The 288,358-nt window shown below is 43.6% G+C and overlaps 1 protein-coding gene and 1 pseudogene across 1 annotated transcript; one reads left to right on the forward strand and one right to left on the reverse strand.

Annotated features, from left to right (window-relative positions):
* Nucleotides 1-76,299: 76,299 nt before the first annotated feature.
* LOC121554238 lies at nucleotides 76,300-203,949 on the reverse strand (annotated as a pseudogene).
* Nucleotides 203,950-205,004: 1,055 nt separating this feature from the next.
* LOC121554236 (piggyBac transposable element-derived protein 4-like) lies at nucleotides 205,005-207,246 on the forward strand. Its single transcript, XM_045211805.1, has 3 exons — nucleotides 205,005-205,214; nucleotides 205,635-206,139; nucleotides 206,369-207,246. The coding sequence occupies exons 1-3, from the start codon at nucleotides 205,005-205,007 to the stop codon at nucleotides 207,244-207,246; spliced, it is 1,593 nt and encodes a 530-aa protein (XP_045067740.1).
* The last annotated feature ends 81,112 nt before the right edge of the window (nucleotides 207,247-288,358 follow it).

Below are 288,358 nucleotides of genomic sequence, written 5' to 3' on the forward strand. Positions count from 1 at the left end.
ATTGCAATATTTACCTGGAGCTAACCCTGCACATAGCATTACTGGGTGATCTGAAAAGTCATAGTCAATCAATCAATAATATAATACTACTTTAGCAAAAATGTTTCTTTTCAATTTACAACCTGTAGAAACAATGAGAATAGAAAAGTTCAGAACTTTTGTAAAACATCACAGTACAGTTGAAAAATATGTGGCAAATAGAAATCCAAGATGGATGATGTTAAGATATAGATGGGTGGTGTTGAATGGAGTTGAAGCATGGGACTAATAACAACTAACAACAACTAATAACAACAAGATAACTAATAATGTAAGCATACTGTGTCCATAATATGTATATAGGTTATAGATTGAGAGCTTTTGTGAAAGAGCACAGTTAGAAAGATATGGCATATAGAAGCAAACCGGATGGACATCATGAAAATGATCGGAGAGGTTGAGGGTAGAGGAAGTTCAGGAGTAAAAACAAACAAAATATAATTACTGTAAAATTGACTGTGTCCATGAAATGTATATAGTATGTAAAAGCTGGAAGTAGAGGCCTAAGCATTGTTGTTCACTAGTTTACTCCAATTAGGGATGGGGTGGTGGGGTTGGAAAGTAAGAAAGGGAAATATATATAAAAAAAGGATATGTATATGTATGTGTATATATGTATGTATGTATGTACGTGTATGTGTATATATATGTATATGTATATGTATGTGTATATATGTTTATATATATGTATGTGTATATATATATTTGCGAAAAATAAAAATAAACATATGGGTGATTGGAAGTGATGCAGACAATTACATTGATGGAAGTTACAATCTATTTGCAGTATTAAAGCTAATCTACCCCCCCCCCAACAAAAAAGGTGGGGGAAAAAAACAATTTTTATTTAAAAAAAGAAGCAATGCGATGTGTTTGGGCTAGAGCCCTTAGCCCTGTTTGCCCTAGATATTATTTCCTGGTTCTCCTTATTCCCTTCACATGTGCCTGTCTGTCTTCTGCTCAGTCTTCACCTTCCCTTTTAGTTAGGCTGGATACTGTTGTTCAATTCCTTATGCATGCTGGAAAGCACCTGGCCAATTTAATACCATTTATCTGGGCCTTTAGAATATCAAATGCCTTCTGTCAGAGGTCGTTTGCATATTCTCTTGTCTTGCCTAGGGTGTGTTCTCCATTGATATATGGATGAATACCGAAGGTGCGCGTTGAATGCTAAAGAAAAGAAGGCCAAGGAAGAGCGACTTGAGAATTATGAACTTGGCTCAATGGTGGGTTTTGTCTCCTGGAAGAAACCACTTTTGAAGTTTTATATTTCAGTCATTTAGCCAGTTAATAAAGAATGAGAGGGCTACACATGCAGATTTGTGGTCGCTATGCTGTTATGACTTGGATTATTTCCGCTGTCGCTTTCTAAATTGACAGGGATAAGGCACTAACTGGATGAGGCACAATTGGCCCAGCGTCGTCCGGGTTTGGCCGGTGTAGGCCATCATTGTAAATAAATATTTGTTCTTAACTTACTTGCCTAGTTAAACAAAGGTTAAATTAAGATACAAATAAAATTTAAAAATTAAAAATTAAAATCTCATTTGTTAAGGCTTGTGAGTTAATCTAAGTGCCTTTTATGATTGCCATTAAATGTAAAAAACTCTCAACGGTGTAGGGGGACAATTAGTTTGCCTCTAACAGAGCCAAATTAGCTAACAATTCTTATCATGTTATGATTAGAGCCTGATTTCTGTTTGAATGGGGCCATGTTGAGAAATAAACCATGGATTTCCGCTAGATTGATTGCTGGGAGATGTGTTTTGAGAGGGGGAAACATTTCTGGCATTCTGCCAATCGGATGGGCCTCCATTCTCTACTTTCACAGCCCCTGTTTCTTTATTGCTCCTTTCCTTCTTTCCGAGAGTGGCCATTTTGCACCGTAATCCTGTCACTTCACCGGCACTGTTTGAGTTTGATATTTAAAATTATGCTTGGCATGGGACTTTATGAGGTTTGAAGCGTCCCCGCACGGCCCACCACAAAGCACCCCTTCAGATTAATTGGAGGGGGAATGTGGATGAAGGGAAGGGGGATTTCCTATGGTGAATGCTGAAGAAAATACACAACAAACAAAGCAGAGTGGAGTGGAGGTGAAGCATGGCGGTGGAACGGCTCTCAGGCGGCCCGTCGGGTCCACAGCTGTTCCTGGTGAGATAGCGGCCCCCAATCTCCCGCAATGACATCAGCCCATCACTATTAACTCCTATATAATGGACTAGACTGACACGTATCACTGGGCACTCACTCACACAGTGTTGTTTTGAACCCAATAACATTTTGTCTCTGGTTTATCTCAAGTGGTTTGGGGAGTTGTAGAAATATTCAAGATCTTATGAGGAGGACCAGGAGTTACTTTTTGTCTGGCTATGTGACCTGATCAAGAAAAACATGAGCGCTACAGAATAGTCGGTCAAACTTGGCCTTCATTAGTTAGGGTTAGGTTTCAAATCAAATTTTAAGATAAATTGTGGAAATGGGCAGGGTTTAGTAACAATTATGACTTTTTGACTGTGTTAAGTAGTGACGATGACAAATACTTTACTCAGTAAGGTCACTCCTATAGAATTTCATGGTCACTCCCACTAAGGCCAACTTTGAATGGTTGATATCCCGGACTTATACAGTGGGGAGAACAAGTATTTGATGCACTGCCGATATTGCTGGTTTTCCTACTTACAAAGCATGTAGAGGTCTGTAATATGTATCATAGGTACACTTCAACTGTGAGAGACGGAATCTAAAACAAAGATCCAGAAAATCACATTGTATGATTTTAAAGTAATTAATTTGCATTTTATTGCATGACATAAGTATTTGATACATCAGAAAAGCAGAACTTAATATTTGGTACAGAAACCTTTGTTTGCAATTACAGAGATCATACGTTTCCTGTAGGTCTTGACCAGGTTTGCACACACTGCAGCAGGGATTTTGGCCCACTCCTCCATACAGACCTTCTCCAGATCCTTCAGGTTTCAGGGCTGTCGCTGGGCAATATGGACTTTCAGCTCACTCCAAAGATTTTCTATTGGGTTCAGGTCTGGAGACTGGCTAGGCCACTCCAGGACCTTGAGATGCTTCTTACGGAGCCACTCCTTAGTTGCCTTGGCTGTGTGTTTCGGGTCGTTGTCATGCTGGAAGACCCAGCCACGACCCATCTTCAATGCTCTTACTGAGGGAAGGAGGTTGTTGGCCAAGATCTCGCGATACATGGCCCCATCCATCCTCCCCTCAATACGGTGCAGTCGTCCTGTCCCCTTTGCAGAAAAGCATCCCCAAAGAATGATGTTTCCACCTCCATGCTTCACGGTTGGGATGGTGTTCTTGGGGTTGTACTCATCCTTCTTCTTCCTCCAAACACGCCAAGTGGAGTTTAGACCAAAAAGCTCTATTTTTGTCTCATCAGACCACATGACCTTCTCCCATTCCTCCTCTGGATCATCCAGATTGTCATTGGCAAACTTCAGACGGGCCTTGACATGCGCTGGCTTGAGCAGGGGGACCTTGCGTGCGCTGCAGGATTTTAATCCATGACGGCGTAGTGTGTTACTAATGGTTTTCTTTGAGACTGTGGTCCCAGCTCTCTTCAGGTCATTGACCAGGTCCTGCCGTGTAGTTCTGGGCTGATCCCTCACCTTCCTCATGATCATTGATGCCCCAGGAGGTGAGATCTTGCATGGAGCCCCAGACCGAGGGTGATTGACCGTCATCTTGAACTTCTTCCATTTTCTAATAATTGCGCCGACAGTTGTTGCCTTCTCACCAAGCTGCTTGCCTATTGTCCTGTAGCCCATCCCAGCCTTGTGCAGGTCTACAATTTTATCCCTGGTGTCCTTACACAGCTCTCTGGTCTTGGCCATTGTGGAGAGGTTGGAGTCTGTTTGATTGAGTGTGTGGACAGGTGTCTTTTATACAGGTAACGAGTTCAAACAGGTGCAGTTAATACAGGTAATGAGTGGAGAACAGGAGGGCTTCTTAAAGAAAAACTAACAGGTCTGTGAGAGCCGGAATTCTTACTGGTTGGTAGGTGATCAAATACTTATGTCATGCAATAAAATGCAAATTAATTACTTAAAAATCATACAATGTGATTTTCTGGATTTTTATTTTAGATTATGTCTCTCACAGTTGAAGTGTAGCTATGATAGAAATTACAGACCTCTACATGCTTTGTAAGTAGGAAAACCTGCAAAATCGGCAGTGTATCAAATACTTGTACTCCCCGCTGTATATGTGCTGTGTGTGCAATAGCCTGGGGACGACATTACACCAAGAAACATTTACCTTGATGAAAGCCCCCAACCTAAAGAAATTGTCTTTCTTCTGGAACCAAGTTACATGTTCCTCAGTACACAAAGACGCACACATCAAAAAACGAGCCATACCGTGCGGTGCTGGGCCCAATCATGTCTTTGACACATTCACCCACTCCACCACTGAAAGATCAGCCCCAAAATGTTGGCACCATTGTAACAGGCTGTAATGAAGCCCTGGTCTCCAGCATGGGAACAGAAGAGGAATACCTGGTGCGTTAGTCTCAGGTTGGACTACTCCAAATCATCTTGGTTCTGACACACACACACACACAACACAAACACACACTTTGCAGGTCCATCAACCCATTTAAATACCTCTCACACCCTACAGTAACCTGTTGATCATGAGAGAACCTTCATAAATCAGCAGAACGTTAATAACCTATTTATTGACACTTTCTGTAGTGTCCTGTAATACTTAGTTTGAAGTGAGACACGTTCAGTCATTGATAACACATCCATAAAGACTCTGTATCGCATGACGCTGTACTTACCATAAAGTCAGACCCATTTGGTCATTTATAACACATGCATAAATGCCTTGTATCATATGACGCTGTACTTACTATAAAGTCAGACACTTCTGGTCATTAATAACACATACATAAAGGCTTCGTCTAGCCCACATCTGGCCTGATTCCGGCACGGCAGATCTAAAACTGCTGGCCTGGGTCTGGCAGCCGGATCCGGCCCGAGTCCGAAATGAATGACGGTACAGACTAGGCCCGAGTCATTCGTTCCAGATCTGGCAACCTGAACTGAGACAAAGCTGCCATTTTAGGGCCAGATTCGGCCCAGCAATGGCCCAAATCCACTAAATGTTTTTTTTAAATATTAAATGTTGGTAGTAATATTACATTAAATGTACGTAGTACTATTAAAGCTATCAACCGAACTATGAACAACATAAACATTTAAAAAAATACATGACGTTTTCTCATTTTAAAACTATTTACATAGATTCATTTGACTTTGTGTGGGTGTCATCCCTCAACAGTAGCATGGATGTATCCAAATAAATGTCACTAGAAAACGGCTTAAACAAACGTGACTGTTTTAGCCATAACAACCAGTGGAAGGATGAAATATCAAAATTAAAATCTCATGGAAAACATGTAATTTGTACCAGCAAATGTGTTCTTGTTTTCTTTGGCAACCATGCGGGATAAACGCCTCCGCTCTGTACAGTATCTGGAACTAATAAACTCGGGCAGTACCAAGTCGTCCATTATTTCCAGATAACGTACAAAGTGTCCGTGTTTATCCCTTACATGTATGCATGTGTGTATGTAAATGTATCTATGTCTCTCTGGGTCTATCCGCCCTTTCCTTGCTGTCTTTGGTCCTCTCCTTTCTGCCTCCGCCTCTGTCTGGTGCAAACTGCAGCCACCTTATGACGAACTTCTCCGTCTCTTTATCTGTAGTCTTGAATGTGAAAGTGTTTCTCCTGACAGCACCTTTGAATAACAGAACAAAATAGCTAAATAAGTAGTTACAACTATTAGTCAGATTTTAAAACCACACAAAAATCCTAGGAATCACAATCCAGACCTCAAATGGGAAGCACATCAACACAACACAATAACCACAGAGGTTTTCAATTTCAACAATAAGTCAAACAGATCTAATGATATAAATGTGTGCCTGTTGTAGCGCCACCGTATGGTCAATCTGAATATGCTTGCATATGTTGTGTCTTGACAGGGTTTGGAACATGGGTACCAAGTTTGGTTACAATACAAATATCTGTGTCTGATTTATATGCATTTATGTGCCAGACCATGCTCAAATGAATGTTTATTGGTCAGTTTTTTGCCATACTTGTCTGGAAAATATTGCGTTGAAAGACCTTGGTCCATAGATGTCATATATCAAGTTTCATCCAGATCGGCCCTGTGGTTCCGGAGGAGATGTAATTTAAGTGTTTTTCAAAAATTATAAATGGCGGAAAGTCCATCATGGCAGAACTTGTGGGTCCTTGAGCCAAATGTGTTCCTTGTGAGAAGAGGGAACTATGCAAATAATTTCAGGACTCTAGGTCAGGGATGGGGAACTGGTGGCCCGCGGGCCGCAAAGGCCTCGGATCAATTTCACTCTGAAAATAGATTGTTTCTGTGATCTATTGTCAGGCTATGTCATAATAGTATTCTAATTCCTAATTCTATGGTCAGGCCACTGTCTGTCTCTTACACCATTCTTGTGTTCCCTTCCCAGTATTCATGGGTACAGCTCTCAGATGATAAACATATGTTCTGTGCTATTCAGGATCCTTGGACGTCCCTACCCCATTGAAGTTTACATTTAAAATGGTTAAGGTTAGGTAAGGGATTTGGTTATGTGTAAGGGTAAAGGTTAAGGTTAGGGTTATGGTTTAGGGACGTCCCAGATATCCCAGATATCACTGACCATAAACATATAGGAGCTTTGGATGCAAGGACAGGCCATTTATTACATAAAAAGTATAGTTTTAACCATGTTTTGAGGCTATACAATGTGTGTTTTCAGTTAAACAGGCCTATGTTTGGTTCTGATGGGGAACTACAGTTAAACTAAGCTCAACAAGCATTTTCTTCAAGAATCAATGAAAGTCTACACACCCTTGAACAGCTTTCACATTTGAGATTGACTCCTTTACTGTCCAGCCACACCAGCTCAGGCTCAGGGTGCCTACCTTTAGATTCACATTTTGAGTATTTGGCGCACGGTGGTGGAAGGTGGAGATAGTCCATCAGAGAGGCTGAGGGTGGAGAGACAGAGTCTGCTGGTAGGGAGACAACCAAGAAGACGTATTGTCGAGCACGTCGCTTTACATGGGGTAGAGGAATGGGATCAGCTGGAAACACTAATCATTCAACCTATAGAATGTTGTTTTACATTATACTTATAGTTATTATTGGTGGAAAGTTAAAATGTATTGTAAACCAGAATGGATGGACTGTAATTGTTGTTCAACAAATAATACGTTGTTATGAGTGATAACTGTTGTGTCACACATACATTTTTGGCTGTGAACAGTCTGAGTTATTGGCTCATGGTGGTGGAAGGTGGAGACAGTCTGTCAGAGAGGCATAGGGTGGGAAGACAGAGTCTGCTGGCTGGAAGACAAAACAAGAAGACGTATTGTCGAGCACGTCGCTTTACATGGGGTTCAAGTGAGGAATGGGATCAGCTGGAAACACTAATCATTCAACCTATAGAATGTTTTCTTTTTACATTATACTGTACATAGTTTATTTTCTTTTTTTTATAGATTTGCTCTTCAATTAAAGAAGACAGCCACAAATAGTTTCACAAAACGATTTATTGTTTTGTCGTCGACCACTAGCTAGATCCACATCATTCAGGTAGCTAACGTTACACAGAACCACCTCGACCATATAAAAAAAAATATATATATATATATATATATATATATATATATATATATATATATATATTGTATGTGTTACTGTAATTCAGCGTTTAGCTTGAGACCAGTTGGTGTCGCGCAAGTCCTTTGTGACTCACTGGACATAGCTAGTGAGCTAGCTAGCGTAACTGCTGTGACTGTTAGCTAGCTAGCTATGTTAACCGGGTGCTTTCTTGCCTAATCTTAGCTAGACTACTGATGTTTTACGAACAGAAACACTAGCTAGCTCAATTAGCTACCAGACAGCTCGAGCAGCAGAGGCCACCGCTGCTGGATCATGTGCATTTGGTTCCTTTAGAGGTAATGCTAGCTCCCTATTAAGGATACTTCAGCAAGCATTGATGTTGGCAATTGACGATAAATGTATGCTGCTATTTGCTATGTTGAAAAACAGACAGGAAATAGTAGCCGATTATTGACTTGGTGATGTGAGATCTCAATGTTGAAATAAACATTGTCGATGTTCAGGTAAAGCAAAAATGTGGCATGCAACCTTGGGTTATGACAAAGAAACACTAATATGACAAAGTTACACAGTTGGTGATACAATTCATAACTAACCCGGGTATAGATACGCTGTTTTGTTTTCTTCTGTCTTCTCAGAATGCGCAGGCAGCCCAGCTACTGTAAAAAGTTCCATGCAGGAAAATGTTCGATGTCTCACAAATATGAGGCGTGCAAAAATAATAAATGTGACACTAAGCAGACAGTATGCACGCATCCGTTTTCCGTTCATGGCCCCAGGAATCGAACCCCCAATCGTGACGTTTCGAGCACCATTTCCTTTGACTGTGATGGTCGTTATTTATTTTGCTATTTTAATCAAATCAAATCAAATGTTATTTGTCAAATACGCCGAACCCAACACCTTGAAATGCTTACTTACAAACCCTTAACCAACAATTCTTAGGAAAGAATACCAAAAAAATATATATATAATAATTTGAAAAAACATAAAAAAATGTATAAAAATAAAGTAACAAATAATTATAGAGCAGTAGTACAATAACAATAGCGAGGCTATATACAGGGGGTACCGGTACCGAGTCAATGTGCGGGGGCATCGGTTAGTCGAGGTAATTGAGGTAATAGGTACATGTAGGTAGATAATAAACAGAGAGTAGCAGCAGCGTGAAAGAGGGGGAGGGGGGTATCCATTTGATTAGCTGTTCAGGAGTCTTATGGCTTGGGGGTAGAAGCTGTTTAGAAGCCTCTTGGACCTAGACTTAGCTCTCCGGTACCGCTTGCCGTGCGGTAGCAGAGAGAACAGTCTATGACTAGGGTGGCTGGAGTCTTTCACAATTTTTAGGGCCCTCTTCTGACAGCGCCTGGTATAGAGGTCCTGGATGGCAGGAAGCTTGGCCCCAGTGAAGGTACCACGTACTGGGCCATACGCACTACCCTCTGTAGTGCCTTGCGGTCGGAGGCCGAGAAATTGCCATACCAGGCAGTGATGCAACCAGTCAGGATGCTCTCGGTGGTGCAGCTGTAGAACTTTTTGAGGATCTGAGGACCCATGCAATATATTTTCAGTCTCCTTAGGGGGAATAGGCTTTGTCGTGCCCTCTTCACGACAGTCTTGGTGTGCTTGGACCCTGTTAGTTTGTTGGTGATGTGGACACCAAGGAATTTGAAGCTCTCAACCTGCTCCACTCCAGCCCAGTCGATGAGAATGAGGGCGTGCTCGTTCCTCTTCTTTTTCCTGTAGTCCACAATCATCTCCTTTGTCTTGATCACGTTGAGGGAAAGGTTGTTGTCCTGGCACCACATGTTGGTGATCAGGCCTACCACTGTTGTGTCATCGGCAAACTTAAGGATGGTGTTGGAGTCGTGTCTGGCCATGTAGTCATAAGTGAACAGGGAGTACAGGAGGGAACTGAGCACACACCCCTGAGGGGCCCCCATGTTGAGGATCAGCGTGGCGGATGTGTTGTTACCTACCCTTACCACCTGGGGGCAGCCCGTCAGGAAGTCCAGGATCCATTTGTAGAGGGAGGTGTTTAGTCCCAGGGTCCTTAGCTTAGTGATGAGCTTTGATTGCACTATGGTGTTGAACGCTGACCTGAAGTCAATTAATAGCATTCTCACATAGGTGTTCCTTTTTTTCCAGGTGTGAAAGGGCAGTGTGGAGCGCAATAGAGATTGCATCATCTGTGGATCTGTTGGGAAGGTATGCACATTGGAGTGGGTCTAGGGTTTCTTGGATAATGGTGTTGATGTGAGCCATGACCAGCCTTTCAAAACACTTCATGGCTACAGACGTGAGTGCTACGGGTCGGTAGTCATTTAGGCAGGTTATCTTAGTGTTCTTGGTCACAGGGACTATGGTTGTCTGCTTGAAACATGTTGGTATTACAGACTCAGACAGGGAGAGGTTGAAAATGTTAGTGAAGACACTTGCCAGTTGGTCAGCGCATGCTCGGAGTACACGTCCTGGTAATCCGTCTGGCCCTTAGGCCTTGTGAATGTTGACCTGTTTAAAGGTCTTACTCACATCGGCTACGGAGAGTGTGATCACAAAGTCGTCCGGAACAGATGATGCTCTCATGCATGTTTCAGTGTTACTTGCATAGTAGTAATTTAGCTCGTCTGGTAGGCTCGTGTCACTGGGCAGCTCGCGGCTGTGCTTCCGTTTGTAGTCTATAATAGTTTGCAAGCCCTGCCACATCCGACGAGACTCAAAGCCGGTGTAGTACGATTCGATCTTAGTCCTGTATTGACATTTTGCCTGTTTGATGGTTCGTCAGAGGGCATAGCGGGATTTCTTATAAGCTTCCGGGTTAGAGTCCTGCTCCTTGAAAGCGGCAGCTCTACCCTTTAGCTCAGTGAGGATGTTGCCTGTAATCCATGGCTTCTGGTTGGGGTATGTACGTGCAGTCACTGTGGGGATGACGTCATCGATGCACTTATTGATGAAGCCAGTGACTGATGTGGTGTACTCCTCAATTCCATCGGATGAATCCCGGAACATATCCAGTCTGTGCTATCAAAACAGTCCTGTAGCTTAACATCTGCTTCATCTGACCACTTTTTTATTGACCGAGTCACTGGTGCTTCCTGCTTTTTCCTGTAAGCAGGAATCAGGAGGATATAATTATGGTTAGATTTGCTAAATGGAGGGCGAGGGAGTGATTCGTATGCATCTCTGTGTGTGGAGTAAAGGTGGTCTAGAGTTGTTTTCCCTCTGGCTGTACATTTATCATGCTGGTAGAAATGAGGTAAAACGGATTTAAGTTTCCCTGCATTAAAGTCCCCGGCCACTAGGAGTGCCGCCTCTGGATGAGCGTTTTCCTGTTTGCTTATTATGAGATACTCTACCTCAGGCGAGCAAAACCTTTAGACTTCCTTAGATATCGTGCACCAGCTGTTGTTTACAAATATACATAGACCGCCACCCCTTGTTTTACCGGAGGCTGCTGTTCTATCCTGCCAATACAGTGTATAACCCGCCAGCTGTATGTTATTCATTTCGTCGTTCAGCCACGACCTGGTGAAACATAAGATACAGTATTACAGTTTTTAATGTCCCGTTGGTAGGATATACATGCTTCTAGTTCGTCCACTTTATTATCAAGCGATTGTACGTTGGCCAATAGTATCGAAGGCAGGTTAGCCACTCGTCGCCGACTCCTTTCCAGGCACCCCGATCTCCTTCCGCGATATCTCCTTTTCTTTCTACTGTGAATGATGGGGATGAGAGCCCTGTCGGGTGTCTGGAGCAAATCCCTCTTCTCCGACTCGTTAAAGAAAAATTATTTGTCCAGTTCAAGGTGAGTAATCGCTGTTCTGATGCCCAGAAGCTATTTTCGGTCATAATAGACAGTAGTAGCAACAAAATAGCACGGTTGGTTAAGAGTCCATAAAACGGCAGCCATCCCCGCTGGCACCATTCCAATCTACCCCTCCGGTGCCATTCCAAAAGGGTATAGACTACATTTGTAACAGTCTAATAGGCTATTACAATAATTCAACATACATGGTTGTAGGCTGCATTACTCCTTCAGCGTAGGTAGCAGATGATCAAATTGAAGATTTAGGCCTATGCGTTCTGCCAGGCTGCGCTCTGCGGTGGCCGGGCACGCTCCACTATTGATATAATTAGGCCTACGTTTTTAGAAAATAAAATGATTCTGTGTTACAGGAGGGGGTCGCACTTCCGGAGCGACCCACTAGGTGTCATCCTCCGACAACCTTAGGCACCTCCTCACTCACAGTCGGGACTAATCATCATCCTATTGGTGTCACCTGTGTCTATCGGTTCACCTGTGTATTTATGCCCTCACTTCCCTGTGTTCCCTTGCTCAGTTTTCTCTGCTAGTTTCTCTATGTCCAACAGTACTACTCAGTGTCTGATAAGATATCTATGTACAGGTACCTGAGAAGTGTTCTCCCTGTTTTGTTATTTATTTCAGTCTTAGGTAGTATTTCATATTTTGGCTGTCAGACGGTTTTTGGAGACTTATTTGCTCCGCCTTTCTTTTATCGTGATAAGTCCATTATTTTGTATTTTGGCTTCGAGACCACCAGTAAATATCCTTGTTTCACCATCTCTGCCTACTGCCTACTGTTATCCTGCACCGCACCTGGGTCACACCTCACCCCAACCCTTACGTCTCCTATCTCGCCTGCGACATCGCGGGTACCCCGCCTACCACCTCCGGAGAAGTGTGATGGACGTCCAGAGGGCTGCAGGGAATTCCTCACCCAGTGTTCCCTGATATTCAGCCTACAATCCTCCTCCTTCCCGACGGAGCAGGGCCATGTGGCCTACATCATTGTGGACTCTCTGGAGTGTCCCCTCATCCTCGGGCACCCCTGGCTGGTCGCCCACAAACCCCGGATAGACTGGTCCATGGGGCGGCTCATCCTGGAGGGAGGCTCCGCCCCCGTCCTGTTCCGGTCCCCACCGACCACCCATCAGCCCAAACCACCATCCCAGACCACCTACCAGTCCTCACCCCCAGGTCCCGCACTCCGAACCGTCTACCGCCCTAGCGGCGGTTGCCACTGGGAGGATGGCGGCTATAGACTCCGTCACCGGCCCAGACCTGGCAGGCGTTCCCTGGGAGTATTGGGATCTGGGGAACATGTTTTAGTAAGAGGCATGCCTAGGGCCTACCTCCTCACAGGCCTTACGACTGTGCTATCGATCTCCTGCCGGGTGCCATGCCCACATGAGGGCGATTGTTTTCCTTGTCCCGGCCAGAGACACTGGCCATGAGGGAGTATATCGACGAGGGTCACATCCATCCCTCTACCTCACCTGCGGGCGAAGGCTTCTTCTTCGTGGGGAAAAAGGATGGTGGGCAGCATTGATTACCGGGCGCTCAACGATATCACGGTTAAGAACCGCTACCCACTCCCCCTGATGACGACGGCATTCGAGTCGTTGCAGGGAGCCCGGGTCTTCACCAAGCGTGACTTCCGTAATGCCTACAACCTGGTGAGGATTCGGGAGGGGGACGAGTGGAAGACGGCTTTTAACACACCTTTGTGGGCATTACGAGTACCAAGTCATGCCGTTCGTTCAAGCCAACACGCCTGTGGTGTTCCAGGCGTTGGTCAATGACGTGCTCCAGGACCTCCTCAACTACAGCTCAAATGTTTTTTTGTGTTTCATGCTGATATAAAGCCAATTTTATACAACCATTTGGATCTCTACAGTTTACAAGATCCAGAAAATTGCATTTGGACACTGATATGGTGTATTTTGTCAGGATGTATCAGGGTTTACAGATATGCCTAACATAGAAAAATAGGCTATATGTGACACTCTGGCTCCAGGGACTCTGATTTATGGAGCCAGGGTTGTTCATTTTCATTTGGGTGTATTTCTATGTTGGGATTTCTAGTTGTGCATTTCTATGTTGTGGTGGTTCTTGATTATTCATGTGACTCCCAATCGGAGGTAACGAGTGACAGCTGTCGGCTCGTTATCTCTGATTGGGAGCCATATTTAAACTGGTGTGGTTTCACTGTGTGTTTGTGGGTTTTTGTTCCGTGTTCAGTCGTGTACTGTTGGACTTCACGTTTCGTCAGTGTTTATTGTTTTGGTTAGTGTACTTTATCTTAATAAAGTCATGTTCACTCAACGCGCTGCGCTTTGGTCTACTCCATTTGAAGACGTCCGTGACAGAAAAACCCACCATAAAAGGACCAAGCAGCGTGTCCAGGAGCAAAGAGACTGGACATGGGAGGAGGCGCCTGGTAAGGAGATCGAGAGGCTGGCGATGGCCCAGGTGGGCAAATCGTGGTCCTGGGAGGACATGCTCGGGGGCAAGGGACCTTGGGGGAAGATCAAGGCCCTGGCGAGAGAGGAGCAACGGCGTCAGCAGGGTCATCGTTGGAAGGACGAGAGGCAACCCCAAAAAGTTTTTTGGGGGGCACATGGCTTAGCGGCTGGGCAGCAGGAGGCTGCCACAGGGAGACGTGGAGAGAAGGCTATCGGATTACGGGAGCCATTGGCGAGTAGAGGAAGGGAAGTTGTTGCGGCACGGCGTGAGAGACTGATGTGTGTTACCAGTCCGGTCCGGCCCGTTCCTGATCCCCAGTTAAAGCCAGTGGTGTGTGTTCCCAGTACGGACCGGCCTGTTCCTACTCCACGCATCAAGCCCACGGTGTGCGTCGCCAGTCCAGCCCGGCCTGTTCCTGCTCCACGCACAGAACCTACGGTGTGCGTCGCCAGCCCAGCCCGGCCTGTTCCTGCTCCACGCACAGAACCTACGGTGTGCGTCGCCAGCCCAGCCCGGCCTGTTCCTGCTCCACGCACAGAACCTAAGGTGTGCGTCGCCAGCCCAGCCCGGCCTGTTCCTGCTCCACGCACAGAACCTACGGTGTGCGTCGCCAGCCCAGCCCGGCCTGTTCCTGCTCCACGCACAGAACCTACGGTGTGCGTCGCCAGCCCAGCCCGGCCGGTTCCTGCTCCACGCACCAGGGATATGGTGCGCTCGCCAGCCCGGCCCGGCCTGTTCCGGCCACTCGCACCAGGGGATACGGTGCGCGTCGCCAGCCCAGCCCGGCCTGTTCCTGCTCCACGCACCAGGGATATGGTGCGCTCGCCAGCCCGGCCCGGCCTGTTCCGGCCACTCGCACCAGGGATACGGTGCGCGTCGCCAGCCCAGCCCGGCCTGTTCCTGCTCCACGCACCAGGGATACGGTGCGCTCGCCAGCCCGGCCCGGCCTGTTCCGGCCACTCGCACCAGGGATACGGTGCGCGTCGCCAGCCCAGCCCGGCCTGTTCCTGCTCCACGCACCATAAAAGCCCTGAGATGCGTGTCCTCAGCCTGGGACCACCAGTTCCGGCACCACGCATCAGGCCTACGGTGCGTCCCCAGGGCCCAGCATGCCCTGTTCCTTCTCCCCGCACTAGCCCTGAGATGCGTGTCCTCAGCCCGGTACCTCCAGTTCCGGCACCACGCACCAGGCCTACGGTGCGCCTCAGACGGCCAGAATCTGCCGTCTGCCCAACGGGGCCTGAACTGCCCGTCTGCCCAACGGCACCTGAACTGCCCGTCTGCCCAACGGTGCCTGAACTGCCCGTCTGCCCAACGGCGCTTGAACTACCCGTCTGCCCTACGGCACTAAAGCCGCCCGTCTGTACTGAGCCTGCAAAGCCGCCCGTCTGCCATGAGCCTTCAGAGCCGTCCGCCAGATCGGAGCCGCTAGAGCCTTCCGCCAGACAGGAGCCGCTAGAGCCTTCCGCCAGACAGGATCAGCCAGAGCCGTCTGCCAGACAGGATCAGCCAGAGCCTTCCGCCAGACAGGATCAGCCAGAGCCTTCCGCCAGACAGGATTCGCCCCTTGTCTGCCTCCGTCAGCCCCGTCGTCCATGCCCTGTGCCCCCCCCCTAAAATTTTTTTGTGGTTGCCTCTCGTCCGTCCGACAACGACACTGATTACGCCGTTGCTCCTCTCTCCGTCGCGCCTCTACCGTCTCCCTCCATAATGAATGCACGAACAAAACAACAAAACGAAAACGTGACGTCCTCGGTATAACACAACCGACACGGCAACAAACCAAAACGGAACAAGATCCCACAAACACGAATGGAAAACAGACTGTTTAAATATGGTTCCCAATCAGAGACAACCAGCCACAGCTGACACTCGTTGCCTCTGATTGAGAACCACACTGGCCAACATAGAAATAGAACACATAGACCTACAACACAGAACTAGAATACATAGAATCTACACGCCCTGGCTCCACATATAGAGTCCCCAGAGCCAGGGTGTGACAGTTGTGAACACAGAAAATCTAATTTTGTTGATTTTCTATTAAAAAAGTGTGAAAATACTGGAGTAAACCAGAAAAACTGGGGGAAATTCGAAACCTGGAAAAACAAAACCAAGAAAAATGGAATTTGAAAAAAAATGTAAAGTAGGCAAGGGCGAAGTTGATGTCATGTCCAATATTGACAATGCACCCAAGACAGAAAGAGGTTGGGCCATCCTAGAAATGTTTTTGTGAAATATAATATATCAAATTTAGCGGACACTTTTATCCAAAGCGACTTACAGTCATGCGTGAATACATTTTTACGTATGGGTGGTCCCGGGAATCGAACCCAATATCCTGGCGTTGCAATGCTCTACCAAGATGCATGACAAGATTATTAATGCTTTGTGAAGCCTCAATTTATTATGATTTATAAGGCTTTTATTAAGCGGTGCTTTTGCCACCCTTTATAAAGCACAGGTTTATGCCATATTTCACATAGTGGGTTATGTCACATTTGACATTGGTGGTTATGTCACACGGTCATGCCACATTTATGAACACTTTATAAAGCATGCCATGTGCTTATAGATGACTTGGGCTTTTGAAATATCAGAAATATTTAAATGTGGCTTAATCACTTAATAAACTGCTTCAGCAGTTTCTCAACTGCTTGGTGACTACTGTTTGTTGTTGTTATGATGGCATGATAATATTTGAGAAATATATTTGAGGGGTTTGATGGTAGCAATTATAATGTGAGCGGCGAGCGGTTGTTCTGGTCGGGAAGCGGCAACAGACGCTCCAGTCTGCACCGTGGCATATATTTTATTTTTAATCATGTAAAGCCAGAGTCTAACGACCAAAATAAAATGCTGCATCACCCGTGATGATAATGGTGCTCATGATTAAGAGAGCAAAGCACCACTAAACCGTGAAAGATTCTTGCTGACGGAAACCCCATTTTACACCCATATGGCAGTCTGTTGAACCCAATAACTCAGAGTCCTAAGCATGGCAGAGGGAAGCTGTAGCTGTAGAGGAAATCCAAGATCAGTAAACAGAGCTTTAAAAATTACTTACGCTGTACACAGGGAACTAAGAGGATATTATACACACACAAAACATCACTCATAGGAGTACCATGTGAGTATGTAGTCAGAATCAAACCAGTAAACCTTTTCACGCTAATTCAATAATGTTACCTAAGTCATTTCTCTAATGGTCTCAAAACTATGGAAACAAAAGCACAAAAACAGTCTTAAAATCTAGCCTAATGGTGATAATGATTTGTTCATTTTCATTCTGTAGCAATGTGTTTCTAAAAGTGCAGGCAAACAGTGGCAGATGGCCACGGCCTCCACGTTGGCCTGTTGAGGGACTGACAGAGTGACCTTGCCAGAGCAAATATCAGTCAGCCCCCTTCCCACATCCCACATGACCAATTAAGATGGTTTCACCTGTTGGGGACCATGACGACGGGTGTACCTGTTACCAAACTAAACTGTAGTATTTTTACTGTATTATCTGAACTACAATGAGGGAATTCAACCAATAATGTGTTGTGTGTATATATACAGTAGGACAAATATATTAGGTGCATAAGAGGATTAGTTAACTTTACCGACTTTACCGGTATGCTAGCATTGATGTTTAGTGGTAACTTGTACAAGGCGTGATCATCACCAAGCACAGGCCTTTGATTCCTTGCTTTGCAGCCCACCTCTAAATTTGTCAATTACACCTCCGTTATCCCCATATTTGTCGGTGTCTTTGCTTCCCCATGCTATGCCAATTTCTTCCGCTGCTCTATTGGGAATCCCATCTTCAAAAGTAGGAGTGTGACGGCATGTTTATTGGGTTTAGAACCTGGCCAGAGATAACAACATATTACCCCTTGCTGCCATGTTGCCCAGATGCTGAATAGGGAATCGGAGTCATTTAATTGGCTGGAGAGGGGGTTAGGAAGGAGGAGATTGCACATTATGGTGTGAAATCACACAGTGCAAGTGTAATGTTATTGACCACGTGGTCTCCATGTGATAATTGTATCCTCACACCGCCTCCCCCGTTTTCAAGTATTCATTATTACGATTTGGGGGAACATATTTGTTTTGGAGGAAGCATTAGATGGGGCTCTCTTCTAATACAGTTTCCTTTGACATTCGTCCTTGTGTCCAAAAAGCATCCACTTCTCTGTAATACAGTATGTGATGGTCATTGAGAGCTTGTCACTGGTCCCTCACCTTGTGTTTGAGTGGGATATCTGCCACCACTGTCACAGCTCCACCTGGCCTGTGCATCTGCTGTCAACTGTCTGTCACCCCCTTTTTAGGCCAGACAGCAGTTACTCTGCCCTATAGGAAACTGACAACAATATTATAGTGAGTGAGTGAATACATTATTATTATTATTAATTTTTTTCATACTGGCCCCCCGTGGGAATCTAACCCACAACCCTGGCGTTGCAAACATCATGCTCTACCAACTGAGCTACATCCCTGCCGGCCATTCCCTCCCCTACCCTGGACGACGCTGTGCACCGCCCCATGGGTCTCCCGGTCGCGGCCGGCTACGACAGCGCCTGGATTCGAAACAGGATCTCTAGTGACACAGCTAGCACTGCGATGCAGTGCCTTAGACCACTGCGCCACTCGGCGCCCATGTACTAATTGTTGTTTTTGTTGTTGTTCTTCTTCTTCAGCAGACTTCTCCTCTAATTAACTCTATCCCTCCTGGGTGGGTTGACGGTGGATGGATGGGGTCAGTGTTAGGTTTGTCACTCTACCAGCCTAACCCAGGGATGGGTCTGTGATGGTAGTGCCATACCGGAGCCTCCGAGAATTCCCTGGACGGGGTCGGCCCGGACTGACCCCACCCACCACACGTTTTCATTTGCGGAGGCTTTCCAGACAGACAAACCATGGGCAGAATGGGGTTCATATTTACATTTTAGTCATTTAGCAGACGCTCTTATCCAGCAGACCCTTTGCTATGAGACTCGAAATTGAGCTCAGGTTTCCATTGATCATCCTTGATATGTTTCTACAACTTGATTGGAGTCCACCTGTGGTAAATTCAATTGATTGTATATGATTTGGAAAGGCACACACCTGTCTATATAAGGTCCCACAGTTCACAGTGCATGTCAGAGCAATAATCAAGTCATGAGGACGAAGGAAGTGTCCGTAGAGCTCCGAGACAGGATTGAGTCAGGGCACAGATCTGGGGAAGGGTACCAGAAACATTCTGCAGCATTGAAGGTCCCCAAGAACACAGTGGCCTCCATTATTGTTAATTGGAAGAAGTTTGAAACCACCTTCCTAGAGCTGGCCGCCAGACCAAACTGAGCAATCTGGGGAAAAGGGCCTTGGTCAGGGAACCCGATGGTCACTCTGACAGAGCTCCAGAGTTCCTCTGTGGAGTTGTGAGAACCTTCCAGAAGGACAACCATCTCTGCAGCATTCCACCATTCAGGCCTTTATGGTAGAGTGGCCAGACAGAAGCCACTCCACAGTAAAAGGCACATGACAGCCCGCTTGGAGTTTGCCAAAAGGCACCTAAAGACTCTCAGACCGTGAGAAACATGATTCTCTGGTCTGATGAAACCAAGATTGAACTCTTTGGCCTTTATGCCAAACGTCACATCTGGAGGAAACCTGGCATCATCCCTACGGTGAAGCATGGTGGTGGCAGCATCATGCTGTGGGGATGTTTTTCAGCGGCAGGGACTGGGATACTAGTCAGGATCGAGGAAAAGATAAACAGAGCAAAGTACAGAGAGATCCATGATGAAAACCTGCTCAAGAGTGCTCAGGACCTCAGACTGGGGCGAAGATTCACCTTCTAACCGTATAATGACCCTAAGCACACAGCCAAGACAACGCAGGAGTGGCTTCGGGACAAGTCTCTGAATGTCCTTGAGTGGCCCAGTCGAACATCTCTGGAGAGACCTGACAGAGCTTGAGAGGATCTGCAGAGAGGAATGGGAGAAACTCCCCAAGTATTTTATATTTTTTTACATTTGAGTCATTTAGCAGACGCTCTTATCCAGAGCGACTTACAGTTAGTGAGTGCATACATTATTTTTTCATACTGGCCCCCCGTGGGAATCGAACCCACAACCCTGGCGTTGCAAACGCCATGCCCTACCAGCTGAGCTACATCCCTGCCGGCCATTCCCTCCCCTAACCTGGACGACGCTGGGCCAATTGTGCGCCACCCCATGGGTCTCCCGGTCGCGGCCAGCTACGACAGAGCCAAATACAGGTATGCCAAGCTTGTAGCATCATACCCAAGAAGACTCGAGGCTGTAATCGCCACCAAATGTGCTTCAACAAAGTACTGAGTAAAGGGTCTGAATACTTTTGTAAATGTGATATTTCAGTCATTTTAAAAACCTGTTTTTGCTCTGTCATTATGGGGTATTGTGTATATTGATGAGGAGAAAAACAATTTAATCAATTTTAGAATAAGGCTGTAAGGTAAGAAAATCTGGAAAAAGTAAAGGGGTCTGAATACTTTCCAAATGCGCTATAGTTCTGTCTCCAAGAACACATGGATCAAATCCCAAAAACAATTATGATTGCAATATAACATCATTATATAGCATGCATTTGGTTTATTTTTATCCCAGTTTGATTTTTCATCAGTCTTGATTCTCACTTAAGCCGCCTATAGTGAAATAAAAAGCAATTGATTAATTGTCTTTCTTTTAATAATCAAGTTCAATTTCATATCTGTCCCCGGGGAGAGGTATTATAGCCAAGTGTGTTTTTGTTTCATTAAATTTTTTCTCTCTATCCCCCTCTCTCTATTCACTCGGTTCATATTTATTTAACTTGAAGACCTTTTAATGGATTTGATATGAAGATGAGAATTTATGCTTGAATGGAAGGGTTGAAAAGTCGTACTGCCAATTCTAATTAGGGAAAATTCTACTACAGAGAAGGACAGAGAGATAGGGTAAACACACAAGTGTTTGGACAATGAAGCTAAAAGCTTTAATTTAGCTCTATACTCCATCATTTTTGGATTTGAGATCAAATATTTTATTTGAGGCGACAGTACAGAATGCCACCTTTTATTTGAGGGTATTTTCATCACAGGAGGCTGCTGAGGGGAGGACTGCTCATAATAATGTCCGGAACAGAGCGAATGGAATGGCATCAAACACATGCAAACCATGTGTTTGATGCATTTGAAAAAAATAATTGCCAACTAAAAAAAAAAAAAAAAAACGTTTAAACTTATTTTAGAAGAAATTGGGAATTTTCTTAAGATGCACTATGCAGAAATTGCTCCACCATTTCCTGTTTGCAAAAATTCTATAAGTGTCAGTTCATCTGACCAAACAAGCAAGTATAAAAACAAAACTTAAGAACTGGAAGCATAGAAATAGCGCATATAGAACAGATCTACCGCTTCTTAGACTTGCTTTCAATGAGAATGACACATTTTTTACAAAGATTTCTATTTCGGGTCGCTCCAAAAGTTACATATTGCAGCTTTAAGAGAAGTGCAAGGGTGCCAATATATTTGGCCACAACTATATTGCTACATGTAAACAGACACATTATGCACAGGCATAAATACCGTCAAATGAGATGCATCTTAGTCAGTGTGTGTGTGTCTGTGTGTCTTCAGCATGTCTTCATAAAAAAAAAAGGATTCCACTTTGATAGTGCATAATGCTGACAAGAGCGGAGCTGTGGTGTTGTTAAACCGTGATGACTATGTGTATGAGATCCGGGGACAATTGAACAACACCAATTTCTATCAGAAATTGTCATGTGACCCCACACCACTGTTCAAAGATGAGATTCACTGCAAGCTAAAGTCTCTTGTGGAAAGTGGAGACATCATGCAAAAAGAATATGAGGTCATGAAAGTAGACTATCTAATCAGGAGCGTCATTCATGCCTTACCAAAAATCCACAAACGACTGGATAAGCCACCAGGGAGACCTATTGTGGCCTCCATTGGCTCATTGACTGAAAATATTTCTGCTTTTGTAGATTTATTTATAAAACCCAGTGTGGTGTCACGCCCTGCATATGTACGCGATTCTATGGACATGATTAACACCCTTAAGACAATGCACAATATCAATGGGGAGACGTTTATGGCTTGCTTTGATGTTGAATCCCCCATCAGGGAGGCCTAGAAGCCATGGCACACAACATCAGTCAACAAACCATTAACACACTCCCTAGCACTAACTGTATTGTTGAACTTGCTGAAATTGTTCTGACTAAGAACTTTTTCATGTTTGAAAATGACATGTTCATTCAACAGAAGGGAACTGCTATGGCTAGTAAAATGGCACTGAATTATGCCAATCTGTATGTGTTTATTATTTTTTAAGAATGTGATTTTCAGCCCTAATAATCCATTCTTGTGCCATATTAGACTCTGGAAATGGTTCAGGGCACAGTAGAGGAAGTTAATCGATTTCACTCCTTCATCAATACAAGCAGTGAACATTTGAAACTCACCCTCACCTTTGATGACCATGAAATATGTTTTCTTGACATTTTGATTAAGAGGGATGGGGGTGGTTTTAGTACAGATCTATACAGGAAGCCGACGGACAGGAAATCCCTGTTACGCGGAAACAGCTTCCACCCTACACCCCTAAAAAAGAGCCTCCCCATTAGCCAATAGAGTCGCATACGCAGGATTTGTAGTACACAGAGTGACTATGACAAACAAGCCGACCATCTGGATGAGTGTTTCCGACAGCGGGGTTACCCAGAGGAATGGCTGCATGACGCAAGGGAACGTTTTAAAAAATATGACCCAGGATGACAGCATCACGCCCAAACCTCCCCGCCCTCCAGACCAGTGCTTCCTTCAGTACTCCCCACTTGGTAAACAGTTCGACCACATCATTAAAAACACTGGTACATCTTGAGCACTGATCCACAACTAGGTAGTCTTCAGACGCACCCCCAACATCAGTCAAATGGTGGTGAGGTCTGATCTTCCACTAGTGCCACGCAGTACCTTTCTAGACAATGTTCCGGACGGTAACTATAGATGTGGCAGATGTACAGTTGAAGTCGGAAGTTTACATACACTTAGGTTGGAGTCATTAAAACTCAGTTTTTCAACCACTCCACAAATTTCTTGTTAACAAACTATCGTTTTGGCAAGTCGGTTAGGACATCTACTTTGTGCATGACACAAGTAATTTTTCCAACAATTGTTTACAGACAGATTATTTCACTTATAATTCACTGTATCACAATTCCAGTGGGTCAGAAGTTTAGATACATTAAGTTGACTGTGCCTTTAAACAGCTTGGAAAATTCCATAAAATTATGTCATGGCTTTAGAAGCTTCTGATAGGCTAATTGACATAATTTTAGTCAATAGGAGGTGTACCTGTGGATGTATTTCAAGGCCTACCTTCAAACTCAGTGCCTCTTTGCTTGACATCATGGGAAAATCTAAACAAATCAGCCAAGACCTCAGAAAAATAATTGTAGACCTCCACAAGTCTGGTTCATCCTTGGGAGCAATTTCCACATGCCTGAAGATACCACGTTCATCTGTAAAAACAATAGTACGCAAGTATAAACACCATGGGACCACACAGCCATCATACCGCTCAGGAAGGAGACGCGTTCTGTCTCCTAGAGATGAACGTACTTTGGTGCTACAAGTGCAAATCAATCCCAGAACAACAGCAAAGGACCTTGTGAAGATGCTGGAGGAAACAGGTACAAAAGTATCTATATCCACAATGACCCCAAGCATACTTCCAAAGTTGTGGCAAAATGGCTTAAGGACAACAAAGTCAAGGTATTGGAGTGGCCATCACAAAGCCCTGACCTTAATCCTATAGAAAATGTGTGGGCAGAACAGAAAAAGCGTGTGCGAGCAAGGACGCCTACCAACCTGACTCCGTTACACCAGCTCTGTCAGGAGGAATGGGCCAAAATTCACCCAACTTATTGTGTGAAGCTTCTGGAAGGCTACCCAAAACGTTTGACCGAAGTTAAACGGTTTAAAGCAATGCTACCCAATACTAATTGAGTGTATGTAAACTTCTGACCCACTAGGAATGTGATGAAAGAAATAAAAGCTGACATTTCTGTCATGTTCGTTTAAAGAAGGGTCGGACCAAGGCGCAGCGTGATATGCGTACATGTTTATTTAACGAAAAACACTCGACAAAACAACAAAGGAAACGAAACGTGAAGTCCAAAGGTACAACACAACAAACCTTACACGGAACAAGAACCCACAACTAGACAGTGCCAAAAGGCTGCCTAAGTATGATTCCCAATCAGAGACAACGAGCGACAGCTGCCTCTGATTGGGAACCACACCGGCCAACATAGAAATACAAATCTAGAACAAAGGTGCGGACTCCGGCCGCACAAACCTAACTGAATAGGGGAGGGTACGGGTGGGCTTCCAATCTCGGTGGCGGCTCCGGCGTGGAGCAACCGACCGGATCTGGATCAGGCACCGGTGGAGCGGACTGCTCTGGCTCCAGAGTGGAGCCGCTGACCGGAGCTAGATCAGGCACCGGTGGAGCGGACTGCTCTGGCTCCAGAGTGGAGCCGCTGACCAGTGCCGGACCAGGCACCGGTGGAACGTGCACGGGCCGTGCCGGACTGGCGACGCGCACCACCGGCTTGGTGCGAGGAGCAGGAACAGGCCGGGCTGGACTGGGAACACGCACCACTGGCTTTGTGCGAGGAGCAGGACCGGGCCGGACTGGCGACGCGCACCACAGGCTTGTTGCGTGGAGCAGGAACAGGCCGGGCCGGACTGGGACCACGCACCACTGGCTTGGTGCGAGGAGCAGGAACAGGCCAGGCCGGACTGGGAACACGCACCACTGGCTTTGTGTGGGGAGCAGGTATGGGGCGTACCGGACTGGGAACCGGCGCTGGAGGTCTATGACTGTCTCCGTCCTTTACACTCCGCGCCCCGTCCTCCTCCAGTGAGGACTCCTCCTTGAGCCCCCACGAGTGCAGTGGTCGGGGCTCCTCTCTGTCGCTCCCCGACCACCCTTTTAGCCCCCCCAAAATATTTTCTTGGGGCTGTCTCTCCTTCTCCACCCTGATCCCTTTCATGGCCTCCATCTGCCTTGCCAGATCCTCTCTTATCTCCCGCCAAGTCCATACTCTCTGCTTCTCCACCTGTGTCCAGGGTGTCTGCTGCTCCTGGGCACGCTGCTTGGTCCTCGTTTGTTGGGTTCTTCTGTCACGTTCATTTAAAGAAGGGTCGGACCAAGGCGCAGCGTGATATGCGTACATGTTTATTTAACGAAAAACACTCGACAAAACAACAAAGGAAACGAAACGTGAAGTCCAAAGGTACAACACAACAAACCTTACACGGAACAAGAACCCACAACTAGACAGTGCCAAAAGGCTGCCTAAGTATGATTCCCAATCAGAGACAACGAGCGACAGCTGCCTCTGATTTGGAACCACACAGGCCAACATAGAAATACAAATCTAGAATATTCACACCCTGACCAAATTAGCTAGTTATGTAGGCCAGGGCATGACAATTTCACATTCTTAAAATAAAGTGGTGATCCTAACTGACCTAAGACAGGGAATCTTTACCAGGATTAAAGGTCAGGAATTGTGAAAAACTGAGTTTAAATGTATTTGGCTAACGTGTATGTAAACTTCCGACTTCAACTGTACCCAGTGTAAATACACAAACAAATGTACAATGTTCAATCACCCTATTACGGGAAATGCCATTAAGATTAAGGGCATCATTACATGTTCCACAAATAATGTGATATACATGATCAAGTGTATTTGGGGTCTATGCTATGTAGGAAAAACAAAATGAGCTCTGAAAACATGGATAGCAGAACACAGGAGTAATATCAGGACCCTTGACCAGAGAAACCCTGTGGATGCGCATTTCATGGAGGCTCGTCACAACATTAGCTCTTTGAGGTACATTGGCATTGAACATGTTAAGACTCACAGGAGGGGCGGAGATACTGATCATCTATTATTGAGAAGAGAATTGGATTGGATTCACTGTTTGTGTACCATGTCTCCTAGAGGTAAAATCAAATCAAATCAAATTGTATTTGCTACATGCCCAGAATACAACAGGTGTAGACCTTACAGTGAAATAATTACTTACAAGCCCTTAACCAAAAATGCAGTTTTAAGTAAAAAATTGATATGTAAAAAAATATATACAGGGGGTACCGGTACAGAGTCAATGTGCGGGGGCACCGGTTAGTCTGAACCAAGAGTTTGATATCAGACCATTTCTTACATGAATATGTCACTTTACTTTGATTTGTCTTGTCTTCCAGGTTACCCACTTGGTCATTTTGTAAATATATATTATTTTCTGGAACCAATACATGTACCCATGTCATTGTTATTAAATTATTAGAGATAAACAAATGTTTTTTGCACCCACCATGTGTCATGTCCGCAATGGTCATGTGAGGTGATATTTGTATATTTTGGGATGTGAGCACTCAGTTTGTCTTCGGATCGAAACGTTGTCAATAAAGCGGTGAATTAGGAGCTTATACTAGTATTCTTTATTAGCCCAGCACCTATGTTTTTTAAGGATGTGCGTATGACCAAAACTTTTCTTCAGCCTAAATCCTCCCACAGTTAGTTTGAATATTAGAAAACCTTATTAGTGTGAGAAAGTAAGGTACTGAGGTTTAAGGACACAAACGTATCTTCATGCCTCTCTTGAATTGCAAACACATTTAATTGTAACCACTAGGGAATACTGATCGTCACAATAAAGTGCATTGTTTCCCCTAACCAAATTTGCCAGCAATACGATCTCCTATCGCTGTATAAAACACGTTTAATTAAGTCGTATTCGCTTTTTCCAGACAGACCCCATAACCAAATTACCTTTACAACCACATTTCTCCAGCTTATTGTGTCTCTCTGTCTTGTGTAGTGTCTTTCTTTAGAGCAGACTATAGCTTTACTGAACAACAACAGTGTTGTGTGTTTGTGTGTGTGCACGCGCCTATGCATCTGTGTGTGTTTGCCTATGTGTGTGTGAGAGAGAGAGTAAGCAAGAGAGAGCACACACCTCTTCTCAATACATTTTAACGATGAGCGTATCACTTCGGTTCTGTGTTGCTGCGATTGTGTCTTCCTCTTCTTCCTCCACGCCTCCCCCAAACCACTCTCCAGTGTTATTAAATTATATTTGAGTGAGATTTACTCTTCCCATAATGAGCGCCTGCCTTCCGGCAGCTCGGGAGAGATGGGGGACGCACGCTTGACACAACACCCCTGCCTCCACTGCTCATTACTGGCAGACAAAAAAAAGCATTCCCTCAGGCCATACTATTGTGTCCAGTGCCTGTAGATTGACATTGTAGGGGACCTGCCTCTACAGCATGGCTCTACTGCCACATTACAGCCGCCTGCCCAGCGCTCATTACATATCTCTCCACAGAGGACTTCTCATACTAACTATGTGGAGAGAGGGGAAGCGACCAAGAAGATTAAATAGATAGATCGAAACACATTTCATTATATTGACATTAGAGAGCAGCCTCAGTGATGAGCACTATAAAACTGGTCATGAACTGTATATACAGTGCATTCGGAAAGTATTCAGACACCTTGACTTTTTCCACATTTTGCTACGTTACAGCCTTATTCTAAAATGAATTAAACAGTTTTTTCCCCTTCATCAATCTACACACAATACCCCATAATGACAAAGCAAAAACCATTTCGGAAATGTCACATTATTCAGGCCCTTTACTCAGTCCTGTGTTGAAGCACCTTTGGCAAAGATTACAGCATCAAGTCTTCTTGAGTATGACGCTACAAACTTGGCACACCTGTATTTTGGGAGTTTCTCCCATTCTTCTCTGCAAATCCACTCAAGCTCTGTCAGGTTGGATTGGGAGCGTTGTGGCATAGCTATATCCAGGTCTCTCCAGTGATGTTCGATCGGGTTCAAGTCCGGGCTCTGGCTGGGCCACTCAAGGAGATTCAGAGACTTGTCCCGAAGCCACTCCTGCGTTTTCTTGGCTGTGTGCTTAGGGTTGTTGTCCTGTTGAAAGGTGAACCTTCGCGCCAGTCTGAAGTCCTGAGCGCTCTGGAGCAAGTTTTCATCAAGGATCTCTCTGTGTTTGCTCTGTTCATCTTTCCCTCGATCCTGACTAGTCTCCCAGTCCCTGCTGCTGAAAAACATCCCCACAGCATGATGCTGCCACCACCATGCTTCACCGTATGGATGATGCCATGTTTCCTCCAGATGTGACACTTGGCATTCAGGCCAAAGAGTTCAATCTTGGTTTCATCAAACCAGATAATCTTGTTTCTCATGGTCTGAGAGTCTTTTGGTGCCTTTTGGCAAACTCCAAGCGGGCTGTCATGTGCCTTTTACTGAGGAGTGGCTTCCTTCTGGCCACTTTACCATAAAGGCCTGATTGGTGGAGTGCTGCAGAGATGGTTGTCCTTCTGGAAGGTTCTTCCATCTCCACAGAGGAACTCTGGAGCTCTGTCAGAGTGACCATCAGGTTCTTTATCACCTCCCTGACCAAGGCCCTTCTCCTCCAATTGCTCAGTTTTGCCGGGCGGCCAGCTCTAGGAAGAGTCTTAGTGGTTCCAAACTTCTTCCATTTAAGAATATTTGAGGCCATTGTGTTCTTTGTGACCTTCAATGCTGCAGAAATGTTTTGGTACCCTTCCCCAGATTTGTGCCTCGACACAATCCTGTCTCGGAGCTCTACGGACAATTCCTTCAAGCTCATGGCTTGGTTTTTGCTCTGACATGCACTGTCAACTGTGGGACCTTATATAGACAGGTGTGTGCCTTTCCAAATCATGTATAATCAATTGAATTTACCACAGGTGGACTCCAATCATGTTGTAGAAACATCTCAAGGATGATCAATGGAAACAGGATGTACCTGAGCTCAATTTCGAGTCTCATAGCAGAGGGTCTGAATACTTTTGTAAATAATATATTTACATTTTTTATTTTCATACATTTGCAAAGATTTCTAAAAACCTGTTTTCGCTTTGTAATTATGGGGTATGTAGATTGGTAAGGAAAATGTTTTATCTATTCCATTTTAGAATAAGACTGTAACGTAACAAAATGTGGAAAAAGTCAAGGGGTCTGCACACTTTCTGAATGCACTGTATGCAGTAAGTTCCCTTTTGGTTGGAAATATGTATGGCTAAGGTGTCGTTAGGGGTGCTGCTGTTAGATTACCAATCTACAGGTGTCAGCGTGTCATTTGACAGGTATTATTGCACTATGCTACTAGACGTGTTGCAGGTTATGTGTAGCCTCACAGAGTGCAGCTGCAGTGAGGGAACACTTAACAGCGTGATTTAACTTTGGTATAGGATGTTTTTGTTTCTCATTGTCTTAGATTTATTTTGCCATTGTTTACTACTACAACTACCTTTTGAGCAGCTTTACGGGGAGGAAACGAGGGATTGTCCTGTCTCTCTCCATCACTGTACTCATTCTCCTCCTCTAACTCTTCCATCTCTCGTGTAACATCGGGCGGCGCACAATTGGCCCAGCGTCGTCCAGGGTAGGGGAGGGAATGGCCGGCAGGGATGTCGCTCAGTTGGTAGAGCATGGCGTTTGCAACGCCAGGGTTGTGGGTTCGATTCCCACGGTGGGGCAGTATGAAAAAATAAATACAAAATGTTGTATGCACTCACTAACTGTAAGTCGCTCTGGATAAGAGCGTCTGCTAAATGACTTAAATGTAAATGTAACACTAACACAGTCCAATCCATCCACTGACTGATCCATCCACAAAAGACATGCTGGGAATTACTATGACGTCCAAGGAACTGCCAATTCCACAGACATTCTTATTTTCCAGATAGATAGTTGTGTATTTCCCCAAAAACATTCATTTCCAGTGGGCTGGGAGAAAACATCTGTCATAGTAGCCCCAGGGCTTATTCTCTGCCTGAGTGTTTGGTGTCAAAGATCTAAACAGACACAAATCTCAAAGCACAGCCGCTGCAATTGTTGAAGGGGAAGACTGAAGCACTCTATGTCACTCTTTCTTTTTACTCTGACATGCACAGACACACACACACACATACGACACACACACACACACACACACAAACACACACACACACACACATTTACAATATATACAAAGTCCATCTCTCTTTTTCCTCCTCTCCCTCCTTCATTCCCTTCTCAGACAAAGAAGCCCTCTAATAAAAATACCCCTCAATGCCTGATCCATTAAAACACTTTATTCTACCTCTAATCTCCCCCCAAAAAGAGAGAGAGACAGAGAAAGAGAGGGAAAAACAAAGAGAGCGATAGTGACAAATTTGAGTGTCAAAAAAGAGAGAGGGGTAGGGCTTTGTGCCACAGAATCACCCATCAATATCCTCTTATAGGGATTGGAATAGGGGCTGCAGGGATTCCCCTCTCCATTGGGTAGATCCATATACATCAGCTACCAGCTCTGTGAGCCGTAGAGGATAATCTCAAGAGTCCTATGAACACCAAATGTCTCCTCTGAAGATTTAAAGAGATCAAGGGCAACAAAATATCTAATTGGTCAACAGACTCAGCACTCAATTAAGTTGTTTTGTACAACTGAACGGAGTCGGTAGGTTGTTGTGATGGAATAAAGGAGTTAACTAGGTCTCCATTAGATTTGGGCTCAATTAGTCCCTCTCTTACTTTTCTGGAATCAGCTCTGGAAGACGACAGTGCTAAAACCAATAAAGCATACAACAAATGTTAGTATGGACATGCTGTACTTCCTGGCTAGTGCAGGGCTAAAGATTGCACATCATTGTGACATTTAGCCACTGGTTGGTGGGAGGTATGTGAAAACAACTGGTGCCTTCTTTGTTCCACACTATGTACATACAGTGCCTTTGGAAAGTATTTAGACCCCTTGACTTTTTCCACATTTGGTTACGTTACAGCCTTATTCTAAAATGGATTAAACAAATGTTTTTCCTCAGCGAACTACACACATAATGAAAAAGCAAAAACTGGTTTTTAGATTTTTTTGACCCTTTGCATTGAGACTCAAGGGTCGAGCTCAGGTGCATCCTGTTTCGATTGATCATCCTTGAGATGTTTCTACAACTTGACAATGCATGTCAGAGCAAAACTGAGCAATTGGGGGAGAAGGGCCTTGGTCAGGGAGGTGACAAAGAACCCGATGGTCACTCTAGATTTCCTCTGTGGAGATGGGAGAACCTTCCAGAAAGACAACTATCTCTGCAGCACTCCACCAATCAGGCCTTAATGGTAGAGTGGCCAGACGGAAGCCACACCTCTGTAAAAGGCACCAAAAGACTAGTTTGATGAAACCAAGATTGAACTTTGGCCTGAATGCCAAGTGTCACGTCTGGAGGAAACCTAGCACCATCCCTACGGTGAAGCATGGTGGTGGCAGCATCATGCTGTGGGGATGTTATCAGCGGCAGGGACTGGGAGACTAGTCAGGATAGAGGCAAAGATGAACGGAGCAAAATACAGAGAGATCCTTGATGAAAACCTGCTCCAGAGCGCTCAGGACCTCAGACTGGGGCAAAGGTTCACCTTCCCATAGGACAATGACCCTAAGCACGCAGCCAAGACAATGCAGGAGTGGCTTCGGGACAAGCCAGAGCACGGACTTTAACTCGATCGAAACATCTCTGGAGAGACCTAAAAATAGCTGTGCAGCAATGCTCCCCATCCAACCTGACACAGCTTAAGAGGATCTGCAGAGAAGAATGGGAGAAACTCCCCAAATACAGGTGTGCCAAGCTTGTAGCGTCATACCCAAGAAGAATCGATGCTGTAATCACTGCCAAAGCTGCTGCAACAAAGTACTGAGTAAAGGGTCTGAATACTTATGTAAATGTAATATTTCCGTTTTTTATTTTTTATAAATTAGCAAACATAAAAAAAATAAAAAATTAATTTGCTCGTCATTATGGGGTATTGTGTGTAGATTAATGAGGTGGAAAAAAAGTATTTAATCAATTTTAGAATAAGGCTGTAACGTAATAAAATGTGGAAAAAGTCAAAGGGGTCTGAATACTTCCGAAGGCACTGTATTTCCTATAATAGACACCAACAACCCATGTCTGTAGACAGGACATTCATTAAAATATAAAACAACAAGTCGTTAGGATAGAGTTGGAAGATACATTTTGAACATGCACACACGCGCACAAATTAATTTACATCTTTCACGAGTATCATGGAGAATTGGGACATCATTCAAAGCCTTTATAAAACAATACAGTTCTCATTAATTACTAGTCTTGATAGTTCCTTCCATTTTCCTTTCTAAGAAAAAGAACACCTTGAGGCATGTCATTCGTCAGAAGCTTGGCAGAATCTAATTTATATTCCTACTACCCCATAAGCTGGAAATGGCCTCACTAAACATAATTATCAATGTACCTTGTGATCAGAATTAACCTACTGTTGTAGTATAACACATGACAAGCCATACGACCTGATGTCATCAATGCGCCAACATAGTTTATCCTCCCATGAAGACGCTAAATGAAAGCCACAATCATGAGTCTGTGTTTCAGCTCAATGGAAGCCCCATCTCTTAGTATAAAGCTGAGGGATGAGGCTGGGGAAATGTAACCACTCACAAATTAAAGATTGTCTCTTTGAAGTCAGACGTGAGGCTTCTGAGAGGTATACGGAGGGTGTTTGAAGGGAAACACGTCTTTCAGGCGTCTCATAGTGCAACTTTACCTACTCTCCTGTGGACCGTAGCGGTCTCTAATTATCAGAGGTTAATTATGACTTAATAGACTCCTGTGGTGGAGTAGAGGGCATCCTGAGATACACTATATATACAAAAGTATGTGGACACCCCTTCAAATTAGTGGATTCGGCTATTTCAGCCACACCCGTTGCTGACAGGTGTATAAAACCGAGCACACAGCCATGCAATTTCCATAGACAAACATTGGCAGTAGAATGACCTTACTGAAGAGCTCTGTGACTTTCAACGTGGCACCGTGATAGGATGCCACCTTTCCAACAAGTCAGTTCGTCAAATTGCTGCCTGCTAGAGCTGCCCCGGTCAACTGTAAGTGCTGTTATTGTGAAGTGGAAACGTCTAGGAGCAACAACTGCTCAGCCGTGAAGTGGTAGGTCACACAAGCTCACAGAACGGGACCATGTAGTGCGAAAGCACGTAACGCGGTAAAGATCGTCTGTCTTTGGTTGCAACACTCACTACCGAGTTCCAAACTGCCTCTGGAAGCAATGTCAGCACAATAACTAATCGTTGGGAGCATCATGAAATGGGTTTTCATGGTCGAGCAGCTGCACCCAAGCCTAAGATCACCATGCGCAATGCCAAGCGTTGGCTGGAGTGGTGCAAAGCTCGCCGCCATTGGACTCTGGAGCAGTGGAAACGCGTTCTTTGGAGTGATGAATCACGCTTCACCTTCTGGCATTCCGACGGACGAATCTAGGTTTGGCGGATGCCAGGAGAACGCTACCTGCTCCAATGCATTGTGCCAACTGTGAAGTTTGGTAAAGGAATAATGGTCTGGGACAGTTTTTCATGATTCGGGCTAGGACCCTTAGTTCCAGTGAAGTGAAATCTTAACGCTACAGCATACAATGACATTCGAGATTATTCTGTGCTTCCAACTTTGTGGCAAAAGTTTGGGGAAGGCCCTTTCCTGTTTCAGCATGACAATGCCCCCGTGCACAAAGAGAGGTTGGTTTGTTGAGATCGGTGTGGAAGAACTTGACTGGCCTGCACAGTGCCCTGACCTCAGCCCCATTGAACACCTTTGGAATGAAATGGAACGCCGACTGCGAGCCTGGCCTAATCGCCCAACATCAGTGCCCGACCTCACTCTTGTGGCTGAATGGAAGCAAGTCCCCGCAGCAATGTTCCAACATCTAGTGGAAAGCCTTCCCAGAAGAGTGGAGGCTGTTATAGCACCAAAGAGGGGACCACCTCCATATTAATGCCCATAATTTTGGAATGGGATGGTCGACGAGCAGGTGTCCACATACCTTTGTTCATATAGTGTATCTTGTTGTGATGGCTGCCGCGCCTCGCCTGTCCCTATGTCTTTTGTTTTCACCAGAGCTTCTCTTCTTTATGACCTACCTTTAAATCACAGCATCCCATAAATAATATATTTATGAGAGTTATTATACCTTGTCTTTTTCATTGGGGGATGCCTTGATCTTAGGCAGGTTAAATGTATATCATATAAAGTATGTACAGTATCTCACAAAAGTGAGTACACCCCTCACATTGTTGTAAACATTTGAGTATATCTTTTCATGTGACAACACAGAAGAAATGACACTTTGCTACAATGTAAAGCAGTGAGTGTACAGCTTGTATAACAGTGTATATTTGCTGTCCCCTCAAAATAACTCAACACACAGCCATTAATGTCTAAACCGCTGGCAACAAAAGTGAGTACACCCCTAAGTGAAAATGTCCAAATTGGGCCCAATTAGCCATTTTACCTCCCCGGTGTCATGTGACTCATTAGTGTTACAAGGTCTCAGGTGTGAATGGGGAGCAGGTGTGTTAAATTTGGTGTCATCGCTCTCACACTCCCTCATACTGGTCACTGGAAGTTCAACATGGCACCTCATGGCAAAGAACTCTGAGGATCTGAAAAAAAGAATTGTTGCTCTACATAAAGATGCCCTGGGTTATAAGAAGATTGCCAAGACCCTGAAACTGAGCTGCAGCACAGTGGCCAAGACCATACAGTGGTTTAACAGGACAGGTTCCACTCAGAACAGGCCTCGCCATGGTCGACCAAAGAAGTTGAGTGCACGTGCTCAGCGTCATATCCAGAGGTTGTCTTTGGGAAATAGACGTATGAGTGCTGCCAGCATTGCTGCAGAGGTTGAAGGGGTGGGGGGTCAGCCTGTCAGTGCTCAGACCATAAGCCGCACACTGCATCAAATTGGTCTGCATGGCTGTCGTCCCAGAAGGAAGCCTCTTCTAAAGATGATGCACAAGAAAGCCCGCAAAAGGTTTGCTGAAGACAAGCAGACTAAGAACATGGATTACTGGAACAATGTCCTGTGGTTTGATGAGACCAAGATAAACTTATTTGGTTCAGATGGTGTCAACCAGGTGAGGAGTACAAAGACAAGTGTGTCTTGCCTACAGTCAAGCATGGTGGTGGGAGTGTCATGGTCTGGGGCTGCATGAGTGCAGCCGGCACTGGGGAGCTACAGTTCATTGAGGGAACCATGAATGCCAACATGTACTGTGACATACTGAAGCAGAGCATGATCCCCTCCCTTCGGAGACTGGGCCGCAGGGCAGTATTCCAACATGATAACGACCCCAAACACACCTCCAAGACGACCACTGCCTTGCTAAAGAAGCTGAGGGTAAAGGTGATGGACTGGCCAAGCATGTCTCCAGACCTAAACCCTATTGAGCATCTGTGGGGCATCCTCAAACGGAAGGTGGAGGAGTGCAAGGTCTCTAACATCCACCAGCTCCGTGATGTCGTCATGGAGGAGTGGAAGAGGACTCCAGTGGCAACCTGTGAAGCTCTGGTGAACTCCATGCCCAAGAGTGTTAAGGCAGTGCTGGAAAATGATGGTGGCCACACAAAATATTGACACTTTGGGCCCAATTTGGACATTTTCATTTAGGGGTGTACTTACTTTTGTTGCCAGTGGTTTAGACATTAATGGGTGTGTGTTGAGATATTTTGAGGGGACAGCAAATTTACACTGTTATACAAGCTGTACACTCACAACTTTACATTGTAGCATGTGTCAAAGTGTCATTTCTTCAGTGTTGTCACATGAAAAGATATACTCAAATATTTACAAAAATGTGAGGGGTGTACTCACTTTTGTGAGATACTGTATAAAGCTTGTTATTTAATCATAGATAAGGCCATCTGAAGGTGCACTGCTCCAATTACCTTCATATAGGCCAAATGTCTGTAAAAACAACAGTTACAGGGGAATGTTCATCAAGCAATGATTGTCAATATACTGTATTATAAGTGCATTATTCCATCCCTTTGTGACCAAGAGAAAGTGGTCTTGTTTAGATTCTATGAAATGATTTTGTATTTTTCATGTTTAGAGCTCTAAATCGGTCTGAGAACATCACAGCGAGATCAGACACACATCAACAGGCACGCACTTGTCTGTCCTTGGAGGAAACATAAACCACCTGGAGCTGTGACTCTGCAGCCAAGGAAAATGTATCCTTTGCCTGGATACGTCAGAAAACGTGACGTGGCACTCCCTATGCAAATTAGGTGTCCGATTTCACAGGCTGCATGAACGGAGAGTGGGGGCGGGACAACCAGCGCTTTCACGGAGTGTACAGCAATTGATGTTGCGCTGTTCACAGAGTGCTCTGTACACAACAATGTTGATCAGAACCGGTCTAGAACTGCTCAAATTTACATCTGAGTTTTTTAATGGATCACGTTCAAATGGCGACATAGATCTGCTGTATGAAGGTCACTGCCTGTTAATATCAAGCAAAATTCTTATTATTGCAAACAAAAAGAATGACATTGAAAACAAAACAGGAAGCCCTGAAGGCCATAACAAAAAAAAGAAAAAAGAAAAGTAGACTCTTGGAATGATCTCCTTTGAATGACTTAGTAGCCATTCATTCAATGATTATATCCATTGATATGATTATCCATTGACAGTTACTTGATAGCCTAAAGCAGGGCAACTTTTGAATGCAAGAGCATGTAAGTGGGCGAGTGTGGAGAGAGGAGCAGAGCGTAATTCAAGCAGATTTTAAAATCGATCAAGCTTCAATTTCGCACAGGTACTGCTCAGCCACAACATCTGGGCATGCTCTGCCTAGCATTTTTGTTTCCTTTTTCACTATTATTTTAATTAGGCCTATTTGGTTGTAATTATTATTTAACTATTATTTTCATAAATGAAAGGGAATAAATAATCTCAAATTGCAGCAGTCAAATGATTTGTGCAAGAAGCAAGCACCAACAAGCTTCATATGTGTATTGAGCGTGGGAAATGCCCTCTACAAATAAAATATTACAAATTTTTACTAAGTGGTTCAAACAAGAAACGAAGTAATTCAAACAAGATGCTAAGTCGTTCAAACAAGATCATTACAAGAGTCAACGTTATTTTATTTGCCTTGGCCTTCAGGGCTTCCGAAGATAGCAAAACAAAATATTGCTAATAAATAATTTTGAAATGCGAGAACAAATTAATTGTAATTGGTGACAAAAAAATTGTTTTCAGTGAAATGTTTTGTTGTTGTGATAAAGCAATTAAATAAAATGCCTCCCTCTTTCCTGAAATGTTCCATGTCTTTGGTTATGTTATGTTATGTTACCCTGGCCTTTGCTTTCGCTGCCTTTTTCCAGTTGTAAGTTTTGGCACATTCATTCAAAATAACTAAAAATAAAATATGTATGCACTCATTTAGCGGCTGCTAAATGACTAAAATGTAATAACTCTCAAACTTTGCACAGTGACCTGACTGTACAAATGTACCAAAGTAGGTAGGCAGACAGTAACTAGCTACAGCCATGTCTATCAAATATGCTTAGGAAAATGTTACAAAACGAGGTGTGGCGCAAAACATGTTAGCAGGTGCCAGGCTAACTAGCTAGCCAACTCCAGTCATGTGCTATTTTTTACAGGTAAACCTAGCTTTAGGTGGCTGGTTGTAATGTTGTAGTTTGCTGTTTAGTAGCCATGTCTACGACTAAAAAGAGAAGATGTTTTACAATCTAGATACAATAGATCTCCGATTGTAAAACCTCTTCTACTTTTAGTCAAAAATATGGCTAGCTGTAGTTTCTAGCTACCTACCTAGCTAGCTACCTAAGTTAGCAAACAGAAGAAACAAAATATTTCATCCCACTGTATGTTAGCCAGCAATACAAAATATGGGTTTCAGTAGATTAACTAAAGTTAGCTAGGTATCATCCGTCCCTTGGTGCTGGCATCAGCTGTAGTTGAGCATCTAGCTAAATCAAACTCTTTGTTTCAAAACCTCCTCCTATACTCCGGTTGAAACATGTATGGTTGAATCTCACCATGTAGTAATAATACAAAGAAAAAAAATAGATCCATTGTTGAATTCATGTTGATGAGAGGAATAACTTGAAGCGATTGCAGTCTGGTCAGTTCTTTCAGTTGTTAGTGTCCACCTCCCTTTCAAAAAAGCCTGCATTTGGGGAGGGAAGGGGCCAGAGCACTAAGCACCGCCCCATACAAGTTGTAGTCTTTCAGAGACTGGAAATAATGTGCCAGCTTGTATATTTAGCAATGAATCCGCCGATAGGAACATCGCTGAAAGACCTCCAATGGCTCTATTGAACAAGGATAATATCTACACAAAAACATATAGTGCGATTAGTATAACATAGAGCCTTTGTGAAATGCCATTACAAGCATACCCATAACATGATGCAGTCACATGATGCAGAAAATATGGAGAGTGGTAACCAAAAGTTAACTGCTTTGCAGAATTACTTTAGTGCCTTGTTGCAAACATAAGTAAGCATTTCACTGTTAGTCTACACCTGTTATCTACGAAGCATGTGACAAATAAAATGTGATTTGATAAGTTATCTCCATATCGCCTGTAGGCTACACCACTGCTGTTGTCCTTACCTCCAAGCGTTTATTCAGCATTCGCGCAATTGGAAGACATAGCTTGGACTGTAGCCTAGAAAAGCCTATTCCTGCTCTTTTCCCATTATCCCCCAAATGGATTTGGAGTGTCATCATAGTGGTCTCTGACTTCAAATCAATGCTGATTTGAATGTCATGAAGAAAAGAAAGGTGTCAAATAAATTTTTCGCGAACATCTTTCAAAAGTATCTGTAATCTGATTACTATATTTTTGCTGGTAACGGATTATAGTTACAGTTTTTTTGTAATCTGTTACTCCTCAACCCTGCTTGTTGAACCCATTTTGTTCATTTAAAAGTTCCTTCACCTGTGATAGAGAAACACTGTCCTCTCCATTACTCCCACCTTTGGCTTTGGATGCCATGGTAGCAACATAGGCTAACTCTGGTACTCCACACAGTTCCAGACAGGGTAGGTTGCAGGGCAGATTTAAACAGCAACAAACATCAGGGATTTAGACAGCCACAAGCCCGGGACAATCCACGGTCCCAGCCACTTGCGCTAAGCGCGTCACGGGCTGTGTTCAAGCTGTCAAGGAAACCTTGCTAGCTTGATAGCTAGTTAGCAGCTAGGCTAGCTGCTACACCAAGCAGCTCTTTACACTTTTGGTTGGCAGGATCGCTGGACAGATATAGTGGTCCCAGTAGCTGAGGCTAAACGCGTCGCGGGATCCAAATTCAAAAGGTAGCAAGTAACCAAATGTTTTCAATTGAACACTTTTTCAGAGACTTTCAAAACAATAAACCGAACTCTCCCTCAGTGATATGTTTTACTGATGAAGGCCTATATTTACATTTTAGTCATTTAGCAGACACTCTTATCCAGAGCGACTTACAGTTAGTGCATACATTATTTTATATTTTTCATACTGGCCCCCCATGGGAATTGAACCCACAACCCTGGCGTTGCAAACACCATGCTCTACCAACTGAGCTACATCCCTGCCGGCCATTCCCTCCCCTACCCTGGACCAATTGTGCGCCGCCCCATGGGTCTCCCGGTCGCGGCCGGCTACGACAGAGCCTGGATTCAAACCAGGATCTCTAGTGGCACAGCTAGCACTGCGATGCAGTGCCTTAGACCACTGCGCCACTCGGGAGTCTGTGTGTAATAGTGTATAGCCTATATGCTATACACTATTACCATACAGTCTTATGGGCGACCAGCACAATCACAAGATCAGCAGTAATAATGTGATCTCATGAAATCACACACCCACACATCACACACAAACACTCACACACACACACACACACACACACACACACACACACACACACACACACACACACACACACACACACACCCTTGGTCATTGCAATAAGATGGCCAGACAATTGGATAAACTGCAGTGGTGTGTGATGCGTGAGCTGGTGGATCCGAGCAGACTGCCGGGCATTGTGCTGGGCATGAATTCAAAACGTTGTGATCTGTGATGAGAGGCGGCATGGGGGAGGATGTGTGCCAGAGGTTTGTGAATGTACTGTACGTGTGTGTGATTGTGTTAGTGTTTGAGTGTGCAAACTAGTACATGTGTGTTTGGAGAAGTGTTTGTTTAAAGATGTGGGTGGGAGGATGAGTGTGAGTGTGTGTGTGTGTGTGTGTGTATGTGTCTATGTGTGTGTACAGTACACTCTTAGAAAAAAGGGTTCCAAAAAGGGTTCTTCGGCAGTCCCCATATGATAACCCTTTTTGGTTACAGGTAGAACCCTTTTGATTTCCATGTAGAACTCTCTGTAGAAAGGGTTCTACATGTAACCGAAAAGGGTTCTACCTGCAACCAAAAAGGGTTCTTCAATGGGTTCTCCCATGAGGACAGCCAAAATACCCTTTAAGGTTCTAGATACCTTTTTTGTAAGAGTGTGTGTATGTGGTCGCTGTGAGTTTCACTTACTTGGGTGGGGCCTCTTTATCACGCTAACTAGCCACTCTTGGCAGCCAGACGGGGTGAAAATGACCACTGTGCCCGGTCCTGTAGAGTTCTGCGGATCCTTGCCTGGGAAGCAAATGGCTGGACCGTGGGCACATGGCTGCTACATCCAGGGCCATATTGAGCGGGGGCTGCCTGCCACATGGAGGGGAGTGGGGGGTGTTAGGAAGTACTGGAGGTCATGGATCCGGTCATCCCTGTCACAAAACAGTCTCCCCGGACATTAGGATGGATACACACACGGTCAAACATTTACACACAAACACACATGTTGGACACACACATGGTCGGATACATTTCTGATACACACACAGTCAGACACACACATAGTCGGACACACACACATACACTTGGTTGGACATAATACGCTTATGATCCCTCTCTGAGGGTCGGCTGAACTTGACTGTGTGCCACTTTACACAAAGTATGGCCCGGCCTGGTAAACAAACATTAAATGAGCCCAGAGGGCAGAATATTCTAAGGTAAATAACCTTAAGTGCTTCTATTAAATACCCAACCGTTAAAATGTATGATATGTAAACAATACAGGTCACTTTTCATACAGCATCTGGTAAGAAATAATGTTAACGATACTACGAGAGAAAAGCCTGATTCTGTTGAGGGGCTAGATGACCAGATGAGGGGCTTGATCTAAAGTAAAGTTAGATCTTTCATCATTTTGGGGCAAGACACATATGATTAAAAACGCTTAGAATCACATTTCTGCAGGTTGATGTTGGAGACTTCATTAAACAGTTTAATTATAATAGAATGATCACTGTTGGAATGGCTGCCTTGCGAGATTGATCCACTCTGAATGATGACAGCCTGTTCATTTTCTGAAAATTGATTTAGCTGTGGATGCAGTACTAATTAAGCTATCCATCATGCCTCGGCCAATACATCATACCAGTCCCTGGAAAAATTATATTTATAGAAAAATCTAATATCTCCATATACTTGCCTTCATATCTGAGTATGGGAGTGTGAGAGAAACTTAGAATATGAGGAATTATGAACTCTTGGAACATAAGGGTATGTTTTACAATAAAACAGTAATGGTTGTGTTTTGGTTATCTGTTAGTTCTGCACATGTTAGAGTGTGTATGCATGTTTACAGAACCATACTTTACGTGTGTTCATGTGTGTGAGCGCTTACTTGCTTACAAGTGGCGTGCATGTGCCACGTGTGTGCTACATATTTACAATTTAAACCCCTGTTTCCTTAAACCACAGTTGGCAACAAGCTACTACCCTCATTATAACTGTGGGAAGATAAGTGGTAATGACTGGATGGACCAAAAGTATTAGAAGGAGGGAAGGGGCATGGGGGTAAGTAGTGTGTCATGGAAATTCACCACTAAGGACTCAAACCCAAAGTAAATGAAGCAATATTTATTATCACGGCCTGAGAGTTTCACAAACTCCTGAAAAGCCTGATGAAACTCTGAAAAGGGGCGTTCCCTTTTCAGTCCCTTTATACTGCTACACAAACAATTCATATAAGCATGGTTGGTTTCTTCATGAGACTGATACCACACCAGGCTTCTTACCTTGAAACTGAGATATTCCTTATAGTTACCAGAGCAATGTTCTGGGCATATTGCCAAATTGCTTGTCAGTGATAGTGTGGATTCCTCCTTCGTACAATCAATCAGTCACTCGCATGAACCGAACCAAGTTGGTTATTAGTAAAGCAGCATTGTGCTAAACATACGTTCACACACACAAGAACATTTCCATCACAAGTGTATGGAGAAAAGGTTTATTAAAGCCATTCATTTAATTTATCTCAGAGAATGGCCCCTCTGATAGTTGTCCTGCACAGTACAGACACTTAACGGCAGGCACCACACCCTCACAGGATATGTTTCCCTTTAAAAATATCATAATTAACTTGTTGAATGTAAACACACATGAATACTTTTTTTTATGAAGTTTTTCTGCAATATTTTATTCAAATATACCAATGACAAAAATGAGTTGGCGTGTTGGACGAATCTGACTTTCGGGAAATGGAAATTAAAGACAAGTACACTGAATTTAGACTACCAAATGCCAAAGGCCTACTTAGACCCAATCACCATATGTTCAAAGTAAGATTCTAAATATAGTACACTTTTTTACACTCTCTATGAAATAGGTCTTTAAATTATGTGTAATTGAAATAGGTCTTTAAATTAGGTGTAATTGAATGTAGTGAGCTTTGAAATTATTGATGTATGTCCATTTTAAAGTGGTTAAAATGCATTAATATTTTAAATTAGAATGAAAATATAGTATGATAAACTAAAACATATATCCATTTTCATCAAGTTATCATTTTTATGTTTACTTTTTGAAAATTCTAATATTAATAGACCAATAAACCAACAAATCTCACAATAGAATAATCGAATGTGTCAGCCAGACAGCCACTCACAAAGTAGACTACAGTTTGCTGTCCATGGTGCTGAAATTGCAGCATACCTATGCCGCTGCACGCCTATCGAATCGATCATAGGCTTTCTGTGGTGCCAGGGCATAGCTTTGCTTTAGCTATGGATACATGTTTATTAGTAGGCCTATTTGGTTGTCATTTTCTAAGGTTAAGCCTAACATTTCATGAAGCTATACACGGTGTCGCAATACTGCCATTTTTAGACTGCTGGCTGGTGGCAATAATGTAATAACTTTTTCAGTAATTAAAGTTGGAAATGCAAACATTGCATATTGTCAAATTAATTTTCAGCATTGTTCACACTGTCTTAAGCCTTAGCCCCCACCCATCTCTTTAAGGATTCACATGTGAGGCCATGTACTAAACAGAGTGAGTAAGGTAGTCAGTGGAGGCTGCTGAGGGGAGGACGGCTCATAATAATAGCTGTATAATAATAGAAAACATGCGTTTGGTATATTTGATACCATTCCACTGATTCCGCTACAGCCATTTCCACGAGCCCGACCTCCCCAATTAAGGTGCCACCAACCTCCTGTGAAGGTTGTATAGTAAACAACCAAAGATTTCAAGACTAAAAGTGGTGAAAGTAGTAGCCTACAATAAGGGAAAACTCCAGGTAAAAATACACTTTGTCTAGTCCTTGGCCTATATCCTAATTTGACTTTGGTGCAGGTCATGTTGTTCTTCACATTACCGTCTCTGGTAAACAAACACTATATCAAATAAAATCACAGTTTATTTGTCACATGCACAGGATACAGAAGGTGTAAATGGTGCAGTGAAATGGTTGCTTGCGTGGTAGCAATATAGAAAATAGAAAGTATCCAGACAAAAATATTTTATAAATATTGTATAATTATTAGATGCTTACCCAGACACTAGGGGTGTGCCGAGTTGTCGGACAAAACGAGTATGGTAATGAATATGAGCAATTTTCTGGATACGATAATGATCCAAGTATTTTTTCATGTCGGCATACCCCTACCAGACAAACTTGTTTAAATTAATGGGACATGTGAAGGAAATGCTACAACTACCCCCCAGCCACATCTAGCTAAGTGAATGGGTCACTATTTTCTAGACATGGACACGTTCATGAAATACAATAGATGGCCGTAATCACCCCCAGATACATCTGGCTAACCTGATGGGTCATGTAATCATCTGGCAAAGTGGAGTCTTTTGTTTAGACATGTAGCTAGCTAGCTAAACAATTAACCATAATCCCAACCCATACTACTAGCAATACGAGCTGATTGTCATAGCTAGCCACCATGCATGAAATGTTAGATTCAATGTTAGGTAGCTAGCTAACATTAGGCTATAACTAGCAATGCAAATGGTTTTCTGAGATACGATTAATATTACAACACAGATCATACACATGATGTTAGCTAGTGAGCCAGCAAGCTAACATTCACTAGCTAGCTAACAGTACGCTTTAACTTGCAATAAAAACGACTTTCTGACAAAATTAGGAATGTATAATATCTGAACATGTAGCTAGACTCTTACCCATAGATATGGATGAACGCTTCACAGCAGACAGGAACCCCTTTGCTTTAACTCTGTTTTGTTTGTACAGCTTGTTTGGCCCGCGTTGTGTTAAGTCACTCCAGTTCACACTGACAGTGTTCAGAAAGTAGTCCATCACAACTTTTTCCCACTGATCTTTTGTCGATAGCGCCCCCTAAATTCAGGGCAGAAATTATGTTGAGAGCAGTTGCAACACTTTTGCAGTTCTCCATGACTAATGTTATATCTTTCAAAAAAGCTGTGGTAGCAGGGATTATCTATATATATTGAGCAGCTCACGTTATAGACAGAAGCGTGCCACATGGCATATCCAGCCCACCCATTATCTCAGCCAATCATGGCTAGCTGGAAGGTTCCTGTCTTTTTCCATGGCTAAACCAACTAGGCTTGTAATTTAACTATTTTATTCGTATTTACAGATGGCATACTAGTTTGTTATTAAGGCTCATGAAATGTCACATGTTCCAGAAGGCATTTCTGTCAAAAACGCATTTTGATTAAAAAAGTTTAAAATGTTAAAATGCCTCTCCTGTGAAGTAGTGACGTGCGACATATGCCTAGCTTCCTGAAATGGGTTACAAATATACACTGGAGTTGCTTACCAACATGACACTGAATTCCTGAGTGGCCTAGTTACAGTTTTGACTGAAATCGTCTTGAAAATCTATGGCAAGACTTGCAAATGGCTGTCTAGCAATGATCAACAACCAACTTGACAGAGCTTGAAGAATTTTAAAAATAATAATGGGTATGTATAATCCAGGTATGCAATGCTCTTAGACTTAACCAAAAACACTCACAGTTGTAGTCACTACCAAAGGTGATTCTAACATGTATTGATGCATGGGGTTTGAATACCTATATAATCAAGCTGTTTAGTGTTTCATTTTTCATAAATTGTGTAAATATCGTAGAATATTTTCTTCCACTTTGACGTTACAGAGTATTGTGTGTGAATCATTGACAAAACATTACAATTAAATTCATTTTAATCCCCTGTAACATAACAAAATGTGTAAAAAGTCAAGGGGTGTGACTACTTTCTGAAGGTACTGTATGTTGTACAGTAGTTGGCACACCTGTGTGATTTCTTATATATATGAATAAAAAGGTATTCACCGTGGACTTGCATTGATTTGAGACCTTTGAGCCATAAGCACCAAGTGTTGTCCTGATGGAGAAATGTTGCATGTTGTTTGTTTAAATTACCATAGTTGTTAGTAAAAATGTGAATAACCTGGGGATAGGGGTATGGACACATGTTGTTTGTCTGGGAGACTCTTAGAGGGAAGAGATGGCATGAGTTTTGGAGTGAAAACAGTAAATCCAATCCAACCAGAGGCCCTGGATAATATGCTATCTCATCACACAGACAGACAGCAATACTGAAGGAGGTTTACATAGCGCTTGAAGTATATTTTAAAAAAAAAAGTTATATAAAATAAAAATATTAAAACCAGCGGAGCTTACTTCTCTGCTCTGGAGAGACTGCAGGTAGTTGGTCAGAAGGCTTTGGAGGTCCTTGGAATATTATTTTTGTAGCACCTGTAGAGAGATGGATAGAGGTACTGCATGCAATTGCAAGTGAGTAAACATTTACATTCTTATTCATAAAGGACTATAAGGGTGCCTTCCTATCAGACAAATGGATGCATAAAAGACACAAGACCTCAATGGCTTTCAAAAGGAGGAGTGTGTTGGGGGAGTGGCTTGTGTTATGCTGTCGATCAGAAAAGTTGCAAAGACTATCCTTCAACCAATTAAAACGTAGAATGACGTTTTTCCCAACCAAACAGTTGTTGGACATGCGTTTCATGCATTTGGTTGGTCAACTCGCGTACAGTACCATAGTCATGCTCATTTGTCCATGTTCATGTGTTTTACCTGCTGGTTGCGCAAACTAGTATATTCAGTGCATTCGGAAAGTATTCAGACCCCTTGACTTTTTCCACATTTTGTTACGTTACAGCCTTATTCTAAAATTAATTAAATTGCTTTTTTCCCCCCCTCATCAATCTAAACACAATACCCCATAATGACAAAGCAAAAACAGGTTTTTAGGAAGAATTGCAAATGTATTAAAAATAAAAAATGGAAATTTCTAATTTACATAAGTATTCAGACCCTTTACTCAGTACTTTGTTGAAGCACCTTTGGCAGCGATTACAGCCTCAAGTCTTCTTGGGTACGACGCTACAAGCATGGCACACCTATATTTGGGGAGTTTCTCCCAATCTTCTCTGCAGATCCTCTCAAGCTCTGTCAGGTTTGATGGGGAGCATCGCTGCACAGCTATTTTCAGGTCTCTCCAGAGATGTTCGATCGGGTTCAAGTCCGGGCCATGGCTGGAACACTCAAGGACATTCAAAGACTTGTCCGAAGCCACTCCTGCATTGTCTTGGCTGTGTGCTTAGGGTCGTTATCCTGTTGGAAGGTGAACCTTCACCCCAGTCTGAGGGCCTGAGCGCTCTGGAGCAGGTTTTCATCAAGGATCTCTCTGTACTTTGCTCTGTTCATCTTTCCCTAGATCCTGACTAGTCTCCCAGTCCCTGCCGTTGAAAAACGTCCCCACAGCATGATGCCGCCCCCACCATGCTTCACCGTAGGGATGGTGCCAGGTGTCCTCCAGACGTGAATCTTGGTATTCAGGCCAAAGAGTTCAATCTTGGTTTCATCAGACCAGAGAATCTTGTTTCTCATGATCTGAGAGTCTTTAGGTGCCTTTTGACAAACTCCAAGCAGGCTGTCATTTGTCTTTTATTGAGGAGTGGCTTCCGTCTGGCAACTCTACCATAAATGCCTGATTGGTGGAGTGCTGCAGAGATGGTTGTCCTTCTGGAAGTTTATCCCATCTCCACAGAGGAACTCTGGAGCTCTGTCAGAGTGACCATCTGGTTCTTGGTTACCTCCCTGACCAATGCGCTTCTCCACCGACTGCTCATTTTGGCCGGGCGGCCAGCTCTAGTAAGAGTCTTGGTGGTTCCAAACTTCTTCCATTTAAGAATGATGGAAGCCACTGTGTTCTTGGGGACCTTCAATGCTGCATAATTTTTTTGGTACCCTTCCCCAGATCTGTGCCTCGACACAATCCTGTCTCGGAGGTCTATGGACAATTCCTTTGACCTCATGGCTTGGTTGTTGGTCTAACATGCACTGTCAACTGTGGGACCTTATATAGACAGGTGTGTGCTTTCCAAATCATGTCCAATCATCTGAATTTACCACAGGTGGACTCCAGTCAAGTTGTAGAAACATCTCAAGGATGATCAATGGAAACTGGATGCACCTGAGCTCAATTTCGAGTCTCATAGCAAAGGGTCTGAATACTTATGTAAATATGGTATTTATGTTTTTAATTTTAATACATTTGCAAAAATTTATAAAAACTTGTTTTCGCATTGTCATTATAGGGTATTGCGTGTAGATTGATGAGGATTTTGTATTTATCTAAGCTCTACGGGATCGGTGTCCCGGATACGGGACGGTTGAGCTAACGTGCGCTAATGTGATTAGCATGACTGTTGTAAGTAACAGCAAACTTTCCAGCACATAGACATGTCTTATATTGGCAGAAAGCTTAAATTATTGTTAATCTAACTGCACTGTCCAATTTACAGTAGCTGTTTCAATGAACAAATAACATGCTATTGTTTGAGAAGAGTGCACAACAACAAAAAACTTATCACGGCAACTGGTTTGATACATTCACCTCTGAAGGTAAATAATGTACTTACATTCAGTAATCTTCAAATCAAATCAAATCAAATTCAAACAGTTGTAGACCTTACAGTGAAATGCTTACTTACAAGCCCTTAAACAACAATGCAGTTTTAAGAAAGAATACCAAAGAAAATCACAACAAAAATACTATGTAAATAATATGAAATAAAAGTAACAAATAATAAAAGAGCAGCAGTAAAAATAACAATAGCGAGGCTAAATACTTGGGTGGCAATGCAAATAGTCTTGGCATTTGATTAGATGTTCAGGAGTCTTATGGCTTGGGGGTAGAGGCTGTTTAGAATCCTCTTGGACCTAGACTTGCTGCTCCAGTACCGCTTGCCGTTGCATCTCATGCATGTTTCAGTGTTACTTGCCTCGAAGCGAGCATAGAAGTAATTTAGCTCGTCTGGTAGGCTCGTGTCACTGGGCAGCTCGCGGCTGTGCTTCCCTTTGTAGTCTGTAATAGTTTGCAAGCCCTGCCACATCAACGAATGTCGGAGCCAGTGTAGTACGATTAAATCTTAGTCCTGCATTGCTGCTTTGCCTGTTTGATGGTTCGTCGGAGGGCATAGCGGGATTTCATATAAGCTTCCGTGTTAGAGTCCCGCTCCTTGAAAGCGGCAGCTCTATCCTTTAGCTCAGTGCGGATGTTGCCTGTAATCCATGGCTTCTGGTTGCGGTATGTACCTACAGCCACAGTGGGGACGACGTCATTGATGCACTTATTGATGAAGCCAGTGACTGATGTGGTGTACTCCTCAATGCCATCGGAAGAATCCCGGAACATATTCCAGTCTGTGCTAGCAAAACAGTCCTGTAGCTTAGCATCTGCTTCATCTGACCTCTTATAAATTGACCGAGTCACTGGTGCTTCCTGCTTTAGTTTTAGCTTGTAAGCAGGAATCAGGAGGATATAATTATGGTTAGATTTGCCAAATGGAGGGCGAGGGAGAGCTTTGTACGGGTCTCTGTTTGTGGTGTAAAGGTGGTCTAGAGTTTTTTTCTCTCTGGTTGCAAATGTAACATGCTGGTAGAAATGAGGTAAAACAGATTTAAGTTTCCCTGCATTAAAGTCCCCGGCCACTAGGAGCGCCGCCTCTGGATGAGTGTTTTCCTGTTTGCTTATGGCCGTATACAGTTAATTGAGTGCGGTCTTAGGGCCAGCATCGGTTTGTGGTGGTAAATAGACAGCTACGAAGAATATAGATGAAAACTCTCTTGGTAGATAGTGTGGTCTACAGCTTATCATGGGATACTCTACCTCAGGCGAACAAAACCTCGAGACTTACTTAGATATTGTGCACCAGCTGTTGTTTACAAATATACATAGACCGCCAGCCCTTGTCTTACCAGAGTCTGCTGTTCTATCCTGCTGATAAAGTGTATAACCCGCCAGCTGTATGTTATTCATGTCTTCGTTCAGCCACGACTCGGTGAAACATAAGTTATTACAGTTTTTAATGTCCCGTTGGATATTCGTGCCTGTAGTTCGTCCACTTCATTATCTTGCTCTGATTTGCCATCCCAAGGGTCCCAGAGATGAAATGTAGAAAAGTTTTGTTTGATAAAATCCTTTTTTATATTCAAATGTAGGAACTAGGTTCTACAGTTTGAAACCCTGCTGTCTCTGGCTCCACACCCACCCTGCCCGGCCATCTAGATGTGTGAAAGTTAGTGTATAATCTAATGATCCATCATGTATGACATTCCTGGGAGTGTGTAAACTCACATTTTGTTTTACCATATCATTTTTGTATCTTCTCTATAGTTATGTACTTGAAAATGAATCAATTGACCAATTTGGAACATTTGGGCATACTTTGATACAAAATAGTCCATATTTTAATGCTTCAAAGGATCAATCTGAAACGTTGCACACATACTGCTTCCATCTAGTGGCCAAATTCTAAATTGCGCCTAAACTGCAATATTATATTGTGGCCTTTCTCTTGCATTTCAAAGATGATGAAAAAATATAATAATTGAAAACACATGTTTTTTTGTTTGGATGATCTTTTACCAGATCTAATGTGTTATATTCTCCTACATTAATTTCACATTTCCACAAACTTCCAAGTGTTTCCTTTCAAATGATATCAAGAATATGCATATCCTTGCTTCAGGTCCTGAGCTACAGGCAGTTTGATTTGGGTATGTCATTTTAAGCGAAAATTGAAAAAAGGGTCCGGTACTTAAGATGTTAATCAATTTTAGACTAAGGCTGTAACTAAACAAAATGTCGAAAAAGTAAAGGGGTCTGAATACTTTCCGAAGGCACTGAATATATATTTTTTTATGAAGTTGGATACTATTGGAACAGTACTAGAAAACAATTAAAACTTTCAAGTTGTTTTGACTGTTGAGTTTATTGAATTCCCATCCTTCACATTGTGTTTGTACTCTGGTCTAATGAGATCCCGATGCCCAAGGGCAGTGAAGGGGACATTGCCCTGCATTGGGTGCAGTCTTTTGGATGGGAAGTTAAACAGGTGTCCTGACTTTCTTTGGTCATTAAAATTCCCATAGCACTTAGCGGAAGAGTAGGTGTGTTAACCCTGGTGTCATGGCTAAATTCCCAACCTGGCCCCATTCCCTCATGACCACCTATTCATCCCCCTCGTTCCTAATTGGAATATATCACTCATCACCTCTCTAGCTCATGTGTGGTGAGCGTTCTGGCACAAAATGGTTGCCGTGCATCACCCATGTGCGTGCTACACATTGGTGGTGGATGAGGTGAGTTTCCCCCTACTATGTGAAGCACTTTGAGTGCATCAGTTCGTATGAAAATTGGTAATTGATCTAAACCAGACACGCCTGCAATTACAGGGAGAAAATAGGATGGCTCATTGGATGTATTCTGAAATGTATTTTTCTAATCAGATGAAGCTTCAAAATGGAAGAACAATGTGTTATTTTCCTCAGGAAAGTACAGTGAGGGAAAAAAGTATTTGATCCCCTGCTGATTTTGTATGTTTGCCCACTGACAAAGAAATGATCAGTCTATAATTTTAATGGTAGGTTTATTTGAACAGTGAGAGACAGAATAACAACAAAAGAATCCAGAAAAACGCATGTCAAAAATGTTATGAATTGATTTGCATTTTAATGAGGGAAATAAGTATTTGACCCCTTTGCAAAACATTACTTAGTACTTGGTGGCAAAACCCTTGTTGGCAATCACAGAGGTCAGACGTTTCTTGTAGTTGGCCACCAGGTTTGCACACATCTCTGGAGGGATTTTGTTCCACTCCTCTTAGCAGATCTTCTCCAAGTCATTAAGGTTTCGAGGCTGACGTTTGGCAACTCGAACCTTCAGCTCCCTCCACAGATTTTCTATGGGATTAAGGTCTGGAGACTGGCTAGGCCACTCCAGGACCTTAATGTGCTTCTTCTTGAGCCACTCCTTTGTTGCCTTGGCTGTGTGTTTTGGGTCATTGTCATGCTGGAATACCCATCCACAACCCATTTTCAATGCCCTGGCTGAGGGAAGGAGGTTCTCACCCAAGATTTGACGGTACATGGCCCCGTCCATCGTCCCTTTGATGCGGTGAAGTTGTCCTGTCCCCTTAGCAGAAAAACACCCCCCAAAGCATAATGTTTCCACCTCCATGTTTGACGGTGGGGATGGTGTTCTTGGGGTCATAGGCAGCATTCCTCCTCCTCCAAACACGGCGAGTTGAGTTGATGCCAAAGAGCTCCATTTTGGTCTCATCTGACCACAACACTTTCAACCAGTTCTCCTCTGAATCATTCAGATGTTCATAGGCAAACTTCAGACGGGCATGTATATGTGCTTTCTTGAGCAGGGGGACCTTGCAGGCGCTGCAGGATTTCAGTCCTTCACAGCGTAGTGTGTTACCAATTGTTTTCTTCGTGACTATGGTCCCAGCTGCCTTGAGATCATTGACAATATCCTCCCGTATAGTTCTGGGCTGATTCCTTACCGTTCTCATGATCATTGCAACTCCACGAGGTGAGATCTTGCATGGAGCCCCAGGCTGAGGGAGATTGACAGTTATTTTGTGTTTCTTCCATTTGCGAATAATCGAACCAACTGTTGTCACCTTCTCACCAAGCTGCTTGGCAATGGTCTTGTAGCCCATTCCTGACTTTTGTAGGTCTACAATATTGTCCCTGACATCCTTGGAGAGCTCTTTGGTCTTGGCCATGGTGGAGAGTTTGGAATCTGATTGATTGATTGCTTCTGTGGACAGGTGTCTTTTATACAGGTAACAAGATGAGATTAGGAGCACTGCCTTTAAGAGTGTGCTCCTAATCTCATCTCGTTACCTGTATAAAATACACCTGGGAGCCAGAAATCTTTCTGATTGAGAGGGGGTCAAATACTTATTTCCCTCATTAAAATGCAAATCAATTTATAACATTTTTGACATGCGTTTTTCTGGATTCTTTTGTTGTTATTCTGTATCTCACTGTTCAAATAAACCTTCCATTAACAATTATAGACTGATAATTTCTTTGTCAGTGGGCAAACGTACAAAATCAGCGGGGGATCAAATACTTTTTTCCCTCACTGTAGATAAGAATCCGGCAACGGATTGGGTCTATCTCTCCCCTGAGAGAAAATATGTGCACAACTAAATACATATAAATAATAAATCAGTTTGCCCTGCAGGGCAAAACACGGCACACTTTATCTACAGTAGAAGCACACGCTATTGTTTATTTTAATTAGTGGCGTCATTAGCACAGTGAACATGTTGATGGGAGGATTCTAAACAGATACACATTTTCAGCAAATCATATAAAATGGCAAGGGTGTAATATCTAATTAATTAATCTAGTATCCAATTGTTACCAGATATACCCTCAGGCTAAATACATTAGTGGCAGAAACGGTGCGCAGTGTCTTGAATGGTGTTGGTTAATACATTTTTGTATGAATGATATGTATGATTAGTATCTTGCTTTCAAATGATATATGTGAGCTACAGTGCCTTCTGAAAGTATTCATACCCCTTGACTTATTCCACATTTTGTTGTGTTACAGCTTGAATTCAAAATGGATTAAATACATTTTTGTTCTTACCCATTTACACACAATACCCCATAATGATAAAGTGAAGACATGATTTTAGAAATGTTTGCAAATGGATTGAAAAAAAACGCTGCACCTCCTTTACTGTACTTGGAGTCTGCCAATTACGCACGGCTGAAACGCGGTCAATCTCCATCTCCACCCCTAACGCAGACAACCGGTGTCCCAGGAAGGAGATGGACTCTCTGCAGACATTTCTCTGCCTTCACATACAGATCATGCTCCAACAGTCTACCCAGCACCCGACGTACCAGGGACACATGCACGGTACGTGTAGCGGAGTATATCAGAATGTCATCAATATACACCACTACCCCCTGTCCATGCAAATCCCGGAAAATCTCGTCTACAAATGATTGGAAGACTGAAGGAGCATTCATTAGACCATATTGCATGACGAGGTACTCATAGTGACCCGAGGTGGTACTGAAAGCTGTTTTCCACTCATCTCCCTCCCGAATGCGCACCAGGTTGTAAGCGCTCCTGAGATCCAATTTTGTGAAGAAGCGCGCCCCGTGTAATGACTCCGTCATACTAGCAACCAGAGGGAAAGGATAGCTGTATTTAATAGTGATCTGATTGAGACCATGGTAATCAATACACGGGCGTAAACCCCCATCCTTCTTCTTCACAAAAAAGAAACTTGAGGACGCAGGAGAAGTGGAAGGCCGTATGTATCCCTGTCTCAAGGATTCGGCGATGTATGTCTCCATAGCAGCCGTCTCCTCCTGAGACAGAGGATACACATGGCTGCGAGGGAGCGCCGTGCCAACCTGGAGGTCTATCGCACAATCCCCCTGTCGATGAGGTGGTAATCGAGTCGACTTCTTCTTACAGAAGGCTCTTGCCAAATCGGCATACTCAGGAGGAATGTGCATTGTGGGCATTTGGTTCGGACTCTCCGCCGTCGTTGCCCCTACGGAAACACCTACACACCGCCCCACACACTGATCAGACCATCCCTTGAGAGCCCTCTGCTGCCATGAAATGTTGGGGTCATGAGATATTAACCAGGGAAGTCCCAACACCACTGGAAACGCAGGAGAGTCAATTAAATACAACTGTATAGTCTCCTCATGACCCTTCTGCGTTTTCATCTTCAGTGGTGCTGTGACCTCCCTAATCAATCCCGACCCCAAAGGCAGGCTATCTAGGGCATGGATAGGGAAGGTCCGTGATCGACTGATATATTGGGCTCACATGTCACCCTCCTCTGGTCATCCTGGTATTGGTCAGACGGTGCACTGTCTTAGCGGGAAGTACTGGTGGCCCACCTTAGCTAAGGACGTGAGAGTTTACGTTTCTTCCTGCTCGGTGTGCGCCCAGTGTAAGGCGCCTAGACACCTGCCCAGGGGGAAGTTACAACCTCTCCCCGTTCCACAACGGCCGTGGTCTCACCTGTCGGTGGATTTTGTCACGGACCTTCCCCCCTCCCAGGGGAACACCACGATCTTGGTCGTTGTGGATTGGTTTTCTAAGGCCTGCCGTCTCATCCCTATGCCAGGTCTTCCTACAGCCCTACAAACGGCTGAAGCCCTGTTTACTCACGTTTTCCGCACTACGGGGTGCCTGAGGATATAGTGTCTGATCGGGGTCCCCAGTTCACCTCTAGAGTGTGGAGGGCGTTCATGGAACGTTTGGGGGTCTCGATCAGCCTTACCTCGGGTTTTCACCCTGAGGTAATGGGCAGGTGGAGAGAGTAAACCAAGATGTGGGTAGGTTTCTGAGGTCCTACTGCCAGGACCGGCAGGAGGAGTGGTCGGGGTATATTCCCTGGGCAGAGATAGCCCAAAACTCACTCCGCCACTCCTCCACTAATCTCACTCCTTTCCAGTGTGTGTTGGGCTATCAGCCGGTTCTGGCACCCTGGCACCAGAGCCAGATCGAGGCTCCTGCGGTGGAAGAATGGTTTCGGACCTCGGAGGAGACATGGAACGCTGCGCACGTCCATCTGCAGCGGGCCATCAGACGGCAAAAGGCGAGCGCCGATCGCCACCGCAGTGAGGGTCCGGTTTATGCACCGGGAGATCGGGTCTGGCTCTCGACCAGAAACATGCCCCTTCACCTGCCCTGCCGGAAGCTGGGCCGGCGGTTTGTGGGGCCATTTAAAGTCCTGAGGAGATTGAACGAGGTATGTTATAGGTTACAGCTGCCTGTTAATTATCGCATTAACCCCTCGTTCCATGTGTCTCTCCTCAGGCCGGTGGTAGCTGGTCCACTCCAGGAGAATGAGGTACGAGAGGCCCCTCCACCCCCACTAGACATCGAAGGGGCTCCGGTGTACTCAGTCCGTTCCATCGTGGATTCGAGGCGTCGGATGGGGGGTCTGCAGTATCTCGTGGAGTGGGAGGGGTACGGTCCGGAGGAACGGTGCTGGGTCCCTAGGAGGAACATCCTAGAACTCCTCCTTTGGGACATAGTTGCACCGGAGTCACCCAACTCGCCCTGCTCCGCGTCCTCCTGGCCGTCCCCGAGGCCGGGGTCAGCGCACGGCTGGAGCCGCGCGTCAAGGGGGGGGTACTGTCACGGATTCTGCCGAGGTTGCTCCTCCTCCTTGCTCGGGCAGGCTTCGGCGTTCGTCGTCCCCGGAGTACTAGCTGCTGCCGTTCGATGTTATCGGTGTTTGTTTTTGTTTTGTCTGTACTGTTTACACCTGTTCGTCATTATGTTAATTGTTCCCCTTATAATTACCCCTGTCTCTCATCTGTACTTTGTGTGCGATTGTTTTCCCCTTCACGGTTGTCTATTTTGTGAGCGGGTTATTTCCTCCCTGCGTGGAGTTATTTTCTGTGTCCTTTTGGATCCTTTTCGTATTAAAAGTACGTATCCGAGAGTTCTGTGTTCTGCGCCTGACTTCGTTTACCGCATCTCACAGACAGTCTTGACACAGCGATTACAGCTGCGAGTCTTTCTGGGTACAATGGATGCCAGTGAAACAAAGTGGTCAAATATCTGGAAATGTCCATTCTGTCAACTATGCTGGATTATGGGTTCCCGTTGAACTCGTCATCTTTATTTTCGAATATGCTGGACATAAAACAATGTAGAGGTAAGATGCATATCGATTTTGAGACATGACGTAGTATTTTCATATTTTGGTATACGGTTTTCATATTAATTCGAAATTACTGTTCTCTTTCTAAGATTTCTCACAAACATCTGTGAAATGTCAACGTATCACTGAGGGTATACCAAGCTTTTTATTTTCAAATCCTTTTCCATTTAATTAAGTTCGTGTCATGCTAATACCCTCAGAAACAACTTTGAAGGCGACGACCACAAAATGTGAAATCATCAAAAGTTTTTACGAGAAACCTGCACCGTTATGTCAACAGAGCTTGAGCGTATTATCGGATGTATTAGTTTATACGATCCGACTTTTTGGATATAATCCTAATGGTATGTTAGAGAAAGTCCACACTGAACGATTCAAAACATGAATAATAATATTTGTCTTGGTATAATGTATTTTATAACATGAGGAAGTGACATTTCTGGGCAGAGTGGGTGAACAACCTACACTATTTTATGCACAATGCACTTTTTACTGACAAATTTGAGAGACATACACAAAAACTATGACCTACACACATATCCTCCATCGAAGGTAAGCTATATCTCACAGTATATGGATAAGGTTAAATTAATTTGCATTCAGGGTTTTTGATATAAAACTTAGTGTATCGTACACCAGTAGGCTTCTGATTTGAACTTTCCATTTCGAACAGCTTGGGACTAGTTCTGTGGAGCTGACAGCTTAGTTACCCATGTTGGGGTCACACCCTCCTGCTGCAGATGTAATTGCTAATTGCATGATTTCACACTCATATCTTGTTTTTCCTATTTGCTATGCTTCATTTAAACTCACAATGGATCCCAGGCTTTATTTTAAAATGAGCTCTTTGGATTCTTTGGGTGTGTATTGGGTCAGTCAAATCAATTGACATCTCTAGCGGTTGTGGCATAATATGTGGAATGTTTTGTTACTGTTTTTATACTGTACATAAAGCATTTGGTATCAGTTTGCATTTAGTCCATTACTCCAGTCCATTGTTCCAAGTATAAGGAGCTTACATTTTGAATGAACAAGCTTCATTACGGAAGGGGCGCCTATGCTGCTTTTCAGCCTATGGCTCTTTTTCAGCACCATGGACAGCTCTACTCAACAGACCCCACTTGGATTGAAGGAGGGCAAAGGAGACCAAGAGCTGTACTGTTTTTCCTTTCCATTTGTATTACACACACACAGAATAGAATAGTCTCTGTTGTCATAACTGAGGAGCCGACAGAGGCTTGAACCTACTCCCTCACCCTTACATTTCTAATCTCCCCTGAGGTCCTGATACACTAATGGATAGCAGGCAGTTAAAAAACTTGTAAAGCTGCCTTAAAGGTTTGCACTGATGCCACACACACACACAAACACACACACACACACACACACACACACACACACACACACACACACACACACACACACACACACACACACACACACACACACACACACACACACACACACACACACACACACACACACACACACACACACACACACACACACACACACACTCACACACACACACACACACACACACACACACACACACACACACACACACACACACACACACACACACACACACACACCCTGAGGCTATTTCTTCCATACCACCTCTCCAGCATATTCTAGTGCTCTTGAGTGTCTGTGTCTGCATTTACACAGGCAGCCCAATTCTGATATTTGTTCCACTAATCACATCAGATCTTTTCACATCAGATATTTTTCAGAGCTGCTCTGATTGGTCAAAAGACCATTAGTGAAAAAAACATCTGAATTGGGCTGCCTGTGTAAATGCAGCCTTAGAGTATTTGTGTGATGCTGCATTACAATCAAATGCATTACAATCATGCTATTTTTCTAATTGTACGACCATGAATGAAGCCTCAAATAGCAGCCGCTCTTTGTAGGCCCAGACATAAATTGATAAAGGATTTTTTTTAAAGCATTCCTATAGACAATATTACTGTGGAATTGGAATCCTGGTCGATCCATTTATCAGAGCAACAGCTTTTATGGAGGCTTTCTTTTCATGGTATTCTATGTCATCATATCATTGACATTTATAGTCTCAGCAGGAGCTCAGACATTTCTATTAAACCTTAATTTGTAATCAGCTTTTTCTACCGTCCATTGAACAAGCCCCAACCAACAGACAAACAGGCCCAGGAAAGACCAAAACGTCCATGGATGTGGAACATTGAGTCAGAGTATCTGTGGCTGAAAATGTCATCCATAGCTCAGGAGTGAATGTGGATGGATGGTGTAGTCTTCCTAATGGGAAGAAGATATTTTCACAGATCTCTCTAGAATGTATTTGTCAGCTCCTTAAATGTTGCCTATCCTCCGCTGCCACAACTTCATCATCGGACAGTTGACGTATCATATGGGAAGTCATCTCATGGTAGCTCGGTTACCAGACGTGTTTGGCATACGACAAGGAGTGGCAAGAAATGGAATGATAGCACAAACAGGTCTGGTACCAAGGCTAATGTCATGGCAGTTCTGGTTGGAACATGTGTATGTTATAGATGTATCTTCTTTTAGTGGCCATCACGTATGTTACGGCAAACAAGTGCTCTAGGCATCCCATTTAACTTTCATCTAACTTTGTATCAAATGTATTGATTTATACATTTTACAACAGTGTCAGAGTTCTGTATAATCTGGGAGTATGTTACTGTAATCAGAAGACTGACTAATTTCTGTTATCACAGAAAAAAAAAAAATTATATCCACAACTGTTTGACAAAGGAGCAGGAGGGGTAATAAGGTAATTACACACGTCATGACGTCTAATAAGAAAAAGTAGTAAAACTAATTTAATGAACATGGTCTCTATCTTTTGTCTCCATCCACCTAGCCAAAAGTGTAGTAAACGCAGTGGCAAATTACCATTTTTTTTTTTCAATAACAAGTTAAGCAACGAAGGGCACTTTAGATTGATATTAATGCATTCTGTAGAACATGCAATTTCAATTACCAAAGATAATCCAAAAAATGATGAAATGAAAGGAATTGATTCTCGTTTTTAGATCCAAATAGGTGCTTATAAACTTCCCTTTGTGTGTAATCAAAAGAAAACATTTTGCATGGCATCTGTGAGAAGCTACTGTTGAATTCTACATTTGTTGTACTTCTATTATCAACACTAATAATCAACCAATTGAAAAATGTATCCTTAGCCGCAACAAAACACGATATTCAATTCCCGTTCTAAGCTTGAATTGAATGAACGTCTTCAAACATAGGCTCGGAACACAACACAACACTGTACCTGGGCATGACACGACACACACAGACCCAGTGACTCACAACTCGGTGGAGTGGAGATAATACATTTAAGGGACTGTAAGCAGATTTCTGTGTATGGCTTGACTTAAAGGCAGATCATTGGGAGCCTCCCTGTATACAGGCTTTAGAGAAACCAAACCGTTAAATGTGAAAATACATTTATTAACTCAATCTGACTAGTTCAGGTTTAGCTCTTTGCTCAAATTAAGTTTGCTGCTGGATTTCACAGGATATTAGCAGACAGAGGGAAAGAAGGAAGAAAGGGGCGCCATCAGAATCACTGGCATGTCATAGAAAACCATTTTGTTATACTGTCATGTCATCCCCTTTGGAATTATTTTCTTCTTAAAAAACAGAAATCTCATCCATTGTGCTGCTGAAAAGGAACATTCATAAATCTGACGCTGATAAAAGTTGTGTGTTCTAATCTTCGACGATTCCCCCTCCTCCACTTGAGCGCTAAAATTATTTTTAGACGCAGATAATGTTTCTTTGTATTCCCTCTATTCATAAGTAACTCTTTGTGATGATCCTAGGTAAAGATTTACTGAAATATGAAATATGCAGGCTATTTCAGAACATTAGAGCAAGATGCAGCTTCCTTTAAATGTGTCTGTGACTTATCGAAATGTAAGTGAATTTAAATCCTGTTGTCACTTACTGTATAGTTGCAATATATGATCAATACCTTTCCTTTGTTTATCTTTTTCCTTCATAATTTTCTACCCAATACAATCATTCCGATGTGAACCCATAGTGTTGAAGCATTTGTTAACCTTCATCTGAACTTGATGTCCTTGAGATTTAAAACCTTACAATTATTTCAATATAAGTAATTGTAAAGAGTGCTCTACTGCAGTATAGACCATCCATATGGAGTAGTCTTATGATATGCAGTACTATATATAAAAAAACACAATACTCCGGACCCAATTCGAGCTGCCCTTCAAAGCCCCATTCTCGTACCGATTTCATACGTCTTCAGTTCCAGGAATGTACATTGAGAACATCCTCCTAATAGGGAACCATGGCAACCTGACTGGTAAAGGTGTGTTTGTACCCAGAAAATAGCAGCCAGTCACATATACTATAGGGACCGAGATGGTGGTGGTGGCAGTGGTCATCAAAAAGTCGTGGCACACAGAGTCAGGACCTATGCTATTATTCACCATTACCTCCCACTCCTGGACCTATTTGGATGGTGTCTATATCTGAGGGGTTCATTATAGTGGAGAGCACTTGAATGGCTCCTGTGAAAGATAAAGGTACATTTTGGTGGGTTGATTAAGCCTTTTAACGTTCCCTAATGTCCAACACGGCTTGAGCTGTGCAGGAAAAATAAGTGACCTGGCAATAATCCAATGGTGTGTGTTTAATCATTTAAATTCAGTGAGGTGTCAAGACAGGTGTTTCTGTTGGCAAGCCAAGAAGCAGGCCAATTTGGCCAAGGAAAACCACGAAACAGAGCAAGAGCATGCTTGGATTAATCAAAAATCTTCTTTTATCAGAAACAATAAGAATTGAATTCCCCACTAAGAGCTTGGCGTTATATAGAAATAATTATTCAGGCAAATAGTCTTGCCGATCTATGGGAAATAATTGGCTGCACAGATTTCCTTGGCTGCTGGAACAGAGCAAGCGGCAGTGGAGTTGCTTGGCGCACTTATAGCATTAGCAGGGGACCGGCAATGTGCAGGCCTGGTGACAGGGAGACATAATTATGAACGGAAGAGACATTAGAGCCAAGAAGCCAATTTGTAAATGTCTGTGAGTTTGTGTGTGTGTGTTTATGTTGTGTGTGTGTGTGTGAGTGTTTGTTTGTGAGTGTGGGAGTGTGTAACTGTAAATGTGTGTGGTTGTGTTTATTAGTGACAGCTATTTGTGATGGTCCTATATTGATGCACATCCTGTGTTGACTCATCTCTCTTCACCTCTCTCCATAACCTAGAGTATCTGGAGCCAACACAAACCACACACATACACTGCTTACATAGAAGGATGCATAGGTACCTAAAGATGGGCAGGAAGTATACTGTACCAAAGCTGGAACTGTCATTAGCATATTTTACAAAGTTAACAACCTCCTTGATGGACAATGCAATATAATCTTATGGCTGCCGTAGTGAAAATATACCATAAAAGTTTGTTTTGTACAATAATTTGTTTTAACATATTTACCACCACATGAATATCTGTGTTATAAACTGCTTTTGCTCTGTGGAGTGACTGGACATCTGTTCATGTTGGCACGGGTCACCTAGCCACTTCCTCTCAAACACACCCCATGACTTCTTCTTGAAAGGGTCCAGCTAGCATTGTGTGCAGTGCCAGGGGCCTCTCTCTCTCTGGGTGTTTTCCTGGGGCCCTCTGACGCCTCCACTGCCTTAGGCTCTGTCTGCCAGACACTGGAAGTATCTCGTTGTCTGGCAGCCCTCCCGACAGAGCGGTCCCCGACCTCAACTCAGTCACAGGGTCTCCGCAGTGTCCACTTACTCTTGCCATCACCAGTGCTAGGGGTTTTCATATTTTGACAAGCCTTCGCCAAGGCATGGTCCCCAAACCTGCTCGTTGCGGGGTGCAGGACGAAACTTTAATACCACCACCCCAGATACTGGGGTTTCAACTGTCAGTGAAATAAATGTTTTTGGAGGAATTAAAAGTATGAAGGGGACACATAGTGGTCCGTGTGGGAGAAACTAAGGGGCTGATTCCTATGCATGCCTATCCTAATCACTTCTCAATATTTGGTATTCAGACTCACCTTATTCAGTCTCGTAATGCGTTGTGCAGGTGTGGTTACCTTGCGCTGTCAGAATATATTTAATTCAACAGCTGAAAACCCTCCCACTTGCTGGCCAACAGCTTTCCTCGCAGTTGTCATTCAATAGGGTTTTCAATAAATGTATCTTAAGCCCTCCCTTTAAATACGGTGTACCTTTTAATTTGAATTTTGTCAACAGACTCAATAGAATACATCAGGATAACTGGTTCAGAATCTATGGATCAATGAAAGAATGCCATCTATGCATCTTGGTCTCCGTTTCAGCACCAACTGGTAGATCTAAAAATACTCTGATCTTGTAGGATTATATGGGCAAAATGTAGGGTTAGGAAAGTATGTATGAATCATTTTAAAAAAAACAGGTTTGGGAGCCTTTATGCACAAAATATATTGATAGATAAAAAATGCAGTTGTTTGATTAATCCTGAAAGTTGTCAATCTCAAGTTTAATCCATGAAATATTGGAAGGTGGAAAAAAGTGGGGAACTGGAACTGTATGACAACGGTCCAGACCTCGTGAACCATGCTCCAGATTTAACATGCTACGTGTGGTCTGAGTTCCATAATGATTCAAATAAGATAGATGTCCCAAATTATTGCACAACGTTAGCCTAATATGATCCCCTAATACTAGCGACCCTCCGGAACAACTTACACGGACGTAACAGAGGAGAAAAAAAAGTTGAAGAAAACGAACACTAAAGTGACAGTTATAAATGTATGTGGGTATTACTGATGATGGCTCCGGATAGTGGCTAACATTTAACATGATACAAATTGTAAAATAAAATGAAGAAAAAGCCCGGGCATTGGCTATATTTAAAACATTCTAAAACACATACATGAACTCGCAGGTTCAGCCCTACAGAAGCCTATAGCTTGGGTGTCAAAATATCCTCCATGCAAATTATGAGGGCACACAATAAAAATGTGGAATTAAGTGCACAGATATTTACAGCCTATATTGCTGTGGAAAAGGGGCCGCAAAACATGTAACGTTGATATGATTTTCAGTTTGCTTCCATATCAAATCAAATCAAATGTTATTGGTCGCAAACACATATTTAGCAGATGTTATTAAGGGTGTAGCGAAATGCTTGTGTTCCTAGCTCCAACAGTGCAGTAATATCTAACTATACACAACAATACATACAAATCTAAAAGTAAAATAATCAAATTAAGAAATGTATAAATATTAGGACAAGCAATGTCGGAGTCCGGTGTATGTGTAAGGGTTTTTCTTTATTTTTACTATTTTCTACATTGTAGAATAATAGTGAAGACATCAAAACTATGAAATAACACATATGGAATCATGTATTAACCAAGAAAGTGTTAAAAAAATCAAAAAATATGATATATTTGAGATTCTTCAAACAGCCACCCTTTGCCTTGATGACAGCTTTGCACACTCTTGGCATTCTCTCAAACAGCTTCACGAGGAATGGTTTTCCAACAGTCTTGAAGGAGTTCCCACATATGCTGAGCACTTGTTGGCTACTTTTCCGTCACTCTGCAGTCCAACTCATCCCAAACCATCTCAAATCGGTTGAGGTCGGGTGATTGTAGAGGCCAGGTAATCTGATGCAATACTCCATCACTCTCCTGGGTGAAATAGCCCTTACACAGCCTTGAGGTGTGTTTTGGTTCATTGTCAGGTTGAAAAACAAATGATAGCCCCACTAAGCACAAACCAGATGGGATGGCGTATCACTGCAATTTCCAAACACCTGGAGGTACCACGTTCATCTGTACAAACAATGGTACGCAAGTATAAACACCATGGGACCACGCAGCCGTCATACCGCTCATGAAGGAGACGCATTCTGTCTCCTAGATATGCGAAAAGTGCAAATCAATCCCAGAACAACAGCAAATGACCTTGTGAAGATGCTGGAGGAAACAGGTGCAAAAGTATCTACATCCATATTAAAACAAGTCCTATATAGACATAACCTGAAATGCCGCTCAGCAAGGAAAAAGCCACTGCTCCAAAACCGCCATAAAAAAGCCAGATTACGGTTTGCAACTGCACATGGGGACAAAGATCGTACTTTTTGGAGAAATGTCCTCTGGTCTGATGAAACAGAAATAGAACTGTTTGGCCATAATGACCATCGTTTGGAGGAAAAAGGGCGGGCTTGCAAGCCAAAGATCACCATCCCAACCGTGAAGCACGGGGGTGGCAGCATCATGCTGTGGGGGTGCTTTGCTGCAGGAGGGACTTGTGCACTTCACAAAATAGATGGCATCATGAGGAAGGAAAATGAAGTGGATATATTGAAGCAACATCTCAAGACTTCAGTCAGGAAGTTAAAGCTTGGTCGCAAATGGGTCTTCCAAATGGACAATGACCCCAAGCATACTTCCAAAGTCGTGGCAAAATGGCTTAAGGACAACAAAGTCAAGGTTTTGGAGTGGCCATCACAAAGCCCTGACCTCAATCCTATAGACAATTTGTGGGCAGAACTGAAAAGTGTGTGGAATAAAGGAGGCTTACAAACCTGACTCAGTTACACCAGCTCTGTCAGGACGAATGGGCCAAAATTCACCCAACTTACTGTGGGAAGCTTGTGAAAGGCTACCCGAAATGTTTGACCCAAGATAAACAATTTAAAGGCAATGCTACCAAATACTAATTGAGTGTATGTAAACTTCTGACCCACTGGGCAATGTGATGAAAGAAATAAAAGCTGAAATAAATCATTCTCTCTACTATTATTCTGACATTTCACATTCTTAAAATAAAGTGGTTATCCTAACTGACATAAAACAGGGAATTTTTTACTAGGATTAAATGTGAGGAATTGTGAAAAACTGAGTTAAAATGTATTTGGCTAAGGTATATGTAAACTTCCGTCTTCAACTGTAGGTATTCTTCTTGTCCAGATGGAATAGGGTAGTGTGCCATGCGATGGCAATTGCATCATCCGTGGATCTATTGGGGCGGTATGCAAATTAAGTGGGTCTAGGGTGTCGGGTAAGGTGGAGGTGATATAATCCTTAACTAGCCTCTCAAAGCACTTCATGATGACAGAAGTGAGTGCTATGGGGCAATAGTCATTTAGTTCAGTTACCTTCACTTTGTTGGGTACAGGAACAATGGTGGAGATCTTGAAGCAAGTGGGGACAGCAGAGTGGGATAGGGTGAAATTGAATATGTCCGTAAACACTCAAGCCAGTGGGTCTGCACATGCTCTGACGACACAGCTAGGGATGCCGTCTATCATGGATCCTTTCGAGGGTTAACACACTTAAATGTCATACTCACGTCGGCCACGGAGAATGAGAGCTCACAGTCCTCGGGAGCGGCCTGCATCGGTGGCACTGTGTTATCCTTAAAGCGGGCAAAGAAGGTGTTTAGCTGGTCAGGGATCAAGATGTCGGTTTCCGCAACGTGGCTGGTTTTCCATTTGTAATCCGTGATTGTCTGGCGTCCCTGCCACACACATCTTGTGTCTAAGCTGTTGAATTGTGACTCCACTTTGTCTCTCTACTGACATTTTGCCTGTATGATTGCCTTGCGGAGGATGTAACTGGACTGTTTGTATTCGACCATATTTCCAGCATGGATTCCGATTGGTCAGACCAGTGTTAAATAGACCTCAGCATGGGTACTTCCTGTTTGAGTTTCTGCCTATAGGAATGGAGGAGCAGAAAGGAGTTGTAATCTGATTTGCCAAAGGGAGGGCGGGGAGGGCCTTATAGCCATCCCGGAAGGGAGAGTAACAATGGTCAAGAATATTTGAAGCCTGAGTGCTATAGGCAATGTGTTAATAGAACTTCGGTAGCGTTTTCCTCAGATTTGCTTTGTTAAAGTCCCTAGCTACAATAAATGCGGCCTGAGAATATGCGGTTTCCAGTTTGCACAAAGTCCAGGGTAGTTCCTTGAGAGCCGTCGCGGTATCGGCTTGAGGGGGAATATACACGGCTGTGATGATGAACGTAGAAAATTCTATCAGGAGGTAATGCAGTCTGCATTTGATTGTGAGGTATTCTAGGTTGGGTGAACCAAAATGACTTGAGTTCCTGTATGTTACCACAATCACACCATGAGTAGTTAGTCATGAAACATACACCTCTGCGTTTCTTCTTCCCGGAGAGTCCTTTATTCCTATCTGTGCAATGTACTGAGAACCCAGCTGGCTGTATGGACGGAGTATGTTACAGTCCCTGATGTCTCTCTGGAAGGAGATCCTCACCCTGAGCTCGTCTACTTTATTGTCCAGGGACTGAACATTAGTGAGTAATATACTCGGAAGCGGTGGATGGTGTGCATGCCTCCTGAGTCGGACTAAAAGTCAATTCCGAATACCTCTTTTCCAGTAGCCTCTGGGATGTTCAATTGCCTTGGAGTGGTACGAAGAAAGGATCTAATTCAGGAAAGTAATATTTCTGGTCGAAATGCTGGTGAGTTACCGCCACTCTGATATCCAAAAGTTATTTCCGGCTATATGTAATAACGCAAAAAAATTATTATACTGTAAAGTTGCTTAGGATCTAGAAACAGAGCGGCCATGTCTACCGGTGCCATCTTGATGTCATATGGCTGGTTTCACATTAGTTTCCACGGATCATAAGGAAAAATTATCTAAAACAACTGCTATGTGTATTTATAATCCTCTTCTCCAAATGTGTTACTGATTTACCTAGCTCTTATCAATATCTCTTATCCATTTATAAATTACAGTGCATGGAGAATGCTGTTTCTATCTGAAAAAATTAAGTAGATGCTTTTTCCATTTTGAACCGGTAGGTTAGCTAGACCTTATTCATGGTTTCCTCGCGCGTAAAGGTGGTGGAATTATTAGGGAATTAAGTCAAGGTCAGAATATGGCATATCTGTAGACACACCTTCATTTATTCGATCTCCACCTAAACGAATAGCAGGTTAATAGCATGCTCTTCTCATGATTACGTTTAAGGTCAGAATATGCATAGAAAGAAAAGTGCACAAAATGGGAATTACGTTCCATCTACGCGTGCTTAAATCGGGTCGGAATCGGGGCCTAAGTGAATATAAATCCTTGTTGAATTATTAAATAACACTGGCTTCCCAGAATCTTGAAGTTTTGTATACAACTTTGTTGTGGCTTGAAAATAACACATTAATAGCCGGTTTTCATCTAGTATTGGAGAAAATATGGCAGATTTATGGTAAGTCAGAGTAGAAAGAAATGAATATGTATGTGCATATTTATCCATTAAATTATTACTTGCTAGAGCATCAATTAATCATTTCCATAATTAATTCTGTGCATATTCTCTTTTTATTGAATTTAAACAAAGCCATTTACAAGGATTAACTTGTGGTGAATGAGACTTTGGTTCCCTTCCCAATACTCTCCAGCACAGGCTCCTGTTCTGTCAAGTGGAATTAGTTCCCAAGTGTGTTGCGAGCTTCTCGAAAGAGAAATTATGAAACACAAGGGTGCACTACACACTACACAGTTTTTTTCACATTATTTTCCCCCACCAGGTCGATTTATAATCAGTTTTCAAAACAATTTAATTATTCTATACTGTAACAAAATGGTTGTTTCTTGTCTTGGGGTTTGTGTGCGTGTGTGTATGCGTGAGGCAGTCTTTATTGTTGGCCAATTATTACCCATTTAACATCATCGATTGCGTGGTGCGACAAACAGAAATACACCATCATTCCTCCTCTTTGATACCATCCTTTATATGTAAGAGAGGATTAATTGTAGCCATGAGTACTGCCTCCTCTCTGACCTTGCCTACACATCTATAGGGCATGGTATGAAGAAAAAGGAAAGAAAGAAGGGAAGAAAGAAGGAAAGAAGACAAAGGAGAGTAAGGGCATGGAATGGGAAAGAAATGAAGAACGGAAGAAAGAGGGAAGGAGAGAAGACATAAAAGAGTGTAAGGAAACCTTGATAGCTGATTAACCAAAGAGGGAAAGTCAACAAAGGAGCTAGTGCTGCAGTTTCTGTGGGAGGTAAAGATTATAGCTTTGTGGTTCTACGTAGGAAGACAACTGCATGGTCTCCAAAAAACAAGACTGATTCTACACCCACACTGCCAACGTCATCTTATCTACGACACTACTGTTTCTCACTTATTGTAGCCTACATATACAGACCAGAAAGATTACATTTGAAAAAGAAAAACACATCATCTAGGCTAGAAGAAGACAGTTCTGGGAATCACTATCTCAATCAAATGTATTTATAAAGCCCTTTTTACTGTACATCAGTAGGTCTCAAAGTGCTTATACAGAAACCCTAAAACCCCAGAGAGCAAGCAGTGCAGATGTAGAAGCACGGAGCCTAGTAAAAACTTAGGAAGGCAGGAACTTAGGAAGAAATCTAGAGAGGAACCAGGCTCTGAAGGGTGACCAGTCCTCTTCTGGCTGTACCGGTGGAGATTATAAGAGTATATGGCCATTAAGGCTAGATAGTTCTTCAAGATGTTCAAACGTTCATAGATGACCACCAGGGTCAAAAAATAATCACAGTGGTTATAGAGAGTGCAACAGGTCAGCACCTCAGGAGTAAATGTCAGTTGGCTTTTCATAGCCGAGCATTTAGAGGTCAAGACAGCAGGTGTGGTAGAAAGAGAGAGAGAGAGAGCGAGAGAGAGGGTTCTTTTATGGGGACAGCCGAAAAAAACTTTTGGAACCGTTTTTTCTAAGAGTGTATGGTAGTAGGTGACAGGAACTGCAATGCTGCTGGGTTTTTCACACTAAACAGTTTCCTGTGTATATCAAGAATGGCCCACCATTCAAAAACAAACAAAATATAATTATTGTAAAATTGACTGTGTCCATAAAATGTATATAGTATGTATAAGCTGGAAGTAGAGGCCTAAGCATTGTTGTTCACTAGTTTACTCCAATTAGGGAAGGGGTGGTGGGGTTGGGAAGTAATTAAGGGAAATCTTTTTTTTTAAAGGATATGTATGTATATGTATGTATGTGTATGTATGTATATGTATATATACACTACCGGTCAAAAGTTTTAGAACACCTACTCATTCAAGGGTTTTTCTTTATTTTCACTGTTCTCTACATTGTAGAATAATAGTGAAGACATCAAAATTATGAAATAACACATATAGAATATTAGTAACCCATAAAAGTTTTAAACAAATCAAAATATATGTTATATTTCAGATTATTCAAATAGCCACCCTTTGCATTTGATGACAGCATTGCACACTCTTGGCATTCTCTCACCAGCTTCACCCGGAAAACGTTATGTCTGGCGCAAACCCAACACCTCTCATCACCCCAACAACACCATCCCAACAGTGAAGAATGGTGGTGGCAGCATCATGCTGTGGGGATGTTTTTCATCGGCAGGGACTGGGAAACTAGTCAGAATTGAAGGAATGATGGATTTTCTTGAGGGAAACCGGTTTCAGTCTTCCAGAGTTTTGAGACTGCGACGGAGGTTCACCTTCCAGCAGGACAATGACCCTAAGCATACTGCTAAAGCAACATTCAAGTGGTTTAAGGGGAAACATTTCAATATCTTGGAATGGCCTTGTCAAAGCCCAGACCTCAATCCAGTTGAGAATCTGTGGAATGACTTAAAGATTGCTGTACACCAGCGGAACCCATCCAACTTGAAGGAGCTGGAGCAGTTTTGCCTTGAAGAATGGGCAAAAATCCCAGTGGCTAGATGTGCCAAGCTTATAGAGACATACCCCAAGAGACTTGCAGCTGTAATTGCTGCAAAAGGTAGCTCTACAAAGTATTGACATTAGGGGGGAGTGAATAGTTATGCACGCTCAAGTTTTCTGTTTTTTTTGTCTTATTTCTTGTTTGTTTCACACAACAAAAAAATATTTTGCATCTTCAAAGTGTTAGGCATGTTGTGTAAATCAAATCATACAACCCCCAAAAAAAAAAAAAATCCATTTTAATTCCAGGTTGTAAGGCAACAAAATAGGAAAAATGCCAAGGGGGTGAATACTTTCGCAAGCCACTGTAAATCACAGACATTTTCACCAGCAAAGCACCCCCACACCATAACATCTTCTCCTCCATGCTTTACGGTGGGAACTACACATGCGGAGATCATCCGTTCACCCACACCGCGTCTCACAATGACATAGTCGTTGGAACCAAAAATCTCAAATTTGGACATCAGACCAAAGGAAAAATGTCCACTGGTATAATGTTCATTGCTCGTGTTTCTTGGCCCAAGCAGCTCTCTTCTTCTTATTGGTGTCCTTTAGTAGTGGTTTCTGTGCAGCAATTCAACCATGAATGCCTGATTCAATCAGTCTCCACTGAACAGTTGTTGTTGAGATGTGTCTGTTACTTGAACTCTGTGAAGCATGTATTTGGGCTGCAATCTGAGGTGCAGTTAACTCTAATGAACTTATCCTCTGTAGCAAAGGTAGCTCTGGGTCTTCCTTTCCTGTGGCAGTCCTCATGAGAGCCAGTTTCATCATAGCGTTTGATGGTTTTTGCGACTGCACTTGAAGAAACGTTCAAAGTTCTTGAAATGTTCCAGATTGACTGACCTTCATGTCTTAAAGTAATGATGGACTGTCATTTCTGTTTGCTTATTTGAGCTGTTCTTGCCATAATATGGACCTGGTCTTTTACCAAATAGGGCTATCTTCTGTATACCACCCCTACCTTGTCACAACACAACTGATTAAATTCCACAAATTAACTTTTAACAAGCCACACCTGATAATTGAAATTCATTCCTTGTGACTACCTCATGAAGCTGGTTGAGAGAATGCCAAGGGTGTGCAAAGCTGTCATGAAGGCAAAGGGTGGCTACTTTGAAGAATGTCAAATATAAAATATATTTTGATGTGTTTAACACTTGTTTTGGTTACTACATGATTCCATATGTGTTATTTCATAGTTTTGACGTCTTCACTATTATTCTACAATGTAGAAAATATTATGACTTAGTACTTGGTGGCAAAACCCTTGTTGGCAATCACAGAGGTCAGACGTTTCTTGTAGTTGGCCACCAGGTTTGCACACATCTCAGGAGGGATTTTGTCCCACTTCTCTTTGCAGATCTTCTCCAAGTCATTAAGATTTCGAGGTTGACGTTTGGCAACTCGAAACCTTCAGCTCCCTCCACAGATTTTCTATGGGATTAAGGTCTGGAGACTGGCTAGGCCACTCCAGGACCTTAATGTGCTTCTTCTTGAGCCACTCCTTTGTTGCCTTGGCCGTGTGTTTTGGGTCATTGTCATGCTGGAATACCCATCCATGACCCATTTTCAATACCCTGGCTGAGGGAAGGAGGTTCTCACCCAAGATTTGACAGTACATGGCCCCGTCCATCGTCCCTTTGATGCGGTGAAGTTGTCCTGTCCCCTTTGCAGAAAAACACCTCCAAAGCATAATGTTTCCACCTCCATGTTTGACGGTGAGGATGGTTTTCTTGGGGTCATAGGCAGCATTCCTCCTCCTCCAAACACGGCGAGTTGAGTTGATGCCAAGAGCTCCAGTCCTTCACAGCGTAGTGTGTTACCAATTGTTTTCTTGGTGACTATGCTCCTAATCTCAGCTCGTTACCTGTATAAAAGACACCTGGGAGCCAGAAATCTTTCTGATTGAGAGGGGGTCAAATACTTATTTCCCTCATTAAAATGCAAATCAATTTATAACATTTTTGACATGAGTTTTTCGGGATTTTGTTGTTGTTATTATGTCTCTCACTGTTCAAATAAACCTACCATTAAAATTATAGACTGATCATTTCTTTGTCAGTGGGCAAACGTACAAAATCAGCAGGGGATCAAATAAAACATTTTCCCTCACTGTATGTGTGGTTCGTTTACAGAAAGTGGGATTTCTCAATAGGCTATGTCATATAAGTTTAGGTTATTATTGGTCAAACAATGTATTGACTAAATTAGCTCTGGACACAGTATGCATATACAGTATGTGACAGTCAAGGGTATGTTACAAATAATGTATCTGCCTCGGAATAGCTTAAATCTTTGAATAATGATTGTTTACCTTACACAAGCCTTATTTGCAGTTATCTTTCCTGTTGTGTATTTGCTACAGTTTGATAATTCATGCCTTACTTGTTACTCACACCATCATGCCTAACTAATCCAGACTGATATGGTTCACAGCACCTGGTAAAAGGGAAAAGGAACATCTGCCAAGAACATTGAATTAGCCAGTTTGACCAGGAATTATTATGTACGTTCATATGCACACACACACGCACACATGAACACATGCAGACATGTGCAAACATACACACACACACACCAGTTTTTGGCTCAATTCAAATTGAAGGCAGTAAATTCAGAAAGTTATTTGAATTTAAAATCCCAACATGTAAAACTTTTAACATAAATAGCTTCGACTTTTCAGTTAATTGAGAAGTCATTCCAATCATTGAATTGGAATTTCAGCTTACTTCCGGAATTCACTGCTTTCAATTCTAATTGAACCCAACCCTGAAGTGTCTGTCCTGTATCTGAGAGTTATAAGAAAGCTCAGGAAAATATTTGTATTTATTTTGACCCATATTTAATCTCTACGGGATCGGTGTCCTATATACGGGATGGTTGAGCTAACGTTCGCTAATGTGATTAGCATGACTGTTGTAAGTAACAGCAAACTTTCCAGGACACAGACATGTCTTATATGGGCAGAAAGCTTAAATTCTTGTTAATCTAACTGCATTGTCCAATTTACAGTAGCTATTACAGTAAAGAAATACCATGCTATTGTTTGAGGAGAGTGCACATCAACAAAAAACTTATCACGGAAACTGGTTTGATACATTCACCTCTGAAGGTAAATAATGTACTTACATTCAGTAATCTTGCTCTGATTTGTCATCCTAAGGGTACCAGAGATAAAATGTAGCATAGTTTTGTTTGATAAAATCCATTTTTATATTCAAATGTAGGAACTGGGTTCTACAGTTGGAACCCCTGCTGTCTCTTGCTCCACACCAACCCCGCACGGCCATCTAGATGTGTGAAAGTTAGTGTATAAGCTAATGATCCATCATGTATGACATTCCTGGGATTGTGTAAACTTACATTTTGTATTACCATATCATGTTTGTATGTTCTCTATAGTTATGTACTTGTAAATGTATCAATTGACCAATTCGGCACATTTGGGCAGGCTTGATACAAAATAGTCCAGTATTGCAATGCTTCACAGAATCAATCTGAAACTTTGCACACACACTGCTGCCATCTACTGGCCAAATTCTATATTGCGCATAAACTGCAATATTATATTGTAGCCTTTCTCTTGCAGTTCAAAGATGATGGAAGAACAACAAAACATTGAAAATGCATGTTTTTTTGTTTTTATTATCTGTTACCAGATCTAATGTGTTATATTCTCCTACATCCACAAACTTCAAAGTGTTTCATTTCAAATGGTATCAAGAATATGCATATCCTTGCTTCAGGTCCTGAGCTAATGGCAGTTAGATTTGGTTATGTCATTTTAGGCGAAAATTGAAAAAAAAGGGTCCGATCCTTAAGATGTTAACCCCTTTTTTTGGCACCAAAGTACAGATGGAGGATCTTAATTTGAGCCAGTTTGCTACAGCAGGAAAATAATCCTGCAGCAACAGGAAATGTCAATTATTATGTGGATTACAAATTGGAAATTACAGTACAAACTTCAGAAGCCATTTTAAAGCTCAAATACACTACACATATTTACGGCATTGCAGGAAATTATCCTGCAACAGGGTGATCAAATTAAGATCTGACATCTGTACTTCCATACTTCCATAAATTGTTTTAACTGGTACCGGGTAACCTTCAGACGAGCCTTGTGAGGCTTGTCGGTTTTGCTCTACGACGCCCACGTGTTCGTGAGAGCCCAAACCATTTGGACGCTACAGACGTTTTAGTGAGAAGACAGATTTTCAGGATGTCTTCTGGTCTGACAAACACCTCTGTAGCTCTGCCACCTTCCATCTCAGATGCGGAAGGCCGACATCTGAGGATGTGGTGGATTGAGACGCAGTCATGGAAAAAAACGGATATCTCTCGCTTAAACAGATTTTTATTGGGATATTTGTATTATGCTAATTATATTTACGCGAAGGTGCGGACATTGCCTCTAGGGGGATTATTTAAACCCGAGCGGAAACATTGTTGTCTGGGCCTCTGTCCAACTCCTCCATTAGGCTTTTGGCCCAGGTGAACAGTAATTAAACAAGTCTAAAGCCCATGTCTGAAGTGCACTCCACAGCCTGGCCACCTCCACATTCGCTTCTATTATTGTTTTATTATATTATTTATATGTCCCTCTCTAGCCTTGGTTATACCTTGCATTAACAAGTGGTTGTCATCATCCGATCAAGATGATCCGATCATTATCTGATCAAGATTTGTTGCGTCTACACATGGTAATAAAATGTGTCTCTTATCTGCCCACTGCAACCACATTGTGACCAGATTGCCTGGTTCCTCCATGTATGCAAATTAATCCAACCTGCCTTGAACCTCCCCTCATGAAACAAGCTGTATAAATCGACAGAAAACAGCACACTTTTATAGTCAATAGTTCAGTAACACAGTCTGTTTCACTCATTGAGGGTTGATAGACTGATGTACTAGCATTACAGAAATTAAACTGAACTACAAATGTATTGGGGATGCATGGGACGGACTATGATGGAGTCACAGCAGAAGAGCGCAGTGCATGACAAGTGTATGGAAAGGTATAATGTGTTGGCCTAATTTTACACCTGTACCTTTTAAAACATTGCCCATAGACAAACCACGGTATTATAATACCACAGTAGCCTATTATTTTCAGATCTGATATAGCAACCGAATTAGACAATTATTCACATTACAGACATGTTTATAAAGCGCTCAGCAGCTCAATATCTCCATCCTCCACAGCGCTGTCCAGAATGAATGGGTGGTGGGATGGTCACCCAATACCGTGTCCAGCTCCGAATAAAATGGGCATTGGGTTCTCCCGTTCCCACTGCTGCTATTACAGTCCTTCGCCTTTCTGAATGATGTTTTCAAATATTTGATTTTGTGCTGGCATTGGATGTGGGAATGGGAGAACCCTTTTTCTCTCATTCGGGATGATATCTCTTCATAAATATCTTTATTTCTATATGCGTTATCTACCCAGTTAGCACATTTGGTTCCTTGGAAGTTGTGGGAATGTATGTTTTTGTATTCACTTGGATGTGGGAACAAAGTCATATGTTTATTTACTGATGAAACTGAACGTTTTTTTAATGTTCTGAAAACAGAAGTGAACATTTCGGCTGTTTTGGAAACGTTTATTTTTAGGTTGCAGGGAGGTTCTGAGAACGTTTTACTCTAGTTCCTTGAAAGTTTTCATGGGAGATTTTAGTAACACTCTGAGAACAGAAATTATAGATTATCTGGAGGGTTTTGAAAAATGTCACTGAATGTTTCAATAAGACTTTTAATTACGCTGCAAGTTTATTTTGGATTAACTGTTTTGAACTCCAAGCACAGATAGGAAACATAATTTCATTATGCATTAATCATGAAAATACTTTTTTTTTTTTTTGTGACAAAGCATCAGTGAGATTCAAACCTGTGATCTTCTGTTCCCTATCTATGGAATAAGTACTCTGCTCAACCAGGATGGAGCTAGCGTGCCATGTTTTTTTTTTACGCATACAAAGCTGCTAATTATAGTCTATTCAAACTCATTAAGAACAGGTTATTCCACTCATTAAGAACAGGTGTGGCTAATTAGTGGGTGTGGCCAACTCACCTGAGCACACTTCACAAGATAGAAGAGAGACATCGCACTCGTGGGCCACTTCCTCATTTCTTTCTGTTTCAATGGAAGTCAATGAGCTAAGTAGACCAGATACAGCTGCAATCAAATTGGTATCTATGAGAGAGCTACCCCCTTAAGTAGACCGAAACTGACCATGTTTTTAAGGTGATTGGAGTTGTGGGCCAGTGGAGGGATGGCGTTGACCGGTATGAGCTGCAGAAGCTTCCCCTCCGAGCTGTACTGGCAGCGTATGTAACGGGAGAAGGCTGCACAGTACGTTGCACAGTGTATACCAGAGGGTTGACGGCTGAGGAGAGGTATCCACCCAAACAAACACATTCAGCAGCTCCCCCATCACCCCCGGGTCATAGTTCACAGGGTCGCACACCACCGACAGTACGTTGGTTATGAAGAAGGGACACCACATGACCACGATCAGGAAGAAGGCCACGCCCAGGACCTTGGATGCCTTCTGTTTGTTGCTGATTGACTGCACAGTGCAATGCCTGTACTGAAGGTCCACCCCCGCCGACCCCTCTTCCTACCCCTCCTGTGTCGCGGCTTAGCGAACACCTGAAGAAGAACTTCTCTGAGAGAGAGGCCTGGGGGAAGAAGCCCAGCATCATGGTGGCGGTCCACTTGGGCAGGGGAACCAGCTGGTCAAGGCAGAGGGTAGCTTCAGTCTGCAGGGCGCTGATGGTGAGGATGTAGGTGACCACTACGATGGTGAGGTGGACGAAGAAGGCCACAAAGGAGCCCAGCACGACAAAACTGCTGTCTGTCAGCAGACAGCTTCCACCTTTGAACACCTTGGTGTGGTCCCGCAGGCCTAGGATGGGGATTAGCGTAGAGATACCTACAGATCAAATCAAATCAAGCTTTATTTATACAGCACATTTCAGACATGGAATGCAACGCAATGTGCTTCACAGGAAAAAAAAAAAAAAAAAAAAGCTGAAATGTTTACTACACAACAAACATACGATAAAAAACAAAAGAAGGACACAAACTGAACAACTAAAAAGCACCTTAAGGAAAAGCAAAGCTAAAAATATGTGTTTTAAGATCTCTTTTAAATATATCCACAGTTTCCAGAGGCTGGGGGCATAATAACTAAAGGCTGCCTCTCCATGCCTCTTGGTTCTAGGCTTTGGGATAGTTAAAAAGCCAGAGCCAGAGGACATGAGGGACCTACTGGGTACATAACTTAAAAGTCTGTCTGACATGTGTTAGGGTGCAGAATCATGGATTGATTAAACCTCTTAAGGATCTGACCCTTTTTTTCAATTTTCGCCCGAAATGACATACCCAAATTTAACTGGCTGTAGCTCAGGACCTGAAGCAAGGATACAGTGGGGAAAAAAAAGTATTTAGTCAGCCACCAATTGTGCAAGTTCTCCCACTTAAAAAGATGAGAGAGGCCTGTAATTTTCATCATAGGTACACGTCAACTATGACAGACAAATTGAGAATTTTTTTTCCAGAAAATCACATTGTAGGATTTTTTATGAATTTATTTGCAAATTATGGTGGAAAATAAGTATTTGGTCACCTACAAACAAGCAAGATTTCTGGCTCTCACAGACCTGTAACTTCTTCTTTAAGAGGCTCCTCTGTCCTCCACTTGTTACCTGTATTAATGGCACCTGTTTGAACTTGTTATCAGTATAAAAGACACCTGTTCACAACCTCAAACAGTCACACTCCAAACTCCACTATGGCGAAGACCAAAGAGCTGTCAAAGGACACCAGAAACAAAATTGTAGACCTGCACCAGGCTGGGAAGACTGAATCTGCAATAGGTAAGCAGCTTGGTTTGAAGAAATCAACTGTGGGAGCAATTATTAGGAAATGGAAGACATACAAGACCACTGATAATCTCCCTCGATCTGGGGCTCCACGCAAGATCTCACCCGTGGGGTCAAAATGATCACAAGAACGGTGAGCAAAAATCCCAGAACCACACGGGGGGACCTAGTGAATGACCTGCAGAGAGCTGGGACCAAAGTAACAAAGCCTACCATCAGTAACACACTACGCCGCCAGGGACTCAAATCCTGCAGTGCAAGACGTGTCCCCCTGCTTAAGACAGTACATGTCCAGGCCCGTCTGAAGTTTGCTAGAGTGCATTTGGATGATCCAGAGGAGGATTGGGAGAATGTCATATGAAACCAAAATATAACTTTTTGGTAAAAACTCAAATCGTCGTGTTTGGAGGACAAAGAATGCTGAGTTGCATCCAAAGAACACCATACCTACTGTGAATCATGGGGGTGGAAACATCATGCTTTGGGGCTGTTTTTCTGCAAAGGGACCAGGACGACTGATCCGTGTAAAGGAAAGAATGAATGGGGCCATGTATCGTGAGATTTTGAGTGAAAACCTCCTTCCGTCAGCAAGGGCATTGAAGATGAAACGTGGCTGGGTCTTTCAGCATGACAATGATCCCAAACACACCGCCCGGGCAACGAAGGAGTGGCTTCGTAGAAGCATTTCAAGGTCCTGGAGTGGCCTAGCCAGTCTCCAGATCTCAACCCCATAGAAAATCTTTGGAGGGAGTTGAAAGTCTGTGTTGCCCAGCGACAGCCCCAAAACATCACTGCTCTAGAGGAGATCTGCATGGAGGAATGGGCCAAAATACCAGCAACAGTGTGTGACAACCTTGTGAAGACTTACAGAAAACGTTTGACCTGTGTCATTGCCAACAAAAGGTATATAACAAAGTATTGAGAAACTTTTGTTATTGACCAAAGCAGAACTTAATTGACCAAAGCAGAACTTAATATTTGGTACAGAAACCGTTGTTTGCAATTACAGAGATCATACGTTTCCTGTAGGTCTTGACCAGGTTTGCACACACTGCAGAAGGGATTTTGGCCAACTCCTCCATACAGACCTTCTCCAGATCCTTCAGGTTTCGGGGCTGTCGCTGGGCAATACGGACTTTCAGCTCCCTCCAAAGATTTTCTATTGGGTTCAGTTCTGGAGACTGGCTAGGCCATTCCAGGACCTTGAGATGCTTCTTACGGAGCCACTCCTTAGTTGCCCTGGCTGTGTGTTTCGGGTCATTGTCATACTGGAAGACCCAGCCACGACCCATCATCAATGCTCTTACTGAGGGAAAGAGGTTGTTGGCCAAGATCTCGCGATACATGGCCCATCCATCCTCCCCTCAATACGGTGCAGTCGTCCTGTCCCCTTTGCAGAAAAGCATCCCCAAAGAATGATGTTTCCACCACCATGCTTCACGGTTGGGATGGTGTTCTTGGGGTTGTACTCATCCTTCTTCTTCCTCCAAACACGGCGAGTGGAGTTTAGACCAAAAAGCTAATTTTTTGTCTCATCAGACCACATGACCTTCTCCCATTCCTCCTCTGGATCATCCAGATGGTCATTGGCAAACTTCAGACAGGCCTGGACATGCGCTGGCTTGAGCAGGGGGACCTTGCGTGCGCTGCAGGATTTTAATCCATGACGGCGTAGTGTGTTACTAATGGTTTTCTTTGAGACTGTGGTCCCAGCTCTCTTCAGGTCATTGACCAGGTCCTGCCGTGTAGTTCTGGGCTGATCCCTCACCTTCCTCATGATCATTGATGCCCAAGAGGTGAGATCTTGCATGGTGCCCCAGACCAAGGGTGATTGACCGTCATCTTGAACTTCTTCCATTTTCTAATAATTGCGCCAACAGTTGTTGCCTTCTCACCAAGCTGCTTGCCTATTGTCCTGTAGCCCATCCCAGCCTTGTGCAGGTCTACAATTGTATCCCTGACGTCCTTACACAGCTCTCTGGTCTTGGCCATTGTGGAGAGGTTGGAGTCTGTTTGATTGAGTGTGTGGACAGGTGTCTTTTATACAGGTAACGAGTTCAAACAGGTGCAGTTAATACAGGTAATGAGTGGAGAACAGGAGGGCTTCTTAAAGAAAAACTAACAGGTCTGTGAGAGCCGGAATTCTTACTGGTTGGTAGGTGATCAAATACTTATGTCATGCAATAAAATGCAAATTAATTACTTAAAAATCATACAATGTGATTTTCTGGATTTTTGTTTTTGATTCCGTCTCTCACCGTTGAAGTGTACCTATGATAAAAATTACAGACCTCTACATGCTTTGTAAGTAGGAAAACCTGCAAAATCGACAGTGTATCAAATACTTGTTCTCCCCACTGTATATACTGAGATCATGTGACAGATCATGTGACACTTAGATTGCACACAGGTGGACTTGATTTAATGAATTATGTGACTTCTGAATGTAATTGGTTGCACCAGATCTTGTTTAGGGGCTTCATAGCAATACATATGCACACACCACTTTTCCGTTATTTATTTTCTGGAATTTTTTGAAACAAGTTTTCTTTTCTTTTTTTCACTTCACCAATTTGGACTATATTCTTATTTTGTATGTCCATTACATGAAATTCAAATAAAAATCCATTTCAATTACAGGTTGTAATGATACAAAATAGGAACAACGCCAAAGGGGATTGTCAAGGCGTGCTGTAGGTGCAGTGGCGGAATCAAACGCAGGACGCAGACGGATAATCCAACAGACTTGTATTAAGCCGAAACACGGCAAACGGACAACACTTGCCCGAAGGCGAAATACGCACGAAGGCGAAAAAGAAACAAAACAGCGCACAAACAGGTGCGTAAACTCCAGCGCAGTGGAGAGAAGCTCAACCGAGCGAAAACACGTCTGACACAATCAATAATACACAACACCTGACAAACACAACGGGAACTAAATAGGACACTAATGACACTAAATGAAAACAGGTGTGACAACACTCAGACAAAAGCAAACGAACATGAAACATACAACGGTGGCAGCTAGTATTCCGGAGACAACGAACGCCGAAGCCTGCCCGAACAAGGGAGAGAGGCAGCCTCGGCCGAAACCGTGACAGTACCCCCCCCTTGACGCGCGGCTCCAGACGTGCGCTGACTCCGGCCTCGGGGACGACCCGGAGGACGCGGAGCCGGGCGCGTCGGGTGCCCACGATGGAATTCCGTCAGGAGAGACGGGTCCAAAATGTCTCTCCTCGGCACCCAGCACCGCTCCTCCGGACCGTACCCCTCCCACTCCACTAGATACTGGAGACCCCCATCCGACGTCTCGAATCCAAGATGGACCTCACGGAGTACGCCGGTGCCCCCTCGATGTCCAATGGGGGCGGAGGAGTCTCCCTGATCTCACTGTCTTGGAGTGGGCCAGCTACCACCGGCCTGAGAAGGGACACATGGAACGAGGGGTTAATACTTTTATTTTCAACAGGTAGCTGTAATTTATAACACACCTCGTTCAACCTTCCCAGGACTTTAAATGGCCCTACAAACCGCCCGACCCAGTTTCCGACAGGGCAGGCGGAGGGGCAGGTTCCTGGTAGAGAGCCAGACTCGATCACCAGGTGCGTACACCGGTCCCTCACTGCGGTGGAGATCAGCGCTCGCCTTATGACGTCGGAGGGCCCGCTGCAGGTGGACGTGTGCAGCGTTCCATGTCTCCTCCGAGCGCCTCGCCCACTCATCCACCGCAGGAGCCTCGATCTGGCTCTGCTGCCAGGGTGCCAGAACCGGCTGGTAACCTAACACACATTGGAAAGGGGGTTAGGTTAGTGGAGGAATGGCGTAGGGAATTCTGGGCCATTTCGGCCCAGGGAACGATCTTGCCCACTCCTCCGGCCGGTCCTGGCAGTATGTTCTAAGAAACCTGCCCACATCCTGGTTTACACGTTCCACCTGCCCATTACTCTCCGGGTGGTAACCCGAGGTGAGGCTCACCGAGACCCCCAACCGCTCCATAAAGGCCCTCCAGACTCTGGAGGTAAATTGGGGACCCCGATCAGACACAATATCCTCGGGTACCCCGTAGTGCCGGAACACATGGGTGAATAGGGCTTCGGCAGTTTGCAGAGGCGGTAGGAAGGCCCGGCATGGGGAGCAAACGACAGGCCTTAGAAAACCGGTCCACAACGACCAGTATAGTGGTATTCCCCTGTGAAGGAGGAAGGTCAGTAAGGAAATCCACCGAGAGGTGGGACCATGGTCGTTGTGGCACGGGAAGGGGTAGTAACTTACCCCTAGGCAGATGTCTAGGCGCCTTACACTGGGCGCACACCGAGCAGGAGGAAACATAAACCCTCACATCCCTTGCCAACGTGGGCCACCAGTACTTGGCACTAAGACAGTGCACTGTCCGGCCGATACCGGATGTCCAGAGGAGGGTGACGTGTGAGCCCAATAGATCAATCGATCCCGAACCTCGAGCGGAACGTACTTCCGACCCTCCGGGCACTGTGGTGGACTAGGGTCGGTGCGTAACGCTCGCTCGAGTTCAGCATCGACCTCCCACACTACCGGTGCCACCAGACACGACTCCGGCAGTATGGGAGTGGGCTCCACGGACCTCTCCTCCGTGTCATACCGCCGAGACAGCGCATCTGCCTTACCATTCTGTGACCCAGGGATGTACGTGATCTTAAAAGTAAACCTGGTCAAGAACATATTCCATCTTGCCTGGCGAGGGTTCAACCTCCGCTGCCCGGATGTACTCCAGGTTACGGTGGTCCGTCAAAATGAGGAAAGGGTGTTGAGCCCCCTCAAGCCAGTGCCTCCACACCTTTAGGGCCTGTACCACGGCTAACAGCTCCCTGTCCCCTACGTCATAGTTCCGCTCCGCCGGACTGAGCTTCTTAGAATAAAAGGCACAGGGGCGGAGTTTAGGTGGCGCGCCAGACCGTTGTGAAAGCACGGCTCCTAGACCGGCCTCTGACGCGTCCACCTCTACCTGGAACGGCAAAGAGGGATCCGGATGCGCCAGCACCGGGGCCGAGGTAAACAGGTCCTTCAGCCTCCCAAACGCCCTGTCCGCCTCGGCCGACCACTGCAGACGCACCGGACCCCCCTTCAAAAGAGACGTGATGGGAGCTGCCACCTGTCCAAAACCCCGGATAAACCTCCGGTAGTAATTCGCAAACCCCAAAAACTGCTGCACCTCCTTCACAGTGGTTGGTGTTTGCCAATTACGCACGGCCGACACCCGGTCTACCTCCATCTTCACCCCTGACGCAGACAACTGATACCCCCAAAAAGGAGACCGACTCCTGGAAAAACAGACACTTCTCTGCCTTCACATACAGGTCGTGCTCCACCAGCCTCCGCAACACTCTACGCACCAGGGCCACATGCTCGACACGGGTAGGCGAGTACACGAGAATGTCATCAATGTACACAACCACCCCCTGCCCCTGCATGTCCCTGAAGATCTCATCCACGAATGATTGGAAAACTGACGGAGCGTTCATCAACCCGTATGGCATGACCAGATACTCGTAATGGCCCGAGGTGGTACTAAAGGCTGTCTTCCATTCATCGCCCTCCCTGATGCGCACCAAGTTGTACGCGCTCCTGAGATCTAATTTAGTGAAGAAACGCGCCCCATGCAACGACTCAGTCATGGTCGCAATCAGCGGGAGTGGATAACTGTACTTCACCGTAATCTGATTGAGACCACGGTAATCGATGCACGGGCGCAAACCACCATCCTTTTTCTTCACAAAAAGAAACTCGAGGACGCAGGGGAAGTGGAAGGCCGTATGTATCCTTGTCTCAGAGATTCTTCTATGTAAGTCTCCATAGCTTTCTTCTCCTCTTGAGACAGAGGATACACATGGCTCCGTGGGAGCGCAGCTCCTGCCTGGAGGTCTATCGCACAATCTCCCTGCCTATGGGGCGGCAACTGCGTCGCCCTCGCCTTACTAAACGCAATAGCCAAATCCCCATACTCAGGGGGAACGTGCAATGCGGGCACCTGGTTTGGACTCTCCACCGAGGTAGCCCCTACGGAAACGCCCAAACATCTACCCACACACTGAGCAGACCACTCCATCAGAGCCCTCTCCTGCCACGAAATGGATGGGTTATGGGTACTCAACCAGGGCATGCCCAGCACCACCGGATACGCAGGAGAGTCAATCAGAAATAGCTGAATCATCTCCTGATGACCCCCTGCGCACACATCCTAAGTGGCGCCGTGACCTCCCTGATCAAGCCCGTACCCAACGGACGGCTATCTAGGGCATGAACGGGGAAAGGAACATCAACAGGAAGAAGGGGAATCCCTAACGCTAAACAAAACGCTTTTATCAATAAAATTCCCAGCCGCGCCTGAATCTACCAGCGCCTTATGCTGGGAATGAGGTGCTACCTGTGGAAAACGCACAGGCATACAAAAATGTGCAACAGAGAGCTCTGGGTGAGTGGGGGCGCCTACTCACCTGGAGGGAATCCCCAGTGCGGGACCTGTCGTCCTCTCCCCTAGGAGGCCATCCCCAGCACCTAGCCGCGGTGTGTCCTCCCCGACCACAGTTGGTGCAAGGGATGGACCCCCTAGTAAGCCGACCCCTCCTCTCTCTAGCGCCAGCGCCCCGAGCTCCATGGGGCACGGCTCGGAAGCGCTGGAGGGTGAAATGGACGGACCCCTCGGAACGCCCGCGGGTAGCTAGCAGGTTATCCAGCCTGATGGACATGTCGACCAACTGGTCGAACGTGAGGCTGGTGTCCCTACAGGCCAGCTCCCCGACGGACGTCCTCTCGTAGACTACACCTGTAGTGATCGACGAGGGCCCGATCATTCCACCCTGCATCTGCCGCTAGAGTACGGAATTCGAGGGCGAACTCCTGAGCACTCCTCCTCCCCTGCCGGAGGAAGACCAGACGCTCCCCCGCCGCTTTCCCCTCCGGGGGATGGTCAAACACCGCCTTGAAGCGGCGGGAGAACTCGTTGTACGTTATGGTGTCCGCGTCGATCCTCCTCCACTCCGCGTTGGCCCATTCCAACGCCTTCCCGGACAGGCAGGAGATCAGGGCGGACACGCTCTCATGTCCCGAGGGCGCCGGATGCACGGTGGCCAGGTACAGCTCCACCTGGAGAAGGAAACCCTGGCACCCGGCCGCGGTCCCATCGTAAGCCCTCGGGAGCGAGAGTCGGACTCCTCGGGGTTCTGGTGCGGGAATAGGCTGACTGGCCGATGGGGCTGGCACGGAGGGTGGCGGTGGAGGCGTCCCCCAGCCTCGGATGGTGGTGATCACCTCCTGCAGTGCGGTCCCCATCTGCAGGATCTGGTCCCCTTGCTCCCGGACCCTGTCCTCCAGAGTCGCCTGGGCTGCTGCGGCTCCTGCTGATTCCATTATGGTGTATTATTCTGTCAAGGCGTGCTGTAGGTGCAGTGGCGGAATCAAACGCAGGACGCAGACGGATAATCCAACAGACTTGTATTAAGCCGAAACACGGCAAACGGACAACACTTGCCCGAAGGCGAAATACGCACAAAGGCGAAAAAGATACAAAACAGCGCACAAACAGGTGCGTAAACTCCAGCGCAGTGGAGAGAAGCTCAACCGAGCGAAAACACGTCTGACACAATCAATAATACACAACACCTGACAAACACAACGGGAACTAAATAGGACACTAATGACACTAAATAAAAACAGGTGTGACAACACTCAGACAAAAGCAAACGCACATGAAACATACAACGGTGGCAGCTAGTATTCCGGAGACAACGAACGCCGAAGCCTGCCCGAACAAGGGAGAGAGGCAGCCTCGGCCGAAACCGTGACAGGGATGAATAAGGCGCTGTATGTTTATAATTTTGTCAGAAAGTTGTTTTCATTGCAAGTTAAATCGGGCTGTTAACTAGCTAGCTAACGTTAGCTGGCTGGCTCGCTAGCTAACATTATGTGTGTAGTAATATCTTAGAAATCCATTTACATTGCTAGTTATTGCCTAATGTTAGCTAGCTAGTATGGATGATTTTGAAACACCTATATACCTTAAAGGCTTATGGATTGAGAACCAGTTGAAGGGTTAAAACAGAGCAGAGACATTTATTTAGTGCAAACACTGTGCTTTTGATAACTCCCAGCAGCTGGTCTGGGTATGTCAATGACATGTGATGGAGATACAACTCCTCGTGGTGGCTGTGTGGAGATTGGAGTAACAATGGAACTAGTGTTATCATTTGTTTGTGCTTATGACCTGACACAGCCACATGCACCCAATCTCAAGGATCCTGGGAGGATGCTTTTTGGGATTGGATTAAATGTTGTGGTTGAGAATGGGTTATGGCCATGACATGTTTAAACCATGTTTAAGTATTAATTGATATGTTTGAAAATGTGTTATGAAAGTTTAAGGGTAAAACAGAATGAACATGATTGATACTTTGTACTCCAGATGCATGTCTGGATAGTGAATATAGTCAATACAGAATGTGATTGTTCTTTAACGTACGTACAGTGGGCAGAACAAGTATTTGATACACTGACGATTTTGAAGGTTTTCCTACTTACAAAGCATGTAGAGGTTTGTAATTTTTATCATAGGTACACTTCAACTGTGAGAGACGGAATCTAAAACAAAAATCCACAAAATCACATTGTATGATTTTTAAGTAATTAATTTGCATTTTATTGCATGAGATAAGTATTTGATCACCTACCAACCAGTAAGAATTCCGGCTCTCACAGACCTGTTAGTTTTTCTTTAAGAAGCCCTCCTGTTCTCCACTCATTACCTGTATTAACTGCACCTGTTTGAACTAGTTACCTGTATAAAAGACACCTGTCCACACACTCAATCAAACAGACTCCAACCTCTCCACAATGGCCAAGACCAGAGAGCTGTGTAAGGACATCAGGGATAAAATTGTAGACATGTACGAGGCTGGGATGGGCTACAGGACAACAGGCAAGCAGCTTGGTGAAAAGGCAACAACTGTTGGCGCAATTATTAGAAAATGGAAGAAGCTCAAGATGACGGTCAATCACCCTCGGTCTGGGGCTCCATGCAAGATCTCACCTCGTAGGGCATCAATGATCATGAGGAAGGTGAGGGATCAGCCCAGAACTACACGGCAGGACCTGGTCAATGACCTGAATAGAGCTGGGACCACAGTCTCAAAGAAAACCATTAGTAACACAATACACCGTCATGGATTAAAATCCTGCAGCGCACGCAAGGTCCCCCTGCTCAAGCCAGCGCATGTCAGGGCCCGTCTGAAGTTTGCCAATGACCATCTGGATGATCCAGAGGAGGAATGGGAGAAGGTCATGTGGTCTGATGAGACAAAAATAGAGCTTTTTGTTCTAAACTCCACTCGCCGTGTTTGGAGGAAGAAGAAGGATGAGTACAACCCCAAGAACACCATCCCAACCGTGAAGCATGGAGGTGGAAACATCAATCTTTGGGGATGCTTTTCTGCAAAGGGGACAGGACGACTGCACCGTATTGAGGGGAGGATGGATGGGGCCATGTATCGCGAGATCTTGGCCAACAACCTCCTTCCCTCAGTAAGAGCATTGAAGATGGGTCGTACCTGGGTCTTCCAGCATGACAACGACCCGAAACACACAGCCAGGGCAACTAATGAGTGGCTCCATAAGAAGCATCTCAAGGTCCTGGAGTGTCCTAGCCAGTCTCCAGACCTGAACCCAATAGAAAATCTTTGGAGGGAGCTGAAAGTCTGTATTGCCCAGCGACAGCCCCGAAACCTGAAGGATCTGGAGAAGGTCTGTATTGAGGAGTGGGACAAAATCCCTGCTGCAGTGTGTGCAAACCTTTTCAAGACCTACAGGAAACGTATGATCTCTGTAATTGCAAACAAAGGTTGCTGTACCAAATATTAAGTTCTGCTTTTCTGATGTATCTAATACTTATGTCATACAATACAATGCTAATTAAGTACTTAAAAATCATACAATGTGATTTTCTGGATTTTTGTCTCTCACAGTTGAAGTGTACCTATGATAAAATTTACAGACCTCTACATGCTTTGTAATTAGGAAAACCTGCAAAATCGGCATGGTATCAAATACTTGTTCTCCCCACTGTATGTACATACTTTTTTGAGTCACGCCACTAATAAGATACAGAGGCCCAATTAAGAGATGCACAAGTAGCCCTCGTGAGAAAAACAACATGTGGCACTGAAATAAGTTAATTATTTGCCTTAAGGGGGTAACTGTATATTCTATATAAGCATGACTATGCATTTGTGTCTGTATAAAAGGAGAGCTCTGGGTCAGGGCAAGCAGTTTGTTCCATGGAGCATGCTCGGCTTTGTTACGCAATAATAAAGTCACATTTTTGGATTCACAAGCTCCAGTTTCTTGAGAGATATTTTTTAGTTGACTACTTTTGAGTCAAATATTTCTACGACATAAATGGCGAGCGTTGCCAGGAGTTGGAAAGAGGGTCCAGAGACTGTGGACATCTGCGGCTGTGAAACGGCTTGGACGGACCATACAAACAAAGCGGCCGCTTTTAAAAAGGTAAGCCAAGTTCATACTTATATAGTATAAAGTTTGTGTGGTTCAATCCGGGGCCCGGCCTCAGCTGCAGAATACCAAGTAGGTCTCTCCAATTTTAAGAACCAGAAAATTAGAGACTGGGAGCTTTTGGATTTAAGAATACATGTCGATGTCACTCTGTTGTTCGTCTGAACCGTCTGTTCAATTCATTTGATTCATCCTGCTGATCGCTTTGTCTGGGTTGCTTTGGCATGGGCGGCTGTCCATCTGTTTGAACGATCAGAGGAGAAATAGGTAAAAATACCTACAGATACCACTCTAAACGTGTCGAGGAAGTGTATCGTTTAGAGGTCTGCTTAGGTAGGCAGAAATCCTGTGCAATACCACTTTTTTCTGTGTCGAGGAAGTGTATCAGAAAAAAGGGCTGAATTTACAGGTCGCTTAGGAAAGTGTAAGATAGAAGTCCAGTAAGGGTGTGTCGAGGAAGTGAATCACCTAGAGGGCTATATAGGTAGATATAAATCCTGTATAAAATTGTATTTCTTGTGTCGGGGAAGTGAATCAGAAAGGGTCGATCAGGTAAAAAGATAGGTCATCCGGAGTAGGTGACATAAATTGGAGTTAACACCGGTCATCCTGAGTAGGTGAACGGGTTAAACAGCCACTAAGGCTTCAAACTATAGAGAAAGTGTTAGATAGAGTAGGTCTGATCATCTCATGTGGATGAGTGGTTTGCTTGGGCTACTATGAGTCATTCAACTGTCTGATTCATTTGGGCACAAGTGGCTGCTCATCTGTGTGAGTGAGAATAATAAGAAATCCTGCAAGTAATAGCCTTTTCTGTAAGGAAAGGAACTATATTTGAGGTCGTTTGAAGCTTCTGCCTGGTGGAGAAAGGGCATGCCCAATCTCGCATTAGGATAGAGAAGAATTAATGTTATGTGGATATACATTTACCAACTGAGTGGAAAAGTCACATTACTAGGAGGGGTATGAGAAATCCTGTTGGAGGAACAGGTCACGTGTACTGGTGTGATCATATGACGTCTATGCATTGTATTTTGGTCAATCTTTCAGGGTGTGTTTCTGACATTATATTTGGAAACTTTAGAGGTGTTGTAGGATTGTGATAAATTGACTACAGTTAAATAATAACTGGAATAGGGTTAACATTCCAAATTTGGGCCCTTTGATATAATAAAATATTCCTGTAGGTTATACAGATAGTAATTAAGCGCGTTTGAGAACAACATTGTATGAATGTGGAATGAGAGTGGTATAATGGTGTAAATGAGTCGCACTCTGAAGTTTGAATGATGAAATATAGAGGTGTGTATGATAATTATATATAAGTTTGAATAATAAGCTTTTCATGTAAATGATATCTTGGAATTTCGTACAACAATGCCTGTCATAGAATTTTGTAAGATCAGTGAATAGTGACCAGCCTATACGATTCTGGGAAGATTCAATGACTGAGGGGAAGGATTTGGGTAATTTGTTGTTCGTTCTGCTGAGACTAGATTGTGATTAACTGATTTGTGGCAATAAAGAATCATTAGAAACATGAATGGTTTGGTAGATGTGAATATATTAGAATATAATGAATTTTATGTGAGTGTAATTTATTACGAGGGATTGGATAAAATAATAGGTGCTGACTTGCACACCAAAAATGTAGACGTACGTGAGGGGTGGGAGAAAGTACATAGATCATTTGATAGAAATAAGAGTAGGCATTATGATAACTATCTATCATTTTGAAGCAGAGGTGAGATAGTAAAGGAATGTTAGTATAATAGGTTGAAAGAACATAATCCATTTGATTGAATTCGTTAGATCTGTTTCCAAATTAATGAATGTAGATTTGACTTGTTGACTGTTAAAGCTTCTAGCTTGTGAAATCTTAGTCCTGTAAAGCTATTTTCTGATCAAGTGTGGTATGTGCCAGATACTAAAACTACTGACCATTATCATTGGAATAAAGGAGGATTTACTTGTCATTTCAATAAAGCATAGATTCTACATCGCTGATTAGAATCTAGGTTTTCTAAGTATAGTTCAACTATGGTTGTGGGTTGTTTAGATTGACGGAACAGTCAGGATAAGATTTAGCAGCCTGCGTCTTTTCAGACTGAAGGACTCACTTATTCAACGGGAAAGAGGGAGGAGTGACTATAGTCTAATCAGAAAGGACAGTTACATACATTTGAATAGCGGACTGGCAATTGCGATAGAGTTATGGCCATAATTTGAATTGTTTAGGTACACTGGAATGAAAGTAATGTATTTTAATAAAATGAATACAAATATACTATTAGTTATTGTTGGGTTGTGAATAGACTTTACTAATGCCATGGTTTAGTTCTCGGGTAAAAGAGAGTCGTACTTGCTTGACTGTATCGAGCTGAAAGAGATATTTGAAGCAAGTCTGAATAGTTGGATGGAAAACATTTATTTGACAAATTCTAATTGTTATTACTTTATTCTATAGTTTGCGTGACACCTGTGATGTATGCAAATAGTTAATAAATTCTAAAACGATAATTTGTTTTCGCTACGTGGACCAGTGGAGTTTAGGTAGTTTTAACTATTATGCTGATGGGATAGTACCGACTTAATGTAGGTTCTAGATTTGTTCAACAAACAAGTTTGTATTTTAAACTAAATTAATGCAATAGGCTACAATTAAAACATTATCAGAAAAAGGCACAATCTAATGCGAAACAGTTATTACATATGTCATTAATCCAGTAATGATACAAAGCTAGAAGGATGACAAGAGGGAGAGTGAACCAAAAAAGGCTGGCTTGATTACATCACCACCAAGAAGACCAGGGGTCTGTGAGGAGGAGGTCGTCGGGTGAGGTTGTGTCTCTCTCTGGGGGGAGGTAAGCTTGGCTTTATACATAGTTTGGGCTTTGTCGAGTAAAGCTTAAACTATGTATTTAGATTTTTGTTAGGTATTGTAGGTAGTTATCGTGGGTTGTTGTATGTAATTATTGTAGGTTAGTATTGTATTCGGCTGAGCCCGGTGAAGCACGAAGCTAGCTAGCTAACCCACTACCTGGACTAGCGGGTAGCTACTGGCAACTATTAGCAACGGTGGATAGCTGTTTCACGCCTGAGAGTGCCTGTAATTACGCCAGCTGGCTGCCTACAATAATTACATACAATAATGCCTACCATTCAGCTGTTTTCTAACCTCATTGGCGTTAACGTTAGGTAGTAAGTGGCTACTGTGCTTGAAATTTAGCTAGCTTGTTGCTACCTGGATAGCTACTAGTAAACAATAGCTGGAACGACCTAGCGAAAAGACGCAAACTGACTGAGTCAATTCAGTGGCTAGCTTTGCACTTGGCTAGATAACAGTAGCTGCTAGGGGTAAGTTATAACCTACATTTGTGTTTTGTTTTTACATATTGGTAGCCAGAGTCGTTCAAGGGAATTCGGGACATGGGTGACTAGTTAACGTTAGCTTGGCTCTCTCTGTGTGTTCGTGCCGTGAAAGGAGGGATTTCTTCTTTGTCTGAAAGCAATGGCTAGCTAGTATGCTAACTATTCTAGGTAACTAACTGGCTGAATAAGTTGACGACGGACTTGCTCAAGCTGTCGGGACTAACCCACAACGTTAGACACGGACACGAATGATCTGCTTGGCGTGTTGACACACTGGTGGTTTGTTGTGGCCGAGTATTGGTGCTAAACCATGTTGTTGGAGTCCGGCATGCTAGCTGGCTGTGGCGTCTTATGACTAGGTGCCCTGGACGATTTTCACGGAAGAATACTGTACCAAGTTAGCTAGCTGAATAAACTAAGTTAGTCTATTCCTAGAAAACATTGAACCGCTGTAGTTTACAACAATTATCGTTTCTGAGGTGGAAGTTGGGAGAGTTATATTTGGGTGTTGTGGTGAGGGAGGCCCCGCTCTCTCCTTTCCCAGATGTTTAGTTCATTTCATTCTGATCTCCTTTGCACGATTGTAGCCATTTTCTGTAGCCTGTCAACTATGCCTCTGTCTATCCCTGTTCTCTCCTCTCCGCAAAGGCTATACAAACGCCTCACACCGCGTGGCTTCTGCCTCTCTAACCTGGTGGTCCCTGCACGCACCACCCACGTGGAGTTCCTGGTGTCAGGCAGCCTCTCTGGAACTGCCGTTCTGCTGCCGACAAGGCAGTGTTCATCTCAGCCTATGATACCCTCCAGTCCCTCGAATTCTTGGCGCTGACGGAAACATGGATTACCACTGAAAACACTGCTACTCTTACTGCTCTCTCCTCCTCGTCTGACCATGTGTTCTCGCATACGCCGAGAGCATCTGGCCAGCGGGGTGGTGGCACAGGAATCTTCATCTCTCCCAAGGGGACATTCTCTATTTTCCCCCTGACCCATCTGTCTATCTCCTCATTTGAATTCCATGCTGGCACAGTCACTAGCCCATTTAAGCTTAACATCCTTGTCATTTATCGCCCTCCAGGTTCCCTTGGAGAGTTCATCAATGAGCTTGACGCCTTGATAAGTTCCTTTCCTGAGGATGGCTCACCCCTCACAGTTCTGGGGGACTTCAACCTCCCTACGTCTACCTTTGACTCATTTCTCTCTGCCTCCTTCTTTCCACTCCTCTCCTCTTTTGGCCTCACCCTCTCACCGTCCTCCCCTACTCACAAGGCAGGCAATACGCTTGACCTCACCTTTACTAGATGCTGTTCTTCTACTAATCTCACTGTAACTCCCCTCCATGTCTCCGACCACTACTTCGTATCCTTTTCTCTCTCGCTCTCCTCCAACACTACTCACTCTGCCCTTACTCAGATGGGAATGCGCCGTCGCAACCTTCGCTCTCTCTCTCCCGCTACTCTCTCCTCTTCCATCCTATCATCTCTTCCCTCTGCTCAATCCTTCTCCCTCCAATCTCCCGATTCTGCCTCCTCAATCCTCCTCTCCTCCCTTTCTGCATCCTTTGACTCTCTATGTCCCCTATCCTCCCGGCCGGCTCGTTCCTCCCCTCCAGCTCCGTGGCTTGATGACTCATTGCGAGCTCACAGAACAGGGCTCCGGGCAGCCGAGCGGAAATGGAGGAAAACTAGACTCCCTGCGGACCTGGCATCTTTTCACTCCCTCCTCTCTACATTTTCTTCATCTGTTTCTGCTGCTAAAGCCACTTTCTACCACTCTAAATTCCAAGCATCTGCCTCTAACCCTAGGAAGCTCTTTGCCACCTTCTCCTCCCTGCTGAATCCTCCTCCCCCTCCCCCCCCTCCCTCTCTGTGGATGACTTCGTCAACCATTTTGAAAAGGCGGCAGGTAGCTTAGTGGTTAAGAGCGTTGTGCCAGTAACCGAAAGGTCACTGGTTCTAATCCCCAAGTCGACTAGGTGAAAAATCTGTTGATGTGCCCTTGAGCAAGGCACTTAACCCTAATTGCTCCTGTAAGTCGCTCTGGATAAGAGCGTCTGCTAAATGACTAAAATGTAAAAGAAGGTTGACGACATCCGATCCTCGTTTGTTAAGTCAAATGACACTGCTGGTCCTGCTCACACTGCCCTACCCTATGCTTTGACTTCTTTCTCCCCTCTCTCTCCAGATAAAATCTTGCGACTTGTGACGGCCAGCCGCCCAACGACCAGCCCGCTTGACCCTACCCCCTCCTCTCTTCTCCAGACCATCTCTGGTGACCTTCGCCCTTACCTCACCTCGCTCATCAACTCATCCTTGACCGCTGGCTATGTCCCTTCCATCTTCAAGAGAGCGAGAGTTGCACCCCTTCTCAAAAAACCAACACTCGATCCCTCTGATGTCAACAACTACAGACCAGTATCCCTTCTTTCTTTTCTCTCGAAAACTCTTGAGCGTGCTGTCTTTAGCCAATTCTTGAAAAGAGCTGTACTAAGGACTTACTGCACACTCGGAATACAACATTTATGAAATGTTTTGATGGTTGTTAATGAGTAGTATACTATTGGATGGAACAATTCATTGAATGATTTCAATGACCTCTGCAATCTGTCCTGGCTTTATAGTGTGACCTGATCACCCGCACTGTAAATCCTGGAGGCATGTTGAATTGGGGGTTAGATATAATAAGGATAATTGTGAAGAAGTTTATAATTTGGAAAGAATCCTATATATTTGTCCAAACAGGACAAGGATGAAGTGAAAGAGTTAGTCCTGAAGGAGAGGTATTCCTTGAATAGTGTTATGGGATACAGTTAAGTAAAGATATGCTCAAAGGTTGTCATTTTAAGTTTAGTTATTATTTTTGGTTTGATAGGCAGTATTGTTGTTGTTTTATTTTTTGAACACATGAATCACGATGTGATGCATGTGTCCAAGGGGGGAAGTTGGGCTTACAGAGGTTTTAATGTTTCATAATGGTTTTGTGGGGAAATATGCAAGGTGTATTAAGGATATGAGCAGTAGTAATAATGTGTTATGGGTTAGGTTAAATCTTTTTTTGTTTTTGTGATAGGAGGCAGGGTGTAGGGGTGGTCTGTCTATGAAATGAGTGTACTACAACAAGCTGGAAGAGAGTGCGCTTCATAATCTCAAGGTTTCTCTTGACGGATGAGAGGACATAAGTAGCATACTGTGTCTCACCTAACCTAACAATGTTCTTAAGATTTTATTTTCATGGGTGAAGATAACTCTGCCCAACTGAGTAGGAGAATCGGAGTATTTTCTGCGCCCTGGAGACTGTGATGGCAAAAGACTACAGAAGAAAGAGCTGGAAAGACCCTATGTGGAAGGGCCCATACCAGGTGTTGTTGGCTACCTCAATGATGGTAAAAGTGGGAGAGACCGATACTTAGATTCATGTTTCCCACTATAGGAGTGTTCCAACCCCAGGAGAGGAAGACGGCCCGCCATTGGGTAGCATTGTTGTCTTTTGTGTTTGTCTGTGTTTGTGTGTCTTTGCAGCAGTAACTCCGAGCTTCCCTATGGGTAGGCTGGTAGAAGGACACTTCGCAGACCGATGTCGATAGATTGAGAGGGACTCTGGCTGATCCGGAGACCCTAGTGACAGAAGAAGATTAACAGCTGAAGTGACCATACATCGGCGTCCAGGTTACACCAATGGCGGTACAGATAGAGGGGAGCGTGACCTGTTATCATCTAAACCATTGTACCAGAGTGAGGGAACCGATGACTGAGAGAGCTGAGGATGCTGGCGAGAATCAGATGGGTCAGGATGGCAATTACTGATGAGCTACGTGTTCTTGCTGATTCCTTTGGCGGAGGGGCAGATCTTCGAGACCTTCGAGACTTTCGAGACCTTCAAGACCTCCTAGATCTTCGAGATATTCCAGACATTCAAGATGCACCAGATATCCCCATCATTGATCTCTCTGCACTTGACTAGTTCCCTGAGAATAAGGGGAATGGGGTATTGATAATAGTAAAGAGCAGAAGAACAAGACATAGAAGGGATATAGATAGGATTAAAATGTATATTCTTGCACAGGCAGGAACCATAACTAAAATGAAGGAAGGGATCACTATTAAAATACAAGGGTTAAATTATTATTGGTTTGGGAGGAACCAGCACAAAGAGTATGGGGAAGTCACATGGGGCAGTGTGACCTTAAGATAATGAAAGAAAGAGACAGGTGAATCATAGACATGAGGAGAACAGCCCAAGACTTAGATAAACAATTTGATGTAGTACTTAGTGTTAGATTTCCAGGGGGAAGTGTTGTTGGAGTAGTTATTCCTTGGGAAAGTGCACTAAACCCTGTACATGTTAGAGCCATACCAAATACAGAAGAAAGGGTATGGAAGGAGCCGTTAAACAATGATTGGTATAGATGAGTACAATATATTACATTACAATTAAATAAAGAAAATAGTCTAATATGCACCACATCTCTGTTTTAAATAATTAACAGTAGTTCAACATTTTCACAGTTAGTAGGACTGTGCTATGATTCAACCACAACTTTTGCCATATCAGGAACTCGGAAAGACCATATTGGCCAGCAAAATGTTTGTAATATTTAGAAAATCCTAAATATAAACAATTTTATAATCAACCAGGATGGGGAGAGAAGGGTAAGCAATTAGTGGTTAGAATAGGAACAAGGAAAAGCAAAGCGCCAGAGTAATGTCAAATAGACTATGAGCAAATATATAGGAGTGGTACAATAAAACAATTGGGTTATAGAATTTGGAAGAATACAAGGGAGAATGTGAAATATGTGGCATTTATACAGATAGCCTTTGGAATACAGGGACCCCTTAAGGAAAAATGTATCAGGCAGCTGGATCAAGTATTAGAAATTGGTATTAAGAATGATTGGTGAAACATAATAACTTGTCATATAGTCAATGCTTATAGGGATGTTTTGGATTGGAAATGAACTGAACTAAATTGTTATGATTTGTCCTTTCTCGAGGTTGCAACGGATGGTGTCTTGATGCCTAGCAGAGATCATTCGGTCCAGAACGGTGTGAACCTCAATAAAAAATAAAAATAAAACTCTACCCGGCTGAAGAGGAGCAACAAAGGTGTTGAAGATGTTCCTGTCCAGCATCACCTCTACCAGGAGACCTGAATCAGAACCAGCATCTGTGGTCCTCTGTAGCTCAGCTGGTAGAGCACGGCGCTTGTAACGCCAAGGTAGTGGGTTCGATCCCCGGGACCACCCATACACAAAAAAAAATGTATGCACGCATGACTGTAAGTCGCTTTGGATAAAAGCGTCTGCTAAATGGCATATTATTATTATTATTATCCAATCGAAGCAATCAACTGCCTTTTCTTTTCTCTTATGCCTTTTTTCTCAAAAGTGTGACAGGAGTCCATTTGGAGTGGGCATGAATAGAGATTTATTCAAATATAACATCTCTGATGGTGCTGGTATACTGGTTGGCAAATGGACAAAACAGAATGGGGGTAGAGGTGAGGTGGTACAGGTGTGACATTGGAATTGGGACATTGCCATGGGCAATCCAAGATGAACTATGAAGCTATCTGAAGAAAATAATGAAGACGCCAGAAGATTGAGTGCCGGTAGAGGAAGAGTGTTAGTTAAGGTAGTATGTTGATTAAGGAGGTATTATACACTGCTAAATTTATAGTAATTTAGACTAGGGATGCATTAAGATACTGATCTGTTGTAATTTTCGTTATGAGGAAGTTAATGCTAGAATTATGATAATATAAATATACATTCTGCCAGTGTCAATATGTACCAAGGTGAGAGATTTAACTTTGAATGATGGAACAAAAGTGAATAACTAAGAATTGTCATTCTAAATTTGTTTTGGGTAATTAATTTGATAGTTATTATGAATTATAAGGTGACTGATTGATTTGAATAAGTTATTAATATGTTAATAACTAATGATGTTAACATTGCAATTAATGGATTAGATATTGATATTGATTCTTTTGATTGTCATAATACTTGTGATATGGGTAAAAAAGGTTATGTAAGAAAACGATGTTGACACTATTCTTAACATGTCCTAGATATTATGGTTAAAACAAAGTTGCATTTATTTCTTATATATTTTGATGTGTTAGGATACTACCACGTATATTGGAAATGCTACAACAAAACAAAAGGGGAGCAATGGTTACAAAGCTCAACAGAAAAACTTGGAGGTTAATTTAGAGGAAAACCTTTTATCCAGTACCACACTGGGCTCCTTGTCCTCATCAGGATGGGTCAGACAATGAGGAAGATACATTGGTCTGAATATATATTCTTATAAAAATGTAACCACAGATGGCAAGGCTAAGAATAAGTATATGCACATGCTTACACTCATTTTATGTTAACTTTTGTTTTATTGGTTGGGACTTAGAAAGTCCCAAAAGGGGGAATATATGGATGATTTTCTAGTACATATGTTGTAGAATGAAACACCTATATAGCTTAAATGCTTATGGATTGAGAACCAGTTGAAGGGTTAAAACATAGCAGAGACATTTCTTTAGCGCAAACGCTGTGCTTTTGATAACTCCCTGCAGCTGGTCTGGGTATGTCATTGACATGTGATGGAGATACAACTCCTCGTGGTGGCTGTGTGGAGATTGGAGTAACAATGGAACTAGTGTTATCATTTGTTTGTGCTTATGACCTGACACATAGCCACATGCACATAATCTCAAGGGTCCTGGGAGGATGCTTTTTGGGATTGGCTTAAATGTATGTGGTTGAGAATGGGTTATGGCCATGACATGTTTAATCCATGTTTAAGTATTAATGTATATGTTTTATAATGTGTTATGAAAGTTTAAGGGTAAAACAGAATGAACATGATTGATACTTTCTACTCCAGATGCATGTCTGGATAGTGAATATAGTCAATACAGAGTGTGATTGTTCTTTAATGTACGTATGTACATAATTTTTGAGTCACGCCACTAATAAGATACAGAGGCCCAATTTAGAGAAGCGCAAGTAGCCCTCCTGAGTAAAACAACATGTGGCACTGAAAGAAGTAAATAATTTGCCTTAAGGGTGTAACTGTATATTCTATGTAAGCATGACTATGCATTTGTGTCTGTATAAAAGGAGAGCTCTGGGTCAGGGCAAGCAGTTTGTTCCATGGAGCAAGCTCGGCTTTGTTACACAATAATGAAGTCAAATTTTTGGATTCAAAAGCTCCAGTTTCTTGAGAAATATTTTTGAGTTGACTACTTTTGAGTCAAATATTTTTACGACACTAGCTAACATTGAACCTAGTTGGTTGGCTGAAATTTGTCTTCCAGCATCAGTAGAGCACACGCCTGACTTTCCTCCACCAGTCACACAAGGAAAATGGTCTAATGCCTCCCATCAAAAAGAGAGCCAGACTAAGCAAGCACTGGTTACACCTGAAGCGTGAGGACTTGCAGCTAGTTGTGAACTTCATCAACAACTATGCAGAACATAATGCAATAGTATTACCAGGACGCCACACAAGACACAAACACTTTGGTAGAAATCTGCTGCCATTACATGTGACAAAAGCAACGGTGTTCTGTGGATGTACTGAAATTCCAACAGAAGAATATGGTTACTTAAAACTACCTAGAGTCTATGTATTTCGGAATTTTATTTTGCTATTTTATTAGGATCCCAATTAGCTGTTGCAAAAGCAGCAGATACTCTTCCTGGGGTCCACACAAAACATGAAACATTACATAATACAGAACATTAATAGACAAGAACAGCTCAAGGACATAACTACAGTTGAAGTCAGAAGTTTACATACACCTTAGCCAAATACATTTCAACTCAGTTTTTCAAAATTCCTGACATTTAATCCTAGTAACATTTCCCTGTCATCGGCCATATAGGATCACCACTTCATTTTAAGAATGTGAAATGTCAGAAAAATTGTAGAGAGAATGATTTATTTCAGTTTTTATTTATTTCATCACATTCCCTGAGGATCAGAAGTTTACATACACTCAATTAGTATTTGGTAGCATTGCCTTTAAATTATTTAACTTGTGTCTAATGTTTCGGGTAGCCTTCCACAAGCTTCGCACAATAAGTTGGATGAATTTTGGCCCATTCCTCCTGACAGAGCTGGTGTTGTAGGCCTCCTTGCTCGCACACGCTTTTTCAGTTCTGCCCACAAATTGTCTATAGGATTGAGGTCAGGGCTTTGTGATGGCCACTCCAATACCTTGGCTTTGTTGTCCTTAAGCCATTTTGCCACAACTTTGGAAGTATGCTTGGGGTCATTGTCCATTTGGAAGACCCATTTGCGACCAAGCTTTAACTTCCTGACTGATGTCTTGAGATGTTGCTTCAATATATCCACATAATTTTCCTTCCTCATGATGCCATCTATTTTGTGAAGTGCACCAGTCCCTCCTGCAGCAAAGCACCCCCACAGCATGAGGCTGCCACCCCCGTGCTTCACGGTTGGGATGGTGTTCTTCGGCTTGCAAGTCCCCCCTTTTTCCTGCAAACATAACGATGGTCATTATGGCCAAACAGTTACATTTTTGTTTCTACAGACCATGTGCAGTTGCAAACCGTAGTCTGGCTTTTTTATGGCGGTTTTGGAGCAGTGGCTTCTTCCTTGCTGAGCGGCCTTTCAGGTTATGTCGATATAGGACTCGTTTAACTTTGGATATAGATACATTTGTACCTGTTTCCTCCAGCATCTTCACAAGGTCCTTTGCTGTTGTTCTGGGATTGACTTGCACTTTTCGCACCTAAGTACGTTCATCTCTAGCAGACAGAAGGCGTCTCCTTCCTGAGCGGTATGACGGCTGCGTGGTCCCATGGTGTTTATGCTTGTGTACTATTGTTTGTACAGATAAACGTGGTACCTTCAGGTGTTTGGAAATTGCTCCCAAGGATGAACCAGACTTGTGTAGGTCTATAATTTTTTTTCTGAGGTCTTGGCTGATTTCTTTTGATTTTCCCATGATGTCTAGCAAAGATACACTGAGTTTGAAGGTAGGCCTTGAAATACATCCACAGGTACACCTCCAATTGACTCAAATTATGTCAATTAGCCTATCAGAAGCTTCTAAAGCCATGACATCATTTTCTGGAATTTTCCAAGCTGTTTAAAGGCACAGTCAACTTAGTGTATGTAAACATCTGACCCACTGGAATTGTAATACAGTGAATTATAAGTGAAAAAATCTGTCTGTTAACAATTGTTGGAAAAATTACTTGTGTCATGCACAAAGTAGATGTCCTAACCAACTTGCCAAAACTATAGTTTGTTAACAAGACATTTGTGGAGTGGTTGAAAAATGAGTTTTAATGACTCCAACCTAAGTGTATGTAAAGTTTCGACTTCAACTGTACATACTTTTTTTTTAAAGGCACACATAGCCTACATATCAATACATACACAAAAACTATTTAGGTCAAATAGGGGAGAGGTTTGTGCCATGAGGTGTTGCTTTATTTGTTTTTTGAAACCAGGTTTGCTGTTTATTAGAGCAATATGAGATGGAACAGAGTTCCATGCAATAATGGCTCTAAATAATACTGTACGCATTCTTGAATTTGTTCTGGATTTGGGGACTGTGAAAAGACCCCTGGTGGCATGTCTGGTGGGGTAAGTTTGTGTGTCAGAGCTGTGTGTAAGTTGACTATGCAAACTTTTTGGGATTTTCAACACATTCATGTTTCTTATAACAATAAGAAGTGATGTCCGAGCCCCCGCAGAAATTTAATTAAAATTATAAAAAAATCCCCATAAAAATCTGTCTATTTAAGATAGAGATATCTTCATGTTTTTGATTATTTTTCATTCCATGTATGAATATGTTATTTAATGCATTTCTATGGGCTAATAGTAGTAATGCCAAATGTAATGTTTCATCAAATAAAACATTTATCTTAAAAAATGATACTAAAATTCAAAATCAAATAGCTAAATGATCTCACAGGAGAATGTTTTTTCTTAATTATCTGAAAAATTCTTCAAGCTGAGCGTATAATGCATTTGAAAGTAAAAAAAATCAAAAAACATGCAGATATGTCTTTTTGAACATGTGAACTTTCATGTGCCTTATTAGTAACTTGTATGTAATCTGTAAATATATATAACATGTGAAATTCATAAGCTGTTTAGCAACAGAGAAAATACAGTATCTTGCATAGCCATGATTGGTTGAGATAATGAGGGGGCTGGGACATTCACAAGAAGAGAGTCAATTCTGTCACTCACGGCTTCTTTGTCAACTGGAACGTCCTGCTCCCCTGCTACCGCAGCTATTTAGAAATATCCATTGAATTTGCTCATATTTTCATCATTGATAAATCTAATTGAATGCTAATTGATTAGCAAGCTAATCAAACCCCATGTTAAGCGATAGGGACAAATGGTACCAGTGGCGGCTCCTGAAAAAATTCTCAGGGGGGGCAATTTTTCTGATGATTTAGATGACCTACACACATTTTTAAAAAGATATGTCCAGCAACAACATGAAGACAGGGGCAGCATATAAGTCAATACCAGAAGCATTTATTGACTGATCTCAAAAGTGTTGGCTTACAAAAGCAAAATAAGTTATCACAGTAAAAATAATCAAGGGTGTTCTTTCACATTCCTCAACACTGCATAAACAATATGCATTTCCATAAACAAATGAAATATCAGCTGAAAATACAGCATCTTGGTATTTGTTCAGATTGCAGGATCAACAAGAGCTTTTACCACATTTTTTGATATTGTTTAATCTTACCTTATGGCCTGCACTTGCTTGTGAAGCTGTCGAGGGCACGTTTGATAAAGACAGCATCGATGTCCTTCTTCTGTAGCTTCTGGTACAGAATGTCGACTTGGGGCATGATTTTGTGAAAAAGCCGCAGGAAAATTTTTTAATCTTCATCATGTAGTATCCTCACGTAGCCAGCTGCCTCTCTCACGGAGTGCTGGTCAAATGAACCCAATGAACCCGTCCGGATGGCTTCAAAACATTCTATGAGGTCGTCTCGATTCTCGTAGACAGTGTTCACGACTCTGCTGTTGCTAACCTCATCGTTGTGGCGGCGGACAGCTAGCCTGTATCCCTCATCCAGTTGAGTGGCAATATTCACTCTCCCAAAAGCAGACAATCTCAAACAGCTATATGTGGGTCTTTGACAGCTCATTTTTCTTAATCTTTTCTGAAAGATGGTGCATGTCGGTTACACCAGTCGCTGTCCAAGCGGTGCTGTCTGCCTTGCCGCCTTCAGGGTGAAAGAGTAGTTTCTTAGTTACGTTCATCGTTACGTTACGTATGACGAAAGCGCGTAAGTGCAAGCCCTCAGAAACCCATAGAGATTGTATTGAAAGCTCAGATATTTGAAAAAAAATATTTTTACATTAGAGGCTATGAGAGACTTCTGGGCGATTTTCAACCTGACTGAAATCGCCCCAAAACGGGCGGGGACATTTGAAGCACGACTTTAGCATGATTGGACATTTATTGGCAGATCAGGCGTCTAGATTAGAACACTGAACTACTGTTGCCGTGATATAATTGATTAGAAAAAAAATCTCTTCCTTTTCCCGTTTGGCAGTGCGTCGCCCATATCGCCCTAATGAACACACCGCCCCTGAATGGTACAGTGCCTTCAGAAAGTATTTATACCCCTTGACTTATTCCACATTTTGTTGTGTTACAGCCTGAATTCAAAATGGATTAAATATATTGTTTTTACACCCATCTACACGCAATACGCTGTAACAACAAAGTGAATTGTTTGGTAAATAAAAATGTTCAAATGTATTGAAAAGGAAATACAGAACTATATCATTTACATAGGTATTCACACCCCTGAGTCAATACTTTGTAGAATCACCTTTGGCACTGATTACAGCTGTGAGTCTTTCTGGGTAAGTCTCTCTCTAAGAGCTTTCCACACCTGGATTGTGCAACAATTTCCCAATATTATTTTCAGAATTCTTCAAGCTCTGACACATCGATTGTTGATGATTGCAAGACAACCATTTTCAGGTCTTGCCATAGATTTTTAAGTAGACTTAAGTCAAAACTGTAACTCGGGCCACTCAGGAACATTCACTGTCTTCTTGGTAAGCAACTCCATTATATATTTGGCTTTATGTTTTAGGTTATTGTCCTGCTGAAAGGTGAATTCATCTCCCAATGTCTGGTGGAAAGCAGACTGAACCAGGTTTTTCTCTAGGATTTTGCCTGTGTGTAGCTCATTCTGTAGAAAAAAAAATATTGTGAAAAACTCCCCAGTCCTAATCAATTACAAACATAACCATAACATGATGCAGCCACCACTATGCTGCAAATATGGAGAGTGGTACTCAGTATTGTGTTGAATAGGATTTGCCCCAAACATAACACTTTGTATTCAGGACAAAAAGTTAATTTCTTTGGGACACATTTCACAGTATTAGTTTGTGCCTTGTTGCAAACAGGGTGTATGTTTTGGAATATTGTTATTCTGTACAAGCTTCCTTAGATTCCAAATGCTCCACCATGGCCAAGACCAAAGAGCTCTCCAAGGATGTCAGGGACAAGATTGTAGACCTACACAAGGCTGGAATGGGCTACAAGACCATCGCCAAGCAGCTTGGTGAGAAGGTGACAACAGTTGGTGCGATTATTCACAAATGGAAGAAACACAAAATAACTGTCAATCTCCCTCGGCCTGGGGCTCCATGCAAGATCTCACCTCATGGAGTTGCAATGATCATGAGAACTGTGAGGAATCAGCCCAGAACTACACGGGAGGATCTTGTCAATGATCTCAAGGCAGCTGGGACCATAGTCACCAAGAAAACAATTGGTAACACACTACGCCGTGAAGGACTGAAATCCTGCAGTGCCCGCAAGGTCCACCTCCTCAAGAAAGCACATATACATGCCCGTCTGAAGTTTGCCAATGAACATCTGAATGATTCAGAGGAGAACTGGGTGAAAGTGTTGTGGTCAGATGAGACCAAAATGGAGCTCTTTGGCATCAACTCAACTCGCCGTGTTTGGAGGAGGAGGAATGCTGCCTATGACCCCAAGAACACCATCCCCACCGTCAAACATGGAGGTGGAAACATTATGCTTTGGGGGTGTTTTTCTGCTAAGGGGACAGGACAACTTCACCGCATCAAAGGGACGATGGACGGGGCCATGTACCGTCAAATCTTGGGTGAGAACCTCCTTCCCTCAGCCAGGGCATTGAAAATGGGTCGTGGATGGGTATTCCAGCATGACAATGACCCAAAACACACAGCCAAGGCAACAAAGGAGTGGCTCAAGAAGAAGCACATTAAGGTCCTGCAGTGGCCTAGCTAGTCTCCAGAACTTAATCCCATAGAACATCTGTGGAGGGAGCTGAAGGTTTGAGTTGCCAAACGTCAGCCTCGAATCCTTAATGACTTGGAGAAGATCTGCAAAGAGGAGTGGGACAAAATCCCTCCTGAGATGTGTGCAAACCTGGTGGCCTACTACAAGAAACGTCTGACCTCTGTGATTGCCAACAAGGGTTTTGCCACCAAGTACTAAGTCATGTTTTTTCAGAGGGGTCAAATACTTATTTCCCTCATTAAAATGCAAAATCAATTTATAACATTTTTGACATGGGTTTTTCTGGATTTTTTGGTTGTTATTCTGTCTCTCACTGTTCAAATAAACCTACGATTAAAATTATAGACTGATCATTTCTTTGTCAGTGGGCAAACGTACAAAATCAGCAGGGGATCAAATACTTTTTTTCCTCACTGTAAGTTTGCCATAACAAAGGGATTTGAATATCTATTGACTCATGACATTTCAGCTATTCATTATTAATTAATTTGTAACCATTTCAAAAAAACATAATTCCACTTTGACATTATGGGGTATTGTGTGTAGGCAGTGGACAAAATGTATAACATTTTAATTCGTTTTAAATTCAGGCTGTAACACTTCTTTTTAAGTCAAGTGGTGTGAATACTTTCTGAAAGCACTGTTAGTTGGCTAGCTAGCCATGATGAAATGATAGCTAAATAGCTAGATAGCTATCTACATTGGATTATAGATTTCGAGGTCATTTAGAATGAATACCATTTACAGTGCATTCGGAAAGTATTCAGACCCCTTGACTTTCTACACATTTTGTTACGTTACAGCCTTATTATAAAATGAATGAAATTATTTTTCCCCCTCACCAATCCACACAGAAAACCCCACAATGACAAAGCAACAACAGGTTTTTAGACATTTTTGCTAATTTATTACAAATGAAAAACTGAAATATTTACATAAGTATTCAGACCCTTCACTCAGTACTTTGTTGAAGCACCTTCGGCAATGATTATAGCCTCAAGTCTTCTTGGCTATGATGCTACAAGTTTGGCACACTTGTATTTGGAGAGTTTCTCCCATTCTTTTCTCCAGATCCACCACCATGCTTCACTGTAGGGATGGTGCCAGGTTTCCTCCAGACTTGATGCTTGGCATTCAGGCCAAAGAGTTCAATCTTGGTTTCATCAGACCAGAAAATATTTTCTCATGGTCTGAGAGTCCTTTAGGTGCCCTTTAGCAAACTCCAAGTGGGCTGTCATGTGCCTTTTACTGAGGAGTGTCTTCCGCCTGGCCACTCTACCATAAAGGCCTGATTGATGGAGTGCTGCAGAGATGGTTGTCCTTCTGGAAGGTTCTCCCATCTCCACAGAGGAACTCTGGAGCTCTGTCAGATTGACCATCGGGTTCGTGGTCACCTCCCTGACCAAGGCCATTCTACCCCGATTGCTCAGTTTGGCAAGGTGGCCAGTTCTAGGAAGAGTCTAGGTGGTTCCAAACTTATTCCATTTAAGAATGATGGAGGCCACTGTGTTCTTGGGGACCTACAATGCTGTAGAATGTTTTTGGTACCCTTCCCCAGATCTCTACCTCGACACAATCCTGTCTCTGCGCTCTACAGACAATTCCTTTGACCTCATGGCTTGGTTTTTGCTCTGACAAAACTGTGGACCTAATATAGACAGGTGTGTGCCTTTCCAAATCATGTCCCATCAATTAAATTTACCACAGGTGGACTCCAATCAAGTTATGGAAACATCTCAAGGATGATCAATGGAAACAGGATGCAACTGAGCTCAATTTTGTGTCTTATGGCAAAGGGTCTGAAGACATATGTAAATAAGGTATTTATGTTTTTTTATTTTTAATACATTTGCAAAAACAATTAAAACAACTGGTTTTGCTTTGTCATTATGGGGTATTGTGTGTAGATTGACGTGGAACATTTTTTATTTAATTCATTTTATAATAAGGCTGTAACGTAACAAAATGTTGAAAAAGGGAAGGGGTCTGAATTCTTTCCGAATGCACTGTACATCTAGCCAGCTGGTAATTAAATGTTTGCTAAATCTAGTAGTTATCTTGTAGTGTCTACAATGCCATTGTTTGGTTGGAAGCAGGTTGAGTGTGTGCAGGGCATTGTAGTACAGCTGTAGCAGTCAACAGGCAATACAAGCTATATGAGATTAATTAATTCATGTTTTAACCTTTTTTTCAGCATAAACCTGCTCTCCGCCACCAGTACAAGGAGATGAACGATGGTGAACAAGCAGCACTTCAGGTATTTTGTCTTTGTATTTTATAAGCTTATTGCTTGAACTTGGGAGTCAATTAATGTAATTACTGGTATGCAAGGTTTTAATGTCTATCTTGTGTCTGCTTTCCTCCTTTACAGCTTAAATTGTCTGGAGTCTTGTGTTATTGTGGCCAAGGAACTTTCACTCAGATGGAACCAGGTCTCAGCTGCTTTGCAACATTGGTGTCCTTCCTCCCTGAGATGTGCAAGCATCCACTGAACTGGACACAAACCAGAAAACTTTTGCAATGAAAAGGCCATGGACATTTCATGTCCTGCTCCAAAGGCCAGGACAAAAATATGCTCTCAGGCTAGATATGGATCATAACATAACCTGTACGAAAGTCACTCAAAGGATCTCATTATATAGGCCTAGGTCTAGATAGTGTTTTACCTTCATGCGTTTGTATGTTTAAAGTTTTTCCTAATTGTAGGCTACTACCTTTACAGTAGCAAATGAAGTTCATAAAGTATTTTAATCTTGAAATATTCTCTTAGTTTTTTAAGGACTACCTCACCGCATTAGCACACGGCCACATTCACGTGTTCACATGAGAATCATTTAAGAGATGTGTGTGTCTAAGGCTTAAGACGGTGTGAATGATGCTAAACTGGCGTGAACAAAGAGCAGCACTCTAGCTGTTCAATGTGAAAAGTTAACTTTATACAACAATAGGCAATTTAAAGGGATATTTCACAATACTTCTACTTCATATTCATCATCTCCAGCACCACCCCAATGTCAACATATGTGAAAATGGCGCGTTTCTAGTAAAAAATATAGAGGAAGGAAAGTGTTTCCAAGAACATCATCAACCAGTTAGTAGGCAATTAAATGCACACCGGTGATGTCATTGGAAACACTTATCTTCCTCTTCCATCTTTTTTACTACAAAACATAGAAACGCGCCATTTTCACATATGTTGATGTTGATATTTATTATACAACAATAGACAATGTAATACAGTTAATGGTTTGCCTAATGGGGGAACATGGTGAGATAATGTTCAGAAAATCAATTTTCGCAATTTGGTGAAATAATTCATTTTCTAAATATATATTTCCCAAGGATTTATGTAGAGAAAGTGTGAAAATCGCATCAAAATGTTTGAATTCCTTTTTCTCCTAAATGGGATTATAAATGTATCAACTTTTGAAGCAGCATTACTTCCCCATGTTTTGTTCCCAAGTATTCCCGTGCATAATAGAGAGACACGTGATCGTATTCAAATGTAAGCAAAGTTTGAAATTATTGTTTTAGTCAAATCTTTACTAACGACATCCCATTGGTTTTGAGTAAAGCCAGTGTGTCTATGTATGTGAATGACTCAACACTATACATGTCAGCTACCACAGTGACTGAAATTACAGCAACACTTAACAAAGAGCTGCAGTTAGTTTCAGAATGGGTGGCAAGGAATAAGTTAGTCCTAAATATTTCTAAAACTAAAAGCATTGTATTTGGGACAAATCATTCACTAAACCCTAAACCTCAACTAAATTGTGTAATGAATAATGTGGAAATTGAGCAGGTTGAGGAGACTAAACTGCTTGGAGTAACCCTGGATTGTAAACTGTCATGGTCAAAACAAATTGATACAACAGTAGCTAGGATGGGGAGAAGTCTGTCTATGATAAAGTGCTACTCTGCGTTCTTAACAGCACTATCAACAAGGCAGGTCCTACAGGCCATAGTTTTGTCACACCTGGACTACTGTTCAGTCATGTGGTCAGGTGCCACAAAGAGGGACATAGGAAAATTGCAATTGGCTCAGAACAGGGCAGCACGGCAGGCTCTTGAATGTACACAGAGAGCTAACATTAAAAATATGCATGTCAATCTCTCCTGGCTCAAAGTGGAGGAGAGATTGACTTCATCACTACTTGTATTTGTGGAGGTATTGACATGTTGAATGCACCAAGCTGTCTGTTTGAAATACTGGCACACAGCTCGGACACCCATGCATACCCCACAAGACATGCCATCAGAGGTCTCTTCACAGTCCCCAAGTCCAGAACAGACTATTGGAGGCGCACAGTACTACATAGAGCCATGACTACATGGAACTCTGTTCCACATTAAGTAACTCATGCCAGCAGTCAAATTTGATTAAAAAAACAGATAAAGATACACCTAATGGAACAGCGGGGACTGTGAAGCAACACAAACATAGACATATGCATACAAACACATGATAATATACGTACTATACACACATGGATGTTGTGTTATAGATATGTGGTAGTAGAGTAGAGGCCTGAGGGCACACAATTAATATGTTGTGAAATCTGTTATGAATGTAATGTAATGTTTTTAAAATGTATAATTGTCTTAATTTTGCTGGACCCCAGGAAGAGTAGCTGCTGCCTTGGCAGCAGCTAATGGGGATCCATAATAAATACAAATACAAATACAAATATATGTTTGAAGTTCTTGCAGTCAATTTGTGGTCTGAAAATTATTTGTAAGTATGAACTGGGTGGTTCGAGACCTGAATGCTGATTGGCTGACAGCCATGGTAAATCAGACCGTATACCACCGGTATGACAAAACATGTATTTTTTACTGCTCTGATTACGTTGGTAACCAGTTTATAATAGCAATAAGACACCTCAGGGGTTTGTGGTATATGGGCAATATACGACGGCTAAGGGCTGTATCCAGGCACTCCGTGTTGCGTTGTGCATTAGAACAGCCCTTAGCCGTGATATATACCACACCCCCTCGGGCCTTATTGCTTAATTATGTTCTGGCCCCCCGACCATCCTTTCAAGACAAAAACGGCCCACGGCTGAATCTAGTTGATGATCCCTGAACTACAGTCTATAATATTCAGTACAATTTTAAAGTCTGTACTTTTATCCAATTTAAAAAACACAATTTCAAATTTTTGAAAATAACACCGAAAAGAGATGGGGAGTCACATGACTTTACATAGAACCATGAGGAAACCTGTAGGAAACATTATGCTGAAATACTGAAATTCTCACAGAAGAACATTGTTTCTTAACATTCTCTGAACTATTTGAGAACATTCCCAATGTCAGTTGGAGAACCTAGGGGAGAACGTTCCTAAAACATTACCAAACATTTATTAAATGTAACCATGATTGAACTTTTAGGAAAAGTTCTGTTAAAGTAATGAAATACCAAGAAAATTAAATGTTTTTGTCAAGTTCCTTAAATGTGCTGAGAATGTTCCAAAGCCAAGCAACTATCCCCAGAAAGTTGTGGGAAGGTTGTATGCAAAACAACCATAGGACAATCACGCTCTCACCAACCTCTAAGAAACATATGGTTCTCAGAACGTTATGTGCTAGCTGGGTAATTTCGATTGGACTGTGGCATCCAACCACAGTGCCATTAGGCACTTGGTTTCTAATGAAAACCATGATCATAATTCTGGAGGAATTGTAGAGGTATTGTTGTCCATAATTACTACCTCAACTGGCCGGTGTGATTTAAGGAATACCTGGGATAGGATGAAGTAATCCTTCTACCCCCCTTACCCCAACCCAAACCCCAACCCAAAAACTAAAAAACTAAAAATAAACATTGTAAAGTGGTGATCCCACTGGCTATAAGGTGAATGCACCTATTTGTAAGTCGCTCTGGATAAGAGCGTCTGCTAAATGACGTAAATGTAAATGTAAATGTACATTTATTTTTAGAGGGAAGGACAAATGTATACACTTTCGTTGTCAGGATTCGTTTACACTTCAAGGATAGCTGTACAAGATCCGTCTACGGTGGTGAGGAAGATCTAATCACAACGCTTCTGTTTTCCATCTCTTTGCCTGAAAAAAAGTGCACCTCTACTTGTTTCTACTCTCTTTCAAGGTGAATTACACAACATTCCTTCTCAAGTTTTTATGAGCAGAGACGTTAGAATAAGATTGTGGGGACATAGTAAGGTGTTGACATTAATGCGTTTGGAGGACGACACCTTAAAATAGCAGCATCAACAAGGTCAGGTACATCTGATAGTGGGAAGAGAGGCACAAATATTTCCACTTGGCCAGGAAATAAGAAATTAAACAGGGAGGAGGGAGTGGGAGGGGAGGAGGATGGGAGTGAGGTAGGAGGGGATGAGGGGTGAGGATGAGTGTCTGCTGTTGTCTGTTTGATTCTGGGCTCTGTCTTCCTGTATGCTGGGAAAGAAGAGCTGAGAGAAAGAAAGGGGAGTGGAAGATATAGATGGGTGGATGGAGAAAGAGACATCTAAGAGAGAGCAAAACGAGACACATAAAAGGAGGGAGACAGACACAGAAGGAGCAGAGAGAGAGAGAGAGGGAGAGAGCAGGAAAGGTATCTCCCGCAGAAGCTTTCCCACTTCCTACGTTGCCTCCTCCATCCCTCCCATTCCTCTCTCCCCTCCTCCTCTAAGCCACATGACTATTGGTTAGCAGGGCATCCTCAGTGGAGAGGGCCGTAGAGCGGGGATAGTGCTGAGGCTGCGCCCAGCCATGATTACAGAGCTCCACTCAGGCCTACTAATCAATCTCTACACTCCAACCATTTCCTCTGGCAGAGTCTCCCTTTGATCACACTGAAAATGGGATCACACAGGTGAAGGAATAATGAAGATTCTACTCCCCTAATTGTAACCAAGGTGGTGGTAATATGGGTGTGTGTGTGTAAGTGAGAGTGAGCTTGGATCTTTATTTGTGAGTATGTATGAGAGGAATTGCAAGAGAGAGAAGAGATACAGACAGAGAAAAAGAGAAACTGACAGTGTGTTTATGTGTGTTTGAGTGCACATGCATGTCCGTCTATATGCACGTGTGTGTGTGATGTAAGGGATCCTAAGTGGCCAGGGATAATGTGCTCCACGTGACAGATAGATAGAGAGCACCATCACCAGATTCTTTCTAATTGAAAAAACTGTCCTATTGATTATCAATGGAAGAGCCCTGATTGAAACTACAGGGAAGACAGCTCTGAGAAATACTCAATGTCTCCATTAACCAAATGATGATTGTGGAGGAAATTAGGATTGTCCTGTATGGCTGTGTTTACACAGGCAGCCCAATTAAGATTTTTTTTCTTCATTAATTGGCCTTTTGACCAATCAAATCAGCTCTAGAAAATATCTGATGTGAAAATATCTGATTTGATTGGTCAAAAGACCAATTAGTGGAAAACAGATCAGAACTATAATTTCTGTTCTCGGAGCGTTAATAAAACCTCCCAGGAAAAGTTTCAAGGAACTAGTAAAAAACGATCTCAGAACATCCCTGTAACCTAAAAATAAACGTTTCCAAAACAGCCGAAATGTTCACTTCTGTTCTCAGAACATTTAATATTTTTTCATTTTTCTCAGTAAATAAACATATGACTTTGTTTCCACAACAATGTGAATCCAAAAACATACAGTTGAAGTCGGAAGTTTACATACACTTAGGTTGGAGTCATTAAAACTCATTTCATTTAACTTATAATTCACTGTATCACAATTCCAGTGAGTCAGAAGTGTACATACACTAAGTTGACTGTGCCTTTAAACAGCTTGGAAAATTCCAGAAAATGATGTAGACCTCCACAAGTCTGGTTCATCCTTGGGAGCAATTTCCAAACACCTGATGGTACCACGTTCATCTGTACAAACAATAGTACACAAGCATAAACACCATGGGACCACGCAGCAGTCATACCGCTCAGGAAGGAGACGTGTTCTGTCTCCTAGAGATGACCGTACTTTGGTGCGAAACGTGCAAATCAATCCCAGAACAACAGCAAAGGACCTTGTGAAGATGCTGGAGGAAACAGGTACAAAAGTATCTATATCCACAGTAAAATGAGTCCAATATCGACATAACCTAAAGGCCGCTCAGCAAGGAAGAAGCCACTGCTCCAAAACCGCCATAAAAAAGCCAGACTACAGTTTGCAACTGTACATGGGGACAAAGATCGTACTTTTTGGATAAATGCCCTCTTGTCTGATGAAACAAACATAGAACTGTTTGGCCATAATGACCATTGTTATGTTTGGAGGAAAAAGGGGGTTGCTTGCAAGCCGAAGAACATCATCCAACCATGAAGCACGGGGGAGGCAGCATCATGCTGTGTGGGTGCTTTGCTGCAGGAGGGACTGGTGCACTTCACAAAATAGATGTTATCATGAGGAAGGAAAATGTTGTGGGTATATTGAAGCAACATCTCAAGACATCAATCAGGAAGTTAAAGCTTGGTCGCAAATGGGTCTTCCAAATGGACAATGACCCCAAGCATACTTCCAAAGTTGTGTCAAAATGGCTTAAGGACAACAAAGTCAAGGTATTGGAGTGGCCATCACAAAGCCCTGACCTCAATCCTATAGAACATTTGTGGGCAGAACTGAAAAAGCGTGTGCGAGCAAGGAGGCCTAAAAGTCTGACTCAGTTACACCAGCTCTGTCAGGAGGAATGGGCCAAAATTCACCCAACTTATTGTGGGAAGCTTGTGGAAGGCTACCTGAAATGTTTGACCCAAGTTAAACAATTTCAAGGCAATGCTACCAAATACTAATTGAGTGTATGTAAACTTCTGACCCACTGGGAATGTGATGAAATAAATAAAAGCTGAAATAAATCGTTCTCTCTACTATTATTCTGACATTTCACATTCTTAAAATAAAGTGGTGATCTTAACTGAGCTAAGACAGGGCATTTTTACTAGGATTAAATGTCAGGAATTGTGAAAAACTGAGTTTAAATGTATTTGGCCTCGGTGTATGTAAACTTCCGACTTCAACTATATTAACTGTCTGGTACTCTTATGGTTTCTATTAGTTATAAATGTATTCCTTAATGAAATTGTCCAATGCAATGGTTTTATTATGATCCAATGGAATTTATTTGAATGACATTGACAGAATAACAAGAGAGATTTTGTGCTGAAGAAGAAATAAAGACAGTTAGCAGCTAATAACAGAGCTTCTCTTTGACCCTAGCTGTGCCTATCATCCCCATCCAGCGGGCAGTAAACAGACACACCATTACAGCCAACGAGGGGTTAATGGCACTGTGAAACCATAACTGAGAGGACATAGTCCGTCTTGAGCCAGTGCCTCACACCCCATCTCTTCCTCAGTGTCCCTCTGTGCTGCAGTAGTAGTCAGTTGTCAGCCAGAACCCATCTAATGCAATTAGATGGAAAATGTGTAACGGGAGCATGTGGCGGTTGGCGGTGGCGTTCCCCAATGGCTAAGAGGTGCTATCTAGCTTCTCTCCCTGGCCCCAGATGGAGTTCACTATGCATGTTCACTTTAATGAAGGCATTGGTTCTGGTACAAAATACAACACCCACAAGGCATTGGGGTAAAAGTGCCAAAATAGAACTGCCAAGGACTCCCACACCATGTAGGGATTGAGCTTGTTTCATTATTATATGGTTGTTAACCTCAAATTATGGCTAACACCTCTCATTTAGGTTTAATTCAGTGTGGAATCATTCTGTTGTGATGCAGGGGATATGGTGAGGGTGTTTACATTTGGCAGTTTCCTAATAGTGTGTTAGTGGTGTGATGACATTTGATGCATCTGTAGCCTTCGCTGACCCACATGGAGCCAGCATGGCTGCAGGGAAGTATCCAGCAGGGCTAAGCATGAGGGCACTTATCACTGACAAACATGCACCACACACACACACACACACACACACACACACACACACACACACACACACAGTCAACAGTAGAGAGAGCCAGAAAGCAGCCTCACCAGATTCAACACTTGATAAAAAATAAAAATATCATTAACACCATTACTGTAAATGCATACTTTCTTTGCCATTTTAATGTGAACATATACCACAATACCATTTGTGACCAGACAGCTGTTTTTGGTCTTATCTTCCAAAATTCAAAACTGCATTTTTTACATTGGATAAAAGTACAGACTCAGAGCTTCAAAATGTTACATCATACACTGTAGATGGATGAAATATTGGGAAGTAATGCTGCTTTAAAAGTTGACAAACTTATATACCCATTTAGGAGAAAGGGGCATTCTAACATTTTGCTGTGATTTTCACACTTGCTTTATATAAATTCTTGGGAAACATATATTTAGAAAATGAATAGTTTCACCAAATTGCCAAAATAGATTATCGGAACATTATCTCACCAAGTTCCCCCTTTAGGCAAACCATTAACAGTATTAAATAGCCTATTGTTTTATAATAAAGATAAAAGCAAATCACAATTTCTGGCGTCCATCTTCCATTTACACACAGGTGTTCGGAGACACAGAGAGCTAATTAGCACAGGTACACCTCTGTCTTCCGTCTGTTTTCCGTAAACAAGTGATGTAACATGGTAATATGGCCACGTGGAAACCCTAACAATATAAATTTGTGTACTAATTGAACTACTTTTAAAAATTATTATTACTTCTCGCTAATATGAAAGATACGTTCCTTATGTTTACAAAACCGTTCTGCAAGCGATGTGTTTGAATGTTAAGAACGAGTGTTGGGGCTCTTAACAAAACTCAGTTGACCAGAAGATACTATTGTCAATAGGCGCTAAAGGTAGCTAGTTAGTGTCTATGAATGGGTAAGCAACTGTCCAGCTAGCTAGACTCTTAACTATGTGGGAATTATGATTAACCGCAGACTGAAACACTGTCAAAATAATCCTTCCCACTCGGCTTCAACCAGACTGCTTTTGCTGAGTTCCTTCCACAGAGCTGTGTCGATTTCAGGGCAATGTTGTTATTGAAAGCTGTAGCTACACTTTGCATGTCGTCCATGCTGAAAATATTTGTAAATCCAATGATCTTTCTCTCTTTCTCGTGAACTCTCTTTCTGGTGAATGTCCCTGCCCCCTCATTATCTCAACCAATCATGTCTAGGCAAGATTTTCTCTTTGGCTAAACAGCTTATTGATTTTACATTTTATTTATACCGTATTTACAGATCACATCTGAGTTTGTTATTAAGGCACATGAAAGTCAAAATGTTATTTATCACATGCGCCGAATACAACGGGTGTAGACTTTACCGTGAAATGCTTGCTTATGAGCCCTTCCCAACGATACAGAGTTCAAAAATAAAAATATTAAAATTAGTAATACAAGAGGAATAAAATACACAAGAATGAAGCTAAATACAGGACGTACCAGTACCAGATCAATATGCAGGGATACGAGGTATTTGAGGTAGATATGTACATGAAGGCAGGCTACAATAATGAGTCTTTAGAAATGATCGCCTAAAGTCGGCAGGACGTTGTGTCATGGTCCCCTGAAGGTTTTTGTCTAGTTCCTGGTTTGTCCAGGGGATGTCACCTGATGTTCGCAAAGAAACATTACATCACGCCTTGTTACTGTTGCCAAATGGCCAATGGTGACTTTAAAACAGTTACAGAGTTTAATGGCTGTGATAGGAGAAAACTGAGGATGGATCAATAACATTGTCATTACGTCACAATACTAACCTAATTGACAGAGTGAAAAGAAGGAAGCAAGTACAGAATAATAATATTCCAAAATATGCATCCTGTTTGCAACAAGGCACTAAAGTAATACTGCAAAACATGTGGCAAAGCAATTCACTTTTTGTCCTGAATATAAAGTGTTGTGTTTGGGGCAAATCCAATACAACACATTACTGAGTACAACTCTCCATATTTTCAAGCATAGTGGTGGCTGCATCATGTTATGGGTATGCTTGTAATCGTTAAGGACTGAGGAGTTTTTCAGGATAAAAAAGTAACGGAATAGACCTAAGCTCAGGCAAAATCCTAGAGGAAAACCTGGGAAATGTATTCACCTTTCAGCAGGTAGCTGAACATGACCCGATCGTAATGCCTGTGGTAAATTTGGGTTGACTTTGGATATCCCTGTGGAGCTAGTTCGGGACCATCATTAAATTACACAACGTACACAAAACAATATGTTAAAATTCCAATAGCTCCAAATTCCAATCATTTAAAAACCTCAAACCAACTATAAATTGCAGAAATTCATATACAAATATTGAAAGCATTTAATGAGAAAACTAAAAATATTGTCTCATTTCAGAAAGCCAAATCAGAAAGTGCAGTTGCCCTTTAAAACTAACTAATTATATATTGAACCTCTACTTTGTTACCTTTCAGATGAGCCAAGGAGGAGGACAGATGAGAACAGCAGCAGCCAGGAGCAAATGGTAGGGAAGAGGATGATTTAGGTGACCCAGACACAGGCCCAAAACAAGTTAAGCTACACCAGTATCCCCTTGACCGCTTTGGATTGCAAAACTTAAGAGACACAACAGACACAGAGACAGTAACAGAAAAGTAGATGATAGAAAGAGACACAAAACAATACACAGAAACAGCAACAGAAAAGTAGGATATGATCGCGAGAGACACACCAGACAAAGCACAAAGACAGCAACAGAAAAATAGGTGATGGAGAGAGACACCAGACAAGAAACAGAGGCAGCAACAGAAGAATAGAATATGATGGAGAGAGACACCAGAATAACAGAATAGGCCATAACAGAAATGGATAGACAAAGGAGACAGTAACAATCAAGACTCCAACAGACAAGAAACAGAGAAAGTGACAGAAGAGGACAGATGGAGAGAGAACAGAGGTGTGTTGAGCACACAGTAGACTGTATCAGTTCAAGCTGCTCTATAGATTCTAATTGGTTTTGTTTATTTGCACAAATTATAAGACCTGTGTGTGTGTGTGTGTGTGTGTGTGTGTGTGTGTGTGTGTGTGTGTGTGTGTGTGTGTGTGTGTGTGTGTGTGTGTGTGTGTGTGTGTGTGTGTGTGTGTGTGTGTGTGTGTGTGTGTGTGTGTGTGTGTGAGAGAGAGGGTGAGGGTGTTTGGGTACTGTGGGATTATTTAATCAGTTTGGCTCATTGGACAGGTCAGAGTCTATGTTTGAAGTTGTTGAGTGCTTGTTGGCAACATACTGTAAATGTATTTGTTCCAGATTAGAGGGTAGTGAACCAAATTCATGAATTTAACATTTGGTTAGGGGGAGAATGCCCCCTGAATCCCTTACTGGCTTTGGGCAAAGCCCCCAATGTCTTCAAATCCTAGAAACGCCCCTAAAGTGAGCTAGATTTTCTTTGTGTTCTGCCATATGTCGATGACATACAGTTGAAGTCGGAAGTTTACATACACCTTAGCCAATACATTTCAACTCAGTTTTTCACAATTCCTCACATTTAATGCTAGTAAAAATTCCCTGTTTTAGGTCAGCTAGGATCACAACTTTATTTTAAGAATGTGAAATGTCAGAATAATAGTAGAGAGAATGATTTTTTCAGCTTTTATTTCTTTCATCACATTCCCAGTGGGTCAGAAGTTTACATACACTCAATTAGTATTTGGTAGCTTTGCCTTTAAATTGTTTAACTTGGGTCAAACGTTTCGGGTAGCCTTCCACAAGCTTCCCACAATAAGTTGGTTGAATTTTGGCCCATTCCTCCTTGCTCGCACACACTTTTTCAGTTCTGCCCACAAATGTTCAATAGGATTGAGGTCAGGGCTTTGTGATGGCCACTCTAATACCTTGAATTTGTTGTCCTTAAGCCATTTTGACACAACTTTGGAAGTATGCTTGGGGTCATTATCCATTTGGAAGACCCATTTGCGACCAAGCTTTAACTTCCTGACTGATGTCTTGAGATGTTGCTTCAATATATCCACATACGTTTCCTTCCTCATGATGCCATCTATTTTGTGAAGTGCACCAGTCCCTCCTGCAGCAAAGCACCCCCACAGCATGATGCTGCCACCCCTGTGCTTCACGGTTGGGATGTTGTTCTTCGGCTTGCAAGCCAATCCCTTTTTCCTCCAAACATAACGATGGTCATTATGGCCAAACAGTTCTATTTATGTTTCATCAGACCAGAGGACATTTCTCCAAAAAGTAAGATCTTTGTCCCTATGTGCAGTTGCAAACCGTAGTCTGGCTTTTTTATGGCGGTTTTGGAGCAGTGGCTTTTTCCTTGCTGAGCGGCCTTTCAGGTTATGTCGATATAGGACTCGTTTTACTGTGGATATAGATACTTTTGTACCTGTTTCCTCCAGCATCTTCACAAGGTCCTTTGCTGTTGTTCTGGGATTGATTTGCACTTTTCGCACCAAAGTACGTTCATCTCTAGGAGACAGAACGCATCTTCTTCCTGAGCGGTATGACGGATGCGTGGTCCCATGGTGTTTATACTTGAGTACTATTGTTTGTACAGATGTACGTGGTACCTTCAGGCGTTTGGTAATTTGCCTCCAAGGATGAGCCAGACTTGTGGAGGTCTAAAAAATGTTCTCTGAGATGGCTGACTTTTTTTTTTTTTCCCATGATGTCAAGCAAAGAGGCACGGAGTTTGAAGGTAGGCCTTGGAATACATCCACAGGTAAACCTCCAATTGACTCAAATTATGTCAATTAGCCTATCAGAAGCTTCTAAAGCCATGACATCAGTTTCTGGAATTTTCCAAGCTGTTTAAAGGCACAGTCAATTTAGTGTATGTAAACTTCTGACCCACTGGAATTGTGATACAGTGAATTATAAGTGAAATAATCTGTCTGTAAACAAAAAAATAATTACTTGTGTCATGCACAAAGTAGATGTCCTAACCGACTTGCTAAAAATATAATTTGTTAACAATAAATGTGTGGAGTGGTTGAAAAACGAGTTTTAATGACTCCAGCCTTAGTGTATGTAAACCTCCGACAGGAGGACAGGTTTTTTTTCTTTTTGGATTCCATTAGAATGATAATTGAAGAGAAAGAGACAGGGCAACAACTCTTACAATTCAAACTATTGAATCCTGCAAGATACTGTTCTTATTTGCTGAAAAATATGCTTAAAAACAGACGTCTATATCAGGCCGGTAATGCTAGTAAAGGCCCAGTGAACTACCTTTTTTATTCTGTATGTTTAAACTAATTTCCTGCAATTCTAACCATTTTGTCATGGGGTACAGAGAAAATTGTGCAGTTTAATACAGTAATTATCATTTAACATGTCCTCACGTGGGATTGGAATTCACAACCTTTTGGTTTACGGTATTCCGATCTTCCTGCTACGCCACTGTCTCTGTATCAATGACTAATTTCATCTGTAGGCCTATTCCTACACTTTGCACTTCAAAGTAAATCTTAGCTCTGTTAAAAATACACTGAAGAAAAACTATTATATTTAACGTAGTGATTCAGGAGTAACATTAAAACAGAATAATATGCCCCACCAACATTAGACAACTATACTGAAAACCTAAACTCAAATTATTGAAATAAGTAAATGAAATCAATGAGAGAATAGTCAGATAACTAAAATAGCAGAGCAGATATGTATTATAAGTGATGCATGTGTAGGGGATTTCTGAAATAATTGAAAAGGGTAATATTCAAGGGTCATATCATATCAAATGTATTCATATTGTCACTGATTATATATTTTGACACTATTTTAGCTGAACTGCGTACCACTTACCTTAAAACCCCCATACCATTTCATGACTTTACTTATAATGGTTTAGGACACCTGGGACCATCACGTGACAAAGACCTCCAGGGGACCATGACACAACGTCCCAAGATCGTTCAGGGGACCTTCAGGCGACCATGACACAACGTCCCAAGAACGTCGTAAAAATGTCCACGGACAAAACAGGAAATATAAAATGCTCTCCCAGAAAACATTTCCTTGGAACCATCACACAACTTCCTAAGGACTAGTAAAATGAAAATCCTGAGAACGTCCTAAAAAGGTCTTGACATGTTCCTGACATGGTCCTCAGTGACATGCTGGTAACTTACAGGGAACTACACAAATGTCCCCCATAGAACATTGCCTTGAGACTATCACGCTACGTTTTAAGGACTAGTAAAATTAAAGTCCTGTGAACGTCCTAAAAATGTCCTGACATGGTCCTCAGTGACATCCTGGGAACGTACTCATGACGTCCCCTGTTTGCTGTGTAGGCATCAGGATAGATATTAATACAAGTTAAATAAAGAACAGAGTAGCAGCAGCATAAGATGAGTGTAAAATGTGTATGTGTGTTAATGTATGTATGTATTGTATATGTGTGTGTACAGTGGCTTGCGAAAGTATTCACCCCCCTTGGCATTTTTCCTTTTTTGTTGACTTTGGGGGGATTTGTATCATTTGATTTACACAACATGCCTACAACCTTGAAGATGAAAAAACTTTTTTATTGTGAAACAAACAAGAAATAACAGAAAACTTGAGCGTGCATAACTGAAAGTTGCAGCAATTACAGCTTTGGGTATGTCTCTATAAGCTTGGCACAACTACACCAAACGTTTTTGCATATTTATTTCTTTAAGCAATGGCTTTTTTTCTGGCCACTCTTCCGTAAAGCCCAGCTCTGTGGAGTGTATGGCTTAATGTGGTCCAATGGACAGATAATCCAATCTCCGCTGTGGAGCTTTGCAGCTCCTTCAGGGTTATCTTTGGTGTCTTTGTGTCCTCTCTGATTAATGCCCTCCTTGCCTGGTCTGTCAGTTTTGGTGGGCGGCCCTCTCTTGGCAGGTTTGTTGTGGTGCCATATTCTTTCCATTTTTTAATAATGGATTTAATGGTGCTCCGTGGGATGTTCAAAGTTTCTGATATTTTTTTGTAACCCAACCCTGATCTGTACTTCTGCACAACTTTGTCTCTGACCTGTTTGGAGAGCTCCTTGGTCTTCATGGTGCCGATGCTTGGTGGCGCAGTGGTCTAAGTCACTGCATCGCAGTGCTAACTGTGCCACTAGAGATCCTGGTTCGAATCCAGGCTCTGTCGCAGCCGGCCGCGACCGGGAGACTCATGGGCGGCGCACAATTGGCCCAGCGTCGTCCAGGGTAGGGGAGGGAATGGCCGGCAGGGATGTAGCTCAGTTGATAGAGCATGACGTTTGCAACGCCAGGGTTGTGGGTTAAGTATAAAAAAATATGTATTCACTAACTGTAAGTCGCTCTGGATAAGAGCGTCTGCTAAATGACTCAAATGTAAATGTAAATGGTGCCCCTTGCTTAGTGGTGTTGTAGACTCTGGGGCCTTTCAGAACAGGTGTATATATACTGAGATCATGTGACAGATCATGTGACACTTAGATTGCACACAGGTGGAATTTATTTAACTAATTATGTGACTTCTGAAGGTAATTGGTTGCACCAGATCTTATTTAGGGGCTTCATAGCAAATGGGGTGAATACATATGCACGCACCACTTTTGCGTTATTTATTTTTTAGAATTGTTGAAACAAGTTATTTTTTCATTTCACTTCACTAACTTGGACTATTTTGTGTATGTCCATTACATGAAATCAAAATAAAAATCCATTTAAATTACAGGTTGTAATGCAACACAATAGGAAAAACGCCAATTAACTATTTAGCAGTCATATGGCTATTTAGCATGTTTATGGCTTGGAGGTAGAAACTGTCTCGGAGCCTGTTGGTCCGAGAGCTCATCCTCCTGTACTGTTTGCCGGACGGTAGCAGTGTGAACAGTCTGTGGGTGGAGTCATTGGTAATTTTTCAGGCCTTCCTCCGACACTGATTGATATAGAGGTCTTGGATGGCAGGGAGCTCAGCCCCTGTGATGTACTGGTCTATCCGCACCACCCTCTGTAGCTCTTTGCGATCGAGGGCTGTGCATTTTCCATACCAAGCGGTGATGCAGCCAGTAAAGATGCTCTCGATGGTGCAGCTGTAGAACTTTTTGATGCCAAATCTTTTCAGCCTCCTGAGGGGGAAGAGGTGCTGTCGTGCCCTCTTCACAACTGTGTGTGTGGACCAAGGTTAAATCCTTATTGATGTGGACGCCAAGGAACTTGAAGCTCTTGACCCGCTCCACTACAGCCCAGTCGATGTGAATGAGGGAGTGCTTTCCACTCTTTGCCCTGTAGTCCGCGATCAGCTCCTTGGTCTTACAGATGTTGAGGCAGAGGCTGTTGTCCTGGCAACACACTGTTAAGTCTCTGACCTCGAACCTGTAGGCTGTCTCATCGCCGCCTACCAGCTTCGTGTCATCAGCAAACTTGGCCACGCAGTCATGGGTAAAGAAGGAGTACAGGAGGGAGCTAAGCACACACCCATGAGGGGCCACCTTGATGAGGGTAATGTTTAAGAAGGCTTTCTTGCAAAAAAATACATTTTGATGAAAAAAATGCCTTTCCTGTGAAGGAGAGCTGTCCGTCTTACACCCAGCTTTCCGAATTGAGACAAATTTCAGACTGTAAAATGTATCTTTCTCAGACACACAACCTTAGATAAGTACAGGTACAGTATGTGCCACTGTGTGACAGCCCTGTTGATGGCACCGGTGAAGAAACGTGGGCAATGTGTGCGGGTGTGTGATGGCGGTAAAGGTACACTACCAGTCAAAAGTTTGGAGTCACATACTGATTCAAGGGTTTTTCTTTATTTGTACTATTTTTTACATTTTAGAATAATAGTGAAGACATCAAAAATATGAAATAACACATATGAAATCATGTAGTAACCAGAAAAGTGTTAAACAAATCAAAATATATTTTATAGTTGACATTCTTCAAATAGCCACCCTTTGCCTTGATGACAACTTTGCACAATCTTGGCATTCTCTCAACCAGCTTCATGAGGTAGTCACCTGGAATGCGTTTCAATTAACAGTTGTGCCTTGTTAAAAGTTAATTTGTGGAATTTCTTTCCTTCTTAATGCATTTGAGCCAATCAGTTGTGTTTTGACATGGTACCTATTTGGTAATTCAGCAAGTCCATATTATGGCAAGAACAGCTCAAATAAGCAAAGAGAAACGACAGTCCATCATTATTTTAAGACATGAAGGACAGTCAATACGGAACAAAAGCTATGATGAAACTGGCTCTCATGAGGACCGCCACAGGAAAGGAAGACCAAGAGTTACCTCTACTGCAGAGGATAAGTTCATTAGAGTTACCAGCCTCAGAAATTGCTGCCCAAATAAATGCTTCACCGAGTTCAAGTAACAGACACATCTCAACATTAACTGTTCAGAGGGGACTGTGTGAATCAGGCCTTCATGGTCGAATTGCTGCAAAGAAACCACTAATAAAGGACACCAATAAGAAGAAGAGACCTGCTTGGGCCAAGAAACACGAGCAACAGACATTAGACTGGTGGAAATTTGTCCAAATTGGAGATTTTTGGTTCCAACCGCCGTGTCTTTGTGAGACGCGGTGTTGGTGAACGGATGATCTCTGCATGTGTATTTCCCACCGTAAAGCATGGAAGAGGAGGTGTTATGGTGTGGGGGTGCTTTGCTCGTGACACTGTCTGTGATTTTTTTAGAATTCAAGGCACACTTAACCAGCATGGCTACCACAGCATTCTGCAGTGATACGCCATCCCATCTGGTTTGGGCTTAGTGGGACTATCATTTGTTTTTCAACAGGACAATAACCCAACACACCTCCAGGCTGTGTAAGGGCTATTTTACCAAGAAGGAGAGTGATGGAGTGCTGCATCAGATGACCTGGCCTCCACAATCCCCCGATGTCAACCCAATTGAGACGGTTTGGGATGAGTCGGACGGCAGAGTGAAGGAAAAGCAGCCACAATTTCTCTGCATATGTGGGAACTCCTTCAAGACTGTTGGAAAAGCATTCCAGGTGAAGCTAGTTGAGAGAATGTCAAGAGTGTGCAAAACTGTCATCAAGGCAAAGGGTGGCTATTTGAAGAATCTCAAAAATAAAATACATTTCCATTTTTTTAACACATGATACCATATGTGTTATTTCATAGTTTTGATGTCTTCAATATTATTCTACAATGTAGAAAATAGTATAAATAAAGAAAAACCCTTGAATGAGTAGGTGTTCTAAGACTTTTGAGTGGTACTGTAAGTGTAGCCATCAGAGAGAGAGAGAGAGAGAGAGAGAGAGAAAGAGAGAGTGAGATGAAGTGTGGGAGAGTAGGTGGGGATGATGCCTGAGTGAATTGACAACTCGTGCTGGCATTTCCACTCTGATCCAGACCATTCCAGCCCATCCAGGACCATTAGGGAGGGTACCGGATAGGAGTCATGTCCAACCCAGTATCAGGATGTATAAGCAAACTTCTATCCACTGGCCATTATCTGTATTCCGAATTGTCATAGCTAGACTTCTATTGAGGCATCAGGCTATGCAGTTGAGTTGTTGTTGGTTCATCTATTCCACTTGAATTACTCGCTCATCCTGCCTATTTGGGGGCTCTGAGAGAGAAGCGCTTGTCTCAGAGTTAACAAACTGCATTTCATTTAAATTATCTGTTCCACTCAGTCTATCAGAGAGCTTCATCTCAAGGCTCCAAACAACTGAATAAGATTGGATATCAAGGACTTTCACCGGTCAAAGGAAAAGTGCAACCAGACATTAGATATTGACACAAACACAGTATTTACTTTTAATTCATATGTACTTTTCATTTGAATCTATGTAAGTCACCTGAGATCAACGAGTGAGGTCATTGAACTGTTGTTGTATTTGAGCAAATGTAATGTATACAGTATATAGACACGTAATGCTTAGTAAAAGTCACATATTCGTCATACAAAGTCTCTATGCATTTAAACAATATCAGATTAGCAGCATCAGTGGACAGCACCAGCGATGCTAATCATAATCAGTGTGGCTAGTGAGACTGTTCAGTTCGGCCTAGTGCCAAATGTGTTTGGAGATGTTCAGTACAAAACAAGATTAACAAGTTCAGAGCTGACATAAGCACATACAGTATGCAGCGAAAATCAAGTCCAATCTGAAAAAATTCAAGCCGTGTTTCCCACAGAGAAAAGTTCAAAGGTAATTTCACAGTGTAACACAAAACAGTCTGTGATTTCTCGACAGAATCCACATTTATTTCCTGACAAAAACATGTTTTTGCATGTATTACATTTACACCACAAGGGAAATAACGTAATAACACTAGTTGCAACCTTCACTGTAACCCCTGTGCTGCCCAAAAAATGGTTAAATGTACTCATAGTACGGTACAGACCTGGGGAGTGAGAGAAGTGATAGGAGCAGGCAGTGCAGCCCTTTAAGTGCATGTGCTGCCAGATGGTGCTCACAGAAGCGTGATCATTTGGCATTTGTTCGCTAAAGTGCTCTGGGGGGGATGGAGAGAGCGATGGGAGGGAGGAAGGGAGCAGGGTAAGGGAGGGAGGGAGAGAAAGCCCATGAGCATGTCTCTCCTCGATGGCCATGCTGCTCCCTCTCTCTCTCTCTCTCTCTCTCTCTCTCTCGCTCTTTCTCTCCATGTCTGTCCTTGACAGAGAGCTGAGGCCCATTGGAGATCAGAGCCTCCCTCTGATGTCCCAGCGTACCTCTTTGCTTCTGTACTGTACACAGGGCCTGCCACCAGTCACCTCCATGGGATTACCTGTAGTTTGCTAATGGTCCTGTTTGATGCTCATGTGCTTAACAGATGCCCATATCAAAGATATCTTGTCGCCAGGTTATCGCTGAGGTGATGCCAGGAACCTAATGGCACAAAGTCACCACCTGTGATTTAAACTGTCCACCCTTTGATGTCTATGTGTGTGTGTGTGTGTGTGTGTGTGTGTGTGTGTGTGTGTGTGTGTGTGTGTGTGTGTGTGTGTGTGTGTGTGTGTGTGTGTGTGTGTGTGTGCTGCCAATTAATTACATCCATGTCACAGAGTATAGGCCTGTTAGTGATGAAGATCCATGCTAGGCCATCTGTCATTATATGGGTCTGCACTTCTCTATGTGAGCAATTCCATAGTAAGGTCAACATGAGCATGAAAAAATGTAATAGCTTATTTCCTTTCATATGTGCCTTGAATGTATGTATTTTGAAGTAAAGACTACATTTGGCATTTATATTCGCCAAATTGAATGCTATTGTTACTACAAAGTAGGCTACAAAGTCTTAAAAATAAGTATTTTCAGAGAACCAGATTTCATAGCTTTTGGCAATGGCGCACATAACTTGTTTTGGTACTCACATCTGTCCCCCTGTGTTTCTGACCAAATCGGAAGGTTAATGAAACAATATCAAACAAATGTTGGTCCATTGAGTGCTAGTATAGAATTATACAGTCTAGTGAAGATAGAACACTGATATGGACAGGCAGTGTCACATCTGTAAGGTTTATGAGGAAAGGTTGATATTGTGGATGCGTTTCTAGATTGTATGCAACATTTCTGTGCAAAGCTAACTTTCATCAAGGGCTTAGGTGATGTACAGTATAATTTGTTTCCTTTCTCTCTTTGTCAGTACTCATTCTAAGTGTAATGGATATGACCATTACGGACGCTTCATAACATGATCAATGACTCACTAGTCAGCATTGCTGCATAACACGATCATGATCAAATGTTCATGCCCTTCCTATTGCTTCTGTTACGTTAGCAGAGAAGCTAGTGGGCAATACTTATCGGTGTATGTGTGTGTGATCTATTTCGGGTGTGCTCAAGTTCTCATATGAACTGCAATCGTGCGTTGTTCTGCTAACTGGAGCATTGCCTGTGATCACATGGCATAATAAAGGTCTTACATTCATAAACTTAATTAAGGTCTTTAAAATCCATAAGAAACTGTCACCGGTCATTCTGAGTTTGTTTACTTCCTTGAGTAAGTACGGGTACCCCCCAGTGATAATATTGGTCTGTATCTGTGTAGTCTGTAGCTGTCAAGCCTGAGGTGATTTACGATCTTACAAGAAATGTCTACGAGAGTGCAAACCCTGTGCCACTTTTTTTTATTTTACCATTTCACTCAACGAAAATGAAGATGTTTAACCCTTCATAGGAAAGACATCAACATAATAACATGTCAATATATAGTAGAGATGATAAGGGATGAGTGAGGAATGAGTCCAGCTAGCTCAAATAAACAAGGGAATGAAATGTGTGTATCATTCCCTGAGTCTAGGGTTAGAGGTATACACTGAGTCTACAAAACATTAAGAACACCCGCTCTTTCCATGACATACACTGACCAGGTGAATGCAACTTCATTAGGAAGGTGTTCCTAATGTTTCGTATGTTCAGTGGATATACAGGCTGTTTGTGGGACTGGTAACAGATAGCCTGACTCTGATGCTGTTGAAATGCAGTTCTTGAGGAGAAACGACCACACAGGATTTGTTTACATCTTGCCAGCCAAGGACGACAAGGCTTGGGTGGCTGCAGGTCAAGTTGTCCAACAGGGGGAGGAGGTATCATTTCATAGAGCCTGTGCTGGCAGATTAAAGGGTGTGAGATTAATACAAAGCATGAGTTTATAAAAAAAAAATGTTGAATTGAGTTTGAGTTTTGTATGTTTATTCTGTTACTCAGTAGGTGATCGATAATAACATTTAAACATTTTAATAAAACATCAGCCATTAATGATCTAGAATGAAATTATTAAAATGTTGTACATTTGAAATGGAGTGCAGTGTCATTTGCTGTCTGTCTTTTGGGACCATGTCACATCCATAATGCAGAATGTCACATCCATAACAACATTTTCCTCTAGTGTCATTATGAAAGTGCAAATATTTCTATAATTGTTGAGGTATGCAGCGCTCTAATTCGCAATGAACATACAGTTTTTTAAATAAAGAATTGTAAATGCATTTCTTTGCACATTTGTGCATTTATGGTTGGTTAAGATGGGACCCACGAGTGCACTTTGATAGCAATATCCATTCAAGATACTGGTGATTTCTTGGTTCTTTGAGGTACACTGCATTTTCAGATGACAACAAAAGTATTATGATGAAGTTTGGTGAAGAAATCTTTAATATATAAACACTTATTTTGCACAGGAATGTCACATCCATAACAATAAATGTTCCTTTCCAAATTAAATGTGACCATTTTTATATTTTCATCATAGTTTTTTTTGTGTGTACCCAAGCCTTACTTTCAAAGTGGCTATTCATATTTTACCCTAAGACTTTAAGATTCACTGACTTTTGCTGATGTTTTGTTGTTCAGTTACATCAAAGTGGTGTTACATAACGCTGGAATCGTAGATATATAGTGCTTCCCATATACAGGTGTAGGATCTTAATTTGACCAGCTTCTCACAGCAGGAAAATTATCTTGCACCAACAGGAAATGTGAAGTATTGTGTGGATTATAATTAATGGACATTTTTGTAGGGTTGATACATTTTTAGTTAGGGCAAATCAAGGCTAACATTTTTAAAGCTGCAATATGTGACCAACCACCTGGATTCGGTCCTATGTAGCAACATTTGAAATTGTGATTTTTACATTGGATAAAAGTAGAGACTCAGAGCTAGAAAATGGTATATCATACACTACAGTTGAGGGACAATGGGAAAGTAATCCTGCATTGAAAGTTAATAAACTTGTAACCCCACTTTTGACAAAATGGCCCTTGAATGTTTTAGTACACCTACTGGAAAGCTCTTCTTTGTCTACACCCATTCAGCATTGTTCACATCCTTTTAAGCCTTAGCCCCACCCATCTCTTTAAGGAATCACCTGAGGCCATGTGCTAAACAACCAAAGATTTCAAGACTAAAGGCTGGTTTATACTACGTCTATCGACATGTCTGTAGACTGTTGTCGCAGTGACATCTAGAACATTCTATTGTCGTCTGACATCAAACTTGTCGGTGTCGTTATGAAAAAGTATAAACACAAAAAATGACAGGCTGCATGACATCAGCAGCCTGGTGGTCCAAAATAGCATAACTGGTGTATTTTAACACCAACAAACCCATCCGTTTAAAAATGAATTTAGGATATGGCAATCTAGCAAACCAGGCAACTAAAAGCAACTTTCTAAACAATGTTTTGGTTCGTTTCTAGCTTGTTAGCTAGCTAGCCAATGTTAAGTTCAAATAAAGACCATATCATAGCTGACAACGTCTTAACTTTAGCAAAATTGTATTTATTATTACAGGAAACTAAACTCACAACAAGATCATTATTTACAAGATAATGGCGAGCTAATTACAGAAAATAGCTTACGGTTGTGAGTGTGACAAAATAAAAGCAGGGCATTCTACCAGAGAATTTTAGAACTTGGATACTGTCTCATTGGTCTAACGTTATATCCTAATTTGACTTTGGTGCAGGCCATGTTGTTCTTCGCATTACCTTCTCTGGTAAACACACACTATATAAAATAAAATATAAGTTTATTTGTCACATGCACAGGACACAGAAGGTGTAAACGGTATAGTGAAATGGTTACTTGCATAGTGGAGTCTTTTGTTTAGACATGTAGCTAGCTAGCTAAACAATTAACCATAATCCCAACTCATAATGTTACTACCATGCATGAATCTGCAGGCAACTAAATGTAGGTTCAATGTTAGTTAGCTAGCTAACATTAGGCTATAACTAGCAATGCAAATCGCTTTCTGAGATACAAATAATATTACTACACAGATCATACACGAAATGTTAGCTAGCGAGCCAGCCAGCTAATGTTAGCTAGCTAGCTAACAGTACGCTTTAACTTGAAATGAAAGGTTTGCTGTGTGCCTTCACTCTGTCTTCCTCCTCCCTAGCCCTGCTGTTTCAACATAGCACCAAGAACTTGTCTGTCTCCCTGCCTGTCTGCCTGTCTCCCGCTTTTCTCGCACTCTTTACCCTTTGTAGTGTGTGAAACCTCACAATGTCTTGCGGGAACCTGCACAATGTTATTAAAATAAAATAAAAATATTATTATGTATTTTTGTTTACAAAAATCATTATTTTTTTTTTTTTTACGAATAGCGCTTTTATTGATAAATGTGATCTAGCAGAGGTAAATGGCAAATATTAACCATGTATGCTGTCTATATTGGTTGTAATTGATATAAGTCAACATCTAAGTATTAAGTACTAAGTATTTTTAAATAAATTGTGATGCTGTATTGTTTTAAAAACCCAATAATATTGTGGGTCCATCAGACCCACGAATATTGGGTGAATAACAAAAACATGAACACCACAAAAGGGTTAAAAAAAAGCAGCGTTAGAAAGGATTACCTACACATACTGGGTAGCTCATGTTATAGACAAAAGCATGCTACATGGCAGACCAATCCGAACTCATCTCTCTGCATGTCCAGCCCAACCATTATCTCAGCCAATCATGGCTAGCGGGAAGGTTCCTGTCTTTTTCCGTGGCTAAACCAACTAGGCTCGTAATTTAACAATTGTGTATGTATTTACAGATGGCATACACGTTTGTTATTAAGGCACATGAAAGTTTACATGTTCCAGACGGCATTTCTCCCCAAAAAAAACACATTTTGATAAAAAATACATGTTTACAGTACATTAAAATGCCTCTCCTGTGAAGTAGTGACTTGCGACATACGCCTAGTTTCCTGAAACGAGTCACATATGTATATTTTTGGGCGACCCAACCAAATTCACACAGAAATGAGAGTTATAGATACAGTGGGGAAAAAAAGTATTTAGTCAGCCACCAATTGTGCAAGTTCTCCCACTTAAAAAGATGAGAGAGGCCTGTAATTTTCATCATAGGTACACGTCAACTATGACAGACAAAATGAGAAAAAAAATCCAGAAAATCACATTGTAGGATTTTTAATGAATTGATTTGCAAATTATGGTGGAAAATAAGTATTTGGTCAATAACAAAAGTTTCTCAATACTTTGTTATATACCCTTTGTTGGCAATGACACAGGTCAAATGTTTTCTGTAAGTCTTCACACACTGTTGCTGGTATTTTGGCCCATTCCTCCATGCAGATCTCCTCTAGAGCAGTGATGTTTTGGGGCTGTCGCTGGGCAACAGACTTTCAACTCCCTCCAAAGATTTTCTATGGGGTTGAGATCTGGAGACTGGCTAGGCCACTCCAGGACCTTGAAATGCTTCTTACGAAGCCACTCCTTCGTTGCCCGGGCGGTGTGTTTGGGATCATTGTCATGCTGAAAGACCCAGCCACGTTTCATCTTCAATGCCCTTGCTGATGGAAGGAGGTTTTCACTCTAAATCTCACGATACATGGCCCCATTCATTCTTTCCTTTACACGGATCAGTCGTCCTGGTCCCTTTGCAGAAAAACAGCCCCAAAGCATGATGTTTCCACCCCCATGCTTCACAGTAGGTATGGTGTTCTTTGGATGCAACTCAGCATTCTTTGTCCTCCAAACACGACGAGTTGAGTTTTTTACCAAAAAGTTCTATTTTGGTTTCATCTGACCATATGACATTCTCCCAATCCCTCTTCTGGATCATCCAAATGCACTCTAGCAAACTTCAGATGGGCCTGGACATGTACTGGCTTAAGCAGGGGGACACGTCTGGCACTGCAGGATCTGAGTCCCTGGCGGCGTAGTGTGGTACTGATGGTAGGCTTTGTTACTTTGGTCCCAGCTCTCTGCAGGTCATTCACTAGGTCCCCCCATGTGGTTCTGGGATTTTTGCTCACCGTTCTTGTGATCATTTTGACCCCACGGGGTGAGATCTTGCGTGGAGCCCCAGATCGAGGGAGATTATCATTGGTCTTGTATATCTTCCATTTCCTAATAATTGCTCCCACAGTTGATTTCTTCATACCAAGCTGCTTACCTATTGCAGATTCAGTCTTCCCAGCCTGGTGCAGGTCTACAATTTTGTTTCTGGTGTCCTTTGACAGCTCTTTGGTCTTGGCCATAGTGGAGTTTGGAGTGTGACTGTTTGAGGTTGTGGACAGGTGTATTTTATACTGATAACAAGTTCAAACAGGTGCCATTAATACAGGTAACGAGTGGAGGACAGAGGAGCCTCTTAAAGAAGAAGTTACAGGTCTGTGAGAGCCAGAAATCTTGCTTGTTTGTAGGTGACCAAATTCGTATTTTCCACCATAATTTGCAAATAAATTCATTAAAAATCCTACAATGTGATTTTCTGGATTTTTTTTTCTCATTTTGTCTGTCATAGTTGACGTGTAACTATGATGAAAATTACAGGCCTCTCTCATCTTTTTAAGTGGGAGAACTTGCACAATTGGTGGCTGACTAAATACTTTTTTTCCCCACTGTATGTCATTCTCATTGAAAGCAAGTCTAAGAAGCTGTAGATCTGTTCTATGTGCCCTATTTCTATGCTTCCCCTTCTGAAGTTTTGTTTTTGCGTGTTTTACTTTCGGTTTTGTACACCAGCTTCAAACAGCTGAAAATACAATGATGCTCTATACAATACTTGCTTGTTTTGTCACATAAACTGAAATTAGGCGAACTATTAGAATTTTAGCAACCAGGAAATGGCGTTGCAATATCTGCATAGTGCATCTTTAAGTGGAAATTACAAACTTTTTAAACCTTTAATACACTACAAGTTTGCATTTCCTGCTGTACATTATATTTCCTGCAACAACAGGGTGATTAAAAAAGATCCTACAACTGTATGTCCATTATGTTTTTGGGTGAAACAAGTGTCTTTGAGAATTTATGGGTGTGCAAGTAAAAATATGCATGTTTATATGAAATAGTGTAGAACTACAGTAGCACTGGTCTGTATGTGATTTTGACAAGTTTAGATGTAATAGAAGTGCATACGTTAGTTGTGAACACTATTTGATAATTCACAGCATCTGTGAATGTTTGAGCACAGTAAGTGACTGAGAATTAATCATATGTATTCAAATGACATTTTATGTAAATCGTGTCACATCAAGCTCTCTTAAATCTCATGAAGAAATCCTATAGGTCAGAAATCTGTTTCTATCCTGACCAATCTTACACCTCTTGATCAAATTCAATAACAGATGTAGAATTAATGCTGCGGGCAATCTCATCGATGTGGAATGAGACTAACAGACGGTTGCTAACTCATGGAAGGATTATTGAACGCTGGAGATTCAAGCAGAGCAAAAAATTATATGCATGTACTCAAATTCATTATAGAAACCTCAGCGCTGATCAAAAACACCACTTTCTTATCTTCTTCCTGTCTGCTGGGATTCAAAGGCAGCAAGGTTAAAGGGGTCTACTAAGCTAACATACGGAATTGTGTTAAGATGGTCATACCATGGATAATTTAACTTGTTCATTTAGAATTGTAGGACCCGTTTAAGTATAAAAATATATACAGTATATAAACAATTTATTTGATAAAATATTGAATTTGGCCTTTACTGCTATAGTCCATAGAAACATATTGAATAACACATTCATGAATGGCAAAAAATACAGTCAAACAATAAATCATAAGGAATAAGGTTTTGAAGTGTCTGTCCTATATCTAAGAGATATAAGAAAGCTCAGGAAATATTTTAGTTTTTTGGGACGCTTATTTTTGTTGGCACAAAATGACCACCATAACTCACTTCATTTGTATGGATTACCTTCAGACGAGTCCCGAGTTTGTAGCCCAAACGGTTCGAACGCTACAGACAGAAGTTGGCACATCAGTGTTACCGACTTCAGATGAGTCCCGTGGGAGAACACCATCGTGTTTGTGAGAGTCTCATCTTTCCATAGAGTGGTCATATTAGTTTGTACACAGAATTTTTTTTGCTATCTACAACCTAAAAGGGTTATTTGGCTGTCCCCCTAGGAGAACCCTTTAAATAACCCTTTTTGGTTCCAGGTAGAACCCTTTTGGTTCCAAGTAGAACCCTTCCCACAGAGGTTTCTACATGGAACCCAAAATAGTTCTACCTGGAACCAAAAAGAGTTATCCTATGGGGACAGCTGAATAACCCCATTTTCTAAGAGATTAGGCCAAACCGTTCAGACACTACAGACGTTTTCATGAGAAGACCGATTTTTGGGATGTCTAATGGTCTGACAAACATCGCTGTAGCTAGGCCACCTTCAACCGCAGATGCTCTATCTTAAACTGACAGATTTTGATGGTGATTTTGGTATTATATTACTTAGATTGACGCAAGGGTTCGTCAATAGACTCTTATCTAAACAGAAAACATTTTGAGAATATTCTTAATAATCTCTGTCTCAGTTTAATTTCCACACCATCTTGTTTGTCTGCTATTAATTTCCATGAGTCAAATCAACCCTTATCGTTATTGTTAACTGACAAATTCATCTTTCTAAATAACTAATTGAAATACTCTGCTAAATGAACTCGAGATATTTCCATGTGACTATGTGTGTGTAATTACAAAAACTAAACTCAGAAATGTACATACGGGGTTGGGAATTAACATTTAGCTTAATTTCTTGAGCTGTGGTCTTTTGGACATATTGGTCCACAGGTGAAATTCATTCAAATTGGCTGCAGGTCACATACACAGTTAGGGATGGCTCAGTAGTTTGGTTAATTTGAGTAGAATTGAAACAACATAACTTATATATCTGCCTATGATTCTCGTACATTTCAGTTTTACTTTTCCTATCATCTTCTTGATACACTACATGACCAAAATTATGTGGACTCCAGCTCGTCGAACATCTCATTCCAAAATCATGGGCATTAATATGGAGTTGGTCTCCCCTTTGCTGCTATAAACAGCCTCCACTCTTCTGGGAAGGCTTTCCACTAGATCTTGGAACATTGCTGTGGGGACTTGCTTCCATTCAGCCTCAAGAACATTAGTGAGGTCGGGCACTTATGTTGGGCGATTAGGCCTGGCTCGCAGTCAGTGTTCCAATTCATCCCAAAGGTGATCGATGGGGTTGACGTCAGGGCTCTGTGCAGGCCAGTCAATTTCTTCCGCTTTGTGCATTTGGGCATTGCATGTTAAAACAGGAAAGGGCCTTCCCCAAACTGTTGCCACAAAGTTAGAAGAACAGAATCATCTAGAATGTAATTGCATGCTGTAGTGTAAAGATTTCCCTTCACTGGAACTAATGGGCCTAGCCCGGACCATGAAAAACAGCCCCAGACCATTATTTATCCTCCACCAAACTTTACAGTTGGCACTATGCATTTGGGCGGGTAGCGTCCTACTGGCATCCGCTAAACCCAGATTAATGTTCGCAACTAACAAACAGTTGAAGTCGGAAGTTTATATACACTTAGGTTGGAGTCATTAAAACTTGTTTTCAACCACTCCACAAATGTCTTGTTAACAAACTATAGTTTTGGCAAATCGGTTAGGACATCTACTCTGTGCATGACACAAGTGATTTTTCCAACAATTGTTTACAGACAGATTATTTCACTTATAATTCACTGTATCACAATTCCAGTGGGTCAGAAGTTTACATTCAGTAAGTTGACTGTGCCTTTAAACAGCTTGGCAAAATTCCAGAAAATTATGTCATGGCTTTAGAAGCTTCTGATAGGTTAATTGACATCATTTGAGTCAATTGGAGGTGTACCTGTGGATGTATTTCAAGGCCTACCTTCAAACTCAGTGCCTCTTTGCTTGACATCATGGGACAATCAAAAGAAATCAGCCAAGACCTCAGAAAAAAATTGGTAGACCTCCACAAGTCTGGTTCATTCTTGGGAGCAGTTTCCAAACACCTGAAGGTACCACGTTCATCTGTACAAACAATAGTACACAAGCATAAACACCATGGGACCACGCAGCCGTCATACTTTGGTGCGAAAAGTGCAAATCAATCCCAGCAAAGGACCTTGTGAAGATGCTGGAGGAAACAGGTACAAAAGTATATATTTCCACAGTAAAACAAGTCCTATATCGACATAACCTGAAAGGCCGCTCAGCAAGGAAAAAGCCACTGCTCCAAAACCGCCATAAAAAAGCCAAACTACGGTTTGCAACTGCATATGGGGACAAAGATCATACCTTTTGGAGAATTGTCCTCTGGTCTGATGAAACAAAAATAGAACTGTTTGGCCATAATGACCATTGTTATGTTTGGAGGAAAAAGGGAGTTGCTTGCAAGCTGAAGAACACCATCCCAACCGTGAAGCATGGGGGTGGCAGCATCATGCTGTGGGGGTGCTTTGCTGCAGGAGGGACTGGTGCAATTCACAAAATAGATGGCATCATTAGGAAAGAAAATGATGTGGGGGGGGTGTATGTAAACTTTTGACCCACTGGGAATGTGATGAAATAAATAAAAGCTGAACTAAATAAATCAGAGGACAGAGCCCTGGTTAGAATGTTGGGTAATTAGCCGAGGGGTCGCTGGTTTCAAATACAGGAGCCGACAAGGTGACAAATCTGACGATGTGCCCTCGATGTGCCCTTGAGCAAAGGCCAACCCAAAACAACGCCAGAGGAGAGGTACTCGGAGCGGCCTTCTAGTCCGACTTAGGAGGCGTGCACACCACCCACCGCTTCTGAGTATATTACTTGCTAATGTTCAGTCTCTGGATAATAAAGTTGACGAGCTCAGGGCGAGGGTTTCTTTCCAGAGAGATATCAGGGTTGTAACATACTCTGTTTCATGGAAAAATGGCTCTCTTGGGATATACTGTCCGACTCGGTCCAGCCAGCAGGGTTCTCAGTTCATTCCGCAGACAGGAATAAATATCTCTCCAGGAAGCGGAGGTGTATATTTTATGATTAACGACTCATGGTGTAATTGTGGTAACATACAGGAACTCAAGTCCTAGAATACCTCACATTCAAATGCCGACCGTATTATCTCCCAAGATAATTTTCTTTGGTTATAGCCACGGCCGTGTATATCAACCCCTCAAGCTGATACAACAACGGCCCTCTGTCAATGGCTGATGTGGATGTGGTGTGGAGTCAGGCGCAGGACACAGAAGCTTAGTCCAACAGACTTTACTAGACAGAAACACGACAATACAAAAATGGACCTCAACCAAAACGGAGGCGAGCGATTACGCAAACTGTGCGTAAATAAACAAAATAGATAAGAGCAACATACACAGCACCAACGGACAGGCGAACAATTACACACAATCTCACATACACAAAGCAGGAAACTTATAGGGCACATAATTAGACACAAACGGACACAGGTGCAACAGACAGACCAAACCAAACAAACATCGAAACATCCAACGGTGGTAGCTAGTACTCCGGGGACGACGAACGCCGAAGCCTGCCCGAGCAAGGAGGAGGAGCAGTTTCGGCCGAATTCGTGACAGTACCCCCCCCTTGACGCGCGGATCCAGCCGTGCGCCGACTCCCCGGCCTCGGGGATGACCAGGAGGACGCGGAGCAGGGCGCGTGGGATGACCACGATGGAACTCAGTCAGGAGGGATGGATCTAGGATATCCCTCCTAGGCACCCAGCACCGTTCCTCCGGGCCGTACCCCTCCCACTCCACGAGATACTGGAGACCCCCCATCCGACATCTCGAATCCAAGATGGTCCGGACCGTGTATGCCGGAGCTCCCTCGATGTCCAGTGGGGGCGGAGGGGTCTCTCCTATCTCACCTTCCTGGAGTGGACCAGCTACCACCGGCCTGAGAAGAGACACATGGAATGAGGGGTTAACATTCTTATAATCAATAGGCAGTTGTAACCTGTAACACACCTCGTTCAATCTCCTCAGGACTTTAAAAGGCCCCACAAACCGCCGACCCAGCTTCTGGCAGGGCAGGCGGAGGGGCAGGTTTCGAGTCGAGAGCCAGACTCGATCTCCCGATGCGTACACCGGACCCTCACTGCGGTGGAGATCGGCGCTCGCCTTCTGTCGACGGATGGCCCGCTGCAGATGGACGTGTGCAGCGTTCCACGTCTCCTCCGAGCGCCGAACCCACTCATCCACCGCAGGAGCCTCGATCTGGCTCTGGTGCCATGGTGCCAGAACCGGCTGATACCCTAACACACACTGGAAAGGGGTTAGATTGGTGGAGGAGTGGCGGAGAGAGTTCTGTGCCATCTCTGCCCAGGGGATATACCTTGACCACTTCTCCGGCCGGCCCTGGCAATAGGACCTCAGAAACCTACCCACATCCTGGTTAACTCGTTCTACCTGCCCATTGCTCTCTGGGTGGTAACCCGAGGTAAGACTCACCGAGATCCCCAAGCGTTCCATGAACGCCCCCCAGACACTGGAGGTGAACTGGGGACCTCGGTCAGACACTATATCCTCGGGAACCCCGTAGTGCCGGACACGTGGGTAAATAGTGCCTCAGCGGTCTGTAGGGCAGTAGGGAGACCCGGCATTGGGAGGAGACGACAGGCCTTAGAAAACCGATGCACAACGACCAAAATAGTGGTATTCCCCTGGGAGGGGGGAAGGTCGGTCACAAAGTCCACCGAGAGGTGAGACCATGGTCGTTGTGGAACGGGCAGGGGATGTAACTTCCCCCTGGGCAGGTGTCTAGGCGCCTTACACTGGGCGCACACCGAGCAGGAGGAGACATAAACCCTCAAATCCCTAGCTAACGTTGGCCACCAGTATTTCACGCTAAGGCAGTGCACTGTCCGGCCAATACCTGGATGTCCAGAGGAGGGTGACGTATGAGCCCAATAAATAAGCCGATCACGAACCTCGAGAGGAACGTACAGTGGGGGAAAAAAGTATTTAGTCAGCCACCAATTGTGCAAGTTCTCCCACTTAAAAAGATGAGAGAGGCCTGTAATTTTCATCATAGTTACACGTCAACTATGACAGACAAAATGAGAAAAAAAAATCCAGAAAATCACATTGTAGGATTTTTAATGAATTTATTTGCAAATTATGGTGGAAAATACGAATTTGGTCACCTACAAACAAGCAAGATTTCTGGCTCTCACAGACCTGTAACTTCTTCTTTAAGAGGCTCCTCTGTCCTCCACTCGTTACCTGTATTAATGGCACCTTTTTGAACTTGTTATCAATATAAAAGACACCTGTCCACAACCTCAAACAGTCACACTCCAAACTCCACTATGGCCAAGACCAAAGAGCTGTCAAAGGACACCAGAAACAAAATTGTAGACCTGCACCAGGCTGGGAAGACTGAATCTACAATAGGTAAGCAGCTTGGTTTGAAGAAATCAACTGTGGGAGCAATTATTAGGAAATGGAAGACATACAAGACCACTGATAATCTCCCTCGATCTGGGGCTCCACGCAAGATCTCACCCCATGGGGGTCAAAATGATCACAAGAACGGTGAGCAAAAATCCCAGAACCACACGGGGGGACCTAGTGAATGACCTGCAGAGAGCTGGGACCAAAGTAACAAAGCCTACCATCAGTAACACACTACGCCGCCAGGGACTCAAATCCTGCAGTGCCAGACATGTCCCCCTGCTTAAGCCAGTACATGTCCAGGCCCGTCTGAAGTTTGCTAGAGTGTATTTGGATGATCCAGAAGAGGATTGGGAGAATGTCATATGGTCAGATGAAACCAAAATATAACTTTTTGGTAAAAACTCAACTCGTCGTGTTTGGAGGACAAACAATGCTGAGTTGCATCCAAAGAACACCATACCTACTGTGAAGCATGGGGGTGGAAACATCATACTTTGGGGCTGTTTTTCTGCAAAGGGACCAGGACGACTGATCCGTGTAAAGGAAAGAATGAATGGGGCCATGTATCGTGAGATTTTGAGTGAAAACCTCCTTCCATCAGCAAGGGCATTGAAGATGAAACATGTCTGGGTCTTTCAGCATGACAATGATCCCAAACACACCGCCCGGGCAACGAAGGAGTGGCTTCGTAAGAAGCATTTCAAGGTCCTGGAGTGGCCTAGCCTGTCTCCATATCTCAACCCCATAGAAAATCTTTGGAGGGAGTTGAAAGTCTGTGTTGCCCAGCGACAGCCCCAAAACATCACTGCTCTAGAGGAGATCTGCATGGAGGAATGGGCCAAAATACCAGTGAAAACCTTGTGAAGACTTACAGAAAACGTTTGACCTGTGTCATTGCCAACAAAGGGTATATAACAAAGTATTGAGAAACTTTTGTTATTGACCAAATACTTATTTTCCACCATCATTTGCAAATAAATTCATAAAAAATCCTACAATGTGATTTTCTGGATTTTTTTTCCTCATTTTGTCTGTCATAGTTGACGTTTACCTATGATGAAAATTACAGGCCTCTCTCATCTTTTTAAGTGGGAGAACTTGCACAATTGGTGGCTGACTAAATAATTTTTTCCCCCACTGTACGTCCGACCCACAGGACACTCTTAGGGGGGTAGGGTCGGTACGTAACGCCCGCTCGATCTCCGCATCGACCTCCCACACCACCGGAGCCACCAGACAAGACTCCGGCAGTATGGGAGTGGGCTCAATGGACCTCTCCTCTGTGTCATACCGCCGGGACAGGGCGTCTGCCTTACCGTTTTGGGACCCTGGGATGTACGTTATTTTAAAAATGAACCGGGTTAGAAACATATTCCACCTAGCTAGACGAGGGTTTAATCTCCTAGCTGCCCGGATGTACTCCAGGTTACAGTGGTCAGTCAGAATGAGGAAAGGGTGTTGAGCCCCCTCAAGCCAATGCCTCCACACCTTTAGGGCCTGAACCACGGCTAACAGCTCCCTGTCCCCTACATCATAATTTCGCTCCGCCGGGCTGAGCTTCTTAGAATAGAACGCACAGGGGCGGAGTTTAGGTGGCGTGCCGGACCGTTGCAACAGTACTGCCCCAATACCGGCCTCTGACGCGTCCACCTCTACTTGGAATGGTAAAGCGGGGTCCGGATGCGCCAGCACCGGAGCCGAAGTGAACAGGTTCATCAGTTTAACAAATGCCCTGTCCGCTTCAGCTGACCACTGCAAACGCACCGGGCCCCCCTTCAGCAGGGACGTAATGGGAGCTGCCACCTGTCCAAAGCCCCGGATAAACCTCCGGTAGTAATTAGCAAAACCCAAAAACTGCTGCACCTCTTTAACAGTGGTTGGAGTTTGCCAATTGCGCACGGCTGACACACGGTCAACCTCAATCTTCACACCTGACGCGGACAACCGATAACCCAAAAAGGAGATGGACTCCTGGAAAAACAAGCATTTCTCTGCCTTGACATACAAGTCATGCTCCAACAGCCTCCCCAACACTCGGCGCACCAGGGCTACATGCTCGGCTCGTGTAGAAGAGTACACTAGGATGTCGTCGATGTACACCACCACACCCTGCCCATGCATGTCCCAGAAGATCTCGTCCACAAAGGATTGGAAGACTGAAGGAGCATTCATTAACCCGTATGGCATGACGAGATACTCGTAATGACCCGAGGTGGTGCTGAATGCTGTTTTCCATTCATCTCCCTCCCTAATGCGCACCAGGTTGTACGCGCTCCTGAGATCCAACTTTGTGAAGAACCGCGCTACGCGTAATGATTCATTCATACTCGCAATCAGAGGAAGAGGATAACTGTATTTAACCGTGATCTGATTGAGACTACGGTAATCAATACACGGGCGCAATCCCCCGTCCTTCTTCTTCACAAAGAAGAAACTCGAGGAAACCGGGGAAGTGGAGGTCCGTATGTATCCCTGTCTCAAGGACTCGGCTATGAAAGTCTCCATAGCCGCTGTCTCCTCTTGAGACAGGGGATACACATGGCTCCGCGGGAGTGCTGCTCCTGTTTGGAGGTCTATCGCACAATCCCCCTGTCTATGAGGTGGCAACCGTGTCGCCCTTGTCTTGCTGAACACGAGTGCTAAATCCTCATATTCAGGGGGAATGCGCATTGCGGGCACTTGGTTCGGACTCTCCACCGAGGTCGCCCCTACGGAAACACCTAGACATCTCCCTACACACTGGGCCGACCACTCCATAAGAGCCCTCTGTTGCCACGAAATGGTAGGATCATGGGCGATTAACCAGGGAAGCCCCAGCACCATGGGATACGCAGGAGAGTCGATCAGATATAACTGAATGGTCTCCTCATGACCCCCCTGCGTAGTCATCTTAAGTGGTGCTGTGACTTCTCTAATCAACCCCGACCCCAGCGGCCGGCTGTCTAGGGCATGGACAGGGAAGGGGGCTTCCACCGGCCGGAGGGGAATTCCTAACCTTGAACAAAATTTACGATCAACAAAATTCCCAGCTGCGCCTGAATCTACTAGCGCCTTATGCTGGGAATGAGGTGCCACCTGTGGAAATCTCACAGGTATACACAGGTGAACAACAGAGAGCTCTGGGTAAGTGGGGCGCCTACTCACCTGAAATGACTCCCCAGTGTGTGACCTGTTGTCCCCTCTCCCAGGAGACCCTCCCCAGCACCTAGCCGCAGTGTGCCCTCCACGGCCACAGTTGGTGCAGGGGACGGCCCCCCTCGGGTTCTCTCTCCTCCTCTCTCTAGCGCCAGCACCCCCGAGCTCCATAGGGATCGGCTCGGAGGCGCTGGAGGATGGAATGGACGGCCCCCATTCGGGACGTCCGCGGGTAGCCAGCAGGGTGTCGAGACGGATGGACATGTCCACCAACTGGTCGAAAGATAGGTTGGTGTCCCTGCAGGCCAGCTCACGACGAACGTCCTCATGTAGGCTGCATCGATAGTGGTCGATGAGGGCCCTCTCATTCCACCCCGCATCCGCCGCTAGAGTCCGGAACTCCAGGGCGAACTCCTGTGCACTCCTCTTCCCCTGTCGGAGGTGGAACAGACGCTCCCCCGCCGCCTTCCCCTCAGGTGGATGGTCGAATACTGCCCTGAAGCGGCGGGAGAACTCCGCGTAGGTGATGGTGGCGGAGTCTATTCCCCTCCATTCGGCTTTGGCCCACTCCAACGCCTTGCCGGAGAGACAGGAGATGAGGGCGGAGACACTCTCGTATCCCGAGGGCGCCGGGTGTATGGTGGCCAGGTAGAGTTCCAACTGCAGGAGGAACCCCTGACACCCGGCTGCGGTACCATCATGTGCCCTCGGGAGCGAGAGCCGAATACCACTGGGTTCCGGTGCTGGGATAGGAGGACTGGCCGATGGTGATGGTAAGGTGTGCGGAGGTGTGGGCACCTCTCCAGTGACCAATCGGCGCAGAGTGTTTGACACCTCATTCATGGCGGCCCCAAGTTGCCGGATCATGGTGTCCTGATCACTGATCCGTTCCTCCAGCGACTTGGGTGCCGCCGCTGCTCCTGCTGACTCCATGGTGGTGTGTTATTCTGTCAACGGCTGACGTGGATGTGGTGTGGAGTCAGGCGCAGGACACAGAAGCTTAGTCCAACAGACTTTACTGGACAGAAACACGACAATACAAAAAAGGACCTCAACCAAAACGGAGGCGAGTGATTACGCAAACTGTGCTTAAATAAACAAAATAGATAAGAGCAAAATACACAGCACCAACGGACAGGCGGACAATAGCACACAATATCACATACACAAAGCAGGAAACGTATAGGTCACATAATTAGACACAAACAGACACAGGTGCAACAGACAGACCAAACCAAACAAACATCGAAACATCCAACGGTGGTAGCTAGTACTCAGGGGACGACGAACGCCGAAGCCTGCCCGAGCAAGGAGGAGGAGCAGTCTCGGCCGAATTCGTGACACCCTCAAAGAACTTCACTGGACTTTATGCAAACTGGAAACCACATATCCTGAGGCTGCATTTATTGTAGCTGGGGATTTTAACAAAGCAAATTTGAGGAAAAGGTCGCCAAAGTTCTATCAACACATCGACTGTAGTACTCGCGCTGCTAAAACACTCGACCACTGCTAATCCAACTTCCGGGATGCATACAAGGCCCTCCCCCGCCCTCCTTTCGGCAAATCTGAACACAACTCCATTTTGCTTCTCCCTTCATATAGGCGAAAATCAAACAGGAAGGACACGTGCTAAGGACTATTCAACGCTGGTCTGACCAATCGGAATCCACGCTTCAAGGCAATCAAATCAAAGCATCAGTATAGGGACAAAGTGGAATCGCAATTCAACGGGTCAGACAAGAGACGTATGTGACAGGGTCTACAGACAATCATGGACTACAAAAGGAAAACCAGCCACGTCGTGGACACTGATGTCCTGCTTCCAGACAAGCTAAACACCTTCTCAGCCCGCTTTGAGGATAATACAGTGCCGTGGGCTCTCCTTCTCCGTGGCCGACGTGAGAAAGACATTTAAGCATGTTAACCCTCGCAAGGCTGCCGGCCCAGATGTCATTCCTAGCCGCATCCTCAGAGCATGCGCAGACCAGCTGGTTGGTGTGTTTGCAGAAATAATCAGTCTCTCCCTATCCCAGTCATGCTTCAAGATGGCCACCATTGTCCCTGTACCCAAGAAAGCAAAGGTAACTGAACTAAATTACTATCGCCCTGTAGCACTCACTTCTGTCATCATGAAGTGCTTTGAGAGACTAGTCAAGGATCATATCACCTCTTCCTTACCTGCCACCCTAAACCCACTTCAATTTGCTTACCGCCCCAATAGATCCACAGACGATGCAATCACCATCACACTGCACACTGCCCTATCGCATCTGGACAAGAGGAATACCTATGTAAGAATGCTTTTCATTGACAATAGATCAGCATTCAACACCATAGTACCATCCAAGGTCACCATTAAGCTCGAGGCCCTGGGTCTGAACCCCGCCCTGTGCAACTGGGTCCTGGACTTCCTGACGGGCAACCCACCAGGTGGTGTAGGTAGGAAACAACACCTCCACTTCGCTGATCCTCAACACTGGGGCCCCACAAGGGTGCGTGATCAGCCCCCTCCTGTACTCCCTGTTCACCCATGACTGCGTGGCCAAGCAAGCCTCCAACTCAATCATCAAGTTTGCAGACGACACAACAGTAGTAGGCTTGATTACCAACAATGATGAGACAGCCTACAGGGACTCTGGGAGAGTGGTGCCAGGAAAATAACCTTTCACTGAACGTCAACAAAACAAATGAGATGATCGTGGACTTCAGGAAACAGCAGAGGGACTTTAATAAATGGAACACTAGTCATTTTAATATTGTTTACATATCTTGCATTACTTATCTCATATGTACAGTTGAAGTCGGAAGTTTACATACACCTTAGCCAAATACATTTAAACTCTGTTTTTCACAATTCCTAACATTTAATCCTAGTAAAAATTCCCTGTCTTAGGTCAGTTAGGATCACCACTTTATTTTAAGAATGTGAAATGTCAGAATAATAGTAGAGATAATTATTTATTTAAGCTTTTATTCCTTTCATCACATTCCCAGAGTGTCAGAAGTTTACATACACTCAATTAGTATTTGGTAGCATTGCCTTTAAATTGTTTAACTTGGGTCAAACGTTTCGGGTAGCCTTCCACAAGCTTCCCACAATAAGTTGGGTGAATTTTGGCCCATTCCTCCTGACAGAGCTGGTGTAACTGAGTCAGGATTGTAGGCCTCCTTGCTCGCACACGCTTTTTCAATTCTGCCCACAAATTGTCTATAGGATTGAGGTCAGGGCTTTGTGATGGCCACTCCAATACCTTGACTTTGTTGTCCTTCCGTGCTTCATGGTTGGGATGGTGTTCTTCGGCTTGCAAGCAACCCCCTTTTTCCTCCAAACATAACAATGGTCATTATGGCCAAACAGTTCTATTTTTGATTCATCAGACCAGAGGACATTTCTGCATTCTGCAGCAATACGCAATCCCATCTGATTTGCACTTAGTGGGACTATCATTTGTTTTTCAACAGGACAATGACCCAACACACCTCCAGGCTGTGTAAGGGCTATTTGACCAAGAAGGAGAGTGATGGAGCGCTGCACCAGATGACCTTGCCTCCACAATCATCCGACCTCAACCCAATTGTGATGGTTTGGGATGAGTTGGACGGCAGAGTGAAGGAAAAGCAGCCAACAAGTGCTCAGCATATGTGGGAACTCCTTCAAGACTGTTGGAAAAGCATTTCAGGGTTAAGCTGGTTGAGAGAATGCCAAGAGTGTGCAAAGCTGTCATCAAGGCAAAGGGTGGCTATTTGAAGAATCTCAAATATAAAATATATTTAAATTTGTTTAAAACTTATTTGGTTACTACATGATTCCATTTGTGTTATTTCATCGTTTTGATGTCTTCACTGTTATTCTACAATGTAGAAAAGAGTAAAAATAATGAAAAACCCTTGAATGAGTAGCTGTGTCCAAACTTTTAACAGGTACTGTATGTGACAATCAAATATATGTTTTATTATTGGTGTGTATTCTATGAAAAGCAGTTATTCTAGGTCAAATCTAAATAAGTATTTATTTGAATCCAGGTTTCCCATGAGACATAATATTAAGTTATACATATCCTCAGAGGGTGGAGGGGGACCTGTATCAATGATTCTGATCAGATAGACAGATCACCTGCAGAGATGGAGCACCTAATGTGCTTTCTCATTGTTATAAGTAGTGATAACTAGGTATTACCATGTAGAACAGGGTTCTTCAATTCCGGTCCTGGATGGCCGAAACAACTCTGTTTTTCATCCTCTCCTTCTAATCAGGGGCTAATTCAGACCTGGGACACCAGGTGAGTGCAATTAACTACCAGGTAGAAATAAAAAACAGAAGTGTTTCGGCCCTCCAGGACCGGAATTGAAGAACCCTGATGTAGAACATCTAAATTACCTTACACATATGCTTAGTGAAGTCAAAAAAGCTCATACAAGTCTGTCATTGGTATGAATACTTGGTAGAACTGTAATGCAGAAACTAGCAATCTTCTGAATGTACACATACAGTAGTGCGCTATTGGTGTGTATTCTCAGAAAAGTATTTATTCTACAGGAAATGTTATATAAATAACAGAATTCCTATAATATCCAAGATTCTATATGTGCAACTTGTTAAGGTATTTGGTTTACTATTACATTTGGTTTAGTACTTACTATTCATTAGAATCCACATTAGCTGCTGCCTGGGGTCCAAACAGGATTCAAACAATTACATCACAAAAAAAAACAGCCCACAACAAAAATAAAACAATACATTATTACTCTATTATTACAAATGTGCGATATAACATTTACAATACTACAATATGACAATGTGTTTGTGTGTAGAGTGTGTGTGTATGCGTGTGTGTGTTTGTGTGTGTGTGTCTCTTCACAGTCCGTGTTGTGCCATGAGGAGATTTTAATGCTCGCTTGAGTTACTTGATGTGGAAGAGAGGTCCGTACAATCATGGGTCTATGTAGTACTGTGCATTTCCCAGACTCTGTTCTGGACTTTGAAGAGACCCCTGATGGTGTGTCACGTGGGGTATGTATAGTTTCTGAGCTGTGTGTTAGCTGTTTGAACAGACAGTTCGTTACTTTCAACACGTAAACACCTCTCACAAATAAAGTAGTGATGCAGTCAATCTCTCCTCTACGTTGATCCAGGAGAGATTGACATGCATGTTATTGATATTAGCTCTCTGAGTACATTTAACGGCCAGCCATGCTGCTCTGTTCTGGGCCATCTGTAATTTGCTTATGTCCTTCTTGGTAGCACTTGACCATATAACTGTGTAGTAGTCCAGGTGTGATAAAACTAGGGCCTGTAGGACTTGTTTTGTTGATTGTGATGTCAAGAAAGCAGAGCAGCGCTTTATCATGGACAGACCACTCCCCATCATACAGTGAGGGAAAAAAAGTATTTGATCCCCTGCTGATTTTGTACGTTTGCCCACTGACAAAGAAATGATCCGTCTATAATTTTAATGGTAGGTTTATTTCAACAGTGAGAGACAGAATAACAACAACAAAATCCAGAAAAACGCATGTTATAAATGTTATTGATTTGCATTTTAAAGAGGGAAATACGTATTTGACCCCCTCTCAATCAGAAAGATTTCTGGCTCCCAGGTGTCTTTTATACAGGTAACGAGCTGAGATTAGGAGCACACTCTTAAAGGGAGTGCTCCTAATCTCAGCTTGTTACCTGTACAAAAGACACCTGTCCACAGAAGCAATCAATCAATCAGATTCCAAACTCTCCACCATGGCCAAGACCAAAGAGCTCTCCAAGGATGTCAGGGACAAGATTGTAGACCTACACAAGGCTGGAATGGGCTACAAAACCATCGCCAAGCAGCTTGGTGAGAAGGTGATAACAGTTGTTGCGATTATTCGCAAATGGAATAAACACAAAATAACTGTCAATCTCCCTCGGCCTGGGGCTCCACGCAAGACCTCACCTCGTGGAGTTGCAATGATCATGAGAACGGTGAGAAATCAGCCTAGAACTACACGGGAGGATCTTGTCAATGATCTCAAGGCAGCTGGGACCATAGTCACCAAGATAACAATTGCTAACACACTAAGCCGTGAAGGACTGAAATCCTGCAGTGCCCGCAAGGTCCCCCTGCTCAAGAAAGCACATATACAGCCCCATCTGAAGTTTGCCAATGAACATCTGAATGATTCAGAGGAGAACTAGGTGAAAGTGTTGTGGTCAGATGTGACCAAAATCGAGGTCTTTGGCATCAACTCAACTCGCCATGTTTGGAGGAGTAGGAATGCTGCCTATGACCCCAAGAACACCATCCCCTCCGTCAAACACGGAGGTGGAAACATTATGCTTTGGGGGTGTTTTTCTGCTAAGGGGACAGGACAACTTCACCGCATCAAAGGGACGATGGACGGGGCAATGTACCGTGAAATCTTGGGTGAGAACCTCCTTCCCTCAGCCAGGGCATTGAAAATGGGTCATGGATAGGTATTCCAGCATGACAATGACCCAAAACACACGGCCAAGGCAACAAAGGAGTGGCTCAAGAAGAAGCATATTAAGGTCCTGGAGTGGCCTAGCCAGTCTCCAGACCTTAATCCCATAGAAAATATTTGGAGGGAGCTGAAGGTTTGAGTTGCCAAACTTCAGGCTCGAAACCTTAATGACTTGGAGAATATCTGCAAAGAGGAGTTGGACAAAATCCCTCCTGAGATGTGTGCAAACCTGGTGGCCAACTTCAAGAAATGTCTGTCCTCTGTGATTGCCAACAATGGTTTTGCCAACAAGTACTAAGTCATGTTTTGCAGAGGGGTCAAATACTTATTTCCCTCATTAAAATGCAAATCAATTTATAATATTTTTGACATGCGTTTTTCTGGATTTTTTTGTTGTTACTCCGTCTCTCACTGTTCAAATAAACCTACCATTAAAATTATAGACTGATCATGTCTTTGTCAGTGGGCAAACGTACAAAATCAGCAGGGGATCAAATACTTTTTTCCCTCACTGTAGCTACCATTACATCAATATGTTTTGACCATGTTGGTTTACAATCTAGGGTTACACAAAGTAGTTTAGTCTCCTCAAATTGCTCAATTGCCACATTATTCATTACAATATTAAGATGAGGTTTAGGGTATAGCAAATGATTTGTCCCAAATACAATTTTTTTAGTTTTTGATATATTTAGTATTAGCTTATTACTAGCCACCCATTCTAAAACTGACTGCAGCTCTATGCTAAGTGTTGCAGTGATTTTACTTGCTGTGGTAGCTGATGTGTAAAATGTTGAGTTATCAGCGTACATAGACACACAGGCTTTACTTTCATTAGTAAAAATATAAAAAAGTAAGGGGCCAAGTGAGCTACCTTGAGGTATGCCAAACTCTTCCTGGTTTACGTTAGAGAGGATTCCATTAAAGAACAACATCTGTGTTCTGTTGGATAGGTAACTCTCGATCCACAATTTGGCAGAGGATGTAAAGCCATAACACAAATTTTTTTAGCAGCAGACTATGATCGATAATGTCAAAAACTGTATTGAAGTCTAACAAAACAATTTCTTTCAGCAAATCATCAGTAATTTGTGACCAACCGGCTCGATTCTGTCTTATATAGCACAATTTGAAATTGTGTTTTTTACTTTGGATAAAAGTAGATACTCAGAGCTAAAAAATTGTATATCATACACTACAGTTGAGGAACAATGGGAAAGTAGTTATTTTTTGAAAGTTGATAAACTTGTAACCTACCTTTTGAGAAAATGGCCCTTGAATGTTTTGGTACCTACTTGAGAGCTCTTCTTTGTCTTCGTTTGTCAGCATCGTTCACACCCTTTTAAGCTTTAGCCCCACCCATCTTTTTAAGGGTTCACATGTGAGGCTACATAGTAAACAACCAAATATTTCAAGACTATAGGCTGGTTTATTAGTGGCAGGGTCGGCAGGTAGCTTAGTGGGTAAGAGCGTTGTGCCAGTAACCGAAAGGTCGCTGGTTCTAATCCCCGAGCCGACTAGGTGAAAAATCTGTCGATGTGCCCTTAAGCAAGGCACTTAACCCTAATTGCTCCTGTAAGTCGCTCTGGATAAGAGCGTCTGCTAAATGACTAAAATGTAAAATGTAATGTAAATGTTTATACTACGGGTGTGTTTGTAAATTTAGACAAAGAAGCATTGTCATGACTTGCCCTCATGGGTTGAGGATCAAAGATGCCGGCTAGGCAAAGGTTTGAACATCACCTTTTCTGGGGGCCAGTTTTATGACATGCAGAATTGGGAGAAGGAATTTCCCTGTGGAACAAAGGAAGTCTTCCCGCCAAGTCTCCAACATCCAAAAGTGGATAATGAAACAATATTCCTACTTCAAAGAATGGGTGGGGACATAAAGAACAATCATGTAAAATGTGTTACTATGTTGTGATGTCATTAAAGACGGTGGAACAACATAACTGTATCTCTGGGGGTGTACACTTCCCAGTTATGAGGTTTGCATCTAATTGTTGTATAAAACGAATGATTAAGTATAATAATACTTTTGTGAAGATAACAATGTGATTTTAGCGTTCTAGATGTGATGATTGTTTTCCATATTGATTTGTTCTCAGTCAGTGGCCACGCCCAGATTAGCACAAACATGATGAAACGGCCAAATTGTCTACTCAAGTATAAAACCCCTCGTGACGAAATTCACCTGAGACCAAGCAGATTACGGTATAAGCCGGATGTTGCAAAAGGTTGAATTTCTACCAGACCAGGATGCGTCAAGCTGAAGCTACACGGCTTAAAATGGTTAGAGCAGGAAGCCCCACAGCAGAAAATGGTTGACACGCTACAGACCAGCAGACGTGAAGCGTGAGCTAAACTTTACAAAATGGTTAAAATCTACAGACCAGCCGACATGCAGTGCGAGCTGAATATGGCAAAATGGTTTAAAACTACAACTCCATTACCAAAGGAAAAGACCAGCAGACGTGAAGCGTGAGCTAAACATTACAAAATGGTTAGATCATGCAGAAATTCTGAAACTCTCAACCTCTACACGAGGTGAAGAAGAAGACAACGTGCTAGACCTTATCATCTCAGTCTGCAGCTGGCATGTATAGTCGTCTAGAGAACTTTCACTAAAGACACAAGTTGGGAAGGACAATCCCTCTCTGACAACTGTTGGTATATCTGAAGTATCTATCTAACAGATCAACTCTACGAACTACAGGGTACGCTGAAGTATCCATTCTAACCACCACTATGACCAGAAACTCAACCAAGGACAAACCAGAGTCCTACATCATCAACTCAACTATCAAAGACAGCTACACGTAAATACATGTTGCATTTCTAATCCAAATGAGCTGTTATTAGGGTGCATAAGTATTATGATTACTGTGAGCGTAGTCTCCAAAGTAACAACGATAGTTTGAATCTCTGTCTCTCCCTTCCATTCTGACCCTCCTTCTACCCAAGCATTCATGCTATTGTTCGTCCAGTCCACTAGGGACCTGTTCTCATTGTATTAAGTTAGTAATCAATAACCTATGTGTGTGTGTGCGTGTGTTTGTATTCTGTGTTATTAGTTAGTGAGTTAGTAAATAAATAAATAATTAAGCCAATCTGTGTATTGCTGATTCATCAATAAGGTTAGGGTTCTTGGAGGTTCAAGGATTATGCGACTTTCAGAATGAGACTGATAAGAGGTAATTATTTGATAAGTGACTTATCGATATAGAACATATACATCTTCTAAGAGTTTATTTTGGGAGATTGTAACTCGTTAAACAACTTCTACCGTGGTGCCCCAAATTCCTAATGAGTTAATTTTTACATGATTAATTTAATCGAGTGACAATTAAACATAGTTAGTTGATTCGATAAATAACAGTCATACATTAAAGTAAGTCACGTCATGACAGCATCGTTCATACCCTTTTAAGCTTTAGCCCCAACCATCTTTTTAAGGATTCACATGTGAGGCTATGTACTAAACAACCAAATATTTCAAGACTAAAGCTGGTTTATACTATGGGTGTGTTCGTAAATTTAATCTGGAGTGCCAGAGTGTGCTCTGGGCATTCGTAAACTCAGAGCGTTGTCAGATTGTCCGTTCGTAAATTCAGAGCGTTTCGCTCTCGGAGCGCACACTGGATGCTTCGGACGAAAAGTAGGGTTGATCCGAGTGTTCTGACTTAACAACAGCAGTCAAACTCCCAAGCTAACTGGCTAACGTTGGCTAGCTTGCTAGCTACTTCCAGACACAAAAGGAACAGCTCACTCTGACCATTTTAATATCCCTAGCAGAGCTGGTTAGGCTGTTATTATGTTACCCAGAGTGTTGGTGACTACAACTGTGCTGCTGGCAACAATTTCACTACGTTATTTTTGCCAATGTTTACTGACACCGGCCATATTCAATGGGTGTTGAGCATTCATAAATTTGTCAGTTATTCTGCGCTTTGGCATACTCAGACGAGAGTGCTCTGAAATCAGAGTAGATAGCCAGAGTGAATTTACCAGCTACGTCTATCGACAGTTGTCACAGTGACATCAGAAACATTCTATTGAAATAGATATTTGCATAGTTGAGTATTTTGTTTAGACATGTAGCTAGCTAGCTAAACAATGAACCATCATCCCAACTGTTTCTACCCTGCATGAATCTGCAGGTAGCTAACCAACCAGGTTCAATGTTAGCTAGCTAACATTAGGCTATAACTAGCAATGCAAATGGCTCTGAGATAAGAATAATATTACTGTACAGATTATACACGTAGTGTTAGCTAGCTAGACAGACAGCTAACATTCGCAAGCTATCTAACAGTACACTTTAACTTGAAATGATGTCATGGTTGCCCATAGTTTGAAGATGTAATCCGGAGCCTTCTGTGTGTTCTCTTTTCGACCTGATAAAATAATAACAGAGAAAAAGTGGCATTTTACCCAATATGGCCTTATAAATCAGTGTATACCTGTGTTTAAGCCTATGCAAGGTCAATGACGACCAGCCAACGACGCTGCAAAGATCACAATTATGTGTTAGATGTTTTTGCTTGGTAATGAACCTGAGGGCCGCATGATATAATGAATCAAGTGCCCTCAGGATAATGGTTAAAGCCTGCATATATATAACATCATTCAAATCTAAAGCCTCCAAAGAAAAACAAGCCTTATGTGTTAATAAAAACCTTATCAAGTTCTCCACATGAACAGTGTAGCTCAGCTTGCCATCCACCCTCACTCCCAAATATTAGTACACATTGACTTGTTCTATAGTAAGTCCATCCAATGTAGCAATGACATGATTAGTAACATGCCTGGCATTTGAAAATACCATGCATTTTGTTTTACCTGTGATGAGGTGATTCTGAAGGAATCAGGCGCAGGAGGGTAAATCACAGCATAACAGGATTTATTCTGAACCACAGAGTTACGCAGCAATGCGTGAAAACAATCCAGTGCGCAAAACAGGCGCACTGGAAAATACAAGGCACACAGGGAATATTCCCGGCAATACAACATACACGGAGCTCCACCGAGCTTCTCTCTTCTCCACAATAAACAATCACATACAGGTACTGATGAGGGGATATGAACCAGGTGTGTGTAATAAACAAGACAAAACAAATGATGAGATGAGGAGCGGCAGTGGCTAGAAGGCCTGTGATGACGAACACTGAAGCCTGCCCAAACAAGGAGAGGAGGCAGCCTCAGAGGAAGTCGTGACAGTACCCCCACCTTGACGCGCAGCTCCAGCAGCTCGCCGACACCGGCCTCGGGGACGACCAGGAGGACGCGGAGCAGGGTGAGCCGGATGGCGACGGTAGAAATCCTGCAACTGGGAGGGATCAAGGATATCCCTCACCGGGACCCAGCACCGCTCCTCCGGACCGTAACCTTCCCACTCCACAAGGTACTGAAGGCCCCCCACCCGACGCCTGAAATCCAGGATGGAATGGACGGAGTACGCCGGGGCTCCCTCGATGTCCAGAGGGGACAGAGGGACCTCCCGCACCTCAGACTCCTGGAGCAGACCAACCACCACCTGCCTGAGGAGAGACACTTGGGACAAGGGGTTAATGCGGTAATCTGGAGGGAGTAGTAACCTATAAGTAACCTTGTTTATTCTCCTCAGGACTTTGAACAGCCCCACAAACCACGGGCTCATCTTCCGGCAGAGCAGGCGGAGCGGCAGGTTCCGGGTCGAGAGCCAGACCCTATCACCCAGTACAAAGACTGGGGCCTAACTGCGGTGGCGGTCAGCGTTGGCCTTCTGGCAACGCACAGCGTTTTGGAGGTGGACGTGAGCAGCGTTCCACGTCTCCTCTGCGCGCCGAAACCAGTCATCAACCGCAGGAGCCTCGGTCTGGCTCTGATGCCACGCTGCAAGAACCGGATGATAACCTAAAACACATTGAAATGGCGTTAGGTTAGTGGAGGAGTGGCAGAGAGAGTTCTGGGCATATTTGGCCCATGGCAAGAACACCGACCACTCCCCCGGCCGGTTCTGGCAATAGGCCAGCTACTTCCGGTGGTGAGTGACTGACGATACCCCAATTTCCAAATCAAGAATAACCTTTTGTATCAGGTGTCGCGCCAACAGGGGGAACTTCGAGAGGTACTGTTGCTGCCCCGACGGTACGTGGGAACCGTTCTTCAGCTGGCCCACACCCATCTGTTGGGGACGTACCTGGGAATGGAGAAGACCCGGGAACGGATTGCTACCCGGTTCCACTGGCCCGGGATGAGGAGGGCCGTGGAAGACTATTGTCGCAGCTGCACAGTGTCAAATCACTGCTCCAAAAGCACACTTACAAAACCAGCTGGTCCCCCTACCGATCATCGGGGTGCCCTTTGAACGCATCGCCATGGACATAGTGTGACCCCTGGTAAAAACGGCACAATGACACTGGTACATCCTGGTAATAGTAGATTATACCACCCGGTATCCCGAGGCCATTCCCCTACGGGCGGCGGTCTCCAAGGGAAGCTGTTCCACCTCTTTAGCCGTGTGGGCATCCTGAATGAGATCCTGACCGACCAAGTTACCGAATTCATGTCCCGACTAATGAAATAATTTTGTGCTCTCCTACAGATCAAGTAGATCCGGACCCCGTCTTTCACCCACAGACTGAAGGGCTCGTCGAGCGGTTGAAAAAAATGCTCAAACAAATGCTGCGGAAGGTCATCGAGCAGGACGGAGAGAACTCGGACCAGCTACTACCCCACCTAATGTTCTCGGTCTGAGAAGTGCCCCAGTCATCCACAGGGTTTTCCCCTTTCGAACTCATCTACGGGTGCACTGCCATATGGAGAAGGCCCAATGCGCCCAAGCCCAGGTCTACAATCGGTGAACCCAGCCCCAAGAATTCCAGGTGGGAGACAAGGTACTGGTCCTAATCCCCACGGCAGAAAGTAAGTTCCTGGCAACATGGCACGGGCCGTACGAAATGATAGAGAAGCTGGGACCCGTCAATTACCGCGTACGGCAGCCGGGGAGACAGAAACCCCAAAAAATTTACCACGTGAACCTATTGAAGAGGTTGCACGAGAAGACAACCTTGGCCGTGTTATGGTGGGGACCCAGGACGCCAACGGTACCAGTGGTGGTCCCGAGCAATGAGGATCTCAACCCGGCTCGGAAGCAAACACTCCGGAAGCTTGTCGATCGGAACAATGCAGTGTTCTCTGAGAAGCTGGGCCGCACAACCCTCATTGAACACCACATCCGCACCCAGCCCAGGGGAAACGGTACGAAAGAGGCCATACCGGATCCCTGAGGCCCGAAGGAAGGCCGTGAAGCAGGAAGTGGAGGCCATGCTGAGGATGGGAGTCATCGAAGAGTCCCACAGCGCATGGTGCAGCTCCATTGAGTTGGTGCCCAAACCGGACGGTAGCCTGCGCTTCTGTAGTCCTCCGACCCCACCAACAGTACGCAGCGGCCTATTTGGATGATATCATCATCCACAGCCAAGGTTGGGAAGAGCACCTGACGTGCCTCCAGGCGGTGCTGGATGCACTCAGGCAAGCCAGGTTGACAGCGAACCCCAAGAAATACAAGCTAGGGTTCGAGGAGGTGGGGTACCGCCTGGAGGCGGAAGGTCCACACGGTACGTGACTGGCCCGTTCCATGTACCAAGACACAGGTTAAGTCCTTCCTGGGACTGGCAGTATACTACAGCCGGTGTTTCCCCAAATTTGCGGCTATAGCCTCCCCCTTTACTCATCTAACCAGGGCCCGCCTCCCAAAAACAGCTAAATGGACGGGCGAGACTGAAGCGGCGTTCAGGCGCCTGAAGGAAGCTCTGTGCTCCCCTACGATTCTCTCAGGCCAGGACTAATTGGAGCTGATTGAGGTTGTTGAGTAATCATGGGGCTGATTGCTCACCATTATAAAAAAGTTGGATGGAAACCTGGTTATTGACCATACTACCATTTCTATGGGAGGTGATATGCTTTCCATGTACTCTGTTGCTAATTATGACAGGAAGGACTGGAGCACTAATAGACCAGGCCATCAGGCTCTAAAAGTAAAGTGACTTTGAGGATTTGGGCATGCTTTTTGAAGCATCCTGTCATGGCTTTACTCCCATTGTTTCACAAATAGCGATGCTAATGCTGCCTGTGGGCTAAGTATATAAAGAAAACTAAGCCATTTTTTTGGTCATTGTCTCTCGGGTCATTTCACGTCAAAAAGTACAAGAAAGAGGATTTCGACACCAACCATCTCAGAATGTTCTGAAATTGTTTCTGTAGTCAGTAACATATACAATTAGCATTCCTGAAACATTATTTTGGTGAAATATAATTCTATTAGAAATTAAGCTAATAGATTGCACCCAAATTGGACATTTGTATTTATCCGATTTGGACCAAATTTCTTGTTACCAATGAGTAAGCCATGAGGAATCCAAAACAATGGTCAAAATCCACACACGGGCCCCCCACACCGCACACCAATCCCACCCCAACAACCAGTATACAGAATCAGTTCTTTAGGTCTGACAAGTAGTATGATGCTGCGGTTTGGAGTATTGCTCCTTTATACTATGTAATGTATTCCCTGTGAATCTGGTGATGTTTTTCCCCCCTGTTCAGAGAAGTTAGTCATTGAAATCACTATTTTATCCATCTTGTTTTTAATAATAATAGATTACAACATTTCCTTTGTAACTTTGGGTAGAAAACCAACAGCTTTTGATCATGATTAAAATAAATTGTGTGGCCATCCTAACAATTCAAGCCAATCCTCCATAAAGCAAATCAGTTTGTCCTTCTCTTATGCTTAAAAGTACCAAACACACACTGTATAGTGTTTGCAAGGTATTGGGTTGGGTTGGTATAATTGTAAATGTCACTAATCACACTACATATAGAGCTGTTTTCTAACAATTTTATTAAAAAACATAAGACTGCCATGTAATGGTTTATAATTGCATCATTTTATTAGGGTTGTCAAAACTTTTTGGCCCCTATCCCATTTCTCTAAGTGTTGGGCTCATAGGAAACATCTTCATATGAGAATTGCACCATATGCATAGGGATAACCCTCTCAGAGAGCTGCCACTTGTTGGACTATTAAAGGAGAGTTGGGTTGAAGCACTAGGTTGCTAAGAGAAGGACAAACTAAATTGCTTTCACACAGGACTGGCTTGTATTGTGAGGATGACTACACAATTAATTTTCCTCATGAGCAGAATTGATTGGTTTTCTACCCAAAGCTGCAAAGGAAATGTTGAGAGACCAGCATCATGGATAAATGGGTGTGACAGTATAGCAGCAACAGTCGCATCTACTGGGAAAAACCTGGTACTTTCACACTTATTTACGGTAAATAATGCAAGCGACTTCAATGACTCATTTGGGAAAAAAACATCACCAGATTCACAGGGAATACATTACATAGTATGAAGAAGCAATACGCCAAACCCCGTATTTATAATACTTTTCAGACATAGATAAATATTGCTGTGTACTGGTTGTTGGAGTGGGATTGGCGTGGGGTGTTGGGGGTCCATGGGTGGCTTTTGACCATTTTATTGGATTCCTCATGTCTTACTCATTGGTAGAAAGAAGTTTGGTCCAAATCGGATGTTGGGTACTATATTTACCAAATATTATCTGAATCCCGTAAATTAAAATGGGCAATTTGGGTGCAATCAATTGCTTAATTTCTCTGAGATCAAATTACATTTCTACAAAATAATGTTTAATGAATGCCAATCTTACCTGTTTCTAACTACATAAACAATTTCAGAACAATCTGAGATCATGGGTGTTGTGGCTTGCTGAAATGACATTGTACGACTCTCGCAGGATCAATGGATGAATCATTTTTGCAATACAACAAGTAACAAACTATGAACCGGCTGAAGATGAATATCAAAGGCATTGAAGATATGTTGTAAAGCACCACTTCTACAAGCAGCTGGTGTACAACAGACAATCGAAGCTATCAAAGGATTTTCTCATGTTTTTATCTCGAAGGAGTGGGAAAGGAGTCCACCATTGAGTGAGAATGAAGAAAGATATGTTCAAATGCAACATTTCTAATGTTGTGGGCATAATGGTTGGCAAATGGACAAGACAATGAGGTTGTGGAGTTGGTGGTGTGTCACACCCTGGCTATGGGACTCTAGTTGTTGAGCCAGGGTGTGTTTGTTCTATGTGGTGTATTTCTATGTTGGGGGTTCTAGTTCGTCTATTTCTATGTTTTGCCTGAGTGATTCACAATCAGAGGCAACGAGTGTCAGCTGTTGGCTGGTTGTCTCTGATTGGGAGCCATATTTAAACTGTCAGTTTTTCCCTTTGTGTTTGTGGGTTTTTTGTTCCGTGTTCGGTCATTGCCACCGTGGACTTCACGAGTCGTTTGTTGTTTTGTTCGTGCTTTAATTTAATAAAGTAAAAATGTTCACTCAACACGCTGCGCATTGGTCTCTCCCTGACGATCGTGACAGAAAAACCCAACCTTACCAGGACCAAGCAGCGTGTCCAGGAGCAGGCAGCCTGGACATGGGAGGAGATATTGGACGGGAAAGGGTCCTGGACCTGGGAGGAGATCCTGGCCGGGATGGATCGCCGGCCATGGAGTGAGACAGTTGAGAGGCGACGGAGAGAGGAGCAACGGCGTAAGCAGTGTCAGCGTCGGACGGTCGAGAGGCAACCCCCAAAAAAATTTAGGGGGGGGCACACGGCAGGGGCGACTGGGCAGCAGGAGGCTGCCACAGGGCGATTAGGTGAGGAGGCCACCAGGTTAAGGGGGCTACTGGCCCAGAGGGAGCAGGAGTTAGTGTTGCAGAGGATGGAGCTATTGGAGGCGATAAGGGAAAGGGTGAGAAATGAGGCACGGCGAGAGGAACTCGGTAGGCAGCTGAGGGAGCGGAGGGTTATGATGAAACCCAGTCCCGCTTCTCACACCAAGCAAGTGGTGTGCGTCACCAGTCCGGTCCGGCCCGTTCCTGCTTCCCGCACTAAGTGTATGGTACACGTCGCCAGCCCAGCCCGGCCTGTTCCTGTCCCTCGCACCAAGCCTACGGTGTGCGTCGCCAGCCCGGCCCGGCCTGTTCCTGCCCTCGCACCAAACCTACGGTGTGCGTCGCCGGCCCGGCCCGGCCCGTTCCTGCTTCCCGCACTAAGTGTACGGTGCACGTCGCCAGCCCAGCCCGGCCTGTTCCTGTCCCTCGCACCAAGCCTACGGTGTGCGTCGCCAGCCCGGCCCGGCCTGTTCCTGCCCCTCGCACCAAACCTACGGTGTGCGTCGCCGGCCCGGCCCGTTCCTGCTTCCCGCACTAAGCGTACGGTGCGCGTCGCCAGCCCGGCCCGGCCTGTCCCTGCTCCACGCACCAAGCCTACGGTGTGCGTCGCCAGCCCAGCCCGGCCTGTCCCTGCTCCACGCACCAAGCCTACGGTGTGCGTCGCCAGCCCAGCCCGGCCTGTCCCTGCTCCACGCAACAAGCCTACGGTGCGCGTCGCCAGACCGGCCCGGCCTGTTCCTGCCACTCGCACCAAGCCAGGGGTGCGAGTCGTCAGCCTGGTCCAGCCCGTTCCTGCTACTCGCACCAAGCCAGGGGTGCGAGTCGTCAGCCTGGTCCAGCCCGTTCCTGCCACTCGCACCAAGCCAGGGGTGCGAGTCGTCAGTCCGGTGAGGCCCGTTCCGGCTCCACGCACCAAGCCAGGGGTGCGCATCGTCAGCCCGGTCCGGCCCGTCGCTGCTCCACGCACCAAGCCAGGGGTGCGAGTTGTCAGTCCGGTGAGGCCCGTTCCGGCTCCACGTACCAAGCCAGGGGTGCGCATCGTCAGCCCGGTCCGGCCCGTTGCTGCTCCACGCACCAAGCCAGGGGTGCGAGTCGTCAGTCCGGTGAGGCCCGTTCCGGCTCCACGCACCAAGCCAGGGGTGCGTATCGTCAGCCCGGTCCGGCCCGTTGCTGCTCCACGCACCAAGCCAGGGGTGCGCATCGTCAGCCAGGTCTGGTCCTTTCCTGCCTCACGCACCAAGCCAGGGGTGCGCGTCGTCTGTCCGGCACAACCCGTGCCTGAGTCACCGGTGCCTAACCAGGTACCGGTCAACGGCTCCACTACGGAGTTGAAGCTAACCGCTCCTGCTACGTCCAGTCCAGCTCCAGCCAGCGGGGCCAGACCGGACCAGGGGCGCTATGGGGGGTTTGTTGGAGGGTGGTGGGCAAGCCCGGAGCCAGAACCGCCGCCGAGGAGGTATGCCCACCCAGCCCTCCCTGTTTTGCTCTTTTTTGAGGCGCGGTCGCAGTCCGCGCCTTTAGGGGGGGGGTACTGTCACACCCTGGCTATGGGACTCTAGTTGTTGAGCCAGGGTGTGTTTGTTCTATGTGGTGTATTTCTATGTTGGGGGTTCTAGTTCGTCTATTTCTATGTTTTGCCTGAGTGACTCCCAATCAGAGGCAACGAGTGTCAGCTGTTGGCTGGTTGTCTCTGATTTGGAGCCATATTTAAACTGTCAGTTTTTCCCTTTGTGTTTGTGGGTTTTTGTTCCGTGTTCGGTCATTGTCACCGTGGACTTCACGAGTCGTTTGTTGTTTTGTTCGTGCTTTAATTTAATAAAGTAAACATGTTCGCTCAACACGCTGCGCATTGGTCTCTCCCTGACGATCGTGACATGGTGACTCGGATGAGATATTGTAGTTGTGACATTGTTATGAGCAAGTCATTTTGAAATGTGAAGACATCTGAAGAAAATAATGAAGAGACGGCAGAAGATTTAAGTGCCGGGAGAAATAAAGGGGTTGCTTAGATGTGTTGATAATAAAATTGGGTTTATCTAAATTTGCTAATTTGGGTAGTATATACACTGTATATACACTGCTAAATTAATAGTATTAAGAATGCATTGAGATAATGATCTGTATTTATTATCAGGATGAGGAAAGTCATAATTGAATTATGGATGTTTATAATGTATGTTAATACAGTGGGGGAAAAAAGTATTTAGTCAGCCACCAATTGTGCAAGTTCTCCCACTTAAAAAGATGAGAGAGGCCTGTAATTTTCATCATAGGTACACGTCAACTATGACAGACAAAATGAGAAAATAAATTCCAGAAAATCACATTGTAGGATTTTTTATGAATTTATTTGCAAATTATGGTGGAAAATAAGTATTTGGTCAATAACAAAAGTTTCTCAATACTTTTATCTACCCTTTGTTGGCAATGACACAGGTCAAACGTTTTCTGTAAGTCTTCACAAGGTTTTCACACACTGTTGCTGGTATTTTGGCCCATTCCTCCATGCAGATCTCCTCTAGAGCAGTGATATTTTGGGGCTGTCGCTGGGCAACACAGACTTTCAACTCCCTCCAAAGCTTTTCTATGGGGTTGAGATCTGGAGACTGGCTAGGCCACTCCAGGACCTTGAAATGCTTCTTACGAAGCCACACATTTGTTGCCCGGGCGGTGTGTTTGGGATCATTGTCATGCTGAAAGACCCAGCCACGTTTCATCTTCAATGCCCTTGCTGATGGAAGGAGGTTTTCACTCAAAATCTCACGATACATGGCCCCATTCATTCTTTCCTTTACATGGATCAGTCGTCCTGGTCCCTTTGCAGAAAAACACCCCCAAAGCATTATGTTTCCACCCCCATGTTTCACAGTAGTTATGGTGTTCTTTGGATGCAACTCAGCATTCTTTGTCCTCCAAACACCACGAGTTGAGTTTTTACCAAAAAGTTATATTTTGGTTTCATCTGACCATGTGACATTCTCCCAATCCTCTTCTGGATCATCCAAATGCACTCTAGCAAACTTCAGACGGGCCTGGACATGTACTGACTTAAGCAGGGGGACACGTCTGGCACTGCAGGATTTGAGTCCCTGGCGGCGTAGTGTGGTACTGATGTTACTGAGTGTGTTAATTTGGTCCCAGCTCTCTGCAGGTCATTCACTAGGTCCCCCCGTGTGGTTCTGCGATTTTTGCTCACCTTTCTTGTGATCATTTTGACCCCACGGGGTGAGATCTTGCATGGAGCCCCAGATCGAGGGAGATTATCAGTGGTCTTGTATGTCTTCTATTTCCTAATAACTGCTCCCACAGTTGATTTCTTCAAACCAAGCTGCATACCTATTGCAGATTCAGTCTTCCCAGCCTGGTGCAGGTCTACAATTTTGTTTCTGGTGTCCTTTGACAGCTCTTTGGTCTTGGCCATAGTGGAGTTTGGAGTGTGACTGTTTGAGGTTGTGGACAGGTGTATTTTATACTGATAACAAGTTCAAACAGGTGCCATTAATACAGGTAACGAGTGGAGGACAGAGGAGCCTCTTAAAGAAGAAGTTACTGGTCTGTGAGAGCCAGAAATCTTGCTTGTTTGTAGGTGACCAAAGACTTATTTTCCACCATAATTTGCAAATAAATTCATAAAAAATCCTACTTGTGATTTTCTGATTTTTTTTTTCTCAATTTCTCAGGCCTCTCTCATCTTTTTAAGTGGGAGAACTTGCACAATTGGTGGCTGACTTAATACTTTTTTTTCCCCCTCTGTGTCATGCTATTCCAGTTTAGAGTGCATTGATAATGTTGATTGAGGAATGGGGAATGTTAAGATGGAGATGTGTAAAGTGGATTTTAAGGTTTACAGAATTGAAGATGTGTCGATCAGATAGCGCCCCAAGTGACTAGAGAAAAGCTTGAGGTTCCTCTGATGGAACATGGATGAAGAAGACTGAAGTTATTTTTATTTTTGATATATTCATTTGAATATACAGTGAGGGAAATAAGTATTTGATCCCCTGCTGATTATGTATGTTTGCCCACTGACAAAGACATGATCAGTCTATAATTTTAATAGTAGGTTTATTTGAACAGTGAGAGACAGAATAACAACAACAAAAAATCCAGAAAAATGCATGTCAAAAATGTTATAATTTGATTTGCATTTTATTGAGGGAAATAAGTATTTGACCCCTCTGCAAAACATGACTTAGTACTTGGTGGCAAAACCCTTGTTGGCAATCACGAAGGTCAGACGTTTCTTGTAGTTGGCCACCAGGTTTGCACACATCTCAGGAGGGATTTTGTTCCACTCCTCTTTGCAGATCTTCTCCAAGTCGTTAAGGTTTCGAAGCTGACGTTTGGCACTCAAACCTTCAGCTCCCTCCACAGATCTTCTAGGAGATGCTTTCGGTCTCCTAGAGATGAACGTACTTTGTGCAAAAACCTTGTGAAGATGGTGGAGGAAACAGGTACAAAAGTATCTATATCCACAGTAAAACGAGTCCTATAATCAACATAACCTGAAAGGTCGCTCAGCAAGGAAGAAACCACTGCTCCAAAACCACCATAAAAAAGCCAGGCTATGGTTTGCAACTGCACATGGGGAAAAATATCATACTTTTTGGAGAAATGTCCTTTGGTTTGATGAAACAAAAATAGAACTGTTTGGCCATAATGACCATCGTTATGTTTGGAGGAAAAGGGGGGTTGCTTGCAAGCCGAAGAACACCATCCCAACCGTGAAGCACGGGGGTGGCAGCATCATGCTGTGGGGGTGCTTTGCTGCAGGATGGTCTGGTGCACTTCACAAATTAGTTGGCATCATGAGGAAGGAAAATGATGTGGATATATTGAAGCAACATCTCAAGACATCAGTCAGGAAGTTAAAGCTTAGTCGCAAATGGGTCTTCCAAATGGACAATAACCCCAAGCATACTTCCAAAGTTGTGAAAAATGGCTTAAGGACAACAAAGTCAAGGTATTGGAGTGGCCATCACAAAGCCCTGACCTCAATCCTATCGAACATTTGTGGGCAGAACTGAAAAAGTGTGTGCGAGCAAGGAGGCCTACAAACCAGACTCAATTACACCAGCTCTGTCAGTAGGATTGGGCCAAAATTCACCCAACTTATTGTGGGAAGCTTGTGGAAGGCTACCCAAAACGTTTGACCCAAGATAAACAATTTAAAGGCAATGCTACCAAATACTAATTGGGTGGATGTTAACTTCTGGCCCACTGCGAATGTGATAAAATAAATAAAAGCTGAAATAAATCATTCTCTCTAATATTATTCTGACATTTCACATTCTTAAAATAAAGTGGTGATCTTAACTGACCGAAGACAGGTGTCACGCCCTGGCTCTGGGGACTCTTATATGTTGAGCCAGGGTGTTAGTTTCTATGTGTAGTGTCTATGTTTGTTTTCTATGTGTTATTTTCTAGATCGTGTATTTCTGTGTTGGCCGGGGTGGTTCCCAATCGGAGGCAGCTGTGTCTTGTTGTCTCTGATTGGGAACCATACTTAGGCAGCCTGTTGTGCACTTGTCATTTGTGGGATCTTGTTCCGTGTAGGTTTGTGTTTATGACCGAGGACTTCACGTTTCGTTTTGTTGTTTTGTTATTGTTATAGTACTCAATAAAATATGTACGCGTTTCACGCTGCAACTTGGTCCACTCATTACGACGATCGTGACAGAAGATCCCACCATAACAGGACCAAGCAGCGTGTCCAGGAGCAGACAGCCTGGACTTGGGAGGAGATCTTGGACGGAATGGATCGCCGTCCGTGGGAGGAGACGGTGGAGGCGCGCCATAGAGAGGAGCAGCGGCGCCAACCGTGCCGCCGTCGAACACGCAAGAGGCAACCCCAATACATTTTTTTGGGGGGGCACACGGCATGGACGACGGGGCTGCTGGAGGCAGCTACAGGGCGAGTTTGTGGATTAGGAGAGGAGGCCACCGGGTTTGGGGGGCTGGAAGGGAGGTTGGCGGAGCCTAGAGGTAGAGCAGAGCCAACTCCCCGTACTCAGGCTAGGCAGCGTGAGACTGGGCAGGTTCCGAGGTATGCAGAGCTGCGTACTGTGCCGCGAGTGGTCCGGCACAGTCCTGTACGTCCTGTGCTAGCACCACGCACGTGTCGTGCTAAGGTGGGCATGCAGCCAGGACGGAGTGTGCCGGCTCAACGCTCGTGGCCTCCAGTACCCCTCCTCGGTCCCGGATATCCTGCGTCAGTGCCACGTTCTGTAGTGCCAGTACGAGTACACAGCCCTGTACGTCCTGTGCTGATGCCTCACACAGAGTGTGTAAAAATAGGCATTCAGCCAGGACGGGTTGTGTCAGCTCTTCGCTCCAGGCCTCCAGTCCGTCTCCACAGCCCGGTCCGGCCTGTTCCTGTTCCCCGCACCAAGGCTGTGGTGCACGTCGCCAGCCCGGCCCGGCCTGTTCCTGCTCCCCGCACCAAGCCAGTGGTGCGCGTCGCCAGCCCGGTCCGGCCCGTTCCTGGTCCCCGTACCAAGCCAGTGGTGCGCGTCGTCAGCCCGGTCTGGCCCGTTCCTGCTCCCCGCACCAAGCCAGTGGTGCGCGTCGTCAGCCCGGTCCCCCCCTTTCCTGCTCCCCGCACCAAGCCTTTGGTGCGCGTCGTCAGTCCGGCACAGCCCGTGCCTGTTTCACCGGTGCCTGGTCAGGTACCGGTCAGCTGCTCCACACCGGAGCCTAAGCAATCCGCTCCACCGATGTCCAGTCCAGCTCCAGCCAGCGGGACCAGACCAGGGGCGCTACGGGGGGTTAGTTAGAGGGTGGTGGTCACGCCCGGAGCCGGATCCGCCTCCGAGGCGGAATGCCCACCTGGCCCCTCCCCTGTTGGGTTTAGTTGGCGCGGTCGCAGTCCGCGCCTTTGGGGGGGGGGGGGGTAATGTCACGCCCTGTTCTGGGGACTCTTATATGTTGAGCCAGGGTGTTAGTTTCTATGTGTAGTGTCTATGTTTTGTTTTCTATGTGTTATTTTCTAGATCGTGTATTTCTGTGTTGGACGGGGTGGTTCCCAATCGGAGGCAGCTGTGTCTTGTTGTCTCTGATTGGGAACCATACTTAGGCAGCCTGTTGTGCACTTGTTATTTGTGGGATCTTGTTCCGTGTAGGTTTGTGTTTATGACCGAGGACTTCACGTTTCGTTTTGTTGTTTTGTTATTGTTATAGTACTCAATAAAAGATGTACGCATTTCACGCTGCGCCTTTGTCCACTCATTACGACGATCGTGACAACAGGGAATATTTACTAGGATTAAATGTGAGGAATTGTGAAAAACTGAGTTTAATGTAGTTGGCTAAGGTGTATGTAAACTTCCGACTTCAACTGTACTGTGCCTTGAGAAAGTATTCACACACCTTGACCTTTTCAACATTTTGTTTATGTTACAGCCTGAATTTAGAATGCCTTAAATTCAGATTTTGTGTCACTGCCCTAAACACAATACCCAATAATGTCATAGTGGAATTATGTTTTTAGAATTTTTTACAAATTAATAAAAAATGAAAAGCAGAAATGTCTTGAGTCAATGAGTATTCAACCCCTTTGTTATGGCAAGCCTAAATAAGCTCAGGAGTAAAAATGTTCTTAACAAGTCACATAATAAGTTGCATGGACTCAATGTGCAATAATAGTGTTTAACATAAAAAAAAAATATGACCTCATCTCTGTACTCCACAGTCGCTCTGGATAAGAGCGTCTGCTAAATGACTAAAAATGTAAAATGTAAATACAATTATCTGTAAGGTCCCACAGTTGAGCACAAAGACCAGGGAGGTTTTCCAATGCCTCGCAAAGGTGGTCACCTATTGGTAGATGGTTAAAAATAAAGAAAAGCAGACATTGAATATCCCTTTGTGTGTGGTGAAGTTATTAATTACACTTTTAATTGTGTATCAATACACCCAGTCACTACAAAGATGAAGGCGTCCTTCCTAACTCAGTTGCCGGAGAGGAAGGAAACCGCTCAGGTACTTCACCCTGAGGCCAATGGTGACTTTAAAACAGTTACAGAGTTTAATGGCTGTGACAGGAGAAAACTGAGGATGGATCAACAACATTGTAGTTACTCCACAATACTAAACTAATTGACAGAATGAAAAGAAGGAAGCCTGTACAGAATACACATATTCCAAAGCATTCATCCTTTTTGCAAAAAGGCGCTAAAGCATTACTACATTAACTTTTGGTCCTGAATACAGTGTTGAGTTTCGGGCCAATCCAATACAACACATTACAGAGTACCAATCTCCATATTATTTAAGCATAGTGGTGACTGCATCATGTTATGGGTATGCTTGTAATCATTAAGGAGTGGGGAGTTTTTCAGGATAAAAAAGAAACAGAATGGAATTAAGCACAGGCAAACACATAGAGGAAAACCTGGTTCAGTCTGCTTTCCACCAAACAATGGGAGATGAATTCACCTTTCAGAAAGACAATCACCTAATACACAAGGTCAAATCTACACTGGAGTTGCTTACCAAGAAGACATGAATGTTCCTGAGTGGCTTAGTTACAGTTTTGACTTAAATCTGCTTGAAAATGTATAGCAAGAACAGAGCAATCGGGGGAGAAGGGCCTTAGTCAGGGAGGTGACCAAGAAACCGATGGTCACTCTGACAGAGCTCTAGAGTTCCTAGGCAGTTGCACAACTGAATGCATTCAGACTGATTACGTGACTTCCGTCTCGCTTCCGCATTGTCTCCGTGCTGCTGTGCTGTTTGTTGCTACTTGGCTACCTGCCAAACTATTCACGTTTTACTTTTAATAAACGTTTAATCAATCTCTGTGTTCAACAAATTTACCAACTTTTTAGTTTTGTCCTCACTCATCTTTTTTCGTTAAACTTTTTCACCCCGGACGTTTTATCCCGAGACAGAAGAGTCATTTTCCTGTGCGTTTTAGCTGCCAATTTTACTTTATTTTCCTTTTTTCCATCGCAACTTTTTTCCCTTATTCAACTTTTTCACTCCGGACGCTTTATCTGGACATGGTTCGTCAACATCTTCAACAGCCGAAGCTAAGTAGTAACATTAACATGATGTCTTCTAATTGCAGTCGCTGTACTCATAATATACAGGAGAACGATCGCCTTACTGGCGAGAATAGCTGTGCTACAAGCCCAGCTTCAGACGCAATCGTTAGGCAAGGGTAATTTCAGTGTAGGAAAGGAAGAAACAGCGTCTGTGCCACCAGTAAGTACAGACAGTAACGTTAGTATAAATCCCCCGCACAGTCCCCGCAGCCGGACAACTTTCTCATGGCTTCTGGAGGGAAATACTGTTGGAATGCTCAACCGGTGTCGCTCATTCAGCCGACAGAAACCTTCAACCGGTTTTCCCCATTATGTAGCGAGTCGGAGTCTGAGTCTGAGTCTTCTCTTGTCTCTACTCCTCCCGTTACGGGGTCTGAGACGCCTCGAAGGCTCCCACCATTAGCTCTGACAAATTGAAAACCCTAGTCATTGGCGACTCCATTACCCGCAGTATTAGACTTAAAACGAATCACCCAGCGATCATACACTGTTTACCAGGGGGCAGGGCTACCGACGTTAAGGCTAATCTAAAGATGGTGCTGGCTAAAGCTAAAACTGGCGAGTGTAGAGAGTATAGAGATATTGTTATCCACGTCGGCACCAACGATGTTAGGATGAAACAGTCAGAGGTCACCAAGTGCAACATAGCTTCAGCTTGTAAATCAGCTAGAAAGATGTGTCGGCATCGAGTAATTGTCTCTGGCCCCCTCCCAGTTAGGGGAAGTGACGAGCTCTACAGCAGAGTCTCAGCACTCAATCGCTGGTTGAAAACTGTTTTCTGCCCCTCCCAAAAGATAACATTTGTGGATAATTGGCCCTCTTTCTGGGACTCACCCACAAACAGGACCAAGCCTGACCTGCTGAGGAGTGACGGACTCCATCCTAGCTGGAGGGGTGCTCTCCTCTTATCTACCAACATAGATAGGGCTCTAACTCCTCTAGCCCCACAGTGAAATAGGGTGCAGGCCAGGCAGCAGGCTGTTAGCCAACCTGCCAGCTTAGTGGAGTCTGCCAATAGCATAGTCAGTGTAGTCAGCTCAGCCATACCCATTGAGACTGTGTCTGTGCCTCGACCTAGGTTGGGCAAAACTAAACATGGCGGTGTTCACCCTAGCAATCTTATTAGGATAAAGACCTCCTCCATTCCTGCCATTATTGAAAGAGATCGTGATACCTCACATCTCAAAATAGGGTTACTTAATGTTAGATCCCTCACTTCAAAGGCAGTCATAGTCAATGAACTAATCACTGATCATAATCTTGATGTGATTGGCCTGACTGAAACATGGCTTAAGCCTGATGAATTTGCTGTGTTAAATGAGGCCTCACCTCCTGGTTACACTAGTGACCATATTCCCCGTGCATCCCGCAAAGGCGGAGGTGTTGCTAACATTTACGATAGCAAATTTCAATTTACAAAAAAAAAAATGGCGTTTTCATCTTTTGAGCTTCTAGTCATGAAATCTATGCAGCCTACTCAATCACTTTTTATAGCTACTGTTTACAGGCCTCCTGGGCCATATACAGCGTTCCTCTCTGAGTTTCCTGAATTCCTATCAGACCTTGTAGTCATAGCAGATCATATTCTAATTTTTGGTGATTTTAATATTCACATGGAGAAGTCCACAGACCCACTCCAAAAGTCTTTCGGAGCCATCATCGACTCAGTGGGTTTTGTCCAACATGTCTCTGGACCTACTCACTGCCACAGTCATACTCTGGACCTAGTTTTGTCCCATTGAATAAATGTTGTAGATCTTAATGTTTTTCCACAAAATCCTGGACTATCGGACCACCATTTTATTACGTTTGCAATCGCAACAAATAATCTGCTCAGACCCCAACCAAGGAGCATCAAAAGTCGTGCTATAAATTCTCAGACAACACAAAAATTCCTTGATGCCCTTCCAGACTCCTTCTGCCTACCCAAGGACGTCAGAGGACAAAAATCAGTTAACCACTTAACTGAGGAACTCAATTTAACCTTGCGCAATACCCTAGATGCAGTTGCACCCCTAAAAACGAAAAACATTTGTCATAAGAAACTAGCTCCCTGGTATACAGAAAATACCAGAGCTTTGAAGCAAGCTTCCAGGAAATTGGAACGGAAATGGCGCCACACCAAACTGGAAGTCTTCCGACTAGCTTGGAAAGACAGTACCGTGCAGTACCGAAGAGCCCTCACTGCTGCTCGATCATCCTACTTTTCCAACTTAATCGAGGAAAATAAGAATAATCCAAAATTTCTTTTTGATACTGTTGCAAAGCTAACTAAAAAGCAGCATTCCCCAAGAGAGGATGGCTTTCACTTCAGCAGTAATAAATTCATGAACTTCTTTGAGGAAAAGATCATGACCATTAGAAAGCAAATTACGGACTCCTCTTTGAATCTGCGTATTCCTCCAGGGCTTAGCTGTCCTGGATCTGCACAGCTCTGCGAGGGCCTGGGATCGGGAGAGACACTTAAGTGTTTTAGTACTATATCTCTTGACACAATGATGAAAATAATCATGGCCTCTAAACCTTCAAGCTGCATACTGGATCCTATTCCTACTAAACTGCTGAAGGAGCTGCTTCCTGTGCTTGGCCCTCCTATGTTGAACATAATAAACAGCTCTCTATCCACCGGATGTGTACCAAACTCACTAAAAGTGGCAGTGATAAAGCCTCTCTTGAAAAAAGCCAAACCTTGACCCGGAAAATATAAAAAACTATCGGCCTATATCGAATCTTCCATTCCTCTCAAAAATTTTAGAAAAAGCTGTTGCGCAGCAACTCACTGCCTTTCTGAAGACAAACAATGTGTACGAAATGCTTCAGTCTGGTTTTAGACCCCATCATAGCACTGAGACTGCACTTGTGAAGGTGGTAAATGACCTTTTAATGGCATCAGACCGAGGCTCTGCATCTGTCCTCGTGCTACTAGACCTTAGTGCTGCCTTTGACACCATCGATCACCACATTCTTTTGGAGAGACTGGAAACCCAAATTGGTCTACACGGACAAGTTCTGGCCTGGTTTAGATCTTACCTGTCGGAAAGATATCAGTTTGTCTCTGTGAATGGTCTGTCCTCCGACAAATCAACTGTACATTTCGGTGTTCCTCAAGGTTCCGTTTTAGGACCACTATTGTTTTCACTATATATTTTACCTCTTGGGGATGTTATTCGAAAACATAATGTTAACTTTCACTGCTATGCGGATGACACACAGCTGTACATTTCAATGAAACATGGTGAAGCCCCCAAAATTGCCCTCGCTAGAAGCCTGTGTTTCAGACATAAGGAAGTGGATGGCTGAAAACTTTTTTACTTTTAAACTCGGACAAAACAGAGATGCTTGTTCTAGGTCCCAAGAAACAAAGAGATCTTCTGTTAAATCTGACAATTCATCTTGATGGTTGTAAAGTCGTCTCAAATAAAACTGTGAAGGACCTCGGCGTTACTCTTGACCCTGATCTCTCTTTTGACGAACATATCAAGACTGTTTCAAGGACAGCTTTTTTCCATCTACGTAACATTGCAAAATCAGAAATTTTCTGTCCAAAAATGATGCAGAAAAATTAATCCATGCATTTGTTACTTCTAGGTTAGACTACTGCAATGCTCTATTTTCCGGCTACTCGGATAAAGCACTAAATAAACTTCAGTTAGTGCTAAATACGGCTGCTAGAATCCTGACTAGAACCAAGAAATTTGATCATATTACTCCAGTGCTAGCTTCCCTACACTGGCTTCCTGTTAAGGCAAGGGCTGATTTCAAGGTTTTACTGTTAACCTATAAAGCGTTACATGGGCTTGCTCCTACCTATCTTTCCGAGTTGGTCCTGCCGTACATACCAATACGTACGCTACGGTCACAAGACGCAGGCCTCCTAATTGTCCCTAGAATTTCTAAGCAAACAGCGGAGGCAGGGCTTTCTCCTATAGATCTCCATTTTTATGGAACAGTCTGCCTACCCATGTGAGAGACGCAGACTCGGTCTCAACCTTTAAGTCTTTACTGAAGACTTATCTCTTCAGTAGGTCATATGATTGAGTGTAGTCTGGCCCAGGAGTGTGAAGGTGAACGGAAAGGCTCTGGAGCAACGAACAGCCCTTGCTGTCTCTGCCGGGCCGGTTCCCCTCTCCACTGGGGTTCTCTGCCTCTAACCCTGTTGCAGGGGCTGAGTCACTGGCTTGCTGGTGCTCTTTCATGCCGTCCCTGGGAGGGGTGCGTCACTTGAGTGGGTTGAGTTACTGACGTGATCTTCCTGTCTGGGTTGGCGCCCCCCTTGGTTTGTGCTGTGGTGGAGACCTCTGTGGGCTATACTCGGCCTTGTCTCAGGATTGTAAGTTGGTGGTTGAGGATATCCCTCTAGTGGTGCGGGGGCTGTGCTTTGGCAGAGTGGGTGGGGTTATATCCTTCCTGTTTGGCCCTGTCCGGGGTTTCTTCGGATGGGGCCACAGTGTCTCCGGACCGCTCCTGTCCCAGCCTCCAGTATTTATGCTGCAGTAGTTTATGTGTCGGGGGCTGGGGTTAGTTGGTTATACCTGGAGTACTTCTCCTGTCTTATCCAGTGTCCTGTGTGAATTTAAGTATGCTCTCTCTAATTCTCTCGTTCTCTCTTTCTCTCTGAGAACCTGAGCCCTAGGACCATACGTCAGGACTACCGGGCATGATGACACCTTGCTGTCCCCAGTCCGCCTGGCCTTGCTGCTATTCCAGTTTCAACTGTTCTGCCTGCGGTTACGAAACCCCTACCTGTCCCAGACCTGCTGTTTTCAACTCTTAATGATCGGCTATGAAAAGCCAACTGAGAGACCTGAGCACCTAGGACCATACGTCGGGACTACCGGCCGTGGTGACTCCTTGCTGTCCCCAGTCCGCCTGGCCTTGCTGCTATTCCAGTTTCAACTGTTCTGCCTGCGGTTATGGAACCCCTACCTGTCCCAGACCTGCTGTTTTCAACTCTTAATGATCGGCTATGAAAAGCCAACTGAGATTTATTCCTGATTATTATTTGACCATGCTTGTCACTTATGAACATTTTTGAACATCTTGGCATGGTTCTGTTATAATCTTCACCCGGCACAGCCAGAAGAGGACTGGCCACCCCTCATAGCCTGGTTCCTCTCTAGGTTTCTTCCTAGGTTTTCGCCTTTCTAGGGAGTTTTTCCTAGCCACCGTGCTTCTACACCTGCATTACTAGCTGTTTGGGGTTTTAGGCTGGGTTTCTGTACAGCACTTCGAGATATTAGCTGATGTAAGAAGGGCTATATAAAATAAAATTGATTGATTGATAGAGTTCCTCTGTGGAGATGGGAGAACCATCCAGAAGGGCAACCATCTCTGCAGCACTCCACCAATTAGGCCTTTATGGTAGAGTGGCCAAACTCCCCAAATACAGGTGTGCCATGCTTGTAGTGTCATACCTAAGAGGACTCAATGCTTTAATCGCTGCCACAGGTGCTTCATCAAAATACTGAGTAAAGGGTCTGAAAACGTACGTAAATGTGCTATTTCCGTTTTGTTATATTTTTAGAAATAGCAAAACATTTTTTTTAAACACTTTTTGCTTTATCATTATAGGGTAATGTGTGTAGATTGATGAGGGAAAAAAACAATGTAATACATTTTAGAATAAGGCTGTAACCTAACAAAATTTTGAAAAAGTCAAGGCGTCTGAATACTTTCCGAATGCACTGTATTAGTGTTATATATCCACTACCAGTCAGAGGTTTGGACACACCTACTCATTCAAGGGTTTTTCTTTATTTTTACTATTTTTTAAATTGCAGAATAATAGTGAAGACATCAAAACTATGAAATAACACATATGGAATCAAGCAGTAACCAAAAAAGTGTTACACAAATAAAAAAATATTTTATATTTGAGATTCTTCAAATAGACACCATTTGCCTTTATGGCAGCTTTGCAAACTCTTGGCATTCTCTCAACCAGCTTCATGAGGTAGTCACCTGGAATGCATTTCAATTAACAGGTGTGCCTTCTTAAAAGTTAATTTGTGGAATTTCTTTCCGTCTTAATGCGTTTGAGCCAATCAGTTGTGTTGTGACAAGGTAGAGTGGGTATACAGAAGAAAGCCCTATTTGGTAAAGACCAAGTCCATATTATGGCAAGGACAGCTCAAATAAGCAAAAATAAATGACAGTCCATCATTACTTTAAGACATGAAAGTCAGTCAATACAGAACATTTCAAGAACTTTGAAAGTTTCTTCATGTGCAGCTGCAAAAACCATCAAGCGCTATGATGAAACTGGCACTCATGAGGATCGCCACAGGAATGGAAGACCCAGAGTTACTTCTGCTGCAGAGGATAAGTTCATTAGAGTTACCAGCCCAAATAAATGCATCACAGAGTTCAAGTCACAGACACATCTCAACATCAACTGTCCAGAGGGGACTGTGTGAATCAGGCCTTCATGGTTGAATTGCAGAAAAGAAACCACTACTAAAGGACACCAATAATAAGAAGAGACCTGCTTTGGCCAAGAAACACGAGCAATGGACATTAGACCGGTGGAGATTTGTCCTTTGGTATGGAGTCCAAATTTGAGATTTTTGTTTCCAACCGCCGTGTCTTTGTGAGACGGAGAGTAGGTGAACGGATGATCTCTGCATGTGTGGTTCCCACCGTGAAGCATGGAGGAGGAGGTGTGATGGTGTGGGGTGTTTTGCTGGTGCCACTGTCAGTGATTTATTTAGAATTGAAGGCACACTTAACCAGCATGGCTAACACAGCATTCTGCAGCAATACACCATCCCATCTGGTTTGCGCTTAGTGGAACTATCATTTGTTTTTCAATAGGACAATGACCCAAAACACACCTCCAGGCTGTGTAAGGGCTATTTGACCAAGAAGGAGAGTGAGGGAGTGCTGCATCAGATGACCTGGCCTCCACAATCACCTGACCTCAACCGAATTGAGATGGTTTGGGATGAGTTGGACCGCAGAGTGAAGGAAAAGCAGCCAACATGTGCTCAGCATATGTGGGAACTCCTTCAAGCATTCCAAGTGACTATCTCATGAAGCTGGTTGACAGAATGCCAAGAGTGTGCAAAGCTGTCATCAAGGCAAAGGGTTGCTACTTTGAACAACCTAAAATCTATAATATACTGTTTTTTGATTTGTTCAACAATTTGTTGGTTACTACTTGATTCCATATGTGTTATTTCATAGTTTTGATGTCTTCACTATTATTCTACAATAGTACAAATAAAGAAAAACCCTTGAATGAGTAGGTGTGTCCAAAAGTTTGACTGGTACTATATGTCAAAACAATAATTGAGTTAATACAAACATGGTCTCTTTTTTGCTTTCTTGAGGAAGGCAGCTCCAAAATGCAGGTGTTTCAGCCTAGCTCAGTGCTTTCTGTGGTGGTGGGGCAGCCAGCGGAAAATACGGAGTGTAGGAGTTGGTAATGTTCTCTAGTCACGCCGTGATTGGCTCAGTGTTCTGTCACTCATGGGGACACTACCTCACTTCAAAGTCTACACCCCTTGGGTGCTGCCATAGAGTTACAATAGAACTGCCCATCCAAGAATGCTCAAGGTTATTGGCCACAGATAAAATGACGTCAAATCACGTTATATCTACCGTAGCTTTGATTGGACTGATCACGTCAACATCAAACTTTCAAAATCTTAGCTAGTAAGCTAGACAAGCAGACATCATCAAGAATCACGTCGACAATCTACTGGTAAATCCTTTTCAATCCTTGTCATATGAAGAGAAATTATATGTGCTCATCGGCCATTGGACAGAAACATTACACAACAAGTTGGAAATCGCAAATTCAACAATGAGTGGTATGGAAGTGTCGTGGAAATTCAACACATGGACACTCAAAGTCAATCTTAAATTAATAATAGTTTATTAACAGCAAGCTGGAGAGGTCACAGTCAAACTTAGATGCATAAAGTACCTGTCTGAAGTGAGCTCCACCGGGCCAGACCCGTTAGTTATCTTATATACTGCTTACACAGACAAGTTATATTTGCATGATTTAGCTTATTCATCATTCATAATTAATTCATCATTAACGTTTGGTTCATGCATGTGACCGACCAATACGTCACAAGGCTCCTTCTTTCCAAGCTGAGACCTTGAAACTGAGATATCCCTTTCGTTCTCAAAACAAGGTTCTGGGCGTACTGCCAAATTACAGATACTGATAGTGAGGATTCCTCCCAAGCACGTTCAATCAGTCACTTGCAAGAACACAGAAATTGATTATTAGAAAAGCACAAACATAGAAGACAGAAATAGGTTATTAGAAAAGCACAAACATAAAATGTTCCATCACAGAAGGAATCAGTGGCTAACTGCAAGTGCTGCAAAGCAATCACTAGCCTGCTATTCAGTGGAGTGGGTTTGTGGTCCAAGTCTGGGTTTAAGGGTCTCTTTTCCAAGCTTAAAAGGATAAACATTCAACCCCGTGGGCCAGAATAGTTTGATTACATTGGCCATGCTGTCAATCCAGCATGACTTCGGCCGCGTTCAAAACAACTGTCAACTCAGAACTGGGAAATCTCACACTTCAGTGAGTTCAAGACAACTGGGAACTCGTGAAAAAAATGATCTACGACTGGGAAGATAAGTTTTGAATGGTCATCCAACTCGGAATTCCAAGTCAGGAACTCAGGCCTCTTTCTAGAGCTCTGACTTGAAGATCACTGACTTCATGATTCAACCTTGTTTGTTTCCGAGTTCCCAGTTGTCTTGAAAGCACCATAAATCCAGAGAATGCCAGACTTTGATGACAAAGTTTGATGAAAAAAATGTGCCCACAAGGACCGCCGCACCACCTTCCTGTTCAAGTGAGCACAGCACAACAAGGTGAGTCCAAAAATGTATTGTATGCTGCTGCTTAAATGATGTAATATGCCAGGGAGATATGTATACTGTAGCTAAGAAAGTAATACTAAGTGTATGTTAGTAGCCCATGTGCCTAAACCTAATAATTTGGTCCCTTTCCCCCTCATAACTTAGCCTACTGTTCTGACTTGGTGGTGCACATGTAGCCTATAGCCTGTTTTAGAGAAATGTCATAATCGAATACTGTAAGAGCTTTCATCGTCTGCTTATATGCCCCCTTTATTTATCATACGGTCCTGACTTGGTGTACAGGGAGAATACTGTAAGAATGGCCCATGTTGTATTATATTATGTGAAAGTAGCATTGTTTAAAAGTTTAGAATATCCACTTTTTGGTTTATAGGTATGCTCCAGACACAAATGATTGTTTAACTCCTCTACGTTCTAGGGGAACAAACATATGTTTTCCTGGGAGTATCAGCTTTCAGGAATGGGTTCCCAAATTAATCAATCAAATATTCTGCCACTTCTATAAAGAACTGTACACCTCTGATTGTAAATCCACATCAAGCCAGACTAAGTCCTTTCTAAAATAATTGAGAACTCATTTTCTCTCAACAGAGGACGCTACCTTGCTAAACTCAAAAGGGTATTGGATAGCATGAATAAAAACAAATCACCTGGATGGGACAGTATTCATCCTGAGGTCTATTTAACATTTCGGAATCAATTAAGTCCACTATTGCTCGAAATTATTAACACAGCCGATCACAAAGGTTCATTTGGAAAGATGTAAAAAAAAAAAAAAAAAAGTAAGGATGCCACCCAATGTTCTCACTATCACCACCTATCTTTGTTTAAGACAGATATTAAACAGTTTTCCAAAATGTTGTTGTCCCGTCTCCATACTTACTTACCCGAATTGGTCCACAGCGGGTTTGTGTTATGATTTACCAGTATTAGAACCCAAATGCAGACAAGTACACCAAGCCAGAGAAGGTTTAACAGGTTTATTTAAAATGTTCAATAGTCCAGGTTTCCAATAATAGGGGAAGAGCAAGTCCAGGTTACAGGGAGGGTAACAGATCCAGGTCAGGGCAGGTGTGGTACCGTAATGTCCTAGTGTCCGTGGTGAGTCCAAAAGAGAGGTCCGGTAGTGGAGAGCAGGATGGTGGTGGCAGGAGTGAAGCGGAGGCAGGAGTCAGGTTCCAAATATCTGTGGCACAGGAGAAAAAGTAAATAGAACAGGCCAAAACACAAAGAGCAAAAATAAACAGGTTGAGTCGGCAGCGAGACTAACATGGTCGTCTTGACTATGATCTGACGATGAGTGGTAAGTTTGACCGGGTCTTAAAGGCTGAGGTGATTATGGTGAATGAGCTGCAGCTGGAACCCTGACTCCCGCACACCAGACTTCACTCCTGCAATCAAGGACAGACCGAGGGGAGGGAGAGAGCAGAGAGAGAGCTACCTAGCAGCAGTAGGCCTAACAGTACCCCCCCTCTACGGACGCCACCTGGCGGCCGGACGGGGTTTATCGGGATGTAACCTATGAAACTCTCGGACCAGAGCAGGATCCACAATGAAGCTCCTGGGCACCCAGGAACGTTCCTCAGGACCATAACCCTCCCAATCCACCAGGTACTGGAAACCCACGACCCCGGCGGCGAACATCCAGAAGTCGCCGGACAGTGTAGACCGGACCCCACCCACGATCCTGGGCGGAGGAGGGGGACGAGAGGGCGGGCACAGAGGGCTAACCGACACAGGCTTAATCTGGGAAACATGAAAGGTGGAATGAACCCGTGAGGGAGGCAGGAAGCTGTAGCTTAACCGCACAGGGGTTAACAATAGACAGTATCTTGAACGGTCCTATAAAACGAGGCGCCATCTTCTTAGACTCCACCTTCAATGGAAGGTCCCGTGACTTCAGCCATACCTCTTGACCAGGAGAGTAACCGGGAGCCTGGGACCGGTGACGGTTGGCTTGCCTCTGCATGTACGCCCGAAGCTCGGGACAGAGCTACCCTGGCCTTCCTCCAGACCTGAAGCAGCGGCGCATGTGGGACTGCACCGAGGGTACCGCCAGTTCCCTCTCTTGAGAAGGGAACAGGGGAGGTTGATAACCCAGAGCACACAGAAAAGGAGACAAACCAGAGGAAGCGTTAGTCAAGGTGTTATGAGCATATTCCACCCAGGGGAGCATGGAGCTCCATGACCCAGGGTTAGACCCTGTGACACAGCGGAGAGCGGTCTCCATCTCCTGGTTCGCTCTCTCGGCTTGCCCGTTGGTCTGGGGGGTGATATCCAGAGGACAGGCTGGATGTAATGCCCAAAGCTTTACAGAAAGCTTTCCACACCTGGGAGACAAACTGGGGACCCCTGTCAGAGACAATATCCGTGGGTAGACCATGAGAGCGGAACACATGTTCAACCAAAATATCAGCCGTCTCTCTGGCAGTGGGCAGTTTAGGTAGGGCCAAAAATGAGCGAACTTAGAAAAACGATCAATCACCGTAAGAATTACAGTCTTTCCAGACGAGGGGGGAAGTCCAGTGACAAAATCCATAGCGATATGCGACCAGGGCCGGCTGGGTATAGGTAGAGGTCGTAGATGACCAGCGCTGGCCTGGGTGGAGTTCTTACTTCGTGCACATACCGTACAAGCAGCAATGAAGGCTCGAGTGTCCGCCTCCATCGTGGCCCACCAGAACTTCCGTCGCACAAAGTCAAGGGTCCGCGAAACTCCAGGGTGACAGGTAAGGGGAGACGAGTGAGCCCACTGAAGTACCTGGGAGCGAGCAGACTCAGGGACAAACATCCGGTTAGGAGGACCCCTCCCAGGGTCAGCTTGATGATGTTGAGCCTGTCCTAACAATCCCCTCGATGTCACATGTGACGACCGCAATACTGCAGGTAGGAGGCAAAATGGGTTCAGGGTTACTACCAGTATCAACAGCCGAATGAACACGAGACAGGGCGTCAGGCTTGACGTTGCGTGACCCAGGACGGTAAGACAGAGAAAAATTGAATCTCCCAAAAAATAGTGCCCACCTGGCTTGACGGGGTTGAGCTGCTTCGCTGACTGGAGGTAAGCCAGATTCTTATGATCCGTCCAAACGATGAAGGGTTGTTCCGCCCCCTCCAACCAATGTCGCCACTCCTCGAGAGCCAGCTTAACGGCGAGCAGTTCACGATTGCCAACATCATAATTCCTCTCTGCCTGAGAAAGTTTCCTTGAGAGAAAAGCACAGGGATGCAGTTTGTTATCTTCAGGAGAACGCTGTGACAACACCGCACCTACCCCAGTGTCGGATGCATCCACCTCCACGACAAACTGGCGGTCGGGGTCCGGCTGCATCAGAATGGGAGCCGAGGCGAAGCGATGTTTCAGTTCTTCGAACGCTGATTCGGCCCCCTTCATTCCAAGCGAACGGTCGTGGAGATGGAGGTGAGAGCGGTGAGTGGCGCCGCAATGCGGCTGTAGTCCTTGATGAACCTCCTATAGAAGTTCGCAAACCCCAGAAATCGTTGAAGTTGTTTGCGGGTAGAGGGGGCTGGCCAGTCCGTGACAGCAGAGATCTTAGCTGGGTCCATCCGCAACTCCCCTGAGCGATGATGTAACCCAAAAAGAGGTCTCAGACACATGAAATTCACATTTCTCCATCTTCACAAACAGTTTGTTCTCCAACAACCTTTGCAACACCTGGCGCACATGCAGTTCATGTTCCTGGGAGGACTCTGAGAAAATCAAGATATCATCCAGATAGACAAAAACAAACCGATTCAACATGTCCCGAAGGACATCATTGACTAGTGCCTGAAAAACAGCAGGGGCATTAGACAACCCAAAAGGCATAACCAGATACTCAAAATGTCCCAAGGGTGTGTTGAAGGCAGTCTTCCATTCATCACCTTTACGAATGTGCACCAGGTGATACGATTTCGTAGATCCAGTTTCGTAAAGATGGTAGCACCATGAAGGAGGGGAAAAGCAGAATTAATCAAAGGCAGAGAATACTTGTTCTTAATGGTGATGTTGTTAAGTCCACGGTAATCAATACAGGGTCTGAGGGTCTTATCCTTCTTAGCAACAAAAAGAATCCCGCTCCTACAGGTGACGAGGAAGGACGCATAATACCTGCCGCCAAGGAGTCCCGAATGTAGTTCTCCATAGCCTCCGTCTCCGGCCGGGAGAGATTGTACAGGCGACTGCTGGGGAGCGGGGCTCCTGGCTGGAGGTCAATGGCACAGTCGTAAGGCCGGTGAGGAGGAAGAGAAGTAGCTCTGTGTTTGCAGAAAACGGATGCCAGGTCATGATACACGTCAGGAACATTAGAAAGATCCATGGACTCCAGTGGAGGTTGAGGCACAGTACTGGCAGGAGTCAGAGCAGAACACAAACAATTCACATGACAAAATGTGCTCCATGAAACAATTCTACCTGTCACCCAATCAATGTGTGGATTGTGTCCCTATGAGCCAGGGGATACCAAGGACCAGAGGGGTCTGTGGGCAGTCGATAATATGGAATTGAATGTTCTCCTGATGATTTCCCGACACTCTAAGACAAACAGGAACAGTCTGATGGGTAATATGGGTCAACAATTGTCCATTCAGACCCTTAGCCTGCAGCGGACAGTCCATAGGAACAGTCTCCAAATCCATTTGTTGAGCCCACTCTCTATCCAAAAAGCTTTCGTCTGCACCAGAGTCAATCAGCGCACTAACAGAGAGATTCTGGAACTGCCACTGGAGGGATGCCTGGAGCAGAATGCGGGGAGAAGAGGAAGAATCCGCTGCTCGGCTCACCAAAACTTCTCCCATTAATGATGAGCCGGCCCTTTTCCCCGGACGAACTGGGCAGGAAGGAACGAAATGACCAGCTTCTCCACAATACAGGCAGACCCGAGCCTGAATGCGACGTGCACGCTCCTCTGAGGACAACCTGCACGACCCACCTCCATGGCTTCGGGTTCAGTGCTCCTCGTATCGACTCGGGAAGACACGGCTTTCTCCGTAGGGAAGATGCGGGGAGGAGTTTGTTGATGACAGACAGGTTGCTGGAACTAACACTCCTCTCCCGGCGGCGCTCCCGAATCCGATTATCCAACCTGATGGTGAGTGAAATAAGATTATCCAGCGTAGGCGATTCATCATATGACACCAATTCATCTTTTAAAGTCTCAGACAAAGCATTGATGAACACTCCTTGTAATGCCTCGTCATTCCAACCACTCACTGCTGCTAAAGTCCGAAACTCCACTGCCATCTCCGCCACACTGCGAGCCCCCTGCCGAAGAGAAAACAACCGCTTTCGCAGCCTCCTTGCCTCGTACGGGGTGGTCAAAAACCTTCCTCATCTCAGTGGTGAAGGCAACGTAAGCGTTGCAAATGTCTGACTGACTCTCCCAGACCGCGGATCCCCAGGCACGAGCGGAACCGCTAGTAGAGTTGATAAGGTAGGCAACACGGGCTCTTTCTGAGGCGTAGGTGAGGGGCTGTTGTTCAAACACTAACGAGCATTGAGTCAAAAAATCGCCACAGGTTCCCATGTTCCCGTCATAGCGCTCTGGAGCAGGAACAAAAGGCTCTCTGATCTGGGCTGAAGGGGTAGTAAGGGCAGACACTTGATTGGTGAGTAATTGAACCTGATTAAGCAGCACCTGACTGTCCTCAGCAATCGTCTTAAACAGGGTATCATGTTGGCCAAGTAAAATGCCCTGATTGGCTATGGCAGTCCAAATTGGAGTGCACTCTGGGGTGGTATCCAAGCTACTGTCTGCTGGGTTCATGATGGTCAGATCATACTGTTATGATTTACCAGTATTAGAACCCAAATGCAGACAAGTACACCAAGCCAGAGAAGGTTTAACAGGTTTATTTAAAATGTTCAATAGTCCAGGTTTCCAATAATAGGGGAAGAGCAAGTCCAGGTTACAGGGAGGGTAACAGATCCAGGTCAGGGCAGGTGTGGTACCGTAATGTCCTAGTGTCCGTGGTGAGTCCAAAAGAGAGGTCCGGTAGTGGAGAGCAGGATGGTGGTGGCAGGAGTGAAGCGGAGGCAGGAGTCAGGTTCCAAATATCTGTGGCACAGGAGAAAAGTAAATAGAACAGGCCAAAACACAAAGAGCAAAAATAAACAGGTTGAGTCGGCAGCGAGACTAACATGGTCGTCTTGACTATGATCTGACGATGAGTGGTAAGTTTGACCGGGTCTTAAAGGCTGAGGTGATTATGGTGAATGAGCTGCAGCTGGAACCCTGACTCCCGCACACCAGACTTCACTCCTGCAATCAAGGACAGACCGAGGGGAGGGAGAGAGCAGAGAGAGAGCTACCTAGCAGCAGTAGGCCTAACAGTTTGTTAAAAAACGTTTATCCTCAGATAACCTCCGTCGACTATTACATATCTTAACACTAGAACCGCTGGGCCTTGATGGACCCCCCTTCAAGCTAATGAGCAGTCATTCTGACTGCAACATTCTAACAGTGTAATTAACATATTTCATATATGCTATAGCAAAAATAATAATTTGGTTGTGTTTATGAAGACCTTGGGTAACATTAGAACACGATTTTAATTGTATTTCTAATGACACAATAGCATTTTCATTACTTTATGTTACTGTAGGCAATGTAAAAACCAAAAACCACTAAAAATGCCAAATTTCAAGTGTTCAATACATTTTATTTGTGGAGTGCCTTTGTTACAACTATGAAACAGAAAGTTGGAATATAGTAACAGCTTATTTTTATAATGACAAAATAAATTTAAAAAATACCCCAACAACCAAGACACACGGTCAAATTATGAAATCATCAGTAGCCTAAACATCATAAGCGCCAAGTGGCCTTGATAAATATTGAATCTCTGCACAAAAGCAATAATGGCATTATAATTAATATAAGTGTTGATATGAAAGCACTCAAAAACAGTAAATTATTGTCAGCTCGTGCTTGTGTTCATCTTCACACAATGGCATCAGTTGGATTTCATTTAGCTGTTATTCCTTGTCCTAACAGTTGACACAATTTTCTTAACTTTCACTTGTTTGACACATTTTACATACCTTTGTTTGGTTGTAGTTTGTAATAGTATCCAGTTTTCTCTTTATTGTGTCCTCATTGTCTTGTCATTCTACAGGACCTTTGTGTAGCACAAGGCTGTGTAGGTGCTTTATTTTGCACAGAGGGAGGGATCTCCCATCTCACTTTGTTCATGGTGCCGGCCAGACCTGTTTTCTTTGCAAGCAACTTGTTTCTTCAATGACAGTGAAGTGAAGAAATTGTCCATGGTGACATTTCTCCCCTTGCCAACATAAGGTTCCACAAGCCTCATCACCACATTCTCTGACACTCGCACATCAGCTGATCGATGTGAATATTTTCACAGATATTGAAATCAGTTCAGCATGTAAAATTACGCACACTTTCACTGTGTAGCCTATTCCAAGTAGGTCAGAGTAGACTGATAAGACTGCTTTGATTCGTTGTACTGATATAGGGTACATACCATTTAAGATTAGGTCTATAATTAGAATGGATCAATACAAAATAATGGCCCACATTGTTCTTAAGTCACAGTTGGTGATTACATAATTATGCATCTTTCACTTACCCTTGCTCATCAACTCAACTTTGCTACATTTATTTAATCTGTTGTTATATGTGTGAAATTAGTTTTGGTAAAGTTTAAGTTCAAATTCGATACAATTATCGGGGCAATTATCAGCTGGGCACTTTCAACTGTCGGAAGAAGGAGCGGAGCAGGCTATACTGTTGGGAGGAGGGGCAATGGGGGAAAAAAATGACATACCCTCTTAAAACTGGTTATAACTCCAGTTCTATTTGTGATATTAAGATTCTAACAATGGCAGTGTCACGCCTACTCCTGTTCCCTCCCTCCAGCGCTCGACATCGCCGGTCTACTACCCACCAGTCCTGGCAACCCACATTACGCACACCTGGCAACCATCATTGTGCACATATGCTCCCCATCGTTAAGCACACCTGGACTTCATCACCACCCTGATACTGCCTGATGACTGAGGCTTTCATATAGCCCTCAGTAAGCCTCAGTCATCAGGCAGTATTGGTTTTGGTTACGTTCAGTACGCGTCTCCAGTTTTGTATTTTCGTCATGTTTATTATTATTAAACTCACCTTCTGCACCTGCTTCCTGACTCCCTGCGTGTACGTTACAGGCAGTGTGTTAAATAGACTTAATTAGGAAAAGTCAAGAACGGAGGGGGGCGTGACTTATAAAATGGCAGAGTAATAAATGTACAAACTTAATGAGCAGTCAAAATGACTACTGTGGCGGTTCTAGTGTTAAATGCTTAATCAGAAACAACAGTTCCTTGTGCTGTTTAATCTCTCGATGCAGAAAAAGCTTTTGATAGACTAGAATGGTCATATATCTGGTCTGTCTTGGAACATATGAGAATTGGCTCCAATTTCATTAACATGATTAAAATGCTATATGCCAATCCCTCAGCCATAGTTAGAACAGGCAATATCTTCTCTGCTCCGTTCAGAATCACTAGAAGCAGCAGACAAGGTGATCCAATTTCTCCTTTGCTATTTTATTATCCATGGAACCCCTGGCCCATGCAATTTGTCAACTGAAGGAAATAACACCAATTTCCCTAAAATCTACTGATCACCTCATCTCTTATACAGAGACGATATTTTACTATACCTAGACAATGTATCTCAATCGCTCCAAATGCATTAAAGATCATAGATAAATTCAGTTTCATCTCAAGTTATAAAAGTAATCTAACCAAATCAGCCCTACTGTCTTTCAAGACCCCGATAGAGGACTCCATCTCTACTCAAGCAATCCCAATCATTTCCCATTTTAAATATTTGGGAGTAGATTTATTTCCTTCCTTAGATAAAACCATTGCCAGAAACGTTAACAGAATGCTCAAATCAATTCAATCCGACATCAGTAGATGGAATAACATTCCAGTTGCTTTAACCAGCAGAATATCTATTGTCAAAATGAACATATTGCAACGGCTGAATTTCTGTAGTTCAATGCTTTATCCCTTCTGGCTATTGGGATAAAATTCATATTTCGGTTTAAAAATGTATATGACAAGGTAAGTGATCCTGGATAAAATCTACAAACTTATAAATAGGGAAAGACGTAGGAGGACTATCCATACCAAACTTAAAATATTTGGTCCAGGTACTAGCATTCCACACCTTACTAAATTGGTTTAGACTTGATTCTTCCACCACCTGGCTGAGTATAGAGATATTGGCCTGGAAAGTATTCATATCCCTTGACTTATTCCACATTTTGTTGTGTTACAGCCTGAATTCAAAACGTATTATTTGTCTCACCCATATACACACAATACCCCATAATGGCAAAGTGAGAAGATGTTTTTAGATATTTTTTGCAGAGCACTTTTGGCAGCGGTTACAGCAGTGAGTCTTTCTGGGTATGTCTCTAAGAGCTTTCCACACTTGGATTGCACAACATTTGCCCATTATTCTATTGAAAATTCTTCAAGCTCTGTCAAATTGGTTGTTGGTCATTGCTAGACAACCATTTTCAGGAACTGCCATAAATATTCATGTAGATTTAAGTCAAAATTGTAACTCGGTCATTCAGGAACATTCACTGTCTTCTTGGTAAGAAACTCCAGTGTAGATTTGGCCTTGTGTTTTAGGTTATTGTCCTGCTGAAAGGTGAATTTGTCTTCCAGTGTCTGTTGGAAAGCAGACTGAACCAGATTTTCCTCTAGGATTCTGTCTGCTTATAGCTGTATTCCATTTATTTTTATCCCTAAAAAAATCCCTAGTCCTTGGCGATGATAAGCATACCCATAACATGATGCAGCCACCACCATGCTTGAAAATATGAAGATTGGTACTCAGTGATGTGTTGGATTTGCCCCAAACATACAGTCATGGTCAAAAGTTTTGAGAATGACACAAATATTGGTCTTCACAAAGTTTGCTGCTTCAGTGTTATGAGATATTTTTGTCAGATGTTACCATGGTATACTGAAGTATAATTACAAGCATTCCATAAGTGTCAAAGGTTTTTATTGACAATTACATTAAGTTTATGCAAAGAGTCAATATTTGCAGTGTTGACCCTTCTTTTTCAAGATCTCTGCAATCCGCCCTGGCATGCTGTCAATTAACTTCTGGGCCACATCCTGACTGATGGCAGCCCATTCTTGCATAATCAATGCTTGAAGTTTGTCAGAATATGTGGGTTTTTGTTTGTGCACCTGCCTCTTGAGGATTGACCACAAGTTCTCAATGGGATTAAGGTCTGGGGAGTTTCCTGGCCATGGACCCAAAATGTCGATGTTTTGTTCCCCGAGCCACTTAGTTATCACTTTTGCCTTATGGCAAGGTGCTCCATCATGCTGGAAAAGGCATTGGTCGTCACCAAACTGTTCTTGGATGGTTGGGAGAAGTTGCTCTCGGAGGATGTGTTGGTACCATTCTTTATTCATGGCTGTGTTCTTAGGCAAAATTGTGAGTGAGCCCACTCCCTGGGCTGAGAAGCAACCCCACACATGAATGGTGTCACGATCGTCGAAGGATGAGGACCAAGGCGCAGCGTGATGAGCGAACATACTTTACTTTATTAAGTATCACACGATAAACAAAACAATAAACGATAACGTGACGTCCTAGGTCTAAACACAACCAACACGGAACAAGATCCCACAACTACTGTGGGAAAACAGCCTGTCTAAATGTGGTTCCCAATCAGAGACAACCAGCAACAGCTGACACTCGTTGCCTCTGATTGAGAACCACTCTGGCCAACATAGAAATAGAACAACTAGTTAATTAACATAGAACACAAAACACATAGAATCTACACACCCTGGCTCAACATATAGAGTCCCCAGAACCAGGGTGTGACAGTACCCCCCCCCCAAAGGCGCGGACTGCGACCGAGCCTAAACATAAACCAAACAGGGGAGGGCTGGGTGGGCATTCCTCCTCGGAGGCGGTTCCGGCTCCGGGCTTGACCACCACCCTCCAACAATTCCCCCGTAGCGCCCCTGGTCCGGTCTGGCCCCGCTGGCTGGAGCTGGACTGGACATCGTAGGAGCGGATTGCTTAGGCTCCGGTGTGGAGCAGCTGACCGGTACCTGACCAGGCACCGGTGACCCAGGCACGGGTTGTGCCGGACTGACGACGCGCACCCCTGTCTTGGTGCGTGGAGCAGGAACGGGCCGGACCGGGCTGACGATGCGCAACCCTGGCTTGGTGCGTGGAGCAGCAACGGGCCGGACCAGGCTGACGACGCGCACCCCTGGCTTGGTGCGTGGAGCAGGAACGGGCCGGACCGGGCTGATGATGCGCACCCCAGGCTTGGTGCGAGGAGCAGGAACAGGCCGGGCCGGGCTGGCGACGCGCACCGTAGGCTTGGTGCGAAGGGCAGGAACAGGCCGGGCCGGGCTGGCGACGCGCACCATTAGCTTGGTGCGGGGAGCAGGAACAGGCCGGGCCGGGCTGGCGACGCGCACCGTAGGCTTGGTGCGAGGAGCAGGAACAGGCCGGGCCGGGCTGGCGACGCACACCGTAGGCTTGGTGCGAGGGGCAGGAGCAGGCCGGGCTGGGCTCGCGACGCGCACCATCAACTTAGTGCGGGGAGCAGGAACGGGCCGGACCGGACTGGTGACACACACCACTTGCTTGGTGTGAGGAGCGGGACTGGGTTTCTTCATAACCCTCCGCTCCCTCAGCTGCCTACACAGTTCCTCTCGCCGTGCCTCTACTTTCTCCTTCTCCCTTATCGCCTCCAGTAGCTCCTCCCTCTTAACCACTAACTCCTGCTCCCTCTGGACCAATAGCCCCCTTAACCTGGTGGCCTCCTCACCTAACCTCCCAATACGCCCTGTAGCTGCCTCCTGCTGCCCCGTCGCCCATGCAGTGTGCCCCCCCCCTAAAAATATTTTGGGGTTGCCTCTCGTCCGTCCGCCGACAACACTGTTGACGCCGTTGCTCCTCTCCTGCCTGGGTCTCCCCCTTCATAGCCTTCCGGTACCGGACGGCCTCCTCCTCCGTAATCTGCCCCCAACCGAGGAGGACATCCACTAGAGTTACCTCCTGCGTGTGTTCCTGGACACGCTGCTTGGTCCTGGTATGGTGGGATCTTCTGTCACGATCGTCGAAGGATGAGGACCAAGGCGCAGCGTGATGAGCGAACATACTTTACTTTATTAAGTATCACACGATAAACAAAACAATAAACGATAACGTGACGTACTAGGTCTAAACACAACCAACACGGAACAAGATCCCACAACTACTGTGGGAAAACAGCCTGTCTAAATGTGGTTCCCAATCAGAGACAACCAGCAACAGCTGACACTCGTTGCCTCTGATTGAGAACCACTCTGACCAACATAGAAATAGAACAACTAGATAATTAACATAAAACACAAAACACATAGAATCTACAGACCCTGGCTCAACATATAGAGTCCCCAGAACCAGGGTGTGACAAATGGTCTCAGGATGCTTTACTGTTGGCATGACACAGGACTGATGGTAGCGCTCACCTTGTCTTCTCCGGATAAGGTGTATTCCGAATGCCCCAAACAATCGGAAAGGGGATTCATCAGAGAAAATGACTTTACCCCAGTCCTCAGCAGTCCAATCCCTGTACCTTTTGCAGAATATCAGTCTGTCCTTCTTGACACCAGCCATCCTCCAAAAGTCTTCGCCTCACTGTGCGTGCAGATGCACTCGCACCTGCCTGCTGCCATTCCTGAGCAAGCTCTGCACTGGTGGTGCCCCGACCCCGCAGCTGAATCAACTTTAGGAGACGGTCCTGGCGCTTGCTGGACTTTCTTGGGCACCCTGACGTCTTCTTCACAACATTTGAACCTCTCTCCTTGAAGTTCTTGATGATCCGATAAATGGTTGATTTAGGTGCAATCTTACTAGCAGCAATATCCTTGCCTGTGAAGCCCTTTTTGTGCAAAGCAATGATGATGGCACGTGTTTCCTTGCAGGTAACCATGGTTAACAGAGGAAGAACAATGATTTCAAGCACCATCCTCCTTTTAAAGCTTCCAGTCTGTTATTCTAACTCAATCAGCATGACAGAGTGGTCTCCAGCCTTGTCCCCGTCAACACTCTCTGTTATGATTTAACTGGATAGAACCCAAATGCAGACAAGTACACCAAGCCAGAGAAGTTTTAACAGGTTTATTATAATGTTCAATAGTCCAGGTTTCCAATAAATGGGGAAGAGCAAGTCCAGGTTACAGGGAGGGTACAGATCCAGGTCAGGGCAGGTGTGGTACCGTAATGTCCTAGTGTCCGTGGTGAGTCCAAAGGAGAGGCCCGATAGTGGAGAGCAGGATGGTGGTGGCAGGAGTGAAGCGGAGGCAGGAGTCAGGTTCCAAATATCTGTGGCACAGGAGAAAAAGTAAATAAACAGTCCAAAAAACACAAGAGCGAAAACAGACAGGTTGAGTCGGCAGCGAGACTAACATGGTTGTCTTGACTATGATCTGACGATGAGTGGAAAGTTTGACCGGGTCTTAAAGGCTGAGGTGATTATGGTGAATGAGCTGCAGCTGGAACCCTGACTCCGCACACCAGACTTCACTCCTGCAATCAAGGACAGACAGAGGGGAGGGGGAGAGCAGAGAGAGAGCTACCTAGCAGCAGTAGGCCTAACAGTACCCCCCTCTACGGACGCCACCTGGCGGCCGACAGGGTTTATCAGGATGTAACCTATGAAACTCACGAACCAGAGCAGGATCCACAATGAAGCTCCTGGGCACCCAGGAACGTTCCTCAGGACCATAACCCTCCCAATCCACCAGGTACTGGAAACCACGACCCCGGCGGCGAACATCCAGAAGTCGCCGGACAGTGTAGACCGGACCCCCCACCCACGATCTTGGGCGGAGGAGGGGGACGAGAGGGCGGGCACAAAGGGCTAACCGACACAGGCTTAATCTGGGAAACATGAAAGGTGGAATGAACCCGTAGGGAGGCAGGAAGCTGTAGCTTAACCGCGCAGGGGTTAACAATAGACAGTATCTTGAACGGTCCTATAAAACGAGGCGCCATCTTCTTCGACTCCACCTTCAATGGAAGGTCCCGTGACTTCAGCCATACCTCTTGACCAGGAGAGTAACCGGGAGCCTGGGACCGGTGACGGTTGGCTTGCCTCTGCATGTACGCCGAAGCTCGGGACAGAGCTACCCTGGCCTTCCTCCAGACCTTGCAGCAGCGGCGCATGTGGGACTGCACCGAGGGTACCGCAAGTTCCCTCTCTTGGGAAGGGAACAGGGGAGGTTGATAACCCAGAGCACACAGAAAAGGAGACAAACCAGAGGAAGCGTTAGTCAAGGTGTTATGAGCATATTCCACCCAGGGGAGCATGGAGCTCCATGACCCAGGGTTAGACCCAGTGACACAGCGAAGTGCGGTCTCCATCTCCTGGTTCGCTCTCTCGGCTTGCCCGTTGGTCTGGGGGTGATATCCAGAGGACAGGCTGGATGTAATGCCCAAAGCTTTACAGAAAGCTTTCCACACCTGGGAGACAAACTGGGGACCCCTGTCAGAGACAATATCCGTGGGTAGACCATGAGAGCGGAACACATGTTCAACCAAAATATCAGCCGTCTCTCTGGCAGTGGGCAGTTTAGGTAGGGCCAAAAAATGAGCGAACTTAGAAAAACGATCAATCACCGTAAGAATGACAGTCTTACCAGATGAGGGGGGAAGTCCAGTGACAAAATCCATAGCGATATGCGACCAGGGCCGGCTGGGTATAGGTAGAGGTCGTAGATGACCAGCGCTGGCCTGGGTGGAGTTTTTACTTCGTGCACATACCGTACAAGCAGCAATGAAGGCTCGAGTGTCCGCCTCCATCGTGGCCCACCAGAACTTCCGTCGCACAAAGTCAAGGGTCCGCGAAACTCCAGGGTGACAGGTAAGGGGAGACGAGTGAGCCCACTGAAGTACCTGGGAGCGAGCAGACTCAGGGACAAACATCCGGTTAGGAGGACCCCTCCCAGGGTCAGCTTGATGATGTTGAGCCTGTCTAACAATTCCCTCGATGTCACATGTGATGACTGCAATACTGCAGGTAGGAGGCAAAATGGGTTCAGGGTTACTACCAGTATCAACAGCCGAATGAACACGAGACAGGGCGTCAGGCTTGACGTTGCGTGACCCAGGACGGTAAGACAGAGAAAAAATTGAATCTCCCAAAAAATAGTGCCCACCTGGCTTGACGGGGGTTGAGCTGCTTCGCTGACTGGAGGTAAGCCAGATTCTTATGATCCGTCCAAACGATGAAGGGTTGTTCCGCCCCTCCAACCAATGTCGCCACTCCTCGAGAGCCAGCTTAACGGCGAGCAGTTCACGATTTCCAACATCATAATTCCTCTCTGCCTGAGAAAGGTTCCTTGAGAGAAAAGCACAGGGATGCAGTTTGTTATCTTCAGGAGAACGTTGTGACAACACTGCACCTACCCCAGTGTCGGATGCATCCACCTCCACGACAAACTGGCGGTCGGGGTCCGGCTGCATCAGAATGGGAGCCGAGGCGAAGCGATGTTTCAGTTCTTCGAACGCTGATTCGGCCCCTTCATTCCAAGCGAACGGTCGTGAGATGGAGGTGAGAGCGGTGAGTGGCGCCGCAATGCGGCTGTAGTCCTTGATGAACCTCCTATAGAAGTTCGCAAACCCCAGGAATCGTTGAAGTTGTTTGCGGGTAGAGGGAGCTGGCCAGTCCGTGACAGCAGAGATCTTAGCTGGGTCCATCCGCAGCTCCCCTGAGCTATGATGTAACCCAAAAAAGAGGTCTCAGACACATGAAATTCACATTTCTCCATCTTCACAAACAGTTTGTTCTCCAACAACCTTTGCAACACCTGGCGCACATGCAGTTCATGTTCCTGGGAGGACTCTGAGAAAATCAAGATATCATCCAGATAGACAAAAACAAACCGATTCAACATGTCCCGAAGGACATCATTGACTAGTGCCTGAAAAACAGCAGGGGCATTAGACAACCCAAAAGGCATAACCCGATACTCAAAATGTCCCAAGGGTGTGTTGAAGGCAGTCTTCCATTCATCACCCTTACGAATGCGCACCAGGTGATACGCATTTCGTAGATCCAGTTTCGTAAAGATGGTAGCACCATGAAGGAGGGGAAAAGCAGAATTAATCAAAGGCAGAGAATACTTGTTCTTAATGGTGATGTTGTTAAGTCCACGGTAATCAATACAGGGTCTGAGGGTCTTATCCTTCTTAGCAACAAAAAAGAATCCCGCTCCTACAGGTGACGAGGAAGGACGCATAATACCTGCCGCCAAGGAGTCCCGAATGTAGTTCTCCATAGCCTCCGTCTCCGGCCGGGAGAGATTGTACAGGCGACTGCTGGGGAGCGGGGCTCCTGGCTGGAGGTCAATGGCGCAGTCGTAAGGCCGGTGAGGAGGAAGAGAAGTAGCTCTGTGTTTGCAGAAAACGGATGCCAGGTCATGATACACGTCAGGAACAGCAGAAAGATCCATGGACTCCAGTGGAGGTTGAGGCACAGTACTGGCAGGAGTCTGAGCAGAACACAAACAATTCACATGACAAAATGTGCTCCATGAAACAATGCTACCTGTCACCCAATCAATGTGTGGATTGTGTTTTATGAGCCAGGGGATACCAAGGACCAGGGGAGTCTGTGGGCAGTCGATAATATGGAATTGAATGTTCTCCTGATGATTTCCCGACACTCTAAGACAAACAGGAACAGTCTGATGGGTAATGCGGGTCAACAATTGTCCATTTAGACCCTTAGCCTGCAGCGGACAGTCCATAGGAACAGTCTCCAAATCCATTTGTTGAGCCCACTCTCTATCCAAAAGCTTTCGCCGGCACCAGAGTCAATCAGCGCACTAACAGAGAAATTCTGGGACTGCCACTGGAGGGATGCCTGGAGCAGAATGCGGGGAGAAGAGGAAGAATCCGCTGCTCGGCTCAGCAAAACTTCTCCCATAAATGATGAGCCGGCCCTTTTCCCCGGACGAACTGGGCAGGAAGGAACGAAATGACCAGCTTCTCCACAATACAGGCAGACCCGAGCCTGAATACGACGTGCACGCTCCTCTGAGGACAACCGTGCACGACCCACCTCCATGGCTTCGGGTTCAGTGCTCCTCGTATCGACTCGGGAAGACACGGCTCTCTCCGTAGGGACGATGCAGGGAGGAGTTTGTTGATGACAGACAGGTTGCTTGGAACTAACACTCCTCTCCCGGCGGCGCTCCCCGAATCCGATTATCCAACCTGATAGTGAGTGAAATAAGATTATCCAGCGTAGGCGATTCATCATATGACACCAATTCATCTTTTAAAATCTCAGACAAAGCATTGATGAACACTCCTTGTAATGCCTCGTCATTCCAACCACTCACTGCTGCTAAAGTCCGAAACTCCACTGCCATCTCCGCCACACTACGAGCCCCCTGCCGAAGAGAAAACAACCGTTTCGCAGCCTCCTTGCCTCGTACAGGGTGGTCAAAAACCTTCCTCATCTCCGTGGTGAAGGCCACGTAAGCGTTGCAAATGTCCGACTGACTCTCCCAGACCGCGGATCCCCAGGCACGAGCGGAACCGCTAGTAGAGTTGATAAGGTAGGCAATACGGGCTCTTTCTGAGGCGTAGGTGAGGGGCTGTTGTTCAAACACTAACGAGCATTGAGTCAAAAAATCACCACAGGTTCCCATGTTCCCGTCATAGCGCTCTGGAGCAGGAACAAAAGGCTCTCTGATCTGGGCTGAAGGGGTAGTAAGGGCAGACACTTGATTGGTGAGTAATTGAACCTGATTAAGCAGCACCTGACTGTCCTCAGCAATCGTCTTAAACAGGGTATCATGTTGGCCAAGTAGAATGCCCTGATTGGCTATGGCAGTCCAAATTTGAGTGCACTCTGGGGTGGTATCCGAGCTACTGTCTGCTGGGTTCATGTTGGTCAGATCATACTGTTATGATTTAACTGGATAGAACCCAAATGCAGACAAGTACACCAAGCCAGAGAAGTTTTAACAGGTTTATTATAATGTTCAATAGTCCAGGTTTCCAATAAATGGGGAAGAGCAAGTCCGGGTTACAGGGAGGGTACAGATCCAGGTCAGGGCAGGTGTGGTACCGTAATGTCCTAGTGTCCGTGGTGAGTCCAAAGGAGAGGCCCGATAGTGGAGAGCAGGATGGTGGTGGCAGGAGTGAAGCGGAGGCAGGAGTCAGGTTCCAAATATCTGTGGCACAGGAGAAAAAGTAAATAAACAGTCCAAAAAACACAAGAGCGAAAACAGACAGGTTGAGTCGGCAGCGAGACTAACATGGTTGTCTTGACTATGATCTGACGATGAGTGGAAAGTTTGACCGGGTCTTAAAGGCTGAGGTGATTATGGTGAATGAGCTGCAGCTGGAACCCTGACTCCCGCACACCAGACTTCACTCCTGCAATCAAGGACAGACAGAGGGGAGGGGGAGAGCAGAGAGAGAGCTACCTAGCAGCAGTAGGCCTAACACTCTCACCTGTGTTAACGAAAGAATCACTGACATGATGGCAGCTGGTCCTTTTGTGGCAGGGCTGAAATGCAGTGGACATGTTTTTTGGGGATTAAGTTCATTTTCATGGCAAAGAGGGACTTTGAAATTAATTGCAAATCATCTGATCACTCGCCATGACATTCTGGAGTATATGCAAATTGCCATCATCAAAACTGAGGCAGCAGACTTTGTGAAAATTAGTATTTGTGTCATTCTCAAAACTTTTGACCACGACTGTACACTACCGTTCAAAAGTTTGGGGTCACTTAGAAATGTCCTTGCAATTTTTTTGTCCAATAAAATAACATTAAATTAATCAGAAATACAGTGTAGACATTGTTAATGTTGTAAATGGCTATTGTAGCTGGAAATGGCTGGTTTTTAATGGAATATCTACACAGGGGTACAGAGGCCCATTATCAGAAACCATCAGTCCTGTGTTCCAATGGCACGTTGTGTTTGCTAATCCAAGTTTATCATTTTAAAAGGCTAATTGATCATTAGAAAACCCTTTTGCAATTATGTTAGTACAGCTGAAAACTGTTGTGTTGATTAAGGATGCAATAAAACTGGCCTTATTGAGGCTAGTTGAGTATCTGGAGCATCAACAATTGTGGGTTCGATTACAGGCAATAAATGGCCAGAAACTGAAGATCTCATACAACGCTGTGTACTACTCCCTTCACAGAACAGAGCAAACTGGCTCTAACCAGAATAGAAAAAGGAGTGGGTGGCCCCGGTGCACAAATGAGCAAGAGAACAAATACATTAGAGTGTCTAGTTTGAGAAACAGGCACCTCACAGGTCCTCAACTGGCAGCTTCATTAAATAGTGCCCGCAAAACACCGGTCTCAACGTCAACAGTGAAGAGGCGACTCCTGGATGCTGACCTTCTAGGCAGAGTTGCAAAGAAAAAGCAATATCTCAGACTGGCCAATAAAAATAAAATATTGAGATGGGCAGTCTTTGATATGGCTTTGAGGACCTGTGAGACATTTGTTTCTCAAACTAGACACTCTAATGTATTTGTTCTTTGTTTCTGGCCATTTTGAGCCTGTAATCGAACCCACAATTGCTGGTGCTCCAGATACTCAACTAGTCTCAAGAAGGCCAGTTTTTTTGCTTCTTTAATCAGCACAACAGTTTTCAGCTGTGCTAACATTATTGCAAAAGGGTTTTCTAATGATCAATTAGCCTTTTAAAATGATAAACTTGGATTAGCAAACACAACGTGCCATTGGAACACAGGACTGATGGTTGCTGATAATGGGTCTCTGTACGCCTATGTAGATATTCCATTAAAAATCATCTGTTTCCAGCTACAATAGCCATTTACAACATTAACAATGTCTACACTGTATTTCTGATCAATTTTATGTTATTTTAATGGACAAAAAAATTGATTTTCTTTCGAAAACAAGGGCATTTCTAAGTGACCCCAAACTTTTGAACGGTAGTGTAACTCTTTGTATTCAGGACAAAAATGTACATTCTTTGTCACATTTTTTGCACTATTTTTTACAGGCTTCCTCCTTTTCACTCAGTGATTTAGGTTAGTATTGTGGAGTAACTACAACGTTTTCGATCCATCCTCAGTTTGTTCATATCACAACCATTAAACTCTGTAACTGTTTTAAAGTCCCCATTGGGCTCATGGTGCAATCCCTGAGCAGTTTCCTTCCTGTCTGGCAACTACGTTAGGAAGGACCCCTGTATCTTTGTAGTGACTGGGTGTATTGATACACCATCCAAAGCCTAATTAATAACTTCTCCATGCTCAAAGGGATATTCAGCATCTGCTTTTTTTGTCATCTTTTAAATTTATTTTTACACATCTACCAATTGGTGCCCTTCTTTGCGAGGCATTGAAAAAACTCCCTGGTCTTTGTGCTTTAATCTCTGCTTGAAATTCAATACTCGATTGAGGGACCTTATAGATAATTGTGTATGTGTGGGGTACAGAGATGGGGTAGTCATTCAAAAATGCAACTTGCGATTTGTTAAGCAAATTTTTACTCCTGAAATTATTTAGGCATGCCATAACAAAGGGGTTGAATACTGATTGACTCAAGAAATTTCAGCTTTTAATATTCTATTCATTCCAACTAAATTCTACAAACTAAATTCCACTTTGACATTATGGGGTATTGTGTGTATGGCAGTGTCACAAAATCAAAATTTACTACATTTTAAATTCAGGCTGTAATATAACAATATGTGGAAAAAGTAAAGGGTTGTTAATAATTTCTGAATGCACTGTAGATCTTCTGCTCAGATTTTATCAGACTTGGGCCCTAACAGTGAATCTCAGTAAGACAAAAATAATGGTACTCCATAAATTGTCCAGTAGCCAGGACAACTAAAACAAATTATATCTAGACACTTTTGCCCTGGACCACACAAATAAGTATACCTACCTCTGCCTAAACATCCACAGCACAGGTAACTTCCAAAAAGCTGTGAACGATCTAACAGACAAGGAAAGAAGGGCCTTCTATGCCATCAAAAGGAACATAAAACTCAACATCCGAATTAGGAGCTGGCAAAAAATAATTCTGTCAGTTATAGAGTCCATTACCCTCTATGGTTGTGAGGTCTGGGTTCCACTCACCAACCAAGAATTCCCAAAATGGGACAAACACTCAATTGGGACTCTGCATAGGGAATTCTGCAAAAATATACGTTGTGTAAAACGCAAAACCCTGAACAATGCATGCAGAGCAGAATTAAGACTATAGTTATCAAAATACAGAAAAGAGCTGTTAAATTCTACAAACACCTAAAAGGAAGCGATGGCCACACATTCCACCACAAAAAGCCCACACCCACAGAGAAATGAATCTAGAGAAGAATCCCCTCAGCCAGGTAGTTCTGGGGCTCTGTTCACAAACCCAAACAGACCCACAGAGCCCCAGGACAGCGACACAATTAGACACAACCAAATTATGAGAAAGCAAAAAGTGGAACTGAGCTGCATTTCCTAACCTCCTGCCAAATGTATGACCACAGTAGAGACACATATTTCCCACAGATCACACAGACCCAGAAAGTATTTGAAAACAAATCAACATTGATAAACTCCCATATCTGTTAGGCGAAATACCACAGTGTGCAATCACAGCAGCAAGATTTATGGCCTATTGCCACGATAAAAGGGCAACCAGTGGAGCACAAACAATATTGTAAATACCACCAATATTTATCTGTTTATCTTCCCCTACTATTCATACTACAACTATTTGCACATTGCTAAAATACTGTACATAGCTGATAATATAACACTTGACATGTCTTTATCATTTTGAAACCTTTGTGAGTGCAATGTTTACTGTTCATTTCTAATAGTTTGTTGTTGATGTTGTTTTGTGAACCTATCACAGATGTCTACCACTATGTAAAACAATATCTTAATAATTCCCTGGAAATTGGATGTCATTGTCTTTCAGGACTGTTGAAACATTGTATACATTGAGAGAGGTAGTAGAGAGAGGGAGATAGAGAGTAATATTACACTGTTTACATAATTGATACATCACTCTCACACACACATAGACATGACTTCATAGTTTGATCATAGTTGGTCATAGCTCAATAGATAAAGAACATTAATTTAAAATAACTGAATACATAGCAATCTTAAATAATATAATATTGAATATTCAACTCACTTTTAAATTGCTCCTTGGGGAATAAATGATTCAAGGATTCACTTTAGATGTTCTCTTCATTTTTGGTCTTAAGGGAGAAGTGTGACTCAGAGTTGTGTGACTCTGGGTCTAAAATGCTGCTCTTATTAAAAGGGGGTAAAATGTAACAATAGTTATTTTGTAGAGAGAGGGATGAAAAGGTATAATGGTTCAAATGTATATGATTAATACACATGACCTGTATGTGAGCTTTTGTCAGAATGGATGTCAGGTCCCAGCTTAGGCCTTACATCTGTTAGGTTTATATGCCAAAATGTATTGTCATTAATACTGTTGCATACAACACCATCCTGTAGCCCCCCAAAGCAGGCATCCTCTTAGCAATTAGACAGCCAAAGAAACCCGCAACCATGTACACAGGATCGTAAATGAACAATATTTTAATTGATGGAATCTCTGGCTGCACTTGATGGAAAATACAAAACTCCAAAATGATTTATGTTGTTGGCGCCGCTAAATCATCCTTGAAAAATAAAACATTACTTTAGCCTCAGTACAGCTAGGCCTATACACTGATGAAATGTGTGGATTCGATATTGATCACGGCTACAGCAATCACTTATGCACCGTTCTAGAACAGTCTGACTGGTGTGTGCATACGTACCCTCATGGCCAATTTCACTATCTGTTGATGATGTTTACTTGAGTATCAATTCTTTCAAAATGACATAAAACAACAATTGAAAAATAATTAAGTCCCTTAATTTCTTGGGATGCTAGGAGAAAATAGCTTTTGTATTGATAAGTTATAGGTTCTACCAATCAATGTATCATGTAATTGATATGCACACACAACTTATGAGATACAGTGCCTTCAGAAAGTATTCACACCACTTGATACACATTTTGGTGTGATTAAATGGATTTAATTGTCATTTTTTGTCAACGATCTACACAAAATACTCTAATGTCAATGTGGACGAAAAATAAAACACAATATATCTTGATTAGATAAGTATTCAACCCCCTGAGTCAATAAATGTTATAATCACCTTTGGCAGCGATTACAGCTGTGAGTCTTTCTGTGTAAGACTTTAAGAGCTTTCCACACCTGGATTGTGAAACATTTGCCCATTATTATTTTCAAAATTCTTCAAGCTCTGTCAAATTGGTTGATCATTGCTAGACAACCATTTTCATGTCTTGCCATAGATTTTCAAGCAAATTTAAGTCTAAACTGTAACTCGGCTACTCAGAAACATTCACTGTCTTCCTGTTAAGAATCTCCAGTATAGATTTGGAATTGTGTTTTATGTTATTTTCCTGCTGAAAGGTGAATTAATCTCCCAGTGTCTGGTAGAAAGCAGACTGAAACAGGTTTTCCTCCAGGATTTTGCCTGTACTTAGCTCCATTCTGTTTCTTTTTTATCCTGAAATACGTCCCACTCCTTAACAATTACAAACATACCCATAACATGATGCAGCCACCACTACGCTTGAAAATATGGAGAGTGGTACTCGGTAATGTGTTGCATTGGATTTGCCCCAAACATAACACTTTTTATTCAGGACAATTTTTGTCAGATTTTTTGCAGTATTACTTTAGTGCCTTGTTGCAAACAGGATGCATGTTTTGTAATCTTTCTTTCTGCACAGGCTTCCTTCTTTTCACTCTGTCATTTAGGTGGAGTAACTACAATGTTGTTGATCCATCCTCCATTTTTTTTCTATCACAGCTGTTAAAATGGTGACTTTAACCCTCCCGTTGTCCTGTCCGGGTCAAAAAGACCCAGGCTACGTGTTAGAGTGAGTGGCTGTGTAACCCCTAGCGTTGCCCTGTCTTGTCCGGGGTCAGACAGACCCAGGCTACGTGTCAGTGCCTATGTGTTAGAGGGAGTGGCTGTATATCCCGTGCCGCTGTCCTGTCCTGTCCTGTCCTGTCCTGTCCTGTCCTGTCCTTTCTTGCCCGGGGTCAAAACGACCCAGCCTACGTGTCAGTGCCTATGTGTTAGAGCGTGTGGCTGTATATCTCCTCCCGCTGTCCTGTCCGGGTCAAACAAAAATAAAAAAATAAAAATAAAAAGACCCAGGCTACGTGTCAGTGCCTATGTGTTAGAGCGAGTGGCTGTATGACCCCTAGCGTTGTCCTCTCGTGTCCTGGCTGGGGTGAAAACGACCCAGGCTACGTGTTAGAGTGTTAGAGCGAGTGTGTGCTGTGCTGTGAACGGGACCCTTGCAAATGAAATTAAATCAACTTTTTATTGGTCACATTGTAGGTACAGACATTACAGTGAAATTTTTAACTTGGTAAAAGAATCTGGTGATTTCCTTGTAATATTGTAGGTGTGTGTGTGTCACTAGTCGAGGACAATGCTGGAAACCCAAGATAACCATTTCCTCGACAAGTGAATATATGTCATCTGCTCTTCGGCTTGCTGACAATTGAACATCTCCGCACGTGTTTCATTCTGACAGTCTGTCAACTTGTAGACTTGCGGTACAACATTTTGGGTTTTCGTGAAATCACAAGGTATGCCTAGGCTCGCACGGATCCCCATCATGGTGTGTTGTTTGGGGCCAACAGAAAAGCCTTGAAATATCCAGGCGACTTTCTTCATCAGAAGTGTCTGTTCCTCATCTGAGAGATCTGTCATGTGGACACCGCTACACACGGATGAGATGTCGCATGGCATTTGCCGATATTTTGTCCGATATGTCAACAAATGGTCTCGGACGTGGCTGTGACGAACGTCCATGTCCCACATGTCGTAGTACAAAGCACAAGTACAAGACTCGCTGTCGTCGAACCCGGTCAACGTTGCAGCACAGGGACACCATCCCACAGCTTGACGGTGTATCTTCTGCACATGGTGGTCCCGGTGTGTCACCATGATGTGTGACACTGCACCGTGGTAAAACCACAAGAGCAGAGCCTGTCCTACGACCCGAACGAGCCACAGCTCATACCTCAACAGACTATATTTGGGTTCGACAAATAGTCTCACCTCCAGTTTGTTGTTGGGCATGACCGAGAGGCTTTTCACCGTGTAGCCGAGAAGTATGGGTATGTTGTTCACTACTCGATTGAACGCAGAATAGATGTCGTTGAAGTTGATGGTGCTCAGATTCAGTCGAGTCGACCCTCCGACGATGCCCAGACCGATCACGGTGGCGACGACGGTGGTGGTGGTGGTGGTGGTATTGTCGGTAGTAGTAGTTACGTGACTGGAGTCCGACGTGTGTATGTCAAACACTGCAGTGATGCAGTGAGAATCGCCCTTTGCGTTTTCTGTGTTCTGGAAAGTCGACATAGCTTCGATGGATGGATGTTGTTTGTCTGTGAGACACGAACCTGTTATATTGTGGATTCAATGACCACTCCCATAAAAATAATAAATTATATTATATTCATTTATTTATTTATTTTCGGGGGTTAATGTTAGAGCCTAGGTGTTAGCGCGAGTGGCTCGCTGTATATCTCCTCCCGCTGTCCTGTCCTGTCCTGTCCGGGTCAAAAGGACCCAGGCTACGTGTTAGAGCCTAGGTGTTAGAGCGAGTGGCTGTATATCTCCTCCTGCTGTCCTGACCGGGTCAAAAAGACCCAGGCTACGTGTTAGAGCCTATGTGTTTGAGCTAGTGGCTGTATATCCCCTCCCGCTGTCCTGACCGGGTCAAAAAGACCCAGGCTACGTGTCAGTGCCTATGTGTTTGAGCTAGTGGCTGTATAACCCCTAGCGTTGTCCTGTCCTGTCCTGTCCGGGTCAAAAGGACCCAGGCTACGTGTTAGAGCCTAGGTGTTAGAGCGAGTGGCTGTATATCCCCTCCCGCTGTCCTGACCGGGTCAAAAAGACCCAGGCTACGTGTCAGTGCCTAGGTGTTAGAGCAACTCGCTCTATGTCTCCACCTGCTGTCCTGACCGGGTCAAAACGACCCAGGCTACATGTCAGAGTGTTAGAGCGAGTTGCTGTATAACCCCTAGCGTTGTCCTGTCCTGTCCTGTCCTGTCTGGGTCAAAACGACCCAGGCTACACGTTAGAGGCATAAGCTCTGAGCCAGAGGTACTAGGTAAGCCGTAAACAAAGACCAACACCAACACCAACACCAATAACACCAATAACACCAATAACAACTACTACTACTACTACTACTACTACTACTACTACTACTACTACTACTACTACTACTACTACTACTACTACTACTACTACTACTACTACTACTACTACTACTACTACTACTACTACTACTACTACTACTACTACTACTACTACTACTACTACTACTAATATTGCCTCCGTGGCATGTCCGGACACGTGCCGAAGAGAGAGGTCTTGGGGACTTCCCCAGCCTGGGTGCCGAAGCTATTATGAGTGCTGTGCGATTCACGGCCAAACAGGTCCTAGAACAGATATTTTCCAATGACTCTGACTGCGACGAGGATGCGGACGAGGAAGCGTCCGAAGAAGAAGACGGGGAGGAATACAACCCAGAGGACGAGGAGACCACAGAGGACGACGACGACTACGACGCCGCAGCCGTCGACGCCGCCGACGACGAGGACGAGGACGATGTCCAAGTAGAAGAAGGTCAAGGCGTAGAAGACGAACGAGACGATGACGACGACGACGACGACGACGACCAACAAGAAGAAGAAGAAGAAGGGGAAGAAGAACAAGGGGAAGGTGAAGGAGAGCGAGGAGAGCGAGGAGACCTCCGCCACTGCCGCAGCCGCCGCCGCCGCCGCAGCATCAGCCCCAGAACACAACACGATATCCCTCGAGTGGAAAGAGAGACATTCGTGTCGAGAAACGGCCAAATCCAATGGTGCTCGGTGCCCTGTGACAACAATCGCGGGCGTCGGAGGGGCGCCGCAGCGGCAAAAAGTAACAGGCCGGTTGCTGAGGTGCCGGAGGACATGAGGCCCGGGCCTACTAGGCAGGCCGTAGGCCAAGCCCGCGACATCCTGTCCACGTTTCGCTTGTTTTTCACACCCGAGATAGAAGACATCATCCTGGAGATGACCAATCTGGAGGGCGTTCGAAAATACGGAGCCCGAGGCGACGGCGACGACGGCGACGACGACCACCGCCACTACGCCGACGACGACCACCACGAAGTCCACGAAGACCGCGAAGACCGCGACCGCGACCGCGGCTGCGGCCGCTGGAAAGCGATGGACTCCACAGACCTGCGAGCCTACGTAGGGCTGCTCATCCTAGCCGGCGTGTACAGGTCCCGAGGCGAAGCGGCCTCTAGTCTCTGGGACGCCGAGAGCGGAAGGACCATTTTCCGCGCAACCATGCCGCTCAAAGTCTTTCACGCTTACTCGAGACTCCTTCGCTTCGACGACCGCCAGACCAGAGCCGAGAGACGCGCAGCAGGCGGCGGTGACAAACTTGCGGCCGTGAGAGAGGTCTGGGACAAGTGGGTCGAGAGGCTGCCGCTCCTCTACAACCCCGGGGCCGACGTGACGGTGGACGAGCAACTGGTCCCTTTCAGAGGTGTGCCGGGGCCAACAACACCGTACAAGAGCACAACAACAACAACAACAACACTGAACACAACATTGAACACAACACTGAACACAACACAACACAAGACAACACGCTAAAGCTAATCTCTTGTCTTTCCTCTCCTCTCTCTCTCTCTCTCTCTCTCTCTCTCTCTCTCTCTCTCTCTCTCTCTCTCTCTCTCTCTCGCTCTCTGCTCTCGCTCTGCTCTCTCCTCCAGGCCGATGTCCTTTCCGCCAGTATATCCCAAGCAAGCCGGCCAAATACGGCATCAAGACATGGGTGGCCTGCGACTCCAAATCCAGCTACGCCTGGAAGATGCAGGTCTACACCGGCAAGGCCACATGCGGAGGCCCCGAGAAGAACCAGGGGATGAGGGTCGTGCTCGATTTGACGCAGGGACTCAGGGGTCACAACGTCACCTGCGACAATTTCTTCACCTCATACGAGCTCGCGCGCCAGCTCCTGACCAGGAACGTCACCGTGGTCGGCACAGTCAGAAAGAACAAGCCAGAGCTCCCGCAGGCGCTGCTCGCCTCAAAGGACAGGCTCCTCTTCTCCTCCAAGTTCGCCTTCACGCCCACCACCGCTCTAGTGTCCTACCTGGCAAAGAAAAACAAGAACGTCTTACTCCTGAGCACGCTGCACACCGAGGCTCACGTTAGCCGTCGCCAGGACAAGAAGCCGGCCATCGTCCTAGACTACAACAGCAACAAGGGAGGTGTGGACAACCTAGACAAGGTGATTGGAACCTACAGCTGCAGGAGGATGACCGCGCGCTGGCCCCTGGTCATCTTCCACAACATCCTTGACGTGTCCTCTTACAACGCTTTTGTCATATGGCGAGAGCTCAACCCCACTTGGATGCCTGGCAAGAGAAACAAGAGGAGGGTGTTCCTCGAGCAGCTGGGAAAGGCACTAGTGACTCCGTTCATACAAAGAAGGGCCCGTCTCCCTCGCACCGAAGCCTCTGCGGCGCTCGTCAAAGCTGTTCAGAGGGCTACGTATCGTGATCAGCCCCGGCGGGATCACGCCCCCCGCAGCACCGGACCACGCAGCACCGCCGGCCCAAGCACCCAACCCCGCACAACCCAGTAAGAGGAAGAGGTGTCAGGTCTGCCCCACAAAGAAGGACTGTAAAACACACACGGTGTGCACCAGGTGTAACAAATACATCTGCAAAGGCTGCTCGCACCCATACTGTCCCACATGTTCCAACTGGGCCTTTAGTGAGAGGGGGACAGTTCGACCCGGAGGGCACGGCGTGTGTACAGAATACCAGGACAACGGGAGGGTTAAAACAGTTACAGAGTTTAATAGCTGTGATAGAAAAAATGGAGGACGGATCAATAATGCTGAAATCCCTGAGCGGTATCCTTGCTCTCCGGTAACTGAGTTAGGAAGGACGCTTGTATCTTTGTAGTGACTCGGTGTATTGATACACCATCCAAAGTGTAGTTAATAACTTCACCATGCTCAAAGGGACATTAAATGTCTGCTTTTTTATTTTTTATCAATCTATCAGTAGGTGCCCTTCTTTGCGAGGCATTGGAAAACCTCCCTGGTCTTTGTGGTTGAATCTGTGATTGAAAATCACTGCTCAATTGAGGGACCTTACAGATAATTTTATGTGTGGGGTACAGAGATGAGATAGTCAATCAAATATCATTTTAAACACCATTATTGCACACAGAGTGATCTTTATCATAATTCCACTTTGACATTATGGGGTATTGTGTGTAGGCCAATGACAAAAAATAAATCTAAATGTAATCAATTTTAAATTCAGGCTGTCACACAACAAAATGTGGAAAAAGTCAAGGGGTGTGAATCAGTGGTGGTCGGTGCCGTTTAAGATGAGGGAGGACGAGTTTTACTTTTCATGAGCATGGCCTTATTTCTATGACAGCATATTGGATGACTGTCATTCATATTCCATTTAGACAGTTCAATGTAACAGCGATAGGTTTAGGCTATTACATGATTCTCAAATGTTCCCTATACCCATCATGAGGTTGCTACAACCTAGCCTATGAATGAAAGTTTACAACATACGTGCACACAGGGTGAACATTTTTTTTGAGGTGACAGACAGTGACACATTCAATACCGCCGTGCACACTCTTGCCTGCATCTAGCTCATCTAGTGTTTAATCATTAGTCCAACAATTGCAAACAAGAGTTTTTATTGGACAAATGTTTCTCCCGTTTTACCTCCGCTTAAGAAACGTTTTTCACCAGAATCGGCAGAATTAATACACCCCTGATCACGCATAAACACGGTTCACTTTCATAGCAGCCACGTTGTATTCCTTCTCGCATCTTTTCCCTTCGCTTGTTGACTTGAATGCACAACACCTCAGCTGTATGTGACCAGGCGGAAAAAAACGTTCCAAGCCAAACCATATCATAACCGCTACACACAGACTACATCGTTGTCACCATATTAGCTTAAGTAATGTCCACATCAACATAGCTAATAGAACTAGCACGTTAGTAAACCCGCTACAGTCATGCAGTAACTTTACAGTATACATTCACTAAGCAGTTTAGTACTTACAGTGGTGAGCCCCGGTGGCAATAAATTAGTAAAATCAAAGCTTACCTTGACTTGGAAGATTTCCAGTGTTATGTTGGATAGTCATAGCCAGCTAGCTAACATGGCATTCCTGTGTTTGAGCAGGTTGTTTGATTAGGCTAAGCTAGCTAGCTGAATATGCTAGCTATGGAAGTGAAACTGAAAGTTACAAGAAAAATGACACTCTCTCTCTCTCTTTTGCTTCTCCTTCATTTAGGTAGAAATTAATTTGTTAAAAACATTTCAGCTATTGTCTTTATTGTCTTTTTGGTTTTTATTGCCAAGAGTATGCAAAGCTGCCATCAAGGCAAAAGGTGGCTATTTGAAGAATCTCAAATATAAAATATATTTTGATTTGTTTAACGCTTTTTTGGTTCCATATGTGTTATTTCATAGTTTTGATGTCTTCACTATTATTCTACGTTGTAAAATTTTTAAAAAATATAGAAAAACCCTTGAATGAGTAGGTGTGTCCAAACTTTTGACTGGTAGTGTACTTCCAGATACAAATGAGAGAACAGCTCACTCTGACCATTTTACTCACCTTAGCAGAGCTTGTTAGGCTGTTTTTACGTTATCCAGAGCATTGGTGACTGCAACTGTGCTGCTGACAACAATTGAATTATGTTTTTTTTGCCAACGTTTACTGACACCAGCCATATTAAATGGGTGTTAAGCGTACGTAAATTTGTCAGTTATTCTGCGCTCTGGCACACTCAGATGAGAGTGCTCTGAAATCGGAGTAGATAGCCAGAGTGAATTTACCAGCTATGTCTATCGACAGTTGTCGCAGTGACATAAACATTCTATTGAAATAGTTACTTGCATAGTGGAGTCTTTTGCTTAGAAATGTAGCTAGCTAGCTAAACAATGAACCATAATCCCAACTCATAATGTTACTACCCTGCATGAATCTGCAGGTAGCTAACCAACCAGGTTCAATGTTAGCTACAGTGCCTTGCAAAAGTATTCATCTCCCTTGGCTTTTTTCCTATTTTGTTCCATTACAACATGTAATTTAAATTGATTTTTATTTGGATTTCATGTACTGGACATACACAAAATAGTCCAAATTGGTGAAGTGGAATGAAAAAAATAACTTGTTTCAAAAAATTCTAAAGAATAAATAATGGAAAAGTGGTGCGTGCATATGTATTCACCCCCTTTGCTATGAAGACCCTAAATAAGATCTGGTGCAACCAATTACCTTCAGAAGTCACATAATTAGTTAAATAAAGTCCACCTGTTTGCAATCTAAGTGTTACATGATCTGTCACATGATCTCAGTACATATACACCTGTTCTGAAAGGCCCCAGAGTCTGCAACACCACTAAGCAAGGGGCACCACCAAGCAAGTGGCACCATGAAGACCAAGGAGCTCTCCAAAGAGGTCAGGGACAAAGTTGTGGAGAAATACAGATCAGGGTTGGGTTATAAAGAAATATCAGAACATTTGAACATCGCACGGAGCACCATTAAATCCATTATTAAAAAACGTAAAGAATATGGCACCACAACAAACCTGCAAAGAGAGGGCCTCCCACCAAAACTCACGGACCAGGCAAGGAGGGCATTAATCAGAGAGGCAACAAAGAGACCAAAGATAACCCTGAAGGAGATGCAAAGCTCCACAGCAGAGATTGGAGTATCTGTCCATAGGACCACTTTAAGCCGTACACTCCACAGAGCTGGGCTTTATGGAAGAGTGGCCAAATAAACAAACACGTTTGGTGTTCGTCAAAAGGCATGTGGGAGACTCCCCAAACATATGGAAGAAGGTACTCTGGTCAGATGAGACTAAAAGGAAGCTTTTTGGCCATCAAGGAAAACACTATGTCTGGCGCAAACCCAACACCTCTCATCACCCCGAGAACACCATCCCCAGAGTGAAGCATGGTGGTGGCAGCATCATGCTGTGGGGATGTTTTTCATCGGCAGGGACTGGGAAACTGGTCAGGATTGATGGAATGATGGATGGCGCTAAATACAGGGAAATTCTTGAGGGAAACCTGTTTCAATTGGACCTCAATCCAATTGATTGCTGTGCACCAGCGGAACCCATCCAACTTGAAGGAGCTGGAGCAGTTTTGCCTTGAAGAATGGGCAAAAATCGCAGTGGCTAGATGTGCCAAGCTTATAGAGACATACCCCAAGAGACTTGCAGCTGTAATTGCTGCAAAAGGTGGCTCTAAAAAGTATTGACTTTGGGGGGGTGAATAGTTATGCATGTTTTTTTGTCTTATTTCTTGTTTGTTTCCGACCTGTCTGCCTCTACAATCTGTGCAAAAATGTATAATTTTACAAATGTGATCTCTCCTGTGCCAGTAGCTAGCCCAAGAATGAACGTGAAACTAATAATTCAACATGTAAACCGTAAACACTCAGAATTCCATTCATTCATTAGTCCTTAAGAGTCTATTGATGCACCCGTCCGTCAATCTAAGTAACATAATAAAAAAAATCCCATCAAAATGTGTCAGTTTAAGCTAGAAATATCTTTTTTTTTTTTGTGTGCATGGGCTGCGTCTCAATCCACCGTATCCACCTATAGGCGGCTACAAGCTCCACTCCGTTGATCCATATGTTTGCGTGCACGTGGGTGGAGTCATTTTTGGGGGGGCAGCGGACTCTTTTCTTTGCGTTCCACCCAGAGAGGAAGTCCGCTTTGTGTAGTGTATGTCCACTAGGGGGCTTGGGGAGCTAGAGTAGAGTACCAAGCAAGAGGGGCCGATGCACTCTTTTTGACTCTAGCTAGTGACGATTTTTGAACTTCCGATCCAGTGTTGTGCCTGTTTACAAATACTCGATAGCTAGCTAGCTATATGTTAGCCTAGTCTGATTTATGACACAACTTTTTAGCCACAGAAGCATAAGCAAATGGAAGTATGGAGGCAGTTTTGTGCCAACAAAAAAAAGGGGTTAAATGTCTCCAAAAAAACAAAAATGTTTCCTGAGCATTCTTATATATCCTAGATATAGGACAGACACTTCAAAACCTTATTCCTTATGATTTTTTTTGGTGCAATTTATGAATGTGTTATTCAATGTGTTTGTATGTGCGCAGTGTGGCCTATGTAGGCCTATTGGAAATGTATTAGATCATAATTTATTGAAGATCTTGTCTCTTATCATCATTGAATCTCTGCTTGCTAGCTACATGCCAATGATTTGTTTAGCATAGTAATGTCGAATGAATATAATTATTAGAATGACTGGGTCAAAACATGAGAAAATAACTAACGACCAGCTTGCTTGGCTAGCAACTTCAGAATGCAAAAATTAATTTACTTGTTATAATTAATGTTTTTAATGAAAAAAGGTCACTAAAATTTTTTATAAATATGTTGGCAACCGTTTTATTGCGGCTTCACCTCGGGCCTAAGAACAGCCCTTAGTCGGGAGTTATCACACGATAAACCCCAGGATCTCAGGTGTTATTGCTTAACCCCTTAAGTTCGATGTCTGTGCCTCCGCGGAAATCTAATTAGCATAATAAAAACATCCATATACAAATCTGTCAGTTTAAGCTGGAGATATCTGTTTTGTTGCATTGGATGCGTCCCAATCCACCACATTCGCCTATGTCACACTTCCGTGTCTGCGGTGAAAGGTGACAAAGCTAGAGCGATGTTTGTCAGACCATGAGACATCACGAAACTTGGTCTTCTCACAAAATGGTCTGTAGTGTCCGAACGGTTTGGCATCTCACGAACACAATGGTGTTCTCCATTTGGCAGTAGAATGGCCTTACTGAAGAACTCAGTGACCTTCAACGTGGCACCGTCATAGGATGCCACCTTTCCAACAAGTCAGTTCGTCAAATTTCTGTCCTGCTAGAGCTACTGTGGTCAACTGTAGGTGCTGTTATTCTGAAGTGGATACGTCTAGGAGCAACAAAGGCTCCGCTGCGAAGTAGAAGGCCACACAAGCTCACAGAACAGGACCGCTGAGTGCTGAAGCACGTAGTGCGTCAAAATTGTCTGTCCTCGGTTGCCAAACTCACTACCGAGTTCCAAACTGCCTCTTGAAGCAACGTAAGGAGCTTCATGAAATGGTTTTCGTTGGCCGAGCAGCTGCACACAAGCCTAAGATCACCATGCGCAATGCCAAGAGTGGGCTGAAGTAAAGATTGCCGCCATTAGACTCTGGAGCAGTGGAAACACGTTCTCTGGAGTGATGAATCATGCTTCACCATCTGGTAGTCCGATGGACTAATCTAGGTTTGGAGGATGCCAGAAGAATGCTACCTGCCCCAATGCATAGTGCCAACTGTAAAGTTTGGTGGAGGAGGAATAATGGTCTGGTGCTGTTTTTCATGGTTAGGGCTAGACCCCTTAGTTCCAGTGAAGGGAAATCTTAACGCTACAGCACACAATGACATTCTAGACGATTCTGTGCTTCCAACTACAGTGAGGGAAAAAGTATTTGATCCCCTGCTGATTTTGTATGTTTGCCCACTGACAAAGACATGATCAGTCTATAATTTTAATGGTAGGTTTATTTGAACAGCGAGAGACAGAATAACAACAACAAAATATCCAGAAAACGCATTTCAAAAATGTTATAAATTGATTTTGCATTTTAATGAGGGAAATAAGTATTTGATCCCTCTGAAAAACATGACTTAGTACTTGGTGGCAAAACCCTTGTTGGTAATCACAGAGGTCAGACGTTTCTTGTAGTTGGCCACCAGCTTTGCACACATCTCAGGAGGGATTTTGTCCCACTCCTCTTTGCAGATCTTCTCCAAGTTATTAAGGTTTCGAGGCTGACGTTTGGCAACTCGAACCTTCAGCTCCCTCCACAGATTTTCTATGGGATTAAGGTCTGGAGACTGGCTAGGCCATTCCAGGACCTTAATGAGCTTCTTCTTGAGCCACTCCTTTGTTGCCTTGGCCGTGTGTTTTGGGTCATTGTCATGCTGGAATACCCATCCACGACCCATTTTCAATGCCCTGGCTGGAGGGGAAGGAGGTTCTCACCCAAGATTTGACGGTACATGGCCCCGTCCATCGTCTCTTTGATGCGGTGATGTTGTCCTGTCCCCTTAGCAGAAAAACACCCCCAAAGCATAATGTTTCCACCTCCATGTTTGACAGTGGGGATGGTGTTCTTGGGGTCATAGGCAGCATTCCTCCTCCTCCAAACACGGCGAGTTTAGTTGATGCCAAAGAGCTCGATTTTGGTCTCATGTGACCACAACACTTTCACCCAGTTCTCCTCTGAATCATTCAGATGTTCATTGGCAAACTTCAGACGGCCCTGTATATGTGCTTTCTTGAGCAGGGGGACTTTGCGGGCGCTGCAGGATTTCAGTCGTTCACAGCGTAGTGTGTTACCAATTGTTTTCTTGGTGACTATGGTCCCAGCTGCCTTGAGATCATTGACAAGATCATCCCGTGTAGTTCTGGGCTGATTCCTCACCGTTCTCATGATCATTGCAACTCCACGAGGTGAGATCTTGCATGGAGCCCCAGGCTGAGGGAGAGTGACAGTTATTTTGTATTTCTTCCATTTGCGAATAATCGCACCAACTGTTGTCACCTTCTCACCAAGCTGCTTGGCGATGGTCTTGTAGCCCATTCCAGCCTTGTGTAGGTCTACAATCTTGTCCCTGACATCCTTGGAGAGCTCTTTGGTCTTGGCCCATGGTGGAGAGTTTGGAATCTGATTGATTGATTGCTTCTGTGGACAGGTGTCTTATATACAGGTAACAAACTGAGATTAGGAGCACTCCCTTTAAGAGTGTGCTCCTAATCTCAGCTCGTTACCTGTATAAAAGACACCTGGGGAGCCAGAAATGTTTTTCAGCATTGAAGGTCCCAAAGAACACAGTGGCCTCTATCATTCTTAAATGGAAGAAGTTTGGAACCACCAAGACTCTTCCTAGAGCTGCCCCCCCGGCCAAACTGAGCAATCAAGGGAGAAGGGCCTTGGTCAGGGAGGTGACCAAGAACCAGATGGTCACTCTGACAGAGCTCCAGAGTTCCCTTGTGGAAATGTGAGAACCTTCCAGAAGGACATCGATCTCTGCAGCACTTCACCAATCAGGCATTTATGGTAGAGTGGCCAGCCTGAAGCCACTCCTCAGTAAAAGGCACCTGACAGCCTGTTTTGGAGTTTGCCAAAAGGCATCTAAAGGACACTCCGACCATGAGAAACAAGATTCTCTGGTCTGATGAAACCAAGATTGAACTATTTAGCCTGAATGCCAAGCATCACACTTGGAGGAAACCTGGCACCATCCCTACGGTGAAGCATGGTAGTGTCAGCATCATACTGTGGGGATGTTTTTCAGTGGCAGGGACTGGAAGACTAGTCAGTGTTGAGGGAAAAATGAACAGGGCAAAGTACAGAGAGATCCTTAATGAAAACCTGCTCCAGAGCGCTCAGGACCTCAGACTGGGGCAAAGGTTCACCTTCCAACAGGACAACAACCCTAAGCACACAGCCAAGACAATGCAGGAGTGGCTTAGGGACAAGTATCTGAATGTCCTTGAGTGGCCCAACCAGAGTCCAGGCTTGAACCCAATCGACCATCTCTGGAGAGACTTAAAAATAGCTGTGCAGCTATACTCCCCATCCAACCTGACAGAGTTTGAGAGGCTCTGCAGAGAAGAGTGGGAGAAACTCCCCAAATACAGTTGGCCAAGCTTGTAGTGTCATACCCAAGAAGACTCAAGGCTGTAATCACTGCCAAAGGTGCTTCAACAAAATACTGAGTAAAGGGTCTGAATGCTTATGTAAATGTTGTATTTCCGTTTTTAAATTTAAATTAGCCAACATTTCTAAAAACTAGTTTTTTCTTTGCCATTATTGGGTATTGTGTGTATATTGATGAGAAATCAATTTTAGAATAAGGCTGTAACATAACAAAATGTGTAAAAAGTCAAGAGGTCTGAATACTTTCTGAATGCATTGTATGTTCCTTGAAGTAATCCAACCATGTATGCATAGTTCACATGCCTCAGTGCACTAATACATGTTCCTGAGATAATTATGGATCAATTATGAGATCTCAGTGGTCAAATCGTGCTTGTTTCATTCGGTAGCGGTGCATTGGTAAAATCACTGGGGAAGCCAGAAAAAAAGTCATATTACAACCTACTGGATGTGTTGTGATAATTGCGTTTTTTGCTCTATAACCTGTTTGTTCATATGCCTTGCGACTGTGATATATAGGCCTAAGGCCGTGACAATAAGAAGACACAGTGGCAGAATAAATTCAACCACACCTTTGTTTCATCACAAAACCGGAGAGCAACCTCTGACCGGTGTAGTCCACAAAGCATATTGCATGTAACAAACAGTTACATTACCTACAGCATGGTCAAACAAGTTAATGTTTCTGACATGTTCAGACTACTAAACAACTATTGATTTAGAACCACAGAGAGTTACCGTAAGTCGCAATGAAAAAAGGAGCTTCCTCCACTATTCTAGCATCATTACAACTTCAACATTTCAACATCATCAAATCACCTATGCTTAGTCTAATACAATGACAACAAAAAGATACCAAAAATAATTTTGTCCAATCAAAGTAAGCTAAATATGATGTGGCTGTCCATGGTTCTGATTTCTGCGTGTGTGTGTGTGTGTGTGTTTGTACGTGTGTGTATGCATTTGTGCAAGTAGAAAAACATGTTGACTCACCCTACTTGTAAAGAAACGCCAATGCCATCCTCCTTTCTTTCATGTTGATGAAACGGTCTATGACTCTGTCATACAGTACATGCTTTATTTTTGTTGTCATCGGCTGCCTGGCTAAAATCTTTGCTCACTAGCCTAACTCTCTTTCATGGTCAACGTTAGCTAGTTAACATATTATTCTTCTACATCTATCTACATATTGAACTTCCATCTTCTCAGGCCAGGGGCACAATGTATGAATTTATGGTTGGATAAGAATTGCCATTATAATCATTGGCCAGTAGGGAAAATCCCTAATTTAGGAAAGGACCAATTTTAGCTAGCTAGCTAGGCACCGGAGGACAACAACACAACGAGATGCAACAATTAAAGTTATTTCTGTCAGTGATGTGATTGGAGTGAAGCCAAATCCAAACTGGCTTCCCTTGACACTTTTTTTTTGGTGTGCCAGGACCATTCACAGTTGAGCTTATTCAATTTAGCTTATCACTGATTTGCTATTATTTTATACTTTTTCTATCTTGGGAGGCTAAATGCTCGCTGGCTTCCCTTGCATTTAATGTTATGGGTGTTAACAATGTCATACTATCTTTGACCAGACAGCATCAGATAGATGGTCTACACATACAGAGACAGAGGGGCACGTTTTAGCTCACTCTGATGTTTTCTCCCGTGAGATACACTCAGCCTCTTGCGAATTGAAGGAAAATTATGAAACACAGTGAGACGAAAGATACATTATTTTATATGTTTTTTGTTTTAGTTTTTTTGGTAAATGTTTTGGGGAAGCCTGGCTTCCCTTGGCTCCATGAATAAACACCACTGGTTTCATATATAGGTTGAGAAGGGAATAACATAGAACATAATGTAGTTCAAAGCTCCATAAAGCATCAGACCCTGGCCGTGACCTCACTCAGGGAGAGAGGGTTATGCAAAAAACACATTTCTAATTCACACATGCGTATTAATACACACTTGTACATGTGTGAAATAGAACACCTAAGTATTATTATTATTATTATAGATATAATTAATTAAATAAACTCTCTTCTACATGTGTTTAATCAACATGTCTAATTGTAAGTAAAGACTGAGAATATGTTTACTTTACAATAAAGATTAATTCTATACTTTGACTATATTCCTACTTCAGTTTAGTGAAATCTGCTGTGTTTATGCACACACAGGAATATGGCATCTACTGTAATTAACTCTGAGCATGTGTTTGTTGATTATGGAAATTACCTACTACTTGTTTTCCCTGGACCTTAGTAAAATCCCCCCCTTGGCACACTTGGCACAAGGGTGCAAGACAACAATATGAATCAACAACAACAACAACAACAACAATGTATACTTGGTCCCGGAGACAGGTGATGAGGGCTAACCTGCTAAACATACTCTGGAGGGTCTGTGTCTACCTCGGGGAGACCATGAGATCACCTTCCAAAACACAACGCCAGTGTAAGGGGATCTAGCCGACATCCTTCCTCGCCACAGTGGAACCAACCACTTCATTAAGCTCTAAATCATCTACAGGCTGCTTCATTTGCATCCTGTATAGATAAAGTGGGTCTTAAATGAATAAATACTTGTAGGGAAGGACCTCACACCGAGGCACGTATGAGCCATGTACATAAAGTACTTTGCATAGACACTGAGGGCACTATTTTAACAAACCTAACTCAATGGTAAATCTTAGCACTGGCTGTAGCGTTATAGGTTTGGGGGTGTGTCAGAAATATTTGTTATATTTTCGCAACCGGAATTAAGGTCCCGAATGCTTCACAAACATCCCGCCCATCAGTCTACAGAAGAAAGGAGAAAGAGAGAGAGCCCTGATATTGCACCTGAGGCTATGTCTAGAGAACTGGGAGGAGTCATCACTCTGTCTATACACACTAACCTACAGTATTCTATACAACCTTATGTGACTGTCTAATGGAAGTTGACGCACAAATATCATCTACTGCAACACCACTGAATATGGTGAGAGAAAACAAACTCCACTGCAATAGAACCTGGCAACCACCCACTACCATTACACCTTTCCATTCTCACCAAAGCATTCTGTCTATGGCGCATCCCTTTCCTGGGCCAATAACAGCTGCCTTCTAACCATAGCTGCGAGAAGTCGTTTTGAGTAGGGGGGTGCTGACTGAAGTAAAAAAAATTAGGGGAAAAAAATCACCTTTATAATAAAGCATTGCATGCACCTTTGTAGACTAACATACAATTCCTAATGTGATGAGTAGCCTAAGCATAGGACAAGATTAGATAACAGTGTCACTGCAGCCTAAGTTAATTTAACAATTAGCAAAAATGACTGTTGTGAACAGTGCACACATTTCTTTGTACTGCATAATTACAACAGGTGTGTGTTGAGTGAGACAATGAGAGGGGTGTTGTAACTAAATTAGTAAATACAAGACTGTCCTTAAAAAAACGGTGCAAAAAAATTAAATGGTTTCAGGACCATGGACAGCTATGACAGCCATCGCAGAGAAAAGTGATGATCTCGATCTAGCACCGGCCCTGTGTTGCTTGCTAGTGGGCCAGTTCACCTATGTGTTTGACATGGGCCGGAGCAGGCCTGCTAGCCGAGGGTGAGAGGGTACCATGTTCCTTATTTTATATTCTTCCCATTCCTTTTCGGCAAGTTTTGAATTGTAAACTAATAGAAAGGAGAGGAGAGGAGAGAAGAGGGAGCGAGAGAGGGGGAGAGGACAGAGAGGAGGGAGAGAGAGAGAGATCTGACTCAACTCAAACTTGTCTATCTTACAGCAGAGCATGTGTCCGGCTGCAAACCCCCACAACTGAATAGATAAGAGCATAAATCATGAGTGCACTGCTTACAAAACAGAGCTGAGAGCTCTCCATGCAAAATTGGGCGGGTGCCACCCAACTAAATCCAGAAAAGTGGACTCACTAATCACCAGAACCTCCCACCAATGCACACAATCACTAGAAATAATTGCTCCACAAACCACAACACAACACAACAACTGCATTCAAGAACAGAAAAATAACAGTTGACTAATTTCAGTAGCCAACACTATACTTTCCACAAGCTATTGCGCATGGCGCACAAGAGTAGCCATCACATTAACATTGCAATAATATTACATTTTGTAACAGAGCAAAAAACTATTAATAAATCCCCAAAATGTATTGAATAAAGAATATTAACTGCATGGCGGCAGCTTATTAAACCATTGGTCTTACCTCGCGCGGCAGGGCCCTGCAGTCATAAAACAACAAAAGTGGCCTAGAGCTCAGGGGTGACGTGATGAAGTCCAATCTGTCCAGAATTCCACCTTGAACGTGCATAAGGGTCAGGTATGTCAGCCTAGTCTGGCCCTAGTCTGGCTCATTGTGCTGCGAAATCCACGTCTTTTGTGAAGGTTGGAGAACGTCCTCTCCGAGGACGCGACAGAGATCGGAAGAGAGAAGCACAGTTTCATTAGGGTTTGTTTTTATCTGAAGAGACCTCTCGTTTGTTGGTGAAGTTGGGCCAGAGTTGAAGCAACCTGGAGCAGGAGGCGGCCTGTGTCTAGCTGCATGGGGAGGTGAAGGGAGTCAAGGAACTGTGTATCCAGTTGAGTTGTGCTTCCTTTTGCTGCATCAATGATTGTTTTCTCTCATCTTGCTGATGTGTCTATGTGTGTCATTCATTTAATTACATTACATTGAATAAACTTTGGCTGTCATCTCCTCCATGACGCGGTCATCTTTCAGTGCCCTGACCCGTTCCCTCAGCACATTGGTACATTCGAGGGCACTGAGTGTACTCGCATTGGTGCTCTGTAGGGTCCTGGCCACTGCCTCACAGGGCCGGAACAGTGCTTCACAAAACAGTATGCAGAAGTAGGTTCTTCATTTGAGCACCTGTTTGTGTGGAGAGGAGAGTGCTGTACACGGAGCAGATGCTCAAGATGGCTTTTGTGCTCACACACCACCTGGTTGGACAGCGGTCTAGGATGTTGGTCACTACTTCTTCCACTCCAAAAAGAGACTTGTACAACTGTTTGCGCTTGTGTGATTTCCTTATGACGACTACCACGCCCTGCACAAAGTTCAGTGTTCACCTCGTGTGTAACTTCTTGCAAAAAACAGATCCAGTTAATGGTTACTACAGTGCACATAAATTGACCCTGGACATACCTCTTTCAGTCGAGCCTGCAGACCTGAGAAACGGCCTGACATGTTGCTTGCTCCTTCAAAGCAATATCCGTGTATCCGTTCCATGGGAATACTAAAACGCAAAAAGATGTCCATCACAAACAAGAACAGAGTTTCATTGTAAACCCCCAAAAACTCAGTGTGACTCCAGGTTCTGGTCGATGTACTGGAGACTGCATTATAATTGTTCCATGGTGCTCAGTGGTGCCATCAGCAGCTAGGCCATAGAAAGGACACTGATCTCCCTCTGTACGGCGTGAGCCAGGTGTTGAATAATCGTATTTTGCATTGTGTCCGACATTCAGTTGTCTCTCCTGAGAACCCATTCCTTTGGTAGATTGTAAGTGCGTTCTATCATCAACTCGTAAAGCACACTGTCATGAGTTGTGTATCCTCTGAAAGGGACTCCCTTGCGGCTGAGAAATCGAATCGATCAAAACAATAGCTCCAGGACATTCCTGGCAGTGCCCTGTTCTGTAGCAGCCAAATCTGAAAACAAGGCACTGATTGGGGTGCTACCTAGAGTAGCAAATGTTTTTATGGACTCATGTTCCCTAAACTTCTCGGTTGCTTTGCGCCAGTTTGAACCCCCCATTGATCAGCTTTTTCTCCGCTGCTTTAACACATGTTTAGCAAAGCACTCAGTCATCTTCCTGAACATAATGCAGCCACTGCCAATTCATGAACCAACCTTGCTTAAAAGCATGGGAAAAGTTTTCTGTTCCAAATCGCCTCTCTGGGAAGGTGATGTTATCCTTCGGCTGAAATGGCTGATCGGCTAACGCCGGAATGTTCTCTGTGGGTGCAGTAGGCCTAGTATGCTCCTCCGCCTGGGGCCAGGCAAACGTGGAGCTGTTGCAGCTGGTGGAGTTAGCATCTTGCTCCTTGGTGGCTATGGTTTTGGCGCCAGTCACGGCGGTAGGGCCGAGGCATGAGGTAACTGGTGGTGGACTGCTGTGCTAGATGCATTTACATTACATTTTACATTTTAGTCATTTAGCGGACGCTCTTATCCAGAGCAACTTACAGTTAGTGAGTGCGTACATTTTTCATACTGGCCCCCTGTGGGAAACAAACCCACAACCCTGGCGTTGCAAGCGCCATGCTTTACCAACTGAGCTACAGGAGGGCGGATACATACATACATACAGATGCAGCAGGCCCAGGGTTTTCATCCATTGGGGCTGCTGTGATGGCAGGTTTTATTGGTTGGCTAGTAACAGGATTGAAGGAATCCGAAATAATTTTGATTTTGATTGACATCGATCTTGTAAATGCTAACTGTTAACCTCGCGGTAGTGATTTGTTGTAGCCAGGTTTTTATGTTTAATGTTTTACCCCAAAACCATTATTATTTATATCAATAATGCAATGTTTTCGTTTTATGCCTCTTCTTCAGGGAGTGCTGCCGTTTTGCCGTTTCACCACAGGGGATGAGTAATGAGTCATTTTCCATCACAGAGCAGGGTAATGCCATCATCAGCACAGAGTCAATATAATTCTCCATTTTGGTGTGGCAGATGTGGAATGTACTTCACCTGCTAAAAATCAAAATTAAGTTTGGGCCTCTCCCTGTGTTGGTAATTAGAGGATGTGGTAGTTAGTCTTCCAGCTCCAGAGGGTACGCCTGCTCACTGCTCCAATCCCCAACATATAAGGTGTAAACAACCACACACACACACACACAGATGCGACACACATATAAATACAGTTCACACAAACGCACACAGACACACACGCACACTCACACGCACGCACGCACACACACACACACACACACACACACACACACACACACACACACACACACACACACACACACTAACTTAGATACATTGTTATATATTATTGCCAAATCCCAGAAGTAAAGTTCCCATGGGCCTGCAAACTTATGTGGTGTAAAGTAAATGGTGGGACAGTATTAAACACGGGAGAGAACAGACAGAGGGAGAAAGACAGATTGAAAGGGAGGGTGTGTGTTTGTGTGTGTGTATTTCTTTGGCACAGTGATGAGCAGAGAGAAGGAGGTACGGAACATGTGGAAGAAAAAGTAGAAAGCCATAGCACATACTATGTGATGCACACTGTATTCCCATGATCTTTAGATTTAAATGATAATAAAATTAATCCAATAAAGCTCATTCATCTGCATGCATAATAAAACTACTCCATGACATTATTCCAGAAAGGAAGCAATATCTGAGGAATAAAAATATATATCTGTACACTGAACAAAAATGTAAACGCAACATGTAAAGTTCATGAGCTGAAATACATTTTCCATACCCACAAAAAGCGTATTTCTCTTAAATGTTGTGCACAAATTTGTTTACATCCCTGTTAGTGAGCATCTATCCTTTGCCAAGATAATCCATCCGCATGACTAGTGTGGCATATCAAGAAGCTGATTAAACAGCATGATCATTACACAGGTGCACCTTGTGCTGGGGACAATGAAAGGCCACTCTAAAATGTGCAGTTTTGTCGCACAACACAATGCCACAGATGTCTCAAGAGGGAGCATGCAATTGGCATGCTAACTGCAGAAATGTTCACCAGAGCTGTTGCCAAAGAATTGAATGTTCATTGAACGTCGTTTTAGAGAATTTGGCAGTACGTCCAACCGGCCTCACAACCGCAGACCACGTGTTAGCGTCGTGTAGGCGAGCGTTTTGCTGATGTCAACATTGTGAACATAGTGCCCCATGGCTGCGGTAGGGTTATGGTATGGGCAGGCATAAACTATGGACAACGAACACAATTACATTTTATCGATGGCAATTTCAATGTGCAGAGATACCCTGACGAGATCCTGAAGAACATTGTCATGCCTTTCATCCGCCGCCATCACCTCATGTTTCAGCATGATAATGCACGGTCCATGTCGCAAGGATCTGTACAGAATTCCTGGAAGCTGAAAATATCCCAATTCTTCCATGGCCTGCATACTCACCAGACATGACACCCATTAAGCATGTTTGGAATGCTCTGGATCGACATGTACGACATCGTGTTCCAGTTCCCGCCAATATCCAGTAACTTTGCACAACAATTGAAGAGTGTGACAACATTCCACAGGCCACAATCAACAGCCTGATCAACACTATGCGATGGAAATGTGTCGCGCTGCATGAGGCAAATGGTGGTCACACCAGACGCTGACTGTTTTTCTGATCCACGCCTCTAACTTATTTTTAAGGTATCTGTGACCAACAGATGCATATCTGTATTCACAGTGATGTGAAATCCATAGATTAGGGCCTAATTATTTAATTTCAATTGACTGATTTCCTTATATGAACTGTAACTCAGTCAAATCTTTGAAATTGTTGCATGTTGAGTTTATATTTATATATTTTTTGCCTTCTGGTACTTTGAAATCCTGTTCATTTGTATTTTCTAAATGAACCTTTGAACGACACTTTTTTCAGACCTTCAAAAAAAGTCCTCGCTGTTTAAAGCCATCAGATAAAAAGAACAGTGTACCCAGAACCGACAGAAGCATAATCCCTTAATTAATGTCTAACAAAGTCGATGATTATGATTTCATTAAAGATGCATTTGAGGTGGTCAGATGCAAACGAACAAATACCAGCCACGGCCGCAGCCTCCATTCTCTATTCTGTTTTCCATGGTGTGTGTAGATATGTTAACTAAACATGGCCTCTTGTTGCAGATGGGAGCGTTCTGAGGGTCGCATTCAGAACTCTCACTTCATCACTTTGGGCCTACTTTAATCATTCGTTTTTTTGCGAGCATAGGGAGAAGTGAATGCACATCATCATGGAGTAAATAGACCTGTCACATACTGTACGTTAACACACAGCCCTATCTGTGTACTTCACATCTCACTTCTGAGTCCGTAGCGTTCTATTACACATATTTCAACCTCGCATGACTGTCGGGAAGGCTTGGGAATGTAATGTAAGCCTGTGTGATTCCGATGTTTAAGTTCTGTAAAGGTAAGTGATTGTTCTCATCATAGTGGAATGAACTTCTGCATTGGAGTACAGTACATCATAACATTGTATACAGATGAGAATGGCACAAACCATAATATAGACTTCTGAAACTGCTATAAAAGTGTTTTGAATATTTGGTTAAGAAAAAAGCTACGGTATGTAAATATGCATCCATACATTTAAATGAGAAAGCAAATGGCACCGGGAAACAAAGCGTTGGGAGGAACAGAAGATAGTGTGTGTGTGTGTGTACGTGTGTTTCCCTCTTCTCCTCTTCTCCTCCTGCACCCTTCCTCCCTCCCCTGAATCCAGTATTCAAATTCCAACATTATTGTGGATATTTCATCCCAAATGTCCACACAGTCGCAGAGATTACAATCAAAGAGATGCCATGTTCAATTTGGGATGTGATTTTTTCCAATCTCCACCCCGCCATTTCCCTCTCATTTATTAATTTATGTCACTGTGATAAAAGCCATTCACCTTAGTTTCCTGATACAGGAAAGGACCGTTTTTTTTAACGACTCCTTCAATAAGACCCCCTGATGGGCTTCCCTAATCAGAAACATGCCACATAGAAAATATGGAGGGATAGAAAAGGTAGGAATGAAAGAGTGCAAATTTCAATCAAATTGTTAATATGGGGAGGGAGTTTATTGAATAGAGCATTATGGGGTCAGGGATTCTATGTGAGAGAGAGAGAGTAATGGAGAGAGGGTCGATCAGACAAGAGTGTGAATACAGTGCATTCGGGAAGTATTCAGGCCCCTTGACTTTCTCCAGATTTTGTTACGTTACAGCCTTATTCTAAAATGGATTAAATCTGTTTTTTTCCCCTCATCAATCTACACACACTACCCCATAATGACAAAGCAAAAACAGATTTTTAGATTTTCTTTGCACATTTATAAAAAATTAAAAACTGATATGACATTTACATAAGTATTCACACTCTTTACTCAGTACTTTGTTGAAGCACCTTTGGCAGCAATCACAGCTTAGAGTATTCTTGGATATGCTGCTTCAAGCTTGGCACACCTGGATTTGTGGAGTATCTCCCAATCTTCTCTGCAGATCCGTCGCTGCTATTTTCAGGTCTCTCCAGAGAGGTTCGATCGGGTTCAAGTCCGGGCTCTGGCTGGGCCACTCAAGGACATTCAGACACTTGTCCCGAAGCCACTCCTGTGTTGTCTTGGCTGTATGATTAGGGTCGTTGTGATGTTGGATGGTGAACCTTCGCCCCAGTCTGAGGTCCTGAGCGCTCTGGAGCAGGTTTTCATCAAGGAGCTCTATGCACTTTGATCCGTTAATCTTTCCTTTGATCCTGACTAGTTTCCCAGTCCCTGCCGCTGAAAAACATCCCCAGACCATGATGCTGCCACCACCATGCTTCACCATAGAGATGGTGCAAGGTTTCCTCCAGACGTGACGCTTGGCATTCAGGCCAGAGTTCAATCTTGGTTTCATCAGACCAGAGAATCTTATTTATCATGGTCTGAGAGTCCTTTAGGTGCCTTTTGGCAAACTCTAAGCGGGCTGTCATGTGCATTTTACTGAGGAGTGGCTTCCGTCTGGCCACTCTACCATAAAGGCCTGATTGTTGGAGTGCTGCAGAGATCGTTGTCCTTCTGGATGGTTCTCCCACCTCCACAGAGGAGCTCTGTAGCTCTGTCAGAGTGACCATCGGGTTCTTGGTCACCTCCCTGACCAAGGACCTTCTCCACCGATTTGGCCGGGTGGCCCGCTCTAGGAAGAGTCTTGGTGGTTCCAAACTTCTTCCATTTAAGAAGGATGGAGGCCACTGTGTTCTTGGGGACCTTAAATCCTGCAGAAATGTTTTGGTACCCTTCCCCAGATCTGTGCCCTGACACAATCCTGTCTCGGAGCACCATGGACAATTCCTTCGACCTCATGGCTTGGTCTTTGCTCTGACATGCACTGTCAACTGTGGAACCTTATATAGACAGGTATATGCCTTTCCAAATCATGTCCAATCAATTGAATTTACCACAGGTGGACTCCAATCAAGTTGTAGAAACATCTCAAGGATGATCAATGGAAACAGGATGACCCTGAGCTCAATTTTGAGTACCATAGCAAAGGGTCTGAATCCTTATGTAAATAAGGTATTTCAGTTTTTTTATTTTTAATACATTTGCTAGAATAAAAAAAAAAGGTTTTTCATTTGTCATTATGGGGTATTGTGTGTGGATTGATGAGGATTTGTACTTATGTAGTCCATTTTAAAATAAGGCTGTATTGTAACAAAGTGGAAAAAGTAAAGGGGTCTGAATACTTTCCGAATGCACTGTATTTTAATTGAGAGAGAGATTGAGAGTGAGCAAGAGCAAGAATACTGGCAAGCTTGGTCCTCTTCTAAAATAGTAAAGAGACTCATTGGGCACTGATGTTAATTCAACGTCTATTCCACGTTGGGCCAATTTTCATTTCATTGAAATTACATGGAAACAACATCGATTCAACCAGTGTGTGCCCAGTGGGGATTTGGTAAGACTGGTCCAAACTACTCCCGATCTTGTGGAATTTTATTTTTTTTCAAAAAAGATTATGCTTATGAGAGAGAGAGAGAGAGAGAGAGAGAGAGAGAGAGAGAGAGAGAGAGAGAGAGAGAGAGAGAGAGAGAGAGAGAGAGAGAGAGAGAGAGAGAGAGAGAGAGAGAGAGAGAGAGAGAGAGAGAGAGAGAGAGAGAGAGAGAGAGAGAGAGAGAGAGAGAGAGAGAGAGAGAGGGGTTGAAAAATTGTCATTTGAGTGCTATTGTTTGGTGAACCCTGTCAGTGAAGTATCTCAGTATTCTCCAGGACATGCCCTGCTTCCCAATGCAAAGTAGCATGAGGAGACAGACAAACAGTCCATTTCGCTAACTGTCTACACAGTCTGAAAGGGAAAGATTCACTACTATACTTTGTTAAGCTTCCAATACACATCCAAAAATGCTATGCAGTATGATTCCATTCATATCCATTAGAACTGTACAGTACAGAATGCACTTAGACATTCATTGTTTAAACTGTACATCTGCAAATACTGTAAAGTCCCAGCCGTGCTTCACACTTCTCTACTTCCTTGCCTCCCTGACAAAGGCAAAAAAAAAAAACGATGGAGGAGAAATGGAGGGCAAATGTTTAAGGTCAGATAAACCATATTGCTAATAATAAATTATGACTATGGATTAACAGCTATTGATCCTACAGCTATCTTGTATGACTCTTTAGGCTTGCATACAGTATGTGTTATATTTGAAGAGTTTTAAGATGGTTCATTCCAAAACACTATATATCCATTTTAAGAAATGTTGGTGAATTAGCTTCTATTGTTTCAAGAAATTATGAAAGAGATTGGCATGTTTTTTCACTATCTAATCATGGCATGGGGTTGTTCAATGACAGTTGTATTTGTTTAAAATCCATCCCTTGATGGTTTCATTTCAGAGAGACAAATAATCATGTTTTTTTGCTAAATACTATATATCCGCTTCACTCTAACATAAATAAGTAGTACTGCTAGGTTCTACACAGTGAACTGTAATACATAACTACTTTTTTTATATACTGAACTGTACAAATCTATACATTTGTGGCTACATTATTATTTTTTGTGTATATAAATTCAATACAGTAATATGAGATCTGTATGTAAAATATTTACATTTTTGTCATTTAGCAGATGCTCGTATCCAGAGTGACTTACAGTAAGTCTATCTTAAGATAGCTAGGTGAAACAAATACAAATCACAGTCAAATACTGTATATAGGATACAAACATTTCATTCCAGCTAAAGTATTCACCCCCTGTCACGCTCTGGCTCCGGGACTCTGTATATTGAGCCAGGGTGTGTTTATTCATTGGGTGTATTTCTATGTTGGTATTTCTGTTGGGTTCATTTCTATGTTTGAGATAATGACTCCCAATCAGGGGCAACGAGTGTCAGCTGTGGGCTGGTTGTCTCTGATTGGGAGCCATATTTAATCTGTATGTTTTCCTTTGGGTGTTGTGGGTTTTTGTTCCTTGTCATTCATTTGTACTGTGGACTTTACGAATCGTCTATTGTTTTGGTTTTGGCACTTTAATTAATAAAGTCTATCATGTTCGCTCAACACGCTGCGTATTGGTCTGCTCCTTTGGAAGACGATCGTGACAGAAAAACCCACCATACAACGACCAAGCAGCGTGTCCAGGAACACACGCAGGAGGTGACTCTGGTGGATGTCCTCCTCGGTTGGGGGCAGATCACCGAGGAGGAGGCCGTCCGGTACCGGAGGGCTATGAAGGGGGAGACCCAGGCAGGAGAGGAGCAGCGGCGTCAGCAGTGCCATCGTCGGACGGACGAGAGGCACCCCCAAGGATTTTTTAGGGGGGCACACGGCATGGGGCGACTGGGCAGCAGGAGGCTGCCACAGGGCGTAATAGGAGAAGAGGAGAAAAGGCCACCGGGGTTTGGGGGCCAGAAGGCAGGTTGGCGGAGCCTGGATGGAGAGCAGAGCCAACTCCCCGTACTCAGGCATGGCAGCATGAGACTGGGCAGGTTCCGCGGAGGGCGGAGATGCGCACTGTGCCGCGAGTGGTCCGGCATAGTCCGGTACGTCCTGTGCGAGCACCCCGCACGTGTTGTGCGAAGGTGGGCATGCAGCCAGGACGGAGTGTGCCGGCTCAGCGCTCGCGGCCTCCAGTGCCTCTCCTCGGTCCCGGATATCCTGCGCCAGTGTCACGTGCTGTTATGCCAGTACGGGTACACAGCCCTGTACGTCCTGTGCTGATGCCTCACACAGAGTGTGTGAAGGTAGGTATTCAGCCAGGACGGGTTGTGGCAGCTCTTCACTCCAGGTCTCCTATCCGTCTCCATAGCCCAGTCCGGCCTGTCCCTGCTCCACGCACCAAGTCGACGGTGTGCGTCGACAGCCCTGCCCGGCCTGTTCCTGCTCCACGCACCAAGTCTACGGTGTGCGTCGACAGCCCTGCCCGGCCTGTTCCTGCTCCACGCACCAAGTCTACGGTGTGCGTCGACAGCCCTGCCCGGCCTGTTCGGCTCCACGCACCAAGTCGACGGTGTGCGTCGACAGCCCTGTCCGGCCTGTTCCTGCTCCACGTACCAAGTCTACGGTGTGCGTCGACAGCCCTGCTCGGCCTGTTCCTGCTCCACGCACCAAGTCTACGGTGTGCGTCGACAGCCCAGTCCGGCCCAGTCCCGCTCCCCGCACCAAGTCTGTGGTGCGTTTCGTCAGCCCTGTCCGGCCCGTTCCTGCTCCCCGCACCAAGTCTGTGGTGCGTTTCGTCAGCCCTGTCCGGCCCGTTCCTGCTCTCCGCACCAAGTCTGTGGGGCGCGTCGCCAGCCCAGTCCGGCCCATCCAAGCTTCCCGCACCAAGCCAGTGGTGTGCGTCGTCAGCCCTGTCCGGCCCGTTCCTGCTCTCCGCACCAAGTCAGGGGTGCGCTCGTCAGCCCGGTCCGGCCTGTCCCTGCTCCACGCGCCAGGCCTACGGTGTGCGTCGTCAGCCTGGTAAGGCCTGTTCGTCCTCCACGCACCAAGCCAGGGGCGCGTGTCGTCAGTCCGGCTCCGGCCAACGGGGCTAGACAGGACCAGGGGTACTTTGGGGGGTTGGAAAGGAGGTGGGGATCAAGGCCGGAGCCAGAGCCACCGCCGAGGAGGTATGCCCACCCAGCCCTCCCTTGTTTGGCCCTTATTGAGGCGCGGTCGCAGTCCGCTGTACTCTGTATATTGAGCCAGGGTGTGTTTATTCATTGGGTGTATTTCTATGTTGGTATTTCTGTTGGGTTCATTTCTATGTTTGAGATAATGACTCCCAATCAGGGGCAACGAGTGTCAGCTGTGGGCTGGTTGTCTCTGATTGGGAGCCATATTTAATCTGTATGTTTTCCTTTGGGTGTTGTGGGTTTTTGTTCCTTGTCATTCATTTGTACTGTGGACTTTACGAATCGTCTATTGTTTTGGTTTTGGCACTTTAATTAATAAAGTCTATCATGTTCGCTCAACACGCTGCGTATTGGTCTGCTCCTTTGGAAGACGATCGTGACACCCCCCATGGCATTTTTCCAATTTTGTTGCCTTACAAACTGGAATTAAAATAGATTTTTGGGGGGGTTTGTATCATTTGATTTACACAACATGCCTACCACTTTGAAGATGCAACATATTTTTTATTGTGAAACAAACAAGAAATAAGTCAAAAAAACAGAAATCTACTTTGTAGAGCCACCTTTTGCAGCAATTACAGCTGCAAGTCTCTTGGGGTATGTCTCTATAAGCTTGGCACATCTAGCCACTGGGATTTTTGCCCATTCTTCAAGGCAAAACTGCTCCAACTCCTTCAAGTTGGATGGGTTCCGCTTGTGTACAGCAATATTTAAGTCATACCACAGATTCTCTATTGGATTGAGGTCTGGGCTTTGATCAGGCCATTCCAAGACATTTAAATGTTTCCACTTAAACCACTCAAGTGTTGCTTTAGCAGTATGCTTAGGGTCATTGTCCTGCTGGAAGGTGAACCTTCGTCCCAGTCTCAAATCGCTGGAAGACTGAAACAGGTTTCCCTCAAGAATTTCCCTGTATTTAGCGCCATCCATCATTCCTTCAATTCTGACCAGTTTCCCAGTCCCTGCCAATGAAAAACATTCCCACAGCATGATGCTGCCACCACCATGCTTCACTGTGGGGATGGTCTTCTCGGTACCCTACTAGCTTGAACCAGAAAATGACTGCTCCAGGTGAGCGTAAATGGATGCATGTCAGAACCAGAAAGAAGGAGAATTCTTGGCGGGCCTGCCTTCTTCCCCCACGTCCGGACTTACGACTTTCAAATCACTTTGAGCCCCTGTACCAGCTGTCTTCTGCCGGGGGCTTGGGTGTTCCCTCCATGGCTGTGGATGCCCCTCCAGCTACCTCTCCTTGTCCTAGTCAATCAACTACCTGAGCACAGCCTAGACCACCGCGGCCCCCCTCCGCTGGGCCGTGCTCTCTGGATCAGAGCTAGAACCAGAGTAATACTGTTAGCACTGAGGTGGTGTGCCCTAGTAGGAAGTCTACTGTGTGCAGCTCATGCTGCGCTAATAAAAATAACTCTAGCATTTCTACCTCTGCTAAGCTTCCCAGTAAAGCAAGAAAAACAATCAAGCATCCCAGAAAAGTGTTAAAAATAGCCCACGTTAACATATGTAGCTAAAGAAACAAGGTTCATGAAATTAATAATTTGCTAGTAAACAAATGTCATTCATATTCTGACAATCTCTGAAACTCACTTAGATAATACCTTTGATGATACAGTGGTAGCAATACATGGTTATAACATCTACAGAAAAGTCAGAAATGCTAAAGGTGGAGGTGTGGCTGTTTATATTCAGAACCACATTCCTGTAAAGCTTAGAGATGATCTCATGTTAAATACTGTTGAAGTAATATGGCTACAGGTTCATCTGCCTCACCTAAAGCCCATTCTGGTGGGAAGCTACTGTAGATCACCAAGTGCTAACAGTCAGTATCTGGATAACGTGTGAAATGTATGTGATATCAATAGAGAGGTATACTTTCTGGGTGATTTAAATATTAACTGTATTTCATCAAAATCAAATCAAATCAAATGTATTGGTCACATACACATGGTTAGCAGATGTTATTGCGAGTGTAGCGAAATGCTTATGCTTCTAGTTCCGACAGTGCAGCAATATCTAGCAAGTAATATCTAACAGTTCCACAACAAAAACCTAATACACACAAATCTAAGTAAAGGAATGGAATAAGAATATATAAATATATGGATGAGCAATGTCATTATCAGAGTGGCATGGGCTAAGATGCAATAGACAGTATAGAATACGTATATACTGTACATATGAGATGGGTAACGCAAGATATGTAAACATTATTAAAGTGGCACAAGTGCCTGCAACCTGGTTCAGGTTATCAATCAACCTACCAGGGTAGTTACAAACAATACAGGAATGAAATGATCAACATGTATTGATCATATCTTTACTAACACTGCAGACATTTGTTTGAAAGCAGTATCCAAATCCAATGGATGTAGTGATCACAATATAGTAGCCATATCTGGGAAAACCAAAGTTCCAAAGGCTGGGCCTAATATTGTGTATAAGATGTCATACAATACGTGTTGTAGTGATTCCTATGTTGTTGATGTGTAGAATATTTGTTGGACCGTGGTGTGTAATGACAAGCAACCAGACGCTGCATTTGACACATTTATGAAATTACTTATCCTAGTTACTAATAAGCATGCACCCATTAAGAAAATGATTGTAAAAACTGTTAAATCCCCGTGGATTGATGAGGAATTTAAAAATATGAGAGGGATGAGGCAAAAAAGATGGTAAATAGGTCTGGCTGTACAACCGATTGGCATACTTACTGCAAATTGAGAAATCATGTGACTAAACTGAATAAAATGAAGAAGAAACTACACTACGAAACAAAGCTAAATTACATAAAGAATGATAGCAAAAAGCTTTGGAGCACCTTAAATGAAATTTTGGGCAAAAAGGCAAACTCCGCTCCAGCATTCATTGAATCAAATGCTAAATTCATCACAAAACCCACTGATATTGCCAACTACTTTAATGATTTTTTCATTGGCAAGTTTAGCAAACTTAGGCATGACATGCCAGCAACAAACAATAACACTACACATCCAAGTACAGTACCAGTCAAAGGTTTGGACACACCATCTCATTCAAGGGTTTTTCTTTACTTTTACTATTTTCTACATTGTAGAATAATAGTGAAGACATCAAAACTATGAAATAACACATATGGAATCGTGTAGTAACCAAAAAAGTGTTAAACAAATCAAAATATATTTTATATTTGAGATTCTTCAAATAGCCACCCTTTGCCTTGATGACACTCTGGGCATTCTCTCAACCAGCTTCACCTGGAATGCTTTTCCAACAGTCTTGAATGAGTTCCTACATATGCTGAGGACTTGTTGGCTGCTTTTCCTTCACTCTGCCGTCCGCCTCATCCCAAACCATCTCAATTGGGTTGAGGTCAGGGTATTGTGGAGGCCAGGTCATCTGATGCAGCAATACATCACTCTCCTTCTTGGTAAAATAGCCCTTACACAGCCTGGCGGTGTGTTGGGTCATTGTCTTGTTGAAAAACAAATGATAGTCCCACTAAGCCCAAACCAGATGGGATGGCATATCGCTGCAGAATGCTGTGGTAGCCATGCTGGTTAAGTTTGTCTTGAATTCCACATAATCACAGAAAGTGTCACGAGCAAAGCACTCCTACACCATAACACTTCCTCCTCCATGCTTTACGGTGGGAACTACACATGCGGAGATCATCCGTTCACCCACACCGCGTCTCACAAAGACACAGCGGTTCGAACCACAAATCTCAAATTTGGACTTCAGACCAAAGGACACATTTCCACCGGTCTAATGTCCATTGCTCGTGTTTCAAGCAGGTCTCTTCTTATTATTGGTGTCCTTTAGTAGTGGTTTCTTTGCAGCAATTTGACCATGAAGGCCTGACTCAAACAGTCCCCTCTGAACAGTTGATGTTGAGATGTGTCTGTTACTTGAACTCTGTGAAGCATTTATTTGGGCTGCAATTTCTGAGGCTGGTAACTCTAATGAACTTATCCATTCCTGTGGCGGTCCTCATGAGAGCCAGTTTCATCATGGAGCTTGATGGTTTTTGCGACTGCACTTAAATAATCTGAAACACAACCAAAACAAACTGCAAATGCACCAAACAAGTTTGTAGAGTCACAAACTTGATGAAATCATTGTGTGCTAGGAATATGGGACCGAATACTACACTTTTGAGCTGTGAACGGCCCTGTGCTTGCACACACACACATGCATGCACACAAACTCACGCACGCACATGTACATGCACACATATGTATACACACGTACGCACACACACACTGAAAATCATTAGTGACCATATGAACTTAAGTAAACCACACGTGGAAACCAATTAGGACCCTGTCACCAGAATGTGTCCTCCCAACATCTGGTTCAATTGATAAGCAGGAAATAATGTAACAACTGTCATTACTGAATACAGAATGCAGAATAATGTGTTTGTAAGAAAATTATAAGGACCATTATATGGATAGGTGTTGTTATACTGTATGTGTTACGTGCTGGAGACCTAATTGGATATGATAGGGAAGCAAAAGCCTCACAAGAATAGGAATTAATTTAATCAGTCAAAATTGAACTATTCAGGTTATTGTTTACAGATCAACATAGACAAAATTGTCAGTTCTAACTATAAAACTCGGTAACACTTTATTTGGTAACATTTCAACTATCTACTAACGCTAACCCTTAACCCTGACCTTAACCCTTGTCCTAACCCAAAAACGTAACCCTAGCCCTAACCTTAACCCTTACCCTAACCCTTAGGGCTCTATTCAATATGTAAAACTGAAGCGAAACAGATTCTGCGATAGACATATAAAGGTAATTTCTGATTGAGCCGACATATGCAGTGTTTACCGTGAATGCAGTCTCAGCTGAAGTGGGAACATTGTCTAAATTTCAATCACGCTGTAAAACTGAACTTCCGTGATGTGGATTAAATAGCGCCCTTAATCTAAACCTAAACCTAACCCTAACCTTAGCAAGCAGTTATTTTTCAACATATAGTTTGCTGATAGTGCTCTATAGATGGACTATCCAGACTTTCCAAAGAAAGTGTGACCTAAAACTCTTATATAAAGTGAGAGAAAATATGTCTAGGACAATGACCCTAAAAATAGGACAATGACCCTAAAACTACTAAGCATTCAGGCCATCTAAGGTAAGCTAAGCAACTTTTCACCTGTGGTACAACAATGCTATTACTCTGGGCTAAATTGCAATAGTATTTTCTAGTCACAACTTAGACTTTACATTTATGTAGCAAGCTAGCTGTGACCAATGTATACCCATACAAAAGTGGTCACAGAGAGAAGTCACTGTATTTACTATTTCCTTTGTATGTTTAGCCATTTATCTGAAAAAGACAAAGAAAAATGCATATAAAACGAAATATTGTTTGAGAAAAGCAACGCTATGCCAGGGCACTGAAGCATAGCGGAGCTGAGATATCAGTTATACCTATGCCTAATTTATTGTTTGTTTATCTCACTTTTGTCCAGTGAGCACAAAAGCCTAATTGGAAATGGAATCCTAATTGATGAAAAAGGCCCCAGACACAGACCAAGATGAAACCACAAGGTTTATCGCCAGGCCTTGAAAACAAGTCGCTTTTCAAAAACATATATTATTTTCACAAACTTAAATTTAAGAGAGTGTATGGAGGTTTATTGGCCAAAACAAACCATATTTAGCACCTGATAGGGAACCATGTCTAAATGAAAACAGTTACTGAAGCATCTAATAGGTTTCAGACGTTTTAACTAGTCATCAGACAGAGTCTCTTGGAGTCTCTTTTGATTCTCTTTGAGGGAGGCAGGAAGCCTAGCGTTTAAAGCATTGGGCCATTAACCGAAAGGTCACCGGTTCATAAACTGTACCTGAGCCGACAAGGTGAAAAATCTGTAGATGTGCCCATGAGCCCTTGGTAGGCTCAGTGTCACCCTGGATCACACACACACAGGGCGAGTAAGGAGCAAAACCGCCCCCTTCCCCCACACACACACACACACACTCCACCCTACGAAGCCGCGAAGCCTCCGACCTCAGAGTGATACAAGACAGCGGGTTCGCCAGTGATTTATTTTCATTATTGTTTTCCTTCTTCCATCCAGTATATAAATAAATAACCCAAGCAAAATAATGTTAACGCAAGTTGACATGGCTGTTCATTCCAGCCACTGTTGGTAGAGACTTCTTATTTCACCACAGCATGCTAATGAGAGGGAACATATTTTTTTTTTTGTGGACAGGGTTTCTCTGTGGCCGTCTTTGGAATCATTTCAGGGTGGTGTGATGGATTCTCAGGCTTCTCCCAAGGCCTTCATTCTCCACCGCAGTAGTTGAACATCTTGACACCTCCGTTGCCCCAGTCACTCGTCTTTATCCATTAACCCATGATTCCCACCATCGCCATCCTATGAGTAACTCACGGAATATAAAAATTATGACATCCCGCTTGACCTAATTACAAGTTTATTTTGTATTTTGTGTTTCCTTCTAATTTAAACAAACTGGTTCTCATACATATAATTCCTATGAAACATATTGTTATTTAATTGCAGTTATCTGGAGGGCATACAGTGGTTGTAAGCTAAAGATGGATGTTGCAAGGCTGTGGAAGAGGCGTAATGTTTGAAATGAAGAGATTGTTTCCTGATTTACTGCTTATGTGTCATCAGTCTTACTAAGTAGCTACTCAGACACACACACACACACACACGCACACCCCAACACCACCCCCACACCCACATTCCAACACTGACACGTCTGTGGTCTCCTCCTCTCCTCTCTGCCACCCTCTATCTTTTGTGGGCTTGCCTGCCCTGCATGGAGAGGATGTGTCACCGTGCTGTCAGTGGGAAGAGTTGTGTCATTTGACCATTTGACCCTTTGACCCGGGGTTCCCCCTCCCATCCCCTCAGACCGCCTCGTCTCAGCAGCACACTAATCTGTCAACGCAGTCTCCTCTTGCCCCTTTGCAGGCGCTGAACCTTCCCCACCAAAACTATCACCCCGCCTGTCAGGAACAAAACATATCCTGGAGGATGGAAGGCCTAAATAGAGACACACAAGGGAGAGGGAGGTGTAAAGGGTGGCGAGATGAAGAAAGAGAGACAGAAAGAGATCAAATCAGGCATTGTTTAGTGACTCGAATGTGTGTCACCAAATCCTTTATCCACAGTAACTGAATATAGTCAATATGATAGAATGTGAAAAGAAATGAAAGTAGTTTCATTTTCAAATGTGTCATTATTTTATTTTCATTCTATTGGAAAATAACAATGGGTAGATGAACATGGACCATATAATATGGTTGGTTGCTAATATCAAGCTCTTGACAGGATGGAAATCACAATGCAATCATTCTTTCTGAAGAGCATCTATGTACCTATAGGCCCCAAGCTCATAATAACGTATGTATTGTTCTGGAATCATGTATCATTTACTTATTTTGATGTCTCATGTTGATCTATGCAAAAATACAAAGATCCTAGCTAGCACATTTGGTCCCTTCAAAGTTGTGGGAACACATGTTTTTGGTTTCACAATGGTTGTGGGAATGAAGCCATACGTTTGCTGACTAGTGAAATTTTGCCTGTTCTGGGAATCTTTATTTTTAGGTTGCAGGGAGGTTCTGAGAATGTTTTACTCTAGTTCCTTGAAAGTTTCCCTGGGAGGTTTTATTAACCAATTATAGATTATTTGGAGGTTTTTGAATAATTTCCTTAACTTTCACTGAATTTTTCAATAAGACTTTTGATAACACTGTTAGCTTATTTTGGGTTAACTTTTTCTTAAACTCCAAGCACAGATACAAATTCATTAATCATGCAAACACATTTCTTTGTAATTATGACATGGCATCAGTGAGATTCAAACTCTATCCATGGAATTAGTCCACTGCGTCACCAGGATGGAGCTAGCATTCCCTGTTTTGTTTTTTTACCATACTGTACAAAGCTGTTCCAGAGACGCCGGAAAACGTGTGACGAGACAGCATTTGCCAAGTACTTTCAAGCCGGTGTGGCGCTGCCACACCATTTTCAAAGCAGTAGCACCAAACACGTTTACATATTAATTAGTTCACAACAGAGAAAAACGTTTTGCAACAGAAAAGAAAGCCACCGTTTCTTATTGGACAAGTTGACATAGTACCATCCGAAATTTCAGCCCATTTGCCTCTGTTTTCTCTAGTGAATACAACCCTAATAAATCCACTGCTGATGATTATTCACAAATGTTTGTGGCACAAATTTCACTGTCTAATTAAAAGTTAAAAACCTACAAATTCCGCCACAGAGCAGTCTACACAGACAATATGAACACATTTGTCCAACCATAACAGATGGATAGCTAATGAAGAAAGAAAGAAAGAAAGAAAGAAAGAAAGAAAGAAAGAAAGAAAGAAAGAAAGAAAGAAAGAAAGAAAGAAAGAAAGAAAGAAAGAAAGAAAGAAAGAAAGAAAGAAAGAAAGAAAGAAAGAAAAGAAAAGAAAGAAAGAAAGAAAGAAAGAAAGAAAGAAAGAAAGAAAGAAAGAAAGAAAGAAAGAAAGAAAGAAAGAAAGAAAGAATATGGATTCAAGCACCTACTGATATGAACAGGTAATGAAGGTTTGATTAGAATAGAGTGCAATAGAATGAGTGACATTCAATGAATTCATGAAAAGGTGGTTATTATTTAATGAACATTTTGAAAGTAGTTAATTTAATGATTTGATATATGGATTTTACAGGCAAGAAGTTCCTACAGTGAGTGCCAGGGAACCAACTTCTGGTGGGCTAGATGGAGACCAGGACAACAACAAGGTTTGAAATTATTTATACTTTTACTTTTACTTTTGACACTTCAGTATATTTTAGCAGTTACATTTACTTTTGATACTTAAGTATAGTCATGGTCAAAAGTTTTGAGAATGACACAAATATTGGTCTTCACAAAGTTCGCTGCTTCAGTGTTATGAGATATTTTTGTCAGATGTTACTATGGTATACTGAAGTATAATTACAAGCATTCCATAAGTGTCAAAGGCTTTTATTGACAATTACATTAAGTTTATGCAAAGAGTCAATATTTGCAGTGTTGACCCCTCTTTTTCAAGACCTCTGCAATCCGCCCTGGCATGCTGTCAATTAACTTCTGGGCCACATCCTGACTGATGGCAGCCCATTCTTGTATAATCAATGCTAGGAGTTTGTCAGAATTTGTGGGTTTTTGTTTGTCCACCCGTCTCTTGAGGATCGACCACAAGTTCTCAATGGGATTAAGATCTGGGGAGTTTCCTGGCCATGGACCCAAAATGTCTAAGTTTTGTTCCCCAAGCCACTTAGTTATCACTTTTGCCTTATGACAAGGTGCTCCATCATGCTGGAAAAGTCATTGGTCATCACCAAACTGTTCTTGGATGGTTGGGAGAAGTTGCTCTCGGAGGATGTGTTGGTACCATTCTTTATTCATGGCTGTGTTCTTAGGCAAAATTGTGAGTGAGCCCACTCCCTTGGCTAAGAAGCAACCCCACACATGAATGGTCTCAGGATGCTTTACTGTTGGTATGACACAGGACTGATGGTAGCGCTCACCTTGTCTTCTCCGGACAAGGTGTTTTCCGGATGCCCCAAACAATTGGAAAGGGGATTCTTCAGAGAAAATGACTTTACCCCAGTCCTCAGCAGTCCAATCCCTGTACCTTTTGCAGAATATCAGTCTGTCCTTGATGTTTTTCCTGGAGAGAAGTGGCTTCTTTGCTGCCCTTCTTGACACCAGGCCATCCTCCAAAAGTCTTCGCCTCATTGTGCGTGCAGATGCACTCGCACCTGCCTGCTGCCATTCCTGAGCAAGCTCTGCACTGGTGGTGCCCCGATCCCGCAGCTGAATCAACTTTAGGAGACGGTCCTGGCGCTTGCTGGACTTTCTTGGGCGCCCTGACGCCTTCTTCACAACAATTGAACCTCTCTCCTTGAAGTTCTTGATGATGCGATAAATGGTTGATTTAGGTGCAATCTTACTAGCAGCAATGTCCTTGCCTGTGAAGCCCTTTTTGTGCAAAGCAATGATAACGGCACGTGTTTCCTTGCAGGTAACCATGGTTAACAGAGGAACAACAATGATTTCAAGCAACACCCTCCTTTTAAAGCTTCCAGTCTGTTATTCTAACTCAATCAGCATGACATAGTGATCTCCAGCCTTGTCCTCGTCAACACTCTCACCTGTGTTAACGAGAGAATCATTGACATGATGCCAGCTGGTCCTTTTGTGGCAGGGCTGAAATGCAGTGGAAATGTTTTTGGGGGATTAAGTTCATTTTCATGGCAAAGAGGGACTTTGAAATAAATTGCAATTCATCTGATCACACTTCATTACATTCTGGAGTATATGCAAATTGCCATCATCAAAACTGAGGCAGCAGACTTTGTGAATATTAATATTTGTGTAATTCTCAAAACTTTTGACCATGACTGTATATTTAAAACCAAATGATTTTAGACGTTACTCAAGTAGTATTTTACTGGGTGACTTTCACTTTTACTTTAGTCATTTTTTATTAAGGTATCTTTACTTTTACTCAAGTATGACAACTGGGTACTTTTCCACCACTGCATATGGAATAGTTTTGAGATGGTCATACCATGGATCATTTAGCTATTTGAATTTTAGGACCCCTTTAGGTATAAAAAAAATGATAAAATATTGAGTTTGGCCTTTGCTATTATAGTCCATATATACACATTGAATAACAAATTCATAAATGGCAAAAAAGACAGTCAAAAATGTATAATAAGGAATAAGGGTCTGTACTATATCTAGGAACTACAGTGGCTTGCGAAAGTATTCACCCCCCTTGGCATTTTTCCTATTTTGTTGCCTTACAACCTGGAATTAAAATGGATTTTTGGGGGGTTGTATCATTTGATTTACACAACATCCCCACCCCCCCTCAAAGTCAATACTTTGTAGAGCAACCTTTTGCAGCAATTACAGCTGCAAGTCTCTTGGGGTATGTCTCTATAAGCTTGACACATCTAGCCACTGGGATTTTTACCCATTCTTCAAGGCAAAACTGCTCCAGCTCCTTCAAGTTGGATGGGTTCCGCTGGTGTACAGCAATCTTTAAGTCATACCACAGATTCTCAATTGGATCGAGGTCTGGGCTTTGACTAGGCCATTCCAAGACATTTAAAAGTTTCCCCTTAAACCACTCGAGTGTTGCTTTAGAAATATGCTTAGGGTCATTGTCCTGCTGGAAGGTGAACCTCCGTCCCAGTCTCAAATCGCTGGAAGACTGAAACAGGTTTCCCTCAAGAATGTCCCTGTATTTAGCGCCATCCATCATTCCTTCTATTCTGACCAGTTTCCCAGTCCCTGCCGATGAAAAACATCCCCAAAGCGTGACGCTGCCTTCACCATGCTTCACTGTGGGGATGATGTTCTCGAGGTGATGAGAGTCCCGTGTAGGTCAGTTGGTAGAGCATGGCTTTTGCAACGCCAGGGTTGTGGGTTCGTTTCCCACGGGGGACCAGTATGAAAAAAATATATGCACTAACTGTAAGTAACTCTGGACAAAAGCGTCTGCTAGATGACTAAAATGTAAATGTGTTGGGTTTGCGCCAGACGATGCGTTTTCCTTGATGGCCAAAAAGCTCAATTTTTGTCTCATCTGACCAGAGCACCTTCTTCCATATGTTTGGGGAGTCTCCCACATGCATTTTGGCAAACACCAAACGTGTTTGCTTATTTTTTTCTTTAAGCAATGACTTTTCTCTGGCCACTCTTCCGTAAAGCCCAGCTCTGTTGAGTGTACGGCTTAAAGTGGTCCTATGGACAGATTCTCCAATCTCTGCTGTGGAGCTTTGCAGCTCCTTCAGGGTTATCTTTGGTCTCTTTGTTACCTCTCTGATTAATGCCCTCCTTGCCTGGTCTGTGAGTTTTGGTGGGTGGCCCTCTCTTGGTAGGTTTGTTGTGGTGCCATATTCTTTCCATTTTTTAATAATGAATTTAATGGTGCTCCGTGGGATGTTCAGAAAAGGTGTATATATACTGAGATCATGTATCAAATCATGAGACACTTAGATTGCTCACAGGTGGACTTTACTTAACTAATTATGTGACTTCTGAAGGTAACCAGATCTTATTTAGGGGCTTCATAGCAAAGGGGGTGAATACATATGCATGCACCACTTTTCCGTAAGTAATTTTTTATAATTTTTTGAAACAAGTTATTTTTTCATTTCACTTCACCAATTTGGACTATTTTGTGTATGTCCATTACATGAAATCCATATAAAAATCAATTTAAATTAAAGGTTGTAATGCAAAAATATAGGAAAAACGCGAAGGGGGATGAATACTTTTGCAAGGCACTGTATAAGAAAGCTCATGAAATGTTTTAGTTTTTTTGGACATATTTAAGAGGATTGCCTGCTGCAGTTGTTGGAGAGATATCCATTTTGCAGCTGAACATGGATCATACGCAGACATGCCCTTTCTGTGAGCATTCCTATAAATGAAACAGCGAGTTTACTTGAATCAGGTTGGTTACCTTTGACCTGGTCAAAGGTCAAAACAGTTTAGAGTTTTGACCCAATTCACCTTCATAAACTAGCTTGAACCACCCAGTTTATAATACGCAATATACACTGGGTGGTTTGAGCCCTCAATGCTGATTGGCTGTAAGCCATGGTATATCAGACCGTATACCTTTGTTATGACAAAACATTAATTTGTACTGTCTCTAATTATGTTGGTAACCAGTTTATAATAGCAATAAGGCACCTCTGGGGTTTGTGATATATGGCCAATATACCATGGCTAAGGGCTGTGTCCTAGCATTCCGCATTGCATCGTTCTTAGCCATGGTATATTGGCCATAAACCACACCCCCTCGGGCCTTATTGCTTAAATTAACTTGTATGAGCTACGACCTAAGTTTTAATGAGGTAGCTGGCTAGCTAGCTAGTTAACAAGCTAGTTAACTATGCAAACGTTAGCTGTAATGTTAACTAGCCTGCATTGCTAGCTAACGTTAGCTAGCCTGTCTCGCTAATAAATGTATCTAGCCTGCCTCACGTTATCAAAAGATAGCTACCTACATAACCAGCAAAAACGTTATCTAACATCATTAACTTAGTTATACCAGAGATGTCATTATATTCCTGTATCTCTGGTTATACTCACCACCACTGGTTGTTGCACACCGGAGCCCCATTCAATGTGCGGATTTGATTATGCTGAGCCACGGGGCACCGTCTATGGCCTGTGACGTGAACAGAAAACAGCGGTGAGGGAGGACCGCCCTTCTCAAATCTAACAGTAATCTGCACCGCTTGGTCATGTAGTCAACAAGGCAGCATGGTGCATCGTCCAGAAACATACAACATATCTTTTCAATAAAATATGTGTTTGAATTTTCTAACTAGTTTTCATTGGGAAGGCAGATAAAGTGATTTTATCAAAGGCAATCACTTTTGCATGTGAAAACACAGCATCTTACTCAGTACAACACATGCTAATTACGTCACTTTTGTTTTGAGCCGACTTCGCCGTGGGGCTTTGAACGGAGGCACCTGGCTCACGCCTGGGAGGCAGCCCGGTTCCAAAACGAATGCAAGCAAAACACCCGGGCCAGATTAATTACCTACAAATGCACTACTACTACTACTTCTACAGATCCACTGTCTCATTTGCCCAGCCATGTAATTTATGAACTTGATCTCGACTGTAAAATGCATCTAGACATTATCTCCGACAATTCGATCTCTACTGTGTCCCATAATAATGCACACATCGTGAGTTGGGATGAGACAGACAGGCAGCTTTTCTCAGCCAGTCGAATTCATGAATCAGCATAATTCTTATGGATATATAAAAATACATTTAAATAGAAAACAGGTAAAACTAAATGAAATTAAGCTAGTTTGCTGTTTTTCCAGCTTCAGTCTAAAGTGACTGTGTTAGCTGTGTAGTTGGCTAGCTAGCAAGGGTGGAAGAGCCTACATAACATTTACATTTTAGTCATTTAGCAGAAGCTCTTATCCAGAGTGACTTACGTGTGCAATTAGGTTTAAGTGCCTTGCTTAAGGGCACATCGACAGATTTTTCACCTAGTCGGCTCAGGGATTAGAACCAGCGACCTTTCAGTTACTGGCACAACGCTCTTACCCACTAAGCTACCTGCCACCCCAACCATTTTTGTTTGCCATAGCAACCTGCAAAGTTCTGGAACTATCAACCAGCGCTTGGGTAGTTTTGCTTTACATGGCAGTCAATACGAATAGGACTAACATTTACATTACATTTACATTTTAGTCATTTAGCAGACGCTCTTATCCAGAGCGACTTACAGTTGGTGAATAATTTTTTTTTTTTTATACTGGCCCCCCGTGGGAATCGAACACACAACCCTGGCGTTGCAAACGCCATGCTCTATCAACTGAGCTACATCCCTGCCGGCCATTCCCTCCCCTACCCTGGACGACACTGGGCCAATTGTGCGCCGCCCATGAGTCTCCCGGTCGCGGCCGGCTGCGACAGAGCCTGGATTCGAACCAGGATCTCTAGTGGCACAGTTAGCACTGCGATGCAGTGCCTTAGACCACTGCGCCACTCAGGAGACAACGACTAACGACTAACGACCAGAGAACGCCTAAAATTGCACTTGACAACTAGTGTTAGTGAATGTAGCATCAGATTTTGTTGGGAAATGTATGGTTTGGTAAAGAATCATGCTTTTTAATGCTGGTAACATGTTGTACAAAAGCAATACAATTTTTATCATGGCTGTGACATGGTCATAGCCACGTCACATCCATGATAAAGCCTCGCCTCGTGGTCACAGCCTCGCCTCATAGCCATGATAAAAATGTCTTGTGGTTTTTATGGAAAGATTTCTTCACGTTCTGAGAATGGAATGTATGTTTTTAAATAACATTCTTAGAACGTTCTCTGAGCGTTACTAAAGTTTTTATGGAAAGTTTTCTTAATGTTCTCAGAACATTTTGAGAACATGACTTTAAAGGAAACGTTATGCTGAAGTAATGACATTCCCACAGAAGAACATTGTTTCTTAACTTTCTCTGAACTATTTGAGAACATTCCCAATGTCAAACCAGAAAATGAACGTTCCTTGAACATTAACAAAATGTTAATTAAATGTGTAGCAAAATTTGAAATTGTGTTTTTTACATTGGATAAAAGCAGAGACACAGAGCTACAAAATGGTATATCATACACTGCATTTGAGGAACAATGGGAAAGTAATTCTGCTTTGAAAGTTGATAAACTTGTAACCCCACTTTTGAGAAAATGGCCCTTGAATGTTTTGGTACAGCTCCTGGAGAACTCTTCTATGTCTACAGCCATTCAGCATTGTTCACATCCTCTTAAGCCAGCCCCACCCATCTCTTTAAGGATTCACATGTGAGGTCATGTGCTAAACAGTGAGTAGTGTAGTAAAGATTAAGACTAAAAGTGGTAAAAAATAGTAGTCTACAATAAGGAAAAATTCCAGGTAAACAGAAAGTGTCCAGATAAAAATATTTTATAAATATCAGATGATGCTTACCCAGACACACTTTTCTAAATTGATGGGTCATGTGAAAGAAATGCTATAACCCCCAGCCACAGCTTGCTAAGTGGATGGGTCTCTACAGAAGGTGTAAACGGTACAGCGAAAGGGTTACTTTCATAGTAGCAATATCAAAAATAGATAGTGTCAATATAAAGAAAAAAAGTGTCAATGCCATTAGTGAAAGAACAAAATAGTATACAGTATGTACAAAACAATATCAATAACTATATCAGTGATACTGAAGTACGGAGTCAGGTGTTGTTGCCAGCCATAGCTTTCCACCAGCACCGTACCATCCTCCAGTCCAACCAGCTGTGGGATGTTGACCCCTGTCACAGTGCTGTCCTTCACAACACCAGCAATCTCAGACAAAGTGTTCACTCTGGTCTTTCTGAAGCGCTGCTTGATGAGGCCGAAGCACCAGTCGGTGGCAAACTTGGTGTGGCCTGTGATCAGGAAGTGAAGGTCCAGACTGTGGTGGAGCTTAAGCATGGTCCGCCAGGACCAATACCAGAGGACAAACTTGTTCTTGTTTTGGCCAATGCAGTTATCACAATTTAGGTCCACACGTGTTTCCCCAACTCTGTAGTTGGTGAAGAAATGGTGCATGTAGTTGATGACAAGCCACACTTGCGAGGAGTTAAAAAGTAGATGGGACCTGTCTGCATAGGGTCAGAAGGATAGTGCACCTGCAAACAACAAAAGAACATTAAGATACATTTCAAATAATTGTCTCTCCCATGTCAGTCTGTCTTTACACAGCTCAGTGCCTGCTTCCCATATACAGTTGAAGTCGGAAGTTAACATACATTTAGGTTGGAGTCATTAAAACTTGTTTTTCAACCACTCCACAAATTTCTTGTATAACAAACTATAATAATGTGCCATTTAGCAGACACTTTTATCCAAAGCGACTTACAGTCATGTGTGCATACATGTTTACGTATGAGTGGTCCCGGGGATCGAACCCACTACACAGGACTATAGATTTGGCAAGTCGGTTAGGACATCTACTTTGTGCATGACACAAGTCATTTTTCCAACAATTGTTTACAGACAGATTACTTCACTTATAATTCACTGTATCACAATTCCAGTGGGTCAGAAGTTTACATACACTAAGTTGACTGTCCCTTTAAACAGCTTGGAAAATTCCAGGAAATTATGTCATGGCTTTAGAAGCTTCTGGTAGGCTAATTGACATAATTTGAGTCAATTGGAGGAGTACCTGTGGATGTATTTCAAGACCTACCTTCAAACTCAGTGCCTCTTTTCTTGACATCATGGGAAAATCAAAAGAAATCAGCCAAGACCTCAGAAAACAAATTGTAGACCTCCACAAGTCTGGTTTATCCATGGGAGCAATTTCCAAACACCTGAAGGTACCACGTTCATCTGTATAAACAATAGTACGCACCTATAAACACCATGGGACCACGCAGCCTTCATACCGCTCAGGAAAGAGACGCGTTCTGTCTCCTAGAGATGAACGTACTTTGGTGCGAAAAGTGCAAATCAATCCCAGAACAACAGCAAAGGACCTTGTGAAGATGCTGGAGGAAACAGGTACAAAAGTATCTATATCCACAGTAAAACAAGTCTTATATCGATATAACCTGAAAGGCCACTCAGCAAGGAAGAAGCCAATGCTCCAAAACCGCCATAAAAAAACAGACTACGGTTTGCAACTGCACATGGGGACAAAGATCATACTTTTTGGAGAAATGTCCTCTGGTCTGATGAAACAAAAATAGAACTGTTTGGCCATAATGACCATCGTTATGTTTGGAGGAAAAAGTGGGCTTCTTGCAAGCTGAAGAACACCATCCCAACCGTGAAGCACGGGGGTGGCAGCATCATGCTGTGGGGGTGCTTTGCTGCAGGAGGGACTGGTGCACTTCATAAAATAGATGGCATCATGAGGAAGGAAAATGATGTGGATATATTGAAGCAACATCTCAAGATATCAGTCAGGAAGATAAAGCTTGGTCGCAAATGGGTCTTCCAAATGGACAATGACCCCAAGCATACTTCCAAAGTCGTGGCAAAATGGATTAAGGACAACAAAGTCAAGGTATTGGAGTGGCCATCACAAAGCCCTGACCTCAATCCTATAGACAATCTGTGGGCAGAACTGAAAAAGCATGTGCGAGCAAGGAGGCCTACAAACCTGACTCAGTTACACCAGCTCTGTCAGGAGGAACAGGCCAAAAGGTATTGTGGGAAGCTTGTGGAAAGCTACCCGAAACATTTGACCCAAGTTAAACAATTTAATGCTACAAAATACTAATTGAGTGAATGTAACCTTCTGACCCACTGGGAATGTGATGAAAGAAATAAAAGCTGAAATAAATAATTATCTTTACTATTATTCTGACATTTCACATTCTTAAAATAAAGTGGTAATCCCAACTGACCTAAGACAGGGAAGTTTTACTAGGATTATATGTTAGGAATTGTGAAAAACTGAGTTTAAATGTATTTGGCTAAGGGGTATGTAAACTTCCGACTTCAACTTTATATGTACAGTGGGAAGAACAAGTATTTGATACACTGCCAATTTTGCAGGTTTTCCTACTTACAAAGCATGTAGAGGTCTGTAATTTATTTATCATAGGTACACTTCAACTGTGAGAGACGGAATCTAAAACAAAAATCCAGAAAATCACATTGTATGATTTTTAAGTAATTAATTTGCATTTTATTGCATGACATAAGTATTTGATCACCTACCAACCAGTAAGAATTCCGGCTCTCACAGACCTGTTAGTTTTTCTTTAAGAAGCCCTCCTGTTCTCCACTCATTACCTGTATTAACTGCACCTGTTTGAACTCGTTACCTGAATAAAAGACACCTGTCCACACACTCAATCAAACAGACTCCAACCTCTCCACAATGGCCAAGACCAGAGAGCTGTGTAAGGACATCAGGGATAACATTGTAGACCTGCACAAGGCTGGGATGGGCTACAGGACAATAGGCAAGCAGCTTGGTGAGAAGGCAACAACTGTTGGCGCAATTATTAGAAAATGGAAGAAGTTCAAGATGACGGTCAATCACCCTCGGTCTGGGGCTCCATGCAAGATCTCACCTCGTGGGGCATCAATGATCATGAGGAAGGTGAGGGATCAGCCCAGAACTACACGGCAGGACCTGGTCAATGACCTGAAGAGAGCTGGGACCACAGTCTCAAAGAAAACCATTAGTAACACACTACGCCGTCATGGATTAAAATCCTGCAGCGCACTCAAGGTCCCCCTCCTCAAGCCAGCGCATGTCCAGGCCCAATTAAAGTTTGCCAATGACCATCTGGATGATCCAGAGGAGGAATGGGAGAAGGTCATGTGGTCTGATGAGACAAAAGTATAGCTTTTTGGTCTAAACTCCACTCGCCGTGTTTGGAGGAAGAAGAAGGATAAGTACAACCCCAAGAACACCATCCCAACCGTGAAGCATGGAGGTGTATTAAGTAGACATCTTTTTGTGGTTTTTTGGATTATGAAACAATAGGTTTATATTTTAATAACATCAATGCAACAGTTTGCGATGATTACATTACTAATTATAGGTTTATAGTGGAAGGTGTAGTTAAATTAATGAAACATGTTATTATATAGTGTCTTATAAGTGGGAGTTTTTTTTTCCAGGATTGATGGAAGTCTCCTATAATATTATGTTAGGGGTAATGTAGGACACAACGTATCAAACAATTTTTTAATTGATGCTGGGGATAAGATATCTAGTCTTACTAAAGAGGTGTACGTGATTGTATTGGATAATGTATGACATTTTACATTTAGAGGGAAGTTAGGAACAATAAAAGGGGGTAACTGATATTTCCTAGGTTGTTGATACTGTAAACGATAATGGATTAGTTGATATGGGATCACAAGGAGCAGATGTGGGGGTTCAATAGTCATGGTGAGATTTAAAGAGGAGATGATCTGAAGAGTAATCAATTCAACAGAATCATTGTAAACTCAGAGGAATTTTGAGTGGTTTTGTGAAAGGTTTTATATAGCATTTTTTATGGAGTACTTCTGAGGAGTGAGATTGATACGAATGATTGTTGATGAGATAGGACTGTGGATGTATGTATCATGTTTTGTGTGTAATTACTATCTTTGGATTGTTGATTATATGTTAACAACATGTATACTTTCTATTCCAGGAGAAAGGAGATTTCTTTATCTCATTGGAATATTGCCCAGGGCTAGGGTGGAACTAGTTAGTAAAATTAAGTAGTCTTATTTTTAGGTTGTAATAGGGAGCTACCAAATTAAATAATGCCTGGCCATGTTTGTTTTATTTGTTTTCCAAATGGGTTTTTCAAATAAACACACAACACACCTAGTATGATGTTATAAAGGCTTGTTATTTTGAGAGTTAGGAGTTTCATTTTTCAAAGTTTTTATTTTTGACTGAGTTTTGGGTATACATGATTTCTTATGAGAGTACATGTCATGAGGATTTTATGTACACTTGGGGTACATAACATTTAGTAGATGTTTTGAATGTTGGTAATGATTAGAATCCTATCAATTCGTTGAATGATTTCAATGACCTCTGAACTCTGTTCTGACTTGCTGGTGTGATCTGATCATCCACACTAGTAATCCGAGAAACATGGTCCCCCTGCTCAAGCCAGCGCATGTCCAGGCCCGTTTGAAGTTTGCCAATGACCATCTGGATGATCCAGAGGAGGAATGGGAGAAGGTCATGTGGTCTGATGAGACAAAAATATAGCTAAACTCCACTCGCCGTTTTTGGAGGAAGAAGTAGGATGAGTACAACACCAAGAACACCATCCCAACCGTAAAGCATGGAGGTGGAAACATCATTCTTTGGGGATGCTTTTCTGCAAAGGGGACAGGACGACTGCACCGTATTGAGGGGAGGATGGATGGGGCCATGTATCGCGAGATCTTGGCCAACAAACTCCTTCCTTCAGTAAGAGCATTGAAGATGGGTCGTGGCTGGGTCTTCCAGCATGACAACGACCCGAAACACACAGCCAGGGCAACTAAGGAGTGGCTCCGTAAGAAGCATTGCCCAGCGACAGCCCCGAAACCTGAAGGATCTGGAGAAGGTCTGTATGGAGGAGTGGGCCAAAATCCCTGCTGCAGTGTGTGCAAACCTGGTCAAGACCTACAGGAAACACATGATCTCTGTAATTGCAAACAAAGTTTTCTATACCAAATATTAAGTTCTGCTTTTCTGATGTATCAAATACAGTGGGGGGAAAAAGTATTTAGTCAGCCAACAATTGTGCAAGTTCTCCCACTTAAAAAGATGAGAGAGGCCTGTAATTTTCATCATAGGTACACGTCAACTATGACAGACAAATTGAGAAAAACAAATCCAGAAAATCACATTGTAGGATTTTTTATGAATTTATTTGCAAATTATGGTGGAAAATAAGTATTTGGTCACCTACAAACAAGCAAGATTTCTGATCCGTGTAAAGGAAAGAATGAATGGGGCCATGTATCGTGAGATTTTGAGTGAAAACCTCCTTTCATCAGCAAGGGCATTGAAGATGAAACGTGGCTGGGTCTTTTATGCATGACAATGACCCCAAACACACCGCCCGGGCAACGAAGGAGTGGCTTCGTAAGAAGCATTTCAAGGTCCTGGAGTGGCCTAGCCAGTCTCCAGATCTCAACCCCATAGAAAATCTTTGGAGGGAGTTGAAAGTCCGTGTTGCCCAGCGACAGACCCCAAAACATCACTGCTCTAGAGGAGATCTGCATGGAGGAATGGGCCAAAATACAAGCAACAGTGTGTGAAAACCTTGTGAAGACTTACAGAAAACGTTTGACTTGTGTCATTGCCAACAAAGGGTATATAACAAAGTATTGAGTAACTTTTGTTATTGACCCAATACTTATTTTCCACCATAATTTGCAAATAAATTCATTAGCAATCCTACAATGTGATTTTCTTGATTTTTTTCCCTCATTTTCTCTGTCATAGTTGACCTATGATGAAAATTACAGGCCTCTCTCATCTTTTTAAGTTGGAGAACTTGCACAATTGGTGGCTGACTAAATACTTTTTCCCCCACTGTACTTATGTCATGCAATAAAATGCAGATTAATTACTTAAAAATCATACAATGTGATTTTCTGGATTTTTATTTTAGAGAGCCAGAAATCTTGCTTGTTTGTAGGTGACCAAATACTTATTTTCCACCATAATTTGCAAATAAATTCATAAAGAATCCTACAATGTGATTTTCTGGATTTTTTTTCTCTCAACTTGTCTCTCACAGTTGAAGTGTACCTATGATAAAAATTACAGACCTCTATATGCTTTGTAAGTAGGAAAACCTGCAAAATCGGCAGTGTATCAAATACTTGTTCTCCCCACTGTACAGTGGGGAAAAAAAGTATTTAGTCAGCCACCAATTGTGCAAGTTCTCTCACTTACAAAGATGAGAGAGGCCTGTAATTTTCATCATAGGTACACGTCAACCATGACAGACAAGTTGAGAGAAAAAAAATCCAGAAAATCACATTGTAGGATTCTTTATGAATTTATTTGCAAATTATGGTGGAAAATAAGTATTTGGTCACCTACAAACAAGCAAGATTTCTGGCTCTCACAGACCTCTAACTTCTTCTTTAAGAGGCTCCTCTGTCCTCCACTCGTTACCTGTATTAATGGCACCTGTTTGAACTTGTTATCAGTATAAAAGACACCTGTCCACAACCTCAAACAGTCACACTCCAAACTCCACTATGGCCAAAACCAAAGAGCTGTCAAAGGACACCAGAAACAGAATTGTAGACCTGCACCAGGCTGGGAAGACTGAATCTGCAATAGGTAAGCAGCTTGGTTTGAAGAAATCAACTGTGGGAGCAATTATTAGGAAATGGAAGACATACAAGACCACTGATAATCTCCCTAGATCTGGGGCTCCACGCAAGATCTCACCCCGTGGGGTCAAAATGATCACAAGAACGGTGAGCAAAAATCCCAGAACCACACAGGGGGACCTAGTGAATGACCTGCAGAGAGCTGGGACCAAAGTAACAAAGCCTACCATCAGTAACACACTACGCCGCCAGGGACTCAAATCCTGCAGTGCCAGACGTGTCCCCCTGCTTAAGCCAGTACATGTCCAGGCATGTCTGAAGTTTGCTAGAGTGCATTTGGATGATCCAGAAGAGAACTAAAACCAAAATAGAACTTTTTGGTAAAAACTCAACTCGTCGTGTTTGGAGGACAAAGAATGCTGAGTTGCATCCAAAGAACACCATACCTACTGTGAAGCATGGGGGTGGAAACATCATGCTTTGGGGCTGTTTTTCTGCAAAGGGACCAGGACGACTGATCCGTGTAAAGGAAAGAATGAATGGGGCCATGTATCGTGAGATTTTTAGTGAAAACCTCCTTCCATCAGCAAGGGCATTGAAGATGAAACGTGGCTGGGTCTTTCAGCATGACAATGATCCCAAACACACCGCCCGGGCAACGAAGGAGTGGCTTCGTAAGAAGCATTTCAAGGTCCTGGAGTGGCCTAGCCAGTCTCCAGATCTCAACCCCATAGAAAATCTTTGGAGGGGAGTTGAAAGTCTGTGTTGCCCAGCGACAGCCCCAAAACATCACTGCTCTAGAGGAGATCTGCATGGAGGAATGGGCCAAAATACCAGCAACAGTGTGTAAAAACTTTGTGAAGACTTACAGAAAACGTTTGACCTGTGTCATTGCCAACAAAGGGTATTTAACAAAGTATTGAGAAACTTTTGTTATTGACCAAATACTTATTTTCCACCATAATTTGCAAATAAATTCATTACAAATCCTACAATGTGATTTTCTGGATTTTTTTTCCTCATTTTGTCTGTCATAGTTGACGTGTACCTATGATGAAAATTACATGCCTCTCTCATCTTTTAAGTGGGAGAACTTGCACAACTGGTGGCTGACTAAATACTTTTTTTCCCCACTGTATATATATACACAGTGAGAGAAAAAAAGTATTTGACATCCTGCTGATTGTGTACGTTGGCCCACTGACAAAGAAATGATCAGTCTATAATTTTAATGGTAGGTTTATTTGAACAATGAGAGACAGAATAACAACAAAAAAATCCAGAAAAACGCATGTCAAAAATGTTATAAATTGATTTGCATTTTTATGAGGGAAATAAGTATTTGGCCCCCTCTCAATCAGAAAGATTTCTGGCTCCCAGGTGTCTTTTATACAGGTAACGAGCTGAGATTAGGAGCACACTCTTAAATGGAGTGCTCCTAATCTCAGTTTGTTACCTGTATAAAAGTCACCAGTCCACAGAAGCAATCAATCAATCAGATTCCAAACTCTCCACCATGGTCGAGACCAAAGAGCTCTCCAAGGATGTCAGGGATAAGATTGTAGACCTACACAAGGCTGGAATGGGCTACAAAACCATCGCCAAGCAACTTGGTGAGAAAGTGACAACAATTGGTGCGATTATTCGCAAATGGAAGAGACACAAAAGAACTGTCAATCTCTCTCGGCCTGGGGCTCCATGCAAGATCTCACCCCGTGGAGTTGCAATGATCATGAGAACGGTGAGGAAGCAGCCCAGAACTACACGGGAGGATCTTGTAAATGATCTCAAGGCAGCTGGGACCATAGTCACCAAGAAAACAATTGGTAACACACATTCTCCCAATCCTCTTCTGGATCATCCAAATGCACTCTAGCAAACTTCAGACGGGCCTGGACATGTACTGGCTTAAGAAGGGGGACACGTCTGGCACTGCAGGATTTGAGTCCCTGGCGGCGTAGTGTGTTACTGATGGTAGGCTTTGTTACTTTGGTCGCAGCTCTCTGCAGGTCATTCACTAGGTCCCCCCGTGTGGTTCTGGGATTTTTGCTCACCGTTCTTGTGATCATTTTGACCCAATGGGGTGAGATCTTGCGTGGTCTATCTATCTATCTATCTATCTATCTATCTATCTATCTATCTATCTATCTATCTATCTATCTATCTATCTATCTATCTATCTATCTATCTATCTATCTATCTATCTATCTATCTATCTATCTATCTATCTATCTATCTATCTATCTATCTATCTATGTCCTTAATCAGTATAAAGGAGGAAATGTTGCTTACTAGTTGAGCAAAATCAAAGCTGTAATTCATCATGATGTCTTTGCTTGCTGGTTCAGTAGGGCACCCCAGAGATAACTGTAGGTCTTGACAGGTGGTCTTGCAGTCAGCAACCATCTTCTGGTAGACATACCGCTCATTCTGAACAAGCAGCAGATGCTGCTCTTGCTTCTTCAGCTTGGCTGACGTAACAGCTTCGGGCAGATTGGCAGATCTGAAGACCTGATAATTGTTCCTCTGGCAATGCCAGAACTGGTCTGTCCTGGGCTTAGTGCTTGAGATGTGGAAAAGCAATTTTCTACACAGATTCCTGAAGGAAGGCAGCCCGACTACACATACCTCTGGAAAATACAGAAATAATATGAGATCAATAAAAGTAGTGCCAATCATGTTGGAGGTAAATTAAATAATCAAAAAGTGTTGTTTAAGCTTTCCATACAAAGTGTTGTTATTGATTACTTGTAGAGAAGCCACACCGCTGCTTTTGTCACATGAGATGGCAGCAGCTTTCCACCAAAGTGTTTGTGTCCTGGGTGGTGTCCTGGTACATCATAGTTGTTGATTAAGTTCACAACTCGCTGCAAGTCCTCATGATTCAGGTGTAACCTGTGCTTGCTTGGGCCATCTCTCTTTTTGATGGGAGGCATTAGACCCTTCTCCTTGTATGACTGGTGGAGGAGAGTCAGGCGTGTTCTACTGTTGCTGAAAGACAAATTCCAGATACAAATATTTTTGCATTATTATACAATAGATAGCCGTAATCACCGTCAGACACACCTGGCTAAGTTGATTGGTCATGTAATCATCTGGCGAAGTGGAGTCTTTTGTTTAGATATGTAGCTAGCTAGCTAGCTAAACAATGAACCATAATCCCAATCCATAGAGCACTAGCAATACAAACCGATTGTCATAGCTAGCTAAAGTTAACCAAATAGGTTCAATGTTAGCTAGTTAGCTAGCTAACATTAGGCTATAACTAGCAGTGCAACTAACTTTCTGAGATAATATTACTACACAGGTCATACACGTAATGTTAGCTAGCAAGCCAGCCATCTAACGTCAGCTAGCTAGCTAACAGTATGCTTTAACTTGCAATGAAATTAATTTTCAGACAAAATTAGAAACGTATAATATCTGAAACTATAGCTAGACTCTTACCCGAATACATGGATGAACGCTTCACGGCAGACTGCAACCCCTTTCATTAAATAAGACGTCCTGTGTCGTTTCCATTTTGTTTGTACAGCTTGCTTGGCCCGTTGTGTCAAGTCACTCTGGTTCAAACTGACTGTGTGCAATGCCATAAGAATCATCAGATCTTTCTTCCTCTCTGTCACGGATGACATGGTTTTCCTTAGTTTGAAGATGTAATCCGGAGACAGGTGTTTTATACAACAGCCTTCTGTGTTCTCTTTTCGACTCCCTCTGCATTTGTAATCAAATGCCAGAATTGTATTCATCTCCTTATCATACTCTGCTTCTACCAGACATTCCACTGATTTCAAAACTCGGTCAACTTGTTCCGTGACAACAACACTGTTGATCGCCATTTCTTCCCCATCATTGTCATCAGAAGACTCTACAATGTCTTCTTCAATCAGGGGCGGTGTGTTCAATAGGGCGATATGGGCGACGCACTGCCAAACGGGAAAAGGAAGGGATTTTTTTTCTAATCAATTATATCACGGCAACAGTAGTTATCAGTGTTCTAATCTGATCTGACTGCCACTAAATGTCAAATCAGGCTAAAGTCGTGCTTCAAATGGCCCCGCCCGTTTTTGGGGCGATTTCAGTCATGTTGAAAATCGCCCAGAAGTCTGTCATAGACTCCCATGTAAAATCTATTTTTTTCAAATTTCAAAGCTTTCAATACAATCTCTATGGGTGTCTGTGGGCTTGCACTTACGCGCTTTCGTCATACGTGACGTAACCATGAACGTAACTAAGAAAATAGCGGCTAGCAGCGTCTCTGTTGCGACCTGCAGTGTGGCGTTATCTTATGTTTTTAATTTGTACACTTAGTGGCGTTATTTTATGTTTTTAATTTGTACACTTAGTTTACAAACATTCTGCCAACCATGGATTTCCAGTGGTGGGTTTTGGACTGATCTTGTTGATCGTGTACATACCCGCTACGAACGGACTAAATAATGAAAACGCTGCTGGCAGCGGAATCCAATACAGCTGGGAGACTTGGCTGGATGACAGAGTCCCGGACAGAGAAGTGGAGCCGGCCGGCTTCACCCTGGTCAGAGCGGACCGCGATCTGACACAGTCACAGGGAAAATCGATCCTGGTAAGAGAGCGACTCTGTACCCCCGACATTGAACTGCTTTCTGTGTCACTGCGACCTTACTATCTGCCCCGTGAGTTCCCCCAATTGTTTGTTACCGTTGTGTACTGTTGATAATCACAAGTTTACTGGAGAACTGAGACCAAGTAGAGACTTTGGACAGGGTGGATATGGTATAATAAAGGCAGTTTATTCAGAGGTAAAGATATCTGGAATCGCGTGCACGGACTCGTTCGTCAAACTCTTAGGGAGCTATCTGAAGAGAGCCCCGAAAACATTGTGTGCAGACATTTTATACAATAAATGATGTAGGTTGAATCTAGTAGTTCTGATCTTCTGATTGGTCCTGATGAGTTGGGCGAGGTCCCCTCCACTGTTGCATTGGCTCTGAGTCGGGTTCTCTGTCTTCAAATGTTCAGCCTAAAGAGAGGGGATTTTTGTGTGTGTGTGTGTGTGTGTTTAACAGTGATGATGTGTGTGTGTGTGTGTGTGTTATCAGTGATGATGTGTGTGTGTGTGTGTGTGTGTGTGTGTGTGTGTGTGTGTCCTCAGAGCAAGAACTCGTGAGTTGGAAGAACTGAGAGACCTATGGCGTGGGTGTTGTCCTTGGCCACCTGCTGACAAGGCTGACAAGATAGGACTCTTTTGTCCATTGTTATAGGATAGGAACGGCATTGATTGAAAACAAACGCCCAACACAAAATGGGTCATGCACAAGATTTTAGTCAGACCAAGCTATAACATTATATATTTACTACGACAGTACATTCAACCAAAAGCTAATATAACAAAGGCATCAGAGATTATTTATAATCTGTCACAGAAACTGGAATCCATCTCCCCAGATCAGTCAATAAATGCTTCTGGTATTGACTTATATGCTGCCCCTGTCTTCATGTTGTTGCTGGACATATCTTTTTTAAAATGTGTGTAGGTCACCTAAATCATCAGAAAAATTGCCCCTCCTGAGAATTTTTTCAGGAGCCGCCACTGTCTTCAATGAAAATGTTTTTACCTAAATCAGGGATTTCCTCATTGTCTGATTCATTTTCAGAGTCAGAGAGAGTCAGCATGGTACGATTGTCCTCCTGAAAGTAGTCCATCACAACATTTTCCCACTGACCTTTGTCGATAGCGCCTGATAAATTCAGGGCAGCACTGTTATTGAGAGCAGTTGCAACACATTTGCAGTTCTCCATGGCTAACGTTATATATTTTTAAAAAACTGCTGTAGAAAGGATTATCTACACATAATGAGCAGCTCATTTTGTAGACTGACGATGATACACGGCAGACCAATCCGAAACTCATCTCTCGGCATGTCCAGCTCATTCATTTTCTCAGCCAATCATGGCTAGCGGGAAGGTTCATGTATTTTTCTGTGACTAAAAAATTAATGTTCAAATGCCTCTCCTGTGAAGTCGTGACTTGCGACATACACCTATTTTCCTGAAACGAGTCACTTAATGTCATCATTTTTGAAGTTTTAGGAAACATTCTTTTAATGTGTTTTTGTTAAGTTCCTTAAATGTGCTGAGAATGTTCCAAAGCCAAGCAAGTATCCTGCACCATTCCCAGAATGTTGTGGGAAGGTTGTTTGCAAAAAATAACCATAGGACAACCACACTCTCAACAAGCTCTGAGAAACATATGGTTCTCAGAACATTATGTGCTAGCTGGAATATGATCAGTGGAGATACCCCAAGGGGTAAATATAGGAACAATCTTAATTTACAGTACTGTAGGTGCACGCACTGCCACACAGTATCAGAGAATTCACAAGGAAACACAATTGTTTTAACAAGAGAAGGGATGGGAAGGAACACAAAACACCTAGAGACATACATCCACGTCCTCAGCTGCTCCTCTACACATCTGTGTCATAGCTCAGCACTTTTAGAATAAACTTATTTTTCACGCAAGTACATTTTCATCACGTGCTGTTTCTGTTTTCACAGTCATCGTCATCCTCCTCATCGTCATCATCATTATTTTCATAATCACTGTCCTCATTGTCATAATCATAATAATCATCATCATCCTCCTCCTCATAATCATTATTGTTGTTATCATCATCATCATCATCATCATCGTCATCACATTTTCATCAAGAGAGAGAAAACAGCATGAAAAACTAAACTCTGAATCTTTGTTTGCTAAAGCGCGAAGGCCCACCTGAACTCTGAATCTGTTTGTTTACTGTTGCGTATGCTCTCAACTGGAACCAGACAATAATAACAAAGTGAAATGCATCAATATTTTGATCAGTGTTTAGACTAATGTTATTCATTCTGAGTGAATTATTGCAGAAATGGAACATCTCATAATCAGAAATTGGCTGATTTGAATAACAAGGTGAATCCGTAAACCATCCAATCTTCCACATAAAAAAAAAAACTTTATTTGAGCATTTTGTCAGGCAATTAAAGGCCTATATTTAGTATTCCCTCTCCGGAGAATACTACATAAGTGAAACTGCTTACTAAAACATGACGGGAAGTGAAGGAACAATAAAAATAGGTTTGTCTTGTAAAATGTACCCCTTATTCCAGCGATGTCAAACCTGTCGCCTTCACTTTCCCTCCTCTCCCTCTAATAGGCAAGGAAATGTTAACTATATTACAAAAAAAATGGAAACAGTCGCCTTTTTTATGTAAATAATGATCAACTGTCTCTTCAAATTAGTCAAGGAGTGATCTAGATTCATGTAAATATTCCTAATCCCAGGGACAAGCCAATGTGGGCTAATAGCATTCAGGATTAGACGATAAGAAGTCCAAGAAAAAAATCCCAGTTGATCTCAAATGCAAGATATGCTCATGCGAACATCATCATTGGGCTCTGAGTCACAGTAAATTGCCATGTGTTTCTTCATGCAAGTAAGCATTGCACACAAAGTAATTGGGTCCATTGATCTTCTCTGCACGTTCTTCGACAGTTCCTTGTCATACTTATACTTAAAGGTCCAATGCAGCCGTTTTTAACTCAATATCAAATAATTTCTGGGTCACAATTAAGTACCTTACTGTGATTGTTTTCAATTAAAATGGTCAAATAGAAACATCATTTTATAAATAGCAAGGTATAGAGAAAGACACTGAGAAATACATGCCCACAAAAATAACTGCATCATTTTGGGTGAATAACAATGGCTGCGTTTACACAGGCAGCCCAATTCTAGTTTTGTTCCACTAATTATTATTTTGACCAATCACATCAGATCTTTTCACATCAGATCTTTTTCAGAGCTGATCTGATTGGTCAAAAGACTGGTTAGTGAAAAAAATATCAAAATTGGGCTGCCTGTGTAGTCACAGCCAGAGAGCCTTCTAGGTGCGAATGGCCCCACTTAAGCATGAATGCATCATCCCAGTGGTGGGCGTGTGAATGTGAAACACAATGCCTAACAGGATCGATAGCAGTCCCACCTCATCACCAGACTACATGATTGGGATTTTCAGCTCCAGACAGCGTGCACCAATCACTGCCTCTCTTATTAACTGATTCGGGCCATGTTGCCGTGCATTCCAATGAGTTTATTTGTTCCTGGATGAGCCTCAAAGCAAACTTTGAAAACAGGCACAGATGTGGACTACCAATGGCCACTGTAAATGAGACCACCCATCGTCTGTCAAACATCAAACATTTGTAGATCTCTCACTTTGTTGAATATGGACTACAAAGGGGGAGTTCAGGTATGATGGTGATTTGGTGCCTTTATCTTTTTTTGTTTTGTCTCTGCCCACCCATCATTCTCAATCCACCTCTCTCTCTCTCTCTCTCTCTCTCTCTCTCTCTCTCTCTCGCTCTCATTCCACTCTCTACATCTTTCTTTCCTATCAAGATAGCTTTTTCCCTGTTTCAGTAAAGCTTTTCCAGGAACGCTGTCAATTTATGATCATTTTTTAGATCTGCTCTGCATTGCATAACCCCTTCCCATCTCCCTCCTCAGAAGTCGGGGGACCCTTCTCCATTATTTCCTAATCTGATCTCCCGCGATGCACTCCTGGTGCTCATCTCTTGCTAAACCCCACTTCTGTTAATCCACTCTTTCATCTGGCGTTGGGTTCAGTTATGATATTAATCAATCGTTGCACAGCTTTACACACACGCACGCACACAAACACACACGCACACACACACACAGTCCCTACGAGCCGTCTGTTCCTTAATCATCAAGTAAGCTAAGCAATAGGGCCTACTGAATTAGAAGTGTAGCATCAACCTTGACTTTTAATCGTCAACCACGTCTTGTGAGACTGTATGTGTGGCGCTGTATTTCTACAGTGAGGGAAAAAAGTATTTGATCCCCTGCTGATTTTGTACGTTTGCCCACTGACAAAGACATGATCAGTCTATAATTTTAATGGTAGGTTTATTTGAACAGTGAGAGACAGAATAACAACAAAGAAATCCAGAAAAACGCATGTAAAAAATGTTATAAATTCATTTGCATTTTAATGAGGGAAATAAGTATTTGACCCCCTCTCAATCAGAAAGATTTCTGGCTCCCAAATGTCTTTTATACAGGTAACAAACTGAGATTAGGAGCACACTCCTGAAGGGAGTGCTCCTAATCTCAGCTTGTTACCTGTTTAAAAGACACCTGTCCACAGAAGCAATCAATCAGATTCCAAACTCTCCACCATGGCCAAGACCAAAGAGCTCTCCAAGGATGTCAGGGTCAAGATTGTAGACCTACACAAGGCTGGAATGGGCTACAAGACCATCGCCAAGCAGCTTGGTGAGAAGGTGACAACAGTTGGTGCGATTATTCGCAAATGGAAGAAACACAAAAGAACTGTCAATCTCCCTCGGCCTGGGGCTCCATGCAAGATCTCACCTCATGGAGTTGCAATGATCATGAGAACGGTGAGGAATCAGCCCAGAACTACACGGGAGGATCTTGTCAATGATCTCAAGGCAGCTGGGACCATAGTCACCAAGAAAACATTTGGTAATACACTACGCCGTGAAGGACTGAAATCCTGTAGCGCCCGCAAGGTCCCCCTGCTTAAGAAAGCACATATACAGGGCCGTCTGAAGTTTGCCAATGAACATCTGAATGATTCAGAGGAGAACTGGGTGAAAGTGTTGTGGTCAGATGAGACCAAAATGGAGCTCTTTGGCATCAACTCAACTCGCCGTGTTTGGAGGAGGAGGAATGCTGCCTATGACCCCAAGAACACCATCCCCACCGTCAAACATGGAGGTGGAAACATTATGCTTTGGGGGTGTTTTTCTGCTAAGGGGACAGGACAACTTCACCACATCAAAGGGACGATGGACGGCGCCATGTACCATCAAATCTTGAGTGAGAACCTCCTTCCCTCAGCCAGGTTATTGAAAATGGGTCGTGGATGGGTATTCCAGCATGACAATGACCCAAAACACACGGCCAAGGCAACAAAGGAGTGGCTCAAGAAGAAGCACATTAAGGTCCTGGAGTGGCCTAGCCAGTCTCCAGACCTTAATCCCATAGAAAATCTGTGGAGGGAGCTGAAGGTTCGAGTTGCCAAATGTCAGGTTCGAAACCTTAATGACTTGGAGAAGATCTGCAAAGAGGAGTGGGACAAAATACCTCCTGAGATGTGTGTAAACCTGGTGGCCAACTACAAGAAACGTCTGACCTCTGTGATTGCCAACAAGGGTTTTGCCACCAAGTACTAAATCATGTTTTGCAGAAGGGTCAAATACTTATTTCCCTCATTAAAATACAAATCAATTAATACATTTTTTGACATGCGTTTTTCTGGATTTTCTTTGTTGTTATTCTGTCTCTCACTGTTCAAATAAACCTACCATTAATATTATAGACTGATCATGTCTTTGTCAGTGGGCAAACGTACAAAATCAGCAGGGGATCAAATACTTTTTTCCCTCACTGTACATGGATCGGAATAAGGCAGAAACCGCACAATCTCTGTCAGAAGATAGGGACTGTCAGTGCTGTTGAGGATAACACTGTCAGTGTAATCTCAATTTGTATCACACCTACAGTGGGGAGAACAAGTATTTGATACACAGCCGATTTTGCAGGTTTTCCTACTTACAAAGCATGTAGAGGTCTGTAATTTTTATGACATAAGTATTTGATACATCAGAAAAGCAGAACTTAATATTTGGTACAGAAACCTTTGTTTGCAATTACAGAGATCATACGTTTCCTGTAGGTCTTGACCAGGTTTGCACACACTGCAGCAGGGATTTTGGCCCACTCCTCCATACAGACCTTCTCCAGATCCTTCAGGTTTCGGGGCTGTCGCTGGGCAATACGGACTTTCAGCTCCCTCCAAAGATTTTCTATTGGGTTCAGGTCTGGAGACTGGCTAGGCCACTCCAGGACCTTGAGATGCTTCTTACGGAGCCACTCCTTAGTTGCCCTGGCTGTGTGTTTCGGGTCGTTGTCATGCTGGAAGACCCAGCCACGACCCATCTTCAATGCTCTTACTGAGGGAAGGAGGTTGTTGGCCAAGATCTCGTGATACATGGCCCCTTCCATCCTCCCCTCAATACGGTGCAGTCGTCCTGTCCCCTTTGCAGAAAAGCATCCCCAAATAATGATTTTTCCACCTCCATGCTTCACGGTTGGGATGGTGTTCTTGGTGTTGTACTCATCCTTCTTCTTCCTCCAAACACGGCAAGTGGAGTTTAGACCAAAAAGCTATATTTTTGTCTCATCAGACCACATGACCTTCTCCCATTCCTCCTCTGGATCATCCAGATGGTCATTGGCAAACTTCAGACGGGCCTGGACATGCGCTGGCTTGAGCAGGGGGACCTTGCGTGCGCTGCAGGATTTTAATCCATGACGACGTAGTTTGTTACTAATGGTTTTCTTTGAGACTGGGGTCCCAGCTCTCTTCAGGTCATTGACCAGGTCCTGCCGTGTAGTTCTGGGCTGATCCCTCACCTTCCTCATGATCATTGATGCCCCACGAGGTGAGATCTTGCATGGAGCCCCAGACCGAGGGTGATTGACCGTCATCTTGAACTTCTTCCATTTTCTAATAATTGCACCAACAGTTGTTGCCTTCTCACCAAGCTGCTTGCCTATTGTCCTGTAGCCCATCCCAGCCTTGTGCAGGTCTACAATTTTAACCCTGATGTCCTTACACAGCACTCTGGTCTTGGCCATTGTGGAGAGGTTGGAGTCTGTTTGATTGAGTGTGTGGACAGGTGTCTTTTATACAGGTAACAAGTTCAAACAGGTGCAGTTAATACAGGTAATGAGTGGAGAACAGGAGGGCTTCTTAAAGAAAAACTAACAGGTCTGTGAGAGCCGGAATTTTTACTGGTTGGTAGGTGATCAAATACTTATGTCATGCAATAAAATGCAAATTAATTACTTAAAAATCATACAATGTGATTTTCTGGATTTTTGTTTTAGATTCCGTCTCTCACAGTTGAAGTGTACCTATGATAAAAATTACAGACCTCTACATGCTTTGTAAGTAGGAAAACCTGCAAAATCGGCAGTGTATCAAATACTTGTTCTCCCCACTGTATATATATATATATATTATACTAAATGCCAGTATACTGTATGCTATTCTAAACACAATCAAAGCACCTATTGTACCCCCAAGAGTGCAGCAGCCACTCTGAAAGCAACGCTTAGTTCCAGTACAAAACACAGCTGTGTTAGAGTTTTGAGGCTTTAGCCCAAACACGGCTAGAAAAGCTTGTCCTGTCATGTTTAATCATACCATTTTCTAACCGGGGAAAGGCTATCAAGGGGGAGCACTGTGAGGGTAAGAGAACCATACACCCCCCCCATGCCGCTACACTGCTCTGCCTCCACAACCTTCACACGGCATGAGCGTCATCCAGACGCTGGGTAGAATTGAAAGGTTTGTCCTGGAGACACGGGCGAGAAGGAAGGCAGTTTCTATCAGATATGAGCAATGAGGTGAAGGGGTGATGGGGATTTGAGGAGAGGGCTGAGTTGGCTTATCGTACTGGTAGTCACCAAGAGGTTAGTCTAGCATAGCCTCCGAAAGAAAAATGGGAGGGACATCATTGAAAGGAGAACTGCTGTTGATTGTGTTGGGGACTGAGCTAGTTGCTCTGGTTCATTTTCCACCCACTCACTGACTGTCAATGTTACCAAACTGGGGATCAAAAAAGTTAAAATTGCTTTGAAACACCAACCTCAGAACCCAGCCATGCACACAGCACAAGCACACAGCCGCACAAAAACCTCAGAGCCCCAAAAACAGAGATCTGTGTTCAAAGGATGCTAATTCCACTGGACGTGGTGCAGATAGCAAGCTTCCATGGACTATTCCCCATGCTTCACCCTGGCAGTAGCCATGTTTCCCATGTTTCCGTCCAGGTTCCAAATGAAGAGCACAATGCATTGAGAAAAGCAGAGAGCCGCCTCCATCTATCTCCTATCCGGATTTTAGGCATGACACACAGATTTACGAGTTTGGCTCCCACGGCGGACACAGCCACAGGCTTAGGCGATAAAAGATTAATTGAAACAAAATGGTGTCACAATCAGTTGGAGCCCAGGATGGACCAGGAGGGAGATACAGGATTATACGGGGATATAGGAGAGTGTACCCGTATGAGCCCTGCTGCTGATTGACCGACCCGCCTCTTCAGCCAATGCCAACTTGGAATGACGTTCAAAGACTTGGCTTGATTCCCTAAGCTTCATTTTATTTATTTTTTACAGACAACTGTGGCTTGGATTCAGGCTAAGCTCTTTAAAGTAATCTATACTCACAGGGACTGCATTTTTCGAGAGTTAATCTTGAAAATAAATAAAAGGTCTGAGTAAAAAAAAGTACAATAATCTTTGCCCTCAGCATGCATGTGTATCGATTGTAATCATGGTGATACATACAAATTAAAACCCCCTTTTACTCCATAGGGCTGTAAACTGAATCAAGGGGGATGATGGTCGCTGCTCCGTAGTGGTCGGGGGACTTCCATGGACCAATCAATAGCATTCCTACTCAGTATGCATTCCCACCATGCCAATACTCTGATGTCTTTGAGAAATAGCATCAATATCGTGACTTAACATCTCCTCTGCCTGCTGTAACCCCAGGGACACAACCAGGCGGAAGGAGATATAAAATAAAGTACTAATTAGGATATTTATATCTAACGGTGCACACCAATCCATTCCTTGAGGTATCTGATCCCACCGAGTGAAGCTACATTACTATGTACTATTCTCTCTATGTATACCAGATTTTTACTCCAGTGGATTATTTTTACTCCTCTTGAGGATGCAACTACACAACTTAAACTCCGGTTCCCCAGTATGAATGAAAAACGCAAACCACTTTTTTTGTTCAAGCCCTCAAGAACTGTTGTCTGCTAAATATGATAATCTGTTTGCATCTGCCAATTTATTGGCTGTCCGGTATCCAGAGCAGCTTTCCGAAGAACTTCCTATGAAGTTAATCTCTTTCCATAATGTGTTGACGCCAGCAATTAAGGAGAATGAGAGTCTCAATTAAAGATGTTGCAGAACTGCTGTATTTGAAGTGCTCCTCGCTTCTGCCCAGTTTCCCTGATGTTGTTACTGCAATCAAGCTGTTTTTACCATCCCTGTAACTGTCGCTTCTGCGGAGAGATCGTTTTCTAAACTAAAACTCATGAAGAACTACATAAGAAGTATTAGGCTCTCGGTCTGACATGAGCTTTCTAGCACCTGAGTAAGCTCCACTCATTGCACTGGCACCATCGTAGCCTTGATCACAGCATTTTGTTCGGCGATACCCCCCATATACTTTCAATTAGTTAAATTTTTTCAGTTACATTCCTGAACCCAAGAAACAAACACTTAGCTTCCTAGTACATATGGAAATAAAAAATATTGATGAATGAATTACTTTTTGGAGGGTTACTATCAAAATGATGTATTACATAAAAAAAATAGATACACTTGAAATCGGAAGTTTACATACTTCTTAGCCAAATACATTTAAACTCAGTCTTTCACAATTCCTGACATTTAATCCTAGTAAATATTCCCTGTTTTAGGTCAGTTCGGATCACCACTTTATTTTAAGAATGTGAAATGTCAGAAAATAGTAGAGAGAATGATTTATTACAGCTTTTATTTCTTTCATCACATTCCCAGCGGGTCAGAAGTTTACATAAACTCAATTAGTATTTGGTAGCATTGCCTTTAAATTGTTTAACTTGGGTCAAACGTTTCGGGTAGCCTTCCACAAGCTTCCCACAATAAGTTGGGGGAATTTTGGCCCATTCCTCCTGACAGAGCTGGTGTAACTGAGTCAGGTTTGTAGGCCTCCTAGCTCACACACACTTTTTCAGTTCTGCCCACAATTGTTCCATAGGACTGAGGTCAGGGCTTTGTGATGGCCACTCCAATACCTTGACTTTGTTGTCCTTAAGCCATTTTGCCACAACTTTGGAAGTATGCTTGGTGTCATTGTCCATTTGGAAGACCCATTTGCGACCAAGCTTGTATTTCCTGACTGATGTCTTGAGATGTTGCTTCAATATATCCACATAATTTTCCTTCCTCATGATGCCATCTATTTTGTGAAGTGCACCAGTCCCTCCTGCAGCAAAGCACTCCCACAGCATGATGCTGCCACCCCCATGCTTCACGGTTGGGATGGTGTTCTTCGGCTTGCAAGCAACCCCTTTTTCCTCCAAACATAATGATGGTCATTATGGCCAAACAGTTCTATTTTTGTTTCATCAGACCAGAGGACATTTCTCCAAAAAGTACGATCTTTGTCCCCATGTGCAGTTGCAAACCGTAGTCTGGCTTTTTTATGGTGGTTTTGGAGCAGTGGCTTCTTCCTTGCTGAGCGGCTTTTCAGGTTATGTCGATATAGGACTCATTTTACTGTGGATATAGATACTTTTGTACCGGTTTCCTCCAGCATCTTCACAAGGTCCTTTGCTGTTGTTCTGGGATTGATTTGCACTTTTCGCACCAAAGTATGTTCATCTCTAGGAGACAGAACGCGTCTCCTTCCTGAGCGGTATGATGGCTGCGTGGTCTCATGGTGTTTATACATGCATACTATTGTTTGTACAGATGAACGTGGTACCTTCAGGCATTTGGAAATTGCTCCCAAGGATGATCCAGACTTGTGGAGGTCTACATTTTTTTTCTGAGGTCTTGGCTGATTTCTTTAGATTTTCCCATGATGTCAAGCAAAGAGGCACTGAGTTTGAAGGCAGGCCTTGAAATACATACACAGGTACACTTCCAATTGACTCAAATGATGTCAATTAGCCTATCAGAAACTTCTAAAGCCATGACATAATTTTCTGTAATTTTCCAAGCTGTTTAAAGGCACAGTCAACTTAGTGTTTGTAAACTTCTGACCCACTGGAATTGTGATACAGTGAATTATATGTGAAATAATCTGTCTGTAAACAATTTTTGGAAAAATTACTTGTGTCATGCACAAAGTAGATGTGCTAAACGACTTGCCAAAACTATAGTTTGTTAACAAGAAATGTGTGGAGTGGTTGAAAAACGAGTTTTAATGACTCCAACCTAAGTGTATGTAAACTTCCGACTTCAACTGTACATTGATGACAGCCGCATGGGTCCCCAGAGCGGGGGCTTGCGGGGGTGTCCGGTACGCCAGTGGTGGGGCCTTGTATGAGGTAAGGTAAGCGGAAAAGGCAAGGAGGGATTTTGGGAGGAGGTATTATGGGGTTCCTCATGTTCCTCGGGTCAGCAGGACAAGTCGTAATGAAGGGGTTCTGTACGGTCAGAGCTACAGAGTGAGACCAGAGACCAGACAGTACTGAACATTAATTAGCCAACACCCTAGACGTAGAGAACAGAGTTTTGTGACACCCTGATTTCAACTGGCCAAGGTAAAAGGAGATCAACAAAAGCAAAGTATTTCTTTATCTAAGGGCTCTATTCAATCGATATCGCCGAAGTTCATCTCTATAGCACGATTTAAATGTAAAGGTAATTTCCGATTGAGCCGACATATGCATCTTTTACTGTGAATGCAGTCTGTGCTAATGTGGGAACATTGCCTTTACATTTCTATAACGTTGTAGCGCAGATCTTCAGTGCTACAGATTGAATCGAGCTCTAAATGCATTCAATGTTAAAGCCTTCACTCAATGTCACAACGCTGGTATCTTCAAAAAACGTTCCATTCAGCTGAAAAGTTCTAAGCATAACTTCAGCTGTCAGACTGGGTATTTCATAGTTATAACACTAAATTAAGTTCCTAATCCTCCCAATCCAAACATATCCCCATCCACCCAGTGTGATTTCCAAGGGGATCTATTGATTTCCTGTGAATAAAAGTTTATTCCAGATCCATTATTATGTGCCGCATTGATCCTCCATGAGATGGTCATCCCTAGCTACCATTTTATCATTATCTCCCACAACTGCAATCAGTCCTTATCAATTTAAAAGATACCACAAACATCCAATCAAGAGATTGCTCACTGTTTGATATAGGCCGCTGAGTTGATGAGATGTGATGCGACTTCATCATGTTCAAATACACCTTTATCTAAAGACTTTTGTTGATCACAAACTTTCAGAAGTATTCGATTTGTATCGTGAACTCCCCGAATAAATTAGCACCTCAGTTGTCACAGGAACATTATGAATAGACGTGGAACAATGTGTCATGCACATCTCTCTCTCTCTCTGTTTGATACAGGGATGGCAGGTGAGAAAGACTTGTAGCAGATGGAAGATGCAGATTCAGAGTGCACCTGAATGCATCGCTGGCTGATTGTAACAGCAGTTGATTGTGATGATGATCCATCCAGGTGAATGGGAAACAGTGTCCACTGTCTCCAGGAATAGAAATACATGTCATCTTCTCATCTCTCCATCTACTGCCTGTGTTGATACAGTGGCTTGCGAAAGTATTCACCCCCCTTGGCATTTTTCCTATTTTGTTGCCTTACAACCTGGAATTAAAATCGATTTTTGGGGGGTTTGTATCATTTGATTTACACAACATGCCTACCAGTTTGAAGATGCAAACTATTTTTTCTTGTGAAACAAACAAGACAAAGCAACAGAAAAGTTGAGCGTGCATAACTATTCACCCCCCTGAACTGCAGCCACTATATGTAATTTAGCAGACACTTTTATCTTGAGCGATTTATGGTCATGCTGCATGCATTTTATGTACTGGTGGTCCCTGGAAGCAAATGCTCTACCAATTGAGCTACAGAGAACTATAACGGCTCCGTGTGAGTTCAGAATCACCCTGATCCTAACCCACATCGCTCCACCACCTCGGGCAAGATGTATTCAGCTCCAACGGTTCAACTCATTGACTTTTGAATACACCAGCCGTGTATATGATTTCTTTAATTTCGGTCCCTTTTCACCGTTTATTTCTACTAGAGGAAGAGGATCTGTGAAAGAGAGAAGCAATAGGATCCATTTCCAATTTTAATTAGCTGTCTTTGTAACACTAACAGACACATTCAGACCATTATTATCCCTTCAAAGCTTTAATTAACAAGCCACTCAGTTTCAAAACATCAAAAGGTTGGGTGAAAGGGAGAAAGTTTGTCATTGTGACTCCCTGTCTGTGATAGAGAAAGAGTGTGTGCGTGAACAGTGTGTACTTCCATGTGTCTGTTAGTGTGTGTCCACACTGAGGTGTTCCATTCCTCACACTCTCACATATATAATTGCCCTGCGTGTTGCCGGTCTGAAATGGAGAGGAATGAACATACATTAGTGGATTATACCCTAATCTCAATGTAGCACATCAAATTTATGCCAGCGGAACACATTCAGCTGAGGGAAGCGGTGTGCACAAGCACTGATCTGTCTGTCTGTCTTTCTTTTTTCTTCCCATCCTCTCTGAAATGCTGCAGTTATGATGATGAGGGAAAGAAGAGAGGAAATGGACCAGAGGGATGCTGGTGTCTTACTTTACATTTCCTGAACTCTCTGGAGAATGAGGCCATCCAACGTTGACCGCACCAACTCCATAAAGCATTTCTTGCAATTGTCTTTCAGCAATGTTTTACCTTTATGTACAGTGCCTTGCAAAGGTATTCATCCCCCTTGGCATTTTTCCTATTTTGTTGCATTACAACCTGTCATTTAAATGGATTTTTATTTGGATTTCACGTAATGGACATACACAAAATAGTCCAAATTGGTGAAGTGAAATGAAATGAAAAAAAGAACTTGTTTCAAAAAATTCAAAAAAATTAATTACGGAAAAGTGGTGCATGCATACGTATTCACCCCCTTTGCTATGAAGCCCCTAAATAAGATCTGGTGCAACCAATTACCTTCAGAAGTCACATAATTAGTTAAATAAAGTCCACCTGTGTGCAATCTAAGTGTCACATGATCTGTCACATGATCTCAGTATATATACACCTGTTCTGAAAGGCCCCAGAGTCTGCAACACCACTAAGCAAGGGGCACCACCAAGCAAGCGGCACCATGAAGACCAAGGAGCTCTCCAAACAGGTCAGGGACAAAGTTGTGGAGAAGTACAGATCAGGGTTGGGTTATAAAAAAATATCCAAATCTTTGAACATCCCATGGAGCACCATTAAATCAATTATTAAAAAATGAAAAGAATATGGCACCACAACAAACCTGCCAACAGAGGGCCGCCCACCAAAACTCAATTACCAGGCAAGGAGGGCATTAATCAGAGAGGCGAAAAATAGACCAAAGATAACACAGAAGGAGCTGCAAAGCTCCACAGCGGAGATTGGCGTATCTGTCTATAGAACACCATCCCCACACTGAAGCATGGTGGTGGCAGCATCATGCTGTGGGGATGTTTTTCCATCAGCAGGGACTGGGAAACTGGTCAGAATTGAAGGAATGATGGATGGCGCTAAATACAGGGAAATTCTTGAGGGAAACCTGTTTCAGTCTTCCAGAGATTTGAGACTGGGACGGAGGTTCACCTTCAAGCAGGACAAGGACCCTAAGCATACTGCTAAAGCAACACTTGAGTGGTTTAAGGGGAAACATCTAAATGTCTTGGAATTGCCTAGTCAAAGCCCAGACCTCAATCCAATTGAGAATCTGTGGAATGATTTAAAGATTGCTGTACACCAGCGGAACCCATCCAACTTGATGGAGCTGGAGCAGTTTTTCCTTGAGGAATGCCCTCTCAAGTTTTCAGTTTTTTTGTCTTATTTCTTGTTTGTTTCACAACAATCAAAAAATATTTTGCATCTTCAAAGTGGGAGGCATGTTGTGTAAATCAAATGATACAAACCCCCCCAAAATAAATTTTGATTCCAGGTTGTAAGGCAACAAAATAGGGAAAATGCCATTGGGGCTGAATACTTTCGCAAGCCACTGTAGGCTGCTTGTATGCTGTAATCGCTTATGTTAAGTAACGTTAGACATAAAAATGCAAGTGACTTTGCTTATTAGCCTACCTTCCACAAAATTGAGACTGCATGACTTTCCAAGGCCAGCAATGCAAGCGCATCCAGCCGTCTCTACTGAGCTGTTGTTGGATACATGTACCCAAGCAGAGTGGTAAGAGCTGCTTGATTGGCTGGGCTGAACAGCCTTCAAAAATACCAATCCTTTTCCATCCTCCTAGTGAAGAAGAACTCGGCCCACCTTACCACTGTGGAGGTACTGATAGGCCTCTGTACTCTTGTAATTTTTCATAGTGGAACCATCCACTCCCAAGGAAAGCACAAAGTAATTAAAAATGTTACCAATTTCAGACCATTTTATCATGTCATCCACCCAATCATTAATCATGGACGGATGGGGTACGGTGATACCATCCGACCTCCGAAGAGCCATTTGTGTGTGTTCCACATGTTTTGTTTATGTTTATTTGTTAAGATGTGTTAATGATGCACATTTTTTAATTATTAGCTAGCCACCGCTCTGAGGTAATTCGCTAGCGTTGACGGAAGTTGTGAAATGGAAACACAAACACAATCGCGTTCGAATGGATCTGGGTCAAGTGGGCAGGGCTACATAAGGCAAATAGGTTTGACATTTGTGAAAATGAACCATGCGTCAACATCACAATGTTGCGCAACAACAATAGTTTGCCTTACGGTATTAGTCAGACTAAAATGGATCACATTATAATACAGTATATTAACCATCATTTTCTCATCTCACTTTAATGTTAATGTAGTAAGAGATGCTTTTTCACCATTTTCAATTACTATTCATGTTTAGCCCTACTAATCAGGTGCGCTGCAACTGTCCTTGTCATGTTTATTGTCATCTATCCTCATGTCATGATAGAATAAATGTCTTTATTCTCTTCACAAACGGCAAACTCATTATGCTTATCATATTTCCATGGCTTGACATAAGGTAATTGACCTCCATAATCATAAATATATATTATTTATTTTTTAACCACTAACCTGTCGATAAAAGCTTATGTGAGAAGCTGATTCATCAAATCAATTGATTAAGGCATATTTCTAATGATGTCATATATCATTTTCAAACATTCAGTCACTTGATGATATTTTGCTAACATTATAAAAGCCCTGCATTAATAAAGACCAAAATTGGCCAAAGAAAATTGTGATAAATAAAAAAATTATACCAGTTTCATTTAAGGACCAACAACTTTACAGTTGCACCATATAGGTTGCAAAATAGTTGGGAGGAGATTTTCGATTTACTGATTCCATGGGACATGGTTTATGAATTGATACAAAAAACGACGCCAGATTCAAAACGTAAGAGTTTTTTAATTTAAATGATTTTTGAATCTGGTATCTGGGTTCACACACTTGTCCACACACAGACATGCACACATAGATTTGCAAGCATGCACATATGTGTACGCACACAAGCATGTGCACGCATACACACACACACAGCATACTTTATTGTGTTATACAATGTCCCATTTTGTGTATCTGTAGTCAGACAACCTTGATACCTGCATCAGAGATGTTAAACCTACCAACATTTCCTTTACAAATCTCTTTCTCTCAAAGCACATACAATTACAACTTATTTTCTCCCCCCTTTGCACCCACATCCTCTATATCCACAGACATCAATTAGGCCTATTATTTTAGAAACGCGTCTCCGCAGTTTTAGTACGGTCTGTTCTGTTCTCAGAATCAATGACACCTGCTCAAGCTCCCATAAATACAGCTGAACGGTCCATTGAGAGAGCCAAGGCACTAAGTCAGCCTACTGTTGATGTGCTGCAAGGCAAGAGCGGAGCATAAAGCCAGATGCCTGCCTGCCTGGGTTATTTCCCTCTAACACTACAGATCTGGAGGAAATTAGATGTTTACTGTAAATGGGCCTCTTAACAGAGCCGCAGCTTTTCAATATTGATTCAATGAGTCTGGTTTGTAAACACCCTCAACCTGCGTCAGCCTTTTGTGCTCGTAACAGGTCCACCTTCAAGATGCATGAATCACTGAATGGGTGAATAAAGAGAGAGCTTGAAAAACAATGAAATAAAACTAACATTTCTTGTTAGTGATGCATTTGTGTTAGAATATTGCTCCACTTTCATAACATAGAACAAGTCTATAACCTTCAACATAACCATGGATTGTGCAATATGTTACCCGTAGAACATAACTGTATTCTCAATATTGCCGAAGCCACCCAGATACAACCTATTTGCTCTCATATCTGACTCATAACCTGACATATAACCTCTATTGTCAGAGTTCCATCTCTTTTCTTGGACTCTGACTGTCAGGAAGCAGACTTTCATACATAACAACAAAGCTATGAGTTCACACTTTGAGTCAACTTTTGCTGCATCTGTTTCAAAAGGCGGAAAGTGGAGAGCGTGACATGAGCGAGTTCATCGGTTCATGACCTGTTATTGGCATGTGTTGACTGCTGTATAAGCTTAGAAAAAATGGTTCCAAAAGGGTTCTTTGGTTGTCCCCATAGGAGAACCCTTTTTGGTTCCAGATAAAAACCTTGAGATGGTTTTGGATGAGTCGGACTGCAGAGTGATGGAAAATCAGCCAACAAGTGCTCAGCATATGTGGGAACTCCTTCAAGACTGTTGGAAAAGCATTACAGGTGAAGCTGGTTGAGAGAATGCCAAGAGTGTGCAAAGCTGTCATCAAGCCAAAGGGTGGCTATTTGAAGAATCTCAAATATAAAATATATTTTGATTTGTTTAACACTTTTTTGGCTACTACATGATTCCATATGTGTTATTTCATACTTTTGACGTCTTCACTATTATTCTACAATGTGTTCTAAAACTTTTGACCGGTAGTGTATATATACATTTTTAAGTCTTTCTGAGTACAAAAGAACAGCAATATCTGGACAGAACTGATATCCTTAAGCCCTATAAGCAAATGGAACATTGCCAACCATTATGAACTACAATCAGGGAACGTAGGTAATCCCATAGACAATTTCAGATTAAAGTGGAGGGAATAAGTATGGCACTAGGTTGCAGTAGTCTTTGATCACCTTGCCAAGCGTGGCCAAGGGTAAAATTTGAGGCATAATATATGGTCTCTTGGAAAAAATGTACATACTGTATGCAAACATAATGTGTAAACATACATTTCAACATAATATAATAATATGACATTTAGGAGACGCTTTTATCCAAAGCGACTTACAGTCATGTGTGCATACATTTTTACGTATGGGTGGTCTCATTCAATGTGCAGTAAACCTGTGACTACAATCCTTATGCAAACTTCAACATTAGTCTAAATGATGAGATGATGGTTTGAACCATATACATTAGATGGTTGTAACCATTTTCCATTTCATTCATAAGAATTTCACTCAGGCAATAGTCAAAACTACTTGTTCCTTAGGTAGCTTACACCAAAATACAGTATAACCTACTCATGTTGTGCTGCATGCACAGATTAGCATTACTATTATCAGCAAGTCTTAGCCAGAAAACCATTCAACATCCAAGAGAAAGCAAAGGATCCTTGCATGTCTGGTCCTTTCGCACGCGGTCACACTCAAAGTAATTAATAGGCACCGACAACTCAATATTGCAACCTCAGGAAGAGATGGGGCTCTATTGAAACCTGAAAGAACAGAACCATTGATTTCTTATTGGGCACCAAGACAGATCGCACAGAACTTGTACCATGAGATGGGTTTCCATAGCTACGCTATTGTATTTTTCAGTTCCTTCGCCAAAAACAAGTTTTAATTGCATGATTAGCCTTTTAAATATCTATCATTATGGTAAAATGAAGCAATATACTAGCTATTGGCATAGTGGAGGGAAATGTCAGTCATTATTCCCAAGCATGGGGTGGTGTTGGCAGGCAACCAATTTGCTTGACACATATGTGTGTCAAAGTGAATTACTTGACGCTTGTGTTTATGTTCTCTGAACACATTTGTGGGTGTCAGAGGTGTGTGATTATGTCTTTGTGTTTGTGTAACATGGTCGTATGTGTGAAAGTGTGTTTGTGGAAGTGTGTTTTACATGTGTATGTGGGTGTCATCCTGTGCATGCATATTTAAATGAGATTATCCCATTCAACCCCATCATTCTAAAACTGTGCCTCTTTCCAGTTCTCCATGCTGAGGACAGACCCACACAAATCAGGAATATAAAACCAGTCCCTATAGCAGTTGATTTTCAGCATATTCTCCACACAGCTCAACCAATGTCTCATTTTCTAACTACATTTAGCTCACATGAAGCCACATCCCCGTTGGAACATAATTTACATGTTTTTTGTGGATCTAAAAAGAGCCATTGATACATAGATACAGCAGCCAGACACCATACTGTAAATATGCCATAATGGGCTTCCAGCATACAGACATGTACTGCAGTGCAAGTCTGGATTGGCTTGAAGTCATCTTGCCTCCCTAGTGCTTCCCTCCTTTCCTCCTCTCTCCATTGTGTTGGGCTGCTATGTCTGGATGTCAAGACTGCTCAAGTTCCCAGTGTGCATCTACTGTATACTGTGCATCTCCCCTGCCTGCCTCACCACTGCCTTCCTTCCTCCTTTTGTTGTTTCGTGCTCTTGTCTCTCCTCTCTACCTCTGATTTTCTGCCTGTTAAATATGCAGGTCAGAGCGACACACTGGCGTAATCGTGGCTCAGTCCGCGCATTGTCCGGCCTACACACCTTGGTGGAACGGCAGCGAAGAGAATGGGATAAATCAGGCTTCAACAGAGTAAATCGGGTCAGTTGCCGTAAAACGAAAAGTGCACAGATAAGTGAAGTGTCATTTGAGGCAATGATGGAATGTTTCTAGGCTGAGTTAACACATAACAGTCTAAGCCCTGTCTGTGATGAAAAAAATATGTGGCCTTACTGCTATTAGCCAATACAAATGCATTGAATAACAGACTCACTACATGGAACAACAGATAGTCCAACCCAAAAAATCTAAAGGAATTTGTTCTGAAGTGTCTGTCCTATATCTAAGAGATATAAGTATAATCCGGAAACATTTGTTATAATATATATATCTATTTTACATGTATTTAAACCCCTTATTATTGGCACTAAACAGCCTCCATAAATACTTCCATTCATTTTTTCAACTGGTACCAGGGGACCTTCAGATGAGTCTTGTGAGTCCTGTGGGCGTCCTAGAACAAAACATGTACACCGAAGTGTTCATGAGAGTCTCATCTTTCCACAGAGGGGGAATATTAGTGTGTAGCCCAAACTATTCGGAAGCAACAGACAGAAGTTGGCAGATTGGCTGTACCGACTTCAGACGAGTCCGAAGACGCTTGTCGGGGTCTTAGAGCAAAACGGAGAACCCCATCGTGAGAGTCTCATCTTTCCATAATAGTTTGTAGGCCAAACTATTTTGGATGCTATAGGTGATTTTGTGAGAAGACTGATTTTCTCATGTCTCATGGTCTGACAAACACCGCTCTAGCTCTGTCACCTTTCACCGCAGATGCGGAAGTGCGACATCAGCGGATGCGGTGGATTGAGACGCAGATATCTCTGACAGATAAACTGATAAACTGACATATAAACTGACCTATTTTTATGGGGATTTCTGTATTATGCTAATTAGACATTGACTCTAGGGGTTTTTAAGAAGGAATGTTCCTATGTAACAACATGCTATTACAATGTTAATACTGTAGTTACTGAGCAAATTAATGAAAGTGTTTTAAATTTGGGAATTCAGATCAGTAGAGATTATTATTTTCCCCCTGTAAATGTTATGCCTGTGTGCCTTCAGATTAAGCCTTTGCTATATTGCACTGTGATTTGGCTTCTCAATCAAGCCCATGTGTGCATATCAGTGGGAAGTCTGCGATTGGGTGGTTTTCTGCAGTCTGTTCAAGTCTGGTCAAATAAAACAGTCATTGGATCAGCTTGCCCTCGTCTCTCGTTGGCCAGTGGGGTGCATTGTCACTGTAATGTCTCCCTGGAGATGACAATATGTGTTCCACAGTGCCCTCTGTTGGTATGGTATGGAAGTACATGCACTGAGTAGCACAGTACTGATAATAGTGGTCAGGGAGAAGCGGAATAGAGATACTGTCACCGTCGCCTTATAATCTCTCAGGCCACCAATCATGTTAAAGCTGTACTGCGTAACTATGAATACAGGTCTTTTTGGAGACCCCTCTGGCAAAAATGCAGTATTTTTCTGGATTTAAGCACGATTTCCCAGAAAACCCTCGCACTCATAAATGACTCTCATGGATGACGTAGTACATCCAGCCGCTCTGAGGCTGTTGGAGATTCGAGACTGAAAGTGGATGCAATGAATAACAGCTATGGACACGATTGAAGAGCGGATAAATCATTTCCATTTTACAATGTCTAGTGAACAGGTAAAAATGTGATATACCGGGTATAATTCTAGTTTTTTTTAGCAATGTTAGGGACTGTTATTGCAACAGTGAATTTCTTTCTTGTAAAGATTTGGATAACAATCTGACTTGGTCGCTTCATTAGCTAGCTATCACACTTGTGGAAGAAGCAGTGTAAAACAATGCATTTTGACTATTATAGCTCTGCTACCTGTCTGGTACAGGTACCCCCGCCACATGCCCCCATCGCCCCTGAGCTTTGCTCACCGCTCCGGCACACACTTACACGCGCACACACGCACACACGGCGGTCTCTGATCCGAATCTTTAGCCTGTGGACTTGTTATTTTATTGTAGCTTATGTATAGTAGTTTAGACCTATATGTGATTAATGTGCAACCAAATAGGCCTAATATTTTAAAACGGAGTCTTAGCAAACTTTTGATGGTTATTTCTCACGTTGATTGATAGGCTACGAATGAACATGTTGCTGTTACTATTGTTGTTATTGTCTACCCTTGACTCTTACACTGAGGATGATGCATTTAGGGCCTGATGTTTTTCCCATGTTGCATCCTGGGAGAAGCTGCACGTTTGTGTTTACATGTCTGGATTGTTCTTTCAGGACTTAACTATGTCTCTGGACTGTACGCACCTTTTGAAATACGTTGTGCTAAAGACTCTTAAAGTTCTAGTACTGTCTGTGAATCCAAATGTTGTAAAATCCTATCTATATTTGCAATTATTTTATTGCTTTTACTATTAGGAAATGTGCAATCTAACCCAGGCCCTGATATTTCTACCCTAAAGGGTCAGAATGGTCTTCTTCCGAAACTTGGTTTTGTGAATATTTGGATGAATAAATAGAGACCCAGATCTATTTATGCTTTCTGAAACCTGGCTCAAAAAAATATATAATTGACAAAGACATTGGCATTGATGGTTACAATGTTTTTCGGTCAGATCTAAGGGTGGTGGTGTTTTCGGCGACCACTCTGACTTCTGTTACCAAACCCAATGTCACGATCGTCGTAGGGAACAGACCAAGGCGCAGCGTGATGAACGAACATACTTTAATTAGTTAAAGTGTAAACACAATACAAAACAAGAAACGACTCGTGAAGTCCACGGTAACAATGACCAAACACGGAACAAGAACCCACAAACACAAAGGGAAAATAGACAGTATAAATATGGCTCCCAATCAGAGACAACCAACGACAGCTGACACTCGTTGCCTCTGATTGGGAGCCATATTTATACTGTCTATTTTCCCTTTGTGTTTGTGGGTTCTTGTTCCGTGTTCGGTCATTGTTACCGTGGACTTCACGAGTCGTTTCTTGTTTTGTATTGTGTTTACACTTTAACTAATTAAAGTATGTTCGTTCATCACGCTGCGCCTTGGTCTGTTCCCTACGACGATCGTGACAGAAGAACCCACCATACAAGGACCAAGCAGCGTGTCCAGGAGCAGGCAGCCTGGACATGGGAGGAGATATTGGACGGTAAAGGGTCCTGGACCTGGGAGGAAATCCTGGCCGGGATGGATCGCCGGCCATGGAGTGAGACAGTGGAGAGGCGACGGAGAGAGGAGCAGCGGCGTCAGCAGTGTCAACGTCGGACAGGCGAGAGGCAACCCCAGAAAATTTTTAGGGGGGGGCACACGGCATGGACGACGGGGCTGACGGAGGCAGAAAAGGGGCGGATTCAGAAGGCCACCAGGTTACGGGGGCCACTGGGCAAAGCAGGGAAGGAAGGTGTAGAGGCACGGCGAGAGGTACTGGGGTGTGTAACCAGTCCGGTCCGGCCCGTTCCAGATCCCGAGGTAGAGCCAGTGGTGTGTGTCCCCAGTACGGGCCGGCCTGTTCCAGCCCCTCGCACCAAGTGTACGGTGTGCGTCGCCAGCCCAGTCCGGCCTGTCCCTGCTCCACGCACCAAGCCTACGGTGTGCGTCGCCAGCCCAGTCCGGCCTGTCCCTGCTCCACGCACCAAGCCTACGGTGTGCGTCGCCAGCCCAGTCCGGCCTGTCCCTGCTCCACGCACCAAGCCTACGGTGTGCGTCGCCAGCCCAGTCCGGCCTGTCCCTGCTCCACGCACCAAGTCTACGGTGCGCGTCGCCAGCCCGGCCCGGGCTGTTCCTGCCACTCGCACCAAGTATACGGTGCGCGTCGCCAGCCCGGCCCGGCCTGTTCCTGCCACTCGCACCAAGTATACGGTGCGCGTCGCCAGCCCGGCCCGGCCTGTTCCTGCCACTCGCACCAAGTCTACGGTGCGCGTCGCCAGCCCGGCCCGGCCTGTTCCTGCCACTCGCACTAAGCCAGGGGTGCGAGACGTCAGCCTGGTAAGGCCCGTCCCTCCTCCACGCACCAAGCCAGGGGTGCGAGACGTCAGCCTGGTAAGGCCCGTCCCTCCTCCACGCACCAAGCCAGGGGTGCGAGTCATCAGCCTGGTAAGGCCCGTTCCTCCTCCACGCACCAGGCCAGGGGTGCGCGTCGTCAGCCTGGTAAGGCCCGTTCCTCCTCCACGCACCAAGCCAGGGGTGCGCGTCGTCAGTCCAGCACAACCCGTGCCTGGGTCACCGGTGCCTGGGAAGGTACCAGTCAACTGCTCCACTACGGAGCTGAAGCTAACCGCTCCTGCTAAGTCCAGTTCAGCTCCAGCCAGCGGGGCCAGACTGGACCAGGGGCGCTATGGGGGGTTTATTGGAGGGTGGTGGGCAAGGCCGGAGCCAGAACCGCCGCCGAGGAGGTATGCCCACCCAGCCCTCCCCTGTTTTGTTCTAGTGGAGGCGCGGTCGCAGTCCACGCCTTTAGGGGGGGTACTGTCACACCCTGGCTCTGGGACTCTATATGTTGAGCCAGGGTGTGTTCATTCTATGTGTTTATTTCTATGTTGGTAGTTCTAGTTGTGTCTATTTCTATGTTGGCTAGAGTGACTCCCAATCAGAGGCAACGAGTGTCAGCTGTCGTTGGTTGTCTCTGATTGGGAGCCATATTTATACTGTCTGTTTTCCCTTTGGGTTTGTGGGTTCTTGTTCCAGTTGGTCATTGTTACCGTTGGACTTCACGAGTCGTTTCTTGTTTTGTTGGTTGTGTATGTTATCACTGAAGATAATAAATACCATGTTCGTTCAACACGCTGCGCATTGGTCTCTCCCTGACGATCGTGACACCCAAGCAATTTGAATATCTGTCATTGAATATAAATCTTTGGCGCATCCTTGAATCTTGCTGTCTCCTGTTGTTATAGACCCCCCTCCGATTGTTAACAATGTAACAAGGTCCTCTAAATCTCTTTAAACAACACTTCACATCGTTAGAATGCGTTTGTATTTTTTGCAAATTACATAAGTGATCACTGTGCTGTTACCTGTGTAAGGGATGGTAAAGTTCCTACACTACCTGCACATATCATCATGAAAAGAAACTGAAAGCAGTTTGATACTCAGGGTTTTGTATGTAACGTTTTTAACATTGCCAGGAATAGAGTTGAATTCATCCCTGATGTTGAATTAGCCTTTTATTACTTCCATAAAGCATTCCAGGATGTATGCAACAAACATGCCACTTTCAAACAATACAGAATTAAGGGCAGAGACAACACTTGGTTCTCAGATGAACTAGCTGAAATTATAAGGAAATTCAGCAGATGATTGGATGGCTTTTAAACGCCTTCGTAATCAGGGTGTGGCTATTACAAGAAAGCTGAAAGCAGCCCACTACCTCAAATCTACTGCTGATAATCTGAATAATCCTTCCAAATGTTGGCAAGTAGTAAAATGTTTAGAGTGCAAAAAAGATGCACAGCTCCCTAAACAACTGCTGGTTGACTCACATGTGGTAACGAGGAAACCTCTATTCTTAACTAATTTACCCCTTTGACACACTGAAATGGTCCACCCACGCAGACAGTGTGGTGAAGAAGGCGCAACAGAGCCTCTTCAACCTCAGGAGGCTGAAGAAATTCAGCTTAGCACCTAAAACCCTCACAAACTTTTACAAATGCACAATTGAGAGCATCCTGTCGGGCTGTATCACCGCCTGGTACTGTAACTGCACCGCCCACAACCGCAGGGCTCTCCAGATGGTGGTGCGGTCTGCCGAAGACATATACAGCACCCGATGTCACAGGAAGGCCAAAAAGATCATCAAGGACATCAACCACCCGAGCCACTGCCTTTTCACCCCGCTATCATCCAGAAGGCGAGGTCAGTACAGGTGCATCAAAGCTGGGACCGAGAGAATGAAAAACAGCTTCTATCTCAAGGCCATCAGACTGTTAAATAGAAGCACAAGCATTTCGCTACACCCGCTATAACATCTGTTAAACACGTGTATGTGACAAATACAATTTGATTTGATTTGACATGAATACAATGGTGTGATCATTTTACAGTGGTGCTTGTAGCATGCGCTCAAAACGGTGAGATTAGAACACTTATTGAGACCATCCAGTTACGATTGACGCAACAGTCGGCGTTTGTGCTGGTCACTGTTTTTTCACAGAAATATTTTGCACAAACACAGTCTTTACAACGTTATATCCTCAATGTGACCAGTTTATTTTTGGATGCAATGTTCAGACATTCACAGAAGTAGCGACAGCATAACCCAGTTCTCATCCAAACTGGAAAATGTAGGCTACATTAGTCATAACGCTAACTGAGGAAAGAGTGAGCAAGCACAAGCGGTCATATTTAGCTAACTCTCGGCTGACAGAAACCATAATGTGAATTAGCTAATAGCTATTACTATTTACAATTCATCACATCACGGGTGAGCTCACCAGTCATCGAAATAATTGAGTAAAACACTTTCTAGCTTAGCATTAGCTCATCATAATCACTACAACCATGTGTCCATTACAATCTATGCAAGAATCGAATTGCATGATTTGAAAACATGGGAATAAAACAGTAAATACATTATGCTCCATACATACGGTGCTACAGTAGAAATGACAACATGATATACAGAAACTGTAATGATAACATAATAAGGCACTTACAGTGGATATAAAAAGTCTACACACCCAGGTTTTTGTGATGTAAAATAATGAGACAAAGATAAATCATGTCAGAACTTTTTCCACCTTTAATGTGACCTATAACGTGAACAATTCAATTGAAAAACAAACTGAAATCTTTGAGGGGGAAAAATAACTCACAATAACCTGGTTGCATAAGTGTGCACAACCTTAAACTAATACTTTGTTGAAGCACCTTTTGATTTTATTACAGCACTCAGTCTTTTGGGGTAGGAGTCTATTAGCATGGCACATCTTGACGTTGCAATATTTGCCCACTCTTCTTTGCAAAAGTGCTCAAAATCTGTCAGATTGCGAGGACATCTCCTGTGCACAGCCCTCTTCAGATCACCCCAGAGATGTTCAATTGGATTCAGGTCTGGGCTCTGGCTGGGCCATTCCAAAACGTTAATCTTCTTCTGGTGAAGCCATGCTTTTGTGGAATTGGATGTGTGCTTTGCGTCGTTGTCATGCTGAAAGGTGAACTTCCTCTTCATCTTCAGCTTTCTAACGGACGCCTGAAGGTTTTGTGCCAAAATTGCCTGGTATTTGGAACTGTTCATAATTCCCTTCACCCTGACTAAGGCCCCGGTTCCAGCTGAAGAAAATCAGCCCCAAAGCATGATGCTGCCACCGCCATGCTTCACTGTGGGTATGGTGTTCTTTGGGTGATGTGCAGTGTTGTTTTTGCGCCAAACATACCTTTTGGAATTAAGGCCAAAAAGTTCAACCTTGGTTTCATCAGACCATAACACATTTTCCCACATGCTTTTGGGGGACTTGATTTTTGTTTTTGCAAACTTCAGCCGGGCTTGGATGTTTTTCTTTGTAAGAAAAGGCTTCCGACTTGCCACCCTACCCCATAGCCCATTCACATGTAGCACACAGCCAGTACTTTCCAGAAAATCCTGCCGTTCCTTTAATGTTGCTGTAGGCCTCTTGGAAGCCTCCCTGACCCGTTTTCTTCTCGTCTTTTCATACATTTTGGAGGGACGTCCAGTTCTTGTTAATGTCTTTGTTGTGCCATTTTTTCTCCACTTGATGATGACTGTCTTCACTGTGTTCCATGGTATATGTAATGCTTTGGAAATTAATGTTGTACCCTTCTCCTGATATCTTTCAACAATGACATCCCTCTGATGCCTTGGAAGCTCTCTGCGGTCCATGGCTTTTGCTCTGAGACGCAACTAAGAAAATGTCAGGAAAATCCTACTAGAACAGCTGAACTTTATTTGTGATTAATCACAGTCACTATAAATGATGGCAGGTGTGTAATGACCTGCTGATTTTGTACGTTTGCCCACTGACAAAGAAATGCCTGCACCCACACACACATCCACTGATTGTTTGCTGTCGTATTTGTGCTGTTGCCAGTGTCTTCTGTCTGTGTTGTCCATTTTGTCTTATATTGTTTAGTATACATTTTTAAAACACAGCCAGAGGCCTTTTGCCTCTTGCCCTCATTGTAAATACACATTTGTTTTGAAGTGACTTGCCTGGTTAAATAAAGGTTAAATAAATAAACAAATACATGTACAGAATATTGCTTTGGCTTCGCATGCATCGGTGGTCCTTTGTACTGGATATGACCCATCATTGGTATGGCCCCTTGCCTTGGATTCCTGAGAGCTAATGTACAGTGGGGAAAAAAAGTATTTAGTCAGCCACCAATTGTGCAAGTTCTCCCACTTAAAAAGATGAGAGAGGCCTGTCATTTTCATCATAGGTACACGTCAACTATGACAGACAAAATGAGGGGAAAAAATCCAGAAAATCACACTGTAGGATTTTTTATGAATTTATTTGCAAATGATGGTGGAAAATAAGTATTTGGTCAATAACAAAAGTTTCTCAATACTTTGTTATATACCCTTTGTTGGCAATGACACAGGTCAAACGTTTTCTGTAAGTCTTCACAAGGTTTTCACACACTGTTGCTGGTATTTTGGCCCATTCCTCCATGCAGATCTCCTCTAGAGCAGTGATGTTTTGGGGCTGTCGCTGGGTAACACGGAATTTCAACTCCCTCCAAAGATTTTCTATGGGGTTGAGATCTGGAGACTGGCTAGGCCACTCCAGGACCTTGAGATGCTTCTTACGAAGCCACTCCTTCGTTGCCCGGGCGGTGTGTTTGGGATCATTGTCATGCTGAAAGACCCAGCCACGTTTCATCTTCAATGCCCTTGCTGATGGAAGGAGGTTTTCACTCAAAATCTCACGATACATGGCCCCATTCATTCTTTCCTTTACACAGATCAGTCGTCCTGGTCCCTTTGCAGAAAAACAGCCCCAAAGCATGATGTTTCCACCCCCATGCTTCACAGTAGGTATGGTGTTCTTTGGATGCAACTCAGCATTCTTTGTCCTCCAAACACGACGAGTTTAGTTTTTACCAAAAAAGTTCTATTTTGGTTTCATCTGACCATATGACATTCTCCCAATCCTCTTCTGGATCATCCAAATGCACTCTAGCAAACTTCAGACGGGCCTGGACATGTACTGGCTTAAGCAGGGGGACACATCTGGCACTGCAGGATTTGAGTCCCTGGCGGCGTAGTGTGTTACTGATGGTAGGCTTTGTTACTTTGGTCCCAGCTCTCTGCAGGTCATTCACTAGGTCCCCCCGTGTGGTTCTGGGATTTTTGCTCACCGTTCTTGTGATCACTTTGACCCCACGGGGTGAGATCTTGCGTGGAGCCCCAGATCGAGGGAGATTATCAGTGGTCTTGTATGTCTTCCATTTCCTAATAATTTCTTCCACAGTTGATTTCTTCAAACCAAGCTGCTTAGCTATTGCAGATTCAGTCTTCCCAGCCTGGTGCAGGTCTACAATTTTGTTTCTGGTGTCCTTTGACAGCTCTTTGGTCTTGGCCATAGTGGAGTTTGGAGTGTGACTGTTTGAGGTTGTGGACAGGTGTCTTTTATACTGATAACAAGTTCAAACAGGTGCCATTAATACAGGTAACGAGTGGAGGACAGAGGAGCCTCTTAAAGAAGAAGTTACAGGTCTGTGAGAGCCAGAAATCTTGCTTATTTGTAGGTGACCAAATACTTATTTTCCACCATAATTTGCAAATAAATTCATAAAAAATCCTACAATGTGATTTTCTGGAGAAAAAAAATCTCAATTTGTCTGTCATAGTTGACGTGTACCTATGATGAAAATTACAGGCCTCTCTCATCTTTTTAAGTGGGAGAACTTTCACAATTGGTGGCTGACTAAATACTTTTTCCCCCCACTGTATATTGTAGTCCTCAGCTAGCTACTGTATCTATCTACCTAGTCAGACTAGCAAGCTAATTAGCTACCTATTTTATTTTACAGACATTTGCGATATACTGTAGACAAGCAGTGGTAAATGTGCTCCAAACTAAAGGCAAATAAATTGGTATGAGCATCGGGATGAAGCCTAATCATAGACGATGCATTCAATCATTACAAATTCCTAACAGTGTTGTTCACGTGTTTTTTATGTAATATTCCAGTTTTGAAGAGCGGTGCCGTGGGCAGAAGAACTAGAGGATGGGGTACAGGCAAGACTGCAGAAAGAATTGGAGAGGTAGACCTTGAGGGCTGCTAAGAAAACTTCAAAGACTGCTAAATACTTAAATCCAAAGACTCCTACACTTTACAACACACGACTGCTGCCATTTCACCACTGCACTATTCTATTTATTTACTACCAAGTATGTTTGCACAACAGTTGTACACTTTCTACAGCTACACTGTACTTTATTTTTCACATGCCATGGTTATATATTTTGAAGTAGTTTTCATAGTGATTTCTTCCATGGTCTAGGTGATCACAGTTCAGTACTTCATCAGAATGTTTTCCTTACATTGCTTTTGTTAGTCAGGTTACAGAGACTACCTTGTATTCTTGTTTATCTCCCTAATAAATCTTTATTTAACCTCATCTGTCACGGTTTCGGCCGAGGCTGCTCCTCCTCCTTGTTCGGACAGGCTTCAGCGGTCGTCGTCCCTGGAGTACTAGCTGCCACCGTTGTATGTTTCAATGTTTGTTTGGTTTTGTCTGATTGGTTACACCTGTTTCTGTTTTGTGCTTATTATGTGTCCTATAAGTTCTTGTCGTTTGAGTCTTGTGTTGTGTGTAATTGTTTCTCCAGTCAGCAAGGGCTATTAGTATTTTCTCTCCAGTTATTGTTTTGAGAGAGTGTCCGCACTGTGTGCGTATTTGTTTTGTATTTTGTGCTTTACGCAGTGTGCGTAAAGTTCGCTTGCCTCCGGCTTGGATTTAGCCGTGTGTTTTGTTTACGTGTCTTTACTAAAGACTGTTGGACGAAACCTCTGTTGTCCTGCGCTTGATTCCACACCACATCCACGCTCGCACCTGACAGAATTACACACCATTCTACATGGAATCAGCAGGAGCAGCCTCTGCCGCCGAGGTAATCGAGGAGCGCCTCCGCGGACAGGAGGACAGGATCAACCGGATCGGGACCGCTCTAG

The sequence above is a fragment of the Coregonus clupeaformis genome, chromosome 39, assembly GCF_020615455.1.
Source record: "Coregonus clupeaformis isolate EN_2021a chromosome 39, ASM2061545v1, whole genome shotgun sequence".
NCBI classification, from domain to species: Eukaryota; Metazoa; Chordata; class Actinopteri; order Salmoniformes; family Salmonidae; genus Coregonus; species Coregonus clupeaformis.

Bases quoted from the DNA above. Each gene is read 5' to 3' on its own strand.
- LOC121554236 (XM_045211805.1), top strand. From the start codon at position 205,005: ATGAGTGCTGTGCGATTCACGGCCAAACAGGTCCTAGAACAGATATTT. The intron at 205,215-205,634 runs GTAGAAGAAGGT...TTCACACCCGAG, and splicing joins AGGACGAGGACGATGTCCAA to ATAGAAGACATCATCCTGGA. The intron at 206,140-206,368 runs GTGTGCCGGGGC...TCTCTCCTCCAG, and splicing joins GCAACTGGTCCCTTTCAGAG to GCCGATGTCCTTTCCGCCAG.